Here is a 278,397-nt window from a genome sequence, read left to right on the forward strand (position 1 = left end):
GGGATTAAAACCCAGACGAAAAAGAATTAAAATCACTGGAGAAAAAGAAGAAACCAGTCTTCAACCAAGAGCTTCACCCTGTTACTGTTTTGGTGATATTACCTTTTTGCTTTTTATTCTAATAATCATATTGTATGTTAAAATTTGGATGATTATGAAACAGTCAACTCACTGATTACCCCCATCAATACTAGACGATGCCCGCAGTATACACCCGTCCCAGCCCCTCCAGGAGCCCTCAAATCCCATCCTGGTCCCACAGGACACTCCCAACTTCCCCTCAAACACTCCGAGGCCCCCAGATTGACTCCCAGATCCAGAAAACTCTTGCTGCCTGCCCATGGAGTGCCCAGTGTGGCCCACCAACTGCACCACAAAGCCAAAGCTTTCAGGCTTTCTTTCCTGGGAATTAGGGCTGTTGTTTCCTGTTTTCAGCCATGCCTCCCAACTGATAGCCCAACTCCCAAACTGCTAGCATGCCTGTTGATACAGAATTGTTAAAATAAACCTTGCCAGTATATGTTTTCAGACACCGATTATTTAGTGTCGTTTCACTTTAATCCACCCCAAGGGAATTATTAATAAAAACCTGAGTTACCCCCTCTCCCCTTTTCCTGGGGCGGGTTGTAACACCAGTCAGCACTGACTCCGCCCAGTAGGCATAGCAAAGGAAGTTTCCTTTTGGTTTAGGGTTTAGTGTTAGGGTTAGGGTTAGGTTTAGGGTTAGGGTTAGGTTTTGAGTTAGGGTTAGGGTTAGAAAGGGTTAGGGTTAGGGTTAGGAAATTTAGGGTTAGGGTTAGAGTTAGCAAAAGTTAGGGTTAGGGTTAGGTTTAGGGTTAGCAAAAGACAGGGTTACTTTAGGGTTATGGTTAGGGTTAGGGTTAGGGGTATGGGTAAGGATTAGGGTTAGGAAGAATTTGTCTCAGTGCGCGATCTAACAATCGCGGTTTTAGCCCATTCTGGACACGCAGCGGTGCCCAATAAGCCCCTCTCAGGCTATAAGCCCGATTCACTGCCCACCGCTGTCAGAATCTTTTGCTTTTTCTCTTGGGTTTCTGCTTTTGCTGTTGCTGTTCTGTTGCGTGTCTGGCAGAATACCCACCACTGTCCAGTATGTACTCTGCTTCTATAGAGCACTGTCCCCTAACCCCAACATTAAAAGAGAGACTGCAAGCTATGCGCAAACCCTGTTCCCTAACCCTAACCCTAACCAAGAGACTGCAAGCTATGCGCAAACCTTTTTCCCTAACCCTAATCTTAAAAGTGAGAATGCAAGCTATGCGCAAACCCTTTTCCCTAACCCTAACCCTAAAAACGAGACTGCAAACTATGTGCAAACCCTCTTCCCTAACCCTAACCTTAAAAAAGAGACTGCAAACTATGCACAAACCCTGTTACCTAACCCTAACCTTAAAAAAGAGACTGCAAACTATGCACAAACCCTGTTCCCTAACCCTAACCTTAAAAAAGAGACTGCAAGCTATACGCAAACCCTTTTCTCTGAACCTAACCTTAAAAAAGAGACTGCAAGCTATGCGCAAACCCGATTCCCTGACCCTAATCCTAAAAAAGCGAATCCAAGCTCTGTGCAAACCCTGTTCCCTAACCTTAACCTTAAAAAAGAGACTGCAAGCTATGCACAAAACCAGTTCCCTAACCCTAACTTTAAAAAAGAGACTGCAAGCTACTAGGGTTAGGGTTAGGGTTAGGGTTAGGGTAAGGGTTAGGGTTGGGGTTAGGGTTTAGGGTTAGGGTTAGGGTTAGGGTTAGGGGTTAGAGTTGGGGTTAGGGTTAGGGTTAGTCCCAATCTGTCTCAATGCGCGATCTAACTTTCGCGGGTTTACCCCATTCCAGGAACGCAGTGGTGCCCAGTAAACCCCTCTTGGGCTATAAGCCCGATTCGGTGCCCACCGCTGTCAGAATCTTTTGGGGTTTTTTTGGGTCTCTGCTTTTGCTGTTGCTGTTCTGTTGCATGTCTGGCTGAATACCCACCACCGTCCGGTATGTACTCTGCTTCTATAGAGCACTGGCCCCGCCCACTGGGTGGAGTCAAGAGGTGGAGTCCGTGTTGATTGTTCTGCGTCACTGGCTCCACCTACTGGGCGGAGTCAGTGCTGATTGGTGTTACAACCCGCCCCAGGAAAAGGGGAGAGGGGGTAACTCAGGTTTTTATTAATAATTCCCTTGGGGTGGATTAAAGTGAAACGACACTAAATAATCGGTGTCTGAAAACATATACTGGTAAGGTTTATTTTAACAATTCTGTATCAACAGGCATGCTAGCAGTTTGGGTGCTGTCATACCACAATGTGACACAGTGTAAGGGGGGTACTTTTGAATTAGATGATCAATGGCGCATAGAGGTGTGAGAACGGAATCATATTAGGATGTGAAACCAGCTAGAGTATGGTACAATGTAACTTCATGGCACAAGCTAATTGTAAGGTCCATTGTGCTTTTTAGCAAGTCAGCCTGATATCCCCTATTATCAGAGCTGAGTTCTTCCTTGGTTTTGCTACATATTGCAAGATAGAGACATCTACCCTTGAAACACAATGGTAGAGGTCATCCATAAGGGTGAGAAAGATGATGATGGGAGGAAGATTATGTGGGCAGGGGTCGCTCGCCCCTTGCCCTACAAGTAGGGCATGCGCAGACTGCTGCCATGAGGTAATGATCAGGCGGTGTTTGGCTGCCATTCAGGCATCACCTTATACTGCGTACTGGCCCTACGTAGTGTAATGTGGAACTGATAAAAATGGGGTGTCGGAGCTGCTGAGTTGAGCGATACTCATCCTACCACCGAGACTGTGTTGCTCCGCGGGGACGCCCGCTAAGCATGGGTACCGACCAGCTGCTGCAGATCCTGACAGCCCTGGCCTGTCTGTGTGGGTAAGCACAGTTTTTTGATAGGAAGCAACTGAGAGAACAAACTTTTTTAATATCCTTTTAGTGTTCCTTTAATTTTCCTTTTATGTTTATAGTATTTTTCCTTTATTTTCCCCTTTTACTAAGATCCTTTTTTTTTTTTGGTATCCCTTTTCACTAGTTAATACTGTATTAAATGCTGTTCGTAGTATTTGTTTTAATGCCACCCGATAAGATAGTTACTTTGTATCCTTTTTTAGTTTTTAATTCCTCTTGCTAAGTTTATTACTATTATTATTATTCTCACTGTAATAAAAGATATTTTGTGTGCTTGAGTATTTTTTGGCACTTGTCTTTATTCCGGACATGTGTCCGAAGGTACTGCTACACACAGAGATAACCTTTGGGGGGGGAAAGAAAATGCATAGGGGAGAGAAAGGCAGGATAAGAGCAAGGGAGAGTAAGGGAAAGAAAAGGTGAGAGTGGACAGATGTATATAGTCACCGCCCGCGGGGTCCAGCGATGCTTCCATGTCTGTCAGTTGAAGTGGTGGCCTTGATCTGCCGGGGGTGAAGGAGGGAAGTCCCCATACTCCAAGAAGTTATGAGTTATAGCCATGATTAGTGTCACGGACCATGCCTCGAGCCTCCAACATCTCGAGGGTTGCAGTCTCTCTTCTAAGGTTAGGGAACAGGCTTTGGGCATAGCTTGCAGTTACTGTGTGGACCAATTGTCAGAGACTGAAATGGTTAATGATTTATGCATTCTAGGAGACTTTTCAGGCTTTTGACTTGCATGATACCTCTGATGAGCAGTCGGGTCCCTCCCTTCCTCCAGTGCTGATGGTGTGAAGCCCTGAAAAGGCAAGAGTTGAGCTTACAGGCTTTTGACTGTTGATATATCTGATGAGGAATCAGGCCCCTCCCTCTCTCTGCTATGAGATGTTAGGGTTAGGGTTAGGGTTAAGGTTAGCAAGGGTTAGGGTTTAGGTTTTAGGGTTTACGGTTGGGGTGTGGGTTTGGGTTACGGTTTAGTGTTAGGGTTAGGATTAGGGTTAGGCTGAATCGGTCTCAATGTGCGATCTAACAATCGCGGGTTTAGCCCATTCCAGACACGCAGCGGTGCCCAATAAGCCCCTCTGGGGCTATAAGCCCGATTCACTGCCCACCGCTGTCAGAATCTTTTGCTTTTTCTCTTGGGTCTCTGCCATTGTTGTTGCTATTCTGTTGCGTGTCTGGTAGAATACCCACTGCCATCCGGTATGTACTCTACTTCTATAGAGCACTGGCCCCGCCCACTGGGTGGAGTCAAGAGGTGGAGTCAGTGCTGATTGGTCCGCGTCACTGGCTTTACCTACTGGGCGGAGTCAGTGCTGATTGGTCCACACAGTAACTGCAAGCAATGCGCAAGCCCTTTTCCCTAACCCTAACACTAAAAACGAGACTGCAAGCTATGCGCAAACCCTTTTCCCTGACCCTAACCCTAAAAAAGAGACTGCAAGCTATGCGCAAACCCGGTTCCCTAACCCTAAAAAAAACCTGCAAACTATGCGCAAACCCTTTTCCCTACCCCTCACCTTAAAAAAGAGACTGCAAGCTACTAAGGTTAGATTTAGGGTTAGGGTTAGGGTTAGGGTTTAGGGTTAGGGTTAGGGTTAGGGTTAGGGTTAGGGTTAGGGTTAGGGTTAGGTTTTGAGTTAGGGTTAGGGTTAGAAAGGGTTAGGAAATTTAGAGTTAGGGTTAGAGGTAGCAAAAGTTAGGGTTAGGGTTAGGTTTAGGGTTAGCAAAAGACAGGGTTACTGTTAGAGTTAGGGTTAGGGTTAGGGTTAGGGTTAGGAAGAATTTGTCTCAGTGCGCGATCTAACAATCGCGGTTTTAGCCCATTCTGGACATGCAGCGGTGCCCAATAAACCCCTCTCAGGCTATAAGCCCGATTCACTGCCCACCGCTGTCAGAATCTTTTGCTTTTTCTCTTGGGTCTCTGCTTTTGCTGTTGCTGTTCTGTTGCGTCTGGCAGAATACCCACCGCCGTCCAGTATGTACTCTGCTTCTATAGAGCACTGTCCCCTAACCCCAACATTAAAAGAGAGACTGGAAGCTATGCGCAAACCCTGTTCCCTAACCCTAACCCTAACGAAGAGACTGCAAGCTATGCGCAAACCTTTTTCCCTAACCCTAACCTTAAAAGTGAGAATGCAAGCTATGCGCAAACCCTTTTCCCTAACTCTAACCTTAAAAAACGAGACTGCAAGTTAAGCGCAAACCCTCTTCCCTAACACTAACCTTAAAAAAGAGACTGCAAACTATGCGCAAACCCTGTTACCTAACCCTAACCTTAAAAAGGCTGCAAGCTATACGCAAACCCTTTTCTCTGAACCTAACCTTAAAAAAGAGACTGCAAGCTATGCGCAAACCCGATTCCCTGACCCTAATCCTAAAAAAGTGAATGCAAACTATGTGCAAACCCTGTTCCCTAATCTTAACCTTAAAAAAGAGACTGCAAGCTATGCACAAAACCAGTTCCCTAACCCTAACTTTAAAAAAGAGACTGCAAGCTACTAGGGTTAGGGTTAGGGTATGGGTTAGGGTTGGGGTTAGGGTTTAGGGTTAGGGTTAGGGTTAGGGTTAAGGTTAGGGTTAGGGTAAGGGTTAGGGGTTAGGGTTGGTGTTAGGGTTAGGGTTAGTCAGAATCTGTCTCAATACGCGATCTAACTATCGCGGGTTTACCCCATTCCAGGAACGCAGTGGTGCCCAGTAAACCCCTCTCGGACTATAAGCCCGATTCAGGGCCCACCGCTGTCAGAATCTTTTGCTTTTTCTCTTGGGTCTGTGCTTCTGCTGTTGCTGTTCTGTTGCGTGTCTGGCTGAATACCCACCACCGTCCAGTATGTACTCTGCTTCTATAGAGCACTGGCCCCGCCCACTGGGTGGAGTCAAGAGGTGGAGTCCGTGTTGATTGTTCTGCGTCACTGACTCCGCCTACTGGGCGGAGTCAGTGCTGATTGGTGTTACAACCCGCCCCAGGAAAAGGGGAGAGGGGGTAACTCAGGTTTTTATTAATAATTCCCTTGGGGTGGATTAAAATGAAGCGACACTAAATAATCGGTGTCTGAAAACATATACTGGCAAGGTTTATTTTAACAATTCTGTATCAACAGGCATGCTAGCAGTTTGGGTGCTGTCATAGCATAATGTGACACAGAGATAACCTTTGGGGGGGGAAAGAAAATGCATAGGGGAGAGAAAGGCAGGATAAGAGCAAGGGAGAGTAAGAGAAAGAAAAGCTGAGAGTGGACAGATGTATATAGTCACCGTCCACGGGGTCCAGCGATGCTTCCATGTCTGTCAGTTGAAGTGGTGGCCTTGATCTGCCGGGGGTGAAGGAGGGAAGTCCCCATACTCCAAGAAGTTATGAGTTATAGCCATGATTAGTGTCACGGACCATGCCTCGAGCCTCCAACATCTCGAGGGTTGCAGTCTCTCTTCCAAGGTTAGGGAACAGGCTTTGGGCATAGCTTGCAGTTACTGTGTGGACCAATTGTCAGAGATGGTTAATGATTTATGCATTCTAGGAGACTTTTCAGGTTTTTGACTTGCATGATACCTCAGATGAGCAGTCGGGCCCCTCCCTCCCTCCAGTGCTGACAGTGTGAAACCCTGAAAAGGCAAGAGCTGAGGTTACAGGCTTTTGACTGTTGATATATCTGATGAGGAATCAGGCCCCTCCCTCCCTCTGCTATGAGATGTTAGGGTTAGGGTTAGGGTTAAGGTTAGCAAGGGTTAGGGTTTAGGTTTTAGGGTTTACGGTTTGCGTTCCTGGAATGGGGTAAACCCACGATAGTTAGATCGCGCATTGAGACAGATTCTGACTAACCCTAACCCTAACCCCAACCCTAACCCCTAACCCTTACCCAAACCCGAACCCTAACCCTAACCCGAACCCTAACCCTAACCCTAAACCCTAACCCCAACCCTAAACCTAACCCTAACCCTAACCCTAACCCTAACCCTGATTCTAAGTCTGAGGAGAGACAGAAACCAGGAGACTTTGAAGTTCAACTGATGTTTCTACAGTCTCTCAACTTTCCTCACATTAATGAAAATTGGCTCATTGAGGATAATGAGGATGCAGCTTCTGCTATGGGGAATTCTAAGCATTCTGGGGTCAGTAAGACAACCTGGTAAGTAACACTTGAGTGAATGGGGGGTTGTCTTGGGGGCTTGTTTCCCTTCTCTTTTCTGTCTCTCAGTTTCTCATTTTGTTTGCTACTTTCTTTGGAATAAATGTTGTTTTGTTCAGCTTTCAACTGTGTACTGGTTTCAGTTTTGGCAATCTCCCTGCTGCCACGGTCCAGGGGGATGGGAAATGGGACCGAGCACTGCAATAACGGTTCTTGGCACAGTTGAGGGTTCGTGCAGCAATGCCACTTTATTCAGGGACAACAGGGGTTTAAATAAGGGGTTTAAAGTCTGAGGGGAGGATTCTGAACTGGGGAGGAGCATGGGACTGACAACTCAGGGAAAAGTGTGATAGGGAGACAGGGAAAAAGTGGGTGGAACTTTGGAGTTCCTCTTTACCTCTTTACTCCTGACGGGGTACTGCGATCCCCCTACACCGCTGACTCTGATGTTAGTGGTCTGGGCTGGCCAGCCGTACAGCCAGTCCTTGGAGGCAATTATGGTGACATCCGCCCCCATGTCGAGTAACCCTTCCACCTTGACTTTCTGAGGGTGCCTAGGTTGAGAAAAGTAGATGAGACATGTTAGAAGAGGGCGAGAGGTCTTCACCAAGGTTGTCCAGTGGACTTCCCTCAGTGATCCCTCCCTCCGCTCCTCATCTGGGGACACCACACAGAGCAGCTCGTCGGTGGAGACCATCTTCGCCACAGGGAAGCGGTCCTCCAACTGCACAGGAGGGAGATGCACAGTTAGGCATATAGCTATATTTGTGTTCGTCAGTCCCGTCAGGAGAGTGGGCACTACAATTATTCCCTTAGCCACTGCTGAAAAGTGCGATATCATCAGGTAAGTCTTATCTGGATCGACCGGGGCAGATGGTCTAACCCTGGCCTGCTCATAGGAGCTTAGGTGAGTAGATGGGTGAGTAACGGAAAGGATTATCCAATTTAGGGGAACACACTGGTTTTTAACTGAGATAGGGTCTGCTGAATTTAAAGGATCACACTGAACGGGAATGAGGTCTGTCGGAGGCTCTTGGGTAATGGGGTAGCTGGGCGTGGTGTTGGGCGCAGGATGGAGTGGAGAGCAGGGGTTATTTGTGTCGTCGCGCCCCCCTGGGCGCTCTGCTCCCCGTTTCCCTGATGTTCACAGGAGCAAGGGCGAAGATCAGGCAAAGATTGGAAGGTTACCCTTTTCCTCAGCTCTGGGGACCTCCTGGGGGGAAGGGGCTCACCATTGATATTGGTCATTGACCTACAACTAGAAGACCAATGGCGGCCCTTCCCACACCTCCGACATAGGGTCTTAGGCAAATTTGGTTCGGGGACTAACTTAGGACAATGTTTTTTGAAGTGTCCCTTTTCACCACAGTTGAAACATGATTGGGGACCCATGAAAGTGGCAGCCAATAGACGCGCTTTATGGGAATTGGAACCTATATTTTTACAAGCGTCTATCATTTCGAGTAGGGAGGGATCCTTTAACATCTTCAAAGCTTTCTGACAGTCCTCATTCGCCTTTTTGATAACCAATTTATTGAATAAAATTTCCTGGCTCTCCTTTTGGTGGACCTGCCTGCTGATTGCCTCTTTTAGCCTGGTTATGAATTCTACAAAAGGTTCTTTTGGGCCTTGGTTAATAAGTGTGAAAGAAGGCGTCTGCACATAGGCATCTGTCACCCTTTTCACGGCCTCTAATGCCAATTCTTTAGTCGCTTCTAAAAATTTGGGGTCAATTCGAGCTTGATCCCCCCTACTCGAATAGTTCCCCTCCCCATAGAGCATGTCTATTGCCTGCTGAATTGGGATTCCCCTTCTTTCCATTTTGTCATTGACATATGCAGTGATTAATTTTTTCCATTCTGCCTCAAATACTGAGGACTGTACTGTTGTAAAGAGTCCTCCTATCACTGCTCTTATGTTGTAACGTATCAGCTTATAGGCCAGGAAGAAGGATTCTAGCAACTCGATGGTGAAGGGTGCCCCCAACCCATACTCGACGATGGCCTTTTTCATATCTTTTAGCATGGGATACAATATTGGTCGCCACTTGTCGTGACGAGGGAAGAATGAGACGCTCAATATGAGAATCAGCAAGCTTCGTTTATTGATCATTGCTAACAGCTTAATATATGCTTTATAATTAGTTCATACATATTGCAAAAGCTAAGCTCATTATTGGTTCTGCTTAAATGTTGATCTCACCTCTTACTCATTTCTTTGTTGACACAGGTGGTACTCAGTTGCTTTTTGTTTTGCTAATCACAATGTCCTGTTTACCAGCCAGCTAACAGGGTACAAGGGCACTGTAACCTCGCTATCTAAGATGTTCCCACGGCCTAGGTAAGTCGTGTTCTATAGCCAATTCCCTACAAATACCCCCGTTTTTTTATTCTGGGCTAATAATGTTTTCTCTGTTATAGCACTTACACATTTAACAATACAAGAAAAAGCAATATGAACTATTACTAAAATTACAACAATTGTCAACAACCATCGTAGGTTTTTCTTTAACAAAACTTAAAACCCATTCAGACATAGAACCAAAAATAGATTGAAGCCACAAGGCTATAGGACTAGTTGTTATTGTTACTTTCTTTGTGTGTTCTACTGTTTCACTCAGGCTCTACAGTTCTTTTGTGTACAGGCTAGGCAGTTTGTGCCAGCTGGACAAGTCGTGGTTTTGATAAACACTTAATCTAGATTGAAATAATCTCAACATAAAACAGGTTTGAGTCCCATTACCACTTGTGTTATGTATATACAGTGATCCCATTAAATCTAACTCTTGGGGATCTTTTGCCAGAGTAAGACCTCGAGGGTTAGTACTAAAATAGACAGTACAAGCACGACGACAAACCGGACAAGAGACAACAACTGAGCGAGCAATAGAATGAATTAAGCTAAATCGACATCTGAAGGCTTCTGTATGCTGTGCTCTCAGTTCCTCACCAGTGCCCTCCTCCTTGCTCTCAGCCCTGTCACGAAGCTCAGGCAACATGGCCGAGGTGGGTGCTGAGGCCAGGCTGAAGGACGAACTGACATACCCCATCTGTCTGGACATTTACAGGAACCCTATGTCTCTGGGGTGTGGTCACAGCTTCTGCAAGGAGTGCATGCATACAGAAGGAACAGAAATATGCCAGCAGGGCCCTTCCCAGTGCCCACTCTGCCTTTACCCCACAGGCCCCCGTTCAGCCATGAAGACTTGCCTGACCTGCAAGGTCTCCCTGTGCCAAGCCCACCTGAGTAAGCATAGCACAAAGAACACTCAGAAAAAACTACGTCCTGGTGGGGCTCTGTGGTGCCCAGGTTTTGGCTGAGAGAAAATCCCCCAGTACAGTAAACTGCTGGAATGCTACTGTGAGAAGGACAAGGTCCACACCTGCACGCTGCGCTCCGCCCCCAGCTCCCACAGGGACCACAAGACCATCAGCTTAAAGGAGGCTTTTGGCCAAGCACAGCGTGTTTTTCCCAAAACTGTAAAAGAGGTAAAAAACTAGGAAACTGCACTGGATCGAAGCATAGGAAACTTGCTGGAACAATCCTCTGCAAAGGAGTTCTTTAGAGTACAAACAACGCTTGAAAATTAAGACTTGGCATAACTGGTTGAGAAATGACTGCTTTTTGTGTACATGAACCCTAAATATTTCCAGGGTACTTTTCACTGCACCGTGTCAGGAGCAACTACTAGGCCAAAGAATTGTAGACTCTTTCTGGTTTCAGCGTCCAACACACCCAGCTAATCCTCAGTGGTTACAGCTAGCAGAAATATCATCTATATAATGACAACAAAGACAGTCAGAAAATTGCATTGGAAACATAAACCACTGACAAATTATAGAAAAGCCTTTCATTCTATGGGAGAGGGTTTTCTATGGATAACACTCATAAGGTTCTGCACGAATAATAGATGGAACTAGAAATGCACATTTTTTCTCTATCACTGGGATCTAACTGGATTGTGAGAAGATAACCTGTCAAATCAATAATAACAATGGGTTATTCAGCAGGAAACACAGAAGGGGTCAGTAAGCCAATGCTTACTAACCATGATTGCACCAACCTGTCTGAGATCATGCAAAGGTTTTCATTTCATAGATTTTTTCTTTATCACAAACACAGGGGTAATTAAAGGATTCTGAGATGGTTCAATGTAATCAGAATCAAGCTGCCTTCTGACAAGCTGTTGCAGGGCCAACAGCTGTTCTGTAGGTAGGAGCCATTGTTTAAGTCACACAGGATCTGTATGTTCTAAAGGAAAACTCCAAGCAGTACCTCCTAATATCACAACCTTAACTCTTGGAATGACTAGAGAAGTTTGTTTGTTTGTTTGTTTGGACAATTAACAGCAAGCTTTGAGCATCACAAAGAATACAGGTTGCCTTCGTACAACCCTAAACATTCACTAGTCAAATTATGCAAGCAGTACATCTGGTATAAAACAAGGATTAATCACAATTAGTGAGGCTATTTTGCTGAGAACACAGCTACAATGGGTAGGGCATGTTTTAAGGAGGAGAGACTAGCCGTTTTACAATTAATATTGCTACCAGCTGTTGCACGGGAGGGGTTTTGAAGACAATATATAAGGATTCTTTAAAACAACACTTCAGCTCTGGTCACACTGATCAACATAATTGGTCTGCTCTGGCCTCCAGCCAGGAGGCCTGAAGATACACTATCCACAACACTACAGATGTTTTTGAGAAGGCACGCAGGATGGCCTTGACAGTCTGCCCCTGCAACGAGCTGAGCAAACAAGGCAACAACATCGACAACTCCTGATTTAAATCCTGGAAAACACAGAAAAGCTCAAAACGACCCTCACTACTGCCATAGCAGATGCAAATGCAATTATTTGATGGTCTAAGGACCTCACCCTGGCACAAGCCTGCATTATCTCTAGCTAGTTATGTAACTCGCAACTTCTGTATCTGTCACAAAACTTGTTTCTCTACAGCATCTTGCAGCTTTTCCACGAATTGTAAGAATGGTTCCCGGGCACCTGGATGCATAGTGGTGTATTTTGTTTCGGGCTCTGCCAACCTTGCAGTCTGCACTGATGTTTGCTGGCTTATGATTTTTACTTGCTCTAAAACTAGTGGTCTCCTGCCCAGCTTACACAGCTAAGGAACAACAGCAGTGGAAAAACTCCACCTGAGACTTAACTTGCATAAATTTCATACAAGGCTGTAATAGAATATTAAATTTTTGTAAGAACTTCTTATTTAACTTCAGTTCAGATCATACAGCTAGCCGGACAGGGCTAGTCTAGAAATAACTAAAACCTCATCACTCACGGTGGGAATTTGAAGAATTCATATACCATTCAGAATAAGGATTCACTATGGTTCAACAGAATCATGTTACACACCTCTAAAATCTTAACACCGGCAGAAGGTATTTTTAAGTTTACACAGTCACACATTCATGTAGTTTCTTTCCACGTAGAGATAGTAAAGGCAGTTACAGTGTTCGCTTCATATCCCTGGCCCTTACATGAAAGCAGCATCTGCCGCAAAGCCAGTTCGTCTAATTTTACTTCCTTTTTTAAGCAGGATAGACTTCCATATAGATGCAACATTAGATCCCTTTTGTTCTCGGTGGCTCACCTGTCCAGGCGTCTTGTCTGGTTGGCCTGGCAGTTTCTCCACTTCTGCCATGTTACATTGAGCTCCGTCTCCGCGTCAACCTCTCACAACTTAACCTCATAACGTCTCCATTCTCTTTCATCAAAAACTGTATTAGGGTCCACAAAACAACTTTTAGCAACCCTCGTAGTAAGCAATCTTGGTAATTCTTTTTTCAAAGCTATACCCTTAAGTCCCCGCTTTTCTAAAAAGCACTGGAGTAATAAAAGCACCACTTGTCTTTCCATACCTATAAATCTTCAGCGCGCTGTTGCAGCCTTTTACAAGACGTCGACGGTGTTGTCGGTCAGGACCCTTCTGTAAGGTCGCCTGGGGCGCGGAGTCCAGCTCTTTCACCTCTTGTGCTGCTTCAGGACCGACCGGCTACTGCGTCAGACCGTGACTTTGGGGGATGCAGATTTAACTTACCCCCTGTTCAGGTTTCAGGGACCGCAGATTCAACTTAGTCCCTTGGGGCATACTGATTTAACTTAGCCCCTGGGGGATGCAGATTTAACTTACCCCCTGTTCAGGTTTCGGGGACCGCAGATTCAACTTAGTCTCTTGGGGCATACAGATTTAACTTAGCCCCTGGGGGATGCAGATTTAACTTACCCCTGTTCAGGATTCGGGGACCGCAGATTCAACTTAATCCCTTGGGGCATACAGATTTAACTTAGCCCCTGGGGGATGCAGATTTAACTTACCCCCTGTTCAAGCGTCGGGGACCGCAGATTCAACTTAGTCCCTGTTCGGGTGCCATTTGTCGTGACGAGGGAAGAATGAGACGCTCAAGATGAGAATCAGCAAGCTTCGTTTATTGATCATTGCTAACAGCTTAATATATGCTTTATAATTAGTTCATACATATTGCAAAAGCTAAGCTCATTATTGGTTCTGCTTAAATGTTGATCTCACCTCTTACTCATTTCTTTGTTGACACAGGTGGTACTCAGTTGCTTTTTGTTTTACTAATCACAATGTCCTGTTTACCAGCCAGCTAACAGGGTACAAGGGCACTGTAACCTCGCTATCTAAGATGTTCCCACGGCCTAAGCAAGCCGTGTTCTATAGCCAGTTCCCTACAGCCACTCTGGGGCCCTTCCTTCCTCTACATAGATGGGAAATGCTTTTAGGAATTCAGTGTCTTTAGCGCTAGCAGCCTCCTCCCTGAAGGCTCTCCAGATATCTGGTAGCTTAAGCTGCCATTCAGGGGAGTGCTGCATTAAGTCTATGTCCGGTTCAGGGTGGTGGCAGGCGGGGTAGGCCTCGGCGGTGTGAGGCCTATGGGCGCAGCCATCTTGCCGGAAGGAGGTCCTGACCTTCACCTTGACCCTGTCCTTTGCCACCCTTCCGCCCCTTGAAGGTGATGTATCCGGGGAAGAGGCGGGGCTGGAGGAAGTGGGTGTGTTCGTGGGCATGCCGGGGGAGGGATCTCTGATGCAATCAGGTGGAGGTGGAGGCGGCCTGGAGGGTGGTGCTAAGGGAGCCCGCCTCCTCCTTTCCTGCACTGATTTTTCCCGCGGTGTCCTTTCCCGCCTTTTCTCCGCGTGGTCCCTCGGTCCCTCCTCCTCGACGCCAATTTGAATTCGGCGCGATGGTTTCTTCCCCCTCCCGCCATCTTGTGTGTCTGTCTGCTCAGTGTCCGTCTCTGTCTGCTCAGTGTCCCTCTCTGTCCGCTCAGTGTCTGTCTTGGGGAGGCTGATATTCTTGTTCATCATCTGGTGCTGTAGCACCATCAGAACTAACCTCCATGCGATGAGCGCCTCTTTAGCTATACGGTCCCCCTTATCGCTGTCCCGCCAGAGGCTGTAGCCTATGGCTTACCACTGCTCTACGCTGGTGTCCTCAGCAAGCTGGTGACCCTTGTGGTCGAGCCATCTGGTGAGTGATTTTGCCAATTTTTTATCTAAGGGGTGACCGTGTTCTATTACAAAGTCTTTTAGGCGCCTGTATACAAATTTTTGGGAGGTTGAGAGTGTGAGTCCCATGTTGATGTTAGTCAGGTCTCAACAACAGTCTCTTGATGGAAAGTCCTCCCTTTGGTGTTCTGCCGGGCTGTGGGTGTTAGGGTAGGGTGAGGAATGTCCTCAGCAGTTCACCTGTCTGGTGCGTCGACCCGTGCAGCTACCGCTGAGCCCACAGCCGTCCGCTCTGCTGAGGAGGACCGGCGGGGACGATCGCCTCTCCTGGCGTCACCTGAACCCAGGTGAGGACACAGAAGTTCTCTCAATATGAGAGTCCTCAACTGTGCCCCACGTTGGGCGCCACTTGCCATGGTCCAGGGGGATGGGAAATGGGACCGAGCACTGCAATAACGGTTCTTGGCACAGTCGAGGGTTCGTGCAGCAATGCCACTTTATTCAGGGACAACAGGGTTTTAAATAAGGTAAGTCTGAGGGGAGGATTCTGAACTGGGGAGGAGCATGGAACTGACAACTCAGGGAAAAGTGTGATAGGGAGACAGGGAAAAGGCGGGTGGAACTTCGGAGTCTCCAGGAGAAAGGGCCAATGGGAGCTCTCTTTGCACAGCAGCAAACTGTAGCCAATCAGTTGCAGAGGAGCGGGAAAGCAGGGGAGGACAGGGTGACAAACAACTTTGGGCGGGAAAATCTGAGGGAGAAAGGGGAACAATATGGAGGTATAACAAACTTCATAAAAATTCAACAGTAAACTGGGGTACATAAAACTCCATGACAATACAGCAATAAACTGGGGTAAAATTGGGGAACAACTGTCAGTCCAGTGGATGAATTGTCCAGTGTATAAAAGTCCATCTAGTTCCCATAGATGCTTCTCCATGCCACATACCTTTCCCAATTGGTTTTTTCTTCCACCACACCCTGCTACATGCAAACATAACAAACGACAGCATCAGCAGATGTCTTTCCATTCCTCTTTCCCTTCCCATGCTCCGTTCCTCTTCCCTTCCCATTCCCACAGCCAACACACTATTTCACTTCTCACTTTAACAAAGCTCTTTTCTCCTTCAAGCCCCTCAAAGGCACCAAGGCCACATAGGAGGCCACACACAAACAGTACTCCTCTTCCCACTTGACTACACCTTCTCCCTCACTGTTCTACAGGGAACACCAGGAATCTGCTCGCAGAGGCCTCTCCTTTCCCATCAGTAGCTCAGCACAAGGAGCTAAAGGAGCTCAAGCCTTAGGCCACAAGAGTTGACAGCGAGGAAACTTTGGGAGCAAACTAATGCTGCTAACACGGACCCAGCTGAATCCAGCACACAATCACAGAATCCAAGAGTCCTTCAGCTTGGAAAAGACCTCCAAGCTCACTGAGTCTTGTGCAGCCCCTCCCCGACCGCCTGCAGGGACTGGATGATGCTTTGCACAAGCACCAAAAGGAATGTTGTGAAAGCCATGGCCTGCAGGAGGACACAGAGAAGGGCTTGGTTGGGGCTGGGAAGGAGGGAGCTGGCGCTGGGGGAGCGGGGATGAAGACTCGGGGATGTGGCGCAGCAAGGATAGGGGCCCAGGCAGCTGGCAGGCGGCAAGGCCTCACTCCCTGCCCCAGCAGCAGCACCGGGCCCTGCCCAAGGCGCTCCTGCCAGGGGCTGGGCCCTGCAGGCAGGGGCAGGACCCACTCCCTGGGGCGGCCTTGCTGCCCCGGCCCTCGTCCGGCCCAGCCTCTCCCTGTGTGCGTGCTCCCCACAGCACAGGCTGCACTGGGCAGCATCCCCTGATGGGCCCTGCAGAGCTGCCCCACGGGGACACTTCCCTTTTATGTCACAGGTGCCACAGCCTGTCCCAGCCAGCCCTGCCCATTGTCCCCACCCCGGCTCAGTGACTCACAGTGGCCCCTGGCAACCAAAGAACCAAAGCCCCACACCCCCAGAGTGCAGCCCTACCCATGTGCAAGGGGCCCCCAAAGGGTTCCCTGCACAAAGCAGCCCCTCCAAACCCTTGTCAGAGAGAAAACTGGGGGACGTGACCCTTGGATGCTTTCAGTACAGAGATACAAGCTTTTCTTGAATAATGGAGGGGGTCACTTTTTTATTATTAATATTTACAGTTATCCATTTGGGGACAGGATGTCCTACAGGCTAATGTGGTGTCACATTTGGAGTGAAAAGGACTTTTCAAAGAAACCCAGGGTGCATGGGTGATGCAGAGGAAGCTGCCAAGTCACCCAATGTGAAGCTCAACACTGCTTTGCAACAGCACTGCCCTTTCACACACATCTTTGGCAAAGACAAAGATGTCAGGCTTTAGTTTCTAAATCAGTAACACTTGACAAGACCTCTTTATGAACTGACAGCAAGAGAACTTAGGAGCAGCTTAGGGTTGGCAAGTGTAGGAGCCAAGAAGAGAAGGGCTGATGGGTATGTCGTGATTACTGACAGCTGGATGATCGTGGAGCCGACCAAGGACTGCCAGATACAAAAGACATCACCTGCTGGACTTGGCCCAAACACCAGCCCCCTACTCTCCCTTCTCAACCACTCAACCACAGCCTGCACACACCCACACCTGCCCAGGCCAACTGGCTGTTTCTCTTCTCTTTTCTGCCTGGGGGTGAAGGAAGAAGGACAGGGAGGGCATTTGCCTTCGGGCCAGAGGGACAGGGAAGGAGATCCCCTCAAATCCATCCCTGGCAGGATGGGGGCTGGAGAAGACATTGGGGGACCCCCAAGAATATTTTCGAGGGGAAGAAAGGATGGGGGCACCCACAGGGAGTCGGGGGGGGGGACCCAGGAATCTCGTGGTGGGACACTGGGGAGTTCCCAGTAGTTTCTTGGGGGGGTGGAACCCCAGCAGTCCGGGGTGGAAAAATGGACGGAGGAATCCGCCGTAAAGGGTTGGTGACACCCAAAAGACTCTAGGAGGGGGTGGGGAGGGGCCCCGGAGTCCTGAAGAGGGTTTGGGGTCCCCAGGAGGGAGTCTGGGGGTCTGAGGTGGTCCCAGGAGATTTTCAAGGGTTAAGGGGATGCACAGGAGATTTGGGGGAGGAGGGGGAAAGGCGGAGGGTCCCCAGGAGTCTTGGGGGGGATCTGGGCGGTTCCCGAGAGTCTTGGGGGAGATTCGGAGGGGTCACCAGGAGTCTCCGGACCCCCTGAACTCACCCCACACCACCATGGCCTCGTTGGGGCCGCACGTGAAAAACAGCGCGGCGGGGGGAGACCCTGGGGCCGGGATCGATCGGGACCAATCGGGTTCAATCCCGATCCTCCCCTCCCCCGCCATCACCGCCCCGCTCCCGGCAGCCCCCGCGGAAGTTTCGACGTTCTATTGGGTGACTCACCGGCACAAGGACAGGGGCCCAGCAGAATTTGGCAATGACGTCATTCCAGCAGAGCCGTTCTATTGGCTGCGACCCACGAGGGAGCCCCAAAACCTGTTCATGGCTTGGGGGGGAAGGACAACCGGCACGGCCGGGAACGGGGGTGCAGAGGGTGTTCAAGTGCCCAGGAAAGGGGCAATAAACTTTCCCCTCTCCCTCCCAGTGCCCCCTCAGCCCATCCTGGTCTGTCCCCTGCTCTCCCAGTGCCCCCGTCCATCGAGGTCCCAGCCCGGCCCTGCCCCCTGCTCTGCTCCGGCCTGGATTTCTCCCCTGCAGGGGCAGCTGAGGTGGCTCCAGGGCGGGCGGGAGCTTTCGGGGCAGGGGGTGGCTCCTGACATGCTGCTGGAACCGCCCCTGTCTGGACGGGCTCGTCAACCTGGGGCACCTCCTCACCCGAGCCTGGGGGACGGGCCGGCAACTGGGAGGGGCTTTGGGAAGGAATGGGGAGGCTGAGAAGGGCTTGGAGGTCGTGGGGGTAACTGGGAAGGAGTTTGGGGCAGTTTGGGGGTTTGGGAGGGAGGTTGGGGAGATTGGGGCAGCTGTGAGGGGTTTTGGGGAATCGTCGGGGATGTGGGAAGGAACTGGGAGAGAGTTTGGGGGCATACTCAAGGGGAAGGGGGCAGCTAGGAGAGGGTTTGAAAGGTCCTGGGAGGGCTGGAGGTAACTGGGAGGGGTTTGGGGGCATCTTGTGGGTTTTTGTGGGTCTGGGAGGCAGTCTGGGGGCCTCGGAGGGTTTAAGGGGAAGTTGGGAGTGTCCTGTGGGACCGGGATGGGATTTGAGGGTTCCCAGAGGGGCTGGGAGGGCTTTATGCCTTTATACTGCGGGCATTGTCTAGTATTGATGGGGGTAATCCGTGAGTTGACTGTTTCATAATCATCCAAATTTTAACAAGACTTTGAAGGTGGTCAACCTCAGTTTGAAGCAGCTCATTTTTAGCAACAAATTTATCCGATTTTTCTCCTGTTTCCCTCTCAAAGGCTAACGATGACTTCAACACCACATTTTCTGATTTCAAAACAGTAGATTCAACATCAGAAATTCATTCATGACTTCCCTGTCACCACTCCATTCGAATGTCGGTGCACTCACTGTGGCCTGAGAGAAACCTGCCTGTTTGCAGCGCACTGACTGGGCAACTTTTCTTTTTGCAGGTAGAAAAGGGTAGATAAAGAAAAAACAGATGGGTCCAGCAGAAGTGATGCTGCTTCTGTAAAAGCAGAGCAGAGGCCGAAAGCATAGCTTGCAGTCTCTTTTTTAAGGTTAGGTTCAGAGAAAAGGTTTTGCGTATTGCTTGCAGTCTCTTTTTTAAGGTTAGGGTTAGGCAACAGGGTTTGCGCATAGTTTGCAGTCTCTTTTTTAAGCTTAGGATTAGGGAAGAGGGTTTGCGCATAACTTGCAGTCTCGTTTTTAGGGTTAGGGTTAGGGAACAGGGTTTGCGCATAGCTTCCAGTCTCTCTTTTAATGTTGGGGTTGGGGGACAGTGCTCTATAGAAGCAGAGTACATACTGGACGGTGGTGGGTATTCTGCCAGACACGCAACAGAACAGCAACAGCAAAAGCAGAGACCCAAGAGCAAAAGCAAAAGATTCTGACAGCGGTGGGCAGTGAATCGGGTTTATAGCCTGAGAGGGGCATATTGGGCACCGCTTCGTGTCCAGAATGGGCTAAAACCGCGATTGTTAGATCACGCACTGAGACAAATTCTTCCTAACCCTAACCCTTACCCATACCCCTAACCCTAACCCTAACCATAACCCTAAAGTAACCCTGTCTTTTGCTAACCCTAAACCTAACCCTAACCCTAACTTTTGCTAACTCTAACCCTAACCCTAAATTTCCTAACCCTAACCCTAACTTTTGCTAACTCTAACTCTAACCCTAAATTTCCTAACCCTAACCCTAACCCTTTCTAACCCTAACCCTAACTCAAAACCTAACCCTAACCCTAAACCTAACCCTAACCCTAACCCTAACACTAAACCAAAAGGAAACTTCCTTTGCTATGCCTACTGGGCGGAGTCAGTGCTGATTGGTGTTACAACCCGCCCCAGGAAAAGGGGAGAGGGGGTAACTCAGGTTTTTATTAATAATTCCCTTGGGGTGGATTAAAGTGAAACGACACTTAATAATCGGTGTCTGAAAACATATACTGGCAAGGTTTATTTTAACAATTCTGTATCAACAGGCATGCTAGCAGTTTGGGAGTTGGGCTATCAGTTGGGAGGCATGACTGAAAACAGGAAACAACAGCCCTAATTCCCAGGAAAGAAAGCCTGGAAGCTTTGGCTTTGTGGTGCAGTTGGTGGGCCACACTGGGCACTCCATGGGCAGGCAGCAAGAGTTTTCTGGATCTGGGAGTCAATCTGGGGGCCTCGGAGTGTTTGAGGGGAAGTTGGGAGTGTCCTGTGGGACCAGGATGGGATTTGAGGGCTCCTGGAGGGGCTGGGACGGGTGTATACTGCGGGCATCGTCTAGTATTGATGGGGGTAATCAGTGAGCTGACTGTTTCATAATCATCCAAATTTTAACATACAATATGATTATTAGAATAAAAAGCAAAAAGGTAATATCAACAAAACAGTAACAGGGTGAAGCTCTTGGTTGAAGACTGGTTTCTTCTTTTTCTCCAGTGATTTTAATTCTTTTTGTCTGGGTTTTAATCCCATCTTTGGCATTTTGCTGCGAACATTTTGTCCCCATATCCATTGGAAATTGTATTAACTGTTGATGAGAACAAAGTGGAATCCCAAGGTATGTGATATATTGATAGGATTTCACTGGTTGGCTTTTAATTTGTCCAGGTTTATCGCCATAATGCTTCTGCTCTTTAACCACTTGAATCAGAATGAATTGAGTTGTTTTCTGGGTCGGGTTCTCTTTTTGAGTCCAAGGGTTTTTAGTGGATTCAGTATCAGGCACAAAGGAAATTGAGGGAGGTAAAGAATAATCTTCCCTTTGTTCATTATCACAGGGATCACTCAGTCTATTTTCATTAATGTGAGGAAAGCTGGGAGACTCTAGAAACATCAGTTGAACTTCAAATTCTCCTTGTTTCTTTCTCTCCTGAGACTTAGAATCAGGGTTCTCTGTGGTTTCCCAAGTCTCAATGCCAGGGTAAGACACTGGTTTATGAAGTTGCCTGACCAAACCAGGAGCCTGTTTTTTTAGCAACAGTTTTCTCTCTGCACTCTGGTGCAACAAGACTTTGAAGGTGGTCAACCTCAGTTTGAAGCAGCTCATTTTTAGCAACAAGTTTATCCGATTTTTCAACTGTTTCCCTCTCAAAGGCTAACGATGACTTCAGCACCACATTTTCTGATTTCAAAACAGTAGATTCAACATCAGAAATCCATTCATGACTTCCCTGTCAGCACTCCATCCAAATGTCTGTGCTCTCACGTTGACCTGAGAGAAACCTCAGGCAGGTGGAAAAGGGCAGATAAAGAAAAAACAGATGGGTCCAGCAGAAGTGATGCTGCTTCTGTCAAAAGCAGAGCAGAGACCGAAAGCACTTTAGGAAGTTGCTTACAGAAGCACTTGTGCATTCCAAGTTACAGCTCAGGAGTCTCAGTGACTTGTCCAACATGAGAGTTTCTTTTCCATTTCTCAACCCCCAGATTCCTCAGGAGTAGGAAACTGGAAACACTGACTGAGAAAAGCTCCATTCCTTCCTAATAATTGTGCTTTGCCCTTCCCATTTGACAGCGCTCTTGGAAATGTACTGCTGTGATCTGGATCTGTGAGCAGCCCTGACCTCCCAGAGCACTCATCCAATGGCAGGAAGACCCCACCTGGCTCCTGCTGGGGTTCTTGCCACCACGACCCAGTATGGGTCAATGGAATGGGGAGCAGGGCGGTGGGACCAGTAAGGACCAGTTAAGGGGGTTGGGGGCACTTCAGCATCTCCATCAAGGTCAGACCAGTACAGAGCAGCATAGACCAGTATAGATCGGTATAGACCAGTATAAACCAGTATGGACCAGTATAGACCAATATGGGTCACTGGAATGGGGAATGGGGCAGTGGGACCGATAAGGACCAGTTAAGGGGCTTCGAGGCACTTCAGCATCTCCATCAAGGTCAGACCATTATAGACCAGTATAGACCAGTGTAGACCAGTATAGACCAGTATAGACCAGTATAGACCAGTAAAAACCAGTACGGACCAGTATGGACCAGTACAGGTCACTAGAACAGTGAGCAGGGTGGTGGGGCCAGTAAGGACCAGTTAAGGGGGTTGGGGGCACTTCAGCATCTCCATCAAGGTCAGACCAGTACAGACCGGTACAAACCAGTATGGACCAGTATAGACCAGTATAGACCATGGTAGAGCAGTATAAACCGATATAAACCAGTACGGGTCACTGAAACAGGGAATGGGGTGGTGGGATCAGTAAGGACCAGTTAAGGGGGTTGGGGGCGCTTCATCATCTCCGTCAAGGTCAGACCAGTACAGACCAGTATAAACCCGTATAGACCAGTATGGGCCAGTATAAACCGGTATAAACCAATATGGACCAGTACAGGTGACTGGAATGGGGAATGGGGCGGTGGGGCCAGTAAGGACCAGTTAAGGGGGTTGGGGGCACTTCAGCATCTCCGTCAAGGTCAGACCAGTACAGACCAGTATAAACCAGTATAGACCAGTATGGACTGGTATAGACCGGTATAGACCAGTATAAACCAGTACAGACCGGTACGGGTCATTGGAATGGGGAATGGGGCAGTGGGACCAGTAAGGACCAGTTAAGGGAGTTGGGGGCACTTCAGCATCTCCATCAAGGTCAGACCAGTACAGACCAGTATAAACCAGGGTAGAGCAGTATAAACCAGTATAAACCAGTACAGGTCCCTGGAACAGGGAATGGGGTGGTGGGACCAGTAAGAACCAGTTAAGGGGGTTGGGGGCACTTCAGCATCTCCATCAAGGTCAGGTCAGTATAAACCCGTATAGACCAGTATGGGCCAGTATAAACCGGTATAAACCAGTACGGACCAGTACAGGTGACTGGAATGGGGAATGGGGCAGTGGGACCAGTAAGGACCAGTTAAGAGGGTTGGGGGCACTTCAGCATCTCCGTCAACGTCAGACCAGTACAGACTGGTACAAACCAGTATAGATTAGTATAAACCAGTATGGACCAGTATAGACCAATATAAACCAGTACAGGTCCCTGGAACAGGGAATGGGGTGGTGGGACCAGTAAGGACCAGTTAAGGGGGTTGGGAGCACTTCAGCATCTCCATCAAGGTCAGACCAGTACAGACCAGTATAAACCAGGATAGACCAGTATAAACCAGTATGGACCAGTACGGGTCACTGGAACGCGGAATGGGGTGGTGGGACCTGTAAGGACCAGTTAAGGCAGCACTCAGCTGGGACTTAGTGGTTTGGGGGTGGGCGTGTCCCTTCTTTAGGTGGGCGTGGTCTCTCCCTGGTGGGCGTGTCCCATCCCAAGGTGGCCATAGCCTCTGCAAGTGGGCGTGTCTTTTGCATCCTCTCCCCCTCACTGAACTGGGAGCTCAACTGGGGCTTACTGGGTTTTGGGTGGGCATGTCCCCTCCCAATGATGGACCCACTTTCAGCCCCTCCCCCCACCTTTAAGGGCCCCCCCAAAGCCCCTCCCCCCCCTTCCTGCACCTCCCCAACCCTCAGGGTCCCTCCTGTCCCTCCCCCACCCTCAGGGTCCCTTCCTTCCCCTCCCCCCAGTGAACCTGCTACCCCTCCCCCACTCTCAGGAGCCCTCCCTGCCCCTCCCCCACCTTCAGGGGCCCTCAAAACCCCTCCCCCAACCTCAGAGACTCTCCTGCCCCTCCCCTACCATCGGGGAACTTCCTACCCTTCCCCCACCCTCAGGGACCCTCAGGGCCCCTCCTTCACTTTCGCGGTCCCTCCCTGCCCCTCCCCAACCCTCAGGACCCTCCTGCCCCTCCCCCCACCTCGGGGTCATTCCTGCCCCTCCCCCACCCTCAGGGACTAGCCTACCCCTCCCCCACCCTCAGGGACGGTCCTGCCCTTCCCCCACCCTCAGGGAACCTCCTGCCCTTCCCCCACACTCAAGGACCATCCTGCTCCATCCCCACCCTCGGTGTTCCCTCCTTCCCCTCCCCCCCCCACTGGGGCCGTTACTGGTCCCTTACTGGTCTGTACTGGGAAGGGAGAGGGGAGAGGCCGCCCCCTCGAGGCCCCTCCCCCCCAGTGACGTCACCGGGTCCCAAAAATAGCCCCGGGGGCCCAAACTGGAGGGGGGACCTGGAGCCGCTCCCAGTGTGACCAGTTCAGGTACTGGGAGGGACTGGGAGGGAACTGGGAGGGACTGGGAGGGACTGGGAGGGGGCAGGGCTTCCCCCTCCCCCCCGTGTCCTTGGGGTGACCTTGGGGAGGGAGGGGGATGGGCCGCTCCCAGTGGCTCCCAGTAGCTCCCAGTAACCCCAGTAATGCCTCCGGTATCTCCAGCGACCCCCCCAGTAACCCCAGTGACCCCCCCAGTAGCTCCTAGGAGCTTCCAGTAACCCCAGTGTCTATCCCAGTAGCTCCCAGTAACTCCCAGTAATCCTAGTGTCCATCCCAGTAACTCCCAGTAACCCCAGTGTCCACCCCAGTAGCTCCCAGTAACTCCCAGTAAGCCCCCCAGTAGCTGCCAGTAACTCCCAGTAACCCCAGGGACCCCCCCAGTAGATCCCAGTAACACCAGTGTCCATCCCAGTAACCCCAGTGACCCCCTCAGTAGCTCCCAGTAACTCCAGTGTCTATCCCAGTAACCCCAGTGACCCCCCCAGTAGCTTCCAGTAGCTCCCAGTAACTCCCAGTGTCCCCCCCAGTGCCTCCCAGTATGTCCCAGTTTAACCCAGTTCCCCCCCCCGTGGGCCCTGGGCCGGGTGGGGGAGGGGCGGGCTCACATTTCCATGGCAACATCCCTTTCCCTCTGGCCCAGTTTCTCCCAGTTCCTCCCAGTTTAACCCAGGTTTTCCACATTTTTCCCCATTTTTCCACATTTCCCCCCATTTTCCCCATTTTTCCCAGATTTTCCCCCATTTTTCCACATTTTCCTGAATTTTTCCCCATTTCCCCCCATTTTTCACATTTTTCCCAATTTTCCTACATTTTCCCAGATTTTTTCCCATTTTCCCCCCATTTTCCCTGATTTTTCCCCATTTTGTCCAGATTTTCCCAGATTTTCCCCCCATTTTCCCACATTTTTCCCCATTTTTTCCACATTTTTCACACATTTTCACACATTTTCACACATTTTTCTCCAGATTTTCCCAGATTTTTTTCCCATTTTTTCCACATTTTCCCCGATTTTTTCTCACATTTTTCCCAGATTTGCCCAGATTTTTTCCCCCATTTTCCTGGATTTTTCCCACAATTTCCCATATTTTCCCCATTTTTCCAAAAATTTTTATCTTTCCCCATTTTTCCCCATTTCCTCGATTTTCTCCCATTTTTTCCACATTTTCCCAGATTTTTCCTCATTTTTCCCAGATTTTCCCAGATTTTTCCCATTTTTCCCAGATTTTCCCAAGATTTTTTCCCATTTTTTTAAATCTTTCCCCATTTTTTTAAATCTTTCCCCATTTTTTTAAATCTTTCCCCATTTTTCCCCATTTTCTGGGATTTTTTCCCATTTTTCTCCATTTCCCCCCATTTTTCCCAGAATTTCCAGCATTTCCCCCCCAGTTTGTCCTTATTTTCCCAAATTTCTCCAAGATTTTCCCAGATTTTTCCCTATTTTTTCCCCATTTACCCCGATTTTTCCCAGATTTTTCCTCCACTTTTCCCAGAATTTCCCACATTTTCCCACATTTTTCCCACATTTTTTCCCATTTTTCCCACATTTTCTCAGATTTTTCTCCAGATTTTCTTCCAGATTTTCCCACGTTTTCCCACATTTTCCCACATTTTTCTTGATTTTTCCCGATTTTCCCCATTTTTCCGGATTCTTTCCCCATTTTTTCCCATTTTCACACCTTTTTCCTCATTTTCCTCCATTTTCACGGATTTCTCATTTCCCCCATTTTCCCACAGTTTTTCCCAATTTTTTCACATTTTCCCAGGTTTTTCCCCATTTTCCCCATTTTCCCCATTTTCCCCAGATTTTTCCCCATTTTGCCCCCATTTTCTCGCATTTTTCCCCATTTTCCCACATTTTCCCAAAGTTTTTCCCACATTTTCCCAGATTTTCTCCCTATTTCCCCAGATTTTTCCTCATTTTTTCCCCATTTTTTCCCAGATTTTTTCCCGATTATTTTCCCCATTTTCCCGGATTTCCCCCCTTTTTTTCCCACATTTCCCCGGATTTTTTCCCAATTTCCCCCCATTTTCCATGATTTTTCCCACATTTTCCCAGATTTTTCCTCATTTTCCCCCATTTTTCCCAGATTTTTCCCCATTTTCTCAGATTTTTTTCCCCATATTTCCAGATTTTCCCAGAATATTCCCCATTTCCCCCCCATTTTTTCCACATTTTTCCCAGATTTTCTCCCATTTTCCCCAGAATTTCCCAGGTTTTTTCCCAATTTTTCCCCATTTTCCCAGTTTTTTCCCAATTTTTTCCCCATTTTCCCAGATTTTTTCTCGATTTCCCCCCATTTTCCCAGTTTTTTCCCAGATTTTCACACATTTTTCCCCATTTTCCCCCCATTTTCCCCATTTTTCCACATTTTCCTGAATTTTTCCCCATTTCCCCCCCATTTTCCACATTTTTCCCAATTTTCCTACATTTTCCCAGATTTTTTCCCATTTTCCCCCCATTTTCCCAGATTTTTCCCCATTTTCTCCAGATTTTCCCAGGTTTCCCCCCCATTTTCCCAGATTTTCCCCATTTTTTCCACATTTTTCCCACATTTTCCCAAATTTTCACACATTTTTCTCCAGATTTTCCCAGATTTTTTTTTCCCATTTTTTCCACATTTTCCCCGATTTTTTCTCACATTTTTCCCAGATTTGCCCAGATTTCTTCCCCCATTTTCCCGGATTTTTTCTCCATTTCCCCCCATTTTCCCAGATTTTCCCCCATTTTTCCCACATTTCCTCAGATTTTCACACATTTTTCCCCATTTTCCCCCTTTTTTCCTCATTTTTCCATATTTTCCCAGATTTTTCACCATTTTCCCCAGAATTTCCCACATTTTCCCTCAGTTTTCCCCATTTCCCCAGATTTTTCTCACATTTTTCCCAGAATTTTCCGCAATTGCCCCATTTTCCCACAGTTTCCCAGATTTTTCACCATTTTCCTGATTTTCCCCCCATTTTTCCCACATTTTCACAGATTTTTCTCCAGATTTTTCCCAACATTTTTCCCCCATTTCCCCACATTTTCTTGGATTTTTGGGTCCCCAGTTTTCCAAATTTCCCAAATTTCCCCAGTGGGGAAAAATTGGGGGAAAAAACCAGGAATTTTGGGGAAAATGGGGAAAAATTGGGGAAAAAAGTGGGAAATTTGGTGAACACGAATGAAAAATTGGGAAAAATGGGGGGAAATTTGGGAACAATGGAAGGAATTTGGAAAAAAAATGGGGAAAAATTGAGAAAAATGGGGAAATTTGGGAAAAATGGGGGAAATGGGGGGAAAATTGGGGAAAGAGTGGGAAATTTGGGAGAAATGGATGAAAAACTGGGAAAAATGAGGGGAAATTTGGGAAAAACTTGGGTGTCCCCACCAGGTTCGGCCCCGCCATGGCCCCGATAGCCCCGGGATCAGGTGAGACCCCTACCCCATGCCCTGACCCCTCCCCCTCCCTGAGGTCACTGCCCTGACCCCCCGAGTCCAGGCTGTGACCCCTCCCCCACCCCGTGGCCCCTCCCACACTTTATGGCCCCTTCCCCATTCTGTGGCCCCTACCCCATTCTGTAGCCCCTACCCCACTCTGTGACCCCTCTCCCACTTCATGACCCCTCCCCCACTCTCTGACCCCTCCCCCACTCGATGGCCCCTCATCCACTTTATGGCAACTCCCCCACTCTCAGACCCTTCCCCCACTTTATGGACCCTCCCCCACTCTGTGGCTCCTCCCCCACTCTGTGACCCCTCCCCCATTCTGTGACCCCTCTCCCACTCTGTGGCCCCGCCCCCACTTTACGGCCTCTCCCCCACTCGGTGACCCCTCCCCCACCGACAGCTTCTCCCTGCAGAGAGAACAGCCAACACACTATTTCACTTCTCACTTTAACAAAGCTCTTTTCTCCTTCAAGCCCCTCAAAGGCGCCAAGGCCACATAGGAGGCCACACACAAACAGTACTCCTCTTCCCACTTGACTACACCTTCTCCCTTACTGTTCTACAGGGAACACCAGGAATCTGCTCGCAGAGGCCTCTCCTTTCCCATCAGTAGCTCAGCACAAGGAGTTAAAGGAGCTCAAGCCTTAGGCCACAAGAGCTGACAGCGAGGAAACTTTGGGAGCAAACTAATGCTGCTAACACGGACCCAGCTGAATCCAGCACACAATCACAGAATCCAAGAGTCCTTCAGCTTGGAAAAGACCTCCAAGCTCACTGAGTCTTGTGCAGCCCCTCCCCGACCGCCTGCAGGGACTGGATGATGCTTTGCACAAGCACCAAAAGGAATGTTGTGAAAGCCATGGCCTGCAGGAGGACACAGAGAAGGGCTTGGTTGGGGCTGGGAAGGAGGGAGCTGGCGCTGGGGGAGCGGGGATGGAGCCTCGGGGATGTGGCGCAGCAAGGACAGGGGCCCAGGCAGCTGGCAGGCGGCAAGGCCTCACCCCCTGCCCCAGCAGCAGCACCGGGCCCTGCCCAAGGCGCTCCTGCCAGGGGCTGGGCCCTGCAGGCAGGGGCAGAACCCACTCCCTGGGGCGGCCTTGCTGCCCCGGCCCTCGTCCGGCCCAGCCTCTCCCTGTGTGCGTGCTCCCCACAGCACAGGCTGCACTGGGCAGCATCCCCTGATGGGCCCTGCAGAGCTGCCCCACGGGGACACTTCCCTTTTATGTCACAGGTACCACAACCTGTCCCAGCCAGCCCTGCCCATTGTCCCCACCCCGGCTCAGTGACTCACAGTGGCCCCTGGCAACCAAAGAACCAAAGCCCCACACCCCCAGAGTGCAGCCCTACCCATGTGCAAGGGGCCCCCAAAGGGTTCCCTGCACAAAGCAGCCCCTCCAAACCCTTGTCAGAGAGAAAACTGGGGGACGTGACCCTTGGATGCTTTCAGTACAGAGATACAAGCTTTTCTTGAATAATGGAGGGGGTCACTTTTTAATTATTAATATTTACAGTTATCCATTTGGGGACAGGATGTCCTACAGGGTAATGTGCTGTCACATTTGGAGTGAAAAGTACTTTTCAAAGAAACCCAGGGTGCATGGGTGATGCAGAGGAAGCTGCCAAGTCACCCAATGTGAAGCTCAACACTGCTTTGCAACAGCACTGCCCTTTCACACACATCTTTGGCAAAGACAAAGATGTCAGGCTTTAGTTTCTAAATCAGTAACACTTGACAAGACCTCTTTATGAACTGACAGCAAGAGAACTTAGGAGCAGCTTAGGGTTGGCAAGTGTAGGAGCCAAGAAGAGAAGGGCTGATGGGTATGTCATGAACACTGACAGCTGGATGGTCGTGGAGCTGACCAAGGACTGCCAGATACAAAAGACATCACCTGCTGGACTTGGCCCAAACACCAGCCCCCTCCTCTCCCTTCTCAACCACTCAACCACAGCCTGCACACACCCACACCTGCCAGGGCCAACTGGCTGTTTCTCTTCTCTTTTCTGCCTGGGGGTGAAGGAAGGACAGGGAGGGCATTTGCCTTCAGACCAGAGGGAAGGGGAAGGAGATCCCCCCAAATCCATCCCTGGCAGGATGGGGGCTGGAGGAGACATTGGGGGACCCCCAAGAATATTTTCGAGGGGAAGAAAGGATGGGGGCACCCACAGGGGGTTGGGGGGGGGGAGGGACCCAGGAATCTCGTGGTGGGACACTGGGGAGTTCCCAGTAGTTTCTTGGGGGGGTGGACCCCCAGCAGTCCGGGGTGGAAAAATGGACGGAGGAATCCGCCGTAAAGGGTTGGTGACACCCAAAAGACTCTAGGAGGGGGTCGGGACGGGTCCCGGAGTCCTGAAGAGTGTTTGGGGGTCCCCAGGAGGGAGTCTGGGGGTCTGAGGTGGTCCCAGGAGATTTTCAAGGGTTAAGGGGATGCACAGGAGATTTGGGGGAGGAGGGGGAAAGGCGGAGGGTCCCCAGGAGTCTTGGGGGGGATCTGGGCGGTTCCCGAGAGTCTTGGGGGAGATTCGGAGGGGTCACCAGGAGTCTCCGGACCCCCTGAACTCACCCCACACCACCATGGCCTCGTTGGGGCCGCACGTGAAAAACAGCGCGGCGGGGGGAGACCCTGGGGCCGGGATCGATCGGGACCAATCGGGTTCAATCCCGATCCTCCCCTCCCCCGTCATCACCGCCCCGCTCCCGGCAGCCCCCGCGGAAGTTTCGACGTTCTATTGGGTGACTCACCGGCACAAGGACAGGGGCCCAGCAGAATTTGGCAATGACGTCATTCCAGCAGAGCCATTCTATTGGCTGCGACCCACGAGGGAGCCCCAAAACCTGTTCATGGCTTGGGGGGAAAGGACAGCCGGCACGGCCGGGAACGGGGGTGCAGAGGGTGTTCAAGTGCTCAGGAAAGGGGCAAAAACCGTTCCCCTCTCCCTCCCAGTGCCCCCTCAGCCCATCCCAGTGTCTCCCCTCTCTCCCAGTGCCCCCTCAGCCCATCCCAGTGTCTTCCCTCTCCCAGCGCACCCTCAGCCCATCCCGGTCTCTCCCCTGCTCTCCCAGTGCCCCTGTCCATTGAGGTCCCAGCCCGGCCCTGCCCCCTGCTCTGCTCCGGCCTGGATTTCTCCCCTGCAGGGGCAGCTGAGGTGGCTCCAGGGCGGGCGGGAGCTTTCGGGGCAGGGGGTGGCTCCTGACATGCTGCTGGAACCGCCCCTGCCTGGGCGGGCCCGTCAGCCTGGGGCACCTCCTCACCCGAGCCTGGGGGACGGACCGGCAACTGGGAGGGGCTTTGGGAAGGAATGGGGAGGCTGAGAAGGGTTTGGAGGTAGTGGGGGTAACTGGGAAGGAGTTTGGGGCAGTTTGGGGGTTTGGGAGGGAGGTTGGGGAGATTGGGGCAGCTGTGAGGGGTTTTGGGGAATCGTCGGGGATGTGGGAAGGAACTGGGAGAGAGTTTGGGGGCATACTCAAGGGGAAGGGGGCAACTAGGAGAGGGTTTGAAAGGTCCTGGGAGGGCTGGAGGTAACTGGGAGGGGTTTGGGGGCATCTTGTGGGTTTTTGTGGGTCTGGGAGGCAGTCTGGGGGCCTCGGAGGGTTTAAGGGGAAGTAGGGAGTGTCCTGTGGGACCGGGATGGGATTTGAGGGTTCCTGGAGGGGCTGGGAGGGCTTTATGCCTTTATACTGCGGGCATTGTCTAGTATTGATGGGGGTAATCCGTGAGTTGACTGTTTCATAATCATCCAAATTTTAACAAGACTTTGAAGGTGGTCAACCTCAGTTTGAAGCAGCTCATTTTTAGCAACAAATTTATCCGATTTTTCTCCTGTTTCCCTCTCAAAGGCTAACGATGACTTCAACACCACATTTTCTGATTTCAAAACAGTAGACTCAACATCAGAAATCCATTCATGACTTCCCTGTCACCACTCCATCCGAATGTCTGTGCACTCACTGTGACCTGAGAGAAACCTGCCTGTTTGCAGCGCACTGACTGGGCAACTTTTATTTTGCAGGTGGAAAAGGGCAGATAAAGAAAAAACAGATGGGTCCAGCAGAAGTGATGCTGCTTCTGTCAAAAGCAGAGCAGAGACCAAAAGCACTTGAGGAAGTTGCTTACAGAAGCACTTGTGCATTCCAAGTTACAGTTCAGGAGTCTCAGTGACTTGTCCAACAGGGGAGCTCCTTTTCCATTTCTCAACCCCCAGATTCCTCAGGAGTAGGAAACTGAAAACACTGACTCAGAAGAGCTCCATTCCCTCCTAATGATTGTGCTTTGTCCTTCCCATTTGACAGTGCTCTTGGAAATGTGCTGGTGTGATCTGGATCTGTGAGCAGCCCTGACCTCCCACAGCCCTGACCACACACACCTCATCCAACGGCAGGAAGAACCTGCCTGGCTCCTGCTGGGGTTCTCACCACCCACTGACAGCCTCTCCCTGCAGAGGGGTGGGCAACTCCCCAGGCAGGATGAGACCTGACCCCAGCAGGCAGCAAAGTCCCTGCCCTGGCACAAAGAACCCCGGAGCACAGGGACCCTGCTCTGCAGGACAGCCCCGGGCATCCCTGGCTGCACCCCCACCTTCCCACCCCGCAGCCATCCCTGGCAGAAGGAGCCCACCTGCGCTGTCCCTCTGACGGTGCTGCAGGGAAGGCCTGCCCTGGAGAACATCCTCCTCCGGCGCAACAGAGAAACTGGGAGAGTCCTGACAGATGTGCAAGGCTGTGGGATGTGGTAGCTTTAGGAGATTCCTCCAGGAACACCAGCGACATTGCCCTGCACCTGTAGACTCACTCTGCAGAGGAGTGTGAAGTTGTGTCCCCAAGTTGTGTCTCAGCTGAACACCTCCCATCTTTCTGCTGCCTTTAACCTCCCTTTGCCTTTCTTCTCTTCTCTCGTGCCTACAGGCAGTGCCCTCGGCCCTGCTGGGCTGTGCAGAGGAGCTGCTCCTGGGCAGAGCTGTCTCTCTGCAGTGCTGCCCGCTTGCCAGGATTTCCCTGTGTGCCAGGAGCCCGGCCCAGCTGAGCAGCACAGCAAGAGCCAAAGGCAACCCTTTCTCTGCCCCTCTGGGTTCCCCGCAGGTGTCCCTGGGGCTCCAGGGGAACCTGCTGTGGAACAGACTGAAGGAAACAATGATGTTCCCTCTTCTCACCTCTTCAGTGACACTTCTTTCCAGCAGTGACACTTCTTTCCAGCAGTGACATTTCTCCTCTTAGAAAATTACCAGGGTATGATGATCACCTTTTCTAGTTTCATCATTACACAGGACACCAGGAGGGTGACAGCAAAGGATCTGGTAACTCCCTGGCACAGCGGGGGTTTTCCTGGAGTCACACAGAGAAATGTGTCAGGGCTCTGAGAGGTGTCCAACCCTGAGCTGGACTGATGCACACACGGGGGTGTTCAGAGACACGAGTCCTTCCCTGGCACGCACACAGGCAGTTCATTGCAGCAGGGACAGTGTCTCCCTGGGCTCCTGCTACCACTCCCAGAGCCTGGAGCCACCTCAGCCCTGTAATGCTCCCACCCTGCCCACTCCTACACTTCAGATGAACATTGGGGTTTTCTAGTCACTGGAACTGCCCAGACCAGCCCCTCCCTGGTGCCCCCATCTCCCTGCCCCACCCCAGCCCAGCAGAGCAGCACAGTCGTTTCTGGTCCTGCAGCAAGAAAGGGAGGCAATAGAGGACAGGGACAGTGACTGCATGTCTGGACTGCTCAGGAGATCATCAGCTCAGGCGGCAGCTCCTGCAGCCCCAGGGCCAGACCCGCTTCCCAGTGACCCAGGCAGCTGCTGCCACGTGGGCACAAGCTCTGCTGCCCAGGAGGGTCCTGTAGTGAAGGGCTTTGCAGATGGCCACGTAGCGGTCAGAGGACATGACGGTGAGAAAGGCAAGCTCCGCTGTGATCAAGAAGAAAAGCAAAAAACAGCTGTGCAGCTCATCCTGAGTAGGACATGCCCCTGGTGTTCTAGAGGGAATTGGCCATGGCTTTGGGGAGAGTGGTGCAGATGCAGTCCGGGTGTGTGAGGGAGAGGTGGAGCAGGAAGAAGTCCCTGGGGGGTGTGCAGGTGGTGGTGGCAGGCTACGGCGCTGAGGATGAGGCCGTTGCCCAGGAGGGCAGCCAGGGAGATGCCCAGGAAGAAGCAGAAGTGCAAGAGCTGCAGTCAGGAGGAGGAAGTGGGGGATGGAGCTGCTGTTGGACATGAGCTTCCTCCGGGCATCAGGAAATGTCCAAGGAGGAAAAGGCAGTGAAAACTTTGGGACAGGTTTCCTAGATCAAACCCATGAATTCCTCTGAGCATCTACCCTCATCCCAAGTATCTGCAGTCACACATATATAGATTCTGGACTGTAGAAGACAGGCTTAGCATGACTTTAAGATTATTTCTTCTGAATTTTTTGATTTATTTTTCTACTGCCAGGTCTGAGAGGGGCATCGTGGAACTAAAGGAACCCTGAGACATTTCAGAATCCCACATGTGTTGGGTCTGTCTGAGCTGGAGTTCATTTTCTCACTACAGGCGTCACAGTGCTGTGCTTTGCATTGGGAGCTACAAAGGGGTTAATCACACCAGTGCTTTGGCAACTGCTGAGCAGGGCTGGTGCAGCATCTGCATTGTCTGCTTCGTCCCCTGAATCGGGGGCAAGATCATGGGAGGCGATACAGACAGGTCAGTTGAGCCAAATGGACCAAAGGGACATTGCAGAATATATGGCGTCAGCTGAGCTACAAGAGCTCAGGAAAGGAACAGGAAAGGGGCAAAATCCATTTTTTTACAATACCTGCCTTCTGAGCGGCTTCTCTGTGTGGTGAAGCCCTGCTTCCCATGAAGTGGAGAGGTATCGCTGCTGACAGGAAGTAGAGAGAAAATCTTTTTATTTTCCTCTTCACTTATGCATGCACAAACTTTGGCTTTTGCTTTAGTAAAGTGCCTGATCTCAAGGTAGAAATAATTTTCCATCTTATTCTGTCTCTTCTGTCTGGCTGGGAAGGGCAGCAATAGAGCAGCTTGGTGGGCACCTGGCATCCAGGTAAGGTCAACCCACTGCAACATTGCAGGGTCTCATGGAACCAAAGGACTGCTGGGAGACTGGGGGAACTCACGGAATCAAGTGGCCGTCGTGGCACTGCCCTGCATCATAGAAGCAAATGTTCCCTGGGAAACTACAGAAACCAGGGACTTAAGGGACATCATTGGGATGTGCGGGACCTCATGGAATTAAACAAACCATGGGATATCTTTGGAACTTCATGGAATCAAAGAGATAAAACAAAAGAATTAAACCCCATGACCAGAAACCATTGGATCGAACATTTCTTTAATATGCCAGCTGGGGATTCATGGGGGTACTCTGCCATGCATGAATCAAAGAATCAGTATAAATTTCGGAGTATAAATACAGTGATACTTGAAAGACCCTCCCCTTCACAAGCAGTCCAAAATTCTCTTCTGATTTTAAGGTCAAATAGCCTCTTGGATTTTATTCGTGGAGCAAGACTGCCATCTAGCGTCCATTTCTTCTGGGAGGGGCAGTCATTTTCACAGAGTGGTCTTCTCCCTTAGCAGACCTCGTAGCATCTCTGATTGATCTATCCGACCCCTAACCCCTAAACTAAATGCTTTAGGACCAGCTAAGACGTGTCTTAGAACTTCCCATTTGCTTAAACAATGTATAATTGACTTTCTTCTTAACAGAACAATCTCTTCTTAAACAGGTTTTCTGAGACCTGTCAGCTAATTTCTTGAAGATGGGCATATGATACACTCTCTATTAGTTTCCATGTATCATCTACAATCTCTCTCTTACAACTAATTGTAGTCTTAAAAGAAAAGAAAATACTGCTACCATGCCAAGAAATCAAATCCCTTTGTTGATTAGGAATTTATCTAAGAAAAACTTCTGATTTAGGAAACCATTAAGGATGGAGATCCTCTCTCATTTCAGTGTCATTGTGACAATATGGGGCCTCATGTAACACATGGAACAGAGAACACTGCACATTCCCAAGCAATCAAGGGGCCATTGTAACACGCCAGGGCCTCATGGAAGACGGAGGCCCCGCAGAGAGACCTCAAATCAGAGGTTTGGGCAATCCTCAACCAGAGGAAGTTCAACAAGGGGAAGTGCCAGATTCTGTCCCTGTGATGGGGCAACCCCGAATGTCCGGACAGACTGGGAATGATATTCTGCATAGCAGCGCTGGAAAATGGCCTCTGGGGTCCTGGTGGATGGCCAGTTGGCCAAGAGTCAGTGGTGCTCTGGCGGGGGCTCCCTGCTCCGTCACAGGGTTTTCAGACACACGAGTCCTTCGCTTGCACACAGACACAGACAGTTCATGGTAGCAGGGGCAGTATCTCCTGGGGTTCCTGCTGCCACGCCAGGAGCCTGGATGCACCTAAGCCCTTGTGGGGTGCCACCTGCTCTGCCACTATCTGAGATGCCCCACCGCCTGAGAGATGGAAACGCGGAGCTCTGTCCATGAGAAGCACATCCCAGAGCTGCACGCATGGGCTTTGCCAGGATTTAGAACCGTAAATGCAATGTGACACCCCGAGACACTCTTTGTCCCACATAACTTCAAGGTCTCCCCAGGAGGTTGATGGCAATTGTTCTTGCTCAGGGTCATCTCCCCACACCAACAGCAGGTGTGTGCTCAAGACTTGTCTGGGCAATGCAAACAGATACACCCTGTCTAGTTCTTCCAGTCTCTCCAAGGAAGGCAAAAGAATCTCTGTGTGCCGGGTGAGAAACCAGTGCTGGAAGTTGTGGTTCTATTGTGAGTGCCAAGAGCGGATGGCAGGTCTGTGATGAATGCCCTGAGGGTTTTCCAGTGCACATGGCAATAGATCACACCCTGCTTTGGTGGTCATTTATGTCCTTCGGATGTGACAGAGATGGGAAAGAGAATGAAATTTTTGAATGTGCCTCTGAGTGCCCCTCAACCGGTTGCAAATGTGCAGATTCCAGTACATCCAGTTCAGGTGTGAGAGGCTGTTCCCTGGTCCTCTGAGCAAGAAGAGCTGGACGAGGGACACAGCAGAACTCGCTTACTGAGACTGCATCTCCATGAATCCCAAAACAAGTGCGAGGGGTTATGCCAGGTCTGAGTTTTCTCAGGGGAAGGTGTTTCTCCCATGCATTGCCTCCCCGTGGCACTGGTGCCACAGCCCCCGACAAAACCACAAGTGGTCTTTGTCCCTAACAACGGTACTCCTACTGCTAGCAGGGATGTTCCACGGGAAAGGCCAGGAGAGGTTGAGTCCGGAGGGCACTGAGCCCCGAGGGATGTTCTGCCTCTCGTGCCCCTCGACCATTCTCGCAAGCCCAGCCCATCCCCGCCGGTTCTACGGTGCAGAGCACGGACCGCTGCCGCGCTGCCGCCGCTGTCGCCTGGGCTCCGCCTCCAGCCAGCACCCGAGGAGAGCCCGAGAGGCGCCGGCGCTTGTCCCAGCCCCGGGGCGGATTTGTCGGAGGAGGACAGGGGAGGAGGGAGAGGAAGGCAGAGGAGGCGGAGAGGAGGCGACCCACCAGGAGCAGAGAGTCGGGGCTGGTGGGGGCAGTGAGGCGCCGGGAAGCGGATCGGCGGCTGCGGTGCTGTCGGGGAGCGGGGCTGGCGGCGCTGGCCGCGGTTTTGATCTGTGCGCAGGGCTGGCGGCCGGAGACCGTATCCATTCCTACCGGCAGCTCCCGGGTCACAGCCCCGAGCTCTTCGTACGCGCTGCTAAATGGTCCAGAGAGCTGCGGACGCCAACGGGGTGGCTGTTGGTGACGGGAGACGGTCTTTCCGCCGTCCTCTGGCTCTCCGGAGCCCATCATGGGAACGTGGTTCTGTATTCCTGGACCCTGGCGGACACGGACTCATTGACACTGTCGTCTTCAGAGATTTCAGGGGATTCTCTTAGAAACAAAACTCGGTTAATTGGTTCTATGGCGGAGCAAATTAGCACCCTTATGAAAACATGACTTTTCATTCCTACACAGAGCGCAGGCTTGCGACAGAATACCTGAGTGCAAAGTGATTTATACAGCACAGGGCAGCGCAAATCTGGGCATCCTGCAGTCAGCTGCCATGTGTGTCCCTAGCTTCTCTTGAGGCATTGTCTCCTGGTTACTCTGATCCAGTCCAGGCAGGAACCGCGATTCTCTGGTTCATGAAGATCGTTCTCTTTGGATAGGAGGAGGGGTTCTTGCCTTGCCTGGAGTGTGGAAAAGACAAAGGGTAAGGGTCCGCAAGATTTGGAGTGTCACTCGTCAAGGATCTGAACACTACATCTCGGACGTGTTTGAAGAAGCTGTGAAGGCAGACAGTGCGAAGGAGCGAGGTGCAACCAAGCCAGTCCAAGAGTTAGAGGTGGTGAGAGAGGAAAGCAAAGCAATAAGCAAAGCAGTAAGCAAAGCAGTAAGAAAGGAGAGACCTACAGCCATGTGGCAGTGGCGTCTGGTCCTGCAACCATCCTTCATTAGCCTCTCAGTAAAAATGCAGAATTCTCAACTTCCTCTAAATGTGTTATCTCTCCTCTGATACTTAAGATGGTAGAAAATTTTCAGGAGCACACAGGCATAAGGAGCATGAACTCGATAATTCTCTTCCACCTGGGAAGCATGTGAAAGCCTCTGTTTCCTGTGGTGTGATGGGTGCCTGGGATCCCTCTGGACTTGGTTTAGGGAAGGGGCTGGGTGTAAGGGTCTCCATCTACCAAGCCCCCAGACCTTCAACTGCCCTGGGTGGGCCAGGGCTCTCCTAACCCCACCACTCGCAAGCAGCACTGTGGCAGTTGCCCCATGTGCTCCCTGCATGTGCGTCAGGGTCTTCACCCTGTTCCGTGCTCATCCCTCAGTACATTCCCTATGGCATTTGCTCTCCTTGCCATCGCTGGAGCTGGGATATCCAGCAGCCCTGCTGGAGCCACGTTCCTCTCAGACTTTGCGTTTTCGCAGAAGAGAAAGGCAAATCTAGGGACACTGGGTTGCTACCCAGTAGGGCTCCCAGTAGCTGGAAAAGAGGCATTCTTCCCAGGCAGATGAAGAAGGACAGGGGAAAAGCCACAGAAGCGGAGGAGACACGTGTTCCCCGAGGAAGCTGCAAGCAGCCCAGAGAGCTGAGGACAGCACGGGAAGATGTGAAAGGTGCAGAACGGTAGAAGCCCGGAGCTCCCAAAAGCACATCAGTGGGTGTGCAGCAGAGCAGGCGATTGCAACTGGGGAGGGGAGGACTGCACTGTGAGCTGACCGGGAACAATCTCTGCCCATGAGTGAGACCACAGAGCCAGGCAATGCTCAGAATGCCATCGGCTGGGGGAGCCAGGCGGGCTGTTGCTTGGGGAGGGAGAAACCCAAAGAGAGCATTTGAGGTACTGAAAGTACAGTTCATTTCTCGGCCCTCCTGCTTCCTCTGCTCCCCCTCTAAGAGATTCGTTTCTGGCAGCTCTCTTCTCTCGGCACAGGGTGGAGATTTCTGACACTCTCGGCAAACAGGCAGGTTCGTCTCAGCATGAATTTTGGCTACCTCGTCGTCACTTTCTGCCTGGTACACCTCCTCTCTATATCCCAGCTTTTCATAAATGCATTCTTTTTCCTCCCAGGAAATAGTCAACTGCCTTTTCAGGCCCCGTGGGGGAATACAACTGCATAGAGAAACATCGCTGCAGATCATGTACTTGCTGTCCTTCATGTGTTCACTCCAGGCAATCTTACTTCTCTAAAGAAATAAAGAGGGAAAGAAGAGAAGCTCAGGCCTCCTTCTCTCTCTCTGCCCGCCACTTCAACTTCACTATCCCTCTCCGTCTGTCCTCTCCTCCACGTGCTGCCAAAAAAAGATATCTCGGTTCTCTCTGCAGTCACACATTTCTCCTTTTCTAAAGAAAATCAGGAGATCATTCCAAAGCTGCTCCAGGTCTATCAAACTCTCATCTCACTAACTTTATTAATGCATCCCTTTCAACCTGCAGGCTGCCTCTGGCACGACTTCCAGTTTTCCCTGGCTGGCAACATTTTCAAATCTCTCTGTTTGCAGTGGGCCATGGCTTACGGGGGCTGCGATACACCGGGGACCGATCGACGTCTGTGGGGAGCGGAGCTGTCAGCAGGAGCATTTCTGCTGGAGACAAATAGCACCTTAGTTTTAGACTTGGGCTGTGGCACCAGTTCTACGCCGAAGCAGTGCATGGGTGAAGCACCTGCCCATGAGAAATCACGGCATGGCATCTCCCACCCGCTTTGGACCAATGGAGATACAGTCTCCGTGATGAGATCCCAGTTGTGTCACTTCTCCTGCTCAGAAGACTAAGGAACACCTGAAATATGTATGCTTGTCCTGAAAACAGAGAGCTCTAACTATTTGGGCAGCCTGGAGAAAACTGGAGGTCGTGTCAGAGGCAGCCTGGAAGCAGAATCTGACGCATTATTAAGTTTAGTGAGATGAGGATTTGATAGGCCAGGGGTAAATTCAGTGTTCTAGTACTGGTGCCTCTTACGCTGCGCTGTGCTTTTTACGTCACTTGGCACCCAGGTACTCAAACCTGTTCTCTTTGTATGGCTGAAAACCCTGTTTTAATAGAAGCGCTAACACCCAACTCGTCTCCATGGCGGTGCCCGGAGAGCGAGAGGACGGTGGAAAGATCATCACCCGTCACCCACAGCCGCCCCGTTGGCGCCCGCAGCTCTCCGGACCATTTAGCAGCTCTCTGGACCATTTAGCACCGAGGAACTCGGGGCTGTGACCCGGGAGCTGCCGGTAGGAATGGATAAATTCACCGTTTCGTATGTCGGCGTGTGAGCACTTGGTGATTTCACTGCTCTCGCTGGTCTCTACCAATGGGTCCTGCTGAACCTGGGCACTACCTGCAGACACTGGTAGGGAGATGAAGAAAAGCCGTCGGAACTATTTTTACACTGGATGTTTTTTCCCAAAACAAAGGGCACAGCAGCAGTCAAGCCAATACGGAGAAGAATTTTAAGAGGATATAAAGGTGTGTAGTAGTTGAAATGTCCATTAATATTTGCTGGAGAGAGGTGAGCGGAAAAGAGAAGTGGATTGGTGAAGTCACTGAAGAATGGAAAGCTGCGGGATTAAGCCAAGCGAAGAGAGGAAGAAAAGTAGGAAAGGGACGGACTGCACGAATTCACTGAAGGACAGAGAGTAAAGCAAGGAAAGAATAACGGCTCGACAAAGAAAAAAGCGATGAGTGTTCCCAGGGAATACTTTATGGACCAGAGGGAGGGAGGGCTGGGAAGATAGTTCGGGAGAAGAGCTTTGTGAAGAACCTACCAGACAGGAGGACAGCCTCGAGGAATATGCACGTCCACCCCAGGGGGCTGCCCCGACCCCTACGGTCTCCGGCCACCAGCCCTGCGCACAGATCAAAACCGCGGCCAGCGCCGCCAGCCCCGCTCCCTGACAGCGCCGCAGCCGCCGATCCTCTTCCCGGCGCCTCGCTGCCCCCGCCAGCCCCCGACTCTCTGCTCCTGGTGGGCCGCCTCCTCTCCACCTCCTCTACCTACCTCTCCCTCCTCCCCTGTCCTCCTCCGACAAATCCGCCCCTGGGCTGGGACAGGTGCCGGCGCCTCTCGGGTTCTCCCCGGGTGCTGGCTGGAGGCGGAAGCCAGGCGACAGCGGCGGCAGCGCGGTGGCGGTCCGTGCTCTGCACCGTAGAACCGGCGGGGATGGGCTGGGCTTGCGAGAATGGTCGAGGGGCACGAGAGGCAGAACATCCCTCGGGGCTCAGTGCCCTCCGGGCTCAACCTCTCCTGGCCTTTCCCGTGGAACATGCCTGCTAGCAGTAGGAGCACTTTTGCTAGGGACAGAGACCACTTGTGGTTTTGTTGGGGGCTGTGGCACCAGTGCCACGGGGAGGTAGTGCATGGGAGAAACACCTTCCCCTGAGAAAACTCGGACGTGGCATAACCCCTCGCACTTGCTTTGGGATTCATGGAGATGCAGTCTCAGTAAGCGAGTTCTGCTGTGTCCCTCGTCCAGCTCTTCTTGCTCAGAGGACCAGGGAACAGCCTCTCACACCTGAACTGGATGTACTCGAATCTGCACATTTGCAGCAGGTTGAGGGGCACTCAGAGGCACATTCAAAAATTTCATTTTCTTTCCCATCTCTGTCACCTCCGAAGGACATAAATGACCACCAAAGCAGGGTGTGATCTATTGCCATGTGCACTGGAAAACCCAGGTCATCTCCTCAGGGCATTCATCACAGACCTGCCATCCGCTCTTGGCACTCACAATAGAACCACAACTTCCAGCACTGGTTTCTCACCCGGCACACAGAGATTCTTTTGCCTTCCTTGGAGAGACCGGAAGAACTAGACAGCGTGTATCTGTTTGCATTGCACAGACAAGTCTTGAGCACACGCCTGCTGTTGGTGTGGGGAGATGACCCTGAGCAAGAACAATTGCCATCAACCTCCTGGGGAGACCTTGAAGTTATGTGGGACAAAGAGTGTCTCGGTGTCACATTGCATTTACGGTTCTAAATCCTGGCAAAGCCCATGCGTGCAGCTCTGGGATGTGCTTCTCTTGGACAGAGCTCCGCGTTTCCATCTCTCAGGCGGTGGGGCATCTCAGATAGTGGCAGAGCAGGTGGCACCCCACAAGGGCTTAGGTGCATCCAGGTTCCTGGCGTGGCAGCAGGAACCCCAGGAGATACTGCCCCTGCTGCCATGAACTGTCTGTGTCTGTGTGCAAGCGAAGGACTCGTGTGTCTGAAAACCCTCCTGTGACTGGGCAGTGAGCCCCTGCCAGGGCACCACTGACTCTTGGCCAACTGGCCATCCACCAGGACCCCAGAGGCCATTTCCAGCGCTGCTATGCAGAATATCATTCCCAGTCTGTCCGGACATTCGGGGTTGCCCCATCACAGGGACAGAATCTGGCACTTCCCCTTGTTGAATTTCCTCTGGTTGAGGATTGCCCAAACCTCTGATTTGAGGTCTCTCTGCAGGGTCTTCGTCTTCCATGAGGCCCTGGAGTGTTACAGTCTTTTCTTTTCTTTTAAGACTACAATTAGTTGTAGGAGAGAGAATGTAGATGATACATGGAAACTAATAGAGAGTGTATCATATGCCCATCTTCAAGAAATTAGCTGACAGGTCTCAGAAAACTTGTTTAAGAAGAGATTGTTCTGTTAAGAAGAAAGTCAATTATACATTGTTTAAGCAAATGGGAAGTTCTAAGACACGTCTTAGCTGGTCCTAAAGCATTTAGTTTAGGGGTTAGGGGTCGGATAGATCAATCAGAGATGCTACGAGGCCTGCTAAGGGAGAAGACCACTCGGTGAAAATGACTGCCCCTCCCAGAAGAAATGGACGCTAGATGGCAGTCTTGCTCCACGAATAAAATCCAAGAGGCTATTTGACCCTAAAATCAGAAGAGAATTTTGGACTGCTTGTGAAGGGGAGGGTCTTTCAAGTATCACTGTATTTATACTCCGAAATTTATACTGATTCTTTGATTCATGCATGGCAGAGTACCCCCATGAATCCCCAGCTGGCATATTAAAGAAATGTTCGATCCAATGGTTTCTGGTCATGGGGTTTAATTCTTTTGTTTTATCCCTTTGATTCCATGAAGTTCCAAAGATATCCCAGGGTTTGTTTAATTCCATGAGGTCCCGCACATCCCAATGATGTCCCTTAAGTCCCTGGTTTCTGTAGTTTCCCAGGGAACATTTGCTTCTATGATGCAGGGCAGTGCCACGATGGCCACTTGATTCCGTGAGTTCCCCCAGTCTCCCAGCAGTCCTTTGGTTCCATGAGACCCTGCAATGTTGCAGTGGGTTGACCTTACCTGGATGCCAGGAGCCCACCAAGCTGCTCTACTGCTGCCCTTCCCAGCCAGACAGAAGAGACAGAATAAGATGGAAAATTATTTCTACCTTGAGATCAGGCACTTTACTAAAGCAAAAGCCAAAGTTTGCGCATGCATAAGTGAAGAGGAAAATAAAAAGATTTTCTCTCTACTTCCTGTCAGCAGTGATACCTGGCCACTTCATGGGAAGCAGGGCTTCACCACACAGAGAAGCCGCTCAGAAGGCATGTATTGTAAAAAAATGGATTTTGCCCCTTTCCTGTTCCTTTCCTGAGCTCTTGTAGCTCAGCTGACGCCATATATTCTGCAATGTCCCTTTGGTCCATTTGGCTCAACTGACCTGTCTGTATCGCCTCCCATGGTCTTGCCCCCGATTCAGGGGACGAAGCAGACAATGCAGATGCTGCACCAGCCCTGCTCAGCAGTTGCCAAAGCACTGGTGTGATTAACCCCTTTGTAGCTCCCAATGCAAAGCACAGCACTGTGACGCCTGCAGTGAGAAAATGAACTCCAGTTCAGACAGACCCAACACATGTGGGATTCTGAAATGTCTCAGGGTTCCTTTGGTTACACGATGCCCCTCTCAGACCTGGTAGTAGAAAAATAAATCAAAAAATTGAGAAGAAATCATCTTAAAGTCATGCTAAGCCTGTCTTCTACAGTCCAGAATCTATATATGTGTGACTGCAGATACTTGGGATGAGGGTAGATGCTCAGAGGAATTCATGGGTTTGATCTAGGAAACCTGTCCCAAAGTTTTCACTGCCTTTTCCTCCTTGGACATTTCCTGATGCCCGGAGGAAGCTCATGTCCAACAGCAGCTCCATCCCCCACTTCCTCCTCCTGGCTGCAGCTCTTGCACTTCTGCTTCTTCCTGGGCATCTCCCTGGTTGCCCTCCTGGGCAACGGCCTCATCCTCAGCGCCGTAGCCTGCCACCACCACCTGCGCACCCCCCAGGGACTTCTTCCTGCTCCACCTCTCCCTCACACACCCGGGCTGCATCTGCACCACTCTCCCCAAAGCCATGACCAATTCCCTCTGGAACACCAGGGGCATGTCCTACTCAGGATGAGCTGCACAGGTGTTTTTTGCTTTTCTTCTTGATCACAGCGGAGCTTGCCCTTCTCACCATCATGTCCTATGACTGCCACGTGGCCATCTGCAAAGCCCTTCACTACAGGACCCTCCTGGGCAGCAGAGCTTGTGCCCACGTGGCAGCAACTGCCTGGGCCACTGGGAAGCGGGTCTGGCCCTGGGGCTGCAGGAGCTGCCGCCTGAGCTGATGATCTCCTGAGCAGTCCAGACATGCAGTCACTGTCCCTGTCCTCTATTGCCTCCCTTTCTTGCTGCAGGACCAGAAACGACTGTGCTGCTCTGCTGGGCTGGGGCGGGGCAGGGAGATGGGGGCACCAGGGAGGGGCTGGTCTGGGCAGTTCCAGTGACTAGAAAACCCCAATGTTCATCTGAAGTGTAGGAGTGGGCAGGGTGGGAGCATTACAGGGCTGAGGTGGCTCCAGGCTCTGGGAGTGGTAGCAGGAGCCCAGGGAGACACTGCCCCTGCTGCAATGAACTGCCTGTGTGTGTGCCAGGGAAGGACTCGTGTCTCTGAACACCCCCGTGTGTGCATCAGTCCAGCTCAGGGTTGGACACCTCTCAGAGCCCTGACACATTTCTCTGTGTGACTCCAGGAAACCCCCCGCTGTGTCAGGGAGTTACCAGATCCTTTGCTGTCACCCTCCTGGTGTCCTGTGTAATGATGAAACTAGAAAAGGTGATCATCATACCCTGGTAATTTTCTAAGAGGAGAAATGTCACTGCTGGAAAGAAGTGTCACTGCTGGAAAGAAGTGTCACTGAAGAGGTGAGAAGAGGGAACATCATTGTTTCCTTCAGTCTGTTCCACAGCAGGTTCCCCTGGAGCCCCAGGGACACCTGCGGGGAACCCAGAGGGGCAGAGAAAGGGCTGCCTTTGGCTCTTGCTGTGCTGCTCAGCTGGGCCGGGCTCCTGGCACACAGGGAAATCCTGGCAAGCGGGCAGCACTGCAGAGAGACAGCTCTGCCCAGGAGCAACTCCTCTGCACAGCCCAGCAGGGCCGAGGGCACTGCCTGTAGGCACGAGAGAAGAGAAGAAAGGCAAAGGGAGGTTAAAGGCAGCAGAAAGATGGGAGGTGTTCAGCTGAGACACAACTTGGGGACACAACTTCACACTCCTCTGCAGAGTCAGTCTACAGGTGCAGGGCAATGTCGCTTGTGTTCCTGGAGGAATCTCCTAAAGCTACCACATCCCACAGCCTTGCACATCTGTCAGGACTCTCCCAGTTTCTCTGTTGCGCCGGAGGAGGATGTTCTCCAGGGCAGGCCTTCCCTGCAGCACCGTCAGAGGGACAGCGCAGGTGGGCTCCTTCTGCCAGGGATGGCTGCGGGGTGGGAAGGTGGGGGTGCAGCCAGGGATGCCCGGGGCTGTCCTGCAGAGCAGGGTCCCTGTGCTCTGGGGTTCTTTGTGCCAGGGCAGGGACTTTGCTGCCTGCTGGGGTCAGGTCTCATCCTGCCTGGGGAGTTGCCCACCCCTCTGCAGGGAGAAGCTGTCGGTGGGTGGTGAGAACCCCAGCAGGAGCCAGGCAGGTTCTTCCTGCCGTTGGATGAGGTGTGTGTGGTCAGGGCTGTGGGAGGTCAGGGCTGCTCACAGATCCAGATCACACCAGCACATTTCCAAGAGCACTGTCAAATGGGAAGGACAAAGCACAATTATTAGGAAGGAATGGAGCTTTTCTCAGTCAGTGTTTTCAGTTTCCTACTCCTGAGGAATCTGGGGGTTGAGAAATGGAAAAGGAGCTCCCATGTTGGACAAGTCACTGAGACTCCTGAGCTGGAACTTGGAATGCACAAGTGCTTCTGTAAGCAACTTCCTAAAGTGCTTTTGGCCTCTGCTCTGCTTTTGACAGAAGCAGCATCACTTCTGCTGGACCCATCTGTTTTTTCTTTATCTGCCCTTTTCCACCTGCAAAAAGAAAAGTTGCCCAGTCAGTGCGCTGCAAACAGGCAGGTTTCTCTCAGGCCACACTGAGTGCACAGACATTCGGATGGAGTGATGACAGGGAAGTCATGAATGGATTTCTGATGTTGAGTCTACTGTTTTGAAATCAGAAATTGTGGTGTTGAAGTCATCGTTAGCCTTTGAGAGGGAAACAGGAGAAAAATAGGATAAATTTGTTGTTAAAAATGAGCTGCTTCAAACTGAGGTTGACCACCTTCAAAGTCTTGTTAAAATTTGGATGATTATGAAACAGTCAACTCACGGATTACCCCCATCAATACTAGACAATGCCCACAGTATAAAGGCATAAAGCCCTCCCAGCCCCTCCAGGAACCCTCAAATCCCATCCCGGTCCCACAGGACACTCCCAACTTCCCCTTAAACCCTCCGAGGCCCCCAGACTGCCTCCCAGACCCACAAAAACCCACAAGATGCCCCCAAACCCCTCCCAGTTACCTCCAGCCCTCCCAGGACCTTTCAAACCCTCTCCTAGTTGCCCCCTTCCCCTTGAGTATGCCCCCAAACTCTCTCCCAGTTCCTTCCCACATCCCCGACGATTCCCCAAAACCCCTCACAGCTGCCCCAATCTCCCCAACCTCCCTCCCAAACCCCCAAACTGCCCCAAACTCCTTCCCAGTTACCTCCACGACCTCCAAGCCCTTCTCAGCCTCCCCATTCCTTCCCAAAGCCCCTCCCAGTTGCCGGCCCGTCCCCCAGGCTCGGGTGAGGAGGTGCCCCAGGCTGACGGGCCCGCCCAGGCAGGGGCGGTTCCAGCAGCATGTCAGGAGCCACCCCCTGCCCCGAAAGCTCCCGCCCGCCCTGGAACCACCTCAGCTGCCCCTGCAGGGGAGAAATCCAGGCCGGAGCAGAGCAGGGGGCAGGGCCGGGCTGGGACCTCGATGGACGGGGGCACTGGGAGAGCAGGGGAGACACTGGGATGGGCTGAGGGGGCACTGGGAGGGAGGGGAGACACTGGGATGGGCTGAGGGGGCACTGGGAGGGAGAGGGGAAAGGTTTTTGCCCCTTTCCTGGGCACTTGAACACCCTCTGCACCCCCGTTCCTGACCGTGCCGGCTGTCCTTTCCCCCCAAGCCATGAACAGGTTTTGGGGCTCCCTCGTGGGTCGCAGCCAATAGAACGGCTCTGCTGGAATGACGTCATTGCCAAATTCTGCTGGGCCCCTGTCCTTGTGCCGGTGAGTCACCCAATAGAACGTCGAAACTTCCGCGGGGGCTGCCGGGAGCGGGGCGGTGATGGCGGGGGAGGGGAGGATCGGGATTGAACCCGATTGGTCCCGATCGATCCCGGCCCCAGGGTCTCCCCCCGCCGCGCTGTTTTTCACGTGCGGCCCCAACGAGGCCATGGTGGTGTGGGGTGAGTTCAGGGGGTCCGGGGGCTCCTGGTGACCCCTCCGAATCTCCCCCAAGACTCTCGGGAACCGCCCAGATCCCCCCCAAGACTCCTGGGGACCCTCCGCCTTTCCCCCTCCTCCCCCAAATCTCCTGTGCATCCCCTTAACCCTTGAAAATCTCCTGGGACCACCTCAGACCCCCAGACTCCCTCCTGGGGACCCCCAAACACTCTTCAGGACTCCGGGACCTGTCCCGACCCCCTCCTAGAGTCTTTTGGGTGTCACCAACCCTTTACGGCGGATTCCTCTGTCCATTTTTCCACCCCGGACTGCTGGGGGTCCACCCCCCCAAGAAACTACTGGGAACTCCCCAGTGTCCCACCACGAGATTCCTGGGTCCCTCCCCCCCCCCCAACCCCCTGTGGGTGCCCCCATCCTTTCTTCCCCTTGAAAATATTCTTGGGGGTCCCCCAATGTCTCCTCCAGCCCCCATCCTGCCAGGGATGGATTTGAGGGGATCTCCTTCCCCTTCCCTCTGGCCCGAAGGCAAATGCCCTCCCTGTCCTTCTTCCTTCACCCCCAGGCAGAAAAGAGAAGAGAAACAGCCAGTTGGCCCTGGCAGGTGTGGGTGTGTGCAGGTTGTGGTTGAGTGGTTGAGAAGGGAGAGGAGGGGGCTGGTGTTTGGGCCAAGTCCAACTGGTGATGTCTTTTGTGTCTAGCAGTCCTTGGTCGGCTCCACGACCATCCAGCTGTCAGTGTTCATGACATACCCATCAGCCCTTCTCTTCTTGGCTCCTACACTTGCCAACCCTAAGCTGCTCCTAAGTTCTCTTGCTGTCAGTTCATAAAGAGGTCTTGTCAAGTGTTACTGATTTAGAAACTAAAGCCTGACATCTTTGTCTTTGCCAAAGATGTGTGTGAAAGGGCAGTGCTGTTGCAAAGCAGTGTTGAGCTTCACATTGGGTGACTTGGCAGCTTCCTCTGCATCACCCATGCACCCTGGGTTTCTTTGAAAAGTCCTTTTCACTCCAAATGTGACACCACATTAGCCGGTAGGACATCCTGTCCCCAAATGGATAACTGTAAATATTATTAATTAAAAAGTGACCCCCTCCATTATTCAAGAAAAGCTTGTATGTCTGTACTAAAAGCATCCAAGGGTCACGTCCCCCAGTTTTCTATCTGACAAGGGTTTGGAGGGGCTGCTTTGTGCAGGGAACCCTTTGGGGGCCCCTTGCATATGGGTAGGGCTGCACTCTGGGGGTGTGGGGCTTTGGTTCTTTGGTTGCCAGGGGCCACTGTGAGTCACTGAGCCGGGGTGGGGACAATGGGCAGGGCTGGCTGGGACAGGCTGTGGCACCTGTGACATAAAAGGGAAGTGTCCCCGTGGGGCAGCTCTGCAGGGCCCATCAGGGGATGCTGCCCAGTGCAGCCTGTGCTGTGGGGAGCACGCACACAGGGAGAGGTTGGGCCGGACGACGGCCAGGGCAGCAAGGCCGCCCCAGGGAGTGGGTTCTGCCCCTGCCTGCAGGGCCCAGCCCCTGGCAGGAGCGCCTTGGGCAGGGCCCGGTGCTGCTGCTGGGGCAGGGGGTGAGGCCTTGCCGCCTGCCAGCTGCCTGGGCCCCTGTCCTTGCTGCGCCACATCCCCGAGGCTCCATCCCCGCTCCCCCAGCGCCAGCTCCCTCCTTCCCAGCCCCAACCAAGCCCTTCTCTGTGTCCTCCTGCAGGCCATGGCTTTCACAACATTCCTTTTGGTGCTTGTGCAAAGCATCATCCAGTCCCTGCAGGCGGTCGGGGAGGGGCTGCACAAGACTCAGTGAGCTTGGAGGTCTTTTCCAAGCTGAAGGACTCTTGGATTCTGTGATTGTGTGCTGGATTCAGCTGGGTCCGTGTTAGCAGCATTAGTTTGCTCCCAAAGTTTCCTCGCTGTCAACTCTTGTGGCCTAAGGCTTGAGCTCCTTTAGCTCCTTGTGCTGAGCTACTGATGGGAAAGGAGAGGCCTCTGCGAGCAGATTCCTGGTGTTCCCTGTAGAACAGTGAGGGAGAAGGTGTAGTCAAGTGGGAAGAGGAGTACTGTGTGTGGCCTCCTATGTGGCCTTGGCGCCTTTGAGAGGCTTGAAGGAGAAAAGAGTTTTGTTAAAGTGAGAAGTGAAATAGTGTGTTGGCTGTTCTCTCTGCAGGGAGAAGCTGTCGGTGGGGGAGGGGTCACCGAGTGGGGGAGAGGCCGTAAAGTGGGGGAGGGGCCACAGAGTGGGAGAGGGGTCACAGAATGGGGGAGGGGTCACAGAGTGGGGGAGGAGCCACAGAGTGGGGGAGGGGTCATAAAGTGGGGGAAGGGTCTGAGAGTGGGGGAGGGGCCATAAAGTGGATGAGGGGCCATCGAGTGGGGGAGGGGTCAGAGAGTGGGGGAGGGGTCATGAAGTGGGAGAGGGGTCACAGAGTGGGGTAGGGGCTACAGAATGGGGTAGGGGCCACAGAATGGGGAAGGGGCCATAAAGTGTGGGAGGGGCCACGGGGTGGGGGAGGGGTCACAGCCTGGACTCGGGGGGTCAGGGCAGTGACCTCGGGGAGGGGGAGGGCTCAGGGCATGGGGTAGGGGTCCCACCTGATCCCGGGGCTATCGGGGCCGTGGCGGGGCCGAAGCTGGTGTGGACACCCAAGTTTTTCCCAAATTTCCCCTCATTTTTACCAATTTTTCATCCATTTCTCCCAAATTTCTCACTCTTTCCCCAATTTTCCCCCCATTTCCCCCATTTTTCCCAAATTTCTGCATTTTTCTCAATTTTTCCCCATTTTTTTCCAAATTCCTTCCATTGTTCCCAAATTTCCCCCATTTTTTCCCATTTTCCCCAAATTTCCCCCCATTTTTCCCAACTTTCCCCAATTTTTCATCCAATTTTACCCAAATTCCCCCATTTTTTTCTCAATTCACCCCATTTTTCCCAAATTTCCCCATTTTCCCCAAATTCCGCCATTTTTTCCCAAGTTTTTCCTAAATTTCCCCTAATTTTTCCCAATTATCCCCCATTTTTCCTGATTTTTCACCCCTTTTCCCCAAATTTCTTACTTTTTTCCCAGTTTTCCCTCCATTTCCCCTCAAAATCCCCCATTTCCCCAAATTTCTGACTTTTTCCCCAAAATTTCCCCCGTTTGTCCACATTTTCCCAGATTTTCCCCCAGTTTTCCTAAATTTCCCCCCATTTTTCCCCATTTTTATCAATTTTCCCCAAATTTCTGACTTTTTTCTCAAATTTTCCCCCATTTTTCCCAATTTTTCATTCGTGTTCACCAAATTTCCCACTTTTTTCCCCAATTTGTCCCCATTTTCCCCCAAATTCCTGTTTTTTTCCCCCCATTTTTTCCCACTGGGGAAATTTGGGAAATTTGGAAAACTGGGGACCCAAAAATCCAAGAAAATGTGGGGAAATGGGGGAAAAATGTGGGGGAAATCTGGAGAAAAATCTGTGAAAATGTGGGAAAAATGGGGGGAAAATCAGGAAAATGGTGAAAAATCTGGGAAAATGTGGGAAAATTGGGCAATTGCGGAAAATTCTGGGAAAAATGTGAGAAAAATCTGGGGAAATGGGGAAAACTGGGGGAAAATGTGGGAAATTCTTGGGAAAATGGGGAAAAATATGGGAAAATATGGAAAAATGAGGAAAAAAAGGGGGAAAATGGGGAAAAATGTGTGAAAATCTGGGAAAATGTGGGAAAAATGGGGGGAAAATCTGGGAAAATGGGGGGAAATGGAGAAAAAATCCGGGAAAATGGGGAAAAAATTGGGAAAAAACTGGGAAAATGGGGAAAAATTGGGAAAAAACCTGGGAAATTCTGGGGAAAATGGGAGAAAAATCTTGAAAAATGTGGAAAAAATGGGGGGGAAAGGGGAAAAAATGGGAAAAATCTGGGAAAATAGGGAAAAAATGGGGGAAAAATGGGGAATATTCTGGGAAAATCTGGAAATATGGGGAAAAAAATGTGAGAAAAATGGGGAAAAATGGGGGGAAATGAGGAAAAATCTGGGAAAATGTGGAAAAAATGTGGGAAAAATCATGGAAAATGGGGGGAAATTGGGAAAAAATCCGGGGAAATGTGGGAAAAAAAAGGGAGGAAATCCGGGAAAATGGGGAAAATAATTGGGAAAAAATCTGGGAAAAAATGGGAAAAATGAGGAAAAATCTGGGGAACTAGGGAGAAAATCTGGGAAAATGTGGGAAAAAATTTGGGAAAATGTGGGAAAATGGGGAAAAATCCAAGAAAATGGGGGCGAAATGGGGAAAAATCTGGGGAAAATGGGGAAAAATCTGGGAAAATGTGAAAAAATTGGGAAAAACTGTGGGAAAATGGGGGAAATGAGGAGAAATCCGTGAAAATGGGGGAAAATGAGGAGAAATGTGTGAAAATGGGAAAAAATGGGAAAAAAAACCGGAAAAATGGGGAAAATCGGGAAAAATCAAGAAAAATGGGGGAAAATCTGGGAAAATGTGGGAAAATGTGGGAAAATCTGGAAGAAAATCTGGAGAAAAATCTGAGAAAATGTAGGAAAAATGGGAAAAAATGTGGGAAAAATCTGGGAAAATGTGGGAAAAATCTGGGAAAAATCCGGGAAAATGGGGAAAAGATAGGGAAAAATCTGGGAAAATCTGGAGAAATCAGGGAAAATGGGGACAAACTGGGGGGGAAATGCTGGAAATTCTGGGGAAAATGGGGGGAAATGGAGAAAAATGGGAAAAAATCCCAGAAAATGGGGAAAAATGGGGAAAGATTTTAAAAAATGGGGAAAAATCTTGGGAAAATCTGGGAAAAATGGGGAAAAATCTGGGAAAATCTGGGAAAAATGAGGAAAAATCTGGGAAAATGTGGAAAAAATGGGAGAAAATCCAGGAAATGGGGAAAAATGGGGAAAGATAAAAAAAATTTTGGAAAAATGGGGAAAATATGGGAAATTCTGGGAAAAATCGAGGAAAATGGGGGAAGAAATGTGGGCAAATCTGGGAAAAATGTGAGAAAAAATCGGGGAAAATGTGGAAAAATTCGGAAAAAAAATCTGGGAAAATCTGGAGAAAAATGTGTGAAAATGTGGGAAAAATGTGGAAAAAATGGGGAAAAATCTGGGAAAATGGGGGGAAAATCTGGGAAAATCTGGACAAAATGGGGAAAAATCTGTGAAAATGGGGGAAAAATGGGAAAAAATCTGGGAAAATGTAGGAAAATTGGGAAAAATGTGGAAAATGGGGGGGAAATGGGGAAAAATTCAGGAAAATGTGGAAAAATGGGGGAAAATCTGGGAAAAATGGGGAAAATGGGGAAAATGGGGGGAAATGTGGAAAAATGGGGAAAAATGTGGAAAAACTGGGTTAAACTGGGAGGAACTGGGAGAAACTGGGCCAGAGGGAAAGGGATGTTGCCATGGAAATGTGAGCCCGCCCCTCCCCAACCCGGCCCAGGGCCCACGGGGGGGGGGAACTGGGTTAAACTGGGACATACTGGGAGGCACTGGGGGGGACACTGGGAGTTACTGGGAGCTACTGGAAGCTACTGGGGGGGTCACTGGGGTTACTGGGATGGACACTGGAGTTACTGGGAGCTACTGGGGGGGTCACTGGGGTTACTGGGATGGACACTGGGGTTACTGGGACATACTCGGGGGGTCACTGGGGTTACTGGGAGTTACTGGGAGCTACTGGGGGGCTTACTGGGAGTTACTGGGAGCTACTGGGGTGGACACTGGGGTTACTGGGAGCTAGTAGGAGCTACTGGGGGGGTCACTGGGGTTACTGGGGGGGTCGCTGGAGATACCGGAGGCATTACTGGGGTTACTGGGAGCTACGGGGAGCCACTGTGAGCGGCCCATCCCCCTCCCTCCCCAAGGTCACCCCAAGGACACGGAGGGGGGGGAGGGGGGGAGCCCTGCCCCCTCCCAGACCCTCCCAGTCCCTCCCAGTTCCCTCCCAGTCCCTCCCAGTACCTGAACTGGTCACACTGGGAGCGGCTCCAGGTCCCCCCTCCAGTTTGGGCCCCCGGGGCTATTTTTGGGACCCGGTGACGTCACTGGGGGGGAGTGGCCTCGAGGGGGCGGCCCCTCCCCTCTCCCTTCCCAGTACAGACCAGTAAGGGACCAGTAACGGCCCCAGTGGGGGGGGGGAGGGGAAGGAGGGAACACTGAGGGTGGGGATGGAGCAGGATGGTCCTTGAGTGTGGGGGAAGGGCAGGAGGTTCCCTGAGGGTGGGGGAAGGGCAGGACCGTCCCTGAGGGTGGGGGAGGGGTAGGTGGGTCGCTGAGGATGGGGGAGGGGCAGGAATGACCCCGAGGTGGGGGGAGGGGCAGGAGGGTCCTGAGGGTTGGGGAGGGACAGGGAGGGACCCCGAAAGTGAAGGAGGGTCCCTGAGGGTCTCTGAGGGTGGGGGAAGGGTAGGAAGTTCCCCGAGGGTGGGGGAGGGGCAGGAGAGTCTCTGAGGTTGGGGGAGGGGTCCTGAGGGCCCCTGAAGGTGGGGGAGGGGCAGGGAGGGGTCCTGAGAGTGGGGGAGGGGTAGCAGGTTCACTGGGGGGAGGGGAAGGAAGGGACCCTGAGGGTGGGGGAGGGACAGGAGGGACCCTGAGGGTTGGGGAGGTGCAGGAAGGGGGGGAGGGGCTTTGGGGGGGCCCTTAAAGGTGGGGGGAGGGGCTGAAAGTGGGTCCATCATTGGGAGGGGACACACCCACCCAAAACCCAGTAAGTCCCAGTTGAGCTCCCAGTTCAGGGAGGGGGAGAGGATGCAAAAGACACGCCCACTTGCAGAGGCTATGGCCACCTTGAGATGGGACACGCCCACCAGGGAGAGACCACGCCCACCTAAAGAAGGGACACGCCCACCCCCAAACCACTAAGTCCCAGCTGAGTTCTGCCTTAACTGGTCCTTACTGGTCCCACCACCCCATTCCGCGTTCCAGTGACCCGTACTGGTCCATACTGGTTTATACTGGTCTATCCTGGTTTATACTGGTCTGTACTGGTCTGACCTTGATGGAGATGCTGAAGTGCCCCCAACCCCCTTAACTGGTCCTTACTGGTCCCACCACCCCATTCCGTGTTCCAGTGACCCGTACTGGTTTATATTGGTGTATACTGGTCCATAGTGGTTTATACTAATCTATACTGGTCTATACTGGTCTGTACTGGTCTGACGTTGACGGAGATGCTGAAGTGCCCCCAACCCCCTTAACTGGTCCTTACTGGTCCCACTGCCCCATTCCCCGTTCCAGTCACCGGTACTGGTCCATACTGGTTTATACCGGTTTATACTGGCCCATACTGGTCTATACGGGTCTATACTGGTTTATACTGACCTGACCTTGATGGAGATGCTGAAGTGCCCCCAACCCCCTTAACTGGTTCTTACTGGTCCCACCACCCCATTCCCCGTTCCAGGGACCCGTACTGGTTTATACTGGTTTATACTGCTCTACCCTGGTTTATACTGGTCTGTACTGGTCTGACATTGATGGAGATGCTGAAGTGCCCCCAACCCCCTTAACTGGTCCTTACTGGTCCCACTGCCCCATTCCCCGTTCCAATGACCCGTACCGGTCTGTACTGGTTTATACTGGTCTATACCGGTCTATACCAGTCCATACTGGTCTATACTGGTTTATACTGGTCTGTACTGGTCTGACCTTGACGGAGATGATGAAGCGCCCCCAACCCCCTTAACTGGTCCTTACTGATCCCACCACCCCATTCCCTGTTTCAGTGACCCGTACTGGTTTATATCGGTTTATACTGCTCTACCCTGGTTTATACTGGTCTATACTGGTCCATACTGGTTTGTACCGGTCTGTACTGGTCTGACCTTGATGGAGATGCTGAAGTGCCCCCAACCCCCTTAACTGGTCCTTACTGGTCCCACCACCCTGCTCACTGTTCTAGTGACCTGTACTGGTCCATACTGGTCCATACTGGTCCGTACTGGTTTTTTACTGGTCTATACTGGTCTATTCTGGTCTATACTGGTCTACACTGGTCTATACTGGTCTATAATGGTCTGACCTTGATGGAGATGCTGAAGTGCCCCCAAGCCCCTTAACTGGTCCTTATCGGTCCCACTGCCCCATTCCCCATTCCAGTGACCCATATTGGTCTATACTGGTCCATACTGGTTTATACTGGTCTATACCGATCTATACTGGTCTATGCTGCTCTGTACTGGTCTGACCTTGATGGAGATGCTGAAGTGCCCCCAACCCCCTTAACTGGTCCTTACTGGTCCCACCACCCTGCTCCCCATTCCATTGACCCATACTGGGTCGTGGTGGCAAGAACCCCAGCAGGAGCCAGGTGGGGTCTTCCTGCCATTGGATGAGTGCTCTGGGAGGTCAGGGCTGCTCACAGATCCAGATCACAGCAGCACATTTCCAAGAGCACTGTCAAATGGGAAGAACAAAGCACAATTATTAGGAAGGAATGGAGCTTTTCTCAGTCAGTGTTTCCAGTTTCCTACTCCTGAGGAATCTGGGGGTTGAGAAATGGAAAAGAAACTCTCATGTTGGACAAGTCACTCCTGAGCTGTAACTTGGAATGCACAAGTGCTTCTGTAAGCAACTTCCTAAAGTGCTTTCGGCCTCTGCTCTGCTTTTGACAGAAGCATCACTTCTGCTGGACCCATCTGTTTTTTCTTTATCTGCCCTTTTCCACCTGCCTGAGGTTTCTCTCAGGTCAAAGTGAGAGCACAGACATTTGGATGGAGTGCTGACAGGGAAGTCATGAATGGATTTCTGATGTTGAATCTACTGTTTTGAAATCAGAAAATGTGGTGCTGAAGTCATCGTTAGCCTTTGAGAGGGAAACAGGAGAAAAATCGGATAAACTTGTTGCTAAAAATGAGCTGCTTCAAACTGAGGTTGACCACCTTCAAAGTCTTGTTGCGCCAGAGTGCAGAGAGAAAACTGTTGCTAAAAAAACAGGCTCCTGGTTTGGTCAGGCAACTTCATAAACCAGTGTCTTACCCTGGCATTGAGACTTGGGAAACCACAGAGAACCCTGATTCTATGTCTCAGGAGAGAAAGAAACAAGGAAAATTTGAAGTTCAACTGATGTTTCTAGAGTCTCCCAGCTTTCCTCACATTAATGAAAATAGACTGAGTGATCCCTGTGATAATGAACAAAGGGAAGATTATTCTTTACCTCCCTCAATTTCCTTTGTGCCTGATACTGAATCCACTAAAAACCCTTGGACTCAAAAAGAGAACCCGACCCAGAAAACAACTCAATTCATTCTGATTCAAGTGGTTAAAGAGCAGAAGCATTATGGCGATAAACCTGGACAAATTAAAAGCCAACCAGTGAAATCCTATCAATATATCACATACCTTGGGATTCCACTTTGTTCTCATCAACAGTTAATACAATTTCCAATGGATATGGGGACAAAATGTTCGCAACAAAATGCCAAAGATGGGATTAAAACCCAGACGAAAAAGAATTAAAATCACTGGAGAAAAAGAAGAAACCAGTCTTCAACCAAGAGCTTCACCCTGTTACTGTTTTGTTGATATTACCTTTTTGCTTTTTATTCTAATAATCATATTGTATGTTAAAATTTGGATGATTATGAAACAGTCAGCTCACTGATTACCCCCATCAATACTAGACGATGCCCGCACTATACACCCGTCCCAGCCCCTCCAGGAGCCCTCAAATCCCATCCTGGTCCCACAGGACACTCCCAACTTCCCCTCAAACACTCCGAGGCCCCCAGATTGACTCCCAGATCCAGAAAACTCTTGCTGCCTGCCCATGGAGTGCCCAGTGTGGCCCACCAACTGCACCACAAAGCCAAAGCTTCCAGGCTTTCTTTCCTGGGAATTAGGGCTGTTGTTTCCTATTTTCAGCCATGCCTCCCAACTGATAACCCAACTCCCAAACTGCTAGCATGCCTGTTGATACAGAATTGTTAAAATAAACCTTGCCAGTATATGTTTTCAGACACCGATTATTTAGTGTCGTTTCACTTTAATCCACCCCAAGGGAATTATTAATAAAAACCTGAGTTACCCCCTCTCCCCTTTTCCTGGGGCGCGTTGTAACACCAATCAGCACTGACTCCACCCAGTAGGCATAGCAAAGGAAGTTTCCTTTTGGTTTAGGGTTTAGTGTTAGGGTTAGGGTTAGGGTTTAAGGTTAGGGTTAGGGTTAGGGTTAGGGTTAGGGTTAGGGTTAGGTTTTGAGTTAGGGTTAGGGTTAGAAAGGGTTAGGGTTAGGGTTAAGAAATTTAGGGTTAGAGTTAGAGTTAGCAAAAGTTAGGGTTAGGGTTAGGGTTAGGGTTAGCAAAAGACAGGGTTACTGTTAGGGTTAGGGTTAGGGTTAGGGTTAGGGTTAGGGGTATGGGTAAGGGTTAGGGTTAGGAAGAATTTGTCTCAGTGCGCGATCTAACAATCGCGGTTTTAGCCCATTCTGGACACGCAGCGGTGCCCAATAAGCCCCTCTCAGGCTATTAACCCGATTCATTGCCCACCACTGTCAGAATCTTTTGCTTTTTCTCTTGGGTCTCTGCTTTTGCTGTTGCTGTTCAGTTGCGTGTCTGGCAGAATACCCACCGCCGTCCAGTATGTACTCTGCTTCTATAGAGCACTGTCCCCTAACCCCAACATTAAAAGAGAGACTGGAATCTATGCGCAAACCCTGTTCCCTAACCCTAACCCTAACCAAGAGACTGCAAGCTATGCGGAAACCTTTTTCCCTAACCCTAACCTTAAAAGTGAGAATGCAAGCTATGCGCAAACCCTTTTCCCTAACCTTAACCCTAAAAACGAGACTGCAAGTTATGCGCAAACCCTCTTCCCTAACACTAACCTTAAAAAAGAGACTGCAAACTATGCGCAAACCCTGTTACCTAACCCTAACCTTAAAAAAGAGACTGCAAGCTATGCGCAAACCCGATTCCCTGACCCTAATCCTAAAAAAGCGAATGCAAGCTATGTGCAAACCCTGTTCCCTAACCTTAACCTTAAAAAAGAGACTGCAAGCTATGCACAAAACCAGTTCCCTAACCCTAACTTTAAAAAAGAGACTGCAAGCTACTAGGGTTAGGGTTAGGGTGAGGGTAAGGGTTTGGGTTGGGGTTAGGGTTTAGGGTTAGGGTTAGGGTTAGGGTTAGGGTAATGGTTACGGGTTAGGTTTGGGGTTAGGGTTAGGGTTAGGCAGAATCTGTCTCAATGCGCGATCTAACTATCACGGGTTTACCCCATTCCAGGAACGCAGTGATGCCCAGTAAACCCCTCTCGGGCTATAAGCCCGATTCGGTGCCCACCGCTGTCAGAATCTTTTGCTTTTTCTCTTGGGTCTCTGCTTTTGCTGTTGCTGTTCTGTTGCGTGTCTGGTAGAATACCCACCGCCGTCCGGTATGTACTCTGCTTCTATAGAGCACTGGCCCCACCCACTGGGTGGAGTCAAGAGGTGGAGTCCGTGTTGATTGTTCTGCGTCACTGGCTCCGCCTACTGGGTGGAGTCAGTGCTTATTGGTGTTACAACCCACCCCAGGAAAAGGGGAGAGGGGGTAACTCAGGTTTTTATTAATAATTCCCTTGGGGTGGATTAAAGTGAAACGACACTAAATAATCGGTGTCTGAAAACATATACTGGCAAGGTTTATTTTAACAATTCTGTATCAACAGGCATGCTAGCAGTTTGGGTGCTGTCATACCACAATGTGACACAGAGATAAAATTTGGGGGGGGTAAAGAAAATGCATAGGGGAGAGAAAGGCAGGATAAGAGCAAGGGAGAGTAAGAGAAAGAAAAGCTGAGAGTGGACAGATGTATATAGTCACCGCCCGCGGGGTCCAGCGATGCTTCCATGTCTGTCAGTTGAAGTGGTGGCCTTGATCTGCCAGGGGTGAAGGAGGGAAGTCCCCATACTCCAAGAAGTTATGAGTTATAGCCATGATTAGTGTCACGGACCATGCCTCGAGCCTCCAACATCTCGAGGGTTGCAGTCTCTCTTCTAAGGTTAGGGAACAGGCTTTGGGCATAGCTTGCAGTTACTGTGTGGACCAATTGTCAGAGACTGAAATGGTTAATGATTTATGCATTCTAGGAGACTTTTCAGGCTTTTGACTTGCATGATACCTCTGATGAGCAGTCGGGCCCCTCCCTCCCTCCAGTGCTGACGGTGTGAAGCCCTGAAAAGGCAAGAGCTGAACTTACAGGCTTTTGACTGTTGATATATCTGATGAGGAATCAGGCCCCTGCCTCCCTCTGCTATGAGATGTTAGGGTTAGGGTTAGGGTTAAGGTTAGCAAGGGTTAGGGTTCAGGTTTTAGGGTTTACGGTTTGGGGTTTAAGGTAGAGTTAAACCATCATTTTCGGGGTATGGGCCCGATAGCTTAATTAGCTGACCTTACTAGAAAATAATATAGAGGGAGCATAGAGGATTTTGATTCCTTTAGTGTAGGTTCGATTCCTACTTTTCTAAAATTAGGAAATGAGAGGATTGGTATACCTCTATGTTTACTTTATCATAGTAACCCTTTTGGATTCAGGCACATTTCCTTGAGTGTCTTAGGTAGGGGGGTAGGCCTGCATAGGAGATAGGAAGGCTGGTATACCATAGGCATATGTTAGGGGTAAGAAGTTTTTTCAAAGCAAATGTATGAGTTGATCATATCGGAATCGAGGGTAAGAGGCGCGGATTCATAAGAATCCTGCGGAAAGGAGGAGGGGTTTTGTAGCTAAAGTAGGGGGAATGAGTTCTTGAGGGAGATTAAGTGAGCTGGGGTTTAGGAATAGAATGGTTGTGAGTGCATTTATTAGTATAATATTATCATATTCGGCAAGAAAAAACAAGGCGAATGGCCCTGCAGCATATTCTACGTTGAACCCTGAGACTAGTTCAGATTCTCCTTCTGTCAGGTCAAATGGAGCGCGGTTTGTTTCGGCAAGAGTGGAGATATATCATATTATTGCTAAGGACCAGGAGGAGAAAATGAGGTAGAGAGGTTCTTGAGTTGTAGCTAGGGTATTGAGGGTGTAGTTACCACTAAGGCTAATTACGGATAGGAGAATAATGGCTAGGGTAACTTCGTAAGAGATAGTTTGTGCGACTGCTCGGAGGGCGCCGATTAAGGCATATTTTGAGTTAGAGGCTCACCCTGATCCTAGAATTGAGTAGACTGCCAAGCTAGATAGAGCTAGAAGGAAGAGTATGCCAAGGTTTAGGTCAGTAAGGGGAAAGGGTAGGGGAAGTGGTGTTCAGATTGTAATTGCTAGGAGAAGGGCTAAGATAGGAGTAGATATAAATAAGTAAGGGGATGAAGTTGATGGACGAATTGGTTCTTTAATGAATAGCTTTACTCCATCTGCTATAGGTTGTAAGAGGCCAAATGGTCCTACAATATTAGGCCCTTTTCGGGCTTGCATATAACTTAGAATCTTACGTTCAACTAGGGTAAGAAATGCTACGGCGATGAGGATGGAGAGAGCATAGGATATTGATATAATAAAGTAAGTGAGGGTTAAGTGAATTGTCATGTGGTTTGTGTTGGAGCTAGGGAGAGGATTTGAACCTCTGGGTAAAGGGCTTAAGCCTTCTGCATTTGCCAAGCTCTGCCACGCTAGCGGTCCTTTTCTAGGAGGGGGTTATGGTGGAGCTCTTAGTAATTTAGTTGGGTTCATTACTGGGTGCGAAGGCGTGCTTGTGGCATAGGCCTTACTTCTTCGATCCTTTCGTACTAGAAGGAGTTGTAACATAGATAGAAACCGACCTGGATTACTCCGGTCTGAACTCAGATCACGTAGGACGGTTAATCGTTGAACAAACGAACCCTTGGTAGCGGTTGCACCACTAGGATGTCCTGATCCAACATCGAGGTCATAAACCTCCTTGTCGATGTGGGCTCTTGAAGGAGATTGCGCTGTTATCCCTGGGGTAGCTAGGTTCATTAATCAATTATATTGGGTCTGGTTACTATTAGCACGTTGATGGGTAGTTCTTGGTTAAGATGGATTGTCTCATATTTGGAGGTTAAGTTTGTCTCCAAGGTCGCCCCAACCAAAAAATGCACACCAGCAAAATCCCGGGGGAGTAGGCCCTGTGGGTGAGTATTGTTTATGGGAGTGGTAGCAGATTTTAAAGTTCCACAGGGTCTTCTTGTCTTATGGGGTTATTCCTGCTTTTGCACGGGAAGATCAATTTCACTGATTATCTGTAGGAGACAGCTAAGACCTCGTTAAGCCATTCATACAAGTGCCGATTTATGGGACAATTGATTGCGCTACCTTTGCACGGTTAGGATACCGCGACCGTTGAATGAATTGTCACTGGGCAGGCTTCACCTTTAATACTTGGTTTGCTAAAGGCAATGTTTTTGGTAAACAGTCGGGCCTTGGGTTTCCCTAGTTCCTTTTACAGATTTTAGTCGTCTTTGGGGGCGCTCCATAGGTGGGTTAACAGAGTTTTGGGTATAAGGTCTTGTTAAGGTTAAAAAATATCCTGTGGATTGTTAATAATGTTGTAATGTAAGCTTGCGCCATAGAGGGGATCCCTAGTTACTTATTTTAGCATAAATTCTCTTATTTAATATAAGTTGGCCTATTGGGGAAGAGGGAGTCATGAGGAAGTTTAGATTTTTTTAGGTGAGGAGCTTTGACGCATTCTTTAATGGTGGCTGCTTGAAGGCCCACAATTAAGCTGTAATTAAATTTATCCGCTAGGAGAGAGTGTATTCTTTTTTAAAGGAGCTGTACCTCCTTTAAATAGCCCTTAATTCACTTCATGTGGGTTGAGTGTAGTCCTGGGAGGTGAATTAAGAGGGAACTAAGATTCATTTCATAGGCAACCAGCTATCACCCAGCTCGATTGGCTTTTCACCACTACTAACGAGTCTTCCCACTCTTTTGCAACAGAGACGGGTTTGCTCAGTAGATAGCTGCTCGTAAGTAGCTCGCTTGGGTTTCGGGGAAGCAAGCTTAAATTGGCGTTTTGCTTGGGTAGTTCTCACTAAGTCATGATGCAAAAGGTACAAGGGTTGGTCTTTGCTATTTATTGCTTGGTTTGTCATTACTATTTCATTCTTCCCTTACGGTACATGATCTCTATTGCGTCTTGAGTTTACCTTTCTATCGCCTATACTAGGTTGAGTGAGAGAATGTTTTGATTTAATGGGTAGTATTAACTTAGTTTCTATGTAATCTGGTAGAAGAGCTAGAGTTAGGCTTCAAGGCGATCTGATATGGAACAGATATCTTTCAGGTGTAAGCTGAATGCTTTAGTTATAGCTACGTCTTGGTAGACTAAGTGCACCTTCCGGTACACTTACCTTGTTACGACTTGCCTCATCTCTAGCTTAGGGGTTTATTATAAATAAAATTAATCCTAGCTTGTGAGGAGGGTGACGGGCGGTATGTACGTGCTTCAGAGCCAGCTTAAAGGAGGCATTATTATCCTGTTTTACTGCTAAATCCGCCTTTTAGGAGTGATTTCACACTCCTTGTCGTGAGGTATTCTATGCTAGAAAATGTAGCCCATTTCTACCATCTCATGAGCTATACCTTGACCTGTCTTATTAGTGGGATGTTGCTGTTGTGCCCACTGTTAAACCCTCAGTTTAGGGGTGGGCTGACGACAGCGGTATATAGGCTGATTTGGCAAGGGATGGTTGGGTGTATCGTGGGTTATCGGTTATAGAACAGGCTCCTCTAGGTGGGTTTGGAGCACCGCCAAGTCCTTAGAGTTTTAAGCGTTTGTGCTCGTAGTTCTCAGGCGGATGCTTAAGTGGTGAAAGCATCGGGATTTAGGGCCAGGCATAGTGGGGTATCTAATCCCAGTTTGTGTCCTGGTTTTCGTGGAGTTTTGTTGATCATGAAGCTAAGATCATTTCTATGGGAGTATTGGATGCATCTTGTGCTTATAACAGCTTGGTTACATTTCAGTCTTAGTTGAAGTGATAATGAAAAACCACTCTTTACGCCGTATAAAGTTAATTTGGGTTTCTTGTGTGACCGTGGTGCCTGGCACAAGATTTACCAACCCTGGTAAGTTGCTTTAACTAAGTCAAGTTTACACTTATTGCTTAATATTAATTACTGCTGAAAACCCATGGGGGTGTGGCTAGGCAAGGCGTTTTGGGCTACAATTGGAGTGGTGTGCCTGATGCCTGCTCCTGCTGTCTTTTTAAGGTGCTGAGGGCATTTTCACTGGGATGCGGATACTTGCATGTATATATTTGGCAAGAACTAACTGTAAGGTTAGGACTAAGTCTTTTTTGTCCTTGGGTATGTGTAATAGCCGTCTTAACATCTTCAGTGTTATGCTTTATTGTAAGCTACAAGGACTAAGGCTGTTATAGGCATAGTGATTATTATTGGGGCTTGTTTTAGTTGTAGTAATAGTTGCTATTGATTTAGGATTTGTTTAGTGGTTGGAGAAGTAGTTCTAGTGGATAACAAAAATGTGTTGTTGAGAAGTTAGAAGAGTAGAAAGGGGCAGGATTGTAGTGTTGTGGGCGGGTTTGTTAAGGTTTTATGTTCTTGTAGTTGAAATTACAACGATGGTTTTTCAGGCCAAAGGTCTTGGATAGAGGCCAAGCAGGAATTGTTATGACGTACTTTATACTATTTTTAAGTGTTAGTTTTATTTTGGGAGGACTAGCAGTTGCTTCCAATCCTTCTCCATACTATGCAGTAGTGGGGTTAGTGTTGGTGTCTATTGTAGGGTGTGGATGGTTAATGAGTTTGGGGGTGTCTTTTGTATCACTAGTGTTATTTCTGGTATATTTAGGTGGGATGTTAGTGGTTTTTGTGTATTCGGTTTCATTGGCAGCAGATCCATTTCCTGAGACCTGAGGGGACTGGCAGGTTGTTGGGTATGGTGTTGGGTTAGTTTTAGTGTTGGGGGGTGGGGTGTTTATTATAGGGCTATCTGAGTTAGAGCGGTTAGGGATAAACATGGTGGATAGTGGGGGTGTTTTATCTATTTGGTTGGATTTTGAGGGAACGGCTATGTTTTATTCTTGGGGGGTGGGACAATTTTTAATTGCGGGCTGGGGTCTGTTGCTGACGTTGTTTGTTGTGCTAGAACTTGTACGAGGGTTGTCTCGTGGGGCAATTCGGGCAGTTTAAGGCGGTGTGGTTCAGAGAATAGTTTAATGAAAATGCCAACTTTGGGAGTTGGTGATAAAGGTTTGATTCCTTTTTTTCTGAAGGGTTGGAAAAAAGTTTGGGACCAACTGTTAAAGGTGTATGTGGGTGGAATATTAGTTAGAGTAGTGGGGGCGATTAATTGGGGAGGTAAGAGGGTGAAAGGAAATGATGGGGTAGATTAAAGTGTAAACAAAGAAATGAACAAATGAATGATGAAAGGAAATGATGGGGTAGATTAAAGTGTAAACAAACAAATGAACAAATGAATGATGAAAGGAAATGATGTCCTAGTTCTGCTCGAATGAGGAGACTAAGGGCTGTGCCGATTATACCAGCTCATGCGCCAAAAATAAGGTAAAGTGTGCCGATATCTTTGTGGTTAGTGGAAAATAGTCAACGGTTGATGAAAGTCATAGGTAAGATGGCTGAGTGTAGAAGCGTTAGGCTGTAGTCCTTTTTACAGAGGTTTGATTCCTCTTCTTATCGATTCTGTAGTGAAGTTCATGTTGAGTTGCAAGCTCATTGATGTGCATTAAGCATGCGCCGGGATCTAGTAGACAGAAGCCTGTTGGTTGGGGCATTTAGCTGTTAACTAAAATTTTATGGGATCAAAGCCCATCTGTGTAGGGGGAGGTTCTAGCTTAATTAAAGCATCTGAGTTGCATTCAGGAGATGCAGGTTAGTATCCTGTGTACCTTAACAGAAACTAAGAGGGATTAGCCCTTGTTTAAGGCTTTGAAGGCCTTCGGTTTAAATAACCTAAGTTTCTAAGGGATTGCGAGTACTATGGGAGATAGTGGTAGGAGTATAATTGATAAGGAGGTAAAGGTTGTGGTTAGGGTGTTAGTTGGTTTGTTAGTTTGTCATTGTTTTATGTAGTTAGTGAAGTTTGGGGGTAGTGTGATGGTTGCACAGTAGGCCAGTCGTAGGTAGAAGAAAAGTCCAAGTAAAGAGAGTAGGGTAATAGCTGTGGCTACTACTGTTAGTTCTTGTTTTTTGAGCTCTTGAATAATTAACCATTTGGGTAGGAATCCCGTTAGGGGAGGAAGACCTGCAAGGGAGAGGAGAGTGAGCATAAGGATTGTGGTTAGTGATGGAATTTTGGTTCCTGTGGATATAACAGTGGATAGTTTTAGGGTATTGGTTGTGTTAAGGATGAAGAAGATGGCGGAAGTTGTTACAGTATATAGATAGAACGTAATTAAAGTCAGATTGGGGTTATAGTTGAGAATAATAGTTATTCATCCTAGGTGTGCGATAGATGAGAAATAAAAAGATTTTCTCTCTACTTCCTGTCAGCAGCGATACCTGGCCACTTCATGGGAAGCAGGGCTTCACCACACAGAGAAGCCACTCAGAAGGCAGGTATTGTAAAAAAATGGATTTTCCCCCTTTCCTGTTCCTTTCCTGAGCTCTTGTAGCTCAGCTGACGCCATATATTCTGCAATGTCCCTTTGGTCCATTTGGCTCAACTGACCTGTCTGTATCGCCTCCCATGATCTTGCCCCCGATTCAGGGGACGAAGCCGACAATGCAGATGCTGCACCAGCCCTGCTCAGCAGTTGCCAAAGCACTGGTGTGATTAACCCCTTTGTAGTTCCCAATGCAAAGCACAGCACTGTGATGCCTGCAGTGAGAAAATGAACTCGAGCTCAGACAGACCCAACACATGTGGGATTCTGAAATGTCTCAGGGTTCCTTTGGTTCCACGATGGCCCTCTCAGACCTGGTAGTAGAAAAATAAATCAAAAAATTGAGAAGAAATCATCTTAAAGTCATGCTAAGCCTGTCTTCTACAGTCCAGAATCTATATATGTGTGACTGCAGATACTTGGGATGAGGGTAGATGCTCAGAGGAATTCATGGGTTTGATCTAGGAAACCTGTCCCAAAGTTTTCACTGCCTTTTCCTCCTTGGACATTTCCTGATGCCCGGAGGAAGCTCATGTCCAACAGCAGCAGGCGACCCTTGTATAACAAGGAATGAATGATGCTCCTCGTGCGGTGGTGAGACAAAGAGAAGTTTATTCAAAATTCCCACTCTTAAATCCCTGCGTACCATGTGACTTCTTCAGCCAATAGAGTTATATGTGACTGCGCATGTCCCCTCGGGCCCATCGCCCTGGCACATCCCCTGTGCATCCAGACACGCCTCCCACATATCCCCTCTCTCTAATATCTTAAAGAAGTCACAAAAAGCAGTGCAAAAAACAGTGCAAACAACCAGAACATTGTAAACTACCAAGCTTCGCAGTGACCCAGCGCATTGCTTCGCTTAGCTTCTTAACTCTAATATAAACCTTTTAAAACCTTATATTCCTATAGGGTAGTGCAACTTGGATAATTATTTTATTAACTTGGGGCCTTTAGCCCAACTGTGTGTAAACTATAACTTTTATTAATCTGAGGGTTTTTTAATAACTGGGGATTTCAAACTTTATTCAAGAAACAGGGTAAGCATATCAAAACTCAATTCTTTCAAGGTGACCTTGTGGTGTAGGTAATGTGGTCTTGTGAGGTATTCTGTGTTTTTATGTTTTCCAGTCACACAACTCTCTTATTCATTCACTCATCTCACACACGACGGCCGTCATCATTCACGCATACACATACACACACCAATATTTGCAGTTTGCTTGTCACCACATTGGTCATTAATATAAACTGAAACATAACATAACTGTTTTTAAACTCCTGAGTTATCTGTTTCCTGTAGCTGTGATTGTGTATCCAAATAGGGCTTTACACACCTGGAGGGAATCCACTTCAGTTCTTTTCCTGTTGCCACACAAGCGTAACCTCTCCCCCAAGTCAGAAGATCTAAAGGTCCTGTCCATTGTCCCGAGATCAAATCTTTTACCATGACTAATGGCCTGGGAGAGGCAAACGCCTGAGATTTGTGCTGCTTCTCATATCTGCTTCTTTCAGCACTGTCACAATTTAAAAAATTGATAACATATGTGGCTTTCCACAAACGTTCTTGCGGACTGTATAGCTTCTCCCCCCCTCTTTGTTTTATTAGCATCTCTTTCAGTGTGCGGTGTGCCCTTTCTACAATTGCTTGTCCCGTAGGTGAGTGTGGAATTCCTGTAATATGTGAAATTCCCCATTCTGATAGGAAATTCCTTACCTTTTCAGAGACGTATGCTGGTCCGTTATCGGTCTTAATCTGTTGTGGAGTGCCAAGGGTAGCAAAACAGCTTAGCCAGTGTCTTATTACATCCTTGACTTTCTCACCTGTGTGTGCTGTAGCAGTGATGTACTGTGAATGTGTGTCTACAGTTACATGTACATATTTCAAGGGGCCAAATTCTGGGATGTGTGTAACATCTGTTTGCCATATCTGATTGGATATTAACCCTCTGGGGTTAACACCTTCCTGAGATGGCATGGGGGTAATTTTTTGACAGTCTGGACAAGTCATTATGATATCTCGGGCCTGATTGATAGTAATTTTGAATTGTCTCTTTAGAGAGCGTGCATTCTGGTGGAAAAATGAATGGGACAATTTTGCTTACTCAAGGGTCCTAGGTACTGTGTTGAACATTGCTGCTTTGTCAGCTTCTCGGTTCCCTTCAGCTATTGGCCCTGGCATGTCAGTGTGAGACCTGATGTGCATTATATAAAAATCAAACCTTCTGTGATTGACAAGGAACCAAATACAACGCATTTCAAACAACAAATGAGGGTTAGAAACATCCCGAAGAAATGAACATTCTAGACGTGAAACTAGCCCTGCAGCATAACAAGAATCAGTGACAATATTAACAGGTTGTTCAGAAAACTTTTCCAAGGCAATACGAATGGCAGCCAGTTCCAGAACCTGCACAGAGCATTGGTTCATGGTCTGTACTTTTTGTTCCCATTGTCCGGTATCAGGATTTATCCAAGTCACTGCAGCTTTCTGTGATCGCACAGATGCATCTGTAAAAACTGTGAGGCCTTTTACTGGCTCACTTCTGCATCTAGTCGTGGTTCTTAAAGGCAAATTACCGATTTCTGCCCAAAGTTTGTGCTTAGGGAGATTAACTGAAATGTTACCATCAAAACCTGCTAAGGCAGCTTGGAACTCGGTGTCCTCAGCTAGCATCCAAGCTAAATTATCCTTCGTGGCTGGAATGTACATGACCGCTGGATCCCTTCCATCTAGTTCCTGTAGTCGAACTCTGCCTTTAATAACAAGCTTAGTAAACATTTCATTAATTGTCCATACAGTTTTAGGTGGGGTGTGGGGCAGAAATAGCCATTCTAGAACCAGCAGTGGGTCCTTTTCAGTCTGGTCCCACTGGAATAAGACTGCAAATGGCTGGTACCTGCTGGGAATTAAGGCCAGGCAGATTTGCAGTTCAGGATCTCTCCTTCTGCTCTGCCTAGATTCGATCGCCTTGGCACAGATGTCTAACGCCTGTTTGGCCTCTGCTGTCAGAGCCCTATTAGACGTCAGATCAGAGTCCCCCTTTAGTAACACAAAGAGAGGGTGTAGCTCCTCTGTGGTTAAGCCTAGAACAGGCCTTAACCAATTAATAGCTCCCAGGAGTTTTTGCAACTCATGTAAGGTTAAAGTGTCTTTTACCTCGAGCTGCAGTGGCTGTGGGGAAATCTGTTGTTGCGTGATTCTCCATCCAAGATAACTCCAGGGCTGCGATCGCTGGATTTTCTCTTCTGCAACCTGTAAACCTGCTTCTTGGACAGCATCAGTTAAAGCAGTAACAACAATTTGCAGTTCATTTTCTGTGACCATGCTTATTAAAATATCATCCATGTATTGGTAGATTATTGCAGAGGGAAAACGTTTTCTGACGGGTTGAATAGCATTTGCAACTACTGTTTGGCATATGGTTGGACTGTTCTTCATCCCCTGAGGGAGAACAACCCAGTGATACCTTTGCATAGGCTGTGAGTTGTTTAATGCTGGAATAGAAAATGCAAACCTTGGGACATCCTCGGGGTGCAGGAATATGGTGAAAAAGCAGTCCTTTAAATCAATTATTGTCAGAGGTCAGTTCGCTGGGAGCATAGCAGGTGAGGGTAATCCTGGTTGCAATGCCCCCATAGACTCAATGACTGCGTTTACTGCTCTGAGATCCTGAATCATCCTCCATTTGCCAGTTTTTTTGGGAATGCAAAATACAGGAGTGTTCCAGAGACTATTTGTTGGCACAATGTGTCCTGCTTCCAATTGTTCCTCTACAAACATCTTTAAATGTTCAAGCCTTTCTTTTTTCATGGGCCATTGGTCTACTCAGACCGGCAAGTCACTTTTCCAGACCAGCTTAATCGGTGCTTGGGACGGCTGACCAATGGCCCCTATTGAAAAACCTGGCTGCTTGCAGGAGGAATTTGCATTACTGTGCCAAACTGTGAAAGTATATCACGTCCCCACAGAGAGCAAGGGATCGGGGCTATGAATGGAGCTACCTTTGCTACTTGCCCCTCTGGTCCCAAGACAGTGAGTACTTGAGCACTCTGTCTGGGTCTTTGTGTGCCTCCCACCCCTTGAATGGTTGCAGCTGGGCAAACAGTAGGCCAGTCAAGTGGCCATTCGGAGTCCTTTATGATGGAAACATCGGCTCCCGAATCCAAAAGGCCTGTAAATCGGTGCCCATTAACCTGGCACGTCATGAGCTGTTGTGCTGCTGTGATGGCTGCTGCCCAGTAAACTTGTGGTTGTCCCGTGCTGCCAAAGGCCCCTGAACCCCGCTCTCTCCCCCCCTCCCCTGCAGGCAACGTACTGTAGAAGGGGATTAACTGAGCAAGCTTCTGTCCTTTCGGGATGAAGCAGGGGGGTGAAGGGGTCCATGCCATTATCAGAATCTTGCTATGAGAATCCGAGTCTATTACACCTGGCAGCACAAACAAACCCATTCTGGTGGTAGAGGACCTTCCAATCAGCAGTGCATGTACCCCTGGATTAAGGGGACCCCGATGTCCAGTCGGGATTAGCACCACCTCAGTGGAAGTTATGAGGACTGTGTCCCTGTTGGATAAGTCCAGCCCAGCGCTGGCTGATGTGGCGGGGCACAGATCGCTGGCTGGGGTGCAGGGGCACAGAGCGCTGGCTGACCTGGGGGGGCACAAATCGCCAGCCTGTTCCCCTGTGTCGCATGTGATTGCTGTACCGGGGCGTGCGACAGCGCCCCTCGCCTCCAGTTTTTTGGCATCCTCCTTGCTTTGGGTTGCTTTCGAGGTGCCAATGCTAGAGGTTTCTGAGGGCAGTCCCTTTGGAAATGGTCAGGGGCCCCACAAATGAAACAACCATCTTTGGGTCTGGCCCCCTGCTGTGTCCTTAACTGAGTACTCAGTGCTACTGCTAGCAAATCTGATTGATGTGTTAAAGAACCCACCTCTTGGCAGGCACGAACTAATTCTGAGATACTGCAAGTTTCCCTCTTAGGAAGGGTTTGCAGAACTCTTTTACAATCCACATTAGCATTTTCGAAAGCCAGTCTTCTACTAAGGATTTCCCTGGCTTCCTCATTTTCAATCTGCCTATCCAGAGCAGATTGCAGCCGATCTAGGAATTTTGTGTAAGGTTCTGTTGGGCCCTGTATTATTTTGGTAAATGACAAGTTTGCATCTCTGTCTGATGTAGGTAATTTTCTTATTGCCCGCATGGCATGTTTTGCTATTACCTCGTATACCTCTCTATTGTAACCGGTTTGAGCATCTATGGAACGATAGTTCCCATCCCCTGTGAGTTGGTGTGCTGATACCCCTGCTTGCGGGTCATTAGCATAAGCAGAACAGATTTCTCTAAAATCGTTCAGCAATACATTGTATTGTGTGTTAGAAAGGCTTATTTGTAACAAGGTTCTCCAGTCATGAGGCATGAAGATGTATGTGGAACTTAGTGACTCTAAAAATGCAAGCGTGTTAGGGGATGATACACCAGTTTCTCTCATTAACTGTCTTAGTTCTTTGGTTAGTTCATGTGGTAATGGTTGGAACCTGCAGCTTTGACGTGGACCGATAATTACTGGACATGCTTGTATAACTTGTAAGTCCCCAGTACGCAATGCCTCTTCTCTGCATAAAGCCCACCTATCAATTGTACCTTCTCGGTATGTTACTTCATCCCTTGCCGGCGGAGCTATCCCGAAATCCCCCTCCTCCTTCCCCCATTCCTCCCATTTCCCCCCCCTGCAGCTCCGGCGAAAGCGGCTGTCTGTGGGTGGGTGGTGGTGGTGGTTGGGGAGTACGGCGCGGGGGCGGGGAAGGACGGGTCGGTGTCCGAACCGCGTGGCAGGCAAGATGGTGGTGCCCGCTCCTGGGCGCGTACTCGGCGTTCATGCGCGGGATGGGTTGGCGAGTAAGCTGGGCTAGCCCCCCCACTCCCGTCACGGGACCCCCTGCTGCTGTCCCACTGACTGGAACCTCACATCTGGGGCCCCGCTCCCTCCCGCCGGTCCGTGTCCCTTGGGCTCCCGGTTCCCTTCCCCGGAGTTGAATTGTGAACGGCTCCACCCCCTCCCCCCGCCGAGCTTTGTGAGTTCAAACTGCAGCGCGTAAAAGTGGGGTTGCTGCTTGCAGCCTGAGAGGGGGTGTATGTGTTCGTCGTTCTTTGGTGGGATCTGCTTAATGCAGTCATTATAGCTTACCAGGCTGGGTAAGCATTGTTTGCTTGGAAATCCCCTCTCTGAGCCTTGAGTTTGATAAGACTGCCTATTTTGTCCCATATGTGAATGTTGAGGGCTTCAACCAGAGGTAGTTCTGGTACGGCTGCTTTAATGAGCCGCACCAACTCTGATAATTCAACCCTTGTAACCTGAACATAGTAAGGATTCAGCAGAGCAGCCAGTGCTTCTGTGTCCCGTGATACTTCCGTAGGGAAAAAGTTTCCCATGTTACCTTTGTGTCTCGGCGCTGCTGGGGTGTGCTGCTGAAGAGGGTCTGTCGGTTTGTTGATTTGTGTTGGCTCACTGTCGGTTGGGCTGTGGCGTCCCGTCGGCGGCGGCTGATGTCCCAGTGCAGGCGGCAAGCGGCAAGCGGCGGTGGGAGGCACGGGCAGCTGTAGCGACAGACGCGGGGGTTGGCTGTAGAGGCGGTGGCTTGGGGCTGCGGCGATCGGCGTGTGTGGACTGCAAAGCGGCAAACGAAGCGGCGGCGCTGGCGGCGGCATCTCAGTCATGTGGCGGTGGCTCGGCGTGGTCCCGGCTCCGTCTCTGGTGAGCGCGGCGTTCGCAGCGGCGGCAGCGGCGGCTCCGGGGGTTCCCGCGGTTCGCTGGGCGGCGCGAGGGTCGGGGGCGCGCTGTGTCGGAAGGCGCGGCGCGGCGCCTCGGTGAAGCCCGCGCGGTCTGAATACGGCGCAGGGGCTTTTTGCTGGTATTGCTTTTTAAGCACGCCGCAGGGTCAGTCTGTTGGACAGAAAACTGGATCGGGGGCTCCGTGGGGGTCAGCGGTGGCTGGGGTTACTAGGACGCGGCAGCGGCAAGCCGCTTCTTGCACGTGGTCCACACAGTTGGTAGCGAAGAGTCGCTTTACCAGATGACCGACACTCAGGGGACTAACAGGCCTTTCCCTGACGATCTTAAGGTGCTCCGCGGCTCGTTCTCCGAGCTGCAGGCACGCTTTCGCCCAGGGAGCAGTCTTAGACGCGCGGGGTGCGTCCCAGTCACTCACCGCTTTTGATGTTGCGTTGACCCTCTCCACTCTCTCCAGTGGCTGCTTTGACCTCTCGGTTTGTTCCTTAACTCTTTCTTCTCTTCTTCCGTGCACTATCTTACTATTATTGAACTCGCTAAACTAACTGTCCGTCTCTTAGAAGCCACTAAGAGCACGGGGTTTATTGACGTCAGGGTTTTTTCTGGTGAAGTCTCCCGTCTCCGAAAATTAAGACGATCCCAGAGACACCAGCTGATCTCCTGATCCAGGATAGATATCTCACTTAATATAAGCTAAAGATGTCCCTGTTCAGGCGCCACATGTAGCAGGCAACCCTTGTATAACAAGGAATGAATGATGCTCCTCGTGCGGTGGTGAGACAAAGAGAAGTCTATTCAAAATTCCCACTCTTAAATCCCTGTGTACCATCTGACTTCTTCAGCCAATAGAGTTATATGTGACTGCGCATGTCCCCTCGGGCCCATCGCCCTGGCACATCCCCTGTGCATCCAGACACGCCTCCCACACAGCTCCATCCCCCACTTCCTCCTCCTGGCTGCAGCTCTTGCACTTCTGCTTCTTCCTGGGCATCTCCCTGGTTGCCCTCCTGGGCAACGGCCTCATCCTCAGCGCCGTAGCCTGCCACCACCACCTGCGCACCCCCCAGGGACTTCTTCCTGCTCCACCTCTCCCTCACACACCCGGGCTGCATCTGCACCACTCTCCCCAAAGCCATGGCCAATTCCCTCTGGAACACCAGGGGCATGTCCTACTCAGGATGAGCTGCACAGGTGTTTTTTGCTTTTCTTCTTGATCACAGCGGAGCTTGCCCTTCTCACCATCATGTCCTATGACCGCTACGTGGCCATCTGCAAAGTCCTTCACTACAGGACCCTCCTGGGCAGCAGAGCTTGTGCCCACGTGGCAGCAGCTGCCTGGGCCACTGGGAAGCGGGTCTGGCCCTGGGGCTGCAGGAGCTGCCGCCTGAGCTGATGATCTCCTGAGCAGTCCAGACATGCAGTCACTGTCCCTGTCCTCTATTGCCTCCCTTTCTTGCTGCAGGACCAGAAACGACTGTGCTGCTCTGCTGGGCTGGGGCGGGGCAGGGAGATGGGGGCACCAGGGAGGGGCTGGTCTGGGCAGTTCCAGTGACTAGAAAACCCCAATGTTCATCTGAAGTGTAGGAGTGGGCAGGGTGGGAGCATTACAGGGCTGAGGTGGCTCCAGGCTCTGGGAGTGGTAGCAGGAGCCCAGGGAGACACTGCCCCTGCTGCAATGAACTGCCTGTGTGTGTGCCAGGGAAGGACTCGTGTCTCTGAACACCCCCGTGTGTGCATCAGTCCAGCTCAGGGTTGGACACCTCTCAGAGCCCTGACACATTTCTCTGTGTGACTCCAGGAAAACCCCCGCTGTGCCAGGGAGTTACCAGATCCTTTGCTGTCACCCTCCTGGTGTCCTGTGTAATGATGAAACTAGAAAAGGTGATCATCATACCCTGGTAATTTTCTAAGAGGAGAAATGTCACTGCTGGAAAGAAGTGTCACTGAAGAGGTGAGAAGAGGGAACATCATTGTTTCCTTCAGTCTGTTCCACAGCAGGTTCCCCTGGAGCCCCAGGGACACCTGCGGGGAACCCAGAGGGGCAGAGAAAGGGCTGCCTTTGGCTCTTGCTGTGCTGCTCAGCTGGGCCGGGCTCCTGGCACACAGGGAAATCCTGGCAAGCGGGCAGCACTGCAGAGAGACAGCTCTGCCCAGGAGCAGCTCCTCTGCACAGCCCAGCAGGGCCGAGGGCACTGCCTGTAGGCACGAGAGAAGAGAAGAAAGGCAAAGGGAGGTTAAAGGCAGCAGAAAGATGGGAGGTGTTCAGCTGAGACACAACTTGGGGACACAACTTCACACTCCTCTGCAGAGTCAGTCTACAGGTGCAGGGCAATGTCGCTTGTGTTCCTGGAGGAATCTCCTAAAGCTACCACATCCCACAGCCTTGCACATCTGTCAGGACTCTCCCAGTTTCTCTGTTGCGCCGGAGGAGGATGTTCTCCAGGGCAGGCCTTCCCTGCAGCACCGTCAGAGGGACAGCGCAGGTGGGCTCCTTCTCCCAGGGATGGCTGCGGGGTGGGAAGGTGGGGGTGCAGCCAGGGATGCCCGGGGCTGTCCTGCAGAGCAGGGTCCCTGTGCTCCGGAGTTCTTTGTGCCAGGGCAGGGACTTTGCTGCCTGCTGGGGTCAGGTCTCATCCTGCCTGGGGAGTTGCCCACCCCTCTGCAGGGAGAAGCTGTCGGTGGGTGGTGAGAACCCCAGCAGGAGCCAGGCAGGTTCTTCCTGCCGTTGGATGAGGTGTGTGTGGTCAGGGCTGTGGGAGGTCAGGGCTGCTCACAGATCCAGATCACACCAGCACATTTCCAAGAGCACTGTCAAATGGGAAGGACAAAGCACAATTATTAGGAAGGAATGGAGCTTTTCTCAGTCAGTGTTTTCAGTTTCCTACTCCTGAGGAATCTGGGGGTTGAGAAATGGAAAAGGAGCAACCATGTTGGACAAGTCACTGAGACTCCTGAGCTGTAACTTGGAATGCACAAGTGCTTCTGTAAGCAACTTCCTAAAGTGCTTTCGGCCTCTGCTCTGCTTTTGACAGAAGCAGCATCACTTCTGCTGGACCCATCTGTTTTTTCTTTATCTGCCCTTTTCCACCTGCAAAAAGAAAAGTTGCCCAGTCAGTGCGCTGCAAACAGGCAGGTTTCTCTCAGGCCACAGTGAGTGCACCGACATTCGGATGGAGTGGTGACAGGGAAGTCATGAATGGATTTCTGATGTTGAGTCTACTGTTTTGAAATCAGAAAATGTGGTGTTGAAGTCATCGTTAGCCTTTGAGAGGGAAACAGGAGAAAAATCGGATAAATTTGTTGCTAAAAATGAGCTGCTTCAAACTGAGGTTGACCACCTTCAAAGTCTTGTTAAAATTTGGATGATTATGAAACAGTCAACTCACGGATTACCCCCATCAATACTAGACAATGCCCGCAGTATAAAGGCATAAAGCCCTCCCAGCCCCTCCGGGAACCCTCATATCCCATCCCGGTCCCACAGGACACTCCCAACTTCCCCTTAAACCCTCCGAGGCCCCCAGACTGCCTCCCAGACCCACAAAAACCCACAAGATGCCCCCAAACCCCTCCCAGTTACCTCCAGCCCTCCCAGGACCTTTCAAACCCTCTCCTAGTTGCCCCCTTCCCCTTGAGTATGCCCCCAAACTCTCTCCCAGTTCCTTCCCACATCCCCGACGATTCCCCAAAACCCCTCACAGCTGCCCCAATCTCCCCAACCTCCCTCCCAAACCCCCAAACTGCCCCAAACTCCTTCCCAGTTACCTCCACGACCTCCAAGCCCTTCTCAGCCTCCCCATTCCTTCCCAAAGCCCCTCCCAGTTGCCGGCCCGTCCCCCAGGCTCGGGTGAGGAGGTGCCCCAGGCTGACGGGCCCGCCCAGGCAGGGGCGGTTCCAGTAGCATGTCAGGAGCCACCCCCTGCCCCGAAAGCTCCCGCCCGCCCTGGAGCCACCTCAGCTGCCCCTGCAGGGGAGAAATCCAGGCCGGAGCAGAGCAGGGGGCAGGGCCGGGCTGGGACCTCGATGGACGGGGGCACTGGGAGAGCAGGGGAGAGACCGGGATGGGCTGAGGGGGCACTGGGAGAGAGGGGAGACACTGGGATGGGCTGAGGGGGCACTGGGAGGGAGAGGGGAAAGGTTTTTGCCCCTTTCCTGGGCACTTGAACACCCTCTGCACCCCCGTTCCCGGCCGTGCCGGCTGTCCTTCCCCCCCAAGCCATGAACAGGTTTTGGGGCTCCCTCGTGGGTCGCAGCCAATAGAATGGCTCTGCTGGAATGACGTCATTGCCAAATTCTGCTGGGCCCCTGTCCTTGTGCCGGTGAGTCACCCAATAGAACGTCGAAACTTCCGCGGGGGCTGCCGGGAGCGGGGCGGTGATGGCGGGGGAGGGGAGGATCGGGATTGAACCCGATTGGTCCCGATCGATCCCGGCCCCAGGGTCTCCCCCCGCCGCGCTGTTTTTCACGTGCGGCCCCAACGAGGCCATGGTGGTGTGGGGTGAGTTCAGGGGGTCCGGGGGCTCCTGGTGACCCCTCCGAATCTCCCCCAAGACTCTCGGGAACCGCCCAGATCCCCCCCAAGACTCCTGGGGACCCCCTACCTTTCCCCCTCCTCCCCCAAATCTCCTGTGCATCCCCTTAACCCTTGAAAATCTCCTGGGACCACCTCAGACCCCCAGACTCCCTCCTGGGGACCCCCAAACACTCTTCAGGACTCCGGGGCCCCTCCCGACCCCCTCCTAGAGTCTTTTGGGTGTCACCAACCCTTTACGGCGGATTCCTCCGTCCATTTTTCCACCCCGGACTGCTGGGGGTCCACCCCCCCAAGAAACTACTGGGAACTCCCCAGTGTCCCACCACGAGATTCCTGGGTCCCTCCCCCCCCCCAACCCCCTGTGGGTGCCCCCATCCTTTCTTCCCCTTGAAAATATTCTTGGGGGTCCCCCAATGTCTCCTCCAGCCCCCATCCTGCCAGGGATGGATTTGGGGGGATCTCCTTCCCCTTCCCTCTGGCCTGAAGGCAAATGCCCTCCCTGTCCTTCTTCCTTCGCCCTCAGGCAGAAAAGAGAAGAGAAACAGCCAGTTGGCCCTGGCAGGTGTGGGTGTGTGCAGGCTGTGGTTGAGTGGTTGAGAAGGGAGAGGAGGGGGCTGGTGTTTGGGCCAAGTCCAGCAGGTGATGTCTTTTGTATCTGGCAGTCCTTGGTCAGCTCCACGACCATCCAGCTGTCAGTGTTCATGACATACCCATCAGTCCTTCTCTTCTTGGCTCCTACTCTTGCCAACCCTAAGCTGCTCCTAAGTTCTCTTGCTGTCAGTTCATAAAGAGGTCTTGTCAAGTGTTACTGATTTAGAAACTAAAGCCTGACATCTTTGTCTTTGCCAAAGATGTGTGTGAAAGGGCAGTGCTGTTGCAAAGCAGTGTTGAGCTTCACATTGGGTGACTTGGCAGCTTCCTCTGCATCACCCATGCACCCTGGGTTTCTTTGAAAAGTCCTTTTCACTCCAAATGTGACACCACATTAGCCTGTAGGACATCCTGTCCCCAAATGGATAACTGTAAATATTAATAATTAAAAAGTGACCCCCTCCATTATTCAAGAAAAGCTTGTATGTCTACTAAAAGCATCCAAGGGTCACGTCCCCCAGTTTTCTCTCTGACAAGGGTTTGGAGGGGCTGCTTTGTGCAGGGAACCCTTTGGGGGCCCCTTGCACATGGGTAGGGCTTCACTCTGGGGGTGTGGGGCTTTGGTTCTTTGGTTGCCAGGGTGAGTCACTGAGCCGGGGTGGGGACAATGGGCAGGGCTGGCTGGGACAGGCTGTGGTACCTGTGACATAAAAGGGAAGTGTCCCCGTGGGGCAGCTCTGCAGGGCCCATCAGGGGATGCTGCCCAGTGCAGCCTGTGCTGTGGGGAGCACGCACACAGGGAGAGGCTGGGCCGGACGAGGGCCAGGGCAGCAAGGCCGCCCCAGGGAGTGGGTTCTGCCCCTGCCTGCAGGGCCCAGCCCCTGGCAGGAGCGCCTTGGGCAGGGCCCGGTGCTGCAGCTGGGGCAGGGGGTGAGGCCTTGCCGCCTGCCAGCTGCCTGGGCCCCTGTCCTTGCTGCGCCACATCCCCGAGGCTCCATCCCCGCTCCCCCAGCGCCAGCTCCCTCCTTCCCAGCCCCAACCAAACCCTTCTCTGTGTCCTCCTGCAGGCCATGGCTTTCACAACATTCCTTTTGGTGCTTGTGCAAAGCATCATCCAGTCCCTGCAGGCAGTCGGGGAGGGGCTGCACAAGACTCAGTGAGCTTGGAGGTCTTTTCCAAGCTGAAGGACTCTTGGATTCTGTGATTGTGTGCTGGATTCAGCTGGGTCCGTGTTAGCAGCATTAGTTTGCTCCCAAAGTTTCCTCGCTGTCAGCTCTTGTGGCCTAAGGCTTGAGCTCCTTTAGCTCCTTGTGCTGAGCTACTGATGGGAAACGAGAGGCCTCTGCGAGCAGATTCCTGGTGTTCCCTGTAGAACAGTGAGGGAGAAGGTGTAGTCAAGTGGGAAGAGGAGTATTGTTTGTGTGTGGCCTCCTATGTGGCCTTGGCGCCTTTGAGGGGCTTGAAGGAGAAAAGAGCTTTGTTAAAGTGAGAAGTGAAATAGTGTGTTGGCTGTGGGAATGGGAAGGGAAGAGGAACGGAGAATGGGAAGGGAAAGAGGAATGGAAAGACATCTGCTGATACTGTTGTTTGTTATGTTTGCATGTAGCAAGGTGTGGTGGAAGAAAAAACCAATTGGGAAAGATATGTGGCATGGAGAAGCATCTATGGGAACTAGATGGACTTTTATACACTGTGCAATTCATCCACTGGACTGACAGTTGTTCCCCAGTTTTACCCCAGTTTATTGCTGTATTGTCATGGAGTTTTATGTACCCCAGTTTACTGTTGAATTTTTATGAAGTTTGTTATACCTTCATATTGTTCCCCTTTCTCCCTCAGATTTTCCCGCCCAAAGTTGTTTGTCACCCTGTCCTCCCCTGCTTTCCCGCTCCTCTGCCACTGATTGGCTACAGTTTGCTGCAGTGCAAAGAGAGCTCCCATTGGCCCTTTCTCCTGGAGACTCCGAAGTTCCACCCGCCTTTTCCCTGTCTCCCTATCACACTTTTCCCTGAGTTGTCAGTTCCATTCTCCTTCCCAGTTCAGAATCCTCCCCTCAGACTTACCTTATTTAAAACCCTGTTGTCCCTGAATAAAGTGGCATTGCTGCACGAACCCTCGACTGTGCCAAGAACCGTTATTGCAGTGCTCGGTCCCATTTCCCATCCCCCTGGACCATGGTAAGTGGCGCCCAACGTGGGGCACAGTTGAGGACTCTCATATTGAGAGAACTTCTGTGTCCTCACCTGGGTTCAGGTGACGCCAGGAGAGGCGATCGTCCCCGCCGGTCCTCCTCAGCAGAGCGGACGGCTGTGGGCTCAGCGGTAGCTGCACGGGTCGACGCACCAGACAGGTGAACTGCTGAGGACATTCCTCACCCTACCCTAACACCCACAGCCCGGCAGAACACCAAAGGGAGGACTTTCCGTCAAGAGACTGTTGTTGAGACCCGACTAACATCAACATGGGACTCACACTCTCAACCTCCCAAAAATTTGTATACAGGTGCCTAAAAGACTTTGTAATAGAACACGGTCACCCCTTAGATAAAAAATTGGCCAAATCACTTGCCAGATGGCTCGACCACAAGAGTCACCAGCTTGCCGAGGACACCAGCATAGAGCAGTGGCAAGCCATAGGCTACAGCCTCTGGCGGGACAGCGATAAGGGGGACCGTATAGCTAAAGAGGCGCTCATCGCATGGAGGTTAGTTCTGATGGTGCTACAGCACCAGATGATGAACAAGAATATCAGCCTCCCCAAGACAGACACTGAGTGGACAGAGAGGGACACTGAGCAGACAGAGACGGACACTGAGCAGACAGACACACAAGATGGCGGGAGGGGGAAGAAACCATCGTGCCGAATTCAAAATGACGTAGAGGAGGAGGGACCGAGGGACCATGGGGAGAAAAGGCGGGAAGGGACACCGCGGGAAAAATCAGTGCAGGAAAGGAGGAGGCGGGTTCCCTTAGCACCACCCTCCAGGCCGCCTCCACCTCCACCTGATTGCATCAGAGATCCCTCCCCCGGCATGCCCACGAGCACACCCACTTTCTCCAGCCCCGCCTCTTCCCCGGATACATCACCTTCAAGGGGCGGAAGGATGGCAAAGGACAGGGTCAAGGCGAAGGTCAGGGCCTCCTTCCGGCAAGATGGTTGCGTCCATAGGCCTCACACCACCGAGGCCTACCCTGCCTGCCGCCACCCTGAACCAGACATAGACTTAATGCAGCACTCCCCTGAATGGCAGCTTAAGCTACCAGATATCTGGAGAGCCTTCAGGGAGGAGGCTGCTAGCGCTAAAGACACTAAATTCCTAAAAGCATTTCCCATCTGTGTAGAGGAAGGAAGGGCCCCAGAGTGGCTGTAGGGAATTGGCTATAGAACACGGCTTACCTAGGCCGTGGGAACATCTTAGATAGCGAGGTTACAGTGCCCTTGTACCCTGTTAGCTGGTTGGTAAACAGGACATTGTGATTAGCAAAACAAAAAGCAACTGAGTACCACCTGTGTCAACAAAGAAATGAGTAAGAGGTGAGATCAACATTTAAGCAGAACCAATAATGAGCTTAGCTTTTGCAAGATGTATGAACTAATTATAAAGCGTATATGAAGCTGTTAGCAATGATCAATAAACGAAGCTTGCTGATTCTCATCTTGAGCGTCTCATTCTTCCCTCGTCACGACAAATGGCGCCCGAACAGGGAATAAGTTGAATCTGCGGTCCCCGAAGCTTGAACAGGGGGTAAGTTAAATCTGCATCCCCCAGGGGCTAAGTTAAATCTGTATGCCCCAAGGGATTAAGTTGAATCTGTGGTCCCCGAAACCTGAACAGGGGGTAAGTTAAATCTGCATCCCCCAGGGGCTAAGTTAAATCTGTATGCCCCAAGAGACTAAGTTGAATCTGCGGTCCCCGAAACCTGAACAGGGGGTAAGTTAAATCTGCATCCCCCGAAGCCACGGTCTGACGCAGTAGCCGGTCGGTCCTGAAGCAGCACAAGAGGCGAAAGAGCTGGACTCCGCGCCCCAGGCGACCTTACAGAAGGGTCCTGACCGACAACACCGTCGACGTCTTGTAAAAGGCTGCAACAGCGCGCTGAAGATTTATAGGTATGGAAGGACAAGCGGTGCTTTTATTACTCCAGTGCTTTTTAGAAAAGCAGGGACTTAAGGGTATAGCTTTGAAAAAAGAATTACCAAGATTGCTTACGACGAGGGTTGCTAAAAGTTGTTTTGTGGACCCTAATACAGTTTTTGATGAAAGAGAATGGAGACGTTATGAGGTTAAGTTGTGGGAGGTTGACGCGGAGACGGAGCTCAGTGTAACATGACAGAAGTGGAGAAACTACCAGGCCAACCAGACAAGACGCCTGGACAGGTGAGCCACCGAGAACAAAAGGGATCTAATGTTGCATCTATATGGAAGTCTATCCTGCTTAAAAAAGGAAGAAAAATTAGACGAATTGGCTTTGCGGCAGATGCTGCTTTCATGTAAGGGCCAGGGATATGAAGCGAACACTGTAACTACCTTTACTATCTCTACTTGGAAAGAACTTAGTGATAAGCTCTTTACTGCTGCCTCTAAGGGAGAAAAAGTTGCTGCTTCCCTCCTTACAACTTGGCGATTGTTATCTGGAATAGTAAAAGGCATTAGAGCACAGTATGAGGACATTAGAATGCTACTAGATACCATCATACAGAGAAATCGTGTAAAAAGGGAGTCGAGCGGAGTTGAAGGGAGACGGAGCGGGACAAGAAATCACGGATCGGAGCCGGGGACAACCGAGCGGCCCCGCCAACATGAACGCGGTGCTAGCATCTCGGCAGTGCATATCCAGGACGATCGGAGATGACGGCTGCAGTGTGAAAGTACTGCTGATGGACCAGAGATGAACTTTACGAGCACTATGACTGAGTTCCACCTTAAGACATTTCCAGCTTTTCATCTGAACTGTACTGCGGGACTGCGCTGCGCGTTTGTGGTTGTGTTCACGGCGCTGTGTGCTTATGCCGCCGTGCCGAGTGAACCCGTGCTGGCGCCGGGTCTGTCCGCCTGTGGCGGGTGTCTACGGGGCGGCGTCGGGCAGCAGAGCAGTGGCGGTGGTTGCGGCGCCTGTGCGGAGCGGTGCGCTCGCGCGCGTGCACGCCGGCGGCTCCGGGCGCGGTGAGCAACAGGGGGGCTCTGTGTCCCCCGCACTGCTGACAGCCATGGTCCTGGGGGGTGTGCGTTCCCCTTCCCTTCTTTGCAGCGAGTGTTTTTTCCCTGGTGCTGCTCCTCTTCCTAGAGCGGTGAGTTAATGATGGTAGCAAAAGCCTTGAGGGGTGCAGCTGGAGGAGGGGGAAAGTTGTTTCTCCTTTTCCCCATTAGACCAATTACCCCCTCTCTGAAACTGTTTGCAGCTGTTCTCTCCCTCTCCTATGTTTTTGTCTTTTCTTAAGCAGACTTTGTGATTAAGTTAAGTTCCTTCTGCTGATTTTCTTTGGGTGAGCCCGGTCCCTCCTCCCCCTCCTTCGTCCTTCGGCAATGAGGGGCGGGGGGGAGGCAAAGACGGTAAAACACAGAAAAAAGGGAAAAGAGAAAAAACAACTTAAAATTAACAATATCCCAACTTATAAATCAGATAAGATTGCATTGTTTTTACAGCAATAGGTGTTACGCATGCAGCGTGCTCATGGCATTCTCAAATGTTTTCTTCAAAAACAGAAAGGGAGACTGACGAAAAATCCTTTGAAGCAAGATTAGAAATAATGCAACATCCGTGCTTAGCCTTTTGCATATTACAGAAGGTTATTAAGAATTTCCTATAGCTTGCTATTTCGCATCTCTTACATGAAATTTGGCTGTTTCCCCCAGGGGCAGGGTGCAGGTAGAAGATTTGGAGACAGAATGATGAGACAGAAGGGGACATAGTCTTGCCCCCTGCAAAAGTAGTTTTATTGCCTTTATGACAGAATATCATTGCTCTATGAGAAGGGTTGAAGATTTCCAAGATAATATTCTGTTCTTTCTTGCTGTATCTGTCTTTTACATAGAGAGTTATGCAGGATTTGCAGATTGCTGATGACGGCTATGCCATAAATTCCTTTGAATTATGAAACTGATAAGAAGTGCACAGCCAATGACTACTTGAAAATGTGTGTGATTGAGGAGCATGTTTGAGGTGGCCACCTGAATGTGGTGTGAAAGAGAAAAGCTACATGAATGTGTGACTGTGTAAACTTAAAAATACCTTCTGCCGGTGTTAAGATTTTAGAGGTGTGTAACATGATTCTGTTGAACCATAGTGAATCCTTATTCTGAATGGTATATGAATTCTTCAAATTCCCACCGTGAGTGATGAGGTTTTAGTTATTTCTAGACTAGCCCTGTCCGGCTAGCTGTATGATCTGAACTGAAGTTAAATAAGAAGTTCTTACAAAAATTTAATATTCTATTACAACCTTGTATGAAATTTATGCAAGTTAAGTCTCAGGTGGAGTTTTTCCACTGCTGTTGTTCCTTAGCTGTGTAAGCTGCGCAGGAGACCACTAGTTTTAGAGCAAGTAAAAATCATAAGCCAGCAAACATTAGTGCAGACTGCAAGGTTGGCAGAGCCCGAAACAAAATACACCACTATGCATCCAGGTGCCCGGGAACCATTCTTACAATTCGTGGAAAAGCTGCAAGATGCTGTAGAGAAACAAGTTTTGTGACAGATACAGAAGTTGCGAGTTACATAACTAGCTAGAGATAATGCAGGCTTGTGCCAGGGTGAGGTCCTTAGACCATCAAATAATTGCATTTGCATCTGCTATGGCAGTAGTGAGGGTCGTTTTGAGCTTTTCTGTGTTTTCCAGGATTTAAATCAGGAGTTGTCGATGTTGTTGCCTTGTTTGCTCAGCTCGTTGCAGGGGCAGACTGTCAAGGCCATCCTGCGTGCCTTCTCAAAAACATCTGTAGTGTTGTGGATAGTGTATCTTCAGGCCTCCTGGCTGGAGGCCAGAGCAGACCAATTATGTTGATCAGTGTGACCAGAGCTGAAGTGTTGTTTTAAAGAATCCTTATATATTGTCTTCAAAACCCCTCCCGTGCAACAGCTGGTAGCAATATTAATTGTAAAACGGCTAGTCTCTCCTCCTTAAAACATGCCCTACCCATTGTAGCTGTGTTCTCAGCAAAATAGCCTCACTAATTGTGATTAATCCTTGTTTTATACCAGATGTACTGCTTGCATAATTTGACTAGTGAATGTTTAGGGTTGTACGAAGGCAACCTGTATTCTTTGTGATGCTCAAAGCTTGCTGTTAATTGTCCAAACAAACAAACAAACAAACTTCTATAGTCATTCCAAGAGTTAAGGTTGTGATATTAGGAGGTACTGCTTGGAGTTTTCCTTTAGAACATACAGATCCTGTGTGACTTAAACAATGGCTCCTACCTACAGAACAGCTGTTGGCCCTGCAACAGCTTGTCAGAAGGCAGCTTGATTCTGATTACATTGAACCATCTCAGAATCCTTTAATTACCCCTGTGTTTGTGATAAAGAAAAAATCTATGAAATGAAAACCTTTGCATGATCTCAGACAGGTTGGTGCAATCATGGTTAGTAAGCATTGGCTTACTGACCCCTTCTGTGCTTTCTGCTGAATAACCCATTGTTATTATTGATTTGACAGGTTATCTTCTCACAATCCAGTTAGATCCCAGTGATAGAGAAAAAATGTGCATTTTTAGTTCCATCTATTATTCGTGCAGAACCTTATGAGTGTTATCCATAGAAAACCCTCTCCCATAGAATGAAAGGCTTTTCTATAATTTGTCAGTGGTTTATGTTTCCAATGCAATTTTCTGACTGTCTTTGTTGTCATTATATAGATGATATTTCTGCTAGCTGTAACCACTGAGGATTAGCTGGGTGTGTTGGACGCTGAAACCAGAAAGAGTCTACAATTCTTTGGCCTAGTAGTTGCTCCTGACACAGTGCAGTGAAAAGTACCCTGGAAATATTTAGGGTTCATGTACACAAAAAGCAGTCATTTCTCAACCAGTTATGCCAAGTCTTAATTTTCAAGCGTTGTTTGTACTCTAAAGAACTCCTTTGCAGAGGATTGTTCCAGCAAGTTTCCTATGCTTCGATCCAGTGCAGTTTCATAGTTTTTTACCTCTTTTACAGTTTTGAGAAAAACACGCTGTGCTTGGCCAAAAGCCTCCTTTAAGCTGATGGTCTTGTGGTCCCTGTGGGAGCTGGGGGCGGAGCGCAGCGTGCAGGTGTGGACCTTGTCCTTCTCACAGTAGCATTCCAGTAGTTTACTGTACTGGGGGATTTTCTCTCAGCCAAAACCTGGGCACCACAGAGCCCCACCAGGACGTAGTTTTTTCTGAGTGTTCTTTGTTCTATGCTTACTCAGGTGGGCTTGGCACAGGGAGACCTTGCAGGTCAGGCAAGTCTTCATGGCTGAACGGGGGCCTGTGGGGTAAAGGCAGAGTGGGCACTGGGAAGGGCCCTGCTGGCATATTTCTGTTCCTTCTGTATGCATGCACTCCTTGCAGAAGCTGTGACCGCACCCCAGAGACATAGGGTTCCTGTAAATGTCCAGACAGATGGGGTATGTCAGTTCATCCTTCAGCCTGGCCTCAGCACCCACCTCGGCCATGTTGCCTGAGCTTCGTGACAGGGCTGAGAGCAAGGAGGAGGGCACTGGTGAGAAACTGAGAGCACAGCATACAGAAGCCTTCAGATGTCGATTTAGCTTAATTCATTCTATTGCTCGCTCAGTTGTTGTCTCTTGTCCGGTTTGTCGTCGTGCTTGTACTGTCTATTTTAGTACTAACCCTCGAGGTCTTACTCTGGCAAAAGATCCCCAAGAGTTAGATTTAATGGGATCACTGTATATACATAACACAAGTGGTAATGGGACTCAAACCTGTTTTATGTTGAGATTATTTCAATCTAGATTAAGTGTTTATCAAAACCACGACTTGTCCAGCTGGCACAAACTGCCTAGCCTGTACACAAAAGAACTGTAGAGCCTGAGTGAAACAGTAGAACACACAAAGAAAGTAACAGTAACAACTAGTCCTATAGACTTGTGGCTTCAATCTATTTTTGGTTCTATGTCTGAATGGGTTTTAAGTTTTGTTAAAGAAAAACCTACGATGGTTGTTGACAATTGTTGTAATTTTAGTAATAGTTCATATTGCTTTTTCTTGTATTGTTAAATGTGTAAGTGCTATAACAGAGAAAACATTATTAGCCCAGAATAAAAAAACGGGGGTATTTGTAGGGAATTGGCTATAGAACACGACTTACCTAGGCCGTGGGAACATCTTAGATAGCGAGGTTACAGTGCCCTTGTACCCTGTTAGCTGGCTGGTAAACAGGACATTGTGATTAGCAAAACAAAAAGCAACTGAGTACCACCTGTGTCAACAAAGAAATGAGTAAGAGGTGAGATCAACATTTAAGCAGAACCAATAATGAGCTTAGCTTTTGCAAGATGTATGAACTAATTATAAAGCGTATATGAAGCTGTTAGCAATGATCAATAAACGAAGCTTGCTGATTCTCATATTGAGCGTCTCATTCTTCCCTCGTCATGACAAGTGGCGACCAATATTGTACCCCATGCTAAAAGATATGAAAAAGGCCATCGTCGAGTATGGGTTGGGGGTACCCTTCACCATCGAGTTGCTAGAATCCTTCTTCCTGGCCTATAAGCTGATACGTTACAACATAAGAGCAGTGATAGGAGGACTCTTTACAACAGTACAGTCCTCAGTATTTGAGGCAGAATGGAAAAAATTAATCACTGCATATGTCAATGACAAAATGGAAAGAAGGGGAATCCCAATTCAACAGGCAATAGACATGCTCTATGGGGAGGGGAACTATTCGAGTAGGGGGGATCAAGCTCGAATTGACCCTAAATTTTTAGAAGCGACTAAAGAATTGGCATTAGAGGCCGTGAAAAGGGTGACAGATGCCTATGTGCAGACGCCTTCTTTCACACTTATTAACCAAGGCCCAAAAGAACCTTTTGTAGAATTCATAACCAGGCTAAAAGAGGCAATCAGCAGGCAGGTCCACCAAAAGGAGAGCCAGGAAATTTTATTCAATAAATTGGTTATCAAAAAGGCGAATGAGGACTGTCAGAAAGCTTTGAAGATGTTAAAGGATCCCTCCCTACTCGAAATGATAGACACTTGTAAAAATATAGGTTCCAATTCCCATAAAGCGCGTCTATTGGCTGCCACTTTCATGGGTCCCCAATCATGTTTCAATTGTGGTGAAAAGGGACACTTCAAAAAACATTGTCCTAAGTTAGTCCCCGAACCAAATTTGCCTAAGACCCTATGTCGGAGGTGTGGGAAGGGCCGCCATTGGTCTTCTAGTTGCAGGTCAATGACCAATATCAATGGTGAGCCCCTTCCCCCCAGGAGGTCCCCAGAGCTGAGGAAAAGGGTAACCTTCCAATCTTTGCCCGATCTTCGCCCTTGCTCCTGTGAACATCAGGGAAACGGGGAGCAGAGCGCCCAGGGGGGCGCGACGACACAAATAACCCCTGCTCTCCGCTCCATCCTGCGCCCAACACCGCGCCCAGCTACCCCATTACCCAAGAGCCTCCGACAGACCTCATTCCCGTTCAGTGTGATCCTTTAAATTCAGCAGACCCTATCTCAGTTAAAAACCAGTGTGTTCCCCTAAATTGGATAATCCTTTCCGTTACTCACCCATCTACTCACCTAAGCTCCTATGAGCAGGCCAGGGTTAGACCATCTGCCCCGGTCGATCCAGATAAGACTTACCTGATGATATCGCACTTTTCAGCAGTGGCTAAGGGAATAATTGTAGTGCCTACTCTCCTGACGGGACTGACGAACACAAATATAGCTATATGCCTAACTGTGCATCTCCCTCCCGTGCAGTTGGAGGACCGCTTCCCCGTGGCGAAGATGGTCTCCACCGACGAGCTGCTCTGCGTGGTGTCCCCAGATGAGGAGCGGAGGGAGGGATCACTGAGGGAAGTCCAATGGAAAACCTCGGTGAAGACCTCTCGCCCTCTTCTAACATGTCTCATCTACTTTTCTCAACCTAGGTACCCTCAGAAAGTCAAGGTGGAAGGGTTACTCGACATGTGGGTGGATGTCACCATAATTGCCTCCAAGGACTGGCCGTACGGCTGGCCAGCCCAGACCACTAACATCAGAGTCAGCGGTGTAGGGGGATCGCAGTACCCCATCAGGAGTAAAGAGGTAAAGAGGAACTCCGAAGTTCCACCCACCTTTTCCCTGTCTCCCTATCACACTTTTCCCTGAGTTGTCAGTCCCATGTTCCTCCCCAGTTCAGAATCCTCCCCTCAGACTTTAAACCCCTTATTTAAACCCCTGTTGTCCCTGAATAAAGTGGCATTGCTGCACGAACCCTTAACTGTGCCAAGAACCATTATTGCAGTGCTCGGTCCCATTTCCCATCCCCCTGGACTGTGGCAGCAGGGAGATTGCCAAAACTGAAACCATTACACAGTTGAAAGCTGAACAAAACAACATTTATTCCAAAGAAAGTAGCAAACAAAATGAGAAACCGAGAGACAGAAAAGAGAAGGGAAACAAGCCCCCAAGACAACCCCCCATTCACTCAAGTGTTACTTACCAGGTTGTCTTACCAACCCCAGAATGCATAGAATTCCCCATAGCAGAAGCTGCATCCTCATTATCCTCAATGAGTCAATTTTCATTAATGTGAGAAGAGCTGTAGAAACATCAGTTGAACTTCAAAGTCTCCTGGTTTCTGTCTCTCCTCAGACTTAGAATCAGGGTTAGGGTTAGGGTTAGGTTTAGGTTTGGGGTTAGGGTTAGGGTTAGGGTTAGGGCTAGGGTTAGGGTTAGGGTTAGGGTTAGGGTTAGGGTTTTTTTTAGGGTTAGGGAACCGGGTTTGCGCATAGCTTGCAGTCTCTTTTTTAGGGTTAGTGTTGCTATACGCAAAGCCGATTCCCTGACCCTAATCCTAAAAAAGCAAATGCAAGCTATGTGCAAACCCTGTTCACCAACCTTAACCTTAAAAAAGAGACTGCAAGCTATGCACAAAACCAGTTCCCTAACCCTAACTTTAAAAAAGAGACTGCAAGATACGAGGGTTAGGGTTAGGGTTAGGGTAAGGGTTAGGGTTGGGGTTAGGGTTTAGGGTTAGGGTTAGCATTAGAGTTAGGGTTAGGGTTGGGGTTAGGGTTTAGGGTTAGGGTTAGGGTTAGGGTTAGGGTTCTAGTTAGGGTTAAGGTTAGGGTTAGGGTAAGGGTTAGGGGTTAGGGTTGGGGTTAGGGTTAGGGTTAGTCAGAATCTGTCTCAATGCGCGATCTAACTATTGTGGGTTTACCCCATTCCAGGAACGCAAACCGTAAACCCTAAAACCTAAACCCTAACCCTTGCTAACCTTAACCCTAACCCTAACCCTAACATCTCATAGCAGAGGGAGGGAGGGGCCTGATTCCTCATCAGATATATCAACAGTCAAAAGCCTGTAAGTTCAGCTCTTGCCTTTTCAGGGCTTCACACCGTCAACACTGGAGGGAGGGAGGGACCCGACTGCTCATCAGAGGTATCATGCAAGTCAAAAGCCTGAAAAGTCTCCTAGAATGCATAAATCATTAACCATTTCAGTCTCTGACAATTGGTCCACACAGTAACTGCAAGCTATGCCCAAAGCCTGTTCCCTAACCTTAGAAGAGAGACTGCAACCCTCGAGATGTTGGAGGCTCGAGGCATGGTCCGTGACACTAATCATGGCTATAACTCATAACTTCTTGGAGTATGGGGACTTCCCTCCTTCACCCCCGGCAGATCAAGGCCACCACTTCAACTGACAGACATGGAAGCATCACTGGACCCTGTGGGCGGTGACTATATACATCTGTCCACTCTCAGCTTTTCTTTCTCTTACTCTCCCTTGCTCTTATCCTGCCTTTCTCTCCCCTATGCATTTTCTTTCCCCCCCCAAAGGTTATCTCTGTGTGTAGCAGTACGTTCGGATACATGTCCGGAATAAAGACAAGTGCCAAAAAATACTCAAGCACACAAAATATCTTTTATTACAGTGAGAATAATAATACTAGTAATAAACTTAGCAAGAGGAATTAAAAACTAAAAAAGGATACAAAGTAACTATCTTATCGGGTGGCATTAAAACAAATACTACGAACAGCATTTAATACAGTATTAACTAGTGAAAAGGGATACCAAAAAAAAAAAAAGGATCTTAGTAAAAGGGGAAACTAAAGGAAAAATAGTATAAACATAAAAGGAGAATGAAAGGAACACTAAAAGGATATTTAAAAAGTTTGTTCTCTCAGTTGCTTCCTATCAAAAAACTGTGCTTACTCACACAGACAGGCCAGGGCTGTCAGGATCTGCAGCAGCTGGTCGGTACCCATGCTTAGCGGGCGTCCCCGCGGAGCAACACAGTCTCGGTGGTAGGATGAGTATCGCTCAACTCAGCAGCTCCGACACCCCATTTTTATCAGTTCCACATTACACTACGTAGGGCCAGTACGCAGTATAAGGTGATGCCTGAATGGCAGCCAAACACCGCCTGATCATTACCTCATGGCAGCAGTCTGCGCATGCCCTACTTGTAGGGCAAGGGGCGAGCGACCCCTGCCCACATAATCTTCCTCCCATCATCATCTTTCTCACCCCTATGGATGATCTCTACCATTGTGTTTCAAGGGTAGATGTCTCTATCTTGCAATATGTAGCAAAACCAAGGAAGAACTCAGCTCTGATAACAGGGGATATCAGGCTGACTTACTAAAAAGCACAATGGACCTTACAATTAGCTTGTGCCATGAAGTTACATTGTACCATACTCTAGCTGGTTTCACATCCTAATATGATTCCGTTCTCACGCCTCTATGCTCCATTGATCATCTAATTCAAAAGTACCCCCCTTACACTGTGTCACATTGGGGTATGACAGCACCCAAACTGCTAGCATGCCTGTTGATACAGAATTGTTAAAATAAACCTTACCAGTATATGTTTTCAGACACCGATTATTTAGTGTCGTTTCACTTTAATCCACCCCAAGGGAATTATTAATAAAAACCTGAGTTACCCCCTCTCCCCTTTTCCTGGGGCGGGTTGTAACACCAATCAGCACTGACTCCGCCCAGTAGGCGGAGCCAGTGATGCAGAACAATCAACACGGACTCCACCTCTTGACTCCACCCAGTGGGCGGGGCCAGTGCTCTATAGAAGCAGAGTACATACTGGACGACGGTGGGTATTCTGCCAGACACGCAACAGAACAGCAACAGCAAAAGCAGAGACCCAAGAGAAAAAGTAAAAGATTGTGACAGCGGTGGGCACTGAATCGGGCTTATAGCCTGAGAGGGGCTTATTGGGCACAGCTGCGTGTCCGGAATGGGCTAAAACCGCGATTGTTAGATCACGCACTGAGACAAATTCTTCCTAACCCTAACCCTTACCCATACCCCTAACCCTAACCCTAACCCTAACCCTAACAGTAACCCTGTCTTTTGCTAACCCTAAACCTAACCCTAACCCTAACTTTTGCTAACTCTAACCCTAACCCTAAATTTCCTAACCCTAACCTTAACCCTTTCTAACCCTAACCCTAACTCAAAACCTAACCCTAACCCTAACCCTAACCCTAACACTAACCCTAACCCTAACCCAAAACCCTAACCCTAACCCTAATCCTAACCCTAACCCTAACCCCTAACCCTAACCCTAACCCTAAACCCTAACCCTAACCCTAATCCTAACCCTAACCCTAACCCTAACCCCTAACCCTAACCCTAACCCTAACCCTAACCCTAACCCTAAATCTAACCTTAGTAGCTTGCAGTCTCTTTTTTAAGGTGAGGGGTAGGGAAAAGGGTTTGTGCATAGCTTGCAGGTTTTTTTTAGGGTTAGGGAACCGGGTTTGCGCATAGCTTGCAGTCTCTCTTTTAGGGTTAGGGTTAGGGAAAAGGGTTTGCGCATAGCTTGCAGTCTCTCTTTTAGGGTTAGGGTTAGGGAAAAGGGTTTGCGCATAGCTTGCAGTCTCTCTTTTAGGGTTAGGGTTAGGGAAAAGGGTTTGCGCATAGCTTGCAGTCTCTTTTTTAGGGTTAGTGTTGGGGAAAAGGGTTTGCGCATGGCTTGAAGTTACTGTGTGGACCAATCAGTACTGACTCCGCCCAGTAGGCAAAGCCAGTGACACGGACCAATCAGCATTGGCTCCACCTCTTGACTCCACCCAGTGGGCGGGGCCAGTGCTCTACAGAAGCAGAGTACATACCGGACCCGGACGACGGTGGGTATTCTACCAGGCACGCAACAGAACAGCAACAACAATGGCAGACACCCAAGAGAAAAAGCAAAAGATTCTGACAGCGGTGGGCACTGAATCGGGCTTATAGCCCCAGAGGGGCTTATTGGGCACCGCTGCGTGTCTGGAATGGGCTAAGCCCGCGATTGTTAGATCGCACATTGAGACCGATTCTACCTAACCCTAATCCTAACCCTAACACTAAACCCTAACCCAAACCCACACCCCAACCTTAAACCCCAAACCGTAAACCCTAAAACCTAAACCCTAACCCTTGCTAACCTTAACCCTAACCCTAACATCTCATAGCAGAGGGAGGGAGGGGCCTGATTCCTCATCAAATATATCAACAGTCAAAAGCCTGTAAGCTCAGCTCTTGCCTTTTCAGGGCTTCACACCGTCAACACTGGAGGGAGGGAGGGGCCCGACTGCTCATCAGAGGTATCATGCAAGTCAAAAGCCTGAAAAGTCTCCTAGAATGCATAAATCATTAACCATTTCAGTCTCTGACAATTGGTCCACACAGTAACTGCAAGCTATGCCCAAAGCCTGTTCCCTAACCTTAGAAGAGAGACTGCAACCCTCGAGATGTTGGAGGCTCGAGGCATGGTCCGTGACACTAATCATGGCTATAACTCATAACTTCTTGGAGTATGGGGACTTCCCTCCTTCACCCCCGGCAGATCAAGGCCACCACTTCAACTGACAGACATGGAAGCATCGCTGGACCCCGTGGGCGGTGACTATATACATCTGTCCACTCTCAGCTTTTCTTTCTCTTACTCTCCCTTGCTCTTATCCTGCCTTTCTCTCCCCTATGCATTTTCTTTCCTCCCCCCAAAGGTTATCTCTGTGTGTAGCAGTACGTTCGGATACATGTCCGGAATAAAGACAAGTGCCAAAAAATACTCAAGCACACAAAATATCTTTTATTACAGTGAGAATAATAATACTAGTAATAAACTTAGCAAGAGGAATTAAAAACTAAAAATGGATACAAAGTAACTATCTTATCGGGTGGCATTAAAACAAATACTACGAACAGCATTTAATACAGTATTAACTAGTGAAAAGGGATACCAAAAAAAAAAAAAGGATCTTAGTAAAAGGGGAAACTAAAGGAAAAATAGTATAAACATAAAAGGAGAATGAAAGGAACACTAAAAGGATATTTAAAAAGTTTGTTCTCTCAGTTGCTTCCTATCAAAAAACTGTGCTTACTCACACAGACAGGCCAGGGCTGTCAGGATCTGCAGCAGCTGGTCGGTACCCATGCTTAGCGGGCGTCCCCGCGGAGCAACACAGTCTCCATGGCAGGATGAGGATCGCTCACCCCAGCAGCTCTGACACCCCATTTTATCAGTTCCACATTACACTACGTAGGGCCAGTACGCAGTATAAGGTGATGCCTGAATGGCAGCCAAACACCGCCTGATCATTACCTCATGGCAGCAGTCTGCGCATGCCCTACTTGTAGGGCAAGGGGCGAGCGACCCCTGCCCACATAATCTTCCTCCCATCATCATCTTTCTCACCCCTATGGATGACCTCTACCATTGTGTTTCAAGGGTAGATGTCTCTATCTTGCAATATGTAGCAAAACCAAGGAAGAACTCAGCTCTGATAACAGGGGATATCAGGCTGACTTACTAAAAAGCACAATGGACCTTACAATTAGCTTGTGCCATGAAGTTACATTGTACCATACTCTAGCTGGTTTCACATCCTAATATGATTCCGTTCTCACGCCTCTATGCTCCATTGATCATCTAATTCAAAAGTACCCCCCTTACACTGTGTCACATTGGGGTATGACAGCACCCAAACTGCTAGCATGCCTGTTGATACAGAATTGTTAAAATAAACCTTACCAGTATATGTTTTCAGACACCGATTATTTAGTGTCGTTTCACTTTAATCCACCCCAAGGGAATTATTAATAAAAACCTGAGTTACCCCCTCTCCCCTTTTCCTGGGGCGGGTTGTAACACCAATCAGCACTGACTCCGCCCAGTAGGCGGAGCCAGTGATGCAGAACAATCAACACGGACTCCACCTCTTGACTCCACCCAGTGGGCGGGGCCAGTGCTCTATAGAAGCAGAGTACATACCGGACAGCAGTGGGTATTCTGCCAGTAACGCAACAGAACAGCAACAGCAAAAGCAGAGACCCAAGAGAAAAAGCAAAAGATTCTGACAGCGGTGGGCACTGAATAGGGCTTATAGCCCGAGAGGGGTTTACTGGGCACCACTGCGTTCCTGGAATGGGGTAAACCCACGATAGTTAGATCGCACATTGAGACAGATTCTGACTAACCCTAACCCTAACCCCAACCCTAACCCCTAACCCTTACCCTAACACCAACCCTAACCCCTAACCCTTACCCAAACCCTAACCCTAACCCTAACCCTAACCTTAACCCTAACCCGAATCCTAACCCTAACCCTAACCCTAACCCTAACCCTAACCCTAACCTTAACCCTAACCTGAATCCTAACCCTAACCCGAACCCTAACCTTAACCCTAACCCTAAACCCCAACCCCAACCCTAACCCTTACCCTAACCCTAACCCTAACCCTAACCCTAACCCTAACCCTAACCCTAATAGCTTGCAGACTCTTTTTTAAAGTTAGGGTTAGGGAACTGGCTTTGTGCATAGCTTGCACTCTCGTTTTTAAGGTTAAGGTTAGGGAACAGGGTTTGCACATAGCTTGCAGTCTCTCTTTTAGCGTTAGGGTCAGGGAATCGGGTTTGCGCATAGCTTGCAGTCTCTTTTTTAAGGTTAGATTCAGAGAAAAGGGTTTGCGTATAGCTTACAGTCTCTTTTTTAAGGTTAGGGTTAGGGAAGAGGGTTTGCGCATAACTTGCAGTCTCTTGGTTATGGTTAGGGTTAGGGAACAGGGTTTGCGCATAGCTTGCATTCTCTCTTTTAATGTTGGGGTTAGGGGACAGTGCTCTATAGAAGCAGAGTACATACTGGACGGCGGTGGGTATTCTGCCCAGCAGGCAACAGAACAATAACAGAAAAAGCAGACACCCAAGAGAAAAAGTAAAAGATTCTTACAGTGGTGGGCAGTGAATCGGGCTTATAGCCCGAGAAGGGTTTAGTGGGCACCACTGAGTGTCTGGAATGGGCTAAACCAGCGATTATTAGATCGCGCACTGAGACAAATTCTGCCTAACCCTAACCCTCACACATAACCCTAACCCTAACAATAACCCTAACTCTAACCCTAACCCTAACCCAAATCCTAACCCTAACCCTACATCCTAACCCTAACCCTAACCCTAACCCAAACCCTAACCCTAACCCAAACCCTCACCCTAACGCTAGTAGCTTGCAGTCTCTTTTTTAAGGTTAGGGTAAGGGGATAGGGTTTGCGCATAGCTTGCATTATTTTTTTAATGTTAGGTTTAGGGAACGGGGTTTGCGAATAGCTTGCAGTGTCTTTTTTAAGGTTAGGGTTAGGGAAAAGGGTTTGCGCATAGCTTGGAGTGTCTTTTTTAGGTTTAGGGTCAGGGAAAAGGGTTTGCGCATAGCTTGCAGTCTCTCTTTTAAGGTTAGGATTAGGGAACAGGCTTTGGGCATAGCTTGCAGTTACTGTGTGTACCAATCAGCGCTGACTCCCCCCAGTAGGCGGAGTCAGTGACGCGGACCAATCAGCGCAGACTCCGACCCTTGACTCTGCCCAGCAGGCGGGCACAGTGCTCTATAGAAGCAGAGTACATACTGGACGGTGGTGGCTATTCTGCCAGACGCAACAGAACAGTAACAGCAAAAGCAGACACCCAAGAGAAAAAGCAAAAGATTCTGAAAACGGTGGGCACTGAATCGGGCTTATAGCCCGAGAGGGGATTATTGGGCACTCCTGCGTTCCTGGAATGGGCTAAGCCCGCGATTGTTAGATCGCGCATTGAGACAGATTCTGCCTAACCCTAACCCTAACCCTAACCCTAACCCTAACCCTAACCCTAACCCTAACCCTAACCCTAACCCTAACCCTAACCCGAACCCTAACCCTAATCCTTACCCTAACTCTAACCCTACCCCTAACCCTAACCCTAACCCTAACCCTGACCCAAATCCTAACCCTAACCCTAACCCTAACCCTTACCCTAACCCTAAACCTAACCTTAACCCTAATCCTAACCCTAGCCCTAACCTTAACCCTAAACCCTAACCCTAACCCTAACCCTAGTAGCTTGCAGTCTTTTTTTTAAAGTTAGGGTTAGGGAACTGGCTTTGTGCATAGCTTGCACTCTCTTTTTTAAGGTTAAGGTTAGGGAACAGGGTTTGCACATAGCTTGCATTCGCTTTTTTAGGGTTAGCGTCAGGGAATCGGGTTTGCGCATAGTTTGCAGTCTCTTTTTTAAGGTTAGGGTTAGGAAAGAGGGTTTGCGCATAACTTGCAGTCTCGTTTTTAGGGTTAGGCTTAGGGAAAAGGGTTTGCGCATAGCTTGCATTCTCACTTTTAAGGTTAGGGTTAGGGAAAAAGGTTTGCGCATAGCTTGCAGTCTCTTGGTTATGGTTAGGGTTAGGGAACAGGGTTTGCGCATAGCTTGCATTCTCTCTTTTAATGTTGGGGTTAGGGGACAGTGCTCTATAGAAGCAGAGTACATACTGGACGGCGGTGGGTTCTCTGCCAGGCAGGCAACAGAACAGTAACAGCAAATGCAGAGACCCAAGAGAAAAAGTAAAAGATTCTTACAGTGGTGGGCAGTGAATCGGGCTTATAGCCCAAGAAGGGTTTAGTGAGCACCACTGAGTGTCTGGAATGGGCTAAACCAGCGATTATTAGATCGCGCACTGAGACAAATTCTGCCTAACCGTTACCCTTACACATAACCCTAACCCTAACTCTAACCCTAACCCTAACCCAAATCCTAACCCTAACCCTACATCCTAGTCCTAACCCTAACCCTAAGCCCAACCTTCACCCTAACCCTAACCCTTGCTAACCCAAATCCTAACCCTAACCCAAACCCTCACCCTAACGCTAGTAGCTTGCAGTCTCTTTTTTAAGGTTAGGGTCAGGGAAATGGGTTTGCGCAAAGCTTGCAGTCTCTCTTTTAAGGTTAGGATTAGGGAACAGGCTTTGGGCATAGCTTGCAGTTACTGTGTGGACCAATCAGCGCTGACTCCCCCCAGTAGGCGGAGTCAGTGACGCAGAACAATCAGCGCTGACTCCGACTCTTGACTCCGCCCAGCAGGCGGGCACAGTGCTCTATAGAAGTAGAGTACATACTGGACGGCAGTGGGTATTCTGCCAGACATGCAACAGAACAGCAACAGCAAAAGCAGAGACCCAAGAGAAAAAGCAAAAGATTCTGACAGCGGTGGGCACTGAATCAGGCTTATAGCCTGAGAGGGGCTTATTGGGCACCGCTGCGTGTCTGGAATGGGCTAAACCCGCGATTGTTAGATCGCGCATTTAGACAAATTCTTCCTAACCCTAACTGTTACCCATAACCCTAACCCTAACCCTAACCCTAAGCCTAACCCTAACCCTAACCCTGTCTTTTGCTAACCCTAAACCTAACCCTAACCCTAACCCTAACTTTTGCTAACCCTAACCCTAACCCTAAATTTCCTAACCCTAACCCTAACCCTTTCTAACCCTAACCCCAACTCAAAACCTAACCCTAACCCTAACTCTAACCCTAACCCAAATCCTAACCCTAACCCTAACCCGAAATACTAATCCTAACCCTAACCCTAACCTACACCCAAACCCTAACCCTTGCTAACCCTAACCCTAACCCTAACACTAACCCTAACGCTAGTAGCTTGCAGTCTCTTTTTTAAGGTTAGGTTTAGGGAAAAGGGTTTGCGCATAGCTTGCGGTCTCTTTTTTAAGCTTAGGGTTAGGGAACAGGCTTTGGGCATAGCTTGCATTTACTGTGTGGACCAATCAAGCACTGCCTCCGCCCAGTAGGCGGAGCCAGTTAAGCGGACCAAACAGCGCAGACTCCGCCTCTTGACTCCACCCAGTGAGCGGGTCCAGTACTCCATAGAAGCAGAGTACATACCAGACGGCGGTGGCTATTCTGCCAGACACGCAACAGAACAGTAACAGCAAAAGCAGACACCCAAGAGAAAAAGCAAAAGATTCTGAAAACGGTGGGCACTGAATCAAACTTTGTCATGGTTTGAGATAGCCCCAAAATCCAATTCCCTAGCTCCATTCCCCCTCCCACATCTCAACTTAATGTGAGATGGGTTTTTCCAGACAAAACACACCAGACTCAAAGTGGGGGAAAGGGAAATATATTACAGTGACTGTACAAATAAATGCCACATCACATTATACACACGATCACAACTATCTCTACCATGACATATGTATTTACAATGATCAGATCTCTTCTCCCCTCCAAATAAAAGTCCAGGAGGGAAAGAAGGACAGATCCCTTCCAGTCTTTGAACAGCAGCATCTTCTGAGGCAGCAGTCTGTCTGTCTTCTCCACATGCAGCAGCTGATAGCTGGCTTTCTGCCAGCACTCATGAGGGAGGTATCCAAGCCTCTCTCGGCCCCATCGCCTCACAACCGAGGGGTCTTCCGTGGGCTTCGTAACCCCAGACAAGGTCGTATCACCACGTCATATCACGAAGACACAGGGGGGTCCTCGTGACGGTCTGGTATCTCCAGGAGACAAGCTCCTTGCAGGGCCTCTGTGCCCTGCCTTCAGGTTGCTACCGTGGCAGCAGTGCAAGGGGGGGGAGAAAGCCAAGGTCAACAACCCCCGCATTCCTCTGGCCGTCCCGGTCCAGCTCCGGGACGCTCTGAGCTTCTCAGCTCCTCTCTCTCTCTGGTGCTGCATACTCCAAGGCTCCTCTCAAATAGGAGTCCATCTCCCTCTTTTCTCAGAGGGATCTCAAAGGAGTTTTGGGGGGCTGGTACAGTCTTACCCCCAGAGCTCTGTCTCTCAGGCTGCTGGTTCTCTCTCTTCTTCCCGGTTCTCCTTCCAGGAGTCCTTTCTCTGGTGCTGCATGTTGCTACTGCTGCTCCTTCAGTCCAGGTCTTATCTCTGGCTCTCTGCCACCGTTTCTCTGGTCAGTGCGGGCTGCTGCTCTGTGCCCATGGAGAAAACATCTCCCGGCATAACTACAGGCACCTAGCCCAGCTTTATGCTGTTCCAGGTCCCTGCAGCACCCCCCCCCGCCAGGGGCTGGGAGGCCCCAGAGGGCCCAAGGGGCTCGGAGCCCCTTCCTCGTGGCTCTACAACATGGCCACCTCTCCCACAACAACCCAAACTACAACTCATCTCTTCCAGTGAGCTTGTGATATGTTTACATTTCTGCAGGAGCGCCCATTGGACAGAACTCCAAGACTTACAGGGGTTTCCACCCCTTGGGGTCTACCACTTTTCTTAGCCCCTGGGGGAACACAAAATTCAAACCACGACAGTGGGTCAACCTGGGTACTCCATGGCAGCAAGAGCTTTCTGTCCTGGCCCCTTTGCTCGGCGAGGAATCTTCGTCCGCACGCATTTTGGGCAGTGGGACTGGCAGCTGAAGCTGTATAAAGTCAAGAGCCCTTCTCCCCAGCCAAGCAAGCCTGCAACCTTTGGCTCTCTGGTGCATTTGGTGGGCCAGCCTGGGTACTCCATGGCAGCAAGAGCTTTCTGTCCTGGCCCCTTTGCTCGGCGAGGAATCTTCGTCAGTACGCCATTTGGGCAGTGCACTGGCAGTTGGAGCTGTATAAAGCCAAGAGCCGTTCTCCCCACCCAAGCAAGCCTGCAACCTTTGGCTCTTGGGTGGATTCTGTGGACCAGCCTGCGTACTTCCTGGCAGCAAGAGCTTTCTGTCCTGAACCCTTTGCTCTGGGAGGAATCTTTGTCCATACACCATTTTGGCAGTGGGTCTGGCAGGTAGAGCTGTATAAAGCCAAGAGCCCTTCTCCCCATCCAAGCAAGCCTGCAACCTTTGGCTCTTGGGAGGATTTTGTGTGCCAGCCTAGGTACTCCATGGCAGCAAGAGCTTTCTATCCTGGCCCCTTCGCTCTGGGAGGAATCTTCGTCCGTACGCCATTTGGGCAGTGCACTGGCAGCTGGAGCTGTATAAAGTCAAGAGCCCTTCTCCCCATCCAAGCAAGCCTGCAACCTTTGGCTCTCTGGTGCATTTGGTAGGCCAGCCTGGGTACTCCATGGCAGCAAGAGCTTTCTGTCCTGGTCCTTTGCTCTGGGAGGAATCTTTGTCCATATGCCATTTGGGCCGTGGGTCTGGCAGCTGGTGCTCTATAAATCAAGGAGCCCTTCTCCCCAACCAAGCAAGCCTGCAACCTTTGGCTCTCTGGTGCATTTGGTGGGCCAGCCTGGGTACTCCATGGCAGCAAGAGCTTTCTGTCCTGGCCCCTTTGCTCGGCGGGGAATCTCCGTCCGTACTCCATTTGGGCAGTGGGACCGGCAGTTGGTGCTCTATAAAGCAAGGAGCCCTTCTCCCCAGCCAAGCAAGCCTGCAACGCTTGGTGCTCTGTTGCATTTGGAGGGCCAGCCTGGGTACTCCATGGCAGCAAGAGCTTTCTGTCCTGACACCTTTGCTCTGGGAGGAATCTTCGTCTGTGTGCCATTTGGGCAGTTGGACTGGCAGCTGGAGCTGTATAAAACCAAGAGCCTTTCTCCTCAGCCAGGCAAGCCTCCAACCTTTGGCTCTCTGGTGCATTTGGTCAGCCAGCCTGGGTACTCCATGGCAGCAAGAGCTTTCTGTCCTGGCCCCTTTGCTCTAGGAGGAATCTTCGTCCGTACGCCATTTGGGCAGTTGGACTGGCAGCTGGAGCTGTATAAAGCCAAGAACCCTTCTCCCCAGCCAAGCAAGGCTGCAACCTTTGGCTCTCTGGTGCATTTGGTGGGCCAGCCTAAGTACTCTATGGAAGCAAGAGCTTTCTCTCCTGACCCCTTTGCTCTGCGAGGAATCTTCAAACGTACGTCATTTGGGCAGTGGGACTGGCAGATGGAACTGTATAAAGCCAAGAGCCCTTCTCCCCAGCCAAGCAAACCTGCAACCTTTGGCTGTCTGGTGCATTTGCTGGACCTGCCTGGGTAATCCATGGCAGCAAGAGCTTTCTGTCCTGGCCCCTTTGCTCTGGGAGGAATCTTCATCCGTACGCCATTTGGGCAGTGGGACTGGCAGCTGGAGCTCTATAAAGCAAGGAGCCCTTCTCCCCAGCCAAGCAAGCCTGCAATCATTGGCTCTTGGGTGGCTTTTGTGGGCCAGCCTGGGTACTCCATGGCAGCAAGAGCTTTCTCTCCCGGCCCCTTTGCTCTGGGAGGAATCTTCGTCCGTACGCCATTTGGGCAGTGGGGCTGGCACCAGGAGCTGTATAAAGCCAAGAGTCCTTCTCCCGAGCCAAGTAAGCCTGCAACCTTTGGCTGTCTGGTGCATTTGGTGGGCCAGCCTAAGTACTCGAGATGCAGCACGACCTTTCTGTCCAGGCCCCTTTGCTCTGAGAGGAATCATGGTACGTACGTCATTTGGGCAGTGGGACTGGTAGCTGGAGCTCTATAAAGCAAGGAGCCCTTCTTCCCAGCCAAGCAAGCCTGCAACCCTTGGCTCTCTGGTGCATTTTGTGGGCCAGCCTAAGTACACAATGGAAGCAAGAACTTTCTGTCCTTACCCCTTTGCTCGGCGAGGAATCTTCGTCCGTACGCCATTTGGGCAGTGGGACTGGAAGCTGGAGCTGTATAAAGTCAAGAGCCCTTCTCCCCAGCCAAGCAAGCCTCCAACCTTTGGCTGTCTGGTGCATTTGGTGAGCCAACCTGCGTACTCCATGGCAGCAAGAGCTTTCTGTCCTGGTCCTTTGCTCTGGGAGGAATCTTTGTCCACCGCCATTTTGGCAGTGGGACTGGCAGCTGGAGCTCTATAAATACGGGAGCCCTTCTCCCCAACCAAGCAAACCTGCAACCTTTGGCTCTCTGGTGCATTTGGTGGACCAGGCTGGGTACTCCATGGCAGCAAGAGCTTTCTGTCCTGACCCCTTTGCTCTGGCAGGAATCTTCGTCCGTACGCCATTTGGGCAGTGGGACCGGCAGCTGGAGCTCTATAAAGCAAGGAGCCCTTCTCCCCAGCCAAGCAAGCCTGCAACGCTTGGCGCTCTGTTGCATTTGGAGGACCAGCCTAAGTACTCCATGGCAGCAAGAGCTTTCTGTCCTGGCCCCTTTGCTCTAGGAGGAATCTTCGTCAGTACGTCACTTGGGCAGTTGGACTGGCAGCTGGATCTCTATAAATCAAGGAGGCCTTCTCCCCATCCAAGCAAACCTGCAACCTTTGGCTCTTGGGTGGATTTTGTGGACCAGCCTGGGTACTCCATGGCAGCAAGAGCTTTCTCTCCTGACGCCTTTGCTCGGCGAGGAATCTTCGTCTGTGCGCCATTTGGGCAGTGCACTGGCAGCTGGAGCTGTATAAAGCCAAGAGCCCTTCTCCCCGTCCAAGCAAGCCTGCAACCTTTGGCTCTCTAGTGTATTTGGTGGACTAGCCTGGGTACTCCATGGCAGCAAGAGCTTTCTGTCCTGGCCTCTTTGTGCTGGGAGAAATCTTCGTCCGTACGCCATTTGGGCAGTGGGACTGGCAACTGGAGCTCTATAAAGCAAGGAGACCTTCTCCCCAGCCAAGTAAGCGTGCAACCTTTGGCTCTTGGGTGGTTTTTGTAGACCAGCCTGGGTACTCCATGGCAGCAAGAGCTTTCTGTCCTGACGCCTTTGCTCTGGGAGGAATCTTCGTCCGTACGCCATTTGGGCAGTGGGACTAGCAGCTGGAGCTGTCTAAAACCAGGAGCCTTTCTCCTCAGCCAAGCAAGCCTCAAACCTTTGGCTCTCTGGTGCATTTGGTGGGCCAGCCTGGGTACTCCATGGCAGCAAGAGCTTTCTGTCCTGGCCCCTTTGCTCTGGGAGGAATCTTCGTCCGTACACCATTTGGGCAGTGGCACTGGCAGCTGGAACTGTATAAAGCAAGGAGCACTTCTCCCCATCTAAGCAAGCCTGCAACCTTTGGTTCTCTAGTGCATTTTGTGAGCCAGCCTGGGTACTCCATGGCAGCAAGAGCTTTCTGTCCTGGCCTCTTTGCTTGGACAGGAATCTTCGTCCGTACGCCATTTGGGCAGTGGGACTGGCAGCTGGAGCTGTATAAAGCCAAGAGCCCTTCTCCCCACCCAAGGAAGCCTGTCACCTTTGGCTCTTGGGTGGATTTTGTTGGACAGCTTGGGTTCTCCATGGCAGCAAGAGCTTTCTGCCCGGGCCTCTTTGTCCTGGGAGAAATCTTCGTCCGTACGCCATTTGGGCAGTGGGACTGGCAACTGGAGCTCTATAAAGCAAGGAGCCCTTCTCTCCAGCCAAACAAGCCTGCAACCCTTGGTGTTCTGGTGCATTTGGTGGACCAGCCTACGTACTCCATGGCAGCAAGAGCTTTCTGTCCTGGCCCCTTTGCTCTGGGAGGAATCTTCGTCCGTACATCATTTGGGCAGTGGGACTGGCAGCTGGAACTGTATAAAGCCAAGAGCTCTTCTCCCCAGCCAAGGAAAACTGCAACCTTTGGCTGTCTGGTGCATTTGGTGGGCCAGCCTGGGTACTCCATGGCAGCAAGAGCTTTCTGTCCTGGCCCCTTTGCTCTAGGAGGAATCTTCGTCCGTGCGCCATTTGGGCAGTGCACTGGCAGCTGGAGCTGTATAAAGACAAGAGCCCTTCTCCCCATCCAAGGAAGCCTGCAAACTTTGGCTCTTGGGTGGATTTTGTGGGCCAGGCTTGGTACTCCATGGCAGCAAGAGCTTTCTGTCCTGACCCCTTTGCTCTGGGGGGAATCTTCAAACGTACCCCATTTGGGCAGTGCACTGGCAGCTGGAGATCTATAAAGGCAAGAGCCCTTCTCCCCATCCAAGCAAGCCTGCAACCTTTGGCTCTCTGGTGCATTTGGTGGGCCAGCCTGGATACTCATGGCAGCAAGAGCTTTCTGTCCTGGCCCCTTTGCTCTGGGAGGAATCTTCGTCCGTACGCCATTTGGGCAGTGGGACTGGCAGCTGGAGCTGTATAAAGCCAAGAGCCCTTCTCCCCAGCCAAGGAAGCCTGTCACGTTTGGCTCTTGGGTGGATTTTGTGGGCCAGCCTAAGTACTCCATGGCAGCAAGAGCTTTCTGTCTTGACCCCTTTGCTCTTGGAGGAATCTTCGTCCGTACGCCATTTGGGCAGTGGGACTGGCAACTGGAGCTCTATAAAGCAAGGAGCCCTTCTCTCCAGCCAAACAAGCCTGCAACCCTTGGTGTTCTGGTGCATTTGGTGGACCAGCCTACGTACTCCATGGCAGCAAGAGCTTTCTGTCCTGACCCTTTGCTCTGGGAGGAATCTTCGTCAGTACGTCACTTGGGCAGTTCACTGGCAGCTGGAGCTGTATAAAGCCAAGAGCCCTTCTCCCCATCCAAGCAAGCCTGCAACCTTTGGCTCTTGGGTGGATTTTGTGGGCCAGGCTTGGTACTCCATGGCAGCAAGAGCTTTCTCTCCTGACCCATTTGCTCTGGGAGGAATCTTCAAACGTACCCCATTTGGGCAGTGCACTGGCAGCTGGAGATCTATAAAGGCAAGAGCCCTTCTCCCCATCCAAGCAAACCTGCAACCTTTGGCTCTCTGGTGCATTTGGTGGGCCAGCCTGGATACTCATGGCAGCAAGAACTTTCTGTCCTGGCCCCTTTGCTCTGGGAGGAATCTTCGTCCGTAGGCCATTTGGGCAGTGGGACTGGCAGCTGGAACTCTATATAGCGTGGAGGCCTTCTCCCCATCCAAGAAAGCCTCCAACCTTTGGCTCTTGGGTGGATTTTGTGGGCCAGCCTAAGTACTCCATGGCAGCAAGAGCTTTCTGTCTTGACCCCTTTGCTCTTGGAGGAATCTTCGTCCGTACGCCATTTGGGCAGTGGGACTGGCAGCTGGAGCTGTATAAAGCCAAGAGCCCTTCTCCCGAGCCAAGAAAGCCTGCAACCTTTGGCTCTTGGGAGGATTTTGTGGGCCAGCCTGGGTACTCCATGGCAGCAAGAGCTTTCTGTCCTGGCCCCTTTACTCTGGAAGAAATCTTCGTCCGAGCACAGTTTAGGCAGTGGCACTGGCAGCTGGAGCCGTATAAAGGCAAGAGCCCTCCTGTAATAACTGGCAATGTTGGGGCGGGGCTGACCAAAGGGGGGACAGCAACCCTGTTTCCCAGGACAGAAAGCTTGTTAAGTTTTGCTTTCAGGTGCAGTGTGTGGCGCAGCGTGGACACTCCGTGGGCAGCCAGGGCTTTCTGTGCTGGCACCTTTTCCCTTTGAACAATCCTCATTTGTATCGGTTTTGGGGGGCCGAGCCGGCAATGTCAGGCGGGGCTGACCAAAGGGGGGACAGCAGCCCTGTTTCCCAGGACAGTAAGCCGGTGAGCTTTGACTTTCAGGTACAGTGTGTGGCGTAGCCTGGGCACTCCGTGGGCAGCCAGGGCTTTCTGTGCTGGCACCTCTTCCCTGCGGGGAATCTTCATTTGTAACGGGTTTGGATCGGGTGGCCAGCAAAGGCGGGACGGGGCTGACGAAAGGGGAGACAGCAGCCCTGTTTCCAAGGACAGAAAACCTGTCAGCTTTGGCTTTCAGGCGCAGCCTGGGCACTCCGTCGGCAGCCAGGGCTTTCTGTGCTGGCACCTTTTCCCTTCAAGGAATGTTCATTTGTATCTCGTTTGGGGGGACAAGCCGGCAATGTCAAGCGCGGCTGACCAAAGGGGGGGCAGCAGCCCTGTTTCCCAGGACAGAAAGCTTGTGAGAATTGGCTTTCAGGTGCAGTGTGTGGCGCAGCCTGGGCACTCTGTGGACAGCCAGGGTTTTCTGTGCTGACACCTTTTCCCTGCGGGGAATCTTCATTTTTAACGAGTTTGGATCGGGTGGCCGGTAAAGGCAAGGCGGGTCTGACCAAAGGGGGGACAGCAGCCCTGTTTCCCAAGACAGAAAAGTTATGAGCTTTGTCTTTCAGGTGCAGTGTGTGGCGCAGCCTGGGCACTCCGTGGGCAGCCAGGGCTTTCTGTGCTGGCACCTTTTCCGTGCAAGGGATACTCATTTGTAACGGGTTTGGATCGGGTGTCCGGCAATGGCGGGCGGGGTTGACCAAAGTGGGGACAGCAGCCCTGTTTCCCAGGACAGAAAGCTTGTGAGCTTTGGCTTTCAGGTGCAGTGTGTGGCGCAGCCTGGGCACTCCGTGGGCAGCCAGGGTTTTCTGTGCTGGCACCTTGTCCCTGTGCCGGATCCTGATTATTATCGGGTTTTGGGGGGGCGAGCCGGCAATGTGGGTGGGGCTGAACAAAGGGGGGACAGCAGCCCTGTTTCCCAAGACAGAAAGCTTGTGAGCTTTGGCTTTCAGGTGCAGTGTGTGGCGCAGCCTGGGCACTCCGTGGGTAGCCAGAGGTTTCTGTGCTGGCACCTTTTCCCTGCAAGGAATCCTCATTTGGGTTGGACTTGGGGGGGCGAGCCGGCAATGGTGGACGGGGCTGACCAAAGGGGTGACAGCAGCCGTGTTTCCCAGGACAGAAAGCTTGTGAGCTTTGGCTTTCAGGTGCAGTGTGTGGCGCAGCCTGGGCACTCCTTGGGCAGCCAGAGTTTTCTGTGCTGGCACCTTTTCCCTTCGAGGAATCCTCATTTGAATCGGGTTTGGGGGGGGCGAACCGGCGATGCGGGAGGGGCTGACCAAAGTGGGGACAGCAGCCTTGTTTCCAAGGACAGAAAGGTTGTGAGCTTTGGCATTCAGGTGCATTGTGTGGTGTAGCCTGGGCACTCCGTGGGCAGCCAGGGCTTTCTGTGCTGGCACCTTTTCCCTTCGGGGAATTTTCATTTGTATTGGGTTTTGGGGGGGCGAACCGGCAATGCGAGCGTGGTTGACAAAAGGGAGGACAGCAGCCTTGTTTCCAAGGACAGAAAGGTTGTGAGCTTTGGCTTTCAGGTGCAGTGTGTGGCGCAGCCTGGGCACTCTGTGGGCACCCAGGGCTTTCTGTGCTGGCACCTTCTCCCTTCAAGGAATCCTCATTTGTATCGGGTTTGGGGAGGGCGAGCCGGCAATTCCTGGCAGGACTGACCAAAGTGGGGACAGCAGCCCTGTTTCCAAGGACAGAAAGCTTGTGATCTTTGGCTTTCAGGTGCAGTGTGTGGCACAGCCTGGGCACTCCGTGGGCAGCCAGGGCTTTCCGTGCTGGCACCTTTTCCCTTAGAAGAATAATCATTTGTGTTGGTTTTGGGGGGGGCGATCCGGAATGCGGGCGTGGTTGACCAAAAGGGGGACAGCAGCCCTGTTTCCCAGGACAGAAAGGTTGTGAGCTTTGGCTTTCCAGTGCAGTGTGTGGCAGAGCCTGGGCACTCCGTGGGTAGCCAGGACTTTCTGTGCTGGCACCTTTTCCCTTCGATGAATCTTCATTTGTAACGGGTTTGAATCGGGTGGCCGGCACTGCAGGTGGGGCTGACCGAAGGGGGGACAGCAGCCCTGTTTCCCAGGACAGAAAGCTTGTGATCTTTGGCTTTCAGGTGCAGTGTGTGGCGCAGCCTGGGCACTCCGTGGGCAGCCAGGACTTTCTGTGCTGGCACCCTTTCCCTTCGAGGAATCTTCATTTGTAACGAGTTTGAATCGGGTGGCCGGCGCTGCGGGTGGGGCTGACCAAAGGGGGGACAGCAGCCCTGTTTCCCAGGACAGAAAGCTTGTGAGCTTTGACTTTCAGGTGCAGTGTGCGGCTCAGGCTGGGCATTCCGTGGGCAACCAGGGCTTTCTGTGCTGGCACCTTTTCCCTTCCGGGAATCCTCATTGGTATCGGGTTTGGGGAGGGCGAGCCGGCAATTCAGGCGGGGCTGACCAAATGGGGGACAGCAGCCCTGTTTCCTAGGACAGAAAGCTTGACAGGTTTGGCTTTCAGGTGCAGTGTGTGGTGCAGGCTGGGCACTCCGTGGGCAGCCAGGGCTTTCTGTGCTGGCACCCTTTCCCTTCGAGGAATCCTCATTTGAATCGGGTTTGGGGGGGGCGAGCCGGCAATTCGGGAGGGGCTGACCAAAGGGGGGACAGCAGCCCTGTTTCCCAGGACAGTAAGCTTGTGAGCTTTGGCTTTCAGGTGCATTGTGTGGTGCAGCCTGGGCACTCCGTGGGCAGCCAGGGCTTTCGGTGCTGGCACCTTTTCCCTGCGAGGAATCATCATTTTTAACGGGTTTGGATTTGGTGGCAGGCAATGGCGGGCGGGGCTGACCAAAGGGGGGACAGCAGCCCTGTTTCCCAGGACAGAAAGCTTGTTAAGTTTGGCTTTCAGGTGCAGTGTGTGGCGCAGCCTGGGCACTCCGTGGACAGCCAGGGCTTTCTGTGTTGGCACCTTTTCCCTTCGGGGAATCTTCATTTGTATTGCGTTTTGTGGGGGCGAACCGGCAATGCGGGCGTGGTTGACCAAATCGGGGACAGCAGCCCTGTTTCCCAGGACAGAAAGCTTGTAAGGTCGGCCTTTCAGGTGCAGTGTGTGACGAAGGCTGGGCACTCCGTGGGCAGCCAAAGTTTTTTGTGCTGGCACCTTTTCCCTTCGAGGAATCTTCATTTGTTTCGGGTTGGGGGGGGCGAGCCCGCAATTCGGGAGGGGCTGACCAAAGGGGGGACAGCAGCCCTGTTTCCCAGGACAGAAAGCTTGTGAGCTTTGGCTTTCAGGTGCAGTGTGTGGCGCAGGCTGGGCACTCCGTGGGCAGCCAGGGCTTTCTGTGCTGGCACCTTTTCCCTTCGAGGAATCTTCATTTGTAACGGGTTTGAATCGGGTGGCCGGCAGTGCGGGTGGGGCTGACCAAAGGGGGGACAGCAGCCCTGTTTCCCAGGACAGAAAGCTTGTGAGCTTTGGCTTTCAGGTGCAGTGTGTGGCGCAGCCTGGGCACTCCGTGGGCAACCAGGGCTTTCTGTGCTGGCACCTTTTCCCTTCCGGGAATCCTCATTGGTATCGGGTTTGGGGAGGGCGAGCCGGCAATTCGGGCGGGGCTGACCAAAGTGGGGACAGCAACCCTGTTTCCTAGGACAGAAAGCTTGACAGGTTTGGCTTTCAGGTGCAGTGTGTGGTGCAGGCTGGGCACTCCGTGGGCAGCCAGGGCTTTCTGTGCTGGCACCCTTTCCCTTCGAGGAATCCTCATTTGAATCGGGTTTGGGGGGGGCGAGCCGGCAATTCGGGCGGGGCTTACCAAAGGGGGGACAGCAGCCCTGTTTCCCAGGACAGAAAGCTTGTTAAGTTTGGCTTTCAGGTGCAGTGTGTGCCGCAGCCTGGGCACTCCGTGGGCAGCCAGGGCTTTCTGTACTGGCACCTTTTCCCTTTGATGAGTCTTCATTTGTAACCGGTTTGGATCGGGTGGCCGGCAATGTGGGCTGGGCTGACCAAAGGGGGGACAGCAACCCTGTTTCCCAGGACAGAAAGCTTGTGAGCTTTGGCTTTCAGGTGCAGTGTGTGGCACAGCCTGGGCACTCCGTGGGCAGCCAGGGCTTTCCTGGCTGGCACCATTACCCTTCGAGGAATCCTCATTTGTAACCGGTTTGGATCGGGTGTCCGGCAATGGCGGGTGGGGCTGGCCAAAGTGGGGACAGCAGCCCTGTTTCCCAGGACAGAAAGCTTGTAAGGGCAAGACGGGGACCCAGCGGAGCTCCAGCTGGCTGGGACCTGAGGAAGAGGGGCTGGGCCGTGGGGCAGGAGGGGGAGAAACAGCGGGGGGAACAACACCATGGAGCCTGCTTCTCCCCAGGATGACGTGAAGAAGAGGCAACAGAAGGAGAAGTCCAAGAAGCCGGTGCCACCAGTAGCCCCTCGGCCCCCCAGGGCTCTGTTCTGCCTGACCCTGGAGAACCCGCTGCGGAAGGCCTGCATCAGCATCGTGGAGTGGAAGTATCCTCTGGCTGCAGGCACCTGGGAGCATGTGTGTGTGTACCTGTGAGCAGGGTGCTGGGGGTCAGGAGAGCTGTCAACCTGCTTGAAGGGCAAGAAGGGGACCTGAAACAGTCACCATGGATTGACCACGGCCAGATTGTGGCTGAGCAACCTGACTGTCCACTAAGATGACACATCAATTCCAACAAAATATCTTGTATAAGAAACTCCCTCAATCAGTTTCTCCAAGGCTCTGATGTCTCTCTTGATTACCTTCAGATTTCTGGTTGTTGTTGCTTCATCACTGCACACAGCCCCCCACCACCACCTGCATCTGCACTTGCTTCACCCTTTTGCTGGTTTCCTAAAGCTCCCTGTGTCACCAAAATTTGGGAATGAAACTCCTTAAGATCAGTGTAGCCTTAGGCAGGTATTACTTTATTATGGTGCCTGATGCAGGAGAGAGAGCTCCTGCCTAATGAGCACCCTGGCTCAACACATAAATGTATTTATTAGACAGGATGTACACATTCATCAGAAAAGTGTTGCAGTTTGTCCACCTTTGTTCATTGTTCATGGTCCACAATGAGCATTTCTGCATGTGAATCGCTCTCTCTTTTGCACATTTTTGTTATTAATATTGTTGCTGTTACTGTTCATCTTCTTATCTCATTGCTGTTTCCAGTAAATTGTTCTTGTCTCAACCCGTGATCTTTGCCTTTTGTGCCTCCCATGGAGGCAGAGAGGGGAGCAGCTCATGGTCTTTTTAGTGGGAGTACTAAACTGGGGAATACCATTCCTAAACCATGACAAGGGGGGACACAGCTGGGACAGCTGACCCCCACTGGCCCAGCCCATATGGCATCATGCTCAGTGTATAAAGCTGAGGGAAGAAGGAGGAAGGAATGGGACATGTGGAGAGGTGGTGTTTGTCTTCCCAAGCCACTGTTGGTACGTGGTGGAGCCCTGCTTTCCTGGAGGTGGCTGAACATCTTCCTGCTGATGGGAAGAAGTGTGTTAAATATTTATTTTGCTTTGCTTGCATGCATGGCTTTTGTTTTCCCCATTAATCTGTCTGTGTCTCAACCCACCAGTTTTCTCACTTTTAAACTTGCGATTCTCTCCCCTATCCTACCAGGTGGGAGAGATTGAGTAACTCAGCAGAGTACTGGGGTTAAGCCATGACACCCACACAAGGCAACCACAACCTCTGATCCATGATACTTGGAATAATATCAAACTGAGGACTGCTGGATTGTCTGTGGAATGCCTCAGCCTTGTAGAACCAGTGAAAGAGTTACTGGCACCTTCCAGGAACTTTTTGGAGTTTGGCCCACTTCCTTATTGGCTTTTTACTGTAAAGACCGCCCAGACTTCCCAGTTGTGCTTGCCTAGCCAGCTGATCCTCCTCCTGGAGGAAGGAATAAAAGGCAGCCCTTGGCAGACAGACAGCTCAAGTTGCTTTGGCACATCTTGCTGTGGACTGCATGGTGAGAAAGTCAATGCTGTTCCTCGGCTTCCTTCTTGCCTTCCTTGCTCTGGCTCTGCCAGGCACCCAGGGAAAAACCATCCCCCGATGTGAGATGGTGAAGATCCTACGTAGGAATGGATTTGAGGGCTTTGTGGGCAAAACTGTTGCTGATTGTGAGTATAATGAGCTGCCATTGGACCTCTCTGCCTCTACCACCCTTCTCCCTCTCAACTTCTTTGTGATGTTCCAGCAGCACTATTCTGTCCCTCCATTCCTTTGACTTCATCATCTCTCTTCCTCATCCCCTTCCTTGCTCCCTTGTTTAGTTTACACAACAAATACCCATCCAGAGCTTCATCCCTCCAAGCATTTACCCATCCAATTCTCAAGCTTACAATATCACCAGTTTAATTACTTCTTCAGCACCTCAGTCATCCTTAATCCTTCCATCTCTTTCCTTTTATTTACCCTGGGCATACCTTGATGTTCTCCTGTGGGATGTCTCCTCCTCCTGCAGGGATGTGCCTGATAAAATACGAGAGCAGCTACAACACCAAGGCGTACAACAACAACGGGCTGAGCAGGGACTACGGCATCTTCCAGATCAACAGCAAGTACTGGTGCAACGATGGCAGGACAGCTGGAGCCAAGAATGCCTGCCAGATCAGTTGCTCAAGTAAGTGGTGGGACAGAACAAAGAGCCTTTCTTTGTCCACTCCTTGAAAGCACCTGCTCTGTCCGTGATTCCTGCCCAGCAGCCGCTCTGGGCATTTCTATCCATGTGTCCTTCTATTCATCCATCTTTTCAGTGTCCCACCTTCCCTTCCTGATGAACACCTTTCCTTCTGCCAATCTGTCCCTGCTCTTCCTCTGGCCCTCTTTCCTCCACGCTGACTTTTTCTCTTTTCTCTACAGAACTGCAAGATGACAATATTGAGGATGATATTCGGTGTGCCAAGAAGATTGCTCAAGAGGCTCGTGGCCTCACTCCCTGGTAAGGATATTTGCAGTGGACACTGGAGAAGAGTGGGTAAAGGAGATAAAAAAAATCCTGCTACTAACTGGGGGGGAGGGGAGAGGGAGCAATGGGTGAGAAGCTGTATTTGGTAAAGGTTAGCACAGTCCTTCTCCTAGAGCTGAAAGTAGTGAGGAGTCCTCACCTTCAGCACCTGCTCTAGCTCCCTAAATTTCCCTCCTCTCCCAGAGATCTCCCTTTTTGTTCTCTTCCCCCAGATCCCTTAGAGTCTTTCATGCCCACCTTTCTTCACCCAAGACTCTCAAAGACTAACCAAGTCTGGTTTTATAACCAATTCAATCCTCAAACTGCATAATGTATTTGTTCTCCAGGTACGGCTGGAAAAACCACTGCCAGGGCAAAAACCTGAGTTCCTTTGTCAAGGGTTGCTAAATCACTCCACAGGCATCGATTGTTTTCTCAGCATCACCAGAAGTGAAGAGTGAGAGTGTTTGGAACAGAGGCTACAGAAATGGATGGGTGTGGGGACTTAAAAGCATATTATTAAGGTAGAGAGGGTGCTGGCTATGCTGACTGACCCTGGGAAGCCTTTGTACTGCTGCAATGCAAATAGAGAACTTAGAGCTGGTGGCTTAATACAAACAAGGCTTAGCAGCAGGGCACTACAGGTGGAATTTCAACCATTTACTTGCATAATCCCATCTCAAGATTCTGTTGCCTTAACTAACAGGGCTTTGCAACATTTAGTGTTTCTCTCTCTTTTTGTGTCTTTCTCTATTCTCTTTATTCTCCTTCATCTCTCCCTTCCTCCAGTCCTCCCTCCCTTCCTTCAATTTTTTGCCCATCCTTATTGGAGTGTCTGAAGTGAGAAAATACAAAAATTGATGAATGCTGTATCAGACCTGCAGAATTGTGTTGCCTTATGATTATGACAGTCGCTGACTATGGTGGGGAGTACAATTCACTGACAGAGAGAGAACAGAAACTATGATGAAACACAAACCTTGTTCCTTAAATTTGCCTGAGCATCTGCTCTTGGCTGGTGTGAGGGACAGGACACTGAAACGTGTGGGCATCTGGCCCAGCTCAATGTGGCTTTTCTTGTCATCCTTTGAGGAAGTTGACCAAGCACAGCCTAGAATGCAGGCAGCATCCCTGTGAGGAAACTATGGGTTGGAAAACCTATTGGGAAAGGGAAATGTTTCGCCATTTAGTTCATGAGTCCTTTTCCCAGAAGAAGGCTGGGTCCAGGAGCAGTGCACAAATGGAAGGTGATGTCACTGAAACCATATTTGTTTCTTCTTGTGCTTTCTGCTTTGGGAGGCAGTGACTGCTTTGATGTTTATGCAATAAAGGGTTGCTTAAACTCTTGTCTGTGTGAATGTATAAACCGACTATGAAAGCCATGTTTGTTTAGATTGCTGAATCTTAAAAAAAAATGCTCAAAGTAGCCTTGCCAGAAGACCCTCTTCCCAAGTACAGGGCAGGCAGTGGCTCTTTCCCCTTCCACGACCCAAGGACTTCATTCCTTCATCAAATAATTCAGGGCAGAGCTATTTTACATACTGTCCATGACATTTGTGAGAAAACTCAAAAAACCCCTTTGAGTCACAGCCTTACCTTGTCACTGTCTTCAGTGCAGGTATTTCCATCTACTGCAGGGTTTGAGCAAACCTTCTTATAAGGGGTTTTGGTTTGTGGGTTCAACCCTGGTAAAGGGGTGCTTTCTGTCTACCCAAATATGAAGACCACGTGTGCATCTCCACGGGCCATACTCAACAAGAGAAGATCAGGGGTTGTGGAAGTAAACTCTTGGCAAATGAAAACATGTCCCTGCTGCCGACTGATGGATCCTCCTGCAGCCCTGTGACCCCCGGTCCGAGCAGGAGCGGGGCCGAGCACGGGTGCCCAGCTGGGGTGGTGCATCCTCCCCTCCCCTGTGCCCTCTTCTTCTCAGCGGCTCCTCATAAGCCTTGACTGTACAGTTACCCCAGCGGGGCGGGGAGAGGGGCAGGAGCGGTGTAGGGAGAGGGGCAGGAGAGGGGCGGGGAGAGGGGCAGGAGCGGTGTAGGGAGAGGGGCAGAAGCGGGCGTGGAGAGAGGGGCAGGAGCGGGGCGGGGAGAGGGGCAGGAGCGGGGCGGGGAGAGGGACAAGAGCGGGGCGGGGAGAGGGGCAGGAGTGGTGTAGGGAGAGGGGCAGGGGCGGGGCCGGGAGAGGGACAAGAGAGGGGCAGGGAGAGGGGCAGGAGCAGGGGCGGAGCGGGACGAGGAGTGGCGAATGCAGTTTTTGGCGGGGCTCTGCTCGGCTCTGCTCGGCTCTGCTCAGCGGCAGGAGATGACCCCGAGGGGAGTCAGCCCCTGCCTTTGGGACCCTTCCCAAGGCCGTGCTCGTGCGGTGATGGAGCGGGCGGGGGAAGGATGCGAGGAAGAGGAGGATGGCTCTGGAGAGGTTTCCCGAGGCAGGAGGTGGGTAGGAAGGGCTCGCAGCGCTGCAGCGGGTGTGCTGGGGCCGAGCCGGGTCGGTGGGTGCCAGCACAGCCCCGTGCTAGCACAGGGGGGAGGCTGCACACGGGAGGGTCGGGGGGACCTCGGGGGTCCCCCCCCAGCCCTGCCCGCGCCCCACTGCGCAGCCCCGCTCGCCCGCCCTCCTCCTCGGCTTCCCAGGGCAGATGTTCCTCCTGGAGATCCCCGCTAGATGGGCCCCGCGGCCCTGCGGGAAAGGCTCTTCTGCACAGGCAGCAGCGGGAATGCGGCTCCTGGCTTTCGCTTGGGGTTTAGAGGGGGAACGAGGGCTAAGGGAGAAGTGCGAACACACGTGGACCTGCCTCACAAGGGCACGGGGCTGGACCCCGCAGCAGAAATGGTTTGACTTCGCACAAAATGCAAGAGTGGTGTAGGAGGGGGCATATTGCTAATTTAACCTTAGTGGAAGGTGCCCCTGCCCATGGCAGGGGGGTTGGGACAAGATGATCTTAAAGGTTCCTTCCAACCCAAACCATTCCGCGATTCTATGAACACCTTTGTAGCCGAGGGCACCCTCCTCCAAAGTGCATCAAAACAGGCTGGAGCAGCTGCAGGAGTTGCTGTCCCGTGCAACCTCCCTGCCGTGGGCAGGGATCAGCTCCTTCCCTGGTCACTCCCTCCTGGCCCTCGGCACAGCAGGCTGCACACCTGGGAAGTCGTTTCCCTCCTCAGTGGAATGGGGAGCAAAGGAAATGGGGAACAAAGCAAAGGAGAGGAAGCTGTGAGTGAGGCAGTGCAGTGCCATGGGCGGAGCAGCACCCTGGGGTGCACGGGGTCGAGTGGGGCACAGCCGGTCAGTCCCACCAGCTGTAACATCTGTAGGACCATTTACTGTGGGACATTAAGGTAAGTAATTAGATTGCTGCAGTTATTTTGCTGACAGTCTAGGAAACACTAGGAGAACCCCCAGGAACAACACTTCCTCCTGCCTCAGTCCCCTGCTGTGAAAGGTAACTTGCCTCTCTCCTTGCCCTAGCTCAGGAGTTACCATACCTATTCATACCATTCATCCAGTTGGTCTTTCCCAAACCCAGCTTGACTTGCCAAGACACAATCCAACCTAGACTTGTGGGGTTCCTGCATCCCCTGGCATCCTCCATATCCTGTATGCAGGACTTACCTCTGTCAGGCTGAGCAAGGGGTTGTTTGAGTGACCGGTGTCAGCCAAGGGTTTCCTCTGTGCCTCCAGAAAAACAAGCCAGAGCACTTTTTGGACTTACCACGATTTCGTAGAGCTCTGAGACTGAGGTCTTCAGTCAGTGCAATGGACCCAGCCCCAAAGGCCAGTGATCACATGGTCTGGGCTTGGGTGAGCAGCATGCACCAAGCGAAGGTGAAATCCTGCAGAGAGGGGGCTGATCGGATTGGGGGGGCAAACTATCTTTGGGAACTGGCCAGAGCTGGGTTCTCCATCTCACCCCCAATAGTGTGATTCAGTAAATGCACATTGCTTCCCAGTGCAGGTCAGGAAAGCCAGGGGAACTGGGGAGAGAGCTGACCTGGGACACAGGCGCTTCTCCCTCGGAGCCCATGTGCCCAGCGCCCGTCCCACCCCCAGCCCAGGCAGCGGCACGCGAAGCACTCGCCCAGCTCCCCATGTGTTGGGTAAAGAGGCAACAGCTGCAGGGGCCCTTCTGCTGCCTCAGGAGCTGGGACAGCACCCAGAGCCAGGCCGGGATCTAAATTTAACCTCGTGCTTTGTGTGTTTGGACATGCGAGTGCAGGCTCCAGCCCCCAGTCCCCACCGCCTGCCCCGGAGGAGACGGGGACCCAGCGGAGCTCCAGCTGGCTGGGACCTGAGGAAGAGGGGCTGGGCCGTGGGGCAGGAGGGGGAGAAACGGCGGGGGGAGCAACACCATGGAGCCTGCTTCTCCCCAGGATGACGTGAAGAAGAGGCAACAGAAGGAGAAGTCCAAGAAGCCGGTGCCACCAGTAGCCCCTCGGCCCCCCAGGGCTCTGTTCTGCCTGACCCTGGAGAACCCGCTGCGGAAGGCCTGCATCAGCATCGTGGAGTGGAAGTATCCTCTGGCTGCAGGCACCTGGGAGCACGTGTGTGTGTGCCTGTGAGCAGGGTGCTGGGGGTCAGGAGAGCTGTCAACCTGCTTCAAGCCTGTGCTGGGTGTCTCATCAGGTCTGTAAAAGGCAGTGAGGCACTCAGGGAGCCCTGGTAGGATGTGTTGGCTGTGCAAACTGGGGCCTGAGTAGGTTGGTGGGGAGAGCTGGGGCTGAGGAGCGGGTCAGGCCATGGGGACCTTGGGTGGGGTGGTGCAGGGACAGGCAGGGACAGCCTGGGGAGAAGGGAGAGAACATGCTGTGTGCTGGGGAGAAATGGGACAGCTGGCTGAGAGGGGAGGGCGTTTGGTGTGTGAGGAGGGGGCACAGTGCCCATCCTGGGGTGGGGATGAGGTCAGGCTGGGGGAGCTGAGGGTGGAGCTGGAGACAACAGGTCACCTGGGGAGAGAGGTTTAGGGTGGGTAACGAGACCCTGGTGGGTTGCTTGGGATGGCTCTTTGTGTGTGTCACCTCTTGCCTGATCCCACAGCTGTGCTCTGCACTGAGGGGGGCCTGGCCAGTATCCCCCATATCCTTGCTGACACCATTGTCCTCTCAGCTCCCCTTCCCATCCCTCCCTGGCACTCCTGTCACAGGGTGAAGGCTTTTGTGGGTGATACTGCTCAGAGGGAGGGTCCCTCTGTGTGTCTTTGACTTAATGGAGGGATGGGGTTTGGGTGTTGCTCTTTGATCTTTTCACTGGGGCATTGCAGCTCAGAAACACCAAAATGCCATATTTCTGCCATGCATCCAGGAACTATTGCTTTGTTCACCTATATTTTATATAAGGGAAGAGAATGGAAAATGAAACACTTAACTTTGATTTCAGCAAAACATTCGGGCTCAGGTAAAATGATGGACTCTGGGAAATGGAATTAAGTTCTTCCACCATGATTTCCTCATTTCAGTTGCTGAAACTTATCTGTATGTTCCTGGCCTTGGTGGGATGATCCCAGCCCTGGCCAGGCTTTACTCCTCTTGGAGGTGGCTTGGTCATCTTAGGCTGGCTGTGTTGCTGTGCACACAGTGCCATGGGGACACCAAAACCATGCCCAGGGAGTGGCTGGCAGGTATGGGGGCATGCTCACAGCTCTGCTGGTACTGGAGTTTGAGCCCTTGTTCCTTTACTGCAGAGGGACTCTCTGTCCTTCAAAGGAGTGTGAGCAGAGCCAAAATTGGAGAATTCTCATTTTCTGTTTCTCTAGAAAAAGAACTGGGCTGTTCTACAAGCCCATGGAAGGGAACTGTGCCTGTGTCTTAAATAGGCACTGAGTAGGGAAGAAACTTCTCCATCCTCCCAAGTGGCAGGGGAAGAGCTGGAAATAGGACTTACATCTTCCAGCATGGTCCAACACATTCCTCCCCCTGGGCCAGCACATGCCAGAGCCAGTGCATAGCACAGTGGGGGTCCTTCCCACATCAGTGCTCTGGAAGGGGAGAGGTGGGTGCCCCACCAGAAAGGTGGTTCGTGCAGGTGGTTCTGACCTGTGCAGGACAAATGGTCCAGGGAATCAGGTTTCTCCAGGGCCTTGGCTGTATTTATACCCTGATCACCTGGCTGCCCTCGCTCAGGGATCAGGGTGTGCGAGGCACGACAGGGTCGTTCCAGTTCCTGGGGGTTGTTACGGTCTGCGGGGCCAGGCAGGCTGCCAAGGGGAGATTAGCTGTGACCATCTTCTCTGGGGATACCTGGCCCCTGGCTTCACCCATTGCTGCTGTCAGAGCACAAAGCTGAGCCACAGCAGTGGGACAGGGTCTTTTTCGGGCAGTTGGAGGGCAGGGAGTGTCGCTCCACTCAGCCTAGGGCAGGTGAAAGCCAGACTGGCTTGAAGCAGAGTGGGTTTTATGCTGAAATTTGCTCACATCTCAAAAAACATGTTTGTTAGAACAAGAAAATCTGTGTGTTCTGCAACTTAATGGGTATTGTGTGCACAACAGCTGGTCCAGCAACTCGACAGTTATTGGGACATGTGATGTCACCCTGGAATTCCAGGTCATTTTGCAAACAGGAGGACTTCAAGGCAGATGGGTGAGGAGTCTGGGGACCCTGGGGGACCACAGAGCTGCAAGACACTAAGGCCTAATTCCCTCTGCAAGGGAGATATGGGACCCTTGAATGCTTTGTGGTAGGAGACTGTTGGAGAGGAAGAAACGAGATTGCAGGACAAGTAGATGAGGAGGATGCTGAGGCTCTGGCTCAGTGGCAGGAGGCAGAGACACTGTGCCTGGTGACACTACATGCCTCTTTTTTTTTGTTAAATCTGTCCCTCTGCATTTCTACCTAATAACAGCGCCAGACTCACAGAGTCATAAGCAGCAAGTGGATTCCAGCTCCAGTTACAATCGAGGTCACCCTTCAAGGAGAGCTCATCTCACCCTGTCCGAGCATGCAGGGAACCTTCCAACCCCTGGGCTCTGCCCCAGTGCCTGGAATACAAAGGGGAACAGCTTTTCCATCTGACTTCAGTTTTTGAAGTGTCACCAGGTTGATGGATAGAAAGGTTCAGAAAAGGAAAAAAGCCTGACAGCACTCAGCCAGCTCAGCAGGCTGGTGTGGATAGAATGCTCCCCCAGGTGCCCCCTGCCCTGTGATGCTGGATTGGACAGTGGTGTGGCCACCACAGCCCAAGGCAGGCCTCAGGGAAGGATCCTGGGGGGAACAGAGAGTGGGGGTCCCTGAGGTGAGAGTCTGGCTGCAAATAAGGTTCTGAAGCCAGAGTTTGAACTCTTTGGGGCCTTCGGGAAGGTGGTAGCTGGAGCTTGACCATGAGGTTTCAGTGGCCCAAGTAGAGCAGTGACAGCAGCAGGAACCTGGGAGCAACCAAGTCCCAGAGTCCTCACAGGGAAATAGCAAGTCACCCCACTTGTTCTGAGATGTCATGGGGCCCAAACAGCACAGTTCCACCTTGAAGGGAGTGGCACAGTCTTCAGGCTGAGCACTGTTCACTCCCAGCCCCTGGCACTCCCGGGGACAGCCACAGGAGCACTGCCTGCACTGGTGCAGTGAGGCTGTAGGGACACCTGGGGATGTTCTGGAGGAGACCCTGCCCCTAGATACCTACCAGTCAGGGACACACAGCCCACCTGAGACCTGAGCAGCAGGTGCTGCTCAGCAGTGTCTCCCTCATGGATGCTGAGTGCAGGGGGAGCCAGGGCCAGCACGCTCCAGAGGGGGATGCTTTGGTTCAGGGCCTACATTATGCAAAAGGGTCCTGACCCTTCAGGATGATTTACTGAAGGATGAGGAGGGGCAAGCTGCCAGCTCTCCCATCCCTTTGTTATTCCTCCAGTGCAGCCTTTTGGTTTGTGCTCCCTCCCCGTGTTTCCCGTGCCAAAGCTGCCCCTCTGTGCTGTCCCAGCCCTGCAGCACCCAAGGGTGAGGGTGAGCTCTGAGTGCCCTCTCTGTGCTCTGCCCAAAGCTGCCCCTCTGTGCTGTCCCAGCCCTGCAGCACCCAAGGGTGAGGGTGAGCTCTGAGTGCTCTCTCTCTGCTCTGCCCCAGGGGTAGGTCGGTTCCCCACACACACCCAGGCAGGGCAGGGGTGCACCTGCTGTTTCTTTCCTGTCTCCACTCCTTAACACTTCCTCTCAGACCCTTCGAGATCATCATCCTCCTCACCATCTTTGCCAACTGTGTTGCCCTGGCCATTTACCTGCCCATGCCTGAAGATGACACCAACGTCGCCAACTCCAGCCTGGTAAGGGACAGCCCTTTCCCCTGTCCTGGGCAGCTGAGGGCTCCTTTGGAGGGCTTTGCAGGCTCTGCAGGGCTGGTCTCTTGCTGTGACGTGGGTGCAAGGTGGGCAATACCTGTGGTGAGGGTACCTGGGGCTGCAGTCAGACAGTGCTGGTCCAACCAGAGCTGCTGCAGAGTCAGAGGGAGGCAGTGGGGGGGGGAGAAGTGACTGCAAAATGGGTTTTCAGAGGGGCTGAAACCGCCTCTGGGTTGAGATCAAAGGCAGTAGGTCGGTGAGTGAAGTGCACAGGAGGGAAGAATTGATGCCAGTGAAAGAAAAAAAAATTCCCTCTGTTTTTCATCGTGACACTTTGAAAGGGAAACACCCTGTTCCAGAAAGGCTCAGATGGTTTGTTTCAGCATTAATGGAATAAATTTTTCTGACCTTTCCTTTCAAAAGTGTATTTTAGTTTTGTTACTTTATGAGGGAAAAAACCCATTTCTGTTAAGCAGAAAGGTCACTCCTTTGCAATCATTATTCTTTTTTTTTCCTCAGTCACTCCAGTTTGCCTTGAATATGTTGTTTTGATGTGGTACGAATCAATAGTTTGCTCTATTTTTGATTTGCCAGCCCTTTCCACTCTTCAGATCCCCACTGTGATTCAATCCACATTGATTTCCATTGAGAGACTGAGTTTGGTGACTGAATCAAAACATCTAAATGCACCTTTTTAATGAAATGTTCTCTCCTGCTGGTTTTGGGACTCCTCAGGGTAAATCCCCGTGGAGGGTTAATTCCTGGGGTGTTCTTTCATCCTCCTGGCCTGTCTGATCATCTTCCCTAATCCCTGTGGACTGAGGGACACTGGTTTTGGTTTCTTCCCTGGCCAAGGGGGCATAACATGGTTTGGAAGGAGCAGTTACCTCAGGTGAGAGGTTAAAGAGGCAAAGCAAAGCTGGGGCAGGGTGACCACGGGAAGCAGATGAGGACAGTGGGGATGGGGAGAGAGTTTGGAATGTGGCTCAGAGCAGGCACGTGTGAGGGCAGAGCTGGGGGAAGCCCAGCAGTGGGTGGCACTGTGGCATGACAGGGGGATGGAGTGGCATTGGCCTCACAGGGCTCCCAGACAGGGGCTGATGCTGCCCAAGGACCAACAGCCTTTTCCATGAGCGTGAGACAGGTGGGAAAGGACTGAGCACTGCCGTGTGTAAATGAAATTCCTTCTATTTCTACTTACTGTGTATTAAATTACTCATGCTATACCCTGTTGGGGGATTTTTCAGCCAGTTGCCATGCCAACAGCCCTTGGTATCAGGAGCCTGGCAGCCCCAGGCTGCTCCTCTTTCATCCCTACTTGTGTGTGCCCCTTTGTCACCAAGTTCTGGTGGCTTTGTACGAGCAAACCCAGCTGAGAGCTGAGCCCCATCACCTGGGGCTGTGCTTGGCATGGGCCTGCAGGGAGTGAACAAAGGCTTGTTGAGGCATTTTTCCTGCAGCAGAGAGGTGCTGTGATGCATTTAATCTCTCCCTGACCCTTTTTTAATTGTCTCCGTGGCCCAGCCCTCTCTGGAGAGGGTCGAGTTTATATAAAGACCCTGAAATCATTGAGGAGGCAAAATGTGTGAGGGAAAACTGAGTCAGGGTAGTGAGGACATGATGTTTGTGTAGAGCAGGACTGGGGCTCTAAAGCTGAGGGGCTCCAGCAAGCAGAGTCTTCAGAAAAAGGGGATTCCTGGGAGACCTCTGCTGCCACTTCCTTCCTGCAGGGTTGGAAAATGTGGAGAGCTCTGTCTTTCCACGGCCAGCAAGGGAAGATTTGCAAACAGAGTTTACACTAGGTGTGGAATTAGTCTCATGAAAGCTTGGTTAATCAGAATTCACTTTGGGGGGTGAAAAAATGATATTTAATAATCCATAAATCTTCTAAGAATCCATTTTGCTTTATCCTGGAAGAAATACAGTTGTTTAATTTCAACATATTTCATTATTATTCTTTTTAGGTTAGATTTCTCCTGATCCAGAAGATTATTTTTTTTGGTAATGCTCTTTTCACCTAATTTTGTCTCTTTCTAATGGAATCAAAATATTTTCTTCGACCTTGATGAAATTATTTTGAATTTTTAACTTATTCAATAATTCACACCATTTATTTGCACTTTTACTTGAGTTTCCAGAATTATCAGTGAGTTTCAAATCTCTGTTTTTCACTGGCAGCCTTGCTCCAGGAGCAAGCAGGTTCACAGTGTGTTTAGCAAGGTGGGTTATTCAGGGGGATTCACCCAAGAAAATACAGATGTCTACATGTGAGCTGGTTGCCCTTCCTCTGTTTATGGACAATGGAGAAATAAAGGCAGATTTAGAGCAGAGTTTGTCTCCCAGGGCAGTTGGTCCCCCCTGGGTGGTGTTTGACACACTGAAATACCTGGTTTTCGTAGAATCATAAAATTATAGAATGGTTTTGGTTGGAAGGGACCTTAAAGCCCATCTCATTCCACCCCTGCCATGGGCAGGGACACCTTCCACTATCCCAGGTTGCTCCAAGCCCCGTCCAACCTGCCTTGGACACATCCAGGGATGGGGCAGCCACAGCTTCTCTGGGCAACCTGTGCCAGGGCCTCCCCACCCTCACAGGGAAGAATTTCTTCCTAATATTTAATTTAAACCTACTCTCTGTCAATTTAAAGCCAACTCTCTTTTCAGTTTGAAGTTTTTCCCCACTAGCATGACCCAAGGGTGTCTGCTCAGGGGGAGGCCACCGTTTCAGAGCACCCACAGCAGCTGTGCTGAGTCCCATGGGCTTTATAAGGTAGGATGTGGGGCCCAGTGAGTGGGGGACAGAGCTGGAGCTCAGGCTGTCAAGAAGACAATTTAAATAACACAGGTAATGGCCTCTGCCTAGGCACTCTGCTGGTATCACAGATAATGGCTTTATGTTTAGGGAGAATGGATGTTTGATGTCAAGGAGTATGCTGAAAATCTCACCATTTTGGGTTGTTCTCAGCCCTGGGATTAAGGAATTTCTGTGTTTTAAAACCTGAACACAGTCTCAGGCACAGTTCAGGGAATCAGGCCCATGGGAATATGGGCATCTGATGCAGGGTCAGGAGTCCCACCCCCCTCTGGAGGGCTGTGACTGCCTGTGAGCCCTGTGGAATGTGTGTCACTCCAGAACTGTCTCATGAGCACTGAAAACAGCAATGTTTGGGCAGCCCCACAGTCCTTGAGCAGAGATTGCTGCTCCAGTGCTGGCTTTGAAGAGCTGTTGGGGTCTGTGCCCGGACGCTGGCACGGGACACTTGCTGCAGGAGAGTCCTGAGTGCATGTGGCTTTCCTAGAGCCTGGGGTCACCCCTGAACTCCTGGAGTCCTCTAACAGCTGTGAGAACAGGCCACTGCCTGTACCTCTGCATGCACTGACTCGATGTGTGGGACCACAGGAACTGCTGCTGCTCGGGTACCTGGCACCTGGAGGGGTGCAGATGCATCTGTATGAGCTGCCCCTGCCTCTGTCCTCCTCCTCATTCTGGGATGGGGCCACTGGCAAGGGCTGGCACCCTGCCCAGCTTGTGGCTTTGCCACTTCTGTGGTCACCCTGGCATTTGCAGTGCTACCTCCAGCTCTGGAGTTCCCAGCGTGGGAAGGACAATGACCTGTTGGAGTGGGTCCAGAGAAGGCCACAAGGATGCTCCAAGGGCTGGAGCCCCTCTGCTGTGGAGACAGGCTGGGAGAGCTGAGGGTGTTCAGCCTGGAGAGGAGAAGGCTCTGAGGAGAAGACATATTGCAGCCTTCCAGTGCTTGGAGGGGGCTTATAAGAAAGATGGGGACAAACTTTGTTTAGCAGAGTCTGTTGCAATAGGACAGGGGGTGATGGTTTTAAACTGAAGGAGGGTAGATTTAGATTATCTATAAGAAAAAAATTTTATACACTGAGGATAGTGAGCCCCTGGCACAGGTTGCCCAGGAAAACTGTGGCTGCTCCATCCCTGGAAGTGTTCAAGGCCACGTTGGACAGGGCCCTGAGCAACCTGGACTAATGGAAGGTGTCCCTGCCTGTGGCAGGGGGTTGGACTAAGTGACCTGTAAAGGTCCCTTCCAATCCAAACTAGTCTGTGATTCTGTGATTCTCTGAGGTCTGCAGCTACACATAACACTTGGAGAATCCAGAGAGTGTTTGCCATGACCTGTCCCACCTCAGCCCACTGACAAAGATGCCAGTGGAGTGTCCTGGCCAGGGGCCTGGCTCCTCTTGCTCTGGTGACACCAATGCCCACTTTACAGCCAGATAAGCTGGGGGAACTGGGCCCACAACTGTAGAACAAGTGATGGGGATCCCTCCCTTGCTGTATAGAACCTTCCTACTGGCCATGTCAAGAGTTTTCCTTGTACTAGAGGGGCTACCCCAGCAGGACAGATCAGGATAATCCAGCTGCATGGATGTGGCTGTGTCTGCAGAGCACAGCACTGAGCTGGTGCCATGAGAGAATAAACCATTATGCCTCCTCTCAGGCTGGGGGAGCATGACCAGGGGCAGGGAGCTGCCTGCTGGCCCTTCCCTGGCCCAGGTTTGAACCTTGCTGGCTGGACCTGGTGGGCAAACACCCTTGGAGCTGGCCAAAGCACTGTTCTCTCAAAGAGACCCTCCAAGGAATAGCAAGTCACCTTCTGATTCTGGGCAAGGGGTTTTCAGAGGAAGACCCTGATAGTCAGAGACCCTGGAGCCTGAGTCTGTCCTGTTGGAAAATCAGAGCATGAGATTGGCTTTTGCAGTGCTGGATCCTGGCACTCAGCAGCCTCAGCAGCTGTAGCTTGCAGTGAGCAGTGAGCTTGCAGTGAGCTTCCCCGTTTCTCCTCCTCTGTTTGCAGCTGAGGAGGCATCCCACCACAGCAGTGGCTGCTGGAATGGCTCTGCAGCCTCTCTGTACCTGAAATGATCCTCATGACAGTTGTATTTGCATGGGATTGCAAGGGCAGGCTTTGGGGAACAGCCTAGGTGGCATCTGTCATTGATAAAGGTGGGAGGTGAGCAGTGTTGAGTTGCCCTAGTGAAAACCTTAAAGACAGAGGCAGTGCCAAGGTCTTTGCTCTTCCCATGGCTGCCCTCAGATCCAAAAGGAACTGGTGCTTGTGTGGGTAACAGTCATATGGGGACACTTGGCACAGCCACTGCTTTTGAGTATGTTAATTGAGCAAGTAATGCTTCTGTCTGAGCCCTGACTCCAGCTTCTTAAAAGGAGAAGTTTTTCCGTTTGGCAGGGCATGGGGACCCTGGGAAGGTGTGTTTGCAGCCCTGCAGCATTCCCCAGGGGAGACCCAGTCCTCGTTTGGTCTCAGAGACATGTTTCTGCCTTTCTGGAGGCAATTCCCTGGAGAGCCCAAGCAGGGATGCTCCTTGCCCTCCAGAGGGTGTAGGCTGAGAGAGACCATGGAACATCAGAAATATAAATAGCTTTATGCAACTGGCTGCTTCTGAGGGCTTTTAATCCCAGTGTGGAAGGGCCACTGGCAGCAAGGGTAGTGATGGCAGTGACAGGCAGAACCAGATGGGCACAGGCAGCTCTTGGCTGCACTCCAAGGACACATGAGCTGTCCTGGCTCTGTGTCTGCAGGGCCATGCTGAGCCCCTGCAGTGGGGGTGCCAGGTCCTGCCTGGAAGGGGGTGCAGCACCTCTGCCCAGTGAGACCCCAGGCCCATTTCTAGCAGCTCACTTTGCCAGGCAAATGTCTGGCCTCAATTCCCTGGGAGCTTCCCTAAGACTCCAGGCACAAGGGAAGCCTGGCATGTCCCATGGGGACTGTGTGGGGTCTCCAGGACAGAGCCAGCAAGCCCTCAGCTGGAGAGGATGAGGAGAAGGTGTCAGTGCTGCCTGCAGGAGGAAGGTTGTGGTGGAGTGGGAGGGTGAGCAGCAGGGAGGAGAGCCAGAGAGGGGCAGTGCCCTGGTCAGGCACCTTTGGGTGCGGGGTTGGGAAGCAGTGGCTGTGCTGGAGCAGTTTGTAAGAACGGGTACCCACAGCTGCAGGGCAGGGTCCTGGCAGGGGGCCACTGAAGGGGTGAGGGGATGGTGCTGCAGGCCAGGAAGTGGCATGTGGTGACACAGCATGCCACCCCTCCTGCCCAGGGCAGCCACGGTGCTGCCTGGTGTTCATGGGGGATCACAGACGGGTTGGCAGCAGGGGCTGATCTGGAGTCAGGCCGTGCACGGTGGGGACACCAGGGGAGGTGACAGTCTGCTCTAATGGAGCACCCTCTCCTGCCTGCCTTTGCAATCCCCAGGAGAAGATCGAATACGCCTTCCTGATCTTCTTTGCCGTTGAGGCGATGCTCAAGATAATCGCCTATGGCTTTCTGTTCCACACGGACGCCTATCTCCGAAACGGCTGGAATGTGCTTGACTTTTCCATCATAACTCTAGGGTAAGGGAAAGATGGGAGGCTACTGCTTGTTCAGCTTGTGTCAGGCCCGTTTCACAGCCCATCAGGGACATCATTTTTTCTAATGGCTGCAGGGGGCAACTCCTCGACTCAGTTCATGGCCTTCTCCCCTTTTCCTGCCCTGACATCCGCTGAAATCCTCGCTAACTCCTGTTTCTTCCTGTCTGACTCCTTCATGCCTCTTAGATCTCCTTGCCCTGGAGAATGGGGCTAGCATGGGATCCTCCAGGGTTTGCACACAGGGGGTGGGAGGGCCCCAGCTCTCAGCAGTGGATCTGTGCCTGGGAGCTGGACTTGGACTTGCTCCCTGGCTGAGGCTGAGCGCATCTGGGACTCTAAATCCTCCAGCTCAGATTTCTTGGTGTCTATTCTCATGCCCTTCTCTTTTTCCCTGTCCTTTCTTCTGCTTCTCCTCCTTCCTTCCCCGTGCCCTGGCTCTTTCAGGCTCGTCACCATGACCCTGGAGAAGGTCAATGCGAAGGAGGGAGTGACTTCGGGGGGCAAAGGCGGCTTTGACGTGAAGGCTCTGCGAGCGTTCCGTGTGCTGAGACCCCTGCGCCTGGTGTCTGGAGTGCCCAGTGGGTGCCGGGTGCCCTGCCCTCAGGAAGGGCTGGAGGGTGGATGGAACCCCTGGCCAGGGTGGGGGAGCCAAGGGATGGGCTTGTTGTTGCTGGATCAAGCCCACCCACGAAGCAGGTGTAGAGGAGCCACAGGTTCTTGCTCGTCCCTGCGGCTGGCAGTTGTCAGCCCTGGGGATCTGCAGGTTGGCACACATTTAGCTGCCTCCATGGCTCAGCGTCAGCACCTTTGGATGGATGGTGTGAAAGGGGCTCTAGTTTCTCAGGGCAGGGATCTCCTTCTGTAACTCACGTGAGTACAGCCTGGATGAGTGCAGCAGAACAAATGGAGGGGCATGAAGCAGCCTCCAGCACTACCTGGCTCTGCTGAGCCCTTCCACGTGCTTGCATGGTGGGTAGAGAAAGGATTTCTTTCTTCAGAGATGTCAGTCCCGCCCCACCAGTGCCGCTCTTCCCTTGGCACGGGGCATTTCAAAGGCTGCTTGTCAGTGAGGCTGACAGGGATACAAGGTGCACACAAAGCTGTTTAGGAAGTGGTTGACCTCTCCCTTCTGCTGTTGCAGGCCTTCAGGTCGTCCTGAACTCCATCATCAAGGCCATGGTGCCCCTGCTCCACATCGCCTTGCTGGTCCTCTTCATGATCATCATCTATGCCATCGTCGGGCAGGAGCTCTTCAAGGGCAGGATGCACAAGACCTGCTACTACCTCGGGACAGGTGGAGCTGTGTCGGGGGAAAATGTGGCAGAGATGCCTCTGTGTGGCTGGTGGGACTGTGGGATGTTTGATACAGCACCCAACTGGCTGTGAGGGGCTGCTGCAATGGGCCCCTTTTGGCAGGCTTCTGCTGGAGGCGGGGTGTGGGGTGGGTAGAGGCTGCTCTGTTTGGCCTGACCCGCTGCTCACACCGTGGTTTTGCCCCTCAGATGTGATTGCCACGGTGGGATCAGAGAAGCCTGCCCCGTGCACCAGCTCCGGCCACGGGCGGCACTGCTCCATCAACGGCACCGAGTGCCGCGGCGGCTGGCCCGGGCCCAACAACGGCATCACACACTTCGACAACTTCGGCTTTGCCATGCTCACTGTCTACCAGTGCATCACCATGGAGGGGTGGACTGAAGTCCTCTACTGGGTAGGCTCCAGTGCTTGGGCTCGGTGCTCAGCTTGGCAGAGCTGGTGCTGTTCTTGCCTCAGGGCAGGGAGTGCCCTCCTGGACCCCATGGCAGGGCTCAGACTCCCTGCCAGTGAAAGACAACCTGCCCCACCAACCTTCTTGCTGTGATGCACATCCCAGAACATGCCAGGCATGTCTCTGCATCCCTGCAGGCACTGCCTAAGCTGTCCTTGCTGTTCAAGTGGACAGGAGAGTGCTCCAGGTCCCACCTTTGTGAAGGGGTGTGGGTCAGGCACAGCAAAGACTGGTGGTTGCCCCTCCAGCAAAGCCCCATATTTCACAGTCCTTGGGAGACTGTCGTGCTGAGGCTTGGGCTTGGGGCTGATGTTTAAATCTGCTCCCCAAATGCTTGGGTCTGGCTTTACCTCTGCTAAAACCAGATACAGAGTTCTAAGCATCCAGGGCTCAGAGCCAGGTTTGTGTGCCACCCATCCCAAGCACTCCTTTGGGGGAGCAAAGACCATAGAGGCTATTGAGTGGCCCTAAGGGGACACAGCAGGAAGTGTCCTCAGAATGCTTCACCTGCATCTTTCCTTGCCAGGTAAATGATGCCATGGGGAATGAATGGCCCTGGATTTACTTTGTCAGCCTTATCTTGCTTGGCTCCTTCTTCGTGCTCAACCTGGTGCTGGGGGTGCTCAGTGGGTAAGTGTCACCCTATCCTTTCTCTTCCAGCAAAGGAGTTTTAGCTGGTTTGAACTATACAAGGAAAAGCCTGGGAAAATTCTGATCCTTTCCTTCCCTCATTCCTCTCCCTTTTTTATTTTTGCATGTTTAGAGAAGCTGATCCATGAGTTACTTTTTTGTTAGTGTCCATGAGTGCCTGAGGTTTCAGCTCAACTCCCAGCACAGAAATCTTTTCCCTGTGGCACAAGCAGCTGTCAGGAAGCCCAGCCTTGGAGCACATGATTTGGGGATCGTGTTGTGTTCTGCCAGCACACACAGCAAACGAAGCTGAGTGGGGAGCAGTCATCACCCCATGGCTGTGGGGCTGGACACTCCTCACTGGTACCCCCAGCTGCCATCCTGCTGTGAGCACACATGATTTGTGTGCTTATGGCCAGCCTGAGGAGGACATCTTTAACATGAGTGTCAGGGATCCAAGAGAATGATTGTTAGTCTAATTAATGCTTCAGCAGTCTTCCAAATACAGCAACGAGCTGTCATCAGTCTGTTATGATGATTGTAGCACTTCTAGGCCAAACTCAGTGAGTGCTAATTCCCCCAGTAGTACAGTTAAATACCTGAGATGTGATAGTCATGCATTGCTGTGTGGCTGCCACCATCCAAATTTTGTTTCTGGGAAGTGTGTGTTGCCCTTGGGAGTAAGGGGGGCTTTTCTCCTCAGGTCTGTGTAGGGTTAGGGTTTGTTTTATATGTTTCAGTCCTGCATATGCAAGTGGATCACACTCATCTTCTCTATTAGTTCACAGGGTCAATTATACCCTAATTACTCGGATTGGTTAGGCCTCTTCTATGGCAAGCACCATACAACTGCAAGATTAAAACAAATTGGATATTAATATAAATAAAACAAGTTTAAAAGCACAAGGTAGACCACAGGAACCTGACTCTTGTGTGGAGTTAGCTGTAACAGCAGGACAAGCTGGACTGTAGTCATCTGATCCTGGAGTAAGCTGTAGGCACAGCAAAGGTTCTGAAATATTTTTGCAAATATAGCAAAATTATGCTTGAGATCAGGAAAATTATTGTTATAGTGTCTGAGACCTATTAACACATGGCAACACCAGCATGGCTGGGCAGCAGCCCTACAGTCCTGCCAGATACCAGGAGAGAAAAGAATTCAATTGAAACAGAATGAGAAAAGTGGGCAAGGATATTGGCAGACCTGCCCTTCCCATGTTACCATGAAAAGAGTGTCCTGTTCACCTCATGTGATGAGCTCACCTTCCCCACATGGAGAGCTTGGGGCAGGTTTCTGCCCCCCAGATGGGTCAGACCCCACTCTGATCCTTGGCAGAGCTGGGGAGCCGCCCCAGCCTTCAACATCTGGTGTCAGTTGGCTTTTCCAACCGTAGGTCCCAAAGAGCAGCAGTGGTGGGGAAGAAACCTTGCCTGTCATCAGGCATCAGGTCTTGCATTGTGGAGCAGGGCCAAGAAAGAGGAAAGTCACTGGAGCAGTGTAGGCAGGGTATTTCAGGATTTCAGCTTTCCACAAGGCCTGGCCTGGCTAGAACTGTGGTACCTGAGCTCCACAATGTCCCCTCCCCTCACTCTGCTGCTTCCCTTGTCCCAGGGAGTTCACCAAGGAGCGGGAGAAGGCCAAGTCTCGGGGAACGTTCCAGAAGCTGCGGGAGAAGCAGCAGCTGGAGGAGGATCTGAAGGGCTACATGGACTGGATCACCCACGCAGAGGTCATGGACAGTGATCGGGCCCGGGGAGAAGGTACCAGCTCTGCTTGGTCACAGACCCTTAGTGGGAGGGTTGGGTTCCTAACACCATCCTAGAGAGGCAATGTGGAAACCTTTGGAGGAGTCACAAAGACTTGTTTGGCTTGAAAACCCATGAAACAAAAAGCTTTGACTTCTGCAGAAAGGTTTCCTCCCTCTTTTTCTTTTTTTTGTTTTTATTTCCCCAATCATTTTGTTGAATCTGACCCAAACTAGCTATATCTTGGTCCTGATGCTACCCCTCAACTGCTGTATTTAATATTTGCAGACTACGAGCAAGGCCTGGGTCTCCTTTGGCAAAGAGGGACTTGAAATGGCCCTGAGGAGCATGAGGAGTGTGTGCCCTTGGTGTGCAGGGACACAGTGCAGGGTCATGAGCTCACACACCAACAGATGCATGAATTTCTTGCCATCACTTGAAAATTTCAAGGGATTAGAAGTGGCTCAGGAAAGGAGGTGGATATACAGGCATCTAGATGAAGGCTCAGCAAGGCCTGGGGGGCTCTACCACAGAGCTGCAGTGTCTGCCACGCCACCCTGCCTGGTGAAAGCACCTTTGGTGCCTCAAGCTGAGTGATCCATGTGTGCAAAGAGCCTTGGGAAACAGTGGGACAGACAAAACACCTCTTCCACAGGTGTGGCCTGTGTTCTTACAAACCCCTGTTGTTCAGCCTGTGCTCAGATCACAACTGGCCCCAGTTTTCTCTGTATACTGGAGTCCCTGCTGCTGTCCCTGTCTGGGCTGCAGCTGCTCTTGCTGCAGGGCAGGTGCTCCTGGTGCCTCCTGCTTGGTTTGCTCCTGACCCTCAGGAGCCTTCTGAACAAACTTTAAATGTTGGCTCCCTGGGATGGCACTGCTTGTGTTCACTTCTGGTAGGGAAGCTCTTCCTGGTGTGCTCCTGGAAGAGGAGTTCTTCCCAAGGGTTCTAAGAAAAGCCTGGAATGTCATTCCCTCCTAGGTATGATGCCATTGGATGAAGGAGGGTCAGAGACAGAGAGCTTGTATGAAATCGAGGGCATGAACAAGTGGATTCTCTTCTTGTAAGTATACTCTGGCTGAACCACCTGCTGCTCTGCACAGGGGCTTGTGCTGTCCCTCACTTGGAGGCCCAACTGGGCCAGGCTTTCCTGCTCAGCCACCGGTTTCTGGGAGGGAGCCAGGGGCTGGTGCTCAGGTGAAGATGCAAACAGCAGGGCAGCAAACGGAATTAGCTGTGGTGCTGGCAAAAAACGCTTCAAGGTGAACAGCTGCTGTGGGACCAGGCTCCAGGCATCCCCTCATGGCCCATGCAGCACAGCAGGTAGTTTAGGAGCTGTGCCTGTAGCCCCCAGCCAGAGGTGCTGAAACCCAAAATGAAGCCAGGAGGTGTTTGTGTGAATGAACTGCAGTGCCTGAGTGAATGCACTGAGCTCCAGGGGCAGGTTATGGTCCTCATCCCTTTTCAGGGAAGACCCCTGGGAGAGGGAGCAGGGGTGGATTTGCCCTGCAGGCACAGCCCAAGGACGTGGGGCTGGCCTGCTGGCTGGCCTTGCTGATCCTTTGCCACCTCTCCAGCCGTCAGTGGAGGCGTTGGAACCGAATGTTTCGTAGGAGGTGCAGGGATGTGGTGAAGTCCAAGTTCTTCTACTGGCTTGTCATCCTGATGGTGGCACTGAACACCCTCTCCATCGCCTCTGAGCACCACATGCAGCCAGATTGGTTGACAGTCGTGCAAGGTAAGCAAAGAGCCTGAGAGAGAGGGAGGGCCCAGGATACCCTGCTGCCTGGAGACGTGTGAACTCTACTGTGCATGCAAAGCCACACTGGCATGGCACAGAGGCTGTTACACACACACACAGACACAGAGCCTGAACACAGTGTGTGTGCACCATTCTCACTTCACTGTCACACAACTCACACCGAACATACACAGTGTGTGTGCTCTTAGGGACGTGAGTTTGCATGGGGAACACACAGAGAGCGTAGATTGTACCATAAACACACGTGGCACACACTCATGCAGTGCAGCCACACTGCCTGCACCTCTGCCCACACATACACACAGAGGGACATGGAGCACAGGGGTGCACACACGTGCACACACCCAGTCCATGTGCCTGCTGTGCTGGGACTCACATGCCCCGTGCACAGACATCACCCCTCTCCTCATCCTCCTCTCCTGTGTGCTCCCCGAAAAACAGCTTGGTGGGCAGAGCAGCACCACCCTCCTTCCCTACCTGCCCTGCCCACGCTGGGACTGAGGTTGTACCTCCCTCCCCAGACAACTCCAACCGGCTGCTGCTTGCCCTCTTCGTGGCCGAGATGCTGCTGAAGATGTACGCGCTGGGGCTGCGCCAGTACTTCATGTCACTCTTCAACCGCTTTGACTGCTTCGTGGTGTGTTCGGGCATCCTGGAGATCATCCTGGTGGAGCTGGGCACCCTGTCCCCCCTGGGCATCTCCGTGCTGCGCTGCATTCGGCTCCTCCGCATCTTCAAGATCACCAGGTTGGGGAGGGAGCTCTGTGGGCACCGGCAGCTCACGGTGCCCCGGCATCACTCACGGTCCCTGGACATCACTGGCCTTGTCCCCAGGGAGGGCTGCAGCTCAGAGCAGAGCTGGTAGCTCCTGGGTGGAGCAACAAGGCCAAGCTGGGGGTTTCTGTCCCCAGGACATGGTTTGTCTCTGGGAGTGGCGAGAACAGAGCTGAGGTCCCACTCTATCTCTGGGTTCTGGGCTGTTGTAAATGGGGGTGCTGTGGGCCAGGGCTCCTGGCTTCTCTTTCCGGCCCCAACCCACTGTGTGCTCACCCCTCTTCCCCACCCTGCCTGCTTGTGCCCTGTGCAGGCAGCAGTGAATCTTGCCTGTCACACCACAGCAGCTTCATTGCTTCCTCCTGGGGCCTGGCTGGAGCAGTCCCAGTGCCCAGCCTGGGTCCAGAGTCCCTCTTGCTGGGTTGCTGGCACATCCCCTTGGGCCAGTTGGTCTGTTCCCTCTGCCTGCCTGTTCCTGCCCACAGCCTTCCCCACTCTTTCACCTCCCACACGCTCCTGTCTCTCCTCTCCCCAGGTACTGGACATCGCTGAGCAACCTGGTGGCCTCCTTGCTCAACTCAGTCCGCTCCATTGCCTCTCTGCTCCTGCTCCTCTTCCTCTTCATCACTGTTGCTGCCCTGCTGGGCATGCAGCTCTTTGGGGGCAAGTTTGATTTCGAGGACATGGAAGTGCGGCGCAGCACGTTCGACAATTTCCCCCAGGCCCTCATCAGCGTCTTCCAGGTTTGGGGCTCCAGGAAGGGCAGTGGGGGGCTGGAGGGCAGGGGGCTGGGAGTCTCACCTGGGCTGTGGGTCTCCAGGCAGGAGCTGGGTCTCAGGGGGATGTGGGTTTGTGGGAGTGATGTGGCTTTGAGACACGAGCAGGGAAATGCAACTCGGGTCAAAAGCAGTAGTTCAGGTTCAGGGCTGAGCAGGGAAGAGGGTTTGATCCTGGGAATGGAAGGGCTGTGAGGGTTTGGGACTGGAGCCAGAAGACAGGATTGGCCTGTGGGCTACTGCTGTGCTGTGCTGCAGAGGCTCTTGAGTCTGTATTACTTCTCTACTCCCAGATCCTGACTGGAGAGGACTGGAATTCAATCATGTACGATGGGATCATGGCCTACGGGGGCCCGTCCTTTCCTGGCATGCTGGTCTGCATCTACTTCATCATCCTCTTTGTTTGTGGGAACTGTATCCTCTGCCTGCAAAGCCAGGCCCGGGCTCCCTGCACCCAGTCCCAGAGCTGCACAGGACTGGGAAGGGGAGAACCTTCTGTCAGCATCTCAGGGCTTGCCTAAGGCTTTTCAGTTCTGAACAGCGGTGGAACAAACCATGGGCTTCAGAGCTTGCACTAGTGGTGGCTGAGGGCTGGAATGTGGAGGAAAGCACACCTGGAGGAGGTCTGGATGCCCAGCAGGCAGACATTCAGGCACAGTGGGGGCAGCCAGCCCAGAGCTCAGTGCTCACAGGGTACTGGTTAAAGATTACCAACCAGGGTTATGTCAAGGGCTCAGCTCCAGGAAGAATTCTCAGGGCACCCTGGAGACCATGGACAGCTCTGGCCACATCCTCCAGCCAGGAACCAAGTCCATGTCCTTAGCACTGTTCCTGCAGATATCCTCCTCAATGTCTTCCTGGCCATCGCGGTCGATAACCTGGCTGAGGCCGAGAGCCTGACTTTAGCCCAGAAGGCCAAAGCAGAGGAACGTAAACGGCGGAAGATGTCCAGGTGAGCACTGCTGTCCCTGCCCATGGGAGCTCCCAGACCTCGTGCTTTGGTGGGAGGGGACAGAATGGCATTGCCTACGGCCCCTGCCCAGGGTTCACTTCCTGCTCTTCCCTCCTCTGCGCTCAGAGGTTACCCGGAGAAGTCTGAAGAGGAGAAGCAGATGCTGGCAAAGAAGCTGGAGCAGAAAGCAAAGGGAGAAGGGATTCCCACAACAGCCAAGGTCAGTGCTGGTGGGGCTGGGCCATGTAGAGCTCCTGAGGAGGGACCAGGCTCCTCCTCCCACCAGCCAGGATGGACAAAGGCTTGGAGCCAGCCTGGGTCTGGACTCTTGGCCAGAGTGTCTCCTCACCTTAGCATCCACTGCTGATGGGGGCTCTTGGTGACTGGGCCCAGGCAGGACACGTTGCCTGGTGAAACAGCTCCATTGCTGGGGATCCTTTTCCTCCAATTCATTTCCTTGGCCACAGCCAGTTCTCAGTGGCTGAGGTGGGCTGGTGCACACCAGTGTGGGGGGGAGCAGAGCAAGTCAGAAGCATTCCAGATCTCCCTTATGTCCACACCAGCACCCCCAATATGCAAACACCTCTTCATCTGTGCTGACTGTGTGCTGAGCTGCCTCTGAGAAGCATCTCACCAGCAACTACTTCCCTATCCACTTTCCAGAGATGCCCCATGGAAACTCACCCAGGAGTTGCTCCATATCTTATTCCACCCCTGGTATATTTGCACAGCCCCAGGCTCTTGCCCAGCAGACATTCCCATTTCCCATCCTCTTGGTGCTGCTCTTTGTTTCAATTGCAGCATCCCTGAGTGTTTTCCCTCACCTGGCTCCAACCTGGGCCAGCACTTCATGTGCTTTTTTATGGGCCAAATGCAGAGATGCTGCTTGTCCCACGTAGCTTCCAAGATGAGAGGGTTCGGCCAACTGGCACATGCAGCTGCATGTTCTCTTCTCTGTCTCTTCCTTGTTTCAGTTGAAAGTGGACGAATTTGAATCCAATGTCAACGAGATCAAAGACCCCTACCCTTCTGCAGACTTCCCAGGTAAGACTTGTCCCTGGCAGGGCAGCAGGAAAGACGAGGAGGCATTGCAGAGGGGTGGTGTGTGACGAGCAAAGAATGTGGTGACCCTCTGCCAGCCTTGGGGCACTGAGGTCCTTCTGGCACAGATGCCAAATCAGGATCACGGGATCGGAAGATTGGCCATAAGGTCATATTCCCCCTCCCTCTCTGGATAATTCTTTCCTTTTCCCTCTTCATGGCCACCCTGCAGGTGATGATGAGGAAGATGAGCCTGAAATCCCCCTGAGTCCTCGGCCGCGTCCCCTTGCAGAGCTACAGCTGAAAGAGAAGGCTGTGCCCATGCCTGAAGCCAGCTCCTTCTTCATCTTCAGCCCAACCAACAAGTAGGCACTGCCCCTTCTCCCTGCCTTGTGAAACCAGGCCTGATCCAGGTGCCTCTGGCACTGACCCTTCCCAGCGGGGTCCTGTTTGTGTGTTTGTGCCAGCTCTGAAGGGAACCAGCTCATGGGGAAAAGCCTTCTGTGTGTGGACTGACACAGACATCCCTCCATGCCTAGGGCCTTCCTGTGCTCAGGGTTTAGCCATAACCCTTTTCAAGGCTGCCATGGCCCTCACTGATCTCCCTCTGACCTCTTGCAGCATCTCATGGCATTTCCATCCCTGGCAGGTTTCGGGTGCTGTGCCACAGAACTGTCAATGCCACCTGGTTCACCAACTTCATCCTGCTCTTCATCCTGCTCAGCAGCATCTCGCTGGCAGCTGAGGATCCCATCCGGGCCGAGTCCTTCCGCAACAAGGTGCCTGTGGAGATGTGGAGGGTTGGGATGGGTGGGGAAGACCTCGTGGAGTCCCCCAGCTCCCCAGTAAGCAGGGACTTACTTGCTGGGTGCCATCCCTGGGCAGGTGGCTGTGATTCCAACCCTGCCTCTGGGAGGGCAGTGCACTCTGACAGAGGAGGCTGGATGTGTTTTCCGTTCAAGGTGCCTCTGGGACAAGTTTTTACTGCTCTGTGTCTCAGTTTATTTCTGGGTGAAGAGATCCACCTGGGAGTGCTGTGCAAGATTACCTTGTTTTGAGCCTGTGGTGACTTATTTGGTATAGGGATGTCCTGTGAGGTGGCAAACTGGGCCTCTGGTTCAGCGCCTTGAATGCTGCTTGTGGGAGCCGTGGCTGCAGCCCTGTGACGCACAAATACATCTGGCAGGGACTGGGAGATCTCACATACAACCCCTTCCCAGGGCACTCAGTGCTTTTGGGGATCAGATGCTTTCAGGTGAATCAGGTCAAGCCAACTCACCTTGAAAGGGAGAGCTTTGTCCCAGCTGCAGGTTGGATTTTTGCACTTGAGAAAACCAGCAAAGCTGGGGGAAGTTCACGAGTCTTCTTGGCACTGGGTTTGCAGACTCAGTTGAGATAGATGGGCTCCCCAGTCCACAGCGTGGAAGCAAAACCACAATTCCAGGATGTTTGAACACACTGAAGCATCTCCTGTGTCACCCAAATCTCATCCAGTTCTGGTGCTTCTGTCCCCAGATTCTCGGATACTTTGACATTGGTTTCACCTCCGTCTTTACAGTCGAAATCGTCTTGAAGGTGAGTCCTTCTCCCCATGGTCCTGCCATGGGCATGGCCCAGCACGTGGGTCTAGACTGCTCTGGCCATGGACAGTCATGCACTTTGGGCACAAGCTGAGGGTCCCAGTGAGGAGAAACTGCTGGCTGACCCTCACATCTCCAGAGTTCATTCGTGCAGTGTGGGTGGTGCGTGACCTGTCCCAGAGCCCTCCAGTGAGGTCAGGCAGCCAGGTCAGCTGTGCTGTGACATGGGGACAGATCAGACTTTCATCCTGACGTGCCGTTAAGAAAAACTTTGAGAAAGAGAAAGCAGTGGGAATCTGTGGAGAAAAACAGCAGTCCAAGCCACTGCTGCATGTTGCTCCCACTCCAAATGTTTTTACTATTCTCCTCTTTAATTTGCTGACTGACTGGGAGAGTTTTGTCTCCAGCCAGTGCACCACAGAGGATCTCCAGCTGAAGCCAACTTCCTGCCAGGCTGCAGGGGTCCCCAAGGACAGGGTCCCCAAGCTATGGAGCTGTGAGGACCCCCTTGTGCACCCCAGGGCTGTGGAGGGACCATGCCCCTGAGCCCTGCCTGGCCTCTCTCCTAACTCCTTCTGCTCCCCAGATGACAACCTATGGTGCTTTCCTGCACAAAGGCTCCTTCTGCAGGAATTCCTTCAATATCCTTGACTTACTGGTGGTCGCTGTCTCCCTTATCTCCATGGGATTCGAGTAAGCACCTCCCCATACCATGGAACAGGCACTGGTCTGTTCAGAGTGGCAGGGCAGCTGGGGGTGGTGGGTGGGGAAGGAGCAGTTGGCCCAAGGGCTGCCCATGTGTTCTTAATGTTGTGCTTGGGGGGACAGGGCATGGACAACTGGGAGACAGACAAACTCCTTGAGTGTCAAAGGTAAAGAAGGTTTGGGTAGAAATTAAATTTTGTAGCTGCTTTCTCCAGCTGCAAGCCTCCCTTGGCCTTATGTGGGGTGATGGCCTAGTGACATCTGCTTTACTCTGCTGTCCCTTTCCCCTCAGCCCTGGCTCCAGCCTGGCCTCTGTGGCTCCTTGGTGGGGCTGTGTCAGCCTGGCCCGGGCAGAGAAATCGCCCCAGCTCAGCTCTGCCTTCCTCCCCAGGTCCAGTACCATCTCCGTGGTGAAGATCCTGCGGGTGCTGAGGGTGCTGAGGCCTCTGCGAGCCATTAACAGGGCCAAGGGGCTGAAGGTAAGAGGGAGGCTGGGACTGGGGGCCCTCAGCCTGTGCCAGTCCTCCTGGGAGGTTTTGTGGCAGGCATTGGACCCTGTTCCCAATTCCCACTCCCCACCTGTGGAAGGAGTCTGCCCAATCCCTCTGCCCTTGACAGGCTCCCACTCTTCCTGGGGCCCGTCCCCGCAGTGGGAGGGTGTGGGACACAGAGCTGGGGCTGGCCCCAAACACGCTCACGTGTGCACTGTCCTCCTCCTCTGCAGCACGTGGTCCAGTGCGTGTTTGTGGCCATCAAGACCATCGGCAACATCGTGGTTGTCACCACATTGCTGCAGTTCATGTTTGCCTGCATCGGGGTCCAGCTTTTCAAGGTGAGTGGTGGCTCAGGCGGGCAGGAGGGACGTTCTGCTCGGGCACGTCTTGGATAGGTTCTCCTAGGCATCACCTTGGGGGTGGTGTCTGCCAGTAGTGGGGTCCCCCCAGTAAGGGGACCCAGCTGCACCAGCCCCCCTGGCAGAAGAGCCTGCAGTGAGGAGAGGGCAGAAAGCACTCAGGGTCCAGACAGTACCTGTGAAGGGCCCAGCTGCCTCACCTCATTTAGTGCATTGGTTTCCTCTTTCTGAGGCAGCAAGTGCTTCTCACTGATTTCCTCTGTGCCTTGGATGCAAACAGTTTCCTTTTTCACAGCACCACTCCTGCTGTCTGGGCCTCAGCAGCTCCAAGGCAGAGCTGGCCCTGGCTGAGCTCAGCTTTGTTCTAATAACTGAGCTGAAATTCTCAGCTGATGTGGGGAGAGCTTTCAGGCCACTCTGCAGACTGAGCAGACCTGTCAGCATACCTTAGCTTTTAGTTAATCTCAGGTTACTGCTGTCTTCTCTATTTTCCAGATAGTTACTCCCAGATAGGATGAGCTAGGTAGGCCTCAACTTAGGGCCATGGAAGGTTTTTTCCCATCACTAGGCATCATTTCTTGATCTCAGCCCAGGTCTGCCATGGCTGGCTCCTGAGCTGGGTTGTGTTGGAGGGCAGAGTGGAGAGGCCAGTGGTGGTGGGAGGCCAGGGCCAGAGTCTGCAGGGAGGTGGCAGAGGAGGGACTGACTGTGGGCTGGGTAAAAGTCAAAACTCCCCAGGGCTTCTGAAGTCACAGCAACACCACGGCCACTTCTGGTCTCTGTTAAATGCAGGGCAAGTTCTACAGGTGCACAGACCCATCCAAGCTGACAGAGAAGGAGTGCAGGTAAGAGCTCTCTGCAGCTCCCAGCGGGGCAGTGGCCAGGGATGGGAGCTGGGTGGGAGGTAGTGGGGGCCCCTTGTGTTCCTGCATGGGGATGTTGCATCCAAAAAGAGGTCTCATGCTGTTCTCCCTCAGCCTGGGGTGAATCAGGAACAAGCACAGGGCTGTCCTCCCCTCCCAGGGACTGAGGAGGCCTGGGCCAGCACTGCAGTGTGGACTGAGGGGGCCCTGCCAGTGAGCACCGTGTCCCTTCTGCTGCAGGGGCCAGTTCATCAACTATGTGGACGCAGACCCCACACAGATTGAGGTCCAGGAGCGTATGTGGGTGCACAGCAACTTCCACTTCAACAACGTCTTCTCGGCCATGATGTCCCTTTTCACGGTCTCCACCTTCGAGGGCTGGCCCGAGTGAGTCTGTGCCAAGGGAAGGTCTGTGCTGGGAGCAGGGCACTGCCACAGGCCTTGGGCAGGGCAAAGCAAGAAGAGCTGCCCAGGATGAGGAGCAGGGCCAGCCATCCTGGCAGTGGCTGTGGAGCTGCCAAGGTTATCCCAGCAGCCCTGTCCCACCGCTGTTGGGCTTGGCATGTCCCCAGAGCTCTCCATAACCCTCAAGAGGAGACATGGTCTTTCCCACCTAATTAGGATCTCTGTTGCCTCCCTTTCCCTGCTGTAGGCTGCTGTACATGGCCATCGACACCAATGCTGAGGATGCAGGCCCTATCTACAACTACAGGATGGAGATTGCAATGTTCTTCATCATCTACATCATCCTCATTGCCTTCTTTATGATGAACATCTTTGTGGGCTTTGTCATTGTCACCTTCCAGGAGCAGGGGGAGAATGAGTACAAGAACTGTGAGCTGGACAAGAACCAGGTAATGGGACTGCTGGGGCAGAACAAGGAGGACCAGCCCTAGAGCTGGCACTGCTGGGGCTGGCTGATTTGGATCAGCCCTTCTTTGTGGTGGCACTGCTGACTCAGATGAGCTGAACCTGCGCCCGGGTCTGTTTGCTGCTGGGGCAGGGCCAGTTGGACCCACGGCTGGCACAGAACAAACTTTCTGAGGGAAGGGCAGAGGGGACCAGAACAGGGAGTGGGCCTCCCTGGACAGGTAGGGTGCCCAGAGTGAGCCAGAGCAGAGGGTTGTGCCCAGTTCTGGGCTCCCCAGTACAAAAGCAACATGGATGTACTGGAGTGAGTCCAGCAAAGGGCCACTGAGATGACTGAGGGTCTGGAGCAACTGTCACATGAGGAGAGGCTGGGAGCTGAGTCTGGTGTTGAGAAGAGAAGGCTCATGGGGATCTTACCTATGGCTATAAATACCTAATGGGAAGGTGTAGAGGAGATGGAGCCAGGCTCTTTTCAGTTGTGTCCAGTGACAGGACAAAAGGCACAAACTGAAGAATACAAGAAATTCCATTTAAACATTAAAAAAGGCCCTTTTTTGTGGTAAAGGTGGTCAAGCACTGGAACAAGGCTGCCCAGAGAGAGGCTGTGAAGTCTCCATTTTTGAAGGTATTCAAAAGCCAACTGTCTTGGGCAGCACGCTCCAGCTGGCCCTGCTATGGGCAGGGAACTGTGACTAGACCATCTCCAGAGGCACCTTCTGCCACCAGCCCTGCTGTGATGCTGTTGTGCTGTCACTCTGGCTGGGGACAGCAAGGCTGAAAGCAGCAGAGGCACTGGCAGAGGACGTGGGACATGCTGGGGAGGACACTGGGCAGGAGTGGCTGCCAGCCCGGGGGTGCTGTCGTGCTCCTGTGCTGAGACAGTTTGAGCTCAGGGTGCTGGGGTGATGTGAGTCACACAGGAACCCAGCAGAGATGGCCCTGGGCTGGTGGGGTGGGACAGGCCTGCTCACAGCCATCTCAGTGCCCCCTTCAGCCCTTGCTCGTGTGATGTCTTCAGGATGCTCTTGACCAGCCCTGAGAGACCATGGGGAAGAGCCAGGATAAGGAGGCAGGCTCCAGGCTGGAAGGGTCAGGCCAAGGGCAACATGGCCATTTTTGGAGGCAAGAGGTGACATTGGAAACTTGTCCCATGTCTGGGGTGTATTTGCAGGAAGCACAGCAGATACAATGACCCGCTACTGTACCTGGCCCATGAGGCTGGGCTGGAGGAGAAGGGGGATCCAGCTTGGGCCTGTGGAGATGTGCAGGGGTGTTGGTGGTGCTGAGTGTGTGCCCTGTGGTGGGCTCACAGCTCCTGCCTCCCTGCCCTCCCCAGCGCCAGTGTGTGCAGTACGCGCTGAAGGCTCGCCCGCTGCGCCGCTACATCCCCAAGAACCCCTACCAGTACCAGATCTGGTACGTGGTCACCTCCTCCTACTTTGAGTACCTCATGTTCTTCCTGATCCTGCTGAACACCATCTGCCTGGGCATGCAGGTGAGGGGCACAGTGCCCACCGTGGGAGGTGGAGGGGTGTCTGTGGCAGCGGGTGGGCTGGCTCGGCCCTGCAGCCCCCAGGAGAGCTTCTGGGTAGGGGGAGTTTGCTCATGGTGGGACTGGTGGCATGTGGGGATCCCAGAGAAGGGGCTGCAGGGGGGAAATTTCCTTTTTGCTGAGGCGTAGGCCTGTCTGTGGGAGGGGGGTCTGCATGCAGCACACACCTCTGAGCTCACAGCGGAGGCTGGACCTGCCGTCAGCTAACATGGCTCCTTCTGCCTTATCCTCAGCATTACAACCAGTCTCCAGAAATGAACCACGTCTCAGACATCCTCAATGTGGCCTTCACCATCCTCTTCACCCTGGAGATGGTCCTCAAGCTCATGGCCTTTAAAGCCAAGGTGAGAGGAGGGCATGGTCAGCATGGAGGGCAGGAGGGGTCTCAGGCCAGGCCAGGGGGTTCACTTATCCTGCATTTGGCATTTCTGGAGTACAAGCACTCCTAGCCCTGCAGCTCCAGAGAACTTCTCGTGAGACCCTCAGGCATCCCCATATGCAGGACCTGGAAGTTTCTAGAAGGAGTACTGCTTGTCAGGGCTACCCTTGCTAGCCAAACCTGACCCTGTCCTGCTGGCCCTTGTTCCCATCCTCAGGATCATGTCACTGGTGGGGTTATAGCTCTAGCCACTCTGGTCCACCTTCCTCATTTCACTCCATTGCAAGACAGGACTGAACCACCATCCCTTCTTGTGAGGGGCAGAGTCAGCAAGGATCCTTCTGGTACCCCTTCCTTTGGACTCCAGCATCTGTCTCCTCCTTGGCTTAAACCCTTGGATGTTCACTCCTCTTCTCTGGCTCTTTCCTGACAGGGCTATTTCGGAGACCCCTGGAATGTCTTTGACTTCCTCATAGTGATTGGCAGCATCATCGATGTCATCCTCAGTGAGATTGATGTGAGTGTCAGGGGGCTCGGGCACGAGGGTGTCCCCACCCAGGACTGCACTGCAGCACCTGCCCTGGGACAAGCCAGGGGTGCTGGGGTCGTGTCCAGCTCTGCAGGGTGCTGGTGCCCTCTCCTCTCTGCCTGCCCTGCTTGGTTCTCAGGAGGGACAAGCCAGGATCAGCCCATGACATGAGTGAGTGGAGAGGGCCACAGCTGTGGCCCTTTGAGCCTTAAAGCACTGTTTGAACATCCCCAGCTGGCCAACATGTCACATTGCCCCCTCCCCTCTGGTCTCCTGGATCTGTAGGCGCTGGGATCTTATGGAAAACAGTCATTCAGGACTCAACCATGAGCAGCAGGCTGCATGCCAGCCCCTGCCCCACTCACCCTGGCCAGGCAACCACACATCCAGCCTCAGATCAGTGCAGGTGGGAGGAAAAGGGTTCCTACAGCTCCCTGTCCCCACAGAACACTGCTGGCCCATGGGGAGGATCAGATGCTTCAGATTTCAAGGCATTTGCTTGGTGTCCTCTTTGTGCCTTTACACAGTGGCCCGTCCACATACACAGCTGGTGGTGTATGTGAGCCTGTGTGTACTCCAGGCACCACTGCAGGAGCTCTGCACCATTTAACCTGTGGGGCTGGTGCCTCAGGCAGTGCCTGCACAGTAAGGGCTCTGCTGGGAGCATTTTCAGAACAGTGCCAGGAAGCCAGCATGCCCCTGCCTTCCATAGCACTGGGACATCCACACCCCTGTCTGGCTCTGAAAATGCCCCCCTGCCCTGGGAGGTGTGTGCTGCATCCAGCAGAGCTGATGGTAACTCCAGAAGAGCTGTCAGATGGGGCAGGTGATGGATTCACCCTCTCCAGTGACTTGGCATGTGTCTCCTTGCAGGAGCTCCTTACTAGCTCCAGTGTGCTGCAGGGCTGGGTCTGGCAGAGCTGCTGCCCCTGCCACCCCTGCACAGGGTCGCCTTCAGACCTTCTCTGTGAAGGGAGGTGAGGGTGTTCAGGGGCCTTTGGGGGCAGTCCCCTTCTTCTCTGGAGGGTGGTCCAGGCCTCACAGAGCTGGGATAAGCAAAAACCATCCGTCTTCCTCTCCTGTGACAGCCCTGTGCTCCTCTCTGCACAGACCTTCATGTTAGTACAGCCATCCTCTAGCCTCTGGGCTTCTCAGCCTTGATGAGCTCCCAGTTTTTATGCCAGTGCCAGCAGCTTTCATCTGTCACCATCTCCCCCAGGTCCCCTCCTTGCCCCCAGCTCTCTGTACCTGTGACTTGGTTTCCTGTTGCCTATCGGGCATCACTACACCCTTCCCCAGCCCGCTGTCACTCAGAACTGAAGTTCAAAGTGGGTGCTCAAGGCCCTGCACTGGGCAGAGATTTTCAGTCCCTGGGGAGCAAGAGACCACTTGGCACAGAGGCCAGAATCCTGCTGTGCTTGGCCATGGGTCTGTGGGGATGCCCAGGACACAGGTCACAGGTGCCTGGAGGAGTCTGATGCCCTCACTGGGCTGGCAGGGACTGGCCCAGGGACTGTGCTCTGTGTGCCACAGCACCACCGACAGTAGGGCTGTGCAGAGAGCCAGGCAGAATGTCAAGAATGGTCCTGTGTGGGCTGAGCTTCCTGGGTCTTTTTCCCCAGGGCTGTACACAGGGGCACTAAGAGCACTGGTCTCCTTCCCCAGCCCCCCAAGGTCTCCAGGGATCTCTGTCACAAGGACTCTGCTCTGGCAGTGATCATTTATGTCCCCCAGGGCTGTCCCACCTTTTTTCCATGTGCTCCTTCCTCCATCCAGCCCACAACTATCCCAGCATCACCAAGTGTTTCTCAACCATCTGGTGGTGTGCAGGGGGATTGAGATTAGGATTAGGAGGCACGGAGAGGGGTTGGGGTGAGGACAACCTCACCTCCCCTTCTGGTGAGTCTCCTCCTTGCTCAGAGGTCAGTACAAGGTGGGTCTGTCACCTCTGGTCCCCAGAAGCTGTTTGCAGCTGTCAGAGCACCCACCAGAGCTCACCTGGGGGGCTGCAGTGCTCTCACAGCACAAGGCAGCAGTGCAGTGTGGGGGTGGTGGGTGACACCCCACAGCAGCCGGGCCACTCCTGGTGGCACCCAGGCACCCAACACCAGTTTGTTAAGTCTCTCCTCTCCTCTCCCCTCCCCTCCCCTCCTCTCTCTCTCTCCATTCTGCCTCTCTCCTCCTCCCTCACATCTTCCACTGTCAGGGTGAAGCAGGGGAGAGCTGTGCTGTTGGGAGCCCTCTGCTACCCACCCCAGCCAGGTCCTCATGGCTCTTCAGTCGCTGAGTTCACAGGAATTTCACAGAATGTTCTGAGTTGTATCACCAAGGCCAGCTCTCAAGTGAATGACCCATACAGGGATCAAACCCACAACCTTGGTGTTATTAGCACCATGCTCCAACCAGCTGAGCTAATCTCAGTCCCCCCAGATCCTGGGGGATATTGAGGGGTCTGAGGCAAAGAGGGAAGTAGGGATGGGGACCCCTTTGAAAGGGCTACCCCAGACTCTGAAGTGTAGGGGACTGGAGTGCTCCTGCTGCTATGTCACTCCTGCCACTGCCTGCCCTGGAAGCTCAAACCCCTTGACAAGGGCCAACCCTCTCCACCTACCCAACCCCCCTTCAGTTGCTGGGACCCCAGGAATGAGCCTGGGCTGTCCTGGGGCTGGACCACCCCGTCGAGGGGCAGGGGTTGGTGTCGAGTCCCAGTCCCCCAGAGTGTCCTGGGCTCTCTGTAGAGAGCAGCATGTCTCTGGCTGGCTTTGAGGAGCCCCAGAGGGTTTTCCTGCTGCCCATTTATGGGACTGCTGGTCTTGGTGCTCACTCCTGGCAAACCTGACCAGTTTGCCTCAGTGTCTGAGCTGCCCTGCTGGGGCAGCCCAGCTTGCTGTGGAGGAGCTGTGTGTTGGCTGAGTGGGTCGGCTTGCCTCCAGATCCATGGGCCTGACTAGAGGTGTCCATGGGAGGCAGCAGAATTACTGAGGTTTGGACCAGCCTTCCTGGCCTGCACAGCCCTGCCCTAAATGTGTGTGTCATAGCAGGTGAGATGCAGCGGGGCACAGAGGTGGGTGAGTCCCTCATGGTCAGTGTGTTCCCCTGACCACCCACAGGCTGCCTCTGCTTGTCAACAGTCTCATCACCTTGTCCGTGACCCCAAGGGATGGTGGAGCTCTGCCTGCCCTTCCCCTGTGCCCTTCCTCTTCTCCCCAGTTTCCATCTTACCCTTTCTTCTGTCTGTCTTCTTGTGCAACTACCCATCCTTCCCTCCCTCCCTATCTCTCTCCCTCCCTCCCTCTCTCCCTTACCATCCTACCTCACTTCTGCTGACTCTCTTGTTCTCTTGACAGACTATTCTTGCCCCCAGTGGTGGATTGTACTGCCTGGGCGGAGGCTGTGATGGCACTGTAAATATGAGCTGCACGTGCCTGCTGTGCATCCTGCTGCCCTGCTGCCCCTGGCCAGTGTTTGCATGTGTCCTGCATGTCAGTGAGGCACACCACACCCAGCTGTTCCCTCTGGGGCATAGCTCTGCCTTTGCTGAGAGGGAATTGGGGTGACACACCAGCTACACAGACAACCCTTCCCACCCTAAGAGGTTCTGGGCTGTTCCCCAGCCCTCTTGGGTCCATCTGGTGGCCCAGCCCTGCCCTTTGCCATCCACCCACTGGCACTGCCATCTCAGAGCACCCATCAGAGGTGTCCCTGTAGGGCAGGAAAGCTGGCCTTGGGTCCTTCTGCTCATCACCCTGCCTCCGTAAGCCTGAAGGGATGCAGCCTCTGGTACTAGAGGGGCAACCTCTGCACTGTGCCTCCCCCAGGAGCTGGCTGTGCCCCGTGGCTGCATCCTGATGTCCTGGGGGCTGAGTGGGCCAAGCTGAGATCACCATGAGGGTGCAGTGGTGTGGGGGTGTCCTGGGTTGGCCCACAGGAGCTCCTGTAGGAGCTCTGAAAATGTGGAGGGGGCTGGCTGAGGGCTCCCACGTGCTGGACCTTCCTCCCAGGGGTCACAGGGCCCTGGTGCTGGGAGTGCAGGCTGGTCTCCCCTGGGCACTGCCCAGATCCTGGTGGTGGGAATGTGGTGCGCTGGGGATAATGGGATGTTCCTGACCACTGCACTCACTGGATGGGCTTGAGGCACCTGGAAAGAGAAAGGTAAAAGAAAGAGGTAGGAGAGGAGATGGGAGTTATCCAGTGCAGCCCTGGGAATTCACATGTGCCATACTGGGGAAGGTGGAGCTGCAGGGAGGGGTGTTTGCAGCTGGATTTTGTTGCCCTGAAGTAGCTGGGAGTGGGTGGGCTGGGTGATGGGAGTGAGGGGCATCCAGTGGCAGCAGTAAAGCTCTGGGAGGCTGAGGGGGCAGTGGGAAAAGTATCACAGGCAGTCACTGAGTCCAGATAGACAGTGCCAGGAGGGTCTGATCGTGGCTGCTGGTGGCAGAGACTGGGGCTGAGGCTGTGCCATGTTGGAGCAATCAAGGCCACAGGTGACCAAGCCCTCAGCATTTCCAACTGCCACTATCCTAGGTGCTCCCAGACAAAACCTGGTCCTGTCAGGCCAGGAGCCATGCCTGCTGGCTCTCTTCCTGCCTGACCACTCTGCTCTGAACCCCTGGGACGTGGCTGTTCACCCCTCCAAGGGGGGCCCACAGAGAGTAGGCATCACTGCACGCCAGGGTGACACTGGGGAGCACCCCCAGAGCCACCTGCCTTCAGTCCCTCCTTTGGTATGTGAAAGTCCTGCTGGGCCATTCTCAAAACAGCCCTTCTGTGTTTAAACAGCTGTCATTAACCCCTCCTGTGCCTGGTGCCCACCCTGCACCTCACCCTACAAATACAGGACATGCTGGGTGAGAGCCTGGTGGGACTGAGCCTGTCCCTGGTGGCCCCGTGACCCTCACAGCTCTCCCAGCCCACGTGGCAGCATGCCTTCATTCCTGCAGTGTCCCAGTGTCAGAGGTGTGAGTCAGGGGGGCTGGGGAGATGGGATCCTTGGGAAGGCTGGGGGGAAAAGTGCCTGCATATCCCCTTCGCAGCCTGATCCTCTGTGCAGGCAAAGGCTGTGGGGACCATGACTGGTGCCTGGGGGTGGGATCTCGTTACCCTTCCTCTCCCCAGGACCTGAACATCCCCTTGAAAGCCTGGAGGCTTCAGCACTCGCTGCCCTCCAGCTGTTGTGCTCTGCCTGCAGGACTCTGATGACAACTCCCGTGTCTCCATCACCTTCTTCCGCCTGTTCCGGGTGATGCGGCTGGTGAAGCTGCTGAGCCGTGGGGAAGGTGTCAGGACCCTCCTGTGGACCTTCATCAAGTCCTTTCAGGTGTGTGAGGAGCAGTGCTCCCCTCTCAGACACGCCTGTGCCCGGGGCTGGCAGCAGTGGCTGATCCTCAGGCTGGCGGGGTGAGCAGCCCATCCTCACCAGGCACAGGAGGAAGGCTCCAGTGCTGGCAGGCAAGGTTCCAGGAAGGCTCCAGTCTGGGCTGGGGGTTTGTAGTTTGTGGGTGGGGTGTGGGGACTCCCTGGCTGACAGCACTGTGTGTCAGAGCTGGGCTGGGCACTGGCAGCACCTGCCCAGGCCCATCTGCCCTGGGCCCAGCAAGGCTGGGCTCTGCACCAGGTGGGTACCTCAGGGTGTGCTGCAGCATCAGCTCACAGCCCTGACGTGGGCAGCTCCCTCAGCCCTGGGGTGTGCTCAGGTGCCCCTTTGGGAGCTGGCATTAGCCTCCCATGTGTGAGAACCACAGGAGGGTGGTTGGAGCAGCAGGTGAGCTGTCCCTTCACCACATGGGGGCATGGATGCTGGCCTTGTGCAGCAGCTCCAGAGCCAACCCCCTGTGTCTGGCTTGCCTTGGTGCTGGGCTGGTGTCTCACACAAGCCATGTCCCTTTGACACAGGCTCTGCCATACGTGGCCCTGCTGATCGTGATGCTTTTCTTCATCTATGCTGTGATCGGGATGCAGGTGAGAGGGGAATTGGTCTTGAGCAGGTGCCTTGAGCCTGATAGTACTTGGGGAGGTGGGACAGGGAGGGACTGGGTCCTCTGCCAGGCCCTCTTTGGGACTTTGCACATGATAGGACCTGCACATGATGGTTTACCCTGGTCTGCAAGGATGCTTGCCACCCCAGCAGCCTCCCATCCCCGGGTGTAGCCATGGCAGCAAAGAGCACTTTGGGAGTCAATGGCACAACCTGGACACACAGGCACCAGTGCTTGTGCTGGTTCATGGGGCCTCCTTTCCTTGGCCCAGCTAAAGTGCAGTTGTAGTCAGTGTTGTTTTCAGCACAGGCAGGAATGTCCAAGTAGCTCCTGAGCCGCAGAGTGCCCACACCCTGGTCTCAGTCTCTGTTGTGGATGCCCAAAACCATGTAAAGAAAAGGAAAAGGAGCTCAGGGACCAGAGGTGCTCTGGAGGATGGTCAGTGCCTGAGAAAGGGTGCTGAGGACCTCACAATTGTGATTTACAGATGTTTGGGAAGATTGCCATGGTGGACGGGACACAGATCAACCGAAACAACAACTTCCAGACCTTTCCACAAGCTGTGCTGCTGCTCTTCAGGTCAGTCTTGTCTGTGAGCAGCTCCAGAAGCGAGCTGGGCTCTGAGCCATTGGGAACCCCCATTTTGGAGTGAGGGAGACCAGTGTTTCTGCAGCTGATTTCTTTTATGTCCCACAGAACGATCTCCTGCTGCAGTGGGAGCGTTTCAGAAGTTGTGGGTTTGCCTGGTGTGGCTGGGCTGCAGAAGAGAGTGGCATTTTTGGGGTTGCTGTTCTGAATATTCCCTTCCCAGGCCGGGTTTTAATTTGTGTATTGTGGGGAAATTCACAGGGAAGCAGGAGCTCAGCCCAAGGCTTTCCTTGACTGCAGACACTTCACTTTGAAGCTCTCAGTGGCCCCACAGCAGCAAGCCCAGAATCCTGACTGCTGCTTTCCCAGCAGCTCCCGTTCACCTGCACTCTGGGCTGGCCCCTGCCCTCCCCACATGCCCAGCTCGTGCCCAGGACAGGCAGGGACAGCAGGTATCCCCTGTCCCCAGGTGTGCCACCGGCGAGGCGTGGCAGGAGATCCTGCTGGACTGCAGCTACGGCCGGCGCTGCGACCCCGAGTCGGAGTACGCTGAGGGCGAGGAGTACACCTGTGGCACCGGCTTTGCCTACTTCTACTTCATCAGCTTCTACATGCTCTGTGCCTTCCTGGTATGCCAGCTCCCACGGGGCTCCCCTTAGCACCCTTGTCCTGCCTGGGCAGCCCCGGTGTTGTCAGCTGTGCATCTCATGGGGTGGGCCCACAGTACCCTCCTCCTGGGGGCATTATCCCCCAGCCCACCCACCCAGCCATGCTATAAACTGGCACTGCACTCCTGGGGGACCCAGGATCCCCCTCTAGTTCCTTCCCACAGCCTCGATGTGCTGCCATCCAGATGTGTCTGTGTTGACCTTTGCAAGGGTGGAGAGGGATGAGATGCCCTGTGCCTGCCCTTTCACATGACCTGCTTGAGCAGGAGGTCCCTCCCAGCATGGGAGACCCTCACCCCGCATCCCCTGATCCCAGAGGATCCCAAGCCCCTTCTACCTCTGAACACATCTGCCCATGTTTTCATGGTACCTGCGGACAGGTCTCTGCTCTAACTGGGTCCTTCCCACCCACTCCTCTGCCCTCAGATCATTAACCTCTTCGTGGCTGTCATCATGGACAACTTTGACTACCTGACCCGGGACTGGTCCATCCTTGGACCCCATCACCTGGACGAGTTCAAGAGGATCTGGGCTGAGTACGACCCCGAGGCCAAGTGAGTGCTGGGGGGTGAGTGGCACAGAGAGGGTGTTCCATGGAGAGGGCTGACCTGAGACATGCGTGGCAGGGTAAGCTGTGGCACTGCCTAGGAGTTAGATTCCAGCATCTCAGAGGTGGATGTGGACTTGCCAGAATATTCCAGGGCTGATACAAGGCATGAGGATATTCGGGAATATGACACTTTCAGTTCCCTCCTCATCCAGCTCTGGTGATGCTGCCAGCTCTTCCCATGCCACTGCACACCTTTACCTGCTGCCAGGTGCCATGGGGAGCAGCTGCTTTCCTCAAGAGGAACATATGGAAGTGTAGGGATTTGCCCACTGCAGGAGCACAGGGCAGACCCCAGGGATGAGCCCCCATAGCCCCTCCCCAGGCCACCATGGGTCTGCCACCTCCCTGCTGATGTGGTGGGTTTCCTCTGCAGGGGTAGAATCAAACACTTGGATGTGGTGACTCTGCTGAGGCGTATCCAACCTCCCCTGGGCTTTGGGAAGTTCTGCCCACACCGTGTAGCTTGTAAGGTAAGAGCCAAGGGAGTGACAGGGTGTGTGGGTACAGGGACACCTTCCCCAAGCTGTCCCTGTGTCCTCCCCAGGAGGCTGAGAATGACAGTCCAGGCAGTTTCCCAGGGCCATGGCTTGTACCCTGCTCTGGCCTCTCCTGTTTAATGGAGGGGGTTGTTTAAGGGGCAAGGATTGGTGCTGCTGATTGGTGCACAGAGCTGATATGGTTCAGGTTGCTGAAGATAAGGGCTTCCCTGTGCTCATCCCCCACCCCAAGAGGATGGCACGGGTGGGCACCTCAGCACAGGGGGACTCCCAAGCCACACTGCAGGACCCCACTCCTCAGCTGGTGCAGGGGTGCCTGAGCACGTGGCCATGTCAGCTGGGCTGTAGGAGCCTGTTCCCAAGGGCTGATGGCACTGAGGGAGCTGGAAACCCGACTCTGTTAGCAGGAATACACTTTTCCTGGCTTAGCTCATCCTGGAATCCAGGGCCTCACGTGTGACTTGCATGGGCAGGGCCTAGGCAGTGGTGCAATTCCTCCTGGGTTTTGGGCAAACACATCAGGAGATTTGATCCCCAGATCCCTCACAGCAGCCTGGAGCACGTTTGGAAGGGGGGAGCACAGTGCAGAATGACTCCTCTCTCCCTGAGAGCAGCTGGGGGAGCTCAGCCTAGAGAAGAGGGGGCTCAGAGTAGACCTGCTTGCTCCCTAAAACTCCCTGACAGATGGTTGAAGCCAGGTGGGAGTTGGTCTCTTCTCTCAAGTAACAAGACAAGAGGAAACACCCTCAAGTTGCACCATGAGAGGTTTAGGGAAAATTTTTTCACCTAAAGATGGTCAGGCCCTGGCACAGGCTGCCCAGGGGAATGATGAGTCACCTCTCTGGAGGGATTTAAAAGACACTTGAATTGGATGTGGCACTTGGGGACATGATTTAGTGGTGGTCTGGGCAGTGCTGGAGGAACGGTTGGACTTGGTCTTAAAGGTCTTTTCCAGCCTAAACAGTTCTATGATTCCATGATTTTCTCCCATGGCAGCCATGCCCCATGGCTTGGGTTGTTTCCCCTGTGGCTCTCCCTGACACTTGCTCTGGTTCAGCTGGCTTGGACAAGGGGTGCCACTGCCTCTGGCCCCTGTGCTGCCAGGGGTGGTGCAGAGCCCCTTGGCCTGGGCAGAGCAGGCAGGGCTGGGAGGGCCCCATGCCCTGAGCAGAGCCTCTGGCCAGGACAGGCAGCGTGTCTGGGGGGCTGCCAGCCTGCTCTGCCTGCCAGGGTCACAGCTGTTGGTTTGCTGTGCAGCGCCTGGTGTGCATGAACATGCCCCTGAACAGTGACGGCACCGTCACCTTCAACGCCACCCTCTTTGCACTGGTGAGGACAGCCCTCAAGATCAAGACAGAAGGTAGGTGGTGATCCTGTCTGCCTCTATAGCCTGCCAGGGGACCCTCCTTGTGCTGCTGGGTGCAGGTTACACCATTCCCCCACTGTCTGGGGATCTCAGGGCACTTGCCTGTGGGATCAGACCCTCTGGACAAACCCTCGGCTCCATGCTATTAATTCTCTCTTTGGACCAGAGCCCATGGTCCAGGCTCAGACCACAGCACTGCTCAGGCCGACCTGGAGGACGTTATTAGCTGCAGGCATAAGTGTTGCAGCCCTGAGGAGTCAACCAGTGCCACCAGTGCCACCCCGAACAGCTCGGGAGTGGGGCTGGCCCAGCTCCCATCCTTTGAATTTAGCTGTGCTGGGGAGGAGTTGCTTTCACCCTTCCTTGCTCAGCCCCTTCTGAGCCCTGCTGTGGGAAGGTGTCTCTCCAGCTTGTTTCCCAGCCTGTGGGCTGTGCCTGTCCCACAAGTGACTCTGGGCTGGGCTGGCTGAGGCAGCAGGTGAGACCAGGCAGTGCTGGCAGTGCCTTCCACAGTGCAATGCATCCCTTTGGCTGGGGTGGGAACACGGCAGTCTGGGAGGAGCACGGGAGATCTTGGAGCACACATGGAAGCAGACTGGGATTGCAGGAATGGTGAAGCCTGTGGGAGCACCAAAGGTCAAAATCTGCTGTTGAACATGAGAACAGAGACGGTGGCACTAATGCTTCACCTGTTGGCTGGGTCTGACTCACTCTATAGTTAAAGTATTTTGAGTAAAATCAAAGCCTTGTTCTTAAAAAGCTCATTTTTTTTGGCTGGGGACTCAGATGAACTGTCACACCCTGGAGGAGACTGGCCAGGTGTTCACATGCTTTGTCTTCACTCCTGTTCATTTCCCTGGGAATTAACTGCTCTGTCCTGCTGGCTTTTCTCACAGGTAACTTTGAACAGGCCAATGAGGAGCTCCGAGCTATTATCAAAAAAATCTGGAAGCGGACGAGTATGAAACTTTTGGACCAGGTCATCCCACCCATTGGAGGTATGTCAGCAGGTGGCACTTCCCAGAGGGACAGAGCGACTCCTGGTCAGGGTCTCACTGTTCTGACCACTTCAGACCTTGTGACAGGTGGCGTCATCCTGTTGGTTTCCTCCCTCCAGATGATGAGGTGACAGTGGGCAAATTCTACGCTACTTTCCTGATCCAAGAGCACTTCAGGAAGTTCATGAAGCGCCAGGAGGAGTATTATGGATACCGGCCCAAGAAGAACCCTGTGGAGATCCAGGTTGGTGTGTTGGTGGTGCCAGAGGGGTGACCCTTCCTGGAGGGGGGCAGAAAGTTCAGCAGGTCAGGGAAGAGGCTTCCCCCAGGCCAGGGAAGTCCAGAGTGACTCAGAGAGCTGCAGTGACACACAGGGACCCCTGTGCCTCAGGCTCTGGAAGTGAGGTGGCCCCAAGTAAACCAGCACTTTACTGGCCATGAGACCCCACTGCTGAGGGTGACTTTAGTGTCCAGAGTGCAGGTGACTTCAGAAGCAAAGGAGGGGTTTGACTCTCTGCCTCACTGATTCCCGTTGCTGGGAGGGCTTGGCAGGGTCTGGTGCCTCACCAAGTAGTTTTAAGACCTAGAAATTCCCACCACAGAGCAATGTCCATGCCAAATGCTGCTCATCCAGGCCCTTATCCACCTGCTCTGCTCCAGTCCCAGGGCCTTCTCCCTGCTCTCCCCCTAGCAGTGCCTGCTGTTCTCTGTGTCTCTCTGTACAGCAGCCCTGAGGGGTGCTGGGGGAGAATTTATGTGCCTGGCCAGAGCAGCTGGGATGTCCTCAGCCTCTCCTGATATTATAGGGAGGAAATCACCTGTAGAGATAAAAGACCAGGCCCCAAAGGTGCAAGGCAAGGAAAAGAGTCAAGTCCCAGATCAGGGACAGAGGCACAGCCACCCCTTGGGCATCACCAGCCCGACCCTCTGTCAGGCTGCCCTTGGCATTCCCTTTTGTGGCACTGTGTGAGCCCAGAAGCTGTGGGGCAGCTGTGGGACAGCATGAGGCCAGAAGCTGTTTCACCAAGCCTTCCTGTCCCCTCCAGGCTGGGCTGAGGAGTATTGAAGAAGAAGCTGCTCCTGAAATCCATCGGGCCATTTCTGGGGACCTGACTGCCGAGGAGGAGCTGGAAAGAGCCATGGTGGAGGCTGCCATGGAGGAAGGGATATACAGGGTGAGTGCCCTCAGGGCCACCCAGCTCTGAAGTGGTGGTGGTGGGTCAGCATGGCTACTAACACCGGGGGACAGTCCACAGAGCGTGGACCACAAGGATGGATCAGCACTTCTTCCCTTTCTGTGAGCATCAGGACATCCTGGTTGTGTGATCCTGGGCAAGCTGCTCTCTGCCTGGTTCACCTCTGTGAGAGGACCCTGCTCGTGTTCCTGGCAGGGGTGTGCTGCATTTGTCACCAGCTGGTTTGGAAGTTCTCTCTCATATAGTCTGCCAGGCTAAGGCAGGACACTGAGGTGTCACAGGAGCACATTCACTTCCCACACCCTGGGAAGCGTCTTGGAGACAGCCTGGGCAGCTGTGGGGTTGCAGGGTTGCACCCTCTTGCTGTATCCAAAGATACAGCTCAGGCTGTCCCACAGAGGTGACAGGATTTGTCGTGCTTAGGGCTGGCTCATGCCAGTGCTGCTGTATGGCCATCAACCCTCAGTGCCTCAATTTTTCCATCTGGGTTATAACTTTTGGAACTGTGTGGTCTCTGAGGCCTGAGCAGAGCGACTGCTGTTCCAGCGGGCACCTCCATGTGTCTGCTCCCATGGGAACGGCCCCAGAGCAGCCTGGAGCTCCAGGCCTCTCCTGATGCCCTCCCTGTTGGTTGCAGAGGACAGGTGGCTTGTTTGGCCAGGTTGACAGCTTCATGGAGCCCAGCAGCCCCCTGCAGCCCCAGGTGGCCAGCCAGAGGCCCCTGCAGTTCACCGAGGTGGGCAGTGAGGACCTCGACTCCCCCGTGTTCCTTGATGACTTCCCCCAGGAAGGCAACACCAACATCAACAACGCCAACAGCAGCGACTGGCTGGAGGGGTAAGGGCTGGTCAGCTGTGGTGGGCAGGCAAGGAGGACCAGAGCTGGCCATGCCAGTGGCTCCCCTGGGGCTGTCCTGCCAGCTGGCTGTACCCTGTCCTGCCCAGGGGCTCCTCATGGACAGGTAAGGGCTGGAGAAGTGGGGGAGGAGTTGAGCACTGGCTGTGGTAGGGGACACAGGAGCTTTGGGCAGCCCTTGGGGTGTGAGACGGGGACAAGACAAGGGGACAGGGAGAGCAGACACCCCATGCTGGTCCCTGGTCACCAGCCTGGCGCTCCCAGAGGTGTCCTCTGAACATGCAGGGTGGCTCCAGCACTCCCTACATGCCCTTCTTGTCCTTCCCATCACTCCTTCGTCTCAGTGCCATGAGGATGGAGGTGGACAGCAGGGCTCCAGGGATTGCAGGAACCATCCCTTCCCTTTTCTCTGCCAGTCTCTGAGTGCCAAGGCCAGGTTGGGGCCAGCAGCACTGCCTGGGCACGGGTAGAAGGGGCAAAGATCACCAATGTAAGAGGATGTACTTAGCCCTATTTCTTGGGGTCTCCACCCTGTTCATGTGTCCTAGGCATCCCTCCAGGTCTGTCCCCCCAGGGTGGAGGATGTGGGGAGGGCTGCACCCTTGGGTGGAGCTGGGCTTGGTGCATGGTCCCCACTCAGGCTGACCCACCTGCCTGTCCTTGCCAGGGTGGAGTATGAGGACGAGGTGCTGAGGAAAACGGTACCAGCAGCACCCCCGCGTCGGGCACGGGGTGAGTCTTGGCTTCGTTTCTCTTCTGGGGGATTGGGACCAGCCCAGGGGCCAGAGCAGGGGAAGGGTCTAATGTTTGGCAGGTGGGAGGAGGAAATGCAGACCCCAACAAGTTGGAGGTTTGCTGATGGCCCTGAGCACAGAAGGACCTGTCTGGAGACCCATCTCCTTCCTTCCACCCTTTGGGGTGAGGGAGCATGGAGACAGTGCCTCGGGTTGGGGGAGCACTGGCCACCCCCGGGCAACAGGGCCACAAGACCATGTTCATTTCCTCAAACAGGGAATTCTCCTTCCCAGCTGTGGGTGAGGAGCCAGCACAGGCAGGGGGCAGGCACTGGGACTTTGGGTGGTGCTGAACTCTAGTGAGCCCGTTCCCAGCTCTGCATGGTAGTGGTGTCCTTGCTCTTGTACCCATCTGACATCCCTACCTTTCCCTCCTGCAGAGCACAACCATCCCATACCCATGGAGAGGCTGAGCAGGAGGCGAAGGGCCACCTCTGGGGGTCCCTCATCGCTGGGGCCACTCCTTCTGCCCCAGCAGGTAAAAGGGGCAATGTATGTCCAGAGGCAGTGATGTGGAGCACGTGGGTGAACCTCCCATCCTGGGAAAGGCTGTCACAGCCACGCTGGGAAGGGCTCCTCATGTGAATCCAGCCTTGCTAGAGCTTTTCTTTTGGATCAGCCTGGGGATGGAGCTGGGCCCCAACTTCACTGCTGCAGCAGTCACTTGGGGCTCCTCCAAACTGGGACAGCTTGAAGCAGCATCCCTCTGGCTCCCCAGCTGCCTTCAGAGCCAGGGCAGGCTCTGAAGGGGTGCATCAGGTTTGCTCCCACACTCCCCTGGTTGCCCTTTGCTGGCCACAGTGCCTCATGCTTGGCTGGTGCCAGGGCAGGGGGTCAGGGATGGTTCCCAGCTCTCTCCCCACATGGCCCTGCTGGTCCCTTTGTTGGAGTGCCCTGGACACAGGAGCTCCAGCAGGGTGGCAGTGCCTGGCCAGGCACTGGACAGGGACAGGGGACAGAACCTGCAGCCCCCACACTATCACGGGAGAGATCTTCCCTGGGCAATGTCCCAGCCCAGGTTGCAGCTCTGTTCTCCTCTCACCCAGCTGCCCAGAGAGGATGGCACTGTGACAGGAACAGCATCCAACTCAGGGTTCCAGCAGGCAGAAAGTGGTGAGCCAAGCACATCCTCCACTCCAGCCATCACCTTCCTCATTCAGGAGGTAAGGCAAGGGCACAGTCTGGCAGAGGGAAGGGCAGGGATGGCAGGAATTCCAGGGATACCACGTTCAGGCCCTGATGGGAGGTTTGGGGGGCAAAGCTTAGCTCCAAGGGTGAGCAGCAGGTATGTGCCAGCACAGGGGGCAGCAGGGAGGAGGGGAGGGCAGGTGCTTGCAGTGGGGCACCTGCCCAGGCCGAGCACCCACAGGCTGTGACCTTGTCCTCTGCACAGGCTCTGATCTCTGGGGGCCTCCCGGGTCTGGCCCGTGACTCGTCGTTCGTAGCAGTGACCAGGGACGAGATGGCAGCCAGCAGCCAGCTGGGGATGGAGGAAGTGGAGAGAGCAGCCGTGGAGCTGCTGAAGGGAAGACAAACACTGCAGGGCACAAAAACTTGCTCTGCCCCCCCAGACACCTCAGCCATGTCATCAGCCAGCTCCCCAGGGCCCCGTGCAGCCCGGTCCCAAAAGACCTTCACTGCCCCCGTGCCCGTGAGCCACCTGCCAAAGTAGCCCAGCAGGCACAGTCCTGTCAGGGGCCCACAGGGGGGGCTGGGGCAGAGCTGCACTGCTCCCCTGCTCTGCCTGCAGTCCTGGGGGGCTCTGGCCAGCTGCAGGAGTATTTTTGGGACATCTCTAGGATGCTGGTGCAGGACAGGACAATGTTGTGCCAGCAGGCTCTTGCAAGAGCTGGACAGGTCATTAAAGTGTTCCTGCTGTGTGACCCTGTGGATCCAGTCCCCTCCTTCCTCTGCCCCCCTGCCCACACAGCCTGTGCCCAGAGCTGCTGGCTGCCCAGCCAGGGGACGGGGCTGCAAATGTGAGACCATGTTGAACCATTCACGTGGCAGCCTCCAGTCCAAGCTCTGGGGGTCTCCTGGTATCCCAGCAGCTGGACCCTGCAGCCTCCTGCCTGCAGCCGAGCCTGGCCTGTGAGCAGGGGATCTGTCACAGGCTGGGCAGCAAAATGGGGCCTGGGGGCTTCTTGGCTCCCTATCCCAGCTGGGTACGAAACAGGATGGGGCAGAGGCATGAGTGCATGTCCAAGCTGGGGCACCAGCCCTGGGGCTGGCCAAGAGGAGAGCTGCACATTGCAATGCCATTTCTGCCTCTCCTGCTGTCTCCAGGCACCACTCTTGGGGTTGGGCATCCATCACTCATCCTGGTGTGTGGGAACATCTCATTCATCCCATGACATCCCCACGGCTCAGCAGGGCACGGGCCAGGAGAGAGTGGGGGCACAGTGCCTGTTCCTGCCAGTGCTCCCAGTGCTGCCTGCTGAGCAGCAGCTGAGGTGGTTCCTCTCTGGGGCTGTGCAGGGGTTTGTGTTACAGACTGCAGTGCCCCCGTGGGGTCTGGGTGCTGAGCACTGGAGCAGCCCCATCTCCCAGCCCAGCTCTTTGCTGGGATCTGCCTCCTGAGGGCTCCCAGCCAAGCAGAACTGGGAACCGGGAGGGTTCTTCCTCACCTAATATATATTAAAATGCAGTGAGGGGATGAGTCCCGAGGGAGGAGCCGATCAATGAGCCGGCCTGCTCTCCAGCACGGCTTTTATTTGTTAACTCAATCAAGAGAACCGGCTGTCTCTGAGCTCCAGCTGCAGCTGAGCACCAGAGCCAGTCTGGTGCTGGGCCATGGCAGAGCAGCTTCCCCCTGTGCCATGCAGCCAGCAGGGATGGATGGTGAGGGCAGCTGCTGCATCCCTTCCTCTTGCTTCTTTGCCCTGGGGCAGGACCTACATGCCCTCACACTCACCCCCCTTCCTCCCCACATGCACACCTTGCTGAGGAAGGACAGTGTGGCTCTGGCAGCTGCTCTACCAGGGGATGTTACGGGTGACAAGATGAGTGGTCATGGTCTAGTGGGTTTAGGGAGGTGTGGGACTGCATGTTCCACTTGCCAAGACAGGTGGGTGCTCACCAGGGACTCTAAACATGAAGGGTGACACTGTGGTAGGGACACAGGGTGGTGGGGAGGCCTCTGCACCCTCTCCTAGGGTCTGGGGCTGCACAGGAGGTGTGTGTTTTTGGTGTGTCCTTTTTGAGTTGATTCTAGCTGAACAGATGTGATAGCACAGATGTGATTTGTGGCACAGCTGGCACGTGGGTGGGAGTAGGAAGAGAGGCACAGCAACATCCCGGCACAGTCACTGCCCCTCTCTGCCTGGAGCTTCAGTGGGGAAGAGTCCAGCCTCTGAAAAATCAGCAGCTCAGGGAGGGAAGTGCATCCTGGACCAGGTGTCCTTGCAAACATGGGACAAAGGAAGAGGAATACCAGCTCCTCACATCCTTGGAGGAGAACAGACAGGCCATGTCCTGCTCATCTCCATGCTGCTGTACCAGCATAATGTGCCCTGGAACTCACCCATCCCACCAGGTGCTGAGAAGCTTCCACAGGGTGCAGAGATGTCACCTTGGGAGCCTTGGAAGGAGCACAAGTGGACAGGGTGAAGGGACAATGCTGTTGAGGTGAAGGTACCCAGACCTCAGAGCATAGGGCAGGTGCTGGGCTCTGTCAGCCACCAGGATTGGCATGTCCTGGCTGTCCCTCTCCCAGGACACAGTCTGGATTCCTCAAAGGAAACCTCCATATGGCTCAGTTTGCCCTCGGGTTCCATTGCTATTTGCCCTGACATTGACACCAACCTGCAGAGCTGAGGGTCCCCTGTAGGTCTCTCACCTGCTGGGAGATGCTTTCTCTTGCTGAGCCAGGGCCTGGCCATGTCCCCAGGCAGTGTGTCCAACTGCAGTCAGCCCAAGCACAGTTAACACAACTCAGGGATGCCATAACAGGGACTCCTTGAGCTCCCCAGTGCTTGCCTGTGCCCAGTCCTGCTCCCTGATGGCCACTGTACATATCTCCCTCACCAGCCTCCTGAGACCAGCTCACAGGATGGAGCCAGTGGCCCTGTGGGCACTGTCCTCTGCTGCGTGGGTGTCCAGCTTGCAGTGTGATCCCCACAGCCTTGCAGTACAGACTGTGCATGCTGGAGAGCTGTATTGGCACCTGGGCACTGTGGCACTGTGCTGTCATGCCATCAGCCTCATCCCCTGTCCTCTTGGGATGGGCTCTCGCCACAGCCTTGGGCAGCCCCCAGGGTCACCAGCCCCCAGTCCCAGCGGGTCTGGCAAGAGCATCCAGCTCATCCCTGACCTGCTCTGGCTCCTGCTGCTCCACAACACCACAGAGCTCTGGGATGGGATCCAGTGGAGCCATGGAAGTGTCTGAGTGATGCCAACCATGTCGGAACATGCCATCCGGTGCAGCCCGGAACAGCCCTGGCACAGCCCCGACAAACCCCGGAACAGCCCAGAGCAGCCCCAGCCCTGCCCCGGTACAGCTCCGGTACCCGCGGAACAGCCCCCGTACAGCCCCGATAAATTCTGGAACAGCCCAGAGCAGCCCCAGTACTGCTCCCCTACAGCCCGGAGCAGCCCCGGTACAGCCCCAGTACAACCCCAGTACAGCTCTGGTACACCTGGAAAAACTCTGGTACAGCCCCGGTACAGCCGAACAGCCCCGGTACAGCTCCAGTGCAACCCCAGTAGAGCTCTGGTACACCCGGAAAAACCCTGGTACAGCCCCGGTACAGCCGAAGCAGCCCCTGCAGGCGGTAGCGATGACTGACGGGTGCGAGTGTGAGTGTACCAGACCGTGCGAGAGCGATGCGGTCGCGGCTCGGTCCGTGTGTCCCTGTGTCCCTGTGTCCCTGTGTCCCTGTGTCCGTGTGTCCGTGTGTCCGTGCGCGCTCACCGCCCGCCCGCGCGCTCGCGCCTCGGGTTCTCGGGGGCGTGGCCCCGGCGAGGCCCCGCCCCGCACCTGGCCCGGCCCCGCCCCCCCGCCCCGCGGATGCTCCCGGGTAGCGGCGGCGGCGGCGGGGCCATGGCGACCCCGGACAGCTGCGTCAAGGTGGCCGTGAGGTGAGCGGGGCTCGGCGCTGCCGGCGCGGGGCGGGCTGTGCGTCCCGGGGGTGGGCGCGGGGAGCTCGGCGCGCCCCGGGACCGATGCCCGGCCGGCGGGGCGGGCGCTACAGCCGCGGGTGCGAGACGGCGGTTGGCGGGTGCCCCTCCCGGGGCAGCGAGACCCCCTCCTCTCCCCCGAGCCGGGTTCTGCCGCATCCCGCGCTCCCCCCGCCGCTCTCTCTCCGCACCGTTTCGGGGTGTCTCCCCCCACCTCCCCACCGGCTCCCGCGTCGCGCAGCCCCGCGCTGCCCTCCGCCCCCCGCCATCCCCCGGCCCCTCCGCCGGCAGAGCCCCTGGCACCCAGCATGGGCAGCTCCCGGCTGCGGCGCGGGTGGGTTTGGATCCCCCCCCGAGGTGTCACCGGGATGCCGGGGGGTGGGGTGGGGGTCCCTGGGTGGTGGGGGAACGATGCGGCATTTCGGTGCCTTTGTGCTGGGAACAATGCGCCTCCAGACCCGCACCTCGCCGAGGGAGCTGCCGGCGGCCTCCGAACCCGCCGGGGCTCGGGGGGCATCGCCTTGGCCCTGCCTGGGCAGAGCGGGAGCACAAAAGATGCTGCTGGTGCAGCGGCAGTGATGGAGGGAGAGCGGGTGGGTGTGGGGCTGGGTGTGTGTTGTGCGTGCGGGTGTGCAGGCTGTGTGCGGGTGTACACGCGTGTGTGTGTGCACCGGGACACCTCCCAGCTCCCCCTGCCCCTCCAGCCTGCCCGCCCAGGGAGCAGCCGGAGGGGATTTTCTGCCGTGCTCCTCTGAGGAGCCGGGGGTTGAGGCCGGGCTGTGGCTGTGAAGGATGGGGGAGCTGCGGGAGGAGTGACGGCAGCCCCTGCTGCGTGTGCTGCTGGGGTGCCTGCGCAGGGGCAGGGTGGGCTGTGCCAAGACTGAGTGTCCGTGGCAGGACATTGACCCGGGAACCGAGTGATACCGGCGCTGGGGGTAGAGATTTCCTCCTGGCCAGACTATTCCCCTCTTCCCGCTGCATTTGTCTCGGGATGATGCCTTTTAACATCATGCGGGAGGTGGGGTGGGTGCCGCTCGGGATGGCGGCTGCGGGGTCGTTTCTGCTGGGCTCTCCTAATCCCTCAGGGGTCTGCCAAGCAGTGGGGTCCTAGGCTGGCTGGTGCTCGGGGAAAGGATTGCAGCCGGGAGGTGGTTGGGATATGCAGCATTGCAGTGGGGCTGGAGTGTCCATGGTGAGGAACCGGGGAGAGGAGAGAGGTCCAACCCTCTCCTGTCCCTTCCTTGAGGGAGTGAGCCAGCATCCCACTCAGTGAGCCGGTGGGAACCAGGCAGCTGGGGCGATGAGGTGGTGGAGGTGAGTTGGGAGGACAAAGGAGCAGAGCTGAGAGCGAGGAGGCTGCCAGACAAAGCCGGCAGGTCGCAGCGCCGTGCAGGAAGGTGGCTCCGAGGCTGGGCTGAGTGTGCAAGGGCCGAGATGCTCTCCCTGTGGACCACTCGCCTTTTCTGCCACACCAGCCCTGTGGGACTGGGGTTGGATCCTGTCCTGTGTTGGGCTGGGAGCAGAGTGAGATTTTCCTTTGTGAGAGCAGGTGACACCCTGCCAGCGGAGCAGCCAGGCTGGGGGAGTCTCCAAGACCCCCCACCCTTGGAGCAAACCTGCCCTAGATCTGCCTCCCTTGCCCATCGGAGCGTGGAGGGGATTGAATGCCTCTGGGGTGTGGCAGGACACGGATCAAAGCTCCCCTTTTGTCCCTTCATAATAACATGAATGGACCAGCTGAGCCATTTCTTCGGGGTCTGTGTGTCTGTGCTGCTGGTGGGAGTGAGGTGGGACCTGGGGAAGGGCCAGGGACACTGGGAGGTGATGGGGGTGTTGGAGGAAGGTACTGTGGGCTGATGGGGTCAAAAGACTGGGGCTGGTCCAGCTGATGTCAAGAGGTGCCACAGGCCACCAGGACCCATCTCTGTGGTCCCAGGGTGGAGAGCCCTCAGGGTGGGAGGAATGGGGACAGAGGAACAGGAGTACTGGAGCTGTGCACCCCAGTTCTTGCTGATTCTCTTGGCCTGGCAGGAGGAGGCAGGAGCGACGCTGTGGTGTTTCACTGTCGACCTCACAGGTTCCAATCTTACCCCTGAGACCCCCATCTACCTCTTTTGCACTGGGAGTCCAAAGAATCCGGTTTCTGAGCCCGGTATTGGAGTGCAGGGGCATTATTTAGGCTTTCTGTGTGCCAGGAGGGAAATGGCCAGTACCTGCAGCAGCACTCCTGTCAGCAGAGGGAAATGCAGGCCCAGCAGCTGCTCCTGGCCCAGGGGCTGATTTGTCCGTGTACCTTGTACCTGCAGCTCAGACCTGCACTGTCTGCAAGGGCAGGGCTGGGTCCTGCCCCGGCCGCCGCCTTCCCCGCCAGCAGGGTCTGCCTTCGCTTGCCCCTTAGCCTCGAGTCTGACTCGTGGCCCCATGGGCGCGGCTGAGCTTGCTAGGCTCCGCTGGACGCCGTGGGGAGGAGCCGCCGGGGCCGAGCTGCCGGCGGCGCTGGGGCTGGGGCTGGGGCTGGGGCTGGGGCTGGGGCTGGGGCTGGTGTCAGCAGGAAGCTGCCGCCTGCCGCGATGGTGCTGAGTGGGGGGGCCTGGGGACCCACACTCCTTAGGCAGCAGCTGCCGCTTCCTTCTGTAGGTGACCTTCAGAAGGGTGGCTGCGGTGCAGCCAGCGCAGCAGCTCCCCGCTCCTTGCCCTCTGTCTGGGAGCACAGCCTTGATTTGAGGCTTGTGCCAGGGATTTAAGGCCTGTGCCTTCAGGCTCAGCAGCCCCCCTCCCCGCAGCCCCCTCCAGGCTTGCAGTCAGGTGGTGGCAGCTCTGGGGACGGGACTCCCCGTGCCGGCTGCAGGAAGCGGAGCTCAGCCCCGTTGGGCGCACGAGCAGTTTTGCAGTGTCAGGAAGGGCTGATGGCACGTATTGACCCCAGAGGCCATTAAACTCCTTGGCTGGAGGCCTGAGCAGCCTGTCTGGCTGCAGAGCTGCTCCCTGAGGGCACCTCCAAACTGGCCAGCTCATCGGAGAGAGAGTGGCATCCCCTGTGCCAGAGCTGCCCGTGGCACTGAGCACGCGTGGCCGGCTGCGGAGACGCAGGAAACGGAGCTTGTGAAATTGGGGAAGGAAGTTGAGTCGGATTTCAAGTTTATTTAAACTCTGCAACCTCCAGGGCTCTGCTGCTCTCGGAGACCCTCCTGCTGCGATGCTTTGTGCTCCACAAGGGCAGTCCCGTGCTGGCTTCTGCCCCAGGGAGTGACCCCCAACTCCTCCTTGGGAAGGAGGGCTGGACAGACTCATGTGCCCATCACCGTGCACCCTGTGGGGGCCTTGGCTGAGGGACTGAGCTGGGAAAGGCCAGGTGGTGGGATCAACTGGGCTCTAGCCCTGCTAGAGTCCTGGCATCTCTGCCTGCCGGGATGCTTGCTGTGAATCCGAAGTCTCCAGCACCAGCTGGGGTCAGTCCCCGAGGAGGTGGATGTGTTGTAGCCCTTTCAAACCATCTCTTCTGTGACAGATTTGTGTCCAGCTGGAGAGGTGGTCTCAACCCAACTTGTGCCAGGCCAGTGTCCGTGCTGTCCAAGGGCTCTAGTGGGAGAGGTGGGGGTACAGCTTGGTACCTCCTGCCCACCTGCTGCAGGGAGAGATAAGGCAATCCCACCCCAAGGCATGTGATGTGCCAGGCTCCTGTGGGATGAGGCTAACAGCCCATCCTGGTGTGGGGCACAGCCCTAGGGTGCTCCCTCTCCCATCTGCAGGGGCTGGGAGCAGCCCTGATCCCAGGAAGGAAAGATCTCAGGAGGCTGCTTTATCCTGAGGGTACTGGACAGGCAGAGCATCCCCAGCCCCTTTCTTCATCCTTTGCCCCTAATGAGGGCAGCTCAGCCCTCGCAGCGGCCCTCCCCCCTCCCCCTTCCCCCCCTGCCATCCTGTGCCTGTTTTGCTGCAGGGCTGAGCCTTTGCTCTCACTGCTGCTCTTTGCTTTCACTTTGGGCGTTCTCAGCCTTCTGCAGCTCTGGGGGGAGGTGGTGCATGTTCTGGGGAGCGACAGGACCGTGTAGTGCCCTCCAGTCTGTAGGGTGGTGCTGGGGGCCGTGGCAGGCTCTCGGAGGGCAGTGCTGAGCCCAGGTGTGTGGGCACAAGGGGTTCTGTGCCTGGCTCCAGTCAGGCACTCGATGGCTTTTACAGCAGAAATGCTAGACAGGGGACAGAACCTTGCGAGGGGGGAGCAGGGCTGCACCCCGTGGTCCCACCAGATGTGCCATCGCTCGCAGCAAAGCAGCTTGAGGAGGGTTTTGGTGCCTGCACACATCACCCATTGGCAGGGGATTTAACTGAGTGCCATGGAGCCTCAGATCTTGGGAGGCCGGGGCTGGATTAGCCAGCTGCAACCTCAGCAGTGAAACTGGAGGCAGGAGAAAATTGCAGGAGATGAAGCCCCAAACAAAGCTGTCAGAAACATGGCTCCTGGCCCCAGGAGAGGGAAGGCGATACCCCCGTGGGCCTGGTGTGAACCAGCCCTGGCCTGTGGCTGTCCTGCTGTTCCTGCTGGCGGGGGGTTGGCCCTGGTGGTCCCACGGGGTTGTTTTCTGCTGGAGGCTGTCAAAACACTCCATGCTGCTGGTTAAACAGCCAGCAGATTTGGGATGTGGTGGATTGTGAGGGCAGCTGCTGCTGGAATCTGCTGCAGGAGATCATCGTGCCGGGAGTGACTGCACCCAGGACAGTTGCTGATGGGTTTTACTTTGGTTTGGTGGGAGGGAAGGGGACTGGCCTGCCTGCCACCCCTTCCCCCTCTGGGCAGAGCAGGAGCTGGTCCAGTGCTGCCCTGGCATGTCCCCATATCCCCACTGGCTCTGCATTGCTGTGTGTCTGGGGGCTGCCTCATCTTGCTTGGGATCTGCCCCTCTGCTCTTTCCGTGTGGATGCCACACAGTCATCCCCCCCATTTCCAAGTGAGGGTTCAGGGCTGAGCCCCATGTCTCGGGGAATCCCAGTGGAATCCCTTCCCCTGCTCTGCAGCTCCCTGGAGCCTGACATGGCAGGGAAGGTTTCTTGTCACAGTGTGCTGTAGTGGAGCCTGGCCCCAAGCTCCCCTGTCCCTCCATGCCATGGAACCGTGTGGGGCTGAGGCCATCTCTGCCCACCACCCATGCCTGGCTTTGTTTGGCAGAGTGGGATGTCTCCATGCCTGCTCTGGTCTGGGAGGGGAAAGGCTGGAGCTGAGCTCCTCCTCCTCGTCTTCCTTTGCCCTCCAGGCACTGAGTTCCCTGGCCCAACACTGCAGGGCTGGGAAGTGCAGCCTGGCCCCTCCTGTTGTGGGGTGATTTCTTAGTCCATGGTGCTGTGGTCTCTGCTCATCCATTATTTCAGGCTGAACCTGCCTGAGGGAGACATTAGGGCAAAACATTCCCTGTTCCCTGCCCAGCCAGAGGACCAGGTTTGCTCCTGGGTGCTTTGCAGCATCCCCCATCCTGCTGGCCAAGGGCTTGGCATTTATTTATTTTTTAGGGAGGGGCTGGAGAAGAACCTCTTCTGTGCCACCTGCTCCTCTGTCTTGTGGGCAAGTTGCTCTGATGTTCCCTGTGGGCTCTGGGTCTGCAGTATCTTCTGCCAGGATGGGGTTGTTGTTTTCCCAGTGGCAATTGGAGCGTGCCAGGAGGCTACCAGCATGCCAGCTCTAGGGAAGCCTTATCTCCTGTATGGGTGCACCAGTACTGGGGTGGAACTGGGGCATGGGGACCTCACAGGGACTCCTGGGAAAGGGAGGGAGCCTTTGGATGTGCTTCACTGGCTTGGGAGGAAGTGGGAGCCTCAACACTGGGGTGCAGAGCTGGGTGAGGGAGTCTGTCTGGCTGTCTCCATGGGACCCGTGACATTCCTGTGCCCCAAGGGTCAGGCTGATGGCCCATCAGGCCCGGGGTCTCCTGGTGAATGATGATTTCCTTTCCCTCTCTCTTAATTGCTGAAGCTGCTGCTAACCCCATGGGCTGTTCCTGCTGGAGGGAGTGGGGGCCCTGCTGGGGCACGTGTCACACTGTGTGTGCTGCCACACGTGTGCTTCCCCCCCTGCCCGGGCGGGGCACTGCCTGGGGTTTTGGGACACTGCAGCCCTTTACAAGTGACTGTCCTGGGTCTGTTGTTTGCAAACATCCTCGTGGTGTTCCCCTTGGTCAGGCCCCATATGGAGCCAATGGCGTGGCCAGTCGCTTATGGGGGATCTGGGGAGATCCCAAACTCGGTGTGTTCCTGCTCCCCTCTAGGCTGGGCAGAGCACAACCCTGTGCATCCCCCTGGGCCCTGCTGGTCTGTGCCCGCTGCCATGGGCAGGGTGTCCCCAGTGCTGGCCCTGTGCAGGCAGCACATCCCTCATCCCTGCCCTAGACAGGGTCTCAGCTCAGAGCAGATGGTGCAACTCAGCGCCACGTGCTCCTGCCAGAGCTAATGAGCAGCACATGGTGCCTGCCAGGGCCTGATTTAAAGGTTTCTCTAAGCCTGGGAAAATCTGGAGTGGGAGGATTAGGAGGAGCCCGTGGGGCTCTTGGGTCCAAGGTGGCGGGGTTTGCCCTGCAGGGGAGCAGGCTGGGTGGTATTGGGGCAGCTTCCTTGGGGGATGGATGTGGGGTGAAGGCATGTCCCCCCCGAGAGCTGTGCCCAGTGAGGCTCTGGGTGCACCCCAGCTCTGTGGGGTGTCCCCAGGCTACCCTGGAGCTCTGTCTTGCCCCAGTGCTGGTCCAGATGCACTGGCTGTGGCACCCTCTGCCTTGGCAGGGTTTGACTGGGGCACAGTGGCACAGGTGGCTCTGTGCTGTGCTCACTCCTGCTGGGAGGTGCCTGGCTATATCTCTTAATTGGAACGTTTGCCGACCAGACCTGGCAGTCCCCAGGGAGCCTGATTCAATTTTCTCTGATTGCTGAGCCACTTCCCTGCCACAATAATTAAATGCTGAACTTTGTCTTGGTTTGGGTCCAATGTAACCTGTGTGCAAAGAGCCAGCCCTTGGCAGCCAGCCCTCTCCTGGGACCCTGTGCTCAGGGGGGATGAAGCTGGGAGATCCCTTTGCGGGCAAAGGGGCAGATCCCCCCCTGGGATTTGGGCCTGGGGCAGCTGCTGGCTCCTGGGGCTGTGGGCAGCTTGCAGTGTTGGCCTGGAGATGTGGGAAAACCTGGAACACTTTGTTCTGATCCCGTCCTGGGGAGCTGCTCGGCCAACCTGAGTGCCCCACACGCTGCCACGCCGTGCCCCATGTGCCACACACCGCCTTGTCTGTTGGCTCTGTGATGCTTGTAGTGTCCTTGACCCCTGAGGTGAGCTGGGGGAGCACAGGAAGATGTGAGAGCTGCCCCTTCTGGCTGCCCTGTGCTGCTTGGTGGGATTACAGGGCAGCAGCAAAGCATGGAAGACAGGTTTGGGGCAGAGGAGAGTGAAGTGGGCAGGGAGCAGAGGTGACAGCGAGCCTGGCAGAGGGGCTGTGTGCGAGGCTGGGCGTTTGGGAAGGTGCCCCTGCAGTTCTGGGGGGGCTGGAGGGAGCTGGTGACAGGGGGAGCAGGTATGGGGCCATGGGGGGAGTGGGGATGGGAGCAGGGCAAGCACAGGTGATGTGGGGATGGGAGAGAGCTGAATGCAAGGGGGGGGGGAAGGGGGGTGAGTGCAGGTGATGTGGGGAGTGGGGTGTTGTGGGACAGGAGCGGGGTGAACACAAGTGATGCCAGGAATGGGGATGGGAGCAGAATGAATGCAGGCAATGTGGGGAGAGGAGCCAGGTGCTGCCTGGGCTTGCCCAGCCCACCTGTCCTGGCAGGCTCATCCAGAGAGCTGGGCTGTGCCCTGGTGGGATCTGCCAGCTCCAGCCTCTGCCAGCCCGTGGTAGCTGATGGCCGTGGCTGGGCGAGGCACAGTGCCCAGCCCCTCACCACCACTGCAGTGGGCAGCCTTGCCCCTCTGCAGAAAAGGTGGACAAGAGGTAGTGGCTCCAAGCCTCCAGGGCCTGGCACAGAGAGGGAAAATCCCGTGGAACTCATCCACCCACTGCTCCCTGGCTCTGCTCCCTGGGAAACCAGCCCTGCCTGGCTGGGCAGCCTCCTTGGGAGGGGAGAGGCTCCTTGTAGGGTCTGCAGGCAGCCTCCCTGCCTCTCAGAGAGGTCTCAAAGGGACAGGAGCTCCCGGTGACCCCCTAGTCTGTGCAGCCCTCAGCCCTGCAGCCCCCTGCCAGCACTGGGAAATGTTGGGAGGGGTGTGTGTCCTCAGGCTCCCTGGGAGCTGGAACAGCCCCTGTGTGACATGGGTGATGGGTCTGGGGTCCCTGTGCCCACCCTCTCCTGTGGGCCATGCTGAGTGGGATGGCCAAATGAGATGGGAGGGCTGCCTTGCCCCAGGGCAGCCATGTCTCAGCAGGATGCCTAACCATGGGTACAGGCAGTTTGGTGGGGGCCAAAGGATGCTCTGAGCCCCTTGGGGCTGCCATAGTAGTGGGCTGGGAGGGTGGAAGCTGAGACGTTGGTGAGGAGGACATGTCAGCCAAACTGTGCTGCCTTGTGCAAGGAGACAGCAACCCCTCAGAGTACAGGAGCCTGGTGGTGTCTGTGGTGTGTGCAGCCCTGAAGTGGGGCTGTGCCCCATATGGTCAGTCCCATCCCCAGGCCTCTTGCAGGGCTCGAGATGCTGGGATGGGGAGGTGCCTCCCTGGGAGGCTGCTCTTGTTGGGGTCAGGGACTCCTGAGCTGACCCTGCCTGTGGAGCTGCCTCACAGTGCCCACTTGGCTCCCGGCCCCTCTCCGCTCCTGCCAGCCAAGCCTGGCATAGGGCAGTGGTGCAGAACAACTCGCCCTTTGTGCCTGCCAGAGCTCCTGCCCCTGGGGGTGCAGGACCCGCTCCCCCCTCCCTCCCAGATGCTCGGTGTCCCCGGCGGCCCAGCCGTGGAGACGGCGCTTTCAGAGCCTGCCAGCCCGGCGGGGACGGGAAGGGAGCGATGGAGAGGCTCCAGCCGAGGTCCCCTTTGTGTCCCTGTGCCGGCTGCAGCTCTCCTGGCACGGATGTCGCTTGTGCTGCCGCGTTTGGATGCTGATGCTGGATGAGGCTCCTGCTGCGCCGCCTGTCATCGCCCCAGCGATAGCTGCCGGTTGGGGAGGGATGTTTTCCACCCCTGCAGGCTCCTCTGTCTGTCTGTTCATCCATCTGCCCCCCGCCCGGTGTGCCGGGTGCCTGGGAAGGTTTTCTTGGCAGGAGCACTTGGCTGGGACCGTGCAGCTCTGTCCTGGTGCTCCGTCCCTCCGCAGGGAGCTGAGGGTGGGGTGGAGCGTGGTGGTGGTCGGTGCCACTGTGCTCCTGCTGGCTCCCTCCTGCCCGGGGTGTTGCCTGTGCTGAGGTTGGTTTATCCATATGGGTGGGAGGGAGATGGGGGTGGTGCCGGGCACCCTGCTGGTCCCAGGACAGCCTGTGTCCTCCCCACGCTGGCTTTGGGCAAGAGCCATCACCAGTGCCAGCGTGGGGCCGGCTGGGCACAAGGGAGAGCTTGGGCTTGGGTCACTCCTGCCGAGCTGGAGGGTGTCAAGGCAGCACCCTGCTGGTGAACTGCTGCTTAATTTTGGCTGCTGCTTAGCAGGGATGTCCCTAATTGCCACATAACCACAGGAGCCTGTGCTGTGGACTCCCAGGGGGGCAGCAGGGCTCTCGGTGGTGTCCCAGCCCTTCTGGCCACAGCACCCTGGTGTGCTTGGCTCTGCAGTGGGTCCTGGTGGTTGGCACAAGCTGTCCTCCTGGCTGGTGGCCCATGACCAGGTGCAGAGCAGGTTGGCTGGCTGTGTCCAGAGACAGGTGAGGGAGCAGTTCCATCGTCCACAGGTTGGGCCCTGACAGCATCACACCCAGTTCTTGTGGACGTGGGTTAGTGGTGAATGTGGCAGTGCTGGGGGAATGGTTGGACTTGGTGATCTTAGAGGGTTTTTTCAACCTAAATAATTCCACGATTCTCTGTCTGATGGAGGTATTGTGGTGCCTGGCCATGACCTGAACAACACATGAGCACCTCCCTGGCCCAACCAGGGTCTCACGTTGCCTGGTGCCCAGTGTGGTGATGTGCTTCCTGGGAGGGCAGGGATGGGACACCGTGGTATGGGAGTGCTGGGGCAGTTGAACACAGGGGAGCAGCTGCACTGGCCTAGAGAAACCCTCTGTGATGTCTCCTGGTGGCCACATAAGACCCCCATGATGCTGTGGGGAGTGGGGCAGATGTTGGTGTTGGTGTGTGGACACTGGAACAGCCCAGCATGGCCAGGGTGGAGGTGGGTTCCTAAATGCCCTGTGGAAAGTTAACATGCACACACCCCTCCAGTGCTGCTGCTCATCCTCTTACCAACTCCCCTTGGAGGTATTTAATCCCCTGGAAGGAGTGAAGTGGGGGGGCAGAGAGGGAAAGAAATATTTTGCTGAAAACCTGCTCTCATTTTTCCCGAGAGGAAAAAGAATTCCCAGGCATACTGTGGTTCCAGTTTGTTCCTCTGCCCATTCCTTGGGGCTGCAGTTGCTGTGCGTGTCTGGGGTGGTAGAACCACATCATCTTGGTCCAAAAGTAATTAAAAGTCGGGGGTAATTTTCCTGGAGGAGGGTGGGACCTGGGAAGGCGACAGGAGTGAGTCTGGGACTGAGCACATCAGAAACTGCTTTTTTGTTGTGGCTGCTGAGCTAAATATATCCAGGGAGGCGCAGAGCTGTTCCCACACGTCTGCTGTGCAGGGTGAGGGGGTGAAGAGGTGCTCCCGTTGCTGCCTGTCCCCGACAGGGACACCCTGTGCCCCCAAACACGGCCCAGGGGTTTGCCCCCCTCTGAGCTTTGCTTGCCTCTGGGCATGGATCAGTGGCTCCTGCATGAAACTGTGCCAGGGGAGGTTTAAGCTGCTTATCAGGAAAAGGTTCTTCCCTCAGAGGGTGGTCGGGCACTGAACAGGCTCCTCAGGGCAGTGGTCACGGACCCAAGGCTGCCAAGGAGCTCAAGCAGCGTTTGAACAATGCTCTCAGGGCCAGGGTGGGATTGTTGGAGGTGTCCCGTGCAGGGCCAGGTGTTGGACTCGAGGTCCTTGTGGGTCCCTTCCAGCTCAGGAGATTCCATGATTTTGAGTCCCAGTCCACACAGCGGCTGCTCAGGTTGCGATGTGGCTTGCCAAGGATGCGGTTTGGAGGAATTAATAGCTGTGTTTATGGAGCACCGGGGAGGGGAGCCGTGCAGTCATTAGCGCTGGGGAGAGCTATTTGCATGGCACTTGGTTCCAAACCCCCTCTTTCTCTGAGAGCCCTCTGGGAGTCCCAGCTTCCTGCAGCTGGTGAATGCACCGGCAGCCGGAGCTGCGCAGCCCTGAGGCGGAGCGGGGTCTGTGCGGGTCCTGCCGCTCCGCTCCCACGTTTCTCGGGCTGTGGTTGAACGCGGTGGGTGGGATGAGGCGGGTGGGTCCTGCTCTCTGCCCGAGCCAGCCCAGCCCAGCCTGTCCCTGTCCCGTCGGCGGGTCCGGGGCTGGGGACAGCCCGTGGGCTGGGCGGGGGTTTGGTGCAGACGGTGGGTTTGGCGCTGGGACTGTCTCGTCGTGTTTTTGCATTTTGCATTTCAAGCCTTTGTAGTTGCAGTTTGATCTGTCTGCGTTGGGAGCGAGTGGGGCTGTGCTGCAGCCCGGCTGCCCACCCCCGCCCTGGCAGGATGCAGGAGCTGAAGCATCCCCTGCCCTGTTTGCTCCATGCCACAGGCAGAGGTGCTGCCCATCCCCTGCCGGCAGCAGCCACGGTTCCAGCATGGATTGTAGATTGGGAAGGGACCCACGAGGATCATCCAGCCCAACTCCTGGTCCTGCACAAGACACTCCAGCAATATCACTGTGTGCTTGAGAGCACTGTCCAAACTCTCCTTGAGCTCTGGCAGCCTTGGGCCTGTGACCACTGCCCTGAGGAGCCTGTTCAGTGCCCAACCACCCTCTGAGGGAAGAAACTGTTCCTAATATCCATCTTAAACCTCCCGTGACACAGTTTCATGCCTTTCCCTCAGGTCCTGTCACTGGTCACAGAGAGCAGAGGTTGGTGCTGCCCCTCCTGAGGAAGTTGCAGACCCTGAGGAGGTCTGACCTCAGGCTCTTCCTCTCCAGCTGAACAAGCCAAGTGACCTCAACCACTTCTCATATGGCCCCTCTAGGCCCTTTCCCATCCTCATGTCCCTCCTTTGGACACTAAAAATGTACCTTTACATTCTTTTTATATTGTGGTGCCCAAAACTGCACACAGTGCTCATGGTGAGGCTACACCAGTGCAGGGCAACAGGGGACAGCTCTGTGCCCTTGACCAGCCGGCTGTGCTGGACTGGACACACCCCAGGACACGTTGGTGCCCGGCACGGGCTGTGCTCACGTCCTGGGGACCAGACTGGTGTCCCCAAGAATGGGGTGAGCCATGAGCCTGCCCTCAGCCTGCTTCTCTTCCCACAGGATCCGTCCCCAGCTGCCCAAAGAGAAGATAGAGGGATGTCACATCTGTACCTCGGTGACACCTGGCGAGCCCCAGGTGCTGCTGGGGAAGGACAAGGCCTTCACCTACGACTTTGTCTTTGACCTGGACACGTGGCAGGAGCGGATCTACACCACCTGTATGGGGAAGCTCATCGAGGGCTGCTTTGAGGGCTACAATGCCACAGTGCTGGCATACGGGCAGGTATGGGCCCTGCCCCCTCTGGCCTCAACGCTCTACCCTCCAGCAGCACTGAGGGTACTGAGAGGGCACTTGCAGAGCTTTGGGAAAGTGGGGGGTGTGTGAGTTTCTGGGTGTGGAGAGGACAGAGTTATCCCTGGCTGGTGAGAGCTGGGGCAGTGAGGGGTGGCCATGGGTGGGAGGAGGGGTTGGCAGGGCTGGGATGGGAGTCAGTGTGGTGGTGGGGATCAGAGTGGCTCAGCAAGGGCGTTTGGGGAGCCTGGAGTGGCAGGGGGGCAGGGGGGGTGCATTAGGCAGAGCTGAGCTGGGGGGGGGGAACACGGCCAGCTCTCCCCTCACTGTCTCTGCACAGACTGGCGCGGGGAAGACGTACACCATGGGCACCGGCTTCGACATGAGCATCTCCGAGGAGGAGCAGGGCATCATCCCGCGGGCCATCGGCCACCTCTTCAGCGGCATCGAGGAGCGCAAGCGCGCGGCTCAGAGCCAGGGCGTGGCAGCCCCCGAGTTCAAAGTCAGCGCCCAGTTCCTGGAGGTGGGTGACAGGAGCTCTGGGGGACACCGTGGCCCTGCCCTGTCCTTCTCTGCTCCCGTGTCTTGAGTCCATGTCCTGACTGCTCCCGGACAGAGCTGCACCCCGGGCAGGCGTGGTGGGACCGGGGGTGTGTGCGGGTGCAGGGGGGACTCAAAGCACCTGGGTGTTGTTGGCTTCAGGATGGCTACAAACTGGGTAGAGGGAGTCCCCCCATGGGAAAGGGGCCTATGGCTTGGTCCTCTGGGGATTCAGGGGCTCTGGACTGTCTTACCCCTGTTTGAGGCCCAGAATAGCAGGATACCTGCTGCCCTGTGTCTGGACCAGTGTTGCCAGTGAAACAGGGAGAGAAGAAAGTGGCCACTCTTGGGAGGATTTGAGGAAGGGCTGTGCTATTTCCCATGACCTTTGACCTTGAGAGTGTTTCAATGCATCCTCTCCCGCCTCTCTTCTGGCTTCTCCAATTCAAAAGCCTCTTCTATTAACTGCTTCATTCCCTGGAGAAGTTTGTCCTGGGAAGCCCATGGACCTTATGTGTTGGCAGCAGTGTCCCTGGGGGCTGCTCCTGTGGTGAAGGAGCAAAGAGGTGTGAGTGGGAACTGGTTTAATGCCCCAATGAGAAAGCACAGGGTGCTGTTGAACAAAGCTGAGCTCCTGAGCAAGCTTCGTCTGGTTGGGGTCCTGACCTGGGGTGCACCCATGGGAGATGGGCAGGGAGGGGCCCTGTGCTGTGATCTTGCCTCCAGGTGGCTTTGTTGACCATCACATCTGGGTGTCTCCAGATGCTGATGGCCTGGAGAGGGGAAGCAGTGCCCAAAGTCACCTCCTTGCTGGAGAAATCCTTCCCACTTAGGTCTTCATCTGCAGAGCCCTTGTTAGGTCCCACGTTGTTGCTGTTGTGTCCTTCCCTTCCCATCACTTGGCCTGTCCAAGCTCCTGGGTGCCTTCCCAATTGTGTTCAGCTCGTGAGGCTCCTCTCTGGGGATCCTGTGGGCTGGGGTGGAAGTGGGGACAGTTTCCTGCCTGTCCTGGGTGACCTGTTTGCTGGGATTGGGACACTGGAAGGATGGGTGCCTCCAGTGCTGCCTCTGGACCAGGCCATCCTAGGAAACATCTTTGCAGACCAAGAGGTGGACTCGAGGATGACAGAGCAGTAGCCCTGCTTGGGGTCACACAGCTGCTGTGGGCATTTCCTGTAGTCTTTCCCTCTCTCCATCACCTCTGACCCTGGTTGGTTTGGCTCTCAGACTCAGATGTTTGTCCAGTGGCTGCGGGGGAGGGTGGGAACAAGGATTCCTCTGCTTTGTTTCAAAGCTGCTCACCAGGGAAATTGGCAGCCCTGGGGTGGGGGGGATCTTCCAGCTGAGGGGGCTTGAAGGCTCTGTTACAAGTGGGGAGAATAAAACCTGCTGCCTGGTGACCCAGTGACCAAGGTTGTTGGTCCACCCTGGCAGCATGGACATTGAACCAGGAGCTCTTGAGCCACTGTGCCAAGCCCTGTTCTGCAGCCACCCTCATCCAGGTGACACAGGGAGGGTTTTGTGGTGATAATGGCTCTGCTGTGCCAGCCTGGGCACATCAGGCACTGGTCACCAACCCACTGTCCCAGCAGGGGCACAGGACTTGCCCAGCTGATCCCTGTCCTGTGACTCTGCTCCTGGGAGAAGGTTTAAATACTCAAGGAGCCCAGTTGCACCTGGGGCAGCCAGGGAGGGATTAGCCTGATCCGTCCTGCTGGCCAGGAACCTGCAGTCCTTGGGTGACCCTGCTCTCTGCACTGGGATGTGAGTGCAAGAGGGTGATACTGAGTGGTGGTGGTGAGGGGACAGACGGGCAGGGGTGTCCCCCCACCCCAGGGTGAGAGAGGATGCTGCAGGGTCAAGATATGGATGGGGGTGCATCCTCTGCCAGCTCCGGGGCTGCAGGGTTTTCCCTGCTTGTCCAGCACTCCCTGGTCCCCCTCATCTCCTTTCCATCTGGCAGAGATGACCTCAGGGAGTTGTGATGGGAGTGGGGCTCCGCTGGCTCATGTGGCTGGGGCTCCTCAGGTGAGCCAGGAAAGTCAGGAGGATGTGTAGCTCATGGGTGTCTGCTCAGGCTCTGGAGGCAGGGCTCTGAAAATGTCCCATTCCTGCAGAGCTGCTTGTGTGTGGGCCAGGGACAGGACAGGATTGGGCAGCAGGAACCAACCCAGAGTGCAGCTCAGAGCTTTGTGGGGCAGACAGGCATGTGGATGCACACTTGCACACAGGTGTGCCCACACACCCCATTCCTCCGGGCATCCCATCCCAGCTGGTACCTGCACAGGCAGCTCAGAGCTCGCCTGTGCATCATGTAACCCCGTGCAGTGCTCCAGACTGGGGGCAGAGCAACTGGAAAGCTCCTGGTGGGCAAGGAAAGGACCTGGGGGTGCTTGAACATGAGCCAGTGTGCCCAGGTGGGCAAGAAGGCCAATGGCATCCTGGCTTGTACCAGCCATAGTGTGACCAGCAGGACCAGGGCAGTGACCATCCCCCTGGGCTGGACGCTGGTGAGGCCCCACCTCAAATCCTGGGTGCAGTTTTGGGCCCCTCATGACAAGAAAGACATTGAGGGCCTGGAGCATGTCCAGAGAAGGGAATGGAGCTGGGGAAGGGTCTGGAGCACCAGTCTGATGAGGAGTGGCTGGAGGAGTTGGGGGGGGCTCAGCCTGGAGAAAAGGAGGCTCGGGGGGACCTTCTCACTCTTTGCAACTCCCTGACAGGAAGGTGGAGCCAGGTGGGTGTTGGGTTCTTCTCCCAAGTAAGAAATGATAGGACAAGAGAAAATGTCCTCGAGTTGCACCAGGGGAGGTTTAGATTGGGTATTAGGGAAAACTTCTTCCCTGAAAGGGTGATCAGGTGCTGTCACAGGCTGCCCAGGGCAGTGGTGGAGTCACCATCCCCAGAAGGGTTCAAAAGATGTGTGGGCATGACACTTGGGGACATGGTTTAGTGGTGACCACGGCAGTGCTGGGGGAACGGTTGGACTCAATGGTCTTAGAGGGCTTTTCCAACCTGAAGGATTCCAGGATTCTGTGCATCATCTCCTCTCTGCATGCACAGGCTTGTGCCTCCTCTCCTACGCTCGCACACACACCAGCTGCCCTGCTCAGCCTTGCACACACGCGTGAGCAGATGTGCAGCCCCAGCTCTGGGGGGTGGCACCGGGGTGCCAGAGGGCTCGAGCAGCCTCCTGCTTCCCCCTGCTCACCCCACGCCTGCTGCTGCCCCACTCAGCTCTACAACGAGGAGATCCTGGACCTGTTTGACAGCGCCCGCGACCCTGACGCGCGGCACCGCAAATCCAACATCAAAATCCACGAGGATGCCAGTGGGAGCATCTACACCACGGGGGTCACGTCGCGCCTCATCAGCTCGCAGGACGAGGTGGGTGTGGGGTGGGCAGGCGTGGAGCAGGGGTGGCAGCTGGGTGCCACTGGCCAGGGGTGTGCTGTGTGGGGACATCTCGGCACGGGGAGATCTCTCCCAGGGTGGCATGGTGCAGTCCCAAGGGGGTTCTGGGAGAGGTTGGTGTGTCCACTGGGCTGCACAGGGTCTGTCCTGACTCCCTACAAAGGTGCTTCAAGGTTTCCTTCCCTACCTGGTGTCATTGTAGCTGATCCAGTGCCTAAAGCAGGGAGCTCTTTCCCGTACCACCGCCAGCACCCAGATGAACGTGCAGAGCTCCCGGTCCCATGCCATCTTCACCATTCACCTGTGCCAGACGAGAGTGTGTGCCCGCCCAGAGCTGGTGAGATGTGCTGCTGCCTCATGGCCAGGCTGTTCCTGGGCCCCATACCCAGGCAATGCATGGAGGTCCCTTGGGAAGGGGAGAGGGTTTGAAATCTGTCTTCTTTCCAGTCGTAGCCAGTGTTCGGATTTAATGGGAGCTGAGGGTGAGCTGATCCAAGGCAGTGATGATCTGGCCCAGGGATGGCTCAGAGCAAGCTGTTGTTGGAGTCCCATCTCCATCCCCAAGGGGCTGGATGTGGAGGGAGAATGCTCAGGCTCTTGCTGACGTCTGAGTGCAGCCAAAGCACCTTCTGCCTGCTCCGGGTCTGCAGTGGTGACCCTTCCTGTGTCCCTGGCTGCAGGTGAACGGGGAGGTGACCAGCCTCCTGGATGGATCCCAGCCCGCCACCGAGTACGAGACCTTGACAGCCAAGTTTCACTTTGTGGACCTGGCTGGCTCGGAGAGGCTGAAGCGGACGGGAGCAACCGGCGAGAGGGCGAAGGAAGGGATCTCCATCAACTGCGGGCTGGTACGGCGCCAAGCCTGGCACCGGCGGGCAGGGGGAGCAGGGAGGCAGAGCCTGCCTGGGGGAGCCTGTGACACTTCTGGGTCCTACCCAGAGCTGCTCTACACTGTTGGGGTGCTGCTGTCTCAGCTGGGGTTTGTGCTGCCCGGCCCTGAGGGCAGGAATGTTCACAGTGCCAGTGGTGAGAGCACGGCTCTGTTGCCAAGGGCAGGGCTGGGGGGGGTGCAGCTGAGCACAGGGGTGCAAGTCCCAAAAGTGTGAGGTCTGCTAATCTGAGCTAAAAAGACCACTCTGGGGCTTGATGTTGCTTCTCAGTGCAGCATGGGAGAAAGGCGCAGGCCAGGGAAGAGGGGGGAAGGTGAGACTGGCAAGGGAAGCCCCCCGCCTCCCCCTTGTGCAACCCAAACCTGTGCCACAGCACATGCCCCAGGCCTGCCATGCTGGCTGTGTGGCAGCTGTATGCTCAGCTAGGGCTGAATTTGGGGGCCTTCCCTTTGTGTTGGTAGCTGGCCTTGGGGAACGTCATTAGTGCCCTCGGAGACCAGAGCAAGAAAGTCGTGCACGTGCCCTACCGTGACTCCAAGCTCACCCGCCTGCTGCAGGATTCCCTTGGGGGAAACAGGTAAGGGGGGGGCTGAGCTTGGGGCTAGGGCTGCAGGACTGTCCCTCTGCAGATAGGGCTGAGGGGCTCTGGAGCCGTGCAGGAGCTATTTCAGCACTCCCGTGGGTGCCCAGTGGGGAGGGGATACCTTCTTCCAGGCATGGCATGACTCTGCAGATGTAAAGGCCTTGACTCCTCATCAGCCCAAGGTGCAATTGGCAGCTTTGGCAGAATCAGCTGATGCAAAACCCTCCTGAGCCCTCGCAGGTCTGGGACTTGGCAGGTGCTGGTGCCCTGCATGGGGGGATTGAATTCCCTGCCTCTTCTCCAAAGAGCCGGTTCTTCCCTGGCAATCCCAGAATGGGTGGGCTGACCAGAGGGAGCTACCTTTGCTCATTGCTGTGTGATGTGGTTCCTCGATGGTCTTGTGGGTGCTCTGGCTCTGGGAGGGATGAACCCACTTTATACCTTGGTTATAAAACATAGATGGCTCCCCATCCAGGATGGGTGTCTGGGGGCACGTGGCCTGTGCTGGGCCCTGGCTTTCTAGTTGCTGAGCTGCTACAGCGTGGGGGGGACTGGCTTTCACCCTGCCCTTGCATCCCCAAGCCAAACCATCATGATTGCCTGTGTGAGCCCCTCTGACCGGGACTTCATGGAGACCCTGAACACGCTCAAATACGCCAACCGGGCTCGCAACATCAAGAACAAAGTGGTGGTGAACCAGGACAAGACAAGCCAGCAGATCAGTGCCCTGCGGGCCGAGATCGCCCGCCTGCAGATGGAACTGATGGAGTACAAGGCAGTGAGTGGTCCTGTACCCCATCCTAACCCTACCCTGGCCAGCCATGGAGCTGCTCACTCACTGCCCCACCAGTGGGATGGGGGAGAGAACGGGGAGAATAACAGAAAACTCGTGGGTTGAGATACAGGCAGTTTGATAAGTAAAGTGAACCGAGGAACTCATTCCCCATGTCCCATCACAGGGAGATGCTCAGCCATCCCCAGCACAGCAGGGCTCTGTCAGGTGTAATGGTGACTTGGGACAACACTCCAGACATACCCCCCATTCTTCTTCCTTTGCCCAGCTTTGTATGCTGAGCATGACACTGTATGGTCTGGGATATCCCTGTGGTCAGTGGGGGGCAGCTGTCCCAGCTGTGTTCCCACAGCTTCTTCAACGCCCTCGACCTGCTGCTGGTGGGGCAGGGTGAAGGGCTTAGTGCTGTGCAAGCCCTGCTCAGCAAGAGCTAAATCATCCCTGTGGAATCAGTGCTGTTTTCAGCACAGATCCCAAACACAGTTCTCACAAGGTGCTGTGAGGAGAATTTAATCCACCCCAGGCAAACCCAGCTGATGGAGTGGGCCTGGTGAGCAGATGGAGGCAGGTGCAGAAAGCCCCACTCCTCATGTTTGAATTGGGGCAGGTTTAGTGGGACAGACCCTCCTGCTTCCCATCCCCCTACCCCTATGGATAGGGGTAATGTCTAGAGGAGTCAGGAGGCTTAAGACACAGTGTCTTGCCTGTGACAAGCAGGACCTTGGGCAGGTTTTTGGAGTGCTAAGGCAGGGAGAAGCCCTGAAACATCTCCCACCCTCTGCCTGTTCAGCTCAGACTTTTCTGGTCCTTAGGTTTGTCCCTGCTATGGTGTCTGGGGTTGCCCTTAGGGATGCAGTGGTGGGTCCCCATCTTCCAGCTCACCCTGCACTCAGGGGCTTCCCTCCTGTCCCACAGGGCAAGCGAGTCATCGGGGAGGATGGCGCCGAGGGCTACAGCGACCTGTTCCGTGAGAACACCATGCTGCAGAAGGAGAACAGCGCCCTGCGCATGAGGGTGAAGGCCATGCAGGAGGCCATCGATGCCATCAACAGCAGGGTCACCTACCTCATGAGCCAGGAGGCCAACCTGATGCTGGCCAAGGCAGGTGAGGCTTGGCTAGCGCGTGGCACGGTGGGTCACCAGGCAGCACGGCTGGGACGGGGTCTGTGGTACAGCCTGGGCCTGCCTCGACCCGCCTGTGCCTCTGCCCCTGCAGGGGATGGTAACGAAGCCATCGGCACCCTCATCCAGAACTACATCCGGGAGATTGAAGAGCTGAGGTGAGTGGGTGCAGGGCTGGTGTGTCACTGGGGTCCTGGTGGCTGGGTCCGAGCCTGTGTGTCTCACAGCTCGCTGCCTCCAGTGTCGCTGGGGTGAGCTGTGAGCCCCGTGGAACAGCAGCTGATGGCACTGCTGCTACAGGGGGTTGTAGGAGGCCCAGCCTTGGTGCTGGGCAGTGCTTCGGCCATTGTTGTCCTTGGTGTAAGCATTGATGGAGGGGGTGATCCTGTTGGGAGTGCCTGGGGTCTCTGAGGGACTGCTGGCCCCCCAAAGTTGGGTCCACCCCAGTCTCTTGCATGATCCTGGGACCCTGTCTGGCAGCATTGTGACTTTCTCACCCATCAGTACCTGAAATGGCTTAGTAGTGGATCCATCCCTGGCTTACACCATCCGAACACATTGTGTTCAGTCTGTAGAAGGGAGACCTTAGAGCCCCTTCCAGTGACTAAATGGTGCTTCTAAAAAAGAGGGAGAAGGATTTTTTTTTTCTTTCTTTTTTTTTTTTTTTTTTTTTTAAGCATGGGCACACAGCAATGGGACAAGGGGGAACAGCTTTAAACTAAAAGTGGAGAGATTTGGGTTAGAAGTTAAGAAGAAATTCTTCCCTGTGAGGGTGGTGAGACACTGGCACAGGTTGCCCAAAGCTGCTGTGCCAGTCCCATCCCTGCAAGTGGATGGGGCTCGGAGCAACCTGGTCTAGTGGAAGGTGTCCCTACCCGTGGCAGGGGGTTGGAATGAGATGAGCTTTAAGGTCCCTCCCAACCCAAACTGGGGGCAGTGGGATGGCCCCTCTTTGACTACATCCTGTTTCCACTCCCTAGAACGAAGCTTCTGGAGAGTGAGTCCATGAACGAGTCCCTGCGCCGCAGCCTGTCCCGAGCCTCTGCCCGGCCCCCCTACTCCATGGGCTCCTCCCCGGCTGCTGGCCTGGCAGGTCTGTGCAGCCCCGCTGTGCCAGTGGATTCAGAGGCCTCCGATGTCCTCCGACGGGCCAAGCAGGACCTGGAGCGCCTGAAAAAGAAGGAGCGGAGGCAGCAGAGGAAGAGGTAAAGGCAGAGGTTTGGGGAGTGGAGAGGCTGCCTGTGGGTTTGACTGCTCCTTGTGGTGTTGGGTATCCTGCTTCACCTATCCACCTGGATGTCTGGGTTCCCCTCCCAGCCCTGCCTTGCTGGTGCCTTCTTTTTGCCCACCACACAATTCCAGAGGCTGTTTTCCCCAGTGGGTCCAAAAGCAGGCGGCTGAGGGTGGTCCCGGCAGGACCTGTTTCCAGGTTCCCTCACACTGGGACTTACAACCCTGCTCTGCTCCCCCCTTAGCCCAGAGAAGGAGGCGTTAAGGAAGCAGCAGAAACTGCAGCAGGACAACGGGGAGGAGACGGATGAGAACGAGGTGGAAGAGGTGAGTGGGCATTGTGCTCATACCGAGGGGTTGTCTGGGTGTGTAGTGCTGTGATTGCCCCACAGGGACCAAGCCCAGGCTGGCCCTGAAGGGGCCCTCGTTTTGCTGAGGACTCCATGCTGCTGCAGGGGGCAGTTGGATGCTCCCCAGCCAGCCCTGCTGTGGAGCAAGGGGTCCACGATTTTGGAGGCTTGGTTTCAATTGGCACAGGTGAAGGGGGGTTGGGCAATGCAGGGCTGCTCAGCTGGGAGGGGATGGATGCAAGGATGGATGGGGCACAGAGCTGCTACTCTCAGCAGTGTGCACTAGGGGTCCAGAAATGGTGCTGCAGCCCCTGGGATCCGGTGTGCGAGGCTGAGCCCCACTGTGGGGGCTGTGGCACATTGCTGTAGGGTGAGCTCAAGTTTGGAGGAGGGAGGAGCTGCAGAGAGAAGAGCAGGCCATGCTGCAGGCTGATGTTAGGCACTTCTCTCTTAGGAGGAGGAGGAGCAGGACGAGAGTGGCTGTGAGGAAGAGGATGGGCGCGAGGATGAAGATGAGGACTCGGGCAGTGAAGAGAGCCTGGTGGACTCAGACTCGGATGCAGAGGAGAAGGGTAAAGTGGAGATCTGTGTGCAGCCCTGTGTGAGCATGTGGGGGCATTGCTCGTGTCTCTGGCAACGAGCTCTGCTCCTGGGAAGGCAGAACCCCAGGACTCTGGGGGACTTGGAAGAGCCCCAGGGTTGCTGCAGCACTCTTTGGGGTGCTGCTGCTCCCTAGCGATGTGGGTTCCCATCAGCTCCTCTGCCCTCTCCTCGTACTGTGGCTCAGTGGGGCCATGGGAGCGATGCTCCCCCACCCCTCCCAGCCTGATTGTCCCCCTCTGCCTCCAGCTGTGAATTTCCAGGCTGATCTGGCAGATCTGACCTGTGAGATTGAGATCAAGCAGAAGCTGATTGATGAGCTGGAGAACAGCCAGCGGCGCTTGCAGACCCTCAAGCATCAGTATGAGGAGAAGCTGATCCTACTGCAGAACAAGATTCGGGACACGCAGCTGGAGCGGGACCGGGTCCTGCAAAACCTCAGTGAGAACCACCTCACCTGTGGGATCCCACCCCTGCAGCATCAGGCCCCAGTTCCTACTCCTGCCCAGCTGACGCAGAGTCAGAGCATCCACCCCTGGCATGCAACACTGGCTTTGGTAGAGTTCTGTCATCCTCTGCCTCTGCTCAAGTCCCTGGGACCCCCCAAGACCCCACTTGTCTTGCTGTGGGAGCAGGACCAGTCAGCACAGAGCTCTGGACCCCCCTGGTGCTGGAGAAGGATGGCGAGGCAAAGCCTCTTGTAGCGCTGAGCACCACTTCATGAGCCCCCACCACTTCAGTGAGGACACCTGGGGAAACTGAGGGGCAAAAGACCCTGTGCTGTGGCTGATGTCCAGGCTAAACAGGGCAGGGTCACCCATACTGTGGCTGTGGGTCTCAGTCTGCAGCTCTGCCAGGAGACACAGCTCAGCCCAGCAGTCTCCACCCCGTGCTGGGTCTTTCCAGCAGGATCCCCAGACAGACCCCAACCCACAGGAGGGTGAGGGGGGGCTATGGTGGGACAGGGAGGAAGCAGTGCCTGGTGTGTCCAGGCAGGGTATGCGGGTGCAGGAGGATCCCAGGGTGCGTGGCTGTTGCAAACCCTCTCCTCACCCACCAGGCACCATGGAGTGTTACACAGAGGAGAAAGCCAACAAGATCAAAGCAGACTATGAGAAGCGGCTGAAGGAGATGAACCGGGACCTGCAGAAGCTCCAGGCAGCCCAGAAGGAGCATGCTCGCCTGCTCAAGAACCAGTCCCGCTACGAGCGGGAGCTGCGGAAGCTGCAGGCAGAGGTGGCCGAGATGAAGAAGGCAAAGGTACCTGGGTGTGCCAGGGCAGGGAGGGATCCCCTGAACAAGCCTGGCTTCCCGCTCGGAGCAATGTTTTCCACTCTGGTGGCAAGGGCAGAGCATCTGTCTGCTGGGTGGGCGGGTGCCCCGGGGCAGTCGGGGCACACGGGACCCTCCCTTGCAGGTTGCGCTGATGAAGCAGATGCGGGAGGAGCAGCAGCGGCGCCGGCTGGTGGAGACCAAGAGGAACCGGGAGATTGCACAGCTCAAGAAGGAGCAGCGCCGGCAGGAGGTGAGAACCCAGCTCGCCACGTGCCACCAGTGTGCCCGTACAGGGGGGCTGGCCTGGCTGGGGGGGTGGTGTTTGTCCTGCTCAATAAATACTTCAGGTTGGTGAAGCTTGGGGCCCTGCTGTGCCCGTGACCTCGCTGGGGTCTGTGCAGCCCCAGCACAGCACACCTGGCTGGGTGGTTCCTGAAGCCTTCCCTCAGCTTCTGCTGTGGTTGTGGGGGATGCTGTGGGCTCCCTCCCCTGCCATGTGCGGGAGTCAATGTGCAGTCAGGGCCAGCTGGAGGCTGGGAACCTGCTCGCTGTTAGGATCAGGAGTGAGATTGTGCTAAAGGGAGCCCTGGGACTGAAGCTATCACTGGGGTGAATGGACAGGACCCCAGGGGTGTCTTTTTTCTTTCTCTCTCATGCAGTTCCAGATCAGGGCTCTGGAGTCTCAGAAGCGGCAACAGGAAATAGTGCTGCGGAGGAAAACCCAGGAGGTGAGGGGAGTGGGTTGTCTCCACACAGGTCCCAGACCCACCATACAGGGCTGGGCCCCCAGTGCCTGGGTCAGAGAAACCCTGTCCTTTAGACAGGGCCAGCTCTGGGAGTGGGGTTCCCAAAAGGGTGGGAGGGGTTTGGTGGCTCAGGAGCCATGTGGGAGATGGTTGCAGGCAGCAGCAGAATTCCTCATCCTGGACAGCAGAGCCTGGTGGCAGGGGTGGGGTATGAGGGAGGAGAGGGAAACCCATGAGGCACAAATGTCCCTGGGCTTTGGGTCTACAGAGCTGCCGCTCTTGGTCCCATGGGGACTACAGAGTGACATCAGCAGGTTTGGGCTGGGTGGGGGTGCCCAGCTGACACCCTCTCCTCTGCCCTTCCTCGTGGGCAGGTGTCAGCACTGCGCCGTCTGGCCAAGCCCATGTCAGACCGGGTGGCGGGCAGGACGAGCCAGAAGCCGGCTATGCTGGACTCGGGCGCAGAGGTCTCGGCCAGCACCACCTCCTCCGAGCCCGAGTCCGGCGCTCGCTCCGTCTCCAGCATCGTGCGCCAGTGGAACAGGAAAATCAACAACTTCCTGGGAGACACCTCGTCCTCTGTGAACGGGGCTCGGCCTGCCAGGTCAGGGCAGGGCCTGGGTGGGTGGACAGTAAGGCATCCCAGAGATCCCCATGCCTGGCTTTTGGCTGGTGGCAGAGGTTGAAGGCTGGCTTCTTAGTGTGCACTTGACCTGTATTAAACTAATGACCCTCTGACGGGCTGTGCTGGCAGAGTGTGACTGACTGTCACCTGGGCTTGAGCCCAGAGCTGGCCTTCCACAAGGATTCAATGCCATGGCACAAACCCTACTGGGCTCATCTCTTTTCCCTCTTTGCTAAGGGGCAATGGAAAAGTTGGGCAATCCACAAGCAGATGGCTCCTCTACTTCTGGCCAGTCAAAGCCCTGGCATCCTCCTGGGGCAAACCTAGCTCTCCAGCACAGTGTGGCTGGCTGCCTATGTGCCTGTTCTCCCCCTCTGGCTGTAGGAAGAAGTTCCCCAAGAAGGGCTCAAGCCAGACCTTCAGCAAAGCCGCCCGCCTCAAGTGGCAGTCACTGGAGCGGCGCATCTTCGACATCGTCATGCAGAGGATGACCATCGTCAACCTCGAGGCGGACATGGAGAGGCTCATCAAGGTGGCCGTGGTGCTGGGGATGGAGAGGGCCGGGTGGTGGGTGCAGGACAGGGGGATGGCTGTGCAGACAGTGCCAATCCCCCTTCCCTTTTCCCCCAGAAACGCGAGGAGCTGTCACTGCTGCAGGAGGCGTTGCTGGGCAAGCGGGCGAAGCTGCAGGCGGAGAGCCCCATGGAGCAGAAAGGGCTGCAAGAGCTGAATGAGGAGATTGAGGTGCTGGGGGCCAACATTGACTACATCAACGACAGCATTTCAGACTGCCAGGCCACCATCATGCAAATTGAGGAGACCAAGGTGGGCAGTGGGACTGGGCCCAGTTGTCAGGGGGAGAGTGAGAGCATCTCTCTGTGGCAGGAGCATCCTCTGAGCTGTGTCACACTCGCTGGGGCTGCACCCACACAGTCACTTCTCATTAGGTGGTTAATTGTGGAGAGGAGTGCTGGCAGGTCCTTGCATGTCCCTGGACAAGCTGCTGTCATCCCACTGCCCTGGAATTGTAGGGAAGCTGTGGCCCCCCATCCTGCCCATGGTGCTTCTGGTCACTCATCCCCATGGGAGCTTCATGTGCTGGAAATGTCCCAAGAGGACTGGATTTTTTCCCAGCAGAAACTATCCAGGTTTTGTGTCCGTTTGTGACACTGGGTGTGCCATTGTGCAGCTCCTGATCCCCCTCAGTGTCTGAAGCCCAAAATGGAGGCTGTGTGCTGTCCCTGGCTTGTCCCCTGGGGGATTGGCAGGGAAGGAGAGCTGCTGTTAATTCACACTAGGCTTTGGATTGTGTATTCAGGTGAGCCTGGTGTCTGTTTGGTGTCTAATTAAGTGTCAACCCCAGAATTTCTGTAGCAGTGCAGAAACCCTGCAGGTTGTGTTGGACAACCCCATGGCCAGATCTCCCCAGTAGCCACTGGGCAGACTGGGGAGGACGAGTGTTGGACTGGGCAGTGCTTGCAGGATGATGGAGGTGCTGTGTTGGCCATGGAGCCCCTTCTGCCCATCCCGTGTCCAGCGGCAAAGCTCCGCTGCTGCAGCCAGCCCTTGTCTCTCCGTGTTTCAGGAGGAGCTGGACTCCACGGACACCTCGGTGGTGATCAGCTCCTGCTCCCTGGCCGAAGCCCGGCTGCTGCTGGACAACTTCCTGAAGGCCTCCATCGACAAGGTGCAGGGCCAGGCTGGGGTGTGGATGTGTGACAGGGTTTCTCACAGGGTGCCAGGGTGGGGACTTGGTGGTGGGGACCTGTGACACCCGCCTGAGCCCCGGCTTGGCTGTCCTTCCCCAGGGGCTGCAGGTAGCCCAGAAGGAGGCCCAGATCCGGCTGCTGGAGGGGCGGCTGCGGCAGACAGACGTGGCCAGCTCCTCACAGAACCACGCCATCCTGGACGCCCTACGGGAGAAGGCTGAGTCCCACCCCGAGCTGCAGGCGCTGATCCACAACGTCCAGCAAGGTGGGCCCTGGGCTGGGCGTGCGTATCCTCAGGCCAGGTGTGCTCATCCGCTGGCCTGTGGGGTGGGGTGGGGTGGGGTGTCCACCCTGTGCTGGCCCTCCAGGAAGCACCTGGAGGTGCCATGGCTGGGATCCTTCCTCGAGGGTGATGCTGGGTAGGACCGTGTGCCCTGGCCACCAGAACAACAGGGACAAGGAACGGGGTCACCCCTCACAGCTGCCTGGGGTGTCCCCTCCACCGTGTGGCTCAGATGGGGCTGGGGACAGTGGGGTCCCCTCTGCGCTGCTGATGCGCTGCCTCCCTCTCACACAGAGAACGGCTACACCAGCACGGATGAGGAAGTCTCAGAGTTCAGCCTGGCTTCAGATGGGAGGTAAGCACCAGCCTGGTGCTGCCTGAGCTGGTGGTGCCTGGGGCAAGATGCCTGGTGCTATTCAGGGGACCCTGTGGATGAACAAAGCCCCGCCGGAGCTTTTCTGTGGTGCCCAGCCCTTGGTGGGGGGAGCAGAGATGTCTCTTGGACACCAGTGGGGAGTGATGTGGTCATTCCTTGGAGAAAGGGTTCTGGGAGCAGGGGGTAAACCAAGGAGTCTAGTGGACCAGTGGCACCAGCTTTCTGAAGAGAATTTGGCAATGAAGATCTGTCTTTGCTCTCTTCTCCTTGCAGCATCTCCCAGTCTTTCACCATGAAGGGCTCAGCAAGCCAGGATGACTTCAAGTTCAAGGTTAGTTGGCCTTTTTGTGTGGCCCTTGTCACAGGGACTGGGAGGAGGGATGGAAGGATGTTCAGCAATGCTCCAGGCCTCTGCTCTGTGGTCTGAACCTTGGCGAACCAGGCTTAGCATAGGCAGTATGGCTGATCCCTGGATGGAAGGAACCAAGATCTCCTGGTACTGTGGTCCTGAGATGCCAAAACTTGGGAAACACCCACCACATCAACCCTGCGGATCTGAGTGGCATCAGGGAGGACCCTGTGCAGGGCAGAGGTGGAGGGAAGCAGCTAATGTTCTGTATAGGCTGTCAGTATGTTTGTTCTGAGCGTGCAGAGCTGGCCGTGATGGGCATCCCAGTGTGACCTGGGGGAGCTCAGCCTCCTGTGGCCAGAGAGCACGAGCTCCCCACCCCACAGCACTGGCTGCTCCTGCTGCCCAGCCCTGAGCCCTCTGCCCTGCTCTAGGGAGAGCCCAAGCTCTCGGGGCAGATGAAGGCGGTGTCAGCTGAGTGTCTGGGACCCACGCTGGACGTCTCTACCAAGAACATCACCAAGTCCTTGGCATCCCTCATGGAGATCAAAGAGGACGGGATCGGCTTCTCCATCCGAGACCCCTATTACAAGGAGAAGGTGTCACGCACCGTCAGCCTGCCCACGCGAGGAAGCACCTTGTGAGCATGGGGTCATGGGTCTCTGGGCACTGGGAGGCTCGTGGAGGCATGGGCCAGCCCATGGGAAGCTGTGTCTGGCCTGTGGAGATGGAGAGGGGTGAAGGTGAGCCCAGTCCAGCATCTATCCAGGCTTGGCTGCAGCAAGCAGTGGTGGATTTCTCCATCGGGACTTGGAGAGTGTTTTAGGAATATGTTGGTATCCTTTGCAGATGGAGAGGAGGGTGCTTCAGGAGGAGGGAAAGAAGGGGGGGTTTGAAGGTCCCCAACTCCCTGCTCTTGGTTATCAGCCACCTTGGGCTGCCAAAAGCCTCTGCACTCAGGGCTGCCTCGAGGCATCCTCTGACTGTGTGATTGTGACTCCAGGGCAGCCCAACTTCTATTTACTCTTGTGGGGGAGGACACGGGTGTTCACTGTGGAGGGATCCCAGTGCAGGGCAGGCACCCACCCTGCTCTGTTCCCTCGCTTCAGTCCCAGGCAGTCTCGAGGCTCAGACACTTCTCCCCTGACAAGGCGGAAATCCTACGACCGTGGGCAACCTGCCAGGTGAGCCTGGGAGAGACGGTGGTGTGGCTGGGGGAGGCTGGGTGGCCCAGCTGAGTGGGGAAGGATGCTGTCTGGGCAGCTCTGCTGGGCCCTGCTGGTGCCAGGTGAGCAGCTCCCGAGTCATTCATGCGTCCCTCTGATCCTTCCCGGCTCAGGCCTGCAGACATTGGCTTCACACCTCCCTCCTCCCCTCCCACCCGCCCGCGCAACGACCGCAACGTCTTCTCCCGCCTGACGAGCACCCAGAGCCAGGGGTCTGCCTTGGATAAGTAAGTCCTGCTGGGGTGGGAGTGTGTGAGTGAGGGGGACCCAGACTGTGACAGCACACACGTACCAAGCCCTGTGGGGGCAAAAAGGAGCACCAGGACTTGGGTTGGCTCCAGCCAGTTGTCCTGTCACCACTTTACCTCCCCTGCTTCTCCCTGTGAGGGAGCAGCTGCTGTGCCAGTGCTGTGCTCCTGCCCACTGTGCCCCCTCTGAGTTCACACTCCTGGCTTCTGCCTGGAGACAGGACAGTGCCAGACCTGGGGCCCTGGAAAGGCGATGGAACAGGATGGGGTGAGGGGGTGAGGGCTCACAGGAAACTGATGGACTGGCATTCACCCACAAATGCTGCTCCAGCCTCCCCCAGGTTGGGTGCTGCCCTCAGCTTGGACACTGTTAGCAGCGCCGGCGTTCCCTGATGGAGACCTGCTGTCTGATCATCACATGCCCTCTGCTCCTCTGCTCTCCCCTGGTTCTCCATGTGTGCTTCTCTTTCTCCCTCTCTCCCCTCCTCCTCTCTATCCTACACTGGCTTGGATGCAATAACAATCCTCCACCTCTGACTCCACTGCTGCCTCCTCTAGTCTGGGTTTTCTCTCCCATAATCCTGCTAATTTTCTGCCCCTAGGTCTGATGACAGCGATTCCTCTGTCTCGGAGGTGCTGAGGTATAGACAACTTTCTATTTATTATCCCTTCCTCCGCTCCTCCTTTCTCTGTCTCAGGTGCCTGCTCTCCCTGTCCCCACATGCTCTGCCTGCACCTTGCTGCTCTCCCCCCCCTCCCAGCTCGTGTGTCTGTCCCCTCCTGGCATGCCACCTCTAGTGCCTGATGTTGTCCCCTCGGTTGCAAGTTAAGAGCCATTCCTGCTTGGATCAGCCCTTGGAAACACGGCGCTGGGCTCACCTGCAGGCACTGCCTGGTTTGGGGTTGGCAGCATGTTCTCCTCCATCTCTGATGGGTTCTTGCCAGCCTGAGGCCACCATGTCCCACACCTTCCCCAGCTCTCCAGCAGGACGGTGGGGTGGTAGGGAAGGGGACAGGTAACCCTGGGTGCTTCCAGTGTGTCCTTCGTGTAAGCTTCTTCCAGGCAAATATCTCAGGTTCTCCCCGTGCCTGGTTGTGCTTCCCTGGTGCTGAGCTGGGGAAGGTTGATCTCTTTCCTAAAGGAATCCAGTCAGATTGTGGTGCAGAGCTCAGCCTTGGGGTCAAGGTGCTCCTGGGCTTCTCCCACTGCACCCACCTGCCTGTGGAGGTTTCCCAACACAAGGGCCAACTTTCCCCCATCCTTAAGGAACATCAGCCTCATTGTGGCCTTCCAGTGCCTAAAGGGGCTTATAAAAAACAGGCAGAGTGACTTTTTACAGGGGCAGATAGTGACAGAACAAGGGGGAACAGTTTTAAACTGAAAAAGGAGGGATTTAAAATATATGTCAGGAAGAAATTTTTCCTGTGAGGATGGTGAGGCCCTGGCACAGGTTGCCCAGAGGAGCTGTGTTCAAGGCCAGGTTGGATGGGGCTTGGAGTAACCTGGTCTAGTGGAAGGTGTCCCTGCCCGTGGCAGGGGGGTGGAATGAGATGGTGTCTAGGGTCCCTTCCAGCCCAAACCATTCCATGATTCTGTGAGCAGCTCTCCAGCACCTGGGTGTCCCCTCACTCTGCCTGTGCCCTGAGCTCCTGCAGGCCCCCAGTCGCTGGGGGAGTGTCACCAGACCAGTCTGGGCTGTGTCACTTTGAGCAGTTTTTAGTCAGGCAGACACACACAGTCAGTGGAAAACATCTCACCCCGCGCAGTCAGGATTTCCCCTTGGACTCAGTGACACTTTGAGACTGGTGGAGGCACCGGGAGTCAGGGGAGGGCTGTTGGGTTGGCATTGCTAAGTGCAGAGCTGAGGAAGAACCATCACATGCATGTGATTCCCAAACCCAAATTAATGAGCCTGTGCTTATCCTCGTGACTAACGCAGACCTTGCCCTTCCCCAGCCCCACACTGCAGTTTCCCTGCCTGTAAGAAGAAACCAGCCCAACCTGGGGTCCCTTGGCTGTGGGTGGCTGTGCTTGCTGACCAGGCACACCAGGGTCCCAAGGGTCACACATGGAAGGGTTGGGCTGGTGGTCCTCAGCACCCTCAGCATGTCTGAAGTAGAGGGGATTGGCAGGTGCTGTGTCCCCTGGGACAGGCAGCAGTGTCCCTTGGAGGCAGGTTTGGCAGGGGGAGGTTCTCCTGCCCAAAGCTAGTAGTGGTTGGAGGAACAGCCACTGTGACAGGGATGTGGGGTGCAAAAGCTGGTGCTGCCCTTTGTCACCCTTGTGGTCTGTGTAAAGGAGCAGGGCCCTGTCTCCAAATGTCACCAGCTACAGGCTGATGGCCCCCAAGGGACTGGGGTGCTGATATTGGTGCCCTGAAACGGTTATCCCAGCAGAGCTTCCAGCTGGAGAGGGGGCAGTTTGTCCCAAAATAGACCTTAGGGCCAGTGAGCTGGGTCTCCTGACCTGTCCTGAGTCTCTGCTGCCCAGGCACGAGAGGTTTAGGGGGAGAGCAGAGGCCACTGGGCAGCCTCCCCCTTTCCCAGTCTATTGCCGGGGCAGAGGTGGGAAGGGGCTGCCCCTGGGGAGACTCCTGGGGTTTCCTGCAAAGACCTTGGCTCAGACATGCCAGGTTCAGCTGGGCAGTGGAAGATGCTTGGTGTGAGACAGCTCTCCCATGCCCTGGGACTGTGGGCACAGTGCCTCTCCAGCCCTGCACTGTACCTGTTCTCTCTCTCCCACGAAGGGGCATCATTAACCCAGTGGGTGGCACCAAGAATGCCCGGACAGCCCCACTGCAGTGTGTCTCGGTGGCAGAGGGACACACCAAGCCTGTGCTCTGCCTGGATGCCACCGACGAGCTGCTCTTCACGGGGTCCAAAGGTGCGTGGTGGGCAGAGGGGGCGGGGAAGGTGCGGATGCTGTGGGAGCAGGTTGGCACTGGGAATGTGGGAAGTGCTGAGCACTGTGGGGACTGTCCCTGTCTTCAGCGTTGAGCCCTTCCCTGCCCCAGTGCAGGGGCTGGCTGGCTCCTTTCCCTCTGGGCCTGTGGGAGGGGGGAGATGCTCAGAACAGACGTTGTCTCCTCGGAGGAGACCCGCCCTGACACTCTGGGGAATGTTCTTCCTCCCACAGACCGGAGCTGCAAAATGTGGAACCTGGTGACGGGCCAGGAAATCGCCTCCCTCAAGGGTCACCCAAACAATGTGGTTTCCATCAAGTACTGCAGCCACACGGGGCTGGTGTTCACCGTGTCCACGTCGTACATCAAAGTGTGGGACATCCGCGACTCCGCCCGCTGCATCCGCACCCTCACGTACGTCCCCTCGGCTCTGGGAGACCCGGGGCACTCTGGGCATCTCTGGCTTTGCAGGAGCCGGTCCCAGGACCTACAGGGGTTGGGGACAGGGCCAAGTAACAGCTCCTTTAGTGCCAGTTTGCAGTGCTGCTTCCTTAGGGAACAGGGAGGTTGTGGGAGAATTTGGGGTGAGGAGAGCCATGGGGACCTTCTGCAGAGAAGGCTCAGGATCACGGAATCACAGGATATGTTGAGTTGGAAGGGACCCATCAGGGTCATTGAGTCCAACCCCTGGCCCTGCACAGGACACCCCAACAATCCCACCCTGTACCTGAGAGCATTGTCCAATTGCTTCTTGAACTCAGGCTTGGTGCTGTGGCCACTCCCCTGGGGAGCCTGTTCCAGTGCCCAGCCACCCTCTGGGTGAAAAACCTCTTCCTGATATCCAACCTAAAGCTCCCCTGACTCCACTCCAGCTGTTTCCTCAAGTCCTGTCATTGGTCATGAGAGTGAAGAGATGGGTACCTGCCCCTCGTGAGGATACTGAAGACCACAATGAGGTCTCCTCTTAGTCTCTTAGTCTCTTCTCCAGCTGAACAAACCAAGTGACCTCAGCCATTCTTTGGCTTCCCTTCCAGACCCCCATCCTCCTCTGGACGCTCTCTAATGGCTTAGGTTTTTGTATTATGGTGCCCAAAACTGCTCCCAGAACTTGAAGTGAGGCCACCCCAGTGCAGAGCAGAGCAGGACAATCCCCTCCCTCACCCAGTGATGCTTTGCCTGATGCCACCCAGGACATGGTTGACCCTCCTGAATCACATTCAACTTTCCATTGACCAGGACCCCCAGGTCCCTTCCTGCAGCTGTTCTTCAGTCCTCCTGTTCCCCAGTCTATACACACAGCCAGGGTTGCCTCATCCCAGGTGCAGAATCCAGTATTTTCCCTTGTTAAGGGTCAAGAGCTTTGAAGAGGTTTTGGAGCTACTCTGAGAGTGGCCAGGAGAGCCAGCAGCCCCAACAGCATCGTGGCTGGGTAAATCTCAAGCTCTCCAGTGGGGAACTCAGATCTCTGTGAGGAGTTTGAGGACCAGAAAGGAGCATGGAGCAGGCTGTAGCTGTGGCTGCCAGCTTGAAGTAGGGCTCAAACGTTAGGGGAGAGTATGGTGGACCAGAGTTACCCACTCACTCTGGCCCAGAGCTCCTTTCTCTGTCCAGCCTCAGCTCATCTGCCTTGACCTGAAGGTGCTTTCCCCTTGGTGCAGAGGTCAAGACCTCTGCTTCCCTATGCTGGATGCCAGCACTCACCAGGTCTTCCTGTGTGAAGCAGAAAGGAGTGGGAGGAGAGCAGAATGGCCCTCAGATGGAAACCAGGGCCCCATGCTCTGTGTCATGCACAGACCCGACATCCTTGGCTGCCTCTGCAGGCTGGGCACTGGTCTGGGGGACAGAGCTCCTGTTGGTCTCATTGTGGCCAGAGGGACAGTTCCTCAGTGGCTCTGATCTCCACTCATCCTCCCCCCTTGGCCTCTCTCTCTCCTCTTTAGATCCTCTGGACAGGTGATCTCTGGGGACGCCTGTGCTGGGACCACCACCCGCACGGTCACCAGCGTGCAGGGGGAGCACCAGATCAACCAGATCGCCCTCAACCCCACGGGCACCACGCTCTACGCCGCTGCCGGGAACGCCGTCCGCATCTGGGAGCTGAGCAGGTGAGGGGGGTGCTGAGCTGGGCAGGACACCTTGTGGGGGCCTGAAATTATCCCCCTGGGAAAAGTGAAAGCCTTTTTAGTAATGGGAGTTGACTGGAATAAGGAATTTCAGGACCCTTTCCTATGAGACCTGAGGAGTGATGAGCAGCACTGGAGCTACTTGGGGTGGGGGCTTTGTCTGTGCACTGGGCAGAGCTCAGGAGAAAGGGGGAAGACAAGTGGGATGAGCAGCACTACCCCCTGGTTTTGCCCTTGCCCTCCTACCTGCCTATTGGGCACTGAGCTGCACACCCTGTGCTGCAGCCTGGGCTGTGCAGCCAGATGTTGGCACACTTTCAGGCTGTGTAGCCAGATGTTGGCACACCCCCAGACTGCCTTCCTTCCCCAGCATCACTGGGAATGAGATCTCCCTGCCCACTATCCCCCGAAGGGAATAACCCCTCCTGTGGGGCTCCAGTGCTGGGTGAGGGGTGGATGGTCTCTGCCTGGGAGGGCCTTTTGGAGGAGCTGCAGCACCCAGGAGGGGGCTGACCTCTGCCCTTGAACCCAGGTTGCAGCCTGTGGGAAAGCTGAGCGGCCACATCGGGCCCGTGATGTGTCTCACAGTGAACCAGACAGCGAGCAACCACGACCTGGTGGTCACAGGTTCCAAAGATCACTATGTCAAGGTACTCTCTTCCTTGGGGATCAGCACCCCGTGTCCTGTAGGGAAGCCCAGATGTTGGCAACCCCTGAGGTCTCTTCTCTCCTTTTGAAAGCTGAGCCCAGATTCTGGTTTTGCCTCTGTATATGAGGTTTTCACTTGTCTCCTCTTCCCAAATCTTGCCTTTTGCTTGGTCCACAATGCACCTTCTGAGAAGGATTTGCATTTCTCTTGTCCCTCGGACTCTGTGGCTGGGACTGACCTGTGATGGCCGACCCAGATGAGCAGCTCACCCTGTTCTGCTCAATTCTCCCCCCATGCCTGATATAGATGCTTTGTGCCTGCTCAGTCACAGCTCCAGCACAGCAGGAGCCTGTCCCTTCATTTCAGGTTTTAGCAAGTTGAATTAGAGCTGGCACCAGGCAAGTGAGCAGGGATGGTGAGATGGTGAGACAGGATCCCACTCAGCTGTCAGCTTGGCTTATGGGGAGTGTAAAGGCTCACCAGGAGTAAAATGCAACAGAGTGGGGCTGTCCCTGGTGACAGATCTCCTCTGGTGGTGGCAGGACCCTCAGCCCCAAAAAGCCTCAAGCTGGCAATGCCCACTCCCCTTTCCAGCACCATTCTGGGTGCCCTGAGCCTCGAAGACAGAGGTCCTCAGGAGAGGGCCAGCTCTGTGCCCAGTGCCATCTGTGCTCTGTTACCCACTGCTCTTCCCCAGGTGTTTGAGATCACGGAGGGCATGGTGGGCAACATTGGCCCAACTCACAACTTCGAGCCCCCTCACTACGATGGCATCGAGTGCCTGGCCATCCAGGGAGATGTCCTCTTCAGCGGCTCCAGGGACAACGGCATTAAGAAGTGGGATCTGGAGCAGCAGGAACTTACCCAGGTCTGGAGGGGAGCACAGCACCAGTTCTGCAGTGATGTGGGGCAGAGGGATGTTGCTGCTGGGGTCTGGGGGGGACCCTTGTCCAGGGATGTAGTGCCAGCGTCCTGCATGGAGCTCACCAGGGAGGACATTCCTGATGCTGGGTTGGGTGTGGGTGAGGGCACTCAGGATTGCCAGCTCCCCCACAGACAGGCTCAGGACCAGCTGTAGTGCGGGGGGTTGTGTTCCCCTCTGAGTTCAGGATGGTTGTCTCCGGCCCAGGGGAGAAACCAAGCCCTGACTTTTGAGTCCATCCCCTTGGCTCCTAACTGGGCATCACCAGTCCCACAGTCCCAGGGTGTCACTGAGGACCCAGCTGACCGGGTTGGGGGTGTGAGGCTGCTGGTGGTGCTGCAGCTGAGGTTGGTCATGACCTCTGCTCTGTGCCCATCCCTACAGCAAATCCCCAATGCCCACAAAGACTGGGTCTGTGCCCTGGCCTTCATCCCCGGCCGCCCCATGGTGCTGAGCGCCTGCCGAGGAGGTGTCATCAAAGTCTGGAACGTGGACACCTTCACCCCAGTCGGGGAGATCAAGGGGCACGACAGCCCCATCAACGCCATCTGCACCAACTCAAAGCACATCTTCACTGCCTCCAGGTGAGCCTCAGGCTTTCTGCCCCCACAGACCCTGGGAAGGGGGAGACCCTGGGGTTGAGCTGTCACCCCTGGGCCTGGGTGGGTGTGTGCTGGGTGGACAGGGAGTGGGGAGGGAGGGAAGGGGAGAGTCTCACAGCTTTCTAGTCCCTCCACGCCTTCATCTCCTCTTGCCCACTTTAGCCTGCCCATGGCACGGCCTGCCCACCACGGTGACAAGAGCTGTCCCCAGCCATCCCCTGCCCACTCTCTGGTGACGCCCTGGGTTACCCCCCATGCAGGGACCCCTCTCCCCCGGGGCTGGGCATCCCCTGCTGCTCTTGGGGAGCTCTTTGGCAGCAAGACTCTGATACCCTCTTTTCGACCATGTCCCTTTTTTCCCTTCCTTTTTCTCTGTCTCTCTCTGTCTCTCCTCCTCCCCACCTCCCATCTGTGCCACAGCGACTGCCGGGTAAAGTTATGGAATTACGTGCCTGGGCTCACCCCTTGCCTTCCACGACGCGTCCTTGCCATAAAGGGCCGTGCTACTAGTCTGCCTTGACCCTCCTGCTCTTTGACTCTCTTGCTCATGTGCTCTTCTTCTGTCTCTCCTTCCCTTTTCTCTCCATCTCTCCCTCCCTCTGTCCCTCTCACTGTCAGTTTTGCTCTTCTCTCTCTTTTTTCCCCTCTTTCTCTCTGGTCTGAGCTGCTTCTTCACGGTATGAAACTATTCTGCGTTTTTCCCCACTTGATAAGTCTTTGCTAGAAGGGACTTGTCCCCTTGTCCCAGCCATACCCCCTGCCTTGGTTTAATTTGCTTTTTGGTTTTTTTTTTCCTTGCCAAGTGCCCACATCCACTGTGGCAACTCTGTGGAAGCCGTGGCCTGCCCACACCTTTGCATGGATAGTGGGTTGGGAATCAGCAGCCACCCCCAAATCAGCCCGTGCCCCGGGGGGACTGAGCAGAACAGCTCCCTGGACATCAGTGCTGGGACCAAGGGGGGCAGGAGTCATGGTGTGGGGTCAGCCCTGGAGGTCACCATTTCCCTTTGTCCCCACCTGCTGCCAGTGGACTGAGCCCCATTGGGCCTGCCCGCTCCCCAAAGTGCATTGGGCATCCTCCTACCAAGGGAAAAGGGCCTGGAAGTTCTGGGGGCTGCATGCTGCCATGGGTGGGGAGGGGAGCATGGCCCCTCGTGGTCCTCCGTGCAGCGTCTGCGGGGCTCCTGCCCCAACCCCTGGGTCATGCTGTCCCTCTCACCTTTGTTCCTCAGCGACTTGACAGTGAAGCTCTGGAGTGGGAGGAGGTTGCCCGCGGGGTCAAACTAGGAACTGCAGAAAGACTGGAAGGCTTGGGAGCAGGGTGAAGGTCAGGGTGCCTCCCCCTGCTATTAGGACTCGCTCATCTACAGGAGCACTCAGCCCAGCACAGGGATTTCTTTGTGCCTGACCCAACGGGGTGGAGGATACCTCATGTGATACTTTGAGCACTGCCATCTCCTGTGGGGCACTGGCAGCTCTGTGGGGCACTGACAGCTCCACCTTCCCTCCTGCTGAGGTTTCTCGATGGCTCTCCGGTGACCAGGAAATATTTCATCTCTCCTCTCACCCATCCTGCTGTAAGGACTTCTGGGGGTCAGAGCTCCTTGGCTCCTTCTTGGAGACACCCAGTTCCCTCCTGCCACTGTGGGCTTGTGTGGCCTCTGCTGTGAAGTGCTGCTCTGGGGCTGGTTCCTGCAGGAGTCCTTCTCCACAACCACGAGGACATTTGGTGTCTGCTGGCCAGGACACAAGTACAGAGGTTGCTTCTCTGGAGCCATTACTCGTGGGACACCTCTCTGCTGTGGGGGCTGCAGAAGGATTTCCTGGTACTCCTGTTCTTCCCCATCCTCTGTCTACCTGGGGGCTGCATGTCCCCTGCAGTTGGAGGTGGGCACCTCTGAGCTCCTTTACCATGTCCCATCTTGGGAGACACAGCAAGCCTGGAAAGATCTCTGTCAGGCAACTTCCAGACAAACCTGCTGCAGTGCCCTTCGAAGTTCTTCAAGCCCCAGCTGTAACCCCAACTGCCCCATGGCTCTGGGCTCTTCCCCACGTGCCCACCCTGCTCTGCAGCGGGGAGGGATGGGCTGCTCAGCCCTGCTCTGGACACTGTGACCCCCAGCACAGGTTTGTGGGTCCTGCAGCGCATTAACTCCCTCGAGGTGGAGAAATGAAGCAAGAATGGAGGTTACAGGGCAAAACAGCCAAGGCTGGATTTGTCAGCCCCACTGCTGTGGCCTGTCTGTCCTTCCCCTGGGCTCTGCCCTCGGCCCTCTGCCTGAGTTGGAGCTAGCTGAGGTTGGGCCTGCTGGTCTCCATGGATCTGGGGATGGAGAGGGCCCAGCAAGGCCTGGAGCAGCTGGAGTCTGCTGTGCCAGGAGGAGAGTAAGGAGGGGGTTGCACACACTGGTCTCGCACAAGTCCCCTGACTCTCCCTGCGCTCGAAGGACAATCCTGCAGCAGATGCACAATCCCATCTCCATCCAGGAGTGTTTCCCCAAGGATGCACCTTCTCCAGCCTCCTTCCTCTCTCTCTCCTGTTCCAGGGGCTGGCAAGGCCCTGGTCTCACACTGGAGCTTCCCTCCATCTCTCCTTTGGCCTGTTGGACCATCCCCTGCTCCGTCCTGCCCTGGGCCACGCAGAGCTCTCACGGGGTGGCCAAGGAGGCTCCAGGATGGGTGCTGCCTCACATACTCTCCTTTCCCCTTTTTCACAGAAGAAGCAGCACTTGAACTCAAATTTAAGGATTTCTCCATGTGATCCCACCAGCACTGAACTGGGATCTTGGAGGCCAAGGGTTCCAGGACCTGCCCTATAAAGCACAGACCATTTCCCCTCTGCTCTCTCCAACCATGGTGACACCTGGACCAACCCCAGGTCATTTGCTGTCAGCCCTTGTTTTACATATTCTGGCTGGAGAATGGGGATTCCTCTGCATTGTGAAAGACAGGAGCACCTCTGTTGAATTGATGGGGTGGGGGGGTTGCCTTTTGGGGGGAAAATTCCATCCTACTGACTTGCCTTGTTGGAGGGCGTATGGCATGTGTGTGTGTGACCCTGCCCAGGACAGTCACTGGTCCCCTGTGATTGTGGCTGAGCCCTGCATAGCCAGGACTGATGAGTGTATTGAGGTGAGGAGCCCACCCATCCCGTGGGACCTGTGGAACTGGGGGCACAGCCAGAAATGTCCAGGGCACCTCAGCCACCCAGGAACACACAGACATGGGGGTCTGGAGGATGTGTCACCCCCCCAAGCCTGTCTGGGAGAGGGTTTCCCTGCTCATTCCTCAGCTGGTTTAACCTTTGCTTGGCCAGAGGGGGGCTGTGTGTATATGGTGGGGTGTGTTTGGCTGTAGCCAGCTGTCACGTGTGCATCAATGTCTGCACTGAGATCTGCCAGTGCCTGCCCTGAAATCTCCTGCTGCTCCTGCTGAAGGGGAGCTCTGGGGGGCCGAGGGTCGGACCTGCCTTGCTTTTCACCACCAGTTTCTTCCTGTGTGCAGGCTACAGGTGCCTGTTTAATACTCCAGGGCTGAGTGGCCAGTCCTGGATGTGCTGAGCATCCCTTGCAGCTATGGTCCAGCAGTGTGTTGAGGGGCTTCAAGGCTCCTGCTGCCTGTGGAGGGAGGGAGCTCATACTGCAGCACTGGCATCCCAAGGTGGGGGTCTTTGAAGTGAGGGGTGTTGTGGTTTAGGGATGATTTTCTCCAATTTAGTACTCCCACTAAAACCATGCATGGCTCGCTCCCCCTCCCAGTCCCCTGCTGTGGACTGGAGAGGAGAACTGGAGGCACAGAAGGTAAAGATCATGGGTTGAGATAACAACAATTTACTGAAAAACATCAATGAGGGAAGAAAACAAACAGTAACAGCAAAAATATTAATAAAGAGAGTGATTCACATGCAAAATGCTCACCATGGAGCCCCTGACCTGACCCCCAGCCATGTTACCTTGACCAGAAGAGACCCCTTCTCCCTGGAAGAGAAGAAATGGATTCTGCCCCTACATATCTCAATGGCATCAGGGTACATTGTGCACTGGGCACTAAGGCCTTATACTCTTGTGGGTCTGATGTGCCATCACATCCACACAGTCCAGTAGATCCGACTGCCCCTTTCCTCCACCTGGCTGGAGGCAGGGCCCCTCTAGTCTTAGTCACAAATACTCATTACTCACTTCTTGTAAATATAAACTGGAGGTCCCTTCGAGAGGATCAGAAGGAACATCAACCCTCCTCTTCTGCCCGAGGACTTGCCCACTGGAAAGTGGAGTGGCATTTATCCTTGAAGAATTTCTGTGGTGGTTGTTCTTCCTCTCGACTCATGTACCCCTGCTGCTGGGGCAGAGGTGGGTTTTCCATCCCATTTCATGTCTTCTCTGTGGTCATGTAGGTAAAACCACAGGTTATCTCATAGTGTGTCCCCCCTCTCTGGAGCAGGGGGGCACTTGCTCCCAACAGCAGAGACTGATCCACACTGGCAGGGCGTCAGACATTAACTCTATAACTTGCTCAAGTCTGTCCACAGTCTTGGACAGTCTTTCCACAGCGGAGTTGCAGGTCAGTAGGGAGGAAAAAAGATGATCTTCATATTGCTGGAGTCAGCTAGTGACTGAGGCACTGTTTGTTCTCCTTCTTTCACTGACATCAATGCCAACGAGTTGGCGTACAATGATGGTGCACCCTGTACAAACTTCTGCCCCATGGATTGTGTGCACTGGACCTCCTCTGGATCTACAGGGGACTGCTTTTTATTTGAATCCCTGTAGATTAGCTCCAGCACAGCTGCTTCTCTCAGGCACTGGATACCTGTCTTTGTGGTGTTCCACTTGTCTCGGTGCACTGTTGGATCACCCTTGAGAGAACACCTTTCCCTCACACTTGACAGTGGCCTCCAGAGGCTGAGAGTGTCTGTCCTCTTCCCAATCCCCTGGTCAGTGCCCACATCCCAGCACAGGGATCCCAGCTGCTTGACTTCACTACTCTCTAGTTCCATGTTGTGGGCTGTGATATCCCAGCCCTGGAGCAGCCAGGTCACCAGGGGCTCTCCTGGTGACAGCTGAAATCTTTTCAGGTATCTTGCAGCTCACCAAGATGGGGATCAGGTGATTATCTCCGGCCCTGCCTCTTCCTCCTGTTCTGAGGGCCCTCCTTCTCTTCATCCCTCACTGTGCAAACTGATTTGGTCTTGGATTTCTTGTTCTGTGCAGGGGTGACTGTTACCAGCATGGATTGTTCCTCTGGCTCAGCTGCAGTTTGAGTGGCCACAGTGCCTGTTGCTCTGTTTTCCTCCTCCTCCCCCTCTGTCTGGTGCTGTCTGGTGACAAGCAGTGTCTGACAAAATAGCAGCCAGGGCCCAGCACGCAGCAATGAGTTGCTCCTCTCTGGAGTTGCCACAGCATTCTCCTTGCAAATATTCTGTTACTTTATTAGGGTCCTGTAGTTGTTCAGGGATGAACTTCCAAACCATTGGAGCAGAGAATTTTCCCCAAAACTGTCCCATTTTTCTCCCACTTCTGTGCCACTCATGACTACCCCTCCTTGGGGCAGATCTCTGAACAACCTTTGTAGAAATCTCTTGGCTCTAAACACAGCATAGGCTGCACTGAGGAGACCTGGCAGGCTTAGCAACAAGAACATGCTTTCCTTAACATCCAAAGGGAATTCAGAAGTCTCAAAAGCTGTTGTAACAGGCCTGAAGGAGTAAAAGGGGGTGAAAGGGTGGGGAAAATCATCCTCCCCTGTTCCCCCCCCCCAGGCTGGGTACTGTTATTAATGGACTCCCAAAGGTAAGAGTAGGAGAGTAACATTGAAAACACATCCCAAACGACCTTCATTGCTCTTGATGTTATCATGTCATAAACTGATATCCCACACTGCATCAACAAAGCGATTCTGATCCCTCTCCCTGCTCTGAAAAAGAGCACCTTGAGGAGCACATAGGGGAGTATATGCAGGGTTAGGTACCACGCCCCCATGAACAGACCAAGCAGCATTGTGACCAATGGCTCTGTCCCCAGTACAGCAAATGCTTAGATCCAATTTGTTTCCAACCTGTTCTGAGCAGATCTGTTGTTATCTCAACCCTTTGAGCCCCACCTTGGGTGCCAAATAAAGCTGTCCTGGTTTAGGACTGGTATTCTCCAATTTAGTACTCTCACTAAAACCATGCACCGCTCCAGGGTAAAGATGATAGGTTGAAATAAGAACAATTTACTCCAAACAGCAGTGAGAGAAGAAAACAAACAGTAACAGCAACAATATTAATAACAGAAGTGTACAAAAGAGAGTGATTCACATGCAAAATGCTCACCTAAGAGCTTAGCCTGCTACCACAGCTGGAAGAGACGACATTAGGTGGTATAAAATAACCTCAGGGTCCTGGCCATGCCCCCTCCTGGCTACTGCGAAAATTCACCCTGTCCTGACCAGAACAAGGGCAGGGGTGACAGTGATCCCATCCCTCTGTGTGTCTATGTGTGTGTGTATGTCTTAGTGCCTGTGTGGGGTGATGTTTCCCATGCAGGAGAGTGTTTCTGGGGTGTTGATCTGGTTTAGCTACCTCACGGTGCAAGCTGGGTGCTGTCATCGTTGGGTTTCGTACTGGGGATGGGGTGGGGAGGTTTTTTTTCTTCTTAATTATTGTTATTGTTATGGTTTTGACACTTGAATTCATCCTGGAGACACGTGGCCTCACTCCCACCTTCCTGCATGTCTGAGCCACCCCCTGTGTCCCCCTGCCTGCCTCCTCCTGGGCAGGGCAGCAGGACCAGTGTCCTGCTCCCCTGCTCTGCCAGCTCCCACCTTGGCAGTGGGATTCCTGCTCCCCTGCTCTGCCAGCTCCTACCTCTGGCAGTGGGATTCCTGCTCCCCTGCACTGCCAGCTCCCACTTTGGCAGTGGGATTCCTGCTCCTCTGCCTTGCCAGCTCCCACCTTGGCAGTGGGATTCCTGCTCCCCTGCACTGCCAGCTCCCACCTTTGACAGTGGGATTCCTGCTCCCCTGCACTGCCAGCTCCCACCCTTGGCAGTGGGATTCCTGCTCCCCTGCTCTGCCAGCTCCCACCTTTGGCAGTGGGATTCCTGCTCCCCTGCACTGCCAGCTCCCACCTTTGACAGTGGGATTCCTGCTCCCCTGCTCTGCCAGCTCCCACCTTTGGCAGTGGGATTCCTGCTCCCCTGCTCTGCCAGCTCCCACCTTTGGCAGTGGGATTCCTGCTCCCCTGCTCTGCCAGCTCCCACCTTTGGCAGTGGGATTCCTGCTCCCCTGCACTGCCAGCTCCTACCTCTGGCAGTGGGATTCCTGCTCCCCTGCACTGCCAGCTCCCACCTTTGGCAGTGGGATTCCTGCTCCCCTGCTCTGCCAGCTCCTACATCTGGCAGTGGAATTCCCCAGCCCAGCTGCAGCACTGAGATTTTGCTCCCATTGCTGGTGGGATGTTTGGACTGAGGCCTGGCAGTGTTGCTGTTCGTTATTGGGTTGATTGGCAGCCTAGGAGTGGTCCATCTTGCCCTTGGAAGGATGGGAAGGAGCCTGTGGAAGGTTTGGCTCAGCCCACATTCCTGCCTCTGCTCTCATGGATATTCTCTGTGGATGCAGGGAAGTCCTTGTCTGGGAAATGTCTGTGCAAAGCACATTGCTGGAATGGGCTGGTCCTAGCCCCCATTTTCCAGAGCCTGCTGCAGCTGTATGGCAGCAGGAACTGGGTGCTGTTAAAACCCTTGCTCGGGCTGGGAGTGGTCTGTGAGAAGCTGATTCTGGTGTGTGATGTTTGACTTTCCACTCCCAAAACGTAGTTGAGTCTAGATCCAGTTCCAGGCACTGAACATAAACAAGGGTAGCCCTGGAGCCCCCAGCTTGCCTCCTGCTCTGGGCTGGACCTCGTTCCCCTGGCACAGTGAGGTTTGGGAAGCTCTGAGCCACACTGTCAGTTTGGGGGGCAGGTCTGCCCAAACACTAAAGCACAAGGTCCCCATATGCAGGTGGGTTAGGAGGGGTGGCCCCTTGGACTCTGGCCCTTCAGAGCTCAGATTTGGGCCATGGGCTGGGACAGCTGAGGAGAAGGTGGGCTGGAATGAGGACTCTTTGCCTGCAAGTGGCCACGGGTGAGCTGTCCCATCCCTTTGCTGGCTGCTCTCTGGGGCTCAGGGCTTGCCCTGCTGCACAACTGAAATCCCCTCTGGTGGTCCCTGAGCCTCTCTGACAACCCCTTCAGGGCAGGGACATTTTGGAGCTGCCTTCGCACCATGCACCTCGTTCTCCTCACCCTTGGGTGCCTTGGTTTGTGCCAAGCGTGTGATCATACCTGCAGCCCTTCCTCAAATTTCTGGGTTATGGTTTTGTCCCCAGGGCCTGACTCTTGCACCAGGGGTCTCCTCACCCCCAGCACACAGGGGTTGGCTCCAGGCTCTGGGGGGATGCAGGGCTGCCCCAGAGCTGAGCTTTGCACAACAGGGGTGGACAAGACTCAGAAGCCCAAAAGCACTGGATCCCCAAACCACTGTGAGCCCCTATGGGAGCCTGAGCACTGTCTCCTTTCTGGCTCCTACAGCCCCCACGGCACAGGATGGGCTGGCCAGCTGTGACAGGAGCTTTGGGGTCCCATCCTGTCCCCCCCAGGTACATTGTTTCTCCCCACCATCTCTGAGCACAGCTGCTTTGGGGTCTCAGATGTTGCCTCCTGCCTTGGTGCTGCCAAACCAGTGCCTGCCTCCCAGGGTGCTCTCCCAGTGCCCCATCCCAGTCCTTCCCCTGCCCCACGCTGAACAGGGTCCAGGTACGATCCCTGTGGAGCACAGGGTTCCAACTTGCTTTTCAGCAGCTCACTGGAACTTCACTCTGTCCTGCAGGCTGCACGCCCTCCTGAGCCCCCCTTCACCCTCCTGGGGAGGGAAGGGAACCCCCGGCCCCTCCAGGTGCTGCATGGTGCTCACCTGTAACTGAGAGGGAGCCCAGCACAGACCCGAACCCCCAGGAAAGTACAGCCCTCTGCCTTCCTCCTGCCCTGGGGTGTGTGCCCTCATCCATCACAGCTCTGCCCTGGTCCCTGCCAACTGCTCCACCTGGCCTGGGACCCCCCATCCAGCCCCACACAGGGCTGGGGAGCTGCAGCACCGTGTCGACTGCTCCGCCACCCCTTCCTGCTGCACAAGGAGCACAATAGCAGATGCCTTTTCTCACTCAGAGCTGTTTCCAGAGGCCAGCTGCTGTGAAGGCTGGTGGTGTCTCTGGGGGGTTGTGCAGCCCAGCCCTGGTCTGGGTCTGTCAGAGCACGAGGTGTGTGCGTGTGTTTTATACCTTGGTGTGTTCCTGTAAATAGTGTAAGTTATTGCGGTCTCCTGCTGTACGTTTTTCAATGGCTGTGTTTGTTCTTTGCCTTTTTGTCTTTGCAAATAAAATGTTCTGAGATGAAGGGATGGAGAAGAGAGGTTGCTTTGAGGCAGAGAAGAACACAGCTGGGAGCCCCCCTCTCCTCCTATCCCCATGTGCCTGGCCCAAGGAGTGGGGCAGAGGTGGAGGGGACTGTGACTGCAGCCCTTCTGGCCCTGCCAGATAGAGTGGAAGGTGTCCCTGCCCCATGACAGGGGATTGGACTTGGTGGCTCCTGAAGGTCCCTTCCAACTCAAACCATTCTGTGATTCTATAATCCCAGGTGTTGGGAGAAGGTTGGACAAGAGGAAACAGCCTCAAGTTGTACCAGGAGAGGTTCAGGTTGGATATTAGGGAAAATTTCTTCACCAAAAGGGTGGTCAGGCACTGGACCAGGCTGCCTAAGGCAGTGGTGGAGTCACCATCCCTGGAAGTGTTCAGAAGACATGTGGATGTGGCACTTGGGGGCATGGTTTAGTGCTGGGGTTGGACTTGATGATCTTAGGGGGTTTTTCCAACCTGAACGATTCCATGATTCGAAGGTGACGTGGATCCTTCCAGGCACCAGGTCCTCAGGCAGATGGGGCACAACTGATCTTGCTGGGGCAGAATTCAGGGGCTGAGGTGGAGGAAGCCCGGACCAAACCCGGCTGGCTCTACCCCTCTCCTGGCGAGGAGGAGCAGGAGGAGGGCTCCAGCCAGGCAGCCCCAATCCAACGTGACAGCCAACCCCTGCAGAAGTCAGAGCATCCCTGACCCTGCAGCATCGCGTCAACCCCCGCCCTGAGGGGCACCCAGGTCCCCCAGCGGGCAGGACCCCGGCACTGCGGGAAGGTGCTCCTGGGGGACGGAGCTCGTGGTGGATGGAGTGCCAAGGTGAGAGGGTGGCTCTCGGGGGACAGAGGCTGCCGAGGGGAGCGGTGGCACGGGGCCGACGGCAGAGGGCAGCGCTGGCTGCGGGACCGCGGCCCGGGGAGCGGGGGGACCGCGACACTGCGGGCGGTGCAGGGCCGGGGGTTCGGGGAGACGTCGGGGGCGATGCAGGGGTTGGGGAGGGATTCTGGGGGGGATGCAGGGTGAGGGGTGGGGAGGGATGCTGGGGGCGACGCAGGGTCCTGCCGGAGGGGTATATTGAGGGAGATGTTGGGGGGTGGGGGCGCCGCTGACCCTGCCAGTGGGAGATGCAGTGAGGGGGAGATGCAAGGGGTGTGTGTGACACGGTGCCACTGTGTGGTGCCTGCTGAGCCACCGGAGGTGACCGGTGCTGTGGCACCAGCTTTTGCCCCCCGGGACACCGGGCAGCCAACCTGCTGCAGGGTGGGGAGGTGGGGGCAGCAAGCTGTACCCCCAACCCCGCAGGACCGGGCTCAGCTCCTGCAGCCTCCACCTTCTCTTTTCCAGCCGGGTATCCCTGGTTGAACTGGTCAGACAGAGCAGCCCGGCAGTCGCCAGCCCCGGGGCTGTGCCCACACTGACCCCCCGGATGCAGTTCCTCCCACACACACCCCTGCTCCCCGCGTGGGGCACCTCCCACCCTGAAAACTTAGTGCTCCAGCCCTGGACCGCAGTGTTGGTCCTGAGTGATGCTGGGCCGGCCCTGAGTTGTCCCTGGAGGCTGGCAGTGCCCAGAGCCAGCCCAGCCCCCAGCACCATGCCCTGCTTCACCCTCAGCCTGTGCCATGGCTGTCACCTCCATACCCACAGCCACCACGGTTCTGCCAGGGCAAACAGCATCCTTGGTCAAGAAACGTGGGGGTGTCATGGTCCCAACTACCCCTGGCAGGGCAGGTGACATCATAGCATCCCCTTCCCACCTCAGCCATGCACGGCACCACAGACACCTTGTCCTGCCAGTCCTCATGTCACTCTGTCACTCCACACCTACAGCCACCTCTCCCTTGTTGCAGCAAGATGCCAAGCCTGGGCAGGCAGCACCCTCTGACATGCCCCCCACATGCCTAAAGGTGCCCTGGGAGCTTGGACTAGTGGCAAGGGGACAGCAAGGGTAGCTCCCCTGGGAGCTACCAGATCTGACCATGAGGTGGTGGCAGCCCTCTGTCACCCATCCTCAGGCTCAAGGAGGAGTTGCCCTGAGCCCACCAGTGCTGTGGCTGCTCCTCAGCAGAGGAGGGTCCCATGGGCACCATCCTGCTCCTTGTGGCACCCTGGGGCTCTGGGGAAGGCATGAGGACGCCTCAGGAGAGGCTTATGACCTCTCAAGCCCCCAGCACAGTGCATCAGCATCTCCAGGGAATGTTGCCCACAGTGATCTCCCCATGGCCCATTACAGGGCCCAGGTTGTGTGGCACATCAGTGGACAGAGGGGAAAGAAGGGCACTTCTCTGGGCAGGAAAGCTGGAGAGTATCTTCAGGGGGTTGGGGAGGATTGCTCAGGTTCACTGACCTCCTGATTCCCAAACCCAAGGGAAGGAAGGTGGGACATGAGCACCAGAAGGACCCAGAGGGCTCCCAACATGCTGGGCACACAGCAGGGGCTGAGGGTGTCACCCACTGAGGGCACCTCTCCCATCAGTGGCATAGCCCAGGTGCATGGACTGACCACAATGCTTCCCTGAGTGCTGCTGTGGGTCTGCAGGGAAAGGAGACCTGGGAAAGGGGATGCTCAGCGTGGTCCATGCCAGACAGCTCTGTCAGGCATCTATCAGATCCCCTGGGATGGGGAGAGCCATGGATGGGCTGCACATGGCTTGGGCAGGAGACTCCCAAGTGCCACACGCCCTCCCCATCAGCCCTTAGTCTGTGGCCCAGGGCAGGGCACAGTGCTGGCATGTCCCACCCTGCTCCAGGGGCACCTGCATTGCATTGGTGAATGGAAAAAGCTTCCCCAGTGGCAGGTTTCCAACCACAGGCACTGGCAGCCCAGGCCTGGGCATGGAGGAGCCCCGGGCTCAGCCCTTGGCTGGATGCAGGTTCAGGCCCTGTCTGCTTTCCCGGGTGGTCTTGGCTTGCCCCGTGGCAGTGATGGCAGGGGCTGCTCCCAGGCATGGGGACGTCCCTGTGGGATGCTGTGCCCAAGGAAACAAAAGGGCCTGGCAGCACCCAGCACTCGTGACTGTGCTGCAGAGGAATGAAGCTGGGGCAGGTGATCAGCTGGTGTGACCTGGTGCCTCCTGGCTGGCACACTGGCCCTGCCTGCCCCAGGGCCAGGGGATGTGACAAGGGGGACGGGACATGAGCCACCCTGCCCTTGCTTGTCCATGTGCCAAGGTAGAGCATCCACATTTGCAACAGCCTGTCACTGTGACACAGGAGGTGGTTTGCTGCCAGCTGCCAGTTTGAAGTGACAAAGAGCCAGAGGTGGCTGTGAGATGCCAGGGTCTGCCCACAGTGCCCGGGTTTGCCTCAGCCTGCATGTGGCATGGACGTGGCTAGCTCAGCAAAGTACCAGCACCGGGCAAAGGGGTGCCAAGCTGTTGGCTGGGACTGGCCTGGGTCCCCCCTGCCAGCACAGGACTAAAACCAACAGGAATGTACCTTGAGAGGGCTCAAGGGCCAGAGGGGCAAGAGCCACCGAGGTAATTCTCAAAATGCATCCCACAACTCTGCCTTGCCCCTTGGCACATGTCCCTGGTGTAAGGGTCTGCCTGTGCCAGGTACCTGTGACTTGGCAGGAAATGGGCCATCAGGGCTCTGCAGCCTGTCCTAGACCTTTCCCGGGCAAAATCGACCCATTCTGACAGACAGAGCAGCAATTCTCAGGTGCCCACCCCGTCTCTGCCCCATCCCCACCTGAATCTCCTCCCAGCATGTGTCCCACTTGGTCACAGGGTCTCTCTTCCTGCTCTGGGAGAAGCTGTGCCAGTGCCATCCCGAGCCTGTGCTCCAGGCATGGCCAAGCACCCCCCCACAGACCTGCTGAGTGCAAGGGCTGGGCTGCCCACCCGGGCACCCACACCCTGGGGCAGCGTTGTGGCCCCTTTGCCTCGGGCAGAGCCCCAGGCAGGGATCTGCAGCCCCCAGGGCCAGCTCTGGCTCCAGGGATGTTTTTGGCTGTGGGAGCCGAGTGAACCTGCTGCTGTGAGCAAACAAACACGGGCCGGGCAAACGGCAGCAGAGAAAAGAGCCCACGAAGCCAGTGTGGGTGAAACTCTGGGCACCGGCGGGGCACGGGCTCTGACAATGATTAAACTGGCCAACCCAGCTTTCCCGGCAAGGCAGCACAGGGCTGGGACCCTGTGCTATTATGCAAATCACCTGGATCTGGGAGCATGAACGTTTGCGGCTGGAATTCCCCTCAGGCTGCCAGATTGTTACGCCGCCCAAGCTATAAAAGCAGAGACGAGGGCAGGGCTTGCCCATCGGCACCAGCCTCCCGGGGTTCATGAGCAGTGGCTAGCGGCCAGGCAGGGCTCCGACTCCCCTTGTTCCTCTCTGGATTAGCCGCCGCTCCGGGGTTTGCCATCGCAGAAGGTACCAAAGCTATTTTTGGCCGAGGCCTGTTGACGTCCCCCAGCCCAGGACAGACGCTTTGCTCCCCTCCCTGCGCATCTTCGCTCTCGCCGGGGGAAGCGCTTGGTCTTTTCTTGCTCCACGCCTGCCCTCCCACCGCAGCTGCCAGCCCTTTGCAGGGACAGCGGGTGCCCTCCGGCCCCCAGCCAACAGCAAGACTTGGCTCTTTTACGAGGGCCGGGCAGGGGTTTGGTCCCCTTCTGGCTTCAGAGTTACTGGGATGTGCTTCTTGCGACTGGTCGAGAGGACTGGAGCCGCTGGCGCTGGAGCCCCAGCAGCGGGGCAGCCGGCTGTGCCGTGGGGCTCGGGAGCGTGCGGGGCCGAGTGCCCGTCCCCACGGAGGGGCTGTGCCACACTGGTCTCTGACAGCCACTTGCTGTCCGCTCCCGGTGGCTGCCGGCGGGGCGAGGCCGGGCTGCTGGGGACAGGGCTCTTTGCGAGCAGGGTGACGCCACGTCCCCGGTTTGCTCCGGCTCAGCCTCCCTCTCTCCCGGCCCCCGGGGAGGTGGTGAGTCAGGCCCCAGCCCCAGCTGGCAGGTGCTGGGTGGATGTTTCTGGCAGAAGTGACCTGAGAGGTGACGATGGGTGGAGGGAGGGACAACCCGACCTCACCCAGCCCGGTCCCGGGGTGCCCGCGGGCCCGGGTCCTCCCACCTCCGTGGGGCCGGGGCTCACTGTCATCTCTCGGCACAGAGCTCGATGGCAGGATCTTGTGAGATCAGCAACATCTTCTCTAACTACATCAGCGCCATGTACCAACCAGAGGAGGTGCAGCCAACCTTGGACATGCTGGGACACCTTGGGGAGGACAGCAGCCTGGGGCTTAGCCTCCCCAGCAGCCAGCCCCCAGCACAGAGCACAGGTAGGACCAGGGGAGTGGCAGTGGCAGCACCAGGGAGCCGGCACTCGAGGCACTGCCACTGGCTGGGAAGAGGACTGCAAGGTCCTTGTCCTGCTGGGACAGATCAGCTTCCACCGTGCTGCAGTTTCCCCATGGAAAGGCCAAAGGGCTGTGGCAGGAGACCCTGGGTGGCACAAGGCATGGCTGCTGGGAGCACACCTGATTAATACAGGTGATGGGGGAACCACAGTCCCCCTACCCCAGCACAGCAGAGGGGACAGGCTGCCGGGGCTCACCAGGAGCAGTTTGGCAGTACAGCCCTGGTGCTGGGGGACCATTATGGGATGGTGCTGGGGGAGGCGTGGGGAGCACTCCAGCAGAGCAGGGTAGATCCCAGCGTGAACAGGATGAATGTCACCGAAACCAGTGCAGAGGAGAGTGTGGGGTCATCACTGTCTTCAGGGTAGGGCACTAAGGACCCTTTAGTCCCACAGCCCTTCAAGTCCAATGCCTGCTGCATCCCACAAGATTGCCACTAGACCGGACCCTGTGCCCAGTGGCCACCGGCAGCCCGCACATGGCACTGGCACAACCACCCTGCCCTAAGTCCCACTCTCCATCCCTTGCAGACAAGCCCGAGTGGTTCAGTGAGCTCCCGTACTTCTGGACCAAGGTGCAGGTCCTAGAGTGGATCAGCTACCACGTGGAGAAGAACAAGTACGATGCCAGCTCCATTGACTTCTCCTGCTGCAACATGGACGGGCACGCGCTCTGCCACTGCACCAGGGACCAGATGCGCCTCATCTTTGGGCCCCTGGGGGATGAGCTCTACGACCGCCTGCACGAGATCAGTGAGTGTCCCAAGGTCTCCTTCATGCCCAGGCCTGGCAGCTCAAAGCATGAGACTGAGAGACCCCCCCACTAGCCCAGGATCCTCTGCTTCCCAGGCACTGCGGAGGCTGTGTGCGGGGATATGGGGGCACAGATCAGAGTCCAGGCAGGGCTGTGCTCAGCTCCCAGTATGTACCATTGCCCTCCATACAGAACAGGCCTCACTAATCCCAGTCCTCCACCCCCACAGCCTCTGACGAGCTGAACTGGATCATCGACCTGTTGGAAAAAGAGGATGCGACTTCCCAGACCTTTCTGGACCCCATCCCTCCGGGTAAGAGAGGGGCCCTGGCCAAGCCTTCTCCTCAGGGACCATGTGCTGACAGCAGCAAGGCTAACCCCTTATTCCCTTTCCTGCCCCTTCCAGAGCTAGGAAATCCCTGTGCCAAGGACTCCCTGGAGGACATGAAGCCCACAAACCCTTTCCTATCCACAGACTTCACCTGCTTGCCTGGTGCCATGTCCCCAGGCAGCTCTGATGTCTCAGGTCAGTATTTTGCCAAAGGTGGATTCGGGTCTTCCAGAAGTCTGATGGTGGAGGAGGTGGCAGGGGAAACACCTCCAGATGCCAGCAGCAGGTGGTCTGAGCCCTGTCCCTTTGCCTCTCAGGGCCTGTGATGTCTCACAGCCCCAACTCTCAGGACTCCGGTGGAAGTGACCTCGACCTCGACGCCGCGGAAGCAAAGCTCTTCCCTGACGGTGAGTTGTTTGCTTCCTGACAGGAGCTGGGAGGGGAGGGCTGGCTCCTGGGATCTTTCTGCGTATCCCACCTGGCAATGATTCAGGGACAACACCTGAACACCCATCCTCACACTGGGAAGGAGGGAAGGGTCTCTTTCCCTGAGTGCTCTGCTTCTGTTTCTCTCCATCGAGCAGGGTGATGGTGCAGGCTCTGGGCAGGGCTGGGATAGCTGGGCAGTGATTCTGGTGGGAAGGGGTGGATAGTGGCAGATGAGTGAAGGCTGCAGCCAGAGATCCTGGGCATGCAAATCAGTGTTCAGTATTGATCCCAGCTGGTGATGATACTGGGAATAGCAGGAATGCAAAGCAGCAGTAGGGCTTGGGGAAGGAACAGCATGCTGCCCTAAGCATGGTGTCACAGATGAGGGTGGGATGAGGCTGGAGGGAATGAGGAGACCTTGCTCTCAGAGACTACTTCCCTACTACCTGGGCCTAAAAAGAGGGTGCAGTCCCTCCTGTCTCTCCCCACCCTGAACCAGCTCTCCCTTGTGCTTCTGCTGCTGAGGAGCACATCCCTGTGCCAAAGGAGGGGGCTGCATCCTGGCATGCCCTGCCCAACCTGACGTGTGCCCCTCTCTGTGTGCACAGATGACTTCACAAGCAGCAAGAAAGGGGACAGCAAACACGGCAAGCGGAAACGGGGACGGCCCCGAAAACTCAGCAAGGAGAGCAGAGACTGCCTGGAGAACCGGAAGGGCAAGCACTGTACGTGAACCCTCTGGCCTGGGAGCTTGGACTGCCTCCCTCTGCTTGGCTCCATTTGGGATGATGGGAGGAAGGTCCATGTCTGCTGGCCATGGCCCTTGGCCATGGGGCGTTTAGGGAGATCCAAAGTGCAGGACCTTCCCTCCTCTACAGCTCGCTCTCCTCTTTCAGCCCCAAGAGGTACCCACCTGTGGGAGTTCATCCGGGACATCCTGATCCACCCCGAGCTGAATGAGGGGCTAATGAAGTGGGAGGACCGGCGGGAAGGGGTCTTCAAGTTCCTGCGCTCGGAAGCGGTGGCTCAGCTCTGGGGCCAGAAAAAGAAAAACAGCAGCATGACCTACGAGAAGCTGAGCAGAGCCATGCGGTGAGTTCCCTCCCCTGTCCTGGGGGACCTGCCCCACATGGCTGGGTCAGCCCCACCAGGGCTCAGCCTAATCCCCCCAGCATGTGGGGCTGTGTCCAGAGCCTTGATTCCACCTCCACCTCCTGCAGATATTACTACAAACGAGAGATCCTGGAGAGGGTCGATGGGCGGCGGCTGGTGTACAAATTTGGGAAGAATTCCAGTGGCTGGAAGGAGGAGGAGGTGCTCAACAGGAACAAGGAGCTGTAGGAGTCCTGGATGAGCCAGGGTCTGACAAGCCCCTGGGGGGGGCTCCTTGGCAGGAAACTTTGCCTGTAGCTGTATCTGGAAGCTGTTGCTCCGTGCAGTGTGTGGAACTCTGACCCTTGCATGGGCACGCTCGTGTGTGCTGGTGACTGCCAGCACTGAGGTGTTTAGAGCCAATATTTGGGCTCCAGTAGGTTATTGTGAACCGTGACTTCCCTTGCTGGTTTTGTACCTCCGATTTGGAGCCACAGGGACTGTGCCTGTTTCAAAGCCTGAACAGATGCAAAGGGGAAGAGAAGTTCAAGCAGCAGCTGGTCCCACCGTGAGAGCCCAGCAGGTCTCCTGCTGTCACCCATCTCCTACCTGGGCAGAGGGGCAGCACCTCTGTGTCACCTGTGACTGGACAGACATTGTCCCAGCTGTGGGGTCCTCCCTCTCCTTGTGCCGTGCCAAAGGTGCCCCTCGTCCTATTTGCTCCACGTGGGTTGGGTGAGGCCCCCTCTGTAGCAGCTTCTCAGTGTGGCACCTGCTGAGAGAAGATGGGAACGTTGTGGAGCTTCACCTGGCCCCAGAGAGCCCTCAGTGGGGAGAGGACAGGATCAAGCAGGGCCATACCTCCAGTCTGGCTACCTCTGTCTAGAAACAGGCCTTTTCCCTAGAAGTAGCATCTAATTTATGTAAGACGCCAAAGAAACACAGAGTGAATGTACAGATATATTTTTTCATAAGTGAGATGTTCCTGTGTGAGAGTGTGCAGTGTGGGGCACACAGGTGTGTGGTGGTAGGTGGTGATGCTCAGCTGGACTGAAGTGATGTCACGGGGCACAGACTGGTGCTGTGCCCGCCACAGAGGGGGATGCCAGCCCAACCTGCAAGGTGCATGTGGTTTCCTCCTTTTCAAATGGGAACATAACATGAATAAATTTTTGGTTTGTTGGGTTTATTTGTACCTACCTGTCATTTTTCTTGTTTTTCTTAAAGAGCTGGTAGGGACCAGGCTTGTGTTATCGGGGTTGTCCCATGGCAAGAACCCTGTCTGCCACCATCTCCTGCCTGATGGGGCCTGGATTGGCCTGGTCATCCTGGCACAGGGTCACAGGGTCTTCCTCAGGCTGAGGGGGGTTTGTCCCAGGCTCCTGGGAGTGAGATCTGGAAGCCTTGGTTCAAAGCCATGCAGGGGCATCTTACACAGGCCCCCAAACCTTGACCTGTCAGAAATGTAGCCCTGGCACTCACCTTTCCTGGACTGCTGCAAACTAGAGTTTGCCAGTCACAGCCTGACGAGAAGCAAAGTCCTGGGTGATCTGGAGAGGGCATCTCTCAGCTCTTTCCATTACTATCGCTGTGAGTCACAGGTTGTGGGAGCACCTTCAGCCCTTCTCTGGCCAGTGAGACATGAAGGGACAGCAAGAAGCAGCACAGGTACTGCAAAATGTTTCAGGCTTGCTCATCTTCCACCCTGGCTGTTTGCTGGCCTCTCCTAGGACCTGGGTGCCTTCAAGGACCATATCTCAGTGGGAAGGACCACGATGACCTGGCAGTGTGGGCAGCCCCTTATCTAGCTCTTCTTACCGAAGACCAGCCTCCCCCAGCCAGCCCAGCTGTGAGGAGGCAGGGAGGGTGTCCCAGAGGTGCTGGGAGGATCTCTCCAATCTACAGGCTACGTCTGTAGGGTGGCAAGAAGGAATTCAGGGGCTTGGAGGCCAGGCAGACTCTCAGATATGTTTCTACCACGAGCTTGGCAAACAGTGGTCCACACATGACTGCATTTCATGATAAGTCTTTCTGAACACTGTTGGGCACCAGGGGATGTTGGTGCCACCTGAGCTCCTGCTGGTGCTCAGGGCCTGATGGACATGGTCATGCAGAGGACAGAACTCTCATTTCCTGCTCCCCGCAAGGGGAAAAGCCCTGTGACCATCCTCGGAGCTTGGACCTGGACCAGGTCTGGGATGCCCAGGCAAAAGCTGTGCCACATCCTTCTGAACAGTTTCAGCCAGTGCCTGGAGGGACTAAGGAGGGGAGCCAGACCACCAGCAGGAGGGTGGTGAGAGGAAGTTTTGGGGTGCATCTCAGCAGTAAAGGTGCCTTGCAAAGCCTGAGATGACTTTTTGGCAGGAGGCTCCACCCATTACCATAGAATCTTAGAATGGTTTGGGTTGGAAGGGACCTTAAGCTCATCTCACTCAAGCTCCTGCCATGGGCAGGGACACCTTCCACTAGCCCAGGTTGCTCCAAGCCCCATCCAGCCTGGCCTTGGACACTTCCAGGGATGGAGCAGTCATAGAGTCTCTGGGCAACCTGTGCCAGGGCCTCTCCACCCTCACAGAGAAGAATTTCTTTCTAATATCGAATTGAAATCTCCCCTCTTTGAGTTTAAAACCATTCCCCCTTGTCCTATTACTATCTGCCCATGGTCCCCAACTGTCCTTCATTACTGCCAGAGACATCATTCTGTTAAACATTCCCCATCCCACACCTGCAATGCAAAAGAGAGCAGCAAGCCCTTCAAAGCAAGGCCTCACATGGACCATCTGGGCTGTCCCCCCTGAGCTGTGCTGGCTGCAGCAGCTGGAACTGGTCCCAGCCTGCCTGGCCTCAGCTTAAGCCTGAGGTTGGTGGCTTGGAGCATCCTCCTGGAGATGCTGCAGTAACATCAAGGGCGTGACCCAGCTGCTTTGCAGGGCCAGGAGGTGCCCATGGGCGAGATCCAACCTCTTTTGGGTGGGTTTAAGGGCTCCTTATGTGGGGAGTTGCCCTGCTAGTCCACTTGGGATACCTTGTCTCATATGGAAAGACCTCCACTCCTTGCCTTCCGATGTGCCAGGCTGGAGCTGTACTACTCTCAGATCCACATACTGAGATGAGGCCATCAGGGCTGCCCTGTGGTGCAAGAAGAGGTCCCAGTCCCTGGGTGTGAACCCGGAGCCAGCCCGTGGTCTGGGCTGCAGCCAGACCTCCGCCAGGTTCCTTGCGCAACCCTCCCCAGGGAACAGGTTTTCCCGGCTGGTGTCTGCTGGCTCCGGCGAGCGGAGGGTGCTCCAGGCCCATCCCTGACCTCCTGGAGCTCCTGCAGGCAGCAGGCTGGATGTGGTGGCAGGAGGGACAGCGCTGAGGTGCTTGCTGCCCACACAAGTGGCACACTTGGGAGAGGGCTTGGATGGAGCTTGGTGGCAACCAGCAGGTCCAGGAGGAGACACGGCGAGCGGGGCAAGCCCAGCCCTGGGCCAGGTCTCACAGGAGCCGGCTGTGCTCCTGGCTGCTGTCCCTGAAGTTTGGGGTTGTGGGCGAGGTGTTTATTCTCCGTCAATAGATAACCCCAGCAGGTTGGCAGTGAGAGGGGAGCACTTTGTCACGCAGCTTGGTGCCCTGCCAAGCGTGCCTTGTTTGCTCAAGCAGTTTCATTTCTTTCCCGCTGCAGTTTGTGTTACCTAACTGGCCTGGGACAATGTTTAACCAGCACCCACAGCAGCAGGGAACCTGTCTGCCTCGCCTCCTGTGCCCCCCGTGTCCCCACTGCCCGCCCCATCACTCCACTGCTGTCGCTGAGTGGAGGGACACCAGTCAGGAGGCTTGGACAGAGGCTGTGGATCACAGAGTGGTTTGGAAGGGAACTTAGACCACCTTGTTCCACTCCCTCTGCCATGTGCAGGGACACCTTCCACTAGCCCAGGTTGCTCCAAGACCCGTCCAACCTGGTCTCGGACACTTCCAGGGATGGGGCAGCCGCAGCTTCTCTGGGTAACCTGTGCCAGGGCCTCCCCACCCTCACAGGGAGGAATTGTCTCCTAAAATATAATCTAACCCCACCCTCTGTCAGTATGAAGGTATCCCCCTTGTCCCTTGGGGTCCCCAGCTGTGTGGGCACCCTGTGACAGAGGAGGAGGAGGAGGCAGGGGTGTGTGGGCACAGGCGGGGGAATCAGACCCTGCAGCCTCTCATGAAATCTGTGTTGGTCTGTGGGACAAAACCAGGGAGGACTGGAGGAGAGAGAGCAAAGCCAGAGACATGCACACACACTGACACACCAACATATGGGCACACACTCAGGGTAACCCCTACAGTGACCTCCAAGTCCAGAGTGAGCCACTGTAGCAGAGCCTCTTGGCACACTGGCATGAAAAATAGATGATTTATTTGGTTTTTTATTCTCATTGGAGGTGCCTGGATTTTATGTCTGTGGCAAGCCATGACAAGAACTGGAGAAAAAGAGGATTTTCCTTCAAAACAACCTCCCCTCTCACATTTATCCTGGGTCTGCTGGGAGACTTTTCCCATCAGGTTGAACATGTTTCTGCAAGTTCCCATGGAAATGTCTCGGTCACCCTTCAAGCCTGATCATTAAAGTGTTTTGTCTCCCTCAAGACTCCCCAAAGGGACACACATTGCTGGTCCCTGGTACCAGTTAGGGAAGAGGAGGGCAGTTTGCCCTGGCCAGCACTTGCCTGGAAGCTGGGGCTCAGAGCAGGGTGCTGTGCCTGAAATGTCCTGAGTGGGAGCTGAGAAATGGGGTGAGGGGAGAGGCTTCGTCCGAGCCAGCAAGAAGGTGTTCAGTGTCCCACATGCCAGACCATGAACTGCCCCTGAGCACAGCAGCACGACCTGATTTTCCAGCCAAGCCAGACTGTGGCCATCCTTGAGCAGATCAGGGGAGATGGGAATGTGGTGGGGACGGGGACAGCCTGCGGGAGGCAGGGACCATCTCCTTGGTTCCCATTGCTCCCACTGCTCCCTGCAGTGCCTGCTGGCTGTCACCCTTCCTTATCCTCCTGCCTCTGGCTCAGCATGATCAGGGAGCAGGACTGACCCCCATACTGGGAGTGACTGGGGGTGAGGGCTCCCAGCTGCTGTCCCATTGCCACGTGCAAAGGAGCTCCAAGCAGCACAAGGATGGAGACTGACCCCAGATCCACAGAGGGGGCAGGAGGGGAGAGTGCAGGTCTGGGGCCAGGGCAGCACCCTGACCCAAAAGGAAGGTTGGTTCAAAATGTCCAATGTCTCCTTTCCTTGGGGGAAACATCCCTTTGGTGGGATATTTCTTTAGTTTGTTCCTCCTGGGGTACCTGGTTCAGGTGGGAATTAGCCCTTCCAACACTGGGAGCTAGCTTGCAGAGTGAAAGAAAGGTGTGTGAATTGTTGGGTCTTGTCCTCCTGAAAGCATCCAGAGAAAAAAACCTTGGAAGCCTGTGGGAGAGGTGCCTGTGGTGCAGCTGTGACAAGAAACCCTCTCCCCACTGGATTTCACCTGGCACTGCCCTGATCAGCATCAGGCTTGCTTCATGCCACCCAGCCTGATCTCTCCCAGGTTTTAGGACTGGCTGTACCTGGAGGAGGTGTGCAGGATTGGGCATGGACAGATCCAGGCTCCAGAGTACCCAGACTCTGACATGGAAGTTGTTAGAAAGCAAAAGTGTCGGGAAATTTATGCTGCCCAACTGTTTTGGTTGCTTTTGCAGGAAACTAACAATCAGCTGGCACAAACATGCTGGGAAAAATCTCCTCCTGATGGGACAGGAGAGCACCCCCCCCGCTGACCTGGGAGCAGCTGAGGTCAGTGCTCAGGGATGGCAGAGCCAGGAAGCCACTGTGTTACACACCTGCACTTCCAGAATTGGAATTGCAGAGGGGAGAACTCTCGCTCAGGTGGGATGTGGGGGGGCAGAGTTGTTGCCCAGGGGACCCACATCACACAGGAGCTGGACAGGACAGCGCTGCCAGGGGTTTGCAGCAGGGTGCTGCCACAACAGGCTCCAACCCAGCCCGGTTTCAGGGCTGGGCTGGCATGCCCAGGGCTGGGCAGGCCCCCTGGGGCTGCATCCCTCCTCCCCAGGGTAACTGCAGTTACCTGGGCTCCCAGGACACACTTCCCCTCCCTCACAGCCCTTTGATAGTCACTCCTATCAGTAGCTGCCAGGGCTGCCTGCTTGGCCAGGGCAGCTGCCTGCTGATGGGAGCTCTTCTGGTAACCCTGGGCTGTTTGGTTGATTAACAAGAGAATGGTTGTTCCCACTGGAGGAACAGGGAACTGCTCAGTGACTGCCTGGAACCAGAGACAGCTGGCAGCCAGTGACACCAGGGAGCACCCCCAGAGCATGGGGGTACCACCCTGGGACACACCACATGCCTCTGCCTGTTCATGCCCATCTTCCCCTCTCCCTGTGGCCAGCATTGCATCCCACCTATCCCTTGCCTCCAGCCAGAGCTCCCAGGGTCTGTGCTAGCATGTCCTTTGCTTGCACATCCAGGATGGGACTGGAGGGTTCAGGCTCCCCAAAGGTTGGCTCTTGGTTGCCCCCTTGGGTGATTTGGCACCAGGCATTTTCTCTGTAGGCTGGTGCCCTGTCACCCATGGGGAGGGATTGTCCCAGCCCCGTGTCACCTGTGCTGTGCTTCCCACTTCTCTGGGACCAGGACTCTGCTGGAGGCTCCTGCTGACCACAGTGGCTGGTCCCTGCTCCTCAGGGACAGACTTAGTGAACAGGTTGCCCAGAGAAGCTGTGGCTGCCCCATCCCTGGAAGTGTTCAAGGGCTTGGAGCAACCTGGTCTAGTGGAAGGTGTCCCTGCCCGTGGCAGGAGGTTGAATGAGATGAGCTTTAAGGTCCTTTCCAACCCAAATTTCTTCCCAATATCCCATCTAACCCTGCTCTCTGGCAGTGGGAAGCCATTCCCCCTTGTCCTGTCACTCAGGACCCTTGTCCAAAGTCCCTCTCTTGCCCTTTAGGCACTAGAAGGGGCTTTAAGGTCTCCCTAGAGCCTTCTCTTCTCCAGGCTGAACAGCCCCAAATTCTCTCAGCCTTTCCTCATAGCACATCTCCCAGCTCAACCTCTCCCACAGCCCCTATAAGAGCACAGTCCCAGAGACCATGGCCGTGCATTGGGGCAGGGTGACACACCTGCCACCCCAGGGGATGTGTCCTGTCACCAGACACGAACATCAGAGGTTTCCAGCTGCCTGGTGTGCCCGTGCAGCAGGACAGGGATGGCTGTGCCCCACAATCTGCGGGCACACCCGCCGAGCACGAGACGTGCTTCTTGCGTCAGCCCAGCTCCCTGCCAAAGCCCCAGGGCAAAGGTCTGCTCAGGGTTCAGGTGGCAGAGCTCCCTCCATCCCCAAAGGATGGGGGTGAGCCAGGGAGATGAAGAGCCTGGCTGAGGTGAGCTCAGGATCCAGTCCTGGTCATCCCAACAGAAAACCTTGAAGGATGTCCCTTCACGTTGATCTGGCTGGGGGCAAATCCCCCAGCCTGGGCTTTCCTCCTCCAGGGGACTGACCTCTGGGGTGGCCAGGTCTTTGCTGCCACAACACACACCAGGGCAAGGTGACCCTGGACAGCTCTGGCCTCAGCTGGGGCGTGTCCAGTTGGCTGAGGGGATGCCATTGTGGTGGTGGCAGCTCCTGTGTGATCCTCAGGCTCCCTGGAGAGCTGGCACTCCTCCAGCCTTTGCCTTCAGGACTGCAGGTGAGCAAGTCCAGGCCTGAGCCTGCTCTCGGGCAAAGGGTGGGTCTGATGAGAGGATCTCATTGCTCCAGGCCTTTCTAAAAGGAGCCGAGTTTCAGAGAGTGCTTTGTGGGAGCCACAAACATCACTGCCATTACATAAGGCATGTTTGGGGAGGGGGGGAGGCAGCAGAGTAAACTGAGAAGAAGTCCAGGGAGGGGCAAAACCAGGGATTTTGGGGCCAGGTCCTCAGGGCTGAGACAGTTATCCTGTCCCCATGGGATCTGCATTGTCCCAGCACCGTACCCCACCAGGACAACAAGAGCCTTGGTGCTTTGTGAGCTCGAGCAGCACCTGACCCAGTGGGCACAGTGTGGCTGGTGCCATCAGGAGATCTGCACAGGCTGTGGAGATGCCAGAGCTGCTGCCTGTCCCAGTTTTCTTCCTTGTGTATTCTCAGTGTACCCAGCTGAGCACAGTGAGACCTGTCTCTGTCTGTCTCTGGGCTCCAACTGGTGGCTTCTGAGGTGCTGCCTTGTCAGGAGCCAGGCCAGAGCAGGCAGCAGGTCCACCAGGATGGACAGAAAGTGTTTGGCCCCAGGTCAACTTCTGGCAGCAACCAGGATGTTCTGGGCAGGATCCAGAGGGGCAAGTGGGCACTGAGTTCTCCAGGATGTGCAGGAGAAGCCCTTTTCCTCCTCTCCCCCAACAGGCTGGTGGGATCCATGTGCAAGAAACCCTTCTCCAGCAATGGGACTAAGAGGGAGGGTGTCCTGGGATGTGCCTCCGGGGTTCTTTGAGCACAGCAGGAGAGGAGGTGGGCACATGGAGGGGCTGAGTGTCTGTCCCCTCTCCTTGGACGCATTCAGGGAAGCCCTGAGGCTTCCTGGGGACTCTGGCCCCCGAGCCACCCTGGGGGGCAGGTCCCAAGGTTCACCCTAGCTGTGGGCAGGTCCTCAGCCTTTGTGCAGAGACCCATCCCTCTTGCATCCTCCCTTCCCAGCAGTGACGGTGGCAGGCGGTGGCAGGAGTCCAGCCCCACCTGTCTGACAGGTAGAGCAAGGGTGGGGGCAGTGACTGGCACCCGCTGCCTGTCCCAGCCTGCCAGGGTCCTGCCAGACATGGCCTGCTTCAGGAGCAGGGGGAGTGGTGCCCCCAGCCAGCAGTGCCACCGTGCAGGGACAGCACAGCTCTGCCCTGGTACAGAGTGGGTGGGCATATCCTGAGATTGAGACTTGTTCAGCCTGGAAAAGAGAAGGCTCTGGGGAGACCTTAGATCCCCTTCCAGTGCCTAAAGGGGGTTTATAAAAGAGAAGGAGAGCAACTTTTTACGTGGGATGATAGTGACAGGACAAGGGGAACAGTTTTAAACTAAAAGAGGAGAGATTTAGGCCAAGTGTTACAAAGAAATCCTTCCCTGGGAGGGTGGGGAGGCCCTGGCACAGGTTGCCCAGAGAAGCTGTGGCTGCCCCAGCCCTGGGAGTGTCCAAGGCCAGGTTGGATGGGGCTTGGAGCAACCTGGACTAGTGGAAGATGTCCCTGCCCATGGCAGGGGGTGGAATGGGATGAGCTTTAAGGTCCCTTCCAACTCAAGCCTTCCTGTGATTCTGTGATTCTATGACTCTGTGATCCTGCACTGTGTGATGTTACCCACAAGCACACCCAGTTGCACACATATGACCTACACATACACAGAGGGTCACAGAGTGTCAGACACCTGCAGACACACAGTTTTGGGCCCATACAGAGGGTGTTACACTGGGAACACTCACAAAGGCAGACACACAACAGTTGCAGGCACAACGTGAGGGTTTACAGGCACACTCAGTCACACATGGACACACACAGGTACACACAGTGTGTGAGCTGTAGGTGTACACACAGACACCCACAGAGATGCACACTGAGGCATGTAAGCAGTTATACACGGGGTTACTCACATGCAGTTACTCACACAAGTCCCCACACAACTCCCCAGCCATGGGCACACACACACTCCCTCAGGCAGGTTGCACCCAGCATGGTGGTGGCACAAGTCACACCCATGTCCCACCTCCACCCCCTGCAGAAGGTGCCCGGGTGCCTCCAGCCATGCCACGGCCAGCCAGCCACACCCCAGCCTGTCTCCTTGCTCCCAGCCCCCTGGGATGAGAAGGGCTTTGGGATGGGCAGAAATCCCCATGGGGTGCTGATGGGACCAGGGAATCACAGTGGTGTGTCATGCCCTGTTCCAGCCCAGCTGGAGGCAACAGGGAAGGGCACCTGATGACACAGGGTGAGTGCTCCCTGTTTGGGGGCAGCAGAACCTCCAGCAGCCAGAAGCTAATTCCCAGCCTTGTCTGGTGAAGGTGCAAGCAGATCATGGGTGGACTCTTGCCCATTTTATCAGAGATGGTGAAGACAGGCTGGTACCTGTGGGAGTGCTAGCCAGCACCCTGCTTGCCCTGGCACCCATCCACCCAGCGTGTCCCGTGAGGGCCCATTTGGGGCACAGCTGGGCAGTGTCCAAGGGCTGTGTGACCTCACACTGTTTATTTTCCTAGTTTCAATCCCCATGGATTGGTGACTGGAGCTCAGAAATGCAGGGACAGGTTTGCCTGGAGAGACCTCCAACATTCACAGCACTGAGGGGCACAAACAGCTCCCAGATCTGGCCAGGCCACTCCAGCCCTGACTGACCAGCCACAATGTCTTGCCCAGCCACTTCCAAACAAACCAAACAGCTCGAGGTCTTGCAAAGGGGCTGCAGACATCTCAACCCCCTCACAAACCAAGCCAGGGTCTGGGCTGTGCCTCCCTCCTCCTGGCAGTAGGAGGGTCTGTGTCCTCTTGCAGCTCCTGCCTGTGAGATGTAACCCAGAGATCCCACGGGGCCCTGCTCTGCATGCCAGCCCTGCACCTCCCCTGTTCAGGGGGTGCTGCCAAGCCTGTTCCAGGTTCCCAGGTGCCTGCGAGGCTGGGCTGAGAGTGCCATGCAGCTGCCCAGATGCAGAAGTAGGTGGGCACGTCTCTGCCCTGGCAAGCCAACCACAGTGGGTCACTCACACACCAGCCCAGCTGACTGGTTGCCCAGGCAAAGGCCACCGAAAGTCCCTGGGGCTGTGGGGTGTGGAGGACACGAGTCCCTCAGCACAGGGGTAGGGTGATGGGGCCCACTGGGATGAAAGCAGCAACCAGGTCTCTGTGAGGTAGACAACGCTGGCCAGGGTTCAAAGCAAACTCCTGCAGCTGGAAGGTGAGGAGGGCTGAGAGAGCAGCACAGCAAGAGGTCACTTGGCACTGTGAAGAACTGGGGTTCTGGAGAGACCAGTTCCTCCCCTTGGATCTACAACAGCACCTTGGGAATCTCAAAGCAGAGCCTACCACAGATCCAGCTTGGATCCCCCCATGCCCAAACAGTGAGCAAATCCCATTTATCCTTGGGAAACAGGCACCTAACACAGGGTGTGCCACGGGGAAAGCTGGCTGGGGAAGGGGCCAGAGGCTGCAGCTCCAATGACCCTATGACTGTCCCACACAGTCCCCAGAGTGGCTGTGAACTCATTCCGCTGTGGTTACCTCCGACTGCATGCCAGGTGCTTTGTCATGAGGCAACAGGAGGAGGGGGAACAGGTTATTCAAGGTCTGCAGGGCCCAGGGCACGCACAGGTGAGCGCAGGGGCTGCGGGTGGGAGAGCAGGGCTGGCAGGCAGGGTGCAGCCCCCTCCTCTTCCCACAGGAGCTCCGGGAAGGGGGGGTTGGGAAGCAGTGCCAGGCACTGCAGTACAGCCACGGGGCACGAACCGGGGGAGCAGAAGACTTTGCCCCCGCCTACAGGGTGTGGCAGAGAGGCTGAACAGTCTGCGGGGCATAATTATCATCAGAGCCGGAACAGGCAGGCTGGGGTCAGGATGGGTCATATTTGGGTCAGGTCAGGAAACCTGACCGGGATGGGATCAACAGAAATCCCCTGTGGTGGGTTTTGCACCATGACAGCCTCCTGCCACTGCCTGGGACAAGACCTCCCCCCTTGGTAGTCAGTGTGTCCCCCACTGTCACCTTCCCAGCCTGAGAACGAGCAGGTTCAGTGTAACCAGATGGACCAGAACAATTCCACACCCCTGGAGCCCCCTCCTGCCCTCCCAGGCTCTCCTTTGCCACCAAATCACCAAACTGGACAAACTCTTTCTGTTTGAAAGAGTCCTGCACGACCCTGCAGGACACAGAGACCAGGCACAGCAGCCCTTCTACTTTGCCATCCGAGGGCATTGGACTCCCTGGGCACCTTGGAGATCTGGTGATGCTTCACAGGATATTGTTCCTCCTCTCCCTCTCCAACAGCTGCTTTTCCTGCTGGCAGATGCCACAGCCCCTGTGCTCACCCCACATGCCCCCACACAGGTCAAGCATTGCCCCAAGAGTGTGTCTGGTCCTTGCTCCACACACCTGCCTGGGAAACGTTTGCAGCTCCTCCCTGCCCTGATGATGGCTGGAAATTTTCTCTTTTCATGCTGAAGTATGGTCAAGGACTGTCCAGTCACTTCTCCTTCTGTGACCTTTGTCCATTGCCAGAAGAGGTGTCCACCACTCCCTGAGCCTGTGGGAGGCCACCAGGCAGAGCTGCACCCCAAGATCTGGGGATGGGAGGAAGAGCAGAGGTGAGAGCACCTGCCCTGGATGAGGGCAGGGGGATGCCATGGGAAGGGGGGACCCCATACAGAGGGCTGCTGGGCACCAGCCCAGAGCAGGGGGCACAGCAGAAGTGCAGACAGGTTTTGGGAGAGCTGCAAACCCCACACCCTCCCAGGGCACAGCCAGGCACAGCTGAGCTGCACCATGCCTGATGGAGCCAGTGCCAGAGCGGGTCCCTAGGTGCCTCCTTGATCTGGTGGGTGGAGGGACCTGCTTGCAGCAAACCCCCCCCTCCTGCCGCTGGTTCTGGTGTGACCCCAGCGCTGTTTGTGTTGTGGGAGGTGTGTGTGTGTGTGCACGAGCCTGTGCCTGTGGGCAGGGCCCCCCCAGCGTGGAGCTGAGTGAGGGTGCCGTGTCACCGGGCTGTGGCACCACCCACACATTCATTTTGCAAACGGTGGGGTCACGAGCTACATAAAGGGCAGGTGTAGGCTGTGCCAGTGCTGAACCCTGCCTCCTCATCCAAGTCAGCCTGGGAGAGCAGAGCCACAGTGGGGCCGTGTGGGTGGAGGACGCAGAGCAACCCTTTGCCCCGGAAAAAGAAAGCACAGCACCAATTCATGCAAAACCAAGGGCCTGAGGATTCCCCCAGCCAAGTGCCTGGTGGGTCTGTAACAGCTGGGGCTGCATTCCTGCACGCCTGCCCCTGCACTGGGCACGTGGCTCCAGGGTTCACAACTGGCTGGCCAGACTCCCGGTGGAGATGTGGGAAGCCAGGGAGGTTCCCGGCACCCACCCAGATCTCCAGGGCAGCTGAGGATCTTGCAATCCTGCTGGGTCTCCCAGGGCTGCTGAGGGTGGTCAGGCTTTTAGCACAGCTTGGCTGCAATAACCCCAGCACCACTTACCTGTTCCTTGGTTCAGCAGCCAAAGCCAGGGCTGGATGTCCTGGCTGAGGTGCCCCTGCCTGCCCTGGCCCTGCGAGCACAGCTCCCTCCCTGCTATCACTGCAGATCCCACTCTCTGCTATTCCACCCTCCCAGCCCAGACATCCTGCAGGCAGGGACATCAGAGCACAGCACAGGGACACCCCAGGCCACCTCATCAGCCTGAACTGGTGGCTTCCCAGGAGAGGGATGTGTCAGCCCTGCCACAGCCCTGCTCCTCCTGCAGCTCAGGTGGGTCTCTCAGCTGCAGAGGGCATTTAAGTTGCAGGGGATGGGACCCTGAGGGGTTGCAGGCTCTGGGGAGCTCTGTCACTTTACAGACATGTGCTAATCCTGAAACTAATTTGCCTTCAAATCTGTTGCTCACAGAAATAAAATGCAACATTGGAGTTGCCAGTGGCAACCCCAAACCAAGGCCCATTTTGAAGCCCCATTCTCACTGCCCTCTGCTCTGGCACAGAGCTGTGCATCCCCTGGACAGCAGAGCAGGGTCTTAGCAAGTGTGGCAGAGCTCTCACTCCTTTTAACACAGGACTGGATGATATATCCACCCAGATGAAGGCAGCACCTTGCCCACATTTCCCGGAGGAAGGAAGAGCCGACAGGGAGGGGAAGGACTGTAGGACCCTCTGGACTTTCTCCTGTCTGCCTGGAAACAGGGTAGTTCCTAAGGTACCCTCGGGCAGGAGCCCTGCAGCCCCCGAGGCACTGCCCGATGCTGCACACACCCCACGGAGCCCGTGGGCTTGTCCTCAGCCCTGCACCGACTCGCTGCCCGACCTTGGGCTGGCCACCGCGTGTCCCCGGGTGTCACTGGGCTTCCCGAGGAGCGGGCTCGGCTCGGCTGCTGGCCGTGGAAATTCCCCACTGCCCTCCCATTCCCAGGACCTGCTCCGCCTCAGTACCCAGGCAGCCCAAGGGCTCTCCCCAGGGCAGCCCGCGCTCCCTCGTGCCTGGAGAACAGCCCATGTCCTGACTTTGCAAAACCCCGGGATGAGCAAGCCCTGACAGCGCTGGAGGAGGAGCTGGATGCAAACACTGGCCTCTTTGTCATGGCCGGGAGCAGGCGGGTGCCGGGCTCCCGGGATTTATTTATTTATGGAGGTGAATGCTAACAGCTTGTTTGGAAGGAAAACACGCACCTCGGGGCCCTCTGGGCAGTGGTGCCTCCCCACGGCCAAGCACGGGCACTCAGGGCTGGGCATGTGTCCCGGAGGGTGGGAAGGGCTCAGAGCCCCCAGGTCTCATTCAGTCCCGGCTCAGAGCCCACCCCCCAGCCCTGCTGCGGCAGTTTGGGAAAGGGGAGACTGGCAAGAAGGGAAGGACAGGAAAAGCTCCGGTCCAGGATCCCTGCAGCATTGTCCCATGGCCAGGACCTGAGGCAAACACCACATCCAGCCCTTCAGGGCTTGTCTGGATCCACTCCAACCCTGACATCCCACACAGGGACCAGCCCATGTAGTGCTGCACCCACAGCAGGCAGCTCCTCCCTGCCTTTGGCTCACAATCACAGCAAAGGTGCCATTGGGCTACTGCAGAATGGTTGGCATGACTCATAATGCTCCCATGGGACTGGGAGCAGTGGGCAGGAAAGATCAGGGGCCAAACTAAGTGAGGTCACAGTTAGGAAAAGAAAGGGTTTTGGGCTGCCCTGTGGGCAGAGGAGCTTCATGTCTACCCAAACTACAGGTCTGGTCTGCCTTCACTCCCACTCTGCTGGCAGCAGCAGAGCTCTCCATGGCATGTGCTGGGCTGGCCAAACCCACTCTCAAGGTGCAGCTCACTCACCTGTGAAACCTTCCTGCAGACAGGAGTTGTCTGTGTGCTTTGGGGGGCAGGCCAGGTGAGAAGCTGGTAGGTGTGCTGGAGGGAACTGTGCGATGATGAGCAGTAGGATATGATGGTGTGATGACAGGAGCCTTTGGCCCTGCTGCAGCTTGGCTGGTGGCCTCCCAACAGAACACCATCATGGCCCTTGTGCCACCAAGGCTGGAGCAGGTCCAGTGGGAGCAGGTGGGATTTCAGCTCATCACTAGGAGAAGCTGATGACCAGCAGTGCTTTAGGATGGGGTCCAGCAATGCTGGGGAGGGGGGGAGCTGTAGGAGACCCCCAATCTACTCTAGCTGCTTCTCTGAGCACTGCTGATGCTGGTGATGGGGTGGCAAGGCCAGCCTGGACCATCTCCGGGCTTCTCCACACAAACAGCTGGAGGAAGGTACAGGTTCAGATGTCATGGCCAGACTGCTACAGAGCCAGGGTGCATCCTTGCTCCCAGCACTCGCCCACTCGGGGCAAGTGGGTAGAAATCCTTGTGCCACCCCCACGACCATCTCAGTGGGGTGGCAGCATCTGTGGGCTAACACAGTCCTGCCACCCCTCAAAGCAGGCTGGTGAATCCCTCCTGTGCCCCGCAACAGCCCTTCTGCTCTGACAACCGTGGCTCACCAGTATCCCCACCCTGCAGCCTCCCAGCTCAAACTGGATCTGTGTTTTTATTGCAAAGCCTGTGGCGGGGGGAGCAGGGGAGGCAGCCCTGGGGACACGGCCAGCACTGTCCCTCCCTGCCAGCTGCTGGCTCTCCCCATGTGCTGTTTGCTCAGCTCTGGGTGCCATGTGAAGGCAAACAGGCAAACACGGCTGTGCCGGGAGGAGCAGAAACGAGTCAAACAATGGCTGCCCCAGTCCCACGGGCTCTGGGCACAGTGAGTGGTGTCTGAGGGGTTCCCAGGGCACAGCCAAAGCCGATGGCACCCCAGGGCCCTGATAGACCCTCACCTCTGCCCGTGGTGTGGAACACCTTGCCCAGGGGCTCTGGCTGCTGCAGCCCCAGCAGTGTCCCCAGACCACCTCCACAGAGTGCATATTTAAACTGTGCCGTGTCAGCCAGGCAGACCAGGCTCCCCTGGACAGAGAGGCTGGTGGCTCCTGAGGACACAGGGACAGTCCCCAGTGGGAGAGTGGTTAATACCATCACACTGAATTTGCTGTCAGTGTGTGCTGAGCAGCAGAACCTGACCTGGTCGGTGACCCTGTGCCCCACGGGCAGTGTCCCCCTGCACTGCAAGCAGCACCTGGCCCTCCTCCCCCCAGACCTCAGGCATATCCTGTGCTGGTGTCACCTTTGCAGCCCTGTCCCATCCACTCTCAGCTTCCTTTGGCTGTCCCAGTGGAGGAGAGGGAAGGGAGGAGGCAAAGCATCTTCCCAGTGCTGCTGGGGAAGGGTAAGCTGAGTTCAAACCAGCAGCACCTGAGGCAGACGAGGCGCCAATCTGATCCAAAAAGAGGGACTGTGCACACCCAGCTCCTCAGGAGCCTGCAGTCCGAGATTAGAACTGACCCCATGCCAGGCCAGGACCTGACTGACACTTGGACATAGGAGCCTCTGAGCAATGTAAGTCACCTTCTCCTCCTCTTCTAATTAGCACACCCATTTGCTGAGGATCTGTGCTCATTTTCTCCTGTGATGACTCAAGTCAGGGACAGCCCTAGTTTTCCTCCTAAACGCCTGCTGAACCTGACCTGCTGAGAACAGACCTTGCTCATCACAGGTACTGCAGCAGGCTTTGCTCTCTGCTGAGCCCACGCAGGAGGGTGCCTGCCCCTGCACTTTGCCAGCCACTTTTGCACTTCTTGAAAGGGCACCCGAAATAGCTTCTCACCCTCCCCCGATCTACCCCGCGGGTGCCGGGGGAGGGGCCGTGGCATCCCGGCCGTGCCAGGAGCCGCTTACCCAGCCCGGAGGGACCGGGTTGCACAAGAGCACAGGCATTTCCAGGGCCACCTCTGCCAATGCAAAGCAGAAAGAGAAATTCGGCGTTCACGGGCTGATCCCTGCTTGCACGAGGTGTGTCTGCAGATACATTATCTGTCCCACGGTGGGGTCTGAAGTCCAGGAGATAAGAGGCTGCGGAAAGCAGCCCGTGGAGCTGCTGTATCAGAGATTCCAGGGGCTGGCAGAGGGAGCGGAGCAGGTTCCCAGTGCACAGCACAGGGGCTGCCAGGTTGTGCTGGGAGAGGTCAGGTCCCCAGTGGCACTGGTGCACTGTGGCATTGGCTGCCTCCACTCCAGGGAGGTGGGAGGGGGCAAGAGGCAGGGCAGGGGCTCACAACAGGCAGAGGGGAGCAAATGCTGCTCTGCCAAAGATTCCTGTGCCTGCCCTTCCCCACACAACAGTCCTTTGTCCCTGTCCCTGCCGCTGCTCCGTGAGTGAGGGATGAGCCCCACAGCCCTGGTGACTGTCACAGGCAAAATGAGAATAATTGGAAGGAGGTGCCTTTATTACAGGTGTCTGTGAGGACCTGGCAGAGCCTGACCCAGGGGACCCTTTGATCTCAGCCTTTGAAACCCTATAACTTTGCTGACAGAGCTGCTCTGTGTTTCCAGGTCACCAGGATGATCATTTCCATCTGGGAACAATGAGCTCTTTATGCTGCCCTGTGTGCTGGACTGTCCCTGTGAGCTGGTGGGCAGGAGGATGTGCCACTGCACAAGTCCTGTCAGCCTCAACTCCTTCCCTGGGTGGATGAGGGACAGCAAGAGGAGAGCCCACCCAGCTCAGCATCCTTACTCCCCATGGGAAATGGGAGGCTTCTGTCCCCAATGCACAACCCTGGGAGAGGGCCTTTTGTCCTCAGGATGTACCCAAAACCTTCCAGCTCCCCTAGAGAAAAGGCCTGCACATCCCCAGCCCCAGCAGCAAACCCGAAGTCCAGCCTCTGGAATGGGTCACACAGGCACACATGGGGTCTGCACATGGGGGGTTTCTGTGCCTCCACACCCAACAGCTCCTGGCAAGGAGCAGGAAATGTCAGGGTTCCTGAGCAGGGCCCTGAGCCAGGGCACTGCAGGGTGGGCACCTCTGTTGTGTGCTTTCTGGAGGGCTCCTGGCATTGCCCCAGAACTGCAGCTCCCCCAGACCTGGGTCCCCTCACTGCCCCGTGCTCAGGCCCCTGTACTCTACTGGTGGCCAGGCAGCAGCAGAAAGCCCTAAACCTGTATTTCTCAGGGCAACATGGACTTTGCTGGTGGGACAGCCCTACTACAGAGCCTGGGAACTGGTCACCTGAGGACAAGGCAAGGACAGAGGAGCACCTGGGGAGGAGAAGACCCTCAACACCCCCCTGTCCCATTCTGGGACTTTGTATGAACTGTAAAAGGGGCATGTGAAAAAACCCAGCATCTTCCTGGTCGATGTGGTTTGTCTGTATCTCTTCCAGCTCCACAACCCTTCCCAACCTGGGAATCTGCAATGACACCTTCCTCCCCCTTCCCTCTCCCATCAGGCTCCCTGCGAGTCTGTACCCCTTTCCTTTCGGTTCCAGCTCCTCTGGGGCTGCTGGAGGCTGTGGTTTGCTTTTGCCTTTGTCAAAACAACACATTGTTCAGTGGCAGCAGGCGTGGGGACCGGGCGAGTTCCCTTGGTTGGGACAGTTTTTGCTGGGGTACGAGGTAAGATTTTGACTGGATGAGCTCCAAGGTCTGCTCCCTGAGGAACAGGGTGTCCCCACAAGTGCTCTGGGAACACACACTGGGGACACACACTGGGTCCAATCTGACCCCCTTGGGCTATGCTTGGGTGATGATTTCACCCGATGGAGCGTGGCTGTTCCCAGCCTGAGGAATGAAACGAGTTGTCCTGGCGTCAGCCACTGTCTTCCATGTTCCAGCAGAAACTGGCTCCAGTGCCATGCACCAGCCCACCTCTCTCCTGTATCCATGGAAGCTTGACAGGCTCTGTGGGATGGGTCATGCTGAAGCCAGAGCTGAGTGGCAGCTGCTGTGGAGATCCGTGGCAGTGGTGGTGACTGCCTGGCTGATGGATGACAGAGACAGAGCCAGCAGTGTGCCATTTCTGTGTGTGCTTGTTGCCCTCTCCTTGTGCTGGATGTCGCCTCCTGGTTTTTCAAAGCAAATCCTGGTTTTGGCAGGGGCAGTGGAGTGGGTACATCTGCTTGTTTGACAGATAAGTTCCCCAGGGGCCGGGGCGTGAGCTGGAGTCAGCAGCCAGCCCCTCTGTCAGTGGGGTGTGGGATGTGGGGGCCCATCTCCACACACCCCACCCTGCTCTCTCTCCCCACTGTGCTCTAGCAGAGCTATCTCCAGGCAACCCAGCCAGAGCAAGGAGAATCTCTCCTCTGCCAAGGTGAGCTGGTGCCACACATACCTCGCATAGCTGGATGCAGGCATCACCAGGAACACTAACCCTTTCCTACTCTCCAGGTAGAAACTCCAGCTGGGTGTTGGTCCCCCAAGGGCACTGCTGGCCTCCTGACCCAGTCCCAGCACCCTGAGGATCCAGCACGATGTAGGCAGTGCTGGCACCCACCCAGGCAAGGAGTCAAGGGCCTCCATGGTGCCAAAACTTGGCTTTGCTCCCCATGCATGTGTCCTTCCAGCCATGAGCAGACTAAAGTGCAGCTTACCATGCTTGAACCCTGTCACCTGTATTCTGCTATCACCCCTCTGGCACTTTGACTGCACCTTCCTCCAGCATCCCCTGGGACAAGGATGCTCCCACCTGCCCCAGAGAAGCAGAAGTTATAGAATCGTGGAATGGTTTGGGTTGGAAAGGACCTTAAAGATCATCCCATTCTACTCCCTGCCATGGGCAGGGAAACCTTCCACTAACCCAGGTTGCTCCAAGCCTGTCTGACCTGGCCTTGGACACTTCCAGGGATGGGGCAGCCACAGCTTCTCTGGGCAACCTGTACCAGGGCCTCCCCACCCTCACTGGGAAAAATTTCTTCCTAATCTCTAAAGCAACCCTGTCCTCAGGGTTTGAAGCCATTCCCCCATTTCCTATGTCCTAAGTCACAATGTATGTCATGATTTACAGGGTCCACTGCAGGTGGGGGGCTTACCAGAAGATCTTTGTCTCCCCTAAGCAGTGCTGAGTTGGATCAGACTGGATTTCTGCATGTCTCCAGGATGCTGAAAGGTCCACCACGCTCCCTGCAGCATCTCCCACTCCCAGATGCAGCATGGCCAGCTATGCACTGGCTCCTGGTGGCTGCTCCCAGCAAGCACCTTCCCCATGCTCAGGCCAGGGAGATCTGACAGATGGCCTGCACCCAAACCTGGAACATGCAGGGGTGTTAAGAAGGGAGCCTGGGGACACATCAACCCGAGCCCCAGCAAGTGTGGCTCTTCTGGTTCAGTGTGGCTCTTCTGGTTCAGTGCAGACCTCCCAGCCCACCCTTCACATCCCTGGAGGAGGAAGGTGTCTTTTCTGCTGGAATCTGAGATCCAGCCAAGCCCATGTCAGAGCAGACACGAAGCTCTTCTTGCGTGTCTGGGGCTGCAGGTGCTGTGTGCCCATTTTGGCACATGTGTGCCCCTGTGTATATCCCTCAGTGAGTGGGAGTCTGCATCTAGCTGGGTGCCCAGGTTGCTTTCAGGTGTTAGGGTGCTCTCCTGGCCCTGGGTGCTCTCTGTGTGGATGGATGCATGGAGAAGGGAATTACATTATGCCTGTCCAGAAGCTGCAGAAGCCCTTCCACCATCAGTTCTCATTGCAAGGACTCACATGATCTCCCTGCTCTTCTCTCTATCAGATCTTGCTTTACCCACACTATGAACTCCTCCTGCATCGTCCAACCTGCCCATGCTGCAGAGTCTGACACCCAGGGACTGCCTGAGGTGAATCTTCCCCCTGAGCCAGCCTACCCGTCCTGACCATGTCCAGAAACTCATGCCATCCAGGTCCACACTTCCAAGAGTCCTCTATCCAAAGCCCAAACAATCACAGGGCTGTGGGGGGTGGTCTGGATACCCTCAACCTCCCTGTGCAGCTCCAACTCCTCACAGATCTGCTCAGGTCATGGTGGAGCAGGAGGTCTACAGGATGGAGTAAAATCACGAGCAGGATGTTCTGTGCCTGAGACCAGGGAAGGTTGTGCTTCCACGGTCCCAAGGTTTGAGCAATGTGTTAGAAGCAGGTGAGGAATGGAAGAGAGAGCCTGAGCATCAGGACAGGCATGGCTCTCAGGGATGCTGGGCCTTGAACTCACAGCACAAGCAGTGATATTTTGAAGAAAGGGGGATGGCCAACCATGAAGCATCCCATGAGATCGTGCAGGTGCCTCTGGAGGACACTAAAGGTGAGCTACATGTACAGGCAGTACCCAGCACACACTGTGCTCCAGGTCTTTTGCTCAGTAGGAGGGTGGGATGGAGTCTGAGCTGCCCAGGAGTGCCAGGAGATTTTTGGTTGTTTCCTGGAGAGGTGGATCCCAGGAGACTTAGGGGACTGCTAACCCAGGCTCTCCTTGGCTGTGGGTTCTGCCCACCAGCCCTGTAGCCCAAGAGGTTCTGCCAGTTGCTGGCTGGTCCAGGTTGTGCCAACCTGAGCACAGCTCTCGCCACCAGCACACTCTTGCATTTTTGCAAGTATTTTGCAAGTGTCTAATAGCAAGTGCCCAGTTGACAGGGCTGGCACTGGTCCCCGAGGGCAAACTGAGTTGACCTGAGCTGGGGATGCAGCTCTGAGTGACAGAGCTCTGCTGCAGTGCTGAGTCCTGGGGACATGGCAAAAAGGTGAGCAGAGAAAGCCAGGCAGGGAGCTCGGGGCACCTGGAGCAGAGACAAGTCTGGCACCTATGATGTGTTTCCATGTCCTCAGGTTATACTGCTCTTCCAGTATTGCCTGCTCTGGAGTGAGAGGAGTTCAGGGAAACCCCAGCTTGGTGACGAGACCAGATTTAGATCTTGTGGCTAATGAAGGAAGCCTGCTCCAGGGCATCTTCCAGCACCATCACCCAATCTCGAGCAGGTTTCCAAGCTGAGGGGCACCTTGCTCAGTCCCAGGCAGGATGGCTCCTGCTCAGCAGGGCTGCTCACAGCCACGGGGCAGCCCTATGCTGGGAGAAGCAGTGGGTAGAAGGGCCCAGGGTGATACACAGCAACATGTGCAGAGCCAAGGGATATGGAGATTCCCATGGTAAGCAAACCAGTACAGCAGAGGGGGAGGTGACTGTGGGATTCACCTGCCTGAGACAGAAATGCCTGGCAGCCCCAGGAGCTGAGCTGAACCTGCCCATCACCTCCACCTCTCCAGGGCTGTGCACACAGGAGTGAGCTGGTGGCTGCCACAGCCCCCTCCCCTAACATGGCACAAGTCCCCTTAGGCCCTGCTGGGTGCTGGGGTGAGCCAGTCCTGACTGATCCCAGGGATGAAGGACTGGGGGCCCAGCTGAGCACTACTGCCAGGGAGAGTGTTCCTGCCGGCTCAGAGCAGCAGAGCCAGACTCTCCAGGCAGAGCAAGCAGCATGCCTGCATTTTTTCTTCTGAGCTGAACTTGGAATGTGCTTGGGTAAGAGTCATTTCCCTCTCCCAGCAGCATTGGCTGACTCTGGGTGCAAATCCTGGGGGAACTTGGGAGGGGTGTGCTGCCAAACTTTTGCAGGGTGGAGAAACTGCTCCCAGCTCTGAGACCCCTCTGGAAAGCTGAGGGGTCCTGGACACGCTGTCCTCCCCACGTGGGAGCAGTGTGTGATGTGCTCAGCCCTGACGAGGATGTGTCTGATTGGCCTGTCCTCTTGTGGCAAACTGAGTCAGCTGCCTCCTACCCGGCAGCCCTTCTGCCGTGGCTGGGGAAACTGAGGCACATGGGAGCCATGACTCACTCCCGTTTTCAGGCAGTGCTGAGGAGGAGCTGGGCCCTGGCACCCCACAGGAGAGCAGACCTGCACTGGTGGCACTGTGGAGAGGAGAGGGCAGGATGGCAGTGAAAGGAGCAGCCTGGAACACAGGGTGACTCAGCTGTGATGTGTGGGGGGTGAGGCTCAGCCCAGCCTTTCGCAATGTGTTTACCAGCACCTGGGCGGCCACTGCCTTCCAGGATGTGCAGCCCATCCTCCCCAGCCCCGGAGCTGCCAGCCAGGCTCAGCCAGGCAGAGGAAGGACCTGGAGCTACCCTAGTCTGGCTGGCTCACAGTGGGCAAGGAGCCTCTGGCCAGCCCTCTGCTCCATCACTGCTGCTGGCACACTGCCCCTGCCCAGGGGACAGCGATGCCCCACGCTGAGGTCAAGGAGTGTGCTCCCGGGGCAGCCAAAAACCACAGGGTGCACTGAAACACAGACCACAGTGAGGTGGTGACATATCAGAGCAGTTATATCCACATGACATCGGCCCAGGGAGAGGGACAGAAATTCCTCTGTGTTCCTTACACTGTTTGCTGACTGCCATCCCAGCCATGTTCTGCCAGCTGCCTCGGGATACGTGTCCTGAGTGGGCAAGACACAGAGAGTGGGGGGGAAACTCCCTTTTTATGGATGGTTTCAGAGCTAAACGTGCTGTTTTGAGAAATTTCCCTAGAGGAAAGTCAAGGACAACAGATCCAAAAGATGTTTTATTTCATTTCAGCTTCTTGTGGAGCTTGAGATGGGAAATGCCGGTCACAGTCAGAAACACCAACATTTCCTTCTGCAGTGACTGGGAAGGAGGGTGGCAAGAGGGAGACAGGGAAGGAGGCCCATCTCCCTGCTTTCTGCTGTAGGTGAACTTGGCTTTGCTGCTGCAGCAGCGCCAGGGATGGACACTCAGCACGATGGCCATCAGTGCTCCTGCTGCAACTGGAACCACTTGCTGTGCCATGGGCAGGAGCGCCTGGCACGTGACGACTGCAGACAAGAGGTCCTGGAGCCGTCAGTGGAAGTCTCAGGTGTTTTCAGCAGGTCCATGTTGGTCCCCACCACATGGGACATGGGGCACTGCAGAGCAATACCTGCTGAATCCTGCTGGTGCCTGACCAGCCAGGACCCTTGGCCACACCGAGCAGGTGACCTGTGTGCAGCAGTTAACCTCAAAACACCGTTCCCAGTTAACCTAGTTTGGCTCTGGGCAAGGCTGGGCCTTCCAGAGAAAACCACGTGCAGGCTTGTCTCCTGTTGGCCTCTTTGCTGGCTCGTTTCCATGGCATGATTCATGTCAGTCCCCGATGCCAACGGCTGAGAAGGGACCTGTGTCACTGCATTGTCCCTGGGATATTTACTGCTTGGTTACCGCTCAAGGTTCAGCCTGGCAGGAGCTCGCAGGCAGGGCACAAACCGGTGTCCCCAGCCCGGCAGGAGCTGTGGCGGGGTCAGAGTGGGCAGCTGGTGCTGGCTCCTCCAGCATCACAGGGCTGTGGGGCTGGGTGGTGAGAGGCAGCCGTGCAGTGCCACGGCTGGGCATCGCTCTGGCTGCCTGGGGGAGGCTCAGCCTCTCTCGCTGCCCTCCGGGCTCCTGCCAGGCACTTGCTCCACCCCGACAGTGCCCCAGCGTTCACCCCGACTGCTTGGCTGCCCCAGCTCCACAGCAGGAACATCAGAGAGGGCAGGGCCCACACATGAAAGAGAAATATCTTCACCCACCCCATGCCAGGAATATCTGCCCACAGGGTATATGCACTCATGGGCACAGCAAGTTTTGCCTCAGCTGATTCTCTGATGGGTCCCCAAACGCATATCCAGCTCAGCCTCTCACCCTTTCCTCTCTGGAGCTGACCTGCTGCAGCAGTACCTGGCAGATATCAAACTCTTGCCCCCATTCCTGGGTTCAGAGGGTACCCAGGGAGGTGGGGAAGGTGCCACATGGCACATCCAGGAGCCACCCGTGCCTGTAAATCAGTAACAAAGCGACAGGTCCTCATGTGACTTTGCAGTCTGTGGTCTCTCCTCTGGGATGGCGGGCAGGAACAGGTGATGATGTGGCTATTGACTGCCACACACCCCTGGCTGGCACCGCCCTGCAGTGCCAGGCACTGGTACGTGCACCAGCGGGCGTGTGGGAGCGGGGCAGGGGATGGGGCAGCTCCTCTGCCCCGGGGGTTATGCTCCCCCCGTGCTCCCAGTGCTGCAGAGCAGGCAGCCAGGGCTGAGGACGTGGGCTCAGCCCTGGGACACACACCTGAGCCTCTTCTCCTTCTCACAGTCCTTGTTCAGCGATGCTCCTTGTCTGGGACCTGCTCTTCCCTCACCACGTCTCATCACCCTCTGTGGATATGATGGGAACTTACTCAGCCCCTTGGTGGTCTCGGGCAGATGACACCCCTGGGACACACTCAACTCCAACGACCTCCGGGGCCCAAAATGAAGTTTTATTTCAATTATTGTATTTATAACAGTGAGAGACAAGGGTGGCACCAAAACCCCCCAGTTTCTATGGCAACCAGGAATAACCTCCTTGGGGACAGTGCTGTTTCTGACAATCTTCAGTCCAGACCCTGCTGATACAGGGCCTCATGAAGACACAGCTCAAGCAGGGTCCCTCAGCTTTGGAGCCCTCCCATCCCCAAAATGCCTTTCCTGCTCTCTCTGGCTGCTTCCTTTGCTCGCTGCCCTGTACTGCTCTGCAAAAACCAGAGCCAGGAGGAATCTGCAGTTTCACAGCTGGGGGAGCAGGACAGGACCCTGTCCTTGCAGAGCCCAACCTGCATCCCACCAGGTAAGTGCTCCTCACCAACAGTCTTGCCCTGGATCGGGAGAGCCTCTGCCCCATCCTGCACTTCTCCAAGTTCTGATGGCAGGTGATGGGGCACTGTTCACCCTGGCACACAGTGGCAGGGGTATTCCCACATGGAGATCTCACTGGGAGTCCAGCAGCCCATGACTTCTGGGAGAAGGCAGCCTGTGCTGCATTGCCTCATACCTACGTGGGACAACTCAACCTGGGGGTGCAAAGGGGTTTATCACCCATCCCTGGAGCAGCAGAGACTTCTCTGCTCTGAGGTAGCTCATGACACTGCATGGCATAGAGTCCTCCATGCCCACAACTGGAGAGAATCCTGGCAGGGGTGACCCAGGGAAGTTGTGGAGACACCATCTGGGCATGTCCTGGGCAACCTCCTCTGGCTGATCCTGCTCTGAGCAGGTGTGCTGGACTAGGTGATCTCCAGAGAAGCCTCCAACCTTAACCTCCAGGGAGGTTTCTCCCTGCCCGCTGTGTCCAAGGCCACAGAGTTCCCCAGAGCCACGTTTGGGCTGGGGGAGAAGCCGCCCAGACACCCCCTCTGGGCTCCAGGTGTGCCACAGGTCAACCATTCCAGCTATTCTGACGTCACTTTTTTTCCGCAGCAGTAGGAAATTCTTATCCCGGCCCTGGCACACACATCACTGCTGCAGGAGCTGGGGTCACACCCTTAGGAGGCTGAGGTTGTCCCTGCTTCCTTCCTTGGGATCACCATCTGCTGGGAATGGCCATTGATGGCCATCAAGGGCCTGGGCCAATTTTTAAGCATCAGTTCCTAGTCTTTCCTGCTCTGGTCTGTGATCTCAGAACAAGCCCTGGGGCCTGGGAAAACAAAGCAGTACAGGTGGAAAATGATCTCTGGCTGCAGTCTGAGAACTTTGAACAATATCTCTGTTTCCTTAGGAAAATAGTGGGAGGGGGGGATTCCATCTGTGCAGCAGAGCGTGGAGCAGGGCACAGAGCACGGGGGCAGAGGCAGCAGGCAAAGAGAGATGGGTGTGAGGCATCACTCGTGCTCCTTCCTGCCTTGTGCTTGGATCTCCCTTTGTGGCACCAGGTGCCACAGGAAAGCAGGTTGGTCCTTCTCTGCTCCATCACAGGGGCACAGGGGGTTCCTGAGCTCTGTCTGAGGCACTGTCAGACACACACCCACCTGACTGCTGCTCCTGTGTCACCATGAGGGCTTCTGGAGCTTTTAATACCACCAGAAAGGATCCCCGAGAGCTCCTCAGTCTTTGGGGGACAGTCAATCACTCTGATTGTCCCCCACAACTTGCTGCTAAGCCACATGTTCAGCATGCTAGGCAGCAGCCCCACCTGTGAGTCCCCAAACCTCTGGGTGAAGACATTTCTCCACATGAAGGTCCTGGCACTTTCCTCTCCCTTCCTGTAAACTGTGTTCTGCAAAGTTCCTCTGCTGGCATCTCCATTTGAGGGACCTTCTCAGCCTTCTTCACTGTGCAGCCTGGGAAGCCCCTGGGTGCCTCATCGAGGGCAACCATGTGAGGGATTCATCTCACTTCTCCTTACAGCTTATTTTCATGACTGCTCCTGTTGTACTCCACTGTTTGTTAATTCCAACCTCTTTGGCAGGCAACCACCTTTTGTCTACTCACAAAAATGTTTGAATATTAGTTGTCATGCCTTTAGCAAGTCGTTCCTCAAAAAAAAACGTTGGCTAGTCTGACCACAGTTTCACATTTCACTTGCCCAGGTTTACCCTCCTCATTGTTTGGACACAGTTATGGCTTATTCAAAGATATCACTTTACTTCCAACAGGCTCCCACACTTGCTTTTCAAAAACATTTGCTATAAGACTGCTAAGAATCTCTGTGGACAGACACGCACGTTTACTCTCTGCCTCCAGTATCATATTGACAAAACATCCCACATGTAATAAAATATAAATACAAGATATAATGTTATTAAAGAGCATCCAAAGGAGGGCTATGAGGATGGTGAAGGGTGTGGAGGGGCCATACCACGAGTGGCTGAGGTCACTTGATCCGTTCACCCTGGAGAAGAGGAGCCTGAGGTCAGACCTCACTGGGGTCTGCAGCTTCCTCAGGAGGGGCAGCAGAGGGGCAGCTCCCATCTCTGCTCTCTGTGATCAGTGACAGGACCTGAGGGAACAGCTGGAGTTGTGTCAGGGGAGGGTTAGGTTGGGTATCAGGGAAAGGTTCTTCCCTCAGAGGGTGCACAGGCTCCCCAGGGCAGTGGGCACAGCACCAAGGCTGACAGAGCTCAGGGAGCGTTTGGACAACGCTCTCAGGGACAGGGTGGGATGGTTGGGGTGTCATGTGCAGGACCAGGAGTTGGACTCAATGCTCCCTTCCAGCTCAGGAGATTTTATGATTCCGTGATCCTCTTTTGGTTGCAAATTTTAATTTCTAATGTCCCTGTTTTTTGGACATAACTATTGCTGCAGGTTTTATGCTGCTGGTTTCCTGTCCAAGAGATCACTGTGATCATCAGAAGAACATTCTGGACTAAGTTTGTTGCCCTGCCTGTAAAACCACGTAACAGGTACACTGAGACTGGGATGAAGGAAGGGTGTGGGGGACTGGCTGTTGTTTGAAAGTACCAGGAGAAACTCTAAAGATGAAATTATGAGCGTGTCCTGCACAGGGCACAATCAACACCAGGAAGATGCTGAGCAATCTGGTGTTTACATCAGCCCAGATGGCTGTGCTTTGATAAGGTGCAGGTAACACCAGCAGGAGCCTCGTGCTTTGGTAGTGGAAGGATGGCAGCAAGATACCAGCACATCCCTTACATCCTCCTCCTCCCCCACACCACGGTGGCACCTCTAAAAACAGTCACGACAAGGACACCCAGGCAAAGGCAGCAGTCCAGCCTGAGGCTCTTGGAAGGTGGATCAGAGGCTCCATAAAAATGGTTGATTCTACACGTAAAGAGTGCAGAAGACCTGTCAGCACTGTTTGCTGCAGCCAGTGAAGAGGAACCCGTGAGACACAGTGAGGACCAGCATCCCTCACACCATTGCTGCACTTGCTCAGACCCCGTGCAGGTGAGCGTGAGAATGAGTGAAACCAAGAGGAACACAGTGGGAGAAACTCAGGCAGTTTATTTTAATAAAAACCCCCTTCCCAAGGGAATTTTTATACATTAACACTGTGCCTGGCCCAATGGAAGCACAGGCTCCAGCCTTCACCCCACTGACGTGGCCTTGGAGGGCTTTCCTGGAGCTAGTCCAGGGTGTGGTGTTGGGGGCTGAGGTGCCAGTGGTGTCTGTGTGCATTCAGCCTTTGCCACACACCCGTGCCTTGGCTGGGCCTGGGCCTGGAACTGGGATCCCTTTGCCCAGTGTGGCTGCCTGTGGGCCAACCAGGCTGGTGATGCCGCTTCCAGCAGCTGCTGGGGACACACTCTTGGAGATTAAGGTTGGATCCCACAGTGGCAGGACCCTCATAAAACCCTGGAGAGCTGTAAAGAGCCACCACAGTGGCTGTGAGCTGGGAATGGTGTGCAGAGGATGGCGGCTGGTGCTATGCACTTCTCAAACCTGCCCAGACACACAGAGGTCAACAGAGAGGGGGGTTTCTGAGGGCAACCAGGACTGTGATTGCAGTTGTCCAAATGCTCCTTGTTGAGCTGGGCAGTATTGCTTCTGAACCTCTGAACTCAGAAGGGATCTCCTTATACTGACTCCAACACTGCAGGAGGAGAATAATGCTCGAGAGGATCCATGCTGGTGACCACCCTGACCCTGTTGGAAGCCAGCAAATCCATGGCTGGACAGGCTCACCCAGGACAACATCCCTGCAGTGTCACCCCAGTGTAGGGAACTGTGGCTGTCCCGGACAGGGGCTGTTCAGGGGGTCCCACTGCCCCAGCAGAGGTGGTGTGTGTGTTCACTGCGAGGTGTAGGTGTGGGCAGGAGGGCTTGTGACCATGTCATCTGCGGGGAAAGACATCACCCACGAGCTGGGGGATCCCCCACAGCGCACCGTGGGTCAGGCTGTGCTTCCTCACCACCCCATCCCGACTGCATTCCTGCAGTGTGACTCAGGGTTTGCAGATACTGCCTACTCCTTCCCAGCCACCGGGGAGGGCTTGGCCCCTCCTCCTGGCAGAGCAGGTTGGCAGGACTCTGCCATCCAAGGTCAGAAAGGTGTTTGGAATCAGGGAAAGGGAGAGGCAGGAGCGTGGGTTCCATCATGGGAGGCTTGGAGCTACAGTAGAGGCACTTTGCAGTGCTCCTTCCTCCTGTGGGAGGAGACCTGGTCCCTCTGCAGTCACCCCTCAGCATGATCCCATCTGGATATCCCAGGCTCAGCATCCCTCCAAAGCAGATTCCAAGGAAACCACGGGAACACCAAGGGGCTGGCACCCAGCAGTTGATGCTCCTTATCACTTCTCAGTCACTGAATGGGAAAAGACCAGTGGGAACAGAAGGGTCCTTCCATCTTCCAGGCTGAGGTTAGAAAACACCAGCTTCTGTGAACACAGAACAAGGAGAAAAGTGAGAAAATTGTGATAGGGAAAAGAGAAAAGTAATTTCAGCAAATTGAGCCATTTCAACAAATCTCAGAGGAAGAGAGGCCCGAAGATGGGTCTCCAATCTGAACATGGGTGAGGGACCAGAGGTGTCTCCACCAGCAGCAGAGGAGATGAGATGGGAAGGGAAAGGCACTATAGGCTAAAGCCATGTTGGGCGGTGGAAATAGCAGACCTTTCCCCAAGTTCCATGAACCATTTGGGACTGAAACTCTACCTCAGAGCAGGAATTTTCCCCAGTGAACTGGTGACCTGACTGGGGCCATGGCACTGATCAAACTGGGCTGGTTTGATGGGAGCAGAGGTGCAGGAGGAGCAATGACTTCCTTCCCAGCACGTACCAAAACTCAGGACCAGCCCTTGGCGAGAGGGGATTTCTATTTTAAAAGGAACTGACTCAGTCTCTCACACTTCTCTCTGGTCTCTGTCACCCTCACAGCCACCCCCACCCCGAGGTGTTTGCACAAGGGGCACGGCTGGGCCTTCAGGCTGACACACAAGTCTTCTCTGCACAGGGTCCTCTCAACTGGCAATGACAAAACACTTTTGGGGCAGGTTTTTGATGCACCAACAGATACTATTGCAGGATCTTTCCTCTCCAAACATTGCTCTCCTCACCTTCCACAAGACTCAGGCAGAGCTACTGCTTTTTACTGGTTCATTCTTATTTTGGGTGGGTTTTTTGGCTCCTGTCTGTCAAAGTGTTGGGAAAGGAGGAAGGCATGGGGTATCTGCTGGCATTCCTTGTGTTACAGGAGTGGGCTGGCACTCTGGGCTGGCAGCAGTGTCCTTGCACCACCTGGCAGAGTTGCCACCTGCCTGGCAGCCTGCCCTTTCCCCAGCCCCAGAGCCTGACACGGCACCAGCTCAAATATCTGCCCGTGGTATCTTATCTGCCAGCCTGCCATGCACTGGGAGTGGGGAGATGGCCCAGATATTCCATTTCATGAGTTTCCTACGTCCACAGCCACGGGTTTGCCAGAGCACAGGCACACAGGGCAGGAGCCCCCTGGCTGTGCCCCACTGGTTCTGCTCAGCACTGGCCCTCTGCTCTCCCCTCCCTTCTCTGGGGCTCCCTCAGCACCCCACAGACACAGGGATGTGAGGTGCTGGAAATCCTCCAGAGCTTTGCCACGTGATGCTCACAGGCTGTTGCCATTTGGATCCTACTCTCCCACTGCCCCCTCTGCCCTTGCTCCCCACTGGCAGCCCCAGGATTGCTCCTACAGAAGGAGAACAGAGACATTGTTTTGTGTTCTGAGTGTCCCAGACAGGAGGCACAGACCTTCCAGTCTGGGCAGGACACAGTCACCTGCATGGCTGTGACTAGGATGACAGACTTAAGACACCCTTGTAGGACCAAGGGACCATCTGCCCCAAGCACAAAGAGTCCCCAGGAGTGTGCTGGGATTGCTGGGTTGCTGGCTGCTGCATTTGAAGAGACCCACAAGGATCATCCAGTCCAACTCCTGGTCCTGTTCAGGACACCCCAACAATGCCACCCTGTCCCTCAGAGCGTTGTCCAAATACTCCTGGAGCTCTGGCAGCCTTGGGGCTGTGCCCACTGCCCTGGGGAGCCTGGTCAGTGCCCAAACACCCTCCGGGGGAAGAGTCTTTTCCTGATATCCAGCCTAACCTCTGCTTACACAGCTTTGTGCCATTTCACTGGTCACCAGAAGAGGACAAGGGGTGCAAGGCCGTCTCTGTTCCCAGCTGGTACTCCTGACTTGGTGGAGTAGGCGGGAAAGGTCCCGGCATGATGGTCAGGGCATGCAGGCAGCAGACCATGCCCATGACCACGCTGTCAGGGACAGGACAGAGGGGTGAGGAGGCTTCCTTGGAGCTCAATAGCTTCTCCCGGGGCACAACAGCAGACTTTGGACATCTGCCAGCTAAGTGATGTGTCCTACCAGCTCCTCAGCGATTGCCCAAAGCTGTGAAGAGCAGAGACATCCCCCACCTACAGTCACGAGTGCTCTCAGCTCCAGGCTGCAGTTGCTGCTGCATCACCACCTCCTCGGCCTGGCCTCACGTCACCTGTCACATGCCACACCTGGAGATACCAGCAGGGTGTCGTCACCTGGTGACTCAGGGCCACTGGCTTTGGAACTTGATTGGAGCCCCTGACCTGAATCTGGGGTAATCCTGCAGGCCTTGCTGTGGCACTGAGGAGCTCCAGCCCCCTGTGGGTCGCTGGCTGGAGGCCGTGTGGGTCAGAGACTCAGTGCTGAGCAACTCACCTCGTGGGACTGAGTCACAGGAGAGCGGGGAAAACTGCACAGGGAGCCTGGGGCTTTCTCCATCCTCTCCCTCTCTCTGTCCTGCTGCCACAGCCATAGCTAACAAACACCTCTGCCCCGCAGGTGGCAGGTCTTGGAGCCTGGGTTGGATGGTGCCACTTGCACTTCTGTGCTTGTGACTGGCTTTACTGGTGCTGCAGGTGTCGGGGTAGAGCAGCTCCAGCACTGGTTGGAGTACATCTTTGCCAGCTGTGGCTGTAACGTGGGCATCTCAAGGTGCAGGGAGTCTGCAGGGTAACAAGTTTGGTAGGGAGGTTCTTCCCTCCCTGTGTCATCCTTGGACCACACAGGGCAGTACCACAGCCCTGGAAAATAGGACCTTTAAGGTAAAGGCTTAAAAGATTATTATCTTAAAAGATTATTATCTTAAAAGGATATTCCCATCCTGTCCTCCTCCCTTCCCTGAGCCTAGTCTGTAGATATCCATGTGGTGCTGATGGAGTGCAGCTCTGGGACCTCGGGGGGGGGGTCCTGACCCCCCAGTCCACACAGCACCAGCACAGTCCCAGCTCCCCAGTGCCCTGCAGTGGGCACAGGTACCAACCCTGCATGTCAGAGCACAGGCAGGTGCCTGTCTCCTCCCACAGCCTCCTGCCTCTGAGGACCCTGGCTCAACTTTTCCCCCCACTTCCTTCTCCACAGCACTGGAGATGTGACCAGCTCCGTGGGACACCCCTGGTCCTTGGGGTCTCTGGGTGGCCCTGACTGTATGTGGCTTCAGCAAAGGCTTCTCTGGCTCCAGAGCAGGGGTCCATTGGGAGGGGGGTCTGTCTGGCAGGCCAAGGGCACAGCCCATCGAGATGCATGGACAGGCTGTGGGCAAGGAGAGCTGACCCGGGGACACAGGTGTGACCCGAGACCAGGACATCTCCAAGGGGGAGAACAGGTTTTGGGGGGGCCAATATGTGTGATGGTGACCTTAGTGAAGGTGGTATGGAAAACCCCCAGCCCTGCGGGGCCTGGAGAAGGGAGGGGAGCCCTCATTTGCATGGGCACAGAGTAGGGAATTTTCCATCAGCCAGCAGCCGAAATTTCTGTGTGGTGACCTTTGTCCCCACCCAGGGTGGGGAGCCCACGGCAGCTGACAAATGTCCCCACTGGCGGGCTGGGGACCAGGCCCTCGGTGTGTGGGACAGCCTGGGCTGTGGTAGCCAGAGGGGGCAGAGCCAAGGGGTCTGGATCCTGCCTCCAGCATCCTCCCACTGCCAGCACGGTGCAAAACCAGCAGGACCCCCCAGAGCTCCCTCAGCATGTCCCCCAGGGAGGGCAGTCCCCAGTCACCTCTGGGCATCAGTGGGGGACCAGCACCCCCAGTCCCCCTGCCCACCCTGCTGCCAGCTCATGGCATTGGTCCCTGGCCCCACAGGAAGGGATGAACTGTGGCACAGGCTCTGGCACAGGACCTTTATGGGGTTGCTCAGCACATCCCAGCATCAGGCCCTGGCCGCTGTGACCAGATGCTGCCCATGGATGCAGGATGAGCAGTGTCTGGTCAGGATGGTGAGGGTGAGCTGTCTGGTTTGAGGGCAAGCTGTGGGTGGACCAGAAGAGGCCGTGGAGACGATGAATATGGGTTGTAGGTCTCTGAATGGAGTCCCTGCAGCAGAGAAACTTGTGGTCACCACTCCTGAAGAGTTGACAGCCCCTGTGAGCAGGGCTGCCTGCACACAAGGACCCCCTGGATGCACCACAGGCTCTCCCAAAGCTCCTGACCCACCTGTGCTCAGTGCTGGGCACAGACCCCCTCCCAGAGGGCTGTGATGCTGGCCCACCCTGCTGCCAGGCTTGAAGCCCAGCAGCCTTTGTGGGGTGCAGCCCACCAAGCAGAGACTGCCCACACATCACCTCCTTCCTCACAGCTTTCCAAGGAAACACAAACCACAGTGTTCCTGGTAGGCACAAATCACCTTGACTTTTGCTCTGAGCCCTGGAACAGCTGGAGCAGAGAATGGCCCAGGGGCCTGTGCCTGGCTCGGGGCTCCACTGCTCCGTGGGCAGGTTGTTTCCCACAGCTCCAAGAGGAGCTGGGATTCACTGCCAGCAGCAGGGATGGCAAAGCATCCCGAGAGTGGTGTTGGGAAACAGGGGGGATGAACCCATCACCTTCACCAGGATGGCATTCCCCAGGGTTTAGGGGGCCCCATGCATCCATCACCCAAACCCAAGCTCCACACATCAGAGCCCCGGCCACAGCATTTGATGGACACAGCAGCAAGGGAGCATGAGGTTTACTCACAGTAGGGAAAAACGAAGGATTTGTTGCTACAGCAAGAGAGACTGAATTGAGCTAAGTGAAGAAATACTCATCCTGAAATAAAGGTGGTGAACTTGAGGATGGTTTGTTTTCTACACTGAACTTAGGAGTGGTTTTGGTCCTACTCACATTTTGCATTTGTGACTTCTCGTGCATTTGCAGGGAACTTGGGGGTGAATTACCAAGGGGGCTCCACCACAGGGGAGAGCTCAGGGTCTCTCCCAAGGGCCTTTTGCTGCTTCCAGAACATCTCTCATTTAGTTCCATGGCAAAATAGTGCCTCTGCCCTAAGCTGACCTTGCCATGGGTTCTCAGTTCCTCCTGGAACACGTGACCACCCCAGTGCAGACAGAAGCACAGCCCCTGCTCCCAGGGCTGAGAATGCTTCCCTGCACACCCAGGGCTGCATCCAGTGCCCTGACACCGACCCACAGAGTGCCTGGATGTCCCCATGCTGGTCCCTGCAAGGCAGCCCCAGGAACTCACCTCCTGCTGTGGCTCGAGGAAAATCCCATTGTCATATTTTGGTCATTTTGGTTTTCCCACTGTAAAATGGGTTTGAGTGTTCATGTCATGCTTTGCACTGGTGACCCCTGGGAAACCCACCCATGGGAGCAGAGCTGACATCCTGCAGGAGATCAAGAAGGTCACAGGCTGTGGGTTCACTCTGGCAGTGCTGGCAGCAGTGACCTCAGTGCAGCGTGGCATGGTCAAATGGGAGCAGCTTTCCATGAGCTCCAGGGAGCAGGGGAGGGGAAACTGCAGCTCCAGAGCCTGCCATGGCTCCTGGCCTGCACCATGGTGTGCTGGGAACAGCTGGTCAAACCCTGAGGGTGCTTCACTCCCCACATCCCCAACTCCCATCACACACCATCCCCCCGGGGAGCAATGACATAAAAACTGGGACTGGAGTGGGTGAGTTTCTCTGACTCCCTCCTTGCCTCTGCAGGAAGCCCCTGTGACCCCCTCTCTGGTTCTGTCATCACCCTCATGGAGGAACCCAGCAGGGTGGAGGTTCAGTGCCACTGGGACACTGATGGGAACACCCAGACTGAGTGGGGCAGGCTCAGCCACACACGCTGCTGACAGGGGGCTGGGGTGGGCACAGACACCGGGCTGGCCTCAGCCCCAGTGGGAGGGCTAGAAAGTCCCAGGGGAGTATCAGGACCAGGGGAGACAGCAGTGCAGGGGAGGTCCTTGGCAGTGCCCCCCACCCGCAGCCCTGCAGCAGAGTTGCCTGAGCTCTGGGTTTCCTGCACCAGCCGTCTGTGTTTACCCTGTCCCCTCCCTGCCCTCTCTCTCCTTTCCCGGGCAAACAGGCGTGTACCAGCCTGGCTATTGCTTGGCTCCCGCGGTCAGACTGTTTGATAGAAACAAAAGGGAACGTTTTCCTCCTCCCCTCGGGTATTTGGGTCTCGCATGCCCTGAGTCTCTCCAGCAATAGGGGACTTGTGAGGTGCCACGGGGTGAGGGGCACCCTCAGTGCCAGGGGGTGGGGGGGGTTGGAAGCAGTGTCCTCTGCTGCTCTGTGCTATCAGAGAGAGCTTGTGGCCACCCTGAGAGCTCACCAAAGCTTGCCAGAAGGCAGGTTGGAGCCTCACGGGGTTCTGACATTGATTCTGATTCAAGAAAGAAAATGTTCTCATCAACAGAGACAAACCAGGGGTGAATGTGAGCACGACCCTCCTTCAGTCACTGCCCGCTGTTTGTTGGTACGGGGGGTCTCACCCTGCAGGGTTCTGGGAGACCTGAGCTATGCTGGGTCTGTGCTCACTGTTGGGGCCTGATGAGGGACAGGCTTCTGACAAGAGCAGAGGTTCTGGCATCCCCAGAACCCGGGGTAAGGATGTTCTGTAACACAATGGCCGTGCAGAGAGGAGCCTGGGCCAGAGCTTCAGTGCCAAGGTGTCGGGGCAGTGCACACCGTGGGGGACAGGCCAGCTTGTCCTTGCTGCCCTGCTGCCCTCCCAGCCTGAGACAAACAGTTCAGCATTACTGGGGCTCTCACCTCCTGGAAAAGATGCTCCTCATCCTGCACACAGTCAGTTCCAGGTCTCCTCAGGTGACCTCCCACCCCACTGTCCCTCTCAGCACAGGCATCACACTTGCAGGCACCTTATTACCACCCAGACTTCAAGTTTCCTCCACCTCAGCCATTCCCCTGGGCTTGGATTGGAGTAAATGGCATGGAGCAATTCTCCTTTTCCCCCAGAAATCCCCAAGCCAGTGAGCAGTGGCAGAGAGACCAGGCACAGCTTTAAAAAAGCCTCAGAATAGGGCAGACGGTGTGGTGCAGTGCAGGCTCAGGAGTGCTCCTGACTCTTGTCCCCCTTCTATCAGAGGGTTTGGAATGTGTTACTGAGGGGGTATTCCTGTGGGCCCCAAGGTGGGCAGATGCAGGTCTTAGGTAGGGTATGATTTTTATGCAGACTTGTCCAAAACATAGATGGGTGAATGAAATATCTGAAAGGGCAGTGCAGGAATGGACCTCCCCTGGGTCACTGACAAAGTACCTCTCAGATTGCAGACCTGCAAAACACACACTCATCTCCCCAGAAACAGTCTCACCCATCTGTGAATTTGAGCTGGAGAAGATAAATGTGCATTTCCCAAATAGCCACTGGGGCTGTCTGGCCCCAGTCTGGGGACAGCCAGGGACCCTCACTGGCTGAGAGCCCCTGGACAGAGCGAGGGAAGGAAGAGAAGCATCTCAGAGAGGCATCTTGGACAGTGATTCTGTGGGTTACAGAACCAGCCTGAGGTCACTCCCGTGCCACTGAAGTGTCACCTTGCCCCAGTGAACTCTGCTGTTGTCTTCAGGCAGCTCCCTGGCACACCCGGCCCTTGTGCAAATGAAACAAGACTAAAAATAGCTCCGGCTCGCTACAGAACAACACCTGGCTGCCAGCACCTGCCCAGACCGTGCTCCAAGGGCTCCCTCCTCCGAGCTGATGTGGTCACTGAGGGAAGACCTCAACCTCCCTCTCTCCTGCCCCGAGCCCTGCCTGCCCTCTGCTTGCCCCTCTCTTAGCAAGCTGGGGGATGCTGGGGGATGTTGGAGGATGTTCAGGGTATGCTGGGGGCTGCCAAGCTGCCCATCCTGGCCACTGGCACAGCGTGGTTTTCCCCTGAGCCTCGCCAAGGTGCAGTGGCATCACTCTCTGAGCATAACGTGGGGACTGATGCCACCATTTCTCCTTCCTGGCCTTTGAAGAGGGAACTGGGGTTGGCACTGGGAGTTCACTGAGGAGGAAGTTCAAGTTATCCATCCTTCAGTTAACCAGACTTAGTTAAATCACTGGCAGTGCTCAGCTGTCTAAACTGCCCATGCCCTGGCTCTGCTGGCACCCCTGTACCTGGGCACAGCACTGTGCCCCATTCAAACTGGACACAGTTCAGCTCTTTCTGGGGTTTGTTCTCCACTAAGTAAAAACTTGGCTCGTTTTAGGTGTGGGACAGATTCCCTGCAGTCCTTGCCACCAGAGCACCTGCATTGCCAGCCCACAGCAGTTCTGTGGGATCCTCGGGCTGTTAATGAGCTCAGGTTGAGCTGTTCTTCCTCTGTCACACTCAGTGTCTGCCAAGATCAGGCCAGTGATCACTTAGAGGTGCTGGTGCCTCTGCCCCCAGGCCAGACCTCAGGCATTGCCACTGTCTGCTCCTGCAGAACCCAGCCAGAGCTAAAATCCTCCTTTTCTCATGGGAAGCTTCCAAATGATGCTCAAAATCCAGAGCACTGTTGAGAGTTGGAGAGTAGCCCCTGGCTGCAGAAGCAGTGTGAGAAAGGAGAGCATGTGGGCTCTGTGGCCGTGGCTGATCCTCACTGTCACACACAGTGGAGGAACAGCTCCAAGTGCAGGAGTGATGAAGAGCTTGTGCTTCTCTGAGGCCACTGATCTGGGAGCAGAGACTCCTTCTGCCCCAACCAGAGTTTCTTCCAGCCCAGTTGTGGTGACCGAGCACCAAGTGCCAGCTGAGTACAATGTGACTTTGAGCAGAGCAGGGGGCATGCCACCCTGTCATCAACGTCCTGCATCCCACCACTGAAACCTCTACCAGCCAGTGTCTTGCATCCCCCTGAAACCCCTGTCAGCAACGTCCTGCCAGCTGTGGCCACACACACACACCTGGAAGGAGGAATCTCTTAGCCCCAGTACCCAGTGATGTTGCAGGAGGCACGTGACCCCCAGTGCTCTGGAACATCAGCTCAGAGTGCCTTGTGGCTCGGGGAGGAGCAGGCACAGTGCCAGAAGGAAATGGCAGTGGGTTCCCAGACAGGGAGAAGTTGGTGTTCACTGGGTGCCAGGGGTGAGGCACCCCCACCCCTGCTCCTGCTGCTGCCCTGTGCAGGACAGGAACACACTCCTTGAGCTCCTTGGGTGTGGGGCACCTCTGCAGCTCCAGGCCTTGCAGGCATCCATCCCCATGGGGCTGCCTGCATGCCACAGGGCGTGTCCCCCTGTCCCCCTGGTCCCACAGGCCTGGGAAAGGGGTGGCAGCATAGGGAGGGATAAAAAGTAGGGAAGCAGGAGATGAGGACAGAGCAGAGGAGGTGGATATCTGGAGAGGAGATGGAAACAGGGAAAGATGATGGGTGTGGGAGAGACAGGACGGGTCTGGGGAGGAGTCAGAGATACAGGGATCAGGCAGTAGGAAAAGCAGCAACAAACCTTTGGAGAGTTGGGCCATCAGATCTGACCCCTCAGTGTGGCAAGAAGCATCACCTGGGGCCACCTGCCCTTCCTCTTGCCAGGGGCAGCCCTGATGCCCCTCCAGCCCCAGGGAGATGGTTCAGCCTTTTGAGGGTGTCCTGAGCCCAAGCTGAGTGTGCAGGGGATGTGCCACGTGGTGCCCAGTGCCAGATCTCAGGACTCCTGAGTGCCCCCTGCTCCAGGGAGAGAGTGGAGGATCTCCCGTGGGAAGAGCTGAGCTCACAGGCCATGCCCAGTGCCAAGCCGTGGGCATCCCTCGTCTGGCTCGTTCTGCAGGGATGTTGGGGGTGCCTGAGGTTGCTGGGGAATACTGGGGGAGCTTGGGGGATACTGGGGGATGCTGAGGGATGCCAGGAAGTGTTGGGGGATATTGGGGGATGTTGAGGGATGCTGAGGGATGCTGGGGAAATGTGAAGGGATGTTTGGGGATGCTGAGGGATTTTTGGGGGATCCTGAGGGATGTTGGGGGAATGCTGGGAAGATGCTGGGAAGATGCTGGGGAATGTATTGGGATACTGGGGGATTTTTTGTGGATACTGCAGGATTTTTTGTGGATGCTGGGAGGATGCTGGGGAATGTTCAGGGATGCTGGGCGATTTGTCGAGATGCTGGGAAGATGTTTGGGGGTGTTCGGTGGATGCTGGGCGATGCTGGAGGGACGCCAGTGGGATGCTGGGAAGATGTCTGGGGATGTCAGAGGGATGTTGGGGAACGCAGGGGGATGCTGGGGGATGCGGAGCTGCCCAGCCTGGCCGCTGTCCCATCTCCCGGGCGGTGGGTGACCAGCAGAGGGCCCGGCTCCCCTCCCGCAGCCACTTTATCCTGCCCAGCTCTCCCCGAGCGCCCAGAGCCGCGGCCGGAGCCGGACCGAGCGGCTGTGCCCGGACACAGCTCCCGTGCAGCCCCGGGGGCCGCGCTCGGGGCTGCGCCGCCTCCGCCACACGCGCTCCCGGAGGGTGCGGGGACCATCGCGGGGGCACCACGATGCCTTCGCCGGCGCTTCTCCTCGTCCTGCTGCTGCTGCCGCTGGCCCCGGGGGCCGCGGGGATGCGAAGCGGGGCTGGGACCGGCAGCCCCCACCGTGGCCAGGGTGTGGAGGGAGGCAGGACCCTGCCCACGGTTTCCCAGGACATCCCGGAGGTGCAGGTGATGAGAGAGAGGCCGCGCCGGGGGACGGAGGAGGACTCCAAGTCAGTGCAGCAGTACGTGCCGGGGGTGCGGGTGGAGTTCCCGCGGCCCCTCAACTCCGCCAGCCTGCACCCGACCAGGGCCCTGCTGCCATCCAGCACTGACCCCTCGGAGCAGCAACCGGGGGTCCCCACGGACAGGGACAGGCTAGAGCCCCGAGCCAACCTCACCACCGTGTCCGACAAGCGGCTGCAAATCCACAACCCCTTGTACCCGGTGACCGAGAGCTCCTACAGCGCCTACGCCGTGATGTTCCTGTCCCTCATCGTCTTTGCCGTGGGCATCATAGGAAACCTCTCCGTGATGTGCATCGTGTGGCACAACTACTACATGAAGAGTGCCTGGAACTCCATCCTGGCCAGCCTGGCTTTCTGGGACTTCCTCATCCTCTTCTTCTGCCTGCCTGTGGTCATCTTCAATGAGATCACCAAGAGGAGGCTGCTGGGGGACGTGTCCTGTCGCATTGTGCCCTTCATGGAGGTAAGGGGCTGCACGGGGCCCTGGAGGGATCAAGGACTCAGCTCCTCTCTTCCCTCCTGCTCTGGGGCAGTCTGTGCTGGTGGCCTGGCACAGGGACTGTGTGCCAGGGCCCCCCACGGTGAGGAACAGCAAGGAGCCAAGGGACAGTCCCAATAGTGACCTTCCCTTTGCCTCTGTCCCAGGCCATTCCTCAGGCTCTGCAGCCAGCACCAGCTCTGCCAGGGCTGGGAGGAGCCCATTAGACCCTCTGTTGTCCAGCCAGCATGGGCACTTCTGTCTGCAGGGTCCCTCCATTTGTCTGTCCCAATCCCAGCTTGACTCCCCCAAGCCTGGGGGCTCGGTCTCACAGTGTGCTGGCCCAGAAACTGCCCACTGTGGGCTGTTGAGGATGGCTCTGGGGCAGGAGGGTGCAGCTGGGCAGCACTGGGGTGGGATAGCCCAGGAATTAGGTTTGGGACCTGAGATCTGTGTTTGTCCTCAAGCCTCACATGTGACAGGCTGGCCACGCTTGGGGAGAGCCAGGCACCCACTGAGAAGGCCACAGGGACTGGGATGACAGAACATGGCAGAATGAGCAAAGCTGCCTCAGATGGCAGGATTTGGAATGATCCTGCTCTTGCGCTGGAAACAAACCCTAGCTGTGGATATCTCCCATCCTCAGGGGAGCCTGGGGTCCAGCTGTGCCCCTCTGTGCCCTTATGGGACAGACAGATCCAACCTGCCTGTGCTTGTTCTGTGGGGTCAACATTTATCAAAGGGTGCAAACATCTGGAACTGCTCAAAGACAGTGTCAGGTGGCTGGAGACCCTCTCAGGCTTGGTCAGACTAGAGAGGGTTCAGGACCTGCCTGTCCCATGGAGCATCCACCGCAGTGTTCAGGGCCCCCAGCTGCTCCGTGCCCTGCTGGCAATGGGACAGTCACCCCCCTGTGCCCCAGTGCCTTTGTGCAGGACCTGCAGTGGCACAGGGGTCCCTGGCTGTGCACAGGGTCCCTGGCAATGCACAGCCCTAGCGGGGGATGCCAGCAATGCCACTGAGGCCTCTGGGTGCAGGGTGATGGACCCGCACCCTGCGTGTCTCGTTGGGCACAGCCCCAAATCTGCACAGCACATCCCAGCACGTGGATGTTGTGTTTGCTGGGGGAGCTGTGCAGCCCCCCTGCTTCACTATGTCCCTGTCCAGCAGGCAGGAGCTGCCCCTTTCCAAAGCCCAGCCCAGCCTCTCATTAAATGGAGTGTTTGCCCCATCCTTGTCCTCCACCACAGGCCTCCATCACTGCAGCTGGGTGGACTCAGAGAGGGGCAGGAATTTGCCCAAGCAGGCTCAGTGCTCTGGGGAAGAATGGGAAGGGAAGGGTGATACCCCCAAAGCAGACCCCAGTCCTGAGGAGGATCTGCCATGAGCTGCTCACGGGCTCCCTGTCCCTGTGGGAGAACCCTGGGGATGGCACCAGTGGGCACAGGGATTCAGCAGCACCAGGGTGCTCCTGGGACAGCTTGGTGCTGGAGGAGGCAGGAAGGGACACAAACTGGGAAGCACGGTCCTGGTGGGGGGGCTACTCCTGCTTGGCCCCCCAGAACCCAGCCCTGTGCTGCCCTCCTGCCCCTCAAAGCACGGGCAGAAAGGGGCTCCAGGTCTTCACCTGGGACTCAGCTGCAGGGAGCCACAGGAACAACAGAGCCAAATCCCTGGCAAAGGGTCAGCCATGAGAGGGGGACCTGTCTGCAGGCCAATGGTTCATGTCCACCTTGAGTGGCTGAAGCCACTGGACAGACACTGTGAGAATTGGACCTCCTGGCCTCACTGTGTAGCTGTCCAGTGCCCTGTGAGTGGGCACAGAGTCAGGTTTTGGGAGCATAGCTAGTTACATGGGCTCCTGGGGACAGCCCATGTGCAGGGATATGCTTGGGCTGACCAGTGGCACTGGTCAGCATTCTGCATCCCTGCCAGGGCACTGGAGAGCATCCTATGCCCTGCAGGACCAAGGGAACCAGGAGAGACAGAAGAGCCTGTGGAAGGGTGTAGAGGGAGGAGGCAGCAGCACAGCAGCACCAAGAGTAAGGGAACTGGGCCAATTTGCTGGGTGCTGGCTGTGGGGTAGAGCAGGGCTGGGACATGCTGGGAGGTGGTTCTGAGTGCAGGATGCTGGTGCTGGGCACAGGATGTTGGTGCTGCTCTGGTGCCCTGATGCTGTGTCTGGGAAGATGCTGCTGTACAAAACCAACAGTGCTGCTCAGTGCTGGCATCACCCTGGTCAGCAGCTGCTGGAGGGACCAGCCCAGGACCCAGGAAAAGCTGGGGGGCCAAGGAGGCAGTGTTCTGGGCTGCTCCCCAGGCACCACGTGGAGCCTTGGGATGTTTCCTGAGTGGTGGGAAGGTCTTTCAGCACAGGGTGATGTTTGATGGCTTCGTGAGGCCAGGAATGGCCACAGCACGAGGGGCACCAGCATGTGACTCTGCCATCATCCTGGCCAAGGGCTGTGGGACTTGGCTCCCAGCTCTGGGGCTGGGACTGGGAACGCTGATCGTGACCCTGGGTGCCTGGCCAGTCCTCCCAGAGCCACAGTGATTCCTCTGCCTCCTTTGGCCTCCTCCTTTGGCAAAGGGGATGTTTTTCCTGCCATTCTCAATGCAGCGGAAATTGCCCCAAGCTGATTTGGGACAACGGTGCCTTCAACTCCCTTGGCCTGTCTGAGGAGAGCAGGGCAGGGACGAGCCAGCATGGGGGGGCCTTGAGAACCCTGGGAAGGTGCTGGTGGGTGTGATGGTCCCTGCTTTTCCTCTGCAAGAGCTATCCAGAATAGAGGAAGAGCCTGAGGGACAATCGTGTTGTTCCCACTCTGGCTGGATGGACAGACAGACATCCAGCAAAGCTTCTCCCTTCTGCAGAGAAGGGAGCTAGGCAAGGACTGTGGGTCAGGGGACATATTGATCCACTGTCATTTCAGGAGTCACAGAAAAGTGGCTCTAACCCTGGGATGCAGCCACAGGCTGTGACGTCCCTGCAACCTTGGAGGAGGTCTTGTGGTCTTGGGTAGCCAGGGGTTTGCCACAAGCCTGGTACAGCCAACCTCCTGGTGTTGTCCCTGCAGCAGGGCTCACCTGTTCTGCCTCCTCCCTCGCCAGGTATCGTCGCTGGGAGTCACCACCTTCAGCCTCTGCGCCCTGGGCATCGACAGGTTCCACGCAGCCACCAGCCCCCAGGCCAGCACCCGGCCCATCGAGCAGTGCCAGTCCATCATTGCCAAGCTGGCTGTCATCTGGGTGGGCTCCATGACACTGTCGGTGCCAGAGATCCTGCTCTGGCAGCTGGCGCAGGACACGTCACCCGTGAACGGTGTGGTGACGGAGTACTGCACCATGAAGCCCTCGTCCAACCTGCCCGAGTCTGTCTACTCGCTGGTGCTCACCTACCAGAACGCTCGGATGTGGTGGTACTTCGGCTGCTACTTCTGCCTGCCCATCCTCTTCACCATCAGCTGCCAGCTGGTGACCCGCCGCATCCGCGGCACCGAGAAGGGCGAGTGCCGGGGCACCAAGCACGGCCAGTGCGAGAGTCACCTCAACTGCACCATCATCGCGCTGACCATCATCTACGGGCTCTGCACCACCCCTGAGAACGTCTGCAACATCGTGGTGGCCTACATGTCCCCCGACATGTCCAAGCAGACCTTGGACCTACTCAACCTCATCAACCAGTTCTTCCTGTTCTTCAAGTGCTCGGTGACACCCGTCCTGCTCTTGTGCCTCTGTCGTCCCCTGGGCCAGGCCTTCATGGACTGCTGCTGCTGCTGCTGCGAGGGCTGCGGCCCCGACACCGCCTCCAGCGAGGGCAGTGCCGACAGCAAGCTCAAAACCGAGATGTCCTCCTCCATCTTCTTCGACAAGCCCCGGGAGACACCCCCCCCGCTCCTGGCCCTCGGCACCCCATGCTAAAGTGCCACCGGGGAGCTGTAGAGATCGTTCCACCACCTCCTCCCAAGACCAAACGTTGTTTTGCCGTTAGTGCCCGTGTCTGGATTGTGGAATAAGCAGAAGAGACGGCTCAGGGGGCTGCGTCGTGGGCTCCAAACCCAGCATTGGGCAGGTGGAGCTTGAAACCCTGTGGCTACATCGGTGACCTTCTTGCCTCTGCCCAAAGGCCAGTGAGGACATCAGCACCCTCCCGTCCCGGCTGCCCAGCTGGGCTCTGTGGGGTTGCTGCTCTGGAGATGGAATTGTGCCGGAAAGGTCCCATCTGAAACCATGGAGGGTGGCCACGGTGGCTCGCAGAGGACACAGCAAACACAAACTGCCCTCGTCCTGTCCCCTCCCCTCTTGCCAGCCCCTCCACAGTAGGAGAAGGTCCCAGTGACTGTATCCCATGGATCCGAGCCGTGCCCTGTATGAGCTCAATAAACCAGTAACCTAGAGCACATCGCAGCTGCAGCCGCCGGCACCGCCAGGCTGAGCCCCGGCAGCCCCTTGGATGGCTCTTCCCTAAACCTGGGGGGCTCTGGGGTGGGCATGAACAGCTAAGGGGGCATGAGGGCAGGGAAGAAGTTCTGCCAGGGCAGGCAGCAGCTAGAGGAGGTGGGGAAAGGCCCCTTTGCCCCCTCCCTCTGGGATGACGCTGAGCGGTGCCTGTGGGAAGGTTCCCTCTGAAGCATCAGGCTTGGGGTGGTCTCTAGGACTTGAACTGGTCCCAGTAAAGCCCTGCCAGCCCAGCACTGGGCTGTGGTGCCCCACAGCCTGCAAGGCAGCTGTATTATGCAGGACCAAGGTGCACAGTGCTGCTGCCTGGGGGGGGTGTGGGACCACCACCCCAGCACCCCTTGGAGAGCCTTGGGGTGAGGACATTTTACCCAAACCATCCCACGCAGGGCTCCTGGCCCTCATCCACCCGCCCATTGCAGGGACAGGATTGTCCAGGGAGACTGTTTCAGGACATAAGGCTTTCCAGCCCCACATCCCCCCCCTGCCCACGGCTCCTCTATGGGGTGGGGGGTGGTGGCTCGGGGATCTGCCTGAGGGCAGGCTGGTCACAGCGGCCCATCCACCGGAGCTGTTAGAGCTCCTTGTCCCAGTTGCTGGCAGCCGCCCCAGCCCCCGAAATGCCGGGGCAAGGGAGACGGTTGCTACGGGCAGTGAAAGCGAGGGGCTCACTGTGGGCTTTGTGCACAACACCCACCGGGCTCCGCTCGGGCTTTGCTTTCACAGCTCCGTTTCCAGGGAAACAAAAGCCCCAGTTTTCTTCCGAGAGCACAAAACTGGGTTTTTCCTTTCATCCTCCTCCCCCCCCACACACCCAGCTCTGGGTCCCACAGTTTGGGAGAAGAGGGGTCTCACCCTGGCACAGGGATGAAGGGGGGTGCAGAGCCCAGGCCGTGTTCCCATATGTCCCCTCGGGGCAAGTGGGGTCCCCATGGGGGTTCGAGGGCAGTGGGGGCAGTAAGGGGGGGGCATCTCTCATGTGCCTGGTCCACGTAGCTCAGTCCTGAGCCTGGGCCAAGGGCGAACAAAGCTGGGCTTGTGCTGCGGCCCCGCGGGGCTGGATGGGTGGGGAGGGGGAGCGCGGGCGCGGGCAGGGGAGGTGCAGGCAGCACCATCACCATGGGCAGCACGTGGCCCCACAGCAGGCACAGCACCCCACAGGCTGGGCTGAACCCCAGGCCTGCTGCCCAGGCACCTGCCAGGCACAGGGCAAAGCCCTTTTGGGGGGGGTCAGGCAGGGGGCCACCCCCTGGGGACACAGAGTGGAGGGACCCCAGAAGCAATGGCCACAGCCCCCAGGGTATATGGGGCAGGAGGCCACCCCCAAAGGACACAGGGAGGGCAGGGGGACGCAGCACTGCAGCCCCCCCTCCAAATCCAGTCTGGCAGCAGGGCCCTGCAGCAGTTCTGGTACCTGACAGGGGCAAAGGAAGGTCCCACAGCAGCAATGGCCACAGATGGAGTCTCCGAGCTCATCTTGGCACCCAGGCCAAGGAAACGAGGCATGCAGAGGTGGCTCCAGCCCCTCTTGGTGAGCATGACCACACAGATGGTGCTGCCTGGGGGACAGGGACTCCCATCCTGGGCAGGGCTCCGAGGGACGGGTGGCAGTGATGGCGAGGAAGTAACGTGACTGCAGCCACACCCCCAACGCAAAATTGTTAATTTATTATTAGGAGGCAAAAAAAATTGTACAGTTACAAGAATCATTCCCCAACAGAGGTCAAATCTGAGACAAAATACCTTTTTAAAAAAAAAAGGGAGGAGTGGGGGGTGACAACACTTTACAAGTCATTAAATTAAAAAAAAACAAAACCAAAAAAAAAACCAAAAAGAAACCTCTCTTTGTGCAATTCTGCAAAAACAAGAACAGAAGATAAACCCCTGGCCTGACACCCCAGAACTGAGTGGGAAGAGGCTGAGAGGGGCCCTGCAGCGACCCCAGCCACCCCCACCCTGTGCCTCAGCCCTGCACTGGGACTGACAACTGCCTCCCCGCTGCACACCCACCCTCCAGCAGCCCCCCCCAGCACAGCTGAGTCCTCAAAAACTGGCCCCAAACAATCTGGCCGGGCCCCCAGGCTGCACCTGCAGAGCCCCAACAAATCATCACACGGCACAGATGGCCACAGCCTTCCTCACCCCCCAAAACCTCCCCTCATCCTCCCGCCACCTGCAGACAAGGACCCAACTGTGGTCCCCACAAGCCCTGCTGCCCCCTGCCCCATGGCTCCCATGTCCCCCAGCCAGGGCAGCACAGCAGGAGGGGGTATGGGGAGTAGGGAGTGGGGAGCAGGGAATGGGGAGCAGGGAATAGGGAGCAGAGCACAGGGAGCAGAGCACAGGGAGTAGGGAATGGGAACACAGAACGGGGAGCAGGACACAGGGAACAGGCACAGGGAGCACCTCCCTGGTTCCAGTGAGCAGTGCTGAGGGTGCACAGATGCTCTGAACGTGTCTCCAGGTGCCTCCGTGTGTCCCTCCCTCCCCAGCATCCCCACGGGATGTCCCCAGCCAGAGCAGAGCCAGCAGCCCCAGCCAGGCACAGGCGATGCCATTTGGCACATGGGGAGCCAGGGCAGCCACCCCAAGAGGCTACAGGGGGTTGAGCCAACTGTGGGGCAGCTGCATGGCAGGAGCCAGCCCCCCACACCCTCAGGGGCTGCTGACATTGCTGGGTCCCCTGCACTGGCACCAGTCCCCCAGATCAGCCCACCCCGAGCGTCCAGGCTGGGCAGTGGGCAGGATTTGGAACAGGCACAGGAGCAGGGGACATGTGGGGCAGGGGGACAAGTGGCCCTCAGCCCCAAGGAGGGGTTGGGGCAGTGGCACATCAGCCAGAGGCAAGGGGGGGAGGCTGATCACAGTGGCTTGTGACTAATCCCTGTCCCTTGGAGCCCAGGGGCAGCATCACCCCCTCCCTCAAACCCTGCCCATAGGACTGAAGCCCAAGGCAGGGCAAAGTGAGCACCTCCTGACACCCCCAGCGTGGTCTCTGCCTGGAGGTAGCAGCAGGACATGCAGGGAAGGGAAGATGGAGCCCCAGGGGACCTGCCTGCAGCTGGCACAGTCCCATCCCCAAGGGCTGCCTTCTGCTACCACCCTCCTCTCCTTCCCAGCGCTGACCCCCGGCCGGCCTCGGGGAGCCCCAGCTTTCCTACTGCTCACAGGGCCCAGTTTAGTAACAGCACTATCCCTTAAATTAAAAAATTAAAATATATATACATATATATATATACTGTATACACAGACAACAACAGAACAGTGCCAAAATGGAGGAAGAGAGGGAGAGAGGGGAAGGGAAGAGAGGAGAAGGGAGGAGAGGAGGAGAGGAGAGGAGGGCAGTCGGACATTTTCTTTACAATAAAAACAAGGACTCTGCCCCAACATGAGCAGAGTCTGGGGTCCCCTAAAAATACCCATCTAGAGAGAGAGCTGGAGGGACAGAGCAGGAGAGAGGGGCATGGGCTTGTACAATGGCATCTTCCCGATCCGAGCCAAGCCCGTGGGATCTCAGCTTCGCCTGGACTTCGAGTGCTGGATAAGCCACTGTAGGGTGATGTCTGCAGAGGCAAGGGGACACTTACAGCCTCTCCCCCTGGCTGTCACCCCCTCCTGTGCCAACACCTGGGCACAGGCTGCCCTGCCCCACTACACCCCCAACCCTCGGCACTCACTCACCGATGTTGTCCTTTTCTTTGCAGGAGATGGAATAGCAACATATCTCTCGGTCCTGGATCGCAGAGAGGTTCCTGTGGGAGAGGAGCAAGTGCTGGCTGCAGACCCTGGGCTGTGTGGGGCAGCCATGGGAGACACTTCTGGGCAGCCCTTGGGGAGGGCTCCGAAACAGGGCACATTGAAGGAACAGAGGCTCCCCAGAAGCTGCATGTGTGTCAGGAGAGGGCACCAGCACTCCATGCCTGAGGGGCAGAGGTGGGCTGGGGGGGGCTGGGTGATGGGGTAGGAGGGACCTGATCCCACAAGAGAGCCTGGCCACAAAAGTTCACAGCTACCCCTCAAGCTCTGCAGTCAGACAGGGCAGGGAAGTTTTGGGAGTGGCATAGGGCTGGCAGCACAGGAGCTGCACGTGTGCCCACAGTCCAGGGGGTGCTCCAAGGGGTGGCTGGAGGGAGGAGTTGCTGTGAGTCAGCGCAGCATCCCAGATCCCCTCTGAGGGGATGGGCAGGAGCAGAATCAGAGGCCACATGCTGGCATGGCAAAGGGTGAAGGGACAGGAATGTGGATGGTGTCACACACCAGAGCAGGGTCCAACCTCCCGGCCCCCAGGGCTGTCAGGTGAGCAGTGCCTATGCCATGAGTGGTGCAGAGCCATGGGAGGGTGACCAGAGCAGCACCCCCAGGGAACCCACCCCCAGTGCCCACCGTGATACCCCCAGGGAGCCTGGTCCCACTGTCCCCAGGGGTACCCCCAGGGAGCCTGGTCCCACTGTCCCCAGCAGTACCCCTGGGGAGCCTGGTCCCACTGTCCCCAGCCTGGTCCCACTGTCCCCAGCAGTACCCCCAGGGAGCCTGGTCCCACTGTCCCCAGCAGTACCCCCAGGGAGCCTGGTCCCAGTGTCCCCAGCAGTGCCCCTGGGGAGCCCAGCTCCACCGCCCAGCACCACGCTGTGCCAGGCCCACACGCCACCGTGTGGCACCCAGGACCCAGCCCTGGCACTGGTGGCTCCAGCTCCTCCTTGTCTCCACAAGGTGTCACCTCAGATGTCCTCAGCCACTCATCTCTGGCAGCCCACCCCGGACAACACAATGTCACCCCAGATGGGTGACCATGCTGGCGGGGACATGGCAGAACAAGGGGGTTCACACTGTGTCACAGCCCCACTGTGGCTGCCTGGGCCACTGGCAGACTCACATCTTCTCGATGAGCTCCTTCTCATCCAAGGCACCGGGCAGGTCCCGCTTGTTTCCCAGGACGAGGACCTACAGGGACAGGGGACACCTGAAGCTCCCGGTTGCCAGACCAGGCAGGAACCTGCTTCTGCCACCCAGAAGCAGAGTCTGCTTGTGATTCAAGACAGCCCTAACCACTCCACCAGGATGTCCCAGCTGGAGAAACCCCCTTCAGCAGCACTCAGGAGGCAGAGCACTTCAATTAACTGCCTTAATTATCCTGCGTACAGCATCTCCTGTGCATTCTCTACTCCCAGCGTGGAGACGGCCCCATAGCAAATCCTCCCTGAAGGGCACCAGCATCTGTTGTGCCATGTAGGACATTCTCCCAGGAGCCTCTTGCTGTCTTTGAGCAAAAAGTCAAGTGACATGGCTAAACCTGACGTTACCAGCACGAGCAAGCTGTGGGTGCCGGGCAGAACCCGCTCCGCAGGCAGCCAGCGCCAACCAGCACCGGCTGCTTGCACCATCCACTGATCCCTCCTGATTTCAAGGCTGTTCACATCCTCAAAGGCATTCTCAGACCGTGCAAGGAGAATAACCACCCGGCAGGACTGGTTTGTTCCTCCCGGAGCACCCACACGACTGTCACCTGACAGGGGCAGTGCCGAGGCTGCACGTGCAGGGTGAGCTGGGGCTCTGCAGCAACACAGGATGCAGCACCTTCAATCCCGAGGCTCATTCTCCCAGAGGAGAGCATTCAGAGGGCTACAACTGCAGCCTGGTATGTCAGGAGCTTAATTTAGCTGGCAGCGGACGTTTGGGATCTGTGGCGAGTTCCTCAATTAGCTCCTTTCAAAGGAGGCTGGTTTGGGATGCTCTGTGCACATCCCACCCTGGCACGTGCTGCATGCCTCATGCTGTGCCACGTCCCCACCTCCTGCACATGTCACAGCCCAGGAGCCACTCTCCCAGGAGACGGGACATTAATGTCACACCATAAATTAGGCACAAGAGGACAGATTGAATACATGGGGGTCTGGTCTGTGCTCCCTGCCCTAAAGCTCTGTTGCTTGGCCTAGCTCTGGCCTAGAAAGTTCCCTCAGGAGTGCAGCAGGGAAGGGACCCCCCCAAGAAAGGGGATCCCTGACCTGAATCTGCTCTGCAAGCCCTGGCTCAGGATGATGAGTGGTTGTGGGCACTGGCTGAGGCAGCAGCTCACCGGGATGCCCTGGAGCTGCGGTTTATCCAGCAGGTTGTGCAGTTCGTTCTTGGAAGCCTCTATCTTCTCCTGGTCAGCAGCATCCACCATGTACCTGCAAGGGAAGGGACACCCCTGAGCACAGGTGCCCAGGTCCCCATGCCTTGGTGCTGTGCCCGAGGTCTGTGCCACCCCCAAATCTCCTCCCATGGCAGCTCACTGCCCCCACTGGAGACTGGGCCATAGAGGGAGTGGATAACAGGATCCTCCTGCCAGGACCCCTCTTCCCAAGGATAGCTGTGGGGCTGAGAGTCCCTCATGTCTCCCAGAGGAGAGGAGGACCACCCTGTCCCCATCCCTGCATGTGTCCACCTGCTGACAGCAGGGACAGTCTGGGCAAGGGAAGCCTGGGCAGGAGAAGCTGCAGGACACGTGTTGTCCCCAAGCACCCAGTGAAGCTCATGTGCACATGGCAGCTCCCATGGAGACACCCAGGACAGAGGACAAGTGGAGAAGGCAAAAGGAGCTGATGATGGAGAGGAGACGTTGACCCAAGAGGGGGAAGGACCTGATCATCCCATCAGTGGGGTAATCTTGGGAGGGGCCACAGAGAAAATGGATGTGAAGCTAGCAGTCAGCAATGCTGCTCTGAGCAGACAGGGAGATTTAGGGAAGGATTTCGCTCTTATGGGCTGACACTCATCCTGCAAAGGATATTAGAGAAAATTTGTTCCCTGGAAGGGTGGTCAGGCACTGGAACAGGCTGCCCAGGGCAGTGGTGGTCACCACCCCTGGAAGGGTTCAAAAACCACCTGGGGACATGGTTTAGTGGTGACCATGGCTGTGTTGGGTTAACGGTGGGACCTGATGGTCTTAGAGGCCTTTTCCAACCTTCATGATTCCATGATAATTCAGTGGTTCTAACTCCTGACACAGGTGTCCGGCTCCACCAGCAAAGGCATCGCAGCTCCCCTCACAGCCAGCCCAGTATCCTGGGGTGGGGCTGTGCCCCCACCCACTGGTGAGCTCAGCATCAGTGTGTGTGTGCCAGTGGAGCTCTGGCTCCCAGGATACTCACACGATGGCACTCACTCCACGGCAGTATCGTTCCCACATGCTGCGGAACCGCGGCTGGCCACCAATGTCCCAGAGCTGTGACAGGGAGATCGGGGTTACTCCGGTGTCCTGTCCATCACCCCGGTGCCCCAAGTACCCCAGTCCTGCCCAAGACCATGTGGCCACCCAGGGCATTTTGTCCATTACACCAAACCCACCCCCATCCCGTCCTCTTCAGCTCAAACCTGAGGAGGAGGCTCCCGGCTTGGTAAGGTAAGGAGACACCTCAGGAAGGGCAGCTGTAGGATGCTGAAACCCCCTGTGGTATGCTTCTGCTGGCATACAGGGACCCCCTGGCCCAAGCTGGGTGCTCTTCCCCATGTCCACCACACCTCCTGGTCTATCCCTGAGGCATTTCCCATTTCAGAACACTCAGCACACTCTCAAAAGTGTTCCTGCAGCAGCCCGAGATCCCCAGCCATCTTTTCAAGCATGTCTCACAGCCATTTTCCAGTTTAACTCAGGGCCCTTGAAAGATCCAGAAGGGGTAGAACCTTCCTCTCCCTTTGCTTCCGAGGCAGAGACCACCACTTGAAGTCATGACCTGTTTATTCCAGCACACCCACCCTCAGCAAGGTGACCACATCCATGAGTCCCCACCAGCAAGCCAGAAGTATAAGGAAACCTCCAGCACTGCAGCCTGGACTGGCTCTTACTGCACAAGTCTGAATCTCCTATATCTCACTATCTCTTCTGGTGGTTACCTGCAGGACCCTGACAGGGCAGAGGGTGGAATCACAGTCCCTGGAAGCATTCAAAAAACATGTGGATGTGACACTTGGGGACATGGTTCAGTGGTGAACATGACTACCATGTCATGGGGGGAACAGCTTAGAGGAATTTTCCAACCTTAACGATCCTAGGATTTCATTCTATGATTCCCAGTTGCAGTTGCAGTCCCTGGAATCCTTCAAAGTCCTGCAGAAGAGCCACCAATCTCCCTTCCCTCCACCTTTGGTCCCAGTAGCCCTAACCAGCAGTAACACCTGCATCTTACCTTTATGGTAACATTCCCCTTGGTGATCTTCCTCATGTTGAAGCCAACCGTCGGGATCATGTCTTCGTTGAACTGTCCTGACTGTGAGGAACAAGGTGAGACAGCGTTAGGGGGCAGAGGAACATGGCCAGCCAGCCCACCCCAGCAGGGTAGCGAGGCTGGCAGCCTGCCTGGGATAACCCCAAAGGCTCTGCCAGCCCTGCCCCGGGCACAGCACAACCTCCAGGTCCATGCCAGGAGCACAGAGCCCAGAGACAGGACACTGCCAGGTGGGAATGGTGTGTATCCTGGTTCCAGCCCAGATCAGCGGGATGGGGAATGGCCAAGACATCTTGTTATTTGATACCACCTAAGATCATCGCCATGGGCAAGGAAAAGGGCCTCTTGCTTGCTTCCAAGAAGGACATTCCTTTCCTGTCCCTTTCCTGTAGGGAGAAAGTGTGGTGGGGGAGGGAAGTCATCCACCATTGTTTCATTGTCCCGGGCTTGGTGAGCATTTTGCATGTTAATCACCCTCTCTTTGTACACTTTTGTTATCAGTATTGTTGCTGTTACTGGTCGTTTTCTTATCTCATTGCTGTTACCAGTAAATTGTTCTTATCTCAATCCCTGATCTTTGCCTTTTGTGCTTCCAGTTGGAGGGGGAAGCAAGTGGTGGGAGCAGTAAACTGGGGGAACATCATTCCTAAACCAGGACACTTCAGCTGCTGCACAGGGCACAGGTGCAGCCCCCAGCCCTGCAGTGAGCTCCCAACCTCAGCACCAGACACACTGTCGTCCCAGTGGTCAGGGTCAGGAGACAGGAGCTGCCACAGCCCTTCACCTGCTGCCTCCAGCAGCCTCCTTGGGACTCAAATCAGGTTTATTGCCTGTAAAAGCATCCGGGAGGCCACACTGTGGAATGCTGGGGAGCCAACAGGGAAGAGGGTTTGCTAACCAGGTTAACACAGACGTGGGGATTTTGGCCATCAGTGCCAGAAACTTGCAGGAACCACCAACCATGGCCAAACTCATCCTAGCAGCTCTTAAAACCTCAGTTTCTTGAGGGCTTTTCTGGCTTTTCTCTTAGTTAACACGAACCTCAAAACGGGAAGGCAATTTATGCTATTTTCTGATAAGCAGATTTTTGAGCCAACGGCTCCTCCAGACCCACATCACCAGGTCCCCAGGGTTCTCCTGACCTCTTCCAATGTCTCTGCAAAACACACCATTTCCCTTTTTCATTTCCCTTTTGCATCCAACAGCAAAACCCAGCAGCCAAGGGGTGTCCAGGCCACACTGCATCCAGAAACCACCGTGGGGAAAGGCAGGGAAGGGTGCAGGGAGAGGAGGGGAAGCAGGCAGAGATCCGCAGGGGATGTCTCCTGTGGACTGAGGTTCAATACACAACTTGGCTTTATGAAATTAAGAAATTCACAGGCTTTGATCGGCAGACACGGAGAGCAATTGCTGAAGAGCTCTAGGAAGCTGCAGGCACCTCCCTCAGGGATCCCAGACCACATCACGGCATCTGCTGTCTGTGCAAAAGCCATCCAAGACATAGTTCAGGCAGATAGAAGCTTATTCCAGAAGGGATGGGCTGCAGGAGCCAGGAGACACCTCTTTCCTCCATAGGGAAAGTGAGGCACAGCCTTGCTCCCTGCCCAAAATCCTCTCCCCCCTGCAGCACCGGTCTCCAGGGGCCAAAGGACCAACAAAAAAACCACTTGAGCTGTCCAAAACAGGTTGGGATTGTGACACATTGTGGTCCAGGATGGCCTGCCTGTGGTCCCTGCTGTCCCAGCACCCACAAAAGCATCTTCAACATGCTGCAACGTGCTCAGCTCCTCCTGCATCAGCTGCTCTCTGAAAGCAACTCTCAGTGGTGGAAACACAGTGTCCCCTCTTTCCTCTCCAACTATCCCTGATGGTGGCACCTTCGGCACATCTTCAGCTCCCTGCAGGGTCCAGCTATCCACAGCTCCACTCCCAGGAAAGCAGAGACCATCTAGCTGGAGACATGCAAAAGCTTCACTGGACACATGCTTGCCCCCCCAGATTTTGGTTATGCAACAGACCCAGCACTCATGCTGACCCTGGAGATGATACCAAGCCACACCAATCACTTGGGAATGCAATTCCACTGGGATGCACAAAAATCCTTGCAGGCAAGATGGATTTTGTGGCCACAACTGGCAGATCAGGTCTCTACAGGCTCCCGTTCGTTGCTGATTTTGCCAGGGTTCCCCAGCACTCTGCCCAAACCACTCTGCCTCACTGCCCTGCCTGGAAGGCAAGTGACCCAACACTTCCCAGTTGAGTTACTGGGAGAAGTGGCCAGGATTCAGCTTTTGCAGGGGCAAGCAGTCCCCCCAGCTCATGATGAGCCCCATCCCCTGCCACAAGCACAGGGACACCACATCACTTGCCACTTCAGCCATCATCCCCCACTCAGCCAGCAGCCAGGCCCTCGGCTCGCTGGCACATGCAAAGAGGCCACCTCAGCCTCCACACTGCAGCCACCAGCTCTGGTGAGCAGCGTGCAGGGTGGCCAGGTCCTGCTCTTCACCGTGGTCTCCACGGGGCAGAGGCAGGAGCCTAAAGCACCTCAGGTTGGGTGTCTCCCACCAGTGCCTGGACCATTCCCAAAACTGCCCAGCCTGGCACTCCTGCAGGATCTCCTGCCATGGAGCACTTGAGACCCTGACAAACCGTGTCCAAGCTCCAACCCAGGGGGATACGTGGCAGTTTCTCACCTGTAACCTCCACATCCATCCTCCTAAGCTGGCCCTGTGCCAGTGCAGGGTGGGAGTGCCTGGTAGCCTGAGCTGGGCAGTTTTGGGACCTTGCTTGGTCTTCCACTGCTCTTCCAGCTCTTCTCCAAGAGCTAAACCAGCCCAGCTCCACCACACAGGTTCCCATCCCTCAGCACATCTCTATCAGCCAACAGACCCTGACACTGAGCACCCCATTCAGACAGGAAAAAGCCAAATTCAAGCCAAGCCTTTACACTTCAACAGTGGGCTTACAGCTCTCTGGGGCTCTGAGTACCACAGGGCACCTATGGCACAGAGATCCATGCCCCTGCAGAAGGCACTGGAGGGGACAGGACTGAGAACTGGGAAAAGGGGCTGCCACCTGGGCCAGGCAGGATGGAGCTACCCCAGGGGCTGGCAGCAAGAAGGAAGTGCCACGTGGGTCCAAGAGACAATCCCAACTCTTGCCCCAAATCCTCAGCATGCTCTGATTTCAAAAACTTCACGCAGAAGGATCCTATTGAAGGGGCCTGTGTTGGGCAGCCCCCACCACTGCAGGCAGCAGCCCCAGCTGGGCAAGCAGGGGGCTGTGGGACAGGGATGGGCCCCTCCATCCCGGGCAGATGGTCTCACCACCACCACCACTACCTTCATTACCACACATGGTCTGGCTCCACAGCACCCCTCAGCTTGTACATCCAGCATCCCAGGCCATGAGCATGGTGGGAAAATCACAGGCCCCTCCTGGCACTGCTCCCTGCATTGCTTGTGCATCTGAAATAGGCTGTGCTGCCCTCCCTGACGCCACAGGCCTCATCTCCAGGGCACTGGGTATCTCAAGAGCAAAAATGGGATCCGGGGACAGCAATCAGGCCATGCATGTGCTGACCCTAGAGCCCAAGTGACACTGGCATGGCCAACACTGCTGTAAGCCCACCTGAGCCAGGCAGGACAATCCATCCCACTCCCTGCAATGCAGCTAATGCACATGTTTATTTTTTTTTTTTTAAGAGCACAGTATCACTGAAGTTCAGGAGTTTTTTTCATAAAAATTAGGTTCCTCAGATGAAAGGGAAAATCCTTGGGCTGCTTTTGCTTCTTCAGCACTGCATCAGAGTCCAAAGTATGCTGGACAGCAGCGCTGAGGTTGCGCTGACCCAACTCTCTGTGAGATGCTCCCAGCAGCTCCCCAAGGACAGGCAGTAGAGCCCCAACTCTGAGGGGAAGCCAGCAGCTCTGTGTAAGATTTGCAGCAACATCTGGTCCCACCTTTGTCCACAGAGACCCCACAAATGCCTATAAATCTATCAGTTGTTGTCCTTGTTCAGATGTCTCTGCAGTGGGGCAGCATCTGGACAGAGGTGGTGGCCACACTGGTGACTCAGCTTGCTGCTGGCCTAGATTTTGGAATGCTGGACATGTGCAGCCCCCACTGGCATCAGCACTACTTGATGGTAGCACAGAGTCTGTTACAGAAACTCTGGAGAACTGGTTGGATGGTCACAGTGGATGGTCCACGGCTCAGTGTCGAGGTGGAGGCCAGTGATGAGTGGTGTTCCTCAGCAGTGGGTGTTGGGACCAGCACTGTTTTAGAACAGAATTACAGAATGGTTTGGGTTGGAAGGGACCTTAAACATCATTCCATTCCTCCCCCTGCCATGGGCAGGGACACCTTCCACTAGACCCAGTTGCTCCAAGTCCAGTCCAATCTGGCCTTGGACACTTCCAGGGATGGGGCAGCCACAGTTCCTCTGGGCAGCAGAGATGTCACCATCAGAGACCATCCCATGACAGAATGTTGTATCTCTGTCAGTGGCATGGACAGTGGGATCAGGGTGCTGAGGACACTGAGTTGTGTGGTGCAGTTGACATGCTGGAGGGAAGGGGTGGCATCCTGGACCTGGACAGGCTTCAGAAGTGGGTCTGTGCAAGCCTTGTGGAGTTCAAAAAGGCCAAGTGGAAGATCTAGCACCTGTGTCAGGGCAACCCTAAGCATGAATCCAGTCTGGGTAGAGAAAGGCTGGAGAGCAGCCTCGAAGAGAAGGACTTGGGGGTGCTGGCAGATGAAAAGCTTAACATGCCCCAACCATGTGTGCTGATGCCCAGAAACCCCCGTGTGCTGGGCTCATCCCACAGCGTGGGCAGCAGGGGAGGGTGGGATTCTGCCCCTCTGCCCCACTCAGGTGAGATCCCACTTGCAGACCTGCCTCCAGCTCCGGGGTCTCAGCATCAGAAGGACATGGAGCTGCTGGAGCAAGTCCATAGGAAGCCACAGAGGTGCTCTGAGGGCTGGAGCCCCTCTGCTCTGGAGAGCTGGGGCTGTTCAGCCCGGAGAAGAAAAGGTTCTGGGGAGACCTTAGAGCCCCTTCCAGTACCTAAAAGTGGCTTCTAAGAAAGATGGGGACAGACTTTTTAGTAGGGTCTATAGTGACAGGACAAGGGGTAATGGTTTTAAACTAAAGGAGGGGAGATTCAGATTAGATATAAGGAGGAAATTTTTCATAATGTGAGTGATGAGGCCCTGGCACAGGTTGCCCAGAGAAGTTGTGTCTGACCCATCCCTGGAAATGTTCCAGATCAGGTTGGACAGGGCTTGGAGCAACCTGGTGTAGAGGAATATGTCCTGAATGTCCCTGCCCATGGGAGGGGTGTTGGACAAGGTGACCTTTAAAGGTCCCTTCCAACCAAAACCACTCTATGATCCTATGATCTTGGAAAACCACCACTTGTCCATTTTTCCTGGCTTATGTTGACAGAGATTGCAGCAGCAAGACAAGACCATGTCCCATCCAGATTCTTCTCCTCTTCCGGAAACATAGCAGAAACCCCCCAAAAAACCTACCACCTTCTGCATTATGAAGCTGAGGTGCAAAGACACACCTGTGGAGGGTCCAGGTGCTGCACCTGGAGGCAGAAGGACCACAAGGCAGCATGAGGACCCATGTCCACCTCCACCACACCCTGGCCCTACCAGACCCCATGCCAGGGGCATGTCCTGAGTTACTGGGAGAGGCAGGGGTCAGACAGACTGGCAAAAAGGCATCAGAACAACATCTCCCTGATTCTCCCTCAGCACCTCCACCAGTATTTCTACCTCTCCAGCAAACCTTGGAGACCTTGCAGACCTGGAGCTGCACCTCCCCTCCCAAGCTGAGGCACCCAAATGCATCCTGCTGAGGGGGCTCAGCTGGCCAGTGAAGGGGTCAGTGGCTCTCCAGGGATGGGTGGGAGCAGGCACTGAGCTCTGCAGTCCTCCAAGACACTCTCAGGACATGCCTCCATCAGCAGTGCTGTCAGGAGAGCCATGGCATCCATCATCCTACCTGATGCCACACACGACGCTGATGTGGTTTCACAGAAATGGTTGAGGTTGGAAGGAACCACAGTGGGTCATCTGGTTCAGCCTCTCTGCTCAAGCAGGATCATCCCAGAGCACGTGGCAAAGGATTGCATCCAGACTCCACACTCGCTCTGGGCAGCCTTTTCAGTGCTCGGTCACCCATGCAGTAAAGAAGTTCTTCCTCATGTTCAGGTAGAACTTCCTGTGCATCAGTTCCTGCTTGTTGCCTCTTGTCCCATTGCTGAGCACCATCAAGCAGAGCCTGGTCCATCCTCTGACAGCTCCCTGCAGATACTGACAGACTGGATAAGGTCCCCTCTCAGATGTCTCTTCTTGAGGCTGACCAAGCCCAGCTCCCTCAGCCTGTCCTCGTAAGAGAGACGCTCCAGTCCCCTCAGCATCTTCGCAGCCTCTGCTGAACTCACTCTAGGAGCTCCATGTTTCCTCTTGCAGAACTGATCTGAATCACTTCCTGAGCAGGGCTAAAGCACAGGATGGTGCCCCAGACCCCCCATCACCCAGGACCGACACCCCGGCACCTGTGGCTCAGCTCCCCTGGAAGGCTCTAGCACAGGTAGAACATGTGTGGTGTTAAAAAGCAGCAACACACTCTTTTGTTCTAATCATGGCCTGCACTAACAGGTTTTGGGCCCCAGCACCTCCTGAGGAGCTCTCAACACCCTCGAGTCACCCTCGTCACCACCAGACTGGGGAAAAGGCAGCTAAAAGCCCACTGGCTTCAGGTTAAACAAAGACTGGGCTTGTTTACAGCTTTCGCCCCTCCTTGCAGGCAAAACTTCGAAAGTCTCAGCTCCCAAGAGCCAGGAAAAATAAAAATAAGCCCTGGAAAATGAAGGTCCCCA

General features: G+C 54.8%; 6 protein-coding genes and 1 long non-coding RNA gene across 11 annotated transcripts in view; 6 read left to right on the top strand and 1 right to left on the bottom strand.

Moving 5' to 3' along the window:
* Window positions 1-21,832: 21,832 nt before the first annotated feature.
* Window positions 21,833-23,327, top strand: LOC127462802 (uncharacterized). The gene is made up of 3 exons (XR_007900557.1): window positions 21,833-21,893; window positions 22,588-22,763; window positions 23,232-23,327. It is a non-coding gene; the product is annotated as an uncharacterized LOC127462802 (long non-coding RNA).
* Window positions 23,328-111,257: 87,930 nt separating this feature from the next.
* On the top strand, window positions 111,258-160,811 carry CACNA1S (calcium voltage-gated channel subunit alpha1 S). 2 transcript variants are annotated; one of them, XM_051771707.1, is made up of 44 exons: window positions 111,258-111,500; window positions 122,094-122,199; window positions 128,449-128,588; window positions 129,051-129,184; window positions 129,748-129,900; window positions 130,109-130,314; window positions 130,898-131,001; window positions 132,614-132,762; window positions 133,727-133,808; window positions 134,323-134,483; window positions 135,029-135,254; window positions 135,817-136,024; window positions 136,351-136,471; window positions 136,895-137,009; window positions 137,136-137,229; window positions 137,984-138,053; window positions 138,283-138,415; window positions 138,700-138,829; window positions 139,566-139,625; window positions 140,217-140,323; window positions 140,727-140,814; window positions 141,060-141,167; window positions 141,981-142,033; window positions 142,292-142,438; window positions 142,704-142,905; window positions 144,258-144,416; window positions 144,707-144,817; window positions 145,286-145,369; window positions 148,729-148,785; window positions 150,570-150,698; window positions 151,274-151,339; window positions 151,844-151,935; window positions 152,414-152,573; window positions 153,039-153,166; window positions 153,596-153,692; window positions 154,977-155,079; window positions 155,982-156,083; window positions 156,203-156,327; window positions 157,130-157,258; window positions 157,917-158,116; window positions 158,802-158,866; window positions 159,309-159,406; window positions 159,975-160,091; window positions 160,322-160,811. In XM_051771707.1, the coding sequence occupies exons 1-44, from the start codon at window positions 111,340-111,342 to the stop codon at window positions 160,598-160,600; spliced, it is 5,559 nt and encodes a 1,852-aa protein (XP_051627667.1). In that variant the 5' UTR covers window positions 111,258-111,339; the 3' UTR covers window positions 160,601-160,811. The 2 variants fall into 2 exon arrangements, with proteins under 2 accessions (XP_051627667.1, XP_051627665.1); XM_051771705.1 differs by lacking the exon at window positions 111,258-111,500 and adding an exon at window positions 118,172-118,469.
* On the top strand, window positions 112,916-115,295 carry LOC127462801 (lysozyme C-like). Its single transcript, XM_051771718.1, has 4 exons — window positions 112,916-113,126; window positions 113,471-113,629; window positions 113,869-113,947; window positions 114,301-115,295. Exons 1-4 carry the CDS (start codon window positions 112,970-112,972, stop codon window positions 114,359-114,361), a joined length of 456 nt encoding a protein of 151 aa, XP_051627678.1. The 5' UTR covers window positions 112,916-112,969; the 3' UTR covers window positions 114,362-115,295.
* A 3,107-nt stretch (window positions 160,812-163,918) lies between the features above and the next one.
* On the top strand, window positions 163,919-207,452 carry KIF21B (kinesin family member 21B). Of its 4 annotated transcripts, none has more exons than XM_051771710.1 (35): window positions 163,919-164,007; window positions 176,497-176,719; window positions 177,069-177,251; window positions 180,506-180,655; window positions 180,885-181,019; window positions 181,363-181,530; window positions 182,034-182,149; window positions 182,738-182,933; window positions 183,864-184,053; window positions 184,165-184,228; window positions 185,051-185,275; window positions 185,546-185,627; window positions 186,105-186,222; window positions 186,500-186,691; window positions 187,311-187,510; window positions 187,668-187,775; window positions 188,185-188,253; window positions 188,646-188,875; window positions 189,281-189,428; window positions 189,527-189,721; window positions 190,482-190,583; window positions 190,705-190,870; window positions 191,183-191,243; window positions 191,538-191,595; window positions 192,048-192,253; window positions 192,723-192,797; window positions 192,953-193,066; window positions 193,690-193,728; window positions 195,835-195,971; window positions 196,224-196,404; window positions 197,931-198,095; window positions 198,646-198,763; window positions 199,460-199,630; window positions 200,069-200,268; window positions 201,519-207,452. In XM_051771710.1, the coding sequence occupies exons 1-35, from the start codon at window positions 163,937-163,939 to the stop codon at window positions 201,571-201,573; spliced, it is 4,911 nt and encodes a 1,636-aa protein (XP_051627670.1). In that variant the 5' UTR covers window positions 163,919-163,936; the 3' UTR covers window positions 201,574-207,452. The 4 variants fall into 4 exon arrangements, with proteins under 4 accessions (XP_051627670.1, XP_051627668.1, XP_051627671.1 ...); XM_051771708.1 differs by lacking the exon at window positions 201,519-207,452 and adding an exon at window positions 200,707-201,065; XM_051771711.1 differs by lacking the exon at window positions 193,690-193,728.
* Window positions 207,453-213,960: 6,508 nt separating this feature from the next.
* On the top strand, window positions 213,961-219,109 carry ELF3 (E74 like ETS transcription factor 3). Its single transcript, XM_051771717.1, has 9 exons — window positions 213,961-214,086; window positions 214,819-214,987; window positions 215,596-215,817; window positions 216,048-216,131; window positions 216,225-216,344; window positions 216,467-216,556; window positions 217,187-217,303; window positions 217,475-217,670; window positions 217,799-219,109. The coding sequence occupies exons 2-9, from the start codon at window positions 214,825-214,827 to the stop codon at window positions 217,917-217,919; spliced, it is 1,113 nt and encodes a 370-aa protein (XP_051627677.1). The 5' UTR covers window positions 213,961-214,086; window positions 214,819-214,824; the 3' UTR covers window positions 217,920-219,109.
* Window positions 219,110-257,989: 38,880 nt separating this feature from the next.
* Window positions 257,990-263,238, top strand: GPR37L1 (G protein-coupled receptor 37 like 1). The gene is made up of 2 exons (XM_051771712.1): window positions 257,990-258,821; window positions 261,948-263,238. Exons 1-2 carry the CDS (start codon window positions 258,138-258,140, stop codon window positions 262,755-262,757), a joined length of 1,494 nt encoding a protein of 497 aa, XP_051627672.1. The 5' UTR covers window positions 257,990-258,137; the 3' UTR covers window positions 262,758-263,238.
* A 1,702-nt stretch (window positions 263,239-264,940) lies between these two features.
* Window positions 264,941-278,397, bottom strand: part of ARL8A (ADP ribosylation factor like GTPase 8A) — a 16,289-nt gene continuing 2,832 nt past the window's right edge. The window contains exons 2-7 of the mRNA XM_051771716.1: window positions 271,460-271,540; window positions 270,425-270,498; window positions 269,368-269,461; window positions 268,168-268,235; window positions 266,976-267,046; window positions 264,941-266,857 (exon numbers count right to left, since the gene is read on the bottom strand). Coding sequence (XP_051627676.1) covers window positions 266,808-266,857; window positions 266,976-267,046; window positions 268,168-268,235; window positions 269,368-269,461; window positions 270,425-270,498; window positions 271,460-271,540 — 438 coding nt within the window. The 3' untranslated portion in view covers window positions 264,941-266,807. The remainder of the gene's footprint in view (window positions 266,858-266,975; window positions 267,047-268,167; window positions 268,236-269,367; window positions 269,462-270,424; window positions 270,499-271,459; window positions 271,541-278,397) is intronic.

Source organism: Manacus candei, unplaced genomic scaffold (assembly GCF_025592945.1).
Source record: "Manacus candei isolate 608988 ecotype Guabito, Panama unplaced genomic scaffold, ASM2559294v1 h1tg000139l, whole genome shotgun sequence".
In the NCBI taxonomy this organism is placed as follows: Eukaryota; Metazoa; Chordata; class Aves; order Passeriformes; family Pipridae; genus Manacus; species Manacus candei.

Bases quoted from the DNA above. Each gene is read 5' to 3' on its own strand.
- LOC127462801 (XM_051771718.1), top strand. From the start codon at position 112,970: ATGGTGAGAAAGTCAATGCTGTTCCTCGGCTTCCTTCTTGCCTTCCTT. The intron at 113,127-113,470 runs GTGAGTATAATG...CTCCTCCTGCAG, and splicing joins GGGCAAAACTGTTGCTGATT to GGATGTGCCTGATAAAATAC. The intron at 113,948-114,300 runs GTAAGGATATTT...TTTGTTCTCCAG, and splicing joins GCTCGTGGCCTCACTCCCTG to GTACGGCTGGAAAAACCACT.
- GPR37L1 (XM_051771712.1), top strand. From the start codon at position 258,138: ATGCCTTCGCCGGCGCTTCTCCTCGTCCTGCTGCTGCTGCCGCTGGCC. The intron at 258,822-261,947 runs GTAAGGGGCTGC...CTCCCTCGCCAG, and splicing joins GCATTGTGCCCTTCATGGAG to GTATCGTCGCTGGGAGTCAC.
- CACNA1S (XM_051771707.1), top strand. From the start codon at position 111,340: ATGGAGCCTGCTTCTCCCCAGGATGACGTGAAGAAGAGGCAACAGAAG. The intron at 153,167-153,595 runs GTGAGTGCTGGG...TTTCCTCTGCAG, and splicing joins GAGTACGACCCCGAGGCCAA to GGGTAGAATCAAACACTTGG. The intron at 160,092-160,321 runs GTAAGGCAAGGG...TCCTCTGCACAG, and splicing joins TCACCTTCCTCATTCAGGAG to GCTCTGATCTCTGGGGGCCT.
- KIF21B (XM_051771708.1), top strand. From the start codon at position 163,937: ATGCTCCCGGGTAGCGGCGGCGGCGGCGGGGCCATGGCGACCCCGGAC. The intron at 190,871-191,182 runs GTGGGCCCTGGG...CCTCTCACACAG, and splicing joins GATCCACAACGTCCAGCAAG to AGAACGGCTACACCAGCACG. The intron at 192,254-192,722 runs GTGAGCATGGGG...CCCTCGCTTCAG, and splicing joins CCCACGCGAGGAAGCACCTT to TCCCAGGCAGTCTCGAGGCT.
- ELF3 (XM_051771717.1), top strand. From the start codon at position 214,825: ATGGCAGGATCTTGTGAGATCAGCAACATCTTCTCTAACTACATCAGC. The intron at 216,557-217,186 runs GTGAGTTGTTTG...CTGTGTGCACAG, and splicing joins AGCAAAGCTCTTCCCTGACG to ATGACTTCACAAGCAGCAAG. The intron at 217,304-217,474 runs GTACGTGAACCC...CTCCTCTTTCAG, and splicing joins GAACCGGAAGGGCAAGCACT to CCCCAAGAGGTACCCACCTG.